The 258867-nt window shown below is 42.3% G+C and overlaps 5 protein-coding genes across 7 annotated transcripts; 3 read left to right on the top strand and 2 right to left on the bottom strand.

Annotated features, from left to right (window-relative positions):
- Positions 1–7097: 7097 nt before the first annotated feature.
- Positions 7098–8249, top strand: LOC134487422 (actin-like protein 9). Its single transcript, XM_063289217.1, has 2 exons — positions 7098–7696; positions 8129–8249. The coding sequence occupies exons 1-2, from the start codon at positions 7098–7100 to the stop codon at positions 8247–8249; spliced, it is 720 nt and encodes a 239-aa protein (XP_063145287.1).
- Positions 8250–37826: 29577 nt separating this feature from the next.
- On the bottom strand, positions 37827–75502 carry LOC134488389 (tyrosine-protein kinase ZAP-70). Of its 2 annotated transcripts, none has more exons than XM_063290794.1 (13): positions 75354–75502; positions 63984–64435; positions 58810–58970; positions 56216–56354; positions 54492–54573; positions 52747–52787; positions 51028–51082; positions 45880–46063; positions 44804–45010; positions 41562–41754; positions 39994–40134; positions 38596–38708; positions 37827–38145 (listed from the first exon to the last, which is right to left on the bottom strand). In XM_063290794.1, exons 2-13 carry the CDS (start codon positions 64383–64385, stop codon positions 38034–38036), a joined length of 1830 nt encoding a protein of 609 aa, XP_063146864.1. In that variant the 5' UTR covers positions 64386–64435; positions 75354–75502; the 3' UTR covers positions 37827–38033. The 2 variants fall into 2 exon arrangements, with proteins under 2 accessions (XP_063146864.1, XP_063146865.1); XM_063290795.1 differs by having other exon boundaries at positions 52747–52784.
- A 23423-nt stretch (positions 75503–98925) lies between these two features.
- Positions 98926–162596, top strand: ADAMTS10 (ADAM metallopeptidase with thrombospondin type 1 motif 10). The gene is made up of 24 exons (XM_063290793.1): positions 98926–99247; positions 101957–102321; positions 111782–111941; positions 114420–114637; positions 115412–115495; positions 117810–117955; positions 121895–121938; positions 122885–122990; positions 125706–125852; positions 126125–126266; positions 128344–128451; positions 128958–129103; positions 129194–129257; positions 131011–131113; positions 144368–144501; positions 145094–145217; positions 146085–146165; positions 147894–148057; positions 149180–149306; positions 150428–150557; positions 151947–152151; positions 153459–153635; positions 160423–160579; positions 162286–162596. Exons 1-24 carry the CDS (start codon positions 99157–99159, stop codon positions 162393–162395), a joined length of 3333 nt encoding a protein of 1110 aa, XP_063146863.1. The 5' UTR covers positions 98926–99156; the 3' UTR covers positions 162396–162596.
- Positions 162597–170530: 7934 nt separating this feature from the next.
- MYO1F (myosin IF) lies at positions 170531–229242 on the top strand. 2 transcript variants are annotated; one of them, XM_063290791.1, is made up of 28 exons: positions 170531–170732; positions 187755–187892; positions 192295–192384; positions 194768–194862; positions 197210–197297; positions 198748–198837; positions 201260–201391; positions 202471–202605; positions 202833–202965; positions 205008–205204; positions 206031–206111; positions 207695–207781; positions 209080–209166; positions 209937–210104; positions 210948–211033; positions 211966–212047; positions 212933–213039; positions 213281–213379; positions 214797–214941; positions 215403–215517; positions 216766–216935; positions 218413–218558; positions 221224–221370; positions 222392–222540; positions 224355–224441; positions 225379–225592; positions 227973–228142; positions 228760–229242. In XM_063290791.1, the coding sequence occupies exons 1-28, from the start codon at positions 170730–170732 to the stop codon at positions 228834–228836; spliced, it is 3318 nt and encodes a 1105-aa protein (XP_063146861.1). In that variant the 5' UTR covers positions 170531–170729; the 3' UTR covers positions 228837–229242. The 2 variants fall into 2 exon arrangements, with proteins under 2 accessions (XP_063146861.1, XP_063146862.1); XM_063290792.1 differs by lacking the exon at positions 201260–201391.
- Positions 229243–231809: 2567 nt separating this feature from the next.
- OAZ1 (ornithine decarboxylase antizyme 1) lies at positions 231810–241331 on the bottom strand. The gene is given in 6 exon segments (XM_063290790.1): positions 231810–232279; positions 232416–232501; positions 233478–233650; positions 233919–234005; positions 234007–234064; positions 241064–241331. Coding segments are annotated over 6 exon segments (657 nt in total). The 5' UTR covers positions 241186–241331; the 3' UTR covers positions 231810–232148.
- Positions 241332–258867: the final 17536 nt, after the last annotated feature.

Genomic DNA, 258867 nt, shown 5'->3' with positions numbered 1-258867 from the left:
TTGTTATTTCTCAGGAAGCTAAATATAAATTACAAACTCAGTTCTCCAAACGAGCAAGAGGTGTCTGTCAGCAAGCCTGAAGGAGTCCAGAGTCTGTAGATGAAAATAACATCTTCAGGAGAAAAGACTTTTGTGTGACTTTTGTACTTTTCTGAATTTTGTATTCAGTGAGCTACTATGTATAAAATGTGCATTTGGGAAAGATACATTGGGAAAGTAATCTGCATATTATGGAGAGCCACCTGCAAAACTATGGATATTAAAGAAATATATGTACAAAAAAGGAAACAGTTTAGTAAAAGTTGTGTGTGTTAGGGGAAATTACAAGAAATGCAGGTTTGATGTGTGGACAGTTAAAATGGATTAATAATAGAATACATGCAAAACAGCATATCCTTGCTGTGGTGTGTTCTGAGTCTACTGCAGACAAGCTCACAACAATAAAAATGTGGCTAATCCTTTATACCTGGCATAAAGTTCCATATCTCCATGTTTTAATGAAGAAATAGTGCCTCTTTGAAACTGAGTTGACCTGAGCCAGCTACCCGAAAATCCAGGAAGGTGATGACTGGGGAAGGCAATAGCAAACCACCCTGCTATAGTCTGCCAAAATGTCGCAAAAGCAGCGTCCCCTCAAAGGGTCAGACATGACTCGGTGCTTGCACAGGGGACCTTTCACCTTTCACAGTGCTTCTTTAAACATATTTGAGGAGAGCCAGTTTGGTGTAGTGGTTAAGGCACCAGGCTAAAAGCCGGGAGATTGAGTTTGTCCTACCTTAAGCATGAAGCCAGCTGGGTGACCTTGGGCCAGTCACTCTCTCTTAATCCTAGGAAGAAGGCAATGGCAAACCTCTTCTGAAAAATCTTCCCAAGAAAACTGCAGGGACTAGTGTAGGCAGTCACCAGGAGTCAAGACTGACTTGAAGGCAGACACACACACGCCCTCCCCCGGAACAAAGAAACACTTGTTGTTTATTCGTTTAGTCGCTTCCGACTCTTCGTGACTTCATGGACCAGCCCACGCCAGAGCTTCCTGTCGGTCGTCAACACCCCCAGCTCCCCCAGGGACGAGTCCATCACCCCTAGAATATCATCCATCCACCTTGTCCTTGGTCGGCCCCTCTTCCTTTTGCCTTCCACTCTCCCTACCATCAGCATCTTCTCCAGGGTGTCCTGTCTTCTCATTATGTGGCCAAAGTATTTCAGTTTTGCCTTTAATATCATTCCCTCAAGTGAGCAGTCTGGCTTTATTTCCTGGAGGATGGACTGGTTTGATCTTCTTGCAGTCCAAGGCACTCTCAGAATTTTCCTCCAACACCACAGTTCAAAAGCATCGATCTTCCTTCGCTCAGCCTTCCTTATGGTCCAGCTCTCGCAGCCATATGTTACTACAGGGAACACCATTGCTTTAACTATGCGGGCCTTTGTTGTCAGTGTGATGTCTCTGCTCTTAACTATTTTATCGAGATTTGTCATTGCTCTTCTCCCAAGGATTAAGCGTCTTCTGATTTCCTGACTGCAGTCAGCATCTGCAGTAATCTTTGCACCTAGGAATACAAAGTCTTTCACTGCTTCTACATTTTCTCCCTCTATTTGCCAGTTATCAATCAAGCTGGTTGCCATAATCTTGGTTTTTTTGAGGTTTAGCTGCAAACCAGCTTTTGCACTTTCTTCTTTCACCTTCATCATAAGGCTCCTCAGTTCCTCTTCACTTTCAGCCATCAAAGTGGTATCATCTGCATATCTGAGATTGTTAATGTTTCTTCCAGAGATTTTAACTCCAGCCTTGGATTCCTCAAGGCCAGCTTGTCGCATGATGTGTTCTGCATACAAGTTGAATAGGTAGGGTGAGAGTATACAGCCCTGCCGTACTCCTTTCCCAATCTTAAACCAGTCTGTTGTTCCGTGGTCTGTTCTTACTGTTGCTACTTGGTCGTTATACAGATTCTTCAGGAGGCAGACAAGATGACTTGGTATCCCCATAACACTAAGAACTTGCCACAATTTGTTATGGTCCACACAGTCAAAGGCTTTAGAATAGTCAATAAAACAGAAATAGATGTATTTCTGAAACTCCCTGGCTTTTTCCATTATCCAGCGGATATTGGCAATTTGGTCTCTAGTTCCTCTGCCTTTTCTAAACCCAGCTTGTACATCTGGCAATTCTTGCTCCATGAACTGCTGAAGTCTACCTTGCAGGATCTTGAGCATTACCTTACTGGCATGTGAAATGAGTGCCACTGTTTGATAGTTTGAACATTCTTTAGTGTTCCCCTTTTTTGGTATGGGGATATAAGTTGATTTTTTCCAGTCTGATGGCCATTCTTGTGTTTTCCAAATTTGCTGGCATATAGCATGCATTACCTTGACAGCATCATCTTGCAAGATTTTGAACAGTTCAGCTGGGATGCCGTCGTCTCCTGTTGCCTTGTTATTAGCAATGCTTCTTAAGGCCCACTCAACCTCACTCTTCAGGATGTCTGGCTCTAGCTCACCGACCACACCGTCAAAGCTATCCCCGATATTGTTATCCTTCCTATACAGGTCTTCCGTATATTCTTGCCACCTTTTCTTGATCTCTTCTTCTTCTGTTAGGTCCTTGCCATCTTTGTTTTTGATCATACCCATTTTTGCCTGGAATTTACCTCCAATGTTTCTAATTTTCTGGAAGAGGTCTCTTGTCCTTCCTATTCTATTGTCTTCTTCCACTTCCGCGCATTGCTTGTTTAAAAATAATTCCTTATCTCTTCTGGCTAACCTCTGGAATTTTGCATTTAATTGGGCATATCTCCCCCTATCACTGTTGCCTTTTGCTTTCCTTCTTTCTTGGGCTACTTCTAGTGTCTCAGCAGACAGCCATTTTGCCTTCTTGGTTTTCTCTTTCTTTGGGATGTATTTTGTTGCTGCCTCCTGAACAATGCTGCCAACTTCTGTCCAGAGTTCTTCCGGGACCCTATCTACTAAGTCCAGTCCCTTAAATCGATTCTTCACCTCCACTGCATATTCCTTAGGAATATTAGTGAGCTCATATCTAGCTGATCTGTGGGTCTTCCCTAATCTCTTTAGTCTGATCCTAAATTGTGCAAGAAGAAGTTCGTGATCTGAACTACAGTCAGCTCCAGGCCTTGTTTTTACCGACTGTACAGATGTCCGCCACCTTTGGCTGCAAAGGATGTAGTCAATCTGATTTCGGTGTTGTCCATCTGGTGAAGTCCATGTATAAAGCCGTCTCTTAGGTTGTTGGAAGAGAGTGTTTGTTATGCAGAGTGAATTGTCTTGGCAAAATTCTATCAGCCTGTGTCCTGCTTCGTTTTGTTCTCCCAGGCCATACTTACCTGTAATTCGAGGTGTCATTTGACTGCCCACCTTAGCATTCCAGTCTCCTGTGATGAAAATAACATCTCTTTTAGGCGTGTTGTCCAGTAGGTGCTGCAGATCCTCATAGAACTGCTCTACTTCAGCTTCTTCAGCATTTGTGGTTGGGGCGTATATTTGGATCACTGTGATGTTAGATGGCTTGCCCTGAATTCGAATTGAGATCATTCTGTCGTTTTTTGGGTTGTATCCAAGCACTGCTTTAGCCACTTTACTATTAATTATGAAGGCTACTCCATTTCTTCTGTGGTCCTCTTGTCCGCAGTAGTAGATCTGGTGGTCATTTGATGTGAAGTGGCCCATTCCAGTCCATTTCAGTTCACTGACGGCCAGAATGTCTATCTTTAATCTTGACATCTCACCAATAACCACATCCAATTTGCCCTGGCTCATAGATCTTACATTCCAGGTTCCGATGGTGTGTTGATGCTTAGAACATCGGATTCGCCGTTCACCACCAGCACCGTCGGCCGCTAGCCGTCCTTTCGGCTTTGAGCTAGCTGCGTCATCACGTCTGGGGCTAGTTGAGCTCATCCTCTGTTCCTCCCCAGTAGCATTTTGACCATCTTCCGACCTGGGGGTCTCATCTTCCGATGGTATACCGACATATCTCTCGTTGTACTGATCCATTTAGTTTTCACGGCAAGAATACTGAGGTGGGTTGCCATTACCTTCCCCAGGGATCGCATTTAGTCTGACCTCTCTGTCATGACCTTCCCGTCTTGGGTGGCCCTTCACGGTTTAGCTCATGGCATCATTGAGGTGCTCAAGCTCCAGCACCACGACAAGGTAACGATCCTTTGCTGAAGAAAGAAACACTGCAAAAAGGAAATTTCAGTTCTGGTATTTCCTGGGTCTGCACATAATTCTTCCACCAATTTTCTTCCCACAATAGGATTGGAAGGGAGGCTGGGCTGAGAGACAGTGATTGGCCCAAAGTTGGCCAATGAGCTTTCATGGCTGAGGATCTCAAACTAGGCTCTTGTGCTATTCCACACTGGCTCCTTGTGCCTTCCCAGCTAGCAGCTGGGAACTTTGGTTATTCTCCAAGACAAGATGGGCCACATAGGTGGTACCCCAACTGTAATATTATTTTTGATTTTTTCAAAAAATGTCTGAGGTGAATTAGAGGAGAACTTGAGAAAACATAATAATGGGAGAACAGAGAAGAGATAATTGTAAAGACGAAAGTTAAGACAGGATGGAAAGGAAAATGAAATATGTGAGCTGTGGGCTGTGGAGAGCTTAAATATAGATTTGGCGGTCAGGAAGAAGGTTGGCAGCCCAAGTCACAAGGTTGAGATAGGTGGCAATATAAATAAACCAACTAGGAGTAGGGAGAAGGAAGATCAAGTCTGTGCATTAGATCTCTGACTTCTTTGCAAGTGGAATTTCACACCCTCAGTTGTTTCACAGCCATAATTACAAAAAGGTTGTTCCTTCTCCTAGTTCAGTCATATTCTAAATCAAGTTGCTGAAAGAGGAAACCCAGAGTTCATATGAACATAAAGGGACTGTTCAGTTCAGTTCAGTTCAGAGATGTCAAATGAATTCCTGGGATTGAGACTGTGAATATGAAACTAATACAGAAATGAAACTACATTTGGAGTACACTTCTAATCACCTCTAAAGAAAAGATATAGATCTGAAAAAGGTGCCAAAAGAAGTAAAGATAAAATAATTCAAGGGCAGGAGCAGCTTCTATATGTTGAAAAGCTTCAGTGACTGGGTCTTTTTAGCTTGGAGCAAGGGTAGATAAAGAGAGTTGTGATGGAGGTATATAAAGGCACAGCAGCACGTGGGGAAGGGTTCAGTATGCAAGATGTCAGAGACAACATTGCAATCATAGACCCAGTTCTTTTGTATGCACAAGTTTTCAATCATGACACTGCACACACTATTTGCAGATTTTTAGCTCCCTTCCTCCCCCTTCCCCAGATACTCCTCTGATGGCCTCGTAAGATGTAAACATTGTGGCTAAACAGAGTTTTTTTCTCTCTGTCTCATATTAGACTTTAGATCAGTGTTTCTCAACCTTGGCAACTTTAAGATGTCTGGACTTGAACTCACAGAATGCTGGCTGGGGAATTCTGAGAGCTGAATTCCAGATATTTTAAAGTTGCTAAGGTTGAGGAACACTGCTTTAAATTATTCCTCAGCACCAGTAAAAGGAAGTATTTTACAATGACCCTGTTCCCCTACCACTGAGAATGTAGTTAGCTGCTATGCCAAACAAATCTCCTTGATGGTGATTCCAGCAGCAGAGTAAATACTGTAGGTCAGAAGTTCCTATTTGGGGAATGCGGAGTCCCTACATACATTTTAAGGAAGTGCGTGGTCCCATGGGCCCCTCCATTGGGAGAGTAGTGGTGGGCATGATGTGGCCACTGCAGCTACCCAGGGTTAGGTATGTTTTGTGCTGCCAGGTCTTGGCAGTGAGACTTGCTTTTATTAGCCATTCTTTCTCTCCACCTCTTTTTGTTAGAGGACTAGATAGGCTAATCAGGTTAATAGACAGGGTTTGGGTATTCCCATGTACATTGACTGAATGGAGATATTTCAACCCTATGCATGACTGGGCCTATTTGGGATTCAAGTCAACTGAATGGATTAACCAATTCTTTTTTGATTTCCCCCTCAAATATTACCCTCTATTGATCAAACTAATTATTTTCTTGGAACATGGCAATGCATAGTTGAGATGCTGAGTTCATTACTATCAGATGTAGTGATGGCTTTAAACCAGAAATGGACAAATGTGCGGTAGATCAGACTATCAGTGGGTTGTAGTCTTCATGATTAAATACAATGTCCTGAATCATAGAGAATATAATTCAAATACCAACTAGAAGAAAGCAACAACAGAAGACCTCCATCCATGCTTCTAAGCTTCATTAATGCATCTAGCTGACAACTATGTGATGCAGAATGCTGGACTGAATGGGTCATTAGCTTGATCCAGTAGGACTCTTATCTTCTTAAAATGAAATAAGTGCCTGAAAACTGATGTATGATCCTACCATAGTAGAAAATTCAACCATCATATTCCTTAGCTTCTGATTCTTAGGGGGAAAAAATGCTAGTAGCAAGTACATTCTCTTCTGTGAACAGTTACTGTAGTTGCCATGATTCAGCTAAATCTTTTTTCTTTTTTCTTTTCTCATCAAAGAGGCCCTGGGGATAATTTTAAATGAATAGGTTTATGTCACTCAAGGAGAGTTTATCTGGATGACTCATGGCATTCTACGAGTTCTTAAGATTCTAGGATTCTTCCCTTCTGACCATTGTTCCTTGTGGAACATTTCAAAGCTTCCAAGCAGACAGGACAGTGGCTGAATGAGCTGACCCACTTTCCCTCAAATGATGATTGGAGGGAAGACATCATCACTGGGCAAAGCTATTTGCCTAGCTGAAGCAAGATCATGTTGATGAGATTTCATAGTGAACCAAAGCAAACAGAAGGCCCTTGGCATTTAAGTGTTACAGAACGTGATTAGTCCTTGAAGGAGGTAGCTTGAGACCCATTTAATATGTTACCCAGAAGTCACAGGACAAGCAGTCCAGGGCCTTCTAATCCAAGGAGTCCTGGATCTTCACGATCAAAGAGTCCAGGATCAAGGCCAGTAACCCCAGGATACTCAAGGAGAAGGACCCCATCCCCAGGATTTGCATTAGACCAGCCATCCCGATCTCGAGCATCTTCAAAAGAACGAGGTACTACCATGGGAAGGTCAAGTACTCCAGAAAGAGGACGTTCAGCTGTCAAGACAGGAGCTGTTGTCATAGATACTGGTACAGGGACATGTAAAGCTGGCTTTGCTGGTCAGCAGACCCCCCAGGCAGTTATTGGGACATTGGTTGGACACCCTACAGAAAAATCTATGAGGACTAGAAGAGATAGACCAGATACATTCATTGGAGAGCAAGCTCGATTGGAACCTGATATTGATATCATTTTTCCAGTAAGGCATGGCATAATCATAGACTGGGAAGCAGCTGAAGCACTGTGGAGGCACCTGTTCTACCATGACCTCAAAGTTGCTCCAGAAGAACATGCACTTTTAATGTCTGATCCTCCTCTCTGTCCAACTACAAACAGGGAAAAATTGGTGGAGGTTGTCTTTGAGTCTCTCAATTCTCCTGGAATGTATGTGGCATATCAGTCTGTACTGTCAGTGTACGCTCATGGAAAAATGAGTGGATTAGTGGTAGATACAGGCCATGCTATGACACACACTGTACCAGTCCATGAAGGATACAATTTGCCACATGCCATAGAAAGGATGGACATTGCTGGAGCCAATATGACATCTTTTTTGATGGACCTCCTCAAAGACATGGGGCATTACTTTGATGAAAGAATGCTGGATGTGATTGAGGATATCAAACAAAAATGCTGTTATGTTGCACTTGATTTTGAGACTGAGTGGAATCGTCCAAAGAGAGAATACATGGTGGACTACCAATTGCCAGATGGCCAAATGATCACTTTGGGGAAGGAGAGATTCCAGTGCCCTGAGATGTTGTTTAGCCCTCCTCAAATGCCTGGACTTGCTCTTCTAGGCATCCATGGCATGGCCCAAAAAAGCTTAAGGAAGGTCCCTGAACAATCCAGGAAGGAAATGTATGAAAACATAATACTCTGTGGAGGGTCATCACTTTTTGAAGGATTTGAGAGGAGATTTACTCATGATGTAATGTCCAACATGCAGACAAATACAAAAATCAAAGTCACAGCTGTTCCACTGAGGCACTATTCTGTCTGGACAGGAGGTTCCGTTCTTGCTTCCCTGAAAAACTTCCAGCCATGCTGGATCAGAAAGGAGCAATACCATGAAAGTGGACCATACATTGTCCACAGGAAGTGCTACTGAGATGGAGCAAATGAAGCCCAGGATAGCAAGGGCTGAAATGGCTGAGAAGGGGACACATAATAAATCTCTTTGTTGCATAGGCTTAAAATGTGGTTTGTATTTATTAATGAGAGATTCAGCACGGTTTCCGGATGTCACCTGTGTGGACGTATCAGGCAAAAACTGAAGCCACCTAAATGGCAGACGCTAACAAAGAGCAAAAGTAAAACGGAAGGTCCTTGAACAGTAGTTAAAAGATCTTGATTTGCAGAGCTACAAGATCTGGGCTGCAAAAATCTCCATGATGACAAGACACAGCAAAAAGATCCAGAACGTACTGTGTCTCTGGCCTAGATTAATACTGCAGATGGATTCCTGCAACATGAGATGTTAACCCTATGTACTCATTGTGAAATACTCATAAAATCTGGACTACAAAGTGAAGTTGTACCTAAACGGAACAGACTGGGTATAAAATGTAAATGCTGCTTTTTATTTTTTAAAAAGAAATTCTTCTATTATAGAAAAATCTAGAGAGATTTGGTTTTTAAAAAATAAAAGTAGTATTTAGATTTTGTAACCATCTTCTGTATACAGGGCAGTAACTAGGGGGGGGGGCAAGCGGGGCATGTGCCCTGGGCGCCACGCTGGGGGGTCGCAAAATGGGTGCAGAATCCACGTTTGCCCCGGGCGACACAGACCCTAGTTGTGGGCCTGTCTGTATACATCTTTAACATATCCTGTGTAGATTGAATTTGCTCCCCACTTGGTGAGATATGGGCAATAATAGAACATTGGCTTGCAATGATTAGAACATTGGCTTCCTAGATTAGAGATTCTGGCTCACATAGAATAGCACAAGTATTTTTGGAGTCAAGCTGAGCTTCAGCTGTGCTTGTGCTAGACCAGCCAAAATATGCCCAGGCTGATGCGTAATGTCCTTTGATGATGCACATGATACAGATGTGACTAAGCCTGGTATTGATTGTCTAAAGCTATGATGGGCAGTGGAAGGCAATATCTATGGGCCCAAGTGGCCATGACTATGGTATACAGAAGATTGCAACTTGAAATATAAGAGGAGTAAATGGTTAACATCACAAATTATAAGATGAAAGAAAGCAAAATAGAGATGTTATGTCTTTTGAAGGAAGAAAAGGGGAAGCTATAATGAAAATGGGCTAGTCTATGGAGTAGAGTTGTGGAATATATGCCAGGAACTAAGCTGCTTGACTTCCTTGCATAAACTAGCTTGAAAGAAAGCAAATGTAAGTCCTTTGGTGGATTTCAGTCTCTTCCTCCACTTTGGCCACTATGATGGCCTGAGGGTCTGCCCAGGCTGTGATGATCATGGACTTTGATTGGTGGATTCTCCTGCTTCTCTGCCCTCCCACTCCTTCCATGAGGGGGCCTGAAGATATAGTGTGTGGCTTTCACTGATAGATAGGACATCTCCCCCCACCACTGACTCCCCCTTGTATTTGATACCTTCCCATTTGGTGCATCCACTGGAGGTTTGCTTTAAAAAGAAAAAAGAAAAAAACAGTTTTACTCTTGTCACTGGGCTAGAAGGGAAAATGGCAGAACTTTTGTCAATCTTATCTGGTTAAAAAGAAAGAGAGAAAGAAAGAAGTCCACTCTTTCCCTGTTCCTTCAGACCACCTCAGGAAAAAAAAAATTAAGCCCAACTTTTTTCCTCTGGTGGAGTTATTTAAAATGGCCATGGAGGGCAGTGACCAGTGCTACAGCACCAACTGGATTGGAAATATTTTTCTACAGTGAAATGAAGTGTAGCAGGCAAATGGACTAGTACAAACCAGAAAACAATGTTTTGATGGACAGTGAGAAAAGACAAGGATTGACTGGTTCCTTTCCTGGTAAGCTGGGGGGCACTAGAGGACGATGTGTATTCCTGTCCTTGAGAATTGCTCAGCTGGCCCTGCTTACCCTGGGTCAAGCTGGCTGTGTAGTTTAGCCCTAAGATTCCCACCTTCAGCTGCGAGGCCTTTGTTTCAGAAGCTGAGACTTAAGTGTGAGGTTGCAACCGCGTTGCAAATTCTAACTGAGCTTCACACCTTGAGATTTCTAAATTACATCTAAAGAACATGTACCACTACACCTGAAATTTCTCACTACAGTGGCAGAGGAATGGAAGATGAAAGTTAGTACAAACAGAAAAAATATACTGGAGATCCAGTGTGCAACTGTGTAGGGTTACCAAATTTTATTCCATTTTATCTCCACCAGGATTCAGAAATAAAAACTCAAGAGACAGGAAGAATACATAGCTCCAATTGACATACATCAATCCTCCCAACTACAATTTAAGACCTAGTATTCCAGTTTCATGAAGCTAAAAAGGAAATGTTCCCAAGATTACAAAGGTGTGAGAATTCCAATTTCATCTTACTCCAATCATTTCTTCTTCTGGTTTATGTTTCTTGAGCTGAATTATGCCTACTGACACTCTTATCACAGAAATTGACTTTTTTTGTTTTAATCCTAAATTTATGAGGCAGGGCAGAGTAATCTGGGGCCATTAGTGGATATACTGAAGTATCCAACATTGTTTCCTTCTCACCGCCATTGTTCTGAGGACCTTCCTTCCCTACCTCACCCGTATTTGGCAACTTGACTGGAAAATGAGAGCCTTCACATATTGGGAAATGGTGGGAGTACCTCTGTATAAGTTGGCAGTTGAGGTAAGTTGGAAGGAAGGCAGATCTGGGGAAAGTAGGCTCCTTGTTATTCTTTGCTTGCGAAAGAACCATGTTGTACTGCTTGAGGAAGGACGTGTGCTTTGGGTTGGAATCAAGATGTTCCCTTGGGATCCACATGTGATCCATCAATCCTTCTGCTGGAGGAACAATGCATTGGGCCCTAAGCCAGCAGTTACCTTGTGTGCAGAGCAGAGAATGAACATTGGCATTTCGTTGTTCTGGCATATGATTAAGGAGACCGTAGCGGGCTTTTAGGTCTTGGAGCTCCAAACGGAGGTGAAAGTTCTCCTCCTGGAGTGCAGCCATCTGGCTCTCAATTGCAAAGTAGCTGAACCGCCTCTTTTCCCGGGAACGCTTGGCAGCCTCGTTGTTCTTGTGCCTCTTCTCCCAGTAAACGGTATCTTTTTTCTCTTCAGGGGTAAACTCTCGTTTCTGGCGCAAAGCCCTGCTTGTGGCATTTTTATAGCAAATGGCCAGTGGGCCAAAAGGCCCCACCATTTCCTGAGAAGGGTTCATTGTGTCAGTGCTTTCTTGCTCAGTTCCTACCAGAAAATAAAAATTTCCGATTATAGCTGTGAACCTATGGCTTTGCAAAAGGCTCAACTGGGTTTGTGGGCTGAGAAACTGAGAGGACCATGTCACCGGATTTCTCCAAGGACCTCTCTACCAGTTTCTCAGTAATGGGACCAATTATCTATTTATTTATCATTTATTATTAAACTTGCCCTACACTGATTACAGAAGCCATGTTCTAGTTCATTCAAAAAAGCACAGTGTAAACAAGCTGTCAACAATTAAAAGCCTACTTTACTAGGAGGCATCTTGCTTTCCCTCAAAAAGTTGCTTTTTCTATGAATCTGATCAATCCCCTTTTAGGAAATTTATATATATAACATACCTGCCATTCTGCTCATATAGGCACCCAAGGCTGGTTCCAGCAATTAAAACAAAAACACAAAATATAAAACATGACATGAAAAATCAAGGTAAAAGCTTGGGAAAGGAGATGCTTTCTTGCAATCCCATCTTCCTAAATAATGGGGGTGGGCGGGATGGGGCAGAAACATCTCCGTACTGAGAACCACGGAGAAATTCCTTTCCAGTATATCAGATAGCCAAGTTTCTGGCAGCAGGTTCATCTTCAAAAGAGCCTCTTCTGCTGATCCCAAGTAACTGTATCTGGAGAGGCTATCCTTCAGATAACCAGGCTCTCCGCTTTATATGGCTTTAAAAGTCAAAACCACCACCTTCAATTGTGCCCTTTAAACAAATGGCAGCCAGTGGAGATCTTTCACTACAAGAATCAGGTTATCCCTGAGCTAGCTAACTAACTGACCAAAGTTGTTTATTATATTGATTTACACAGTTGCAACTCTAGGCAGAGAACATAGGATTAAAACTGAAACAGGAAACAAACAAGAAAAAAACCCAATTAATAATGAAATAATGGCACCCAAGGACAAATCCAATTCAAACCAGAAAAAGACCCAAATCACATTGATGGGCTGACTCAGTCTCCAGTCTCCATGCCAGAGGGAACATCCAGGTCTTCAAGGACTTAGGAAATGCCAGCAGGGTGAGGGGCATATGAATTTCAGGGTATAAGGTGCTCCAGAGGGCAGGTGCTATGACAGAAAAGGTATGCTTCCTGGGTCCCATAAGATGGCACTTTAATAGACAGGACCCAAAGTATGCCTGCCCTGTTGGATCTATGGGACAGGCAGAAACAATCCAAGATGCAGTCCTGCAAATAATCTGGTCCTGTGTAATTAAGGAATTTACAGGTAACAGCCAACACCTTGAATTGCACCTGGGAACTAGTACAGCTCACAGAACAGTGGTGTTAGGTGGGCATAGCAAGATGCACCCAAAACTGCCTCCTCTGCTGCAATCTGGCCTGGTTAATGGTCTAGCCGCGCATTTTGCACCAACAGCAATGTCTGGATACATTTCAAGGGTAGCTCCCCATAAAGCAGGTTGCAGTACCCAAGTTGAGTTGCACCCAAAGCATGGATAACTGTCCCTAAATCTGAGTGGAACAGGAAAGGCTGCAGTTGGTGCGCTAGCTATAATTTATTTATTTGTTTGTTTATTTTTCAAACTTCTATTACTGCCCATCTCCCCCAAGTTGTGCAAATGTGGTCCTTGCCACCTAAGAATCCAATGACCACAGTAAACAGTAAAAACCAGAAGCTTCTGCATTTAAAAAAGGGCTGAAGCCTAGATCACACACCCACCTTGAACTTTTTTGATGCTCTCCCCCAGTTGTGGATGCCCCTGCTCAAAGCCTATCCCCACACCTTGGGGTGAAAAGCCGTAAATTAATTGATTATTGAAAAATCAAAGTCAAACAGCTCCAGCTACATAGTGGAAGTTTTTCTTTCTTTTGCTAATCCCAGCAGGAGCTTTTGTGGACTTTAGCAATAGAAATGAATCCAGAAATGAAGTGGGAAACCATGCCTTCCAAGCAGCTGTTTAAAACCTCAAAGCATAGCTGCTTCTCCAGGGCTAACAACAAACCCTGCCAGCATTGGTCTTCCCCCAGGCTTACATGCGATTTGCAACATAGTCCCAGGCTTAAGCACTTACAGGATCCTTTCCCTTCTTGTTTTGATGCTGATATTGAAGGTGCAGTGAAGTCAGTAGAGGACCTGGGGATGCCTGACCTTTCATGTCTGCTTGGCACTGCAACTTTCAATCACTTCTTAAGCTCAGACCCACCTGGAAAATTGGTAAGATCAACCACAGTCAATTTCCTCTTCACCACCTCATCTGCCACCTTGCACTGAAAGAAGAAAGAGAACAATAATTTGCACCTTTCAAAGAATGGCAAAAGTGACTGTGGTCCCCTGAGCCCTATTTCTGGAGTCTCCTACAAGCTAGTCTAGCTATTGCCTAAACAAGTTGTAATACAGACTATCGGCTAAAGTCAGAATAAGATCTGTTTACAAACTCCAACTGGCAGGCAGTCTTACTATCAGCTTCTGAGAGGCACTTCTGAAAGGAGATTCTTGCTCTTCCCAAACGAGCCATCCAGGTGGTTTGGATCATAACATGGTATATAGTACGTTATCTGGACATTATACTGGCAAGGTAGAAGGTTATTACTTATTCTTTGACTCTAAATTATTCTTCACCTTGTCAGGTTAGCCTTTGCTTCCCGTTCTTCTGGAAATGATAGGGTTATCAGATGTCCAAATTTTCCTGGACATGTCTCATTTTTGCCCCAGTCATGTTCTCTCCAGCCAGGAAGAAAAATTATGCTCAAATGCCCAGAATTCAGAAGAATATTAGGGTGGTGCTTCCCAGTTGTAATCTATAGGAAAGGGGGTCACATCTGCTGGTTCTTGATTGGTGCATGAAGGAGAGGGGGAGTGGGCAGAAGGTGTAATCCAGGGTTTGGGGAGGTTTTTGATGGTGTCTTGCTTTAGTACCTGAAAGAAAGATTTGGCAAAAGAGACAGAGAGAGGGGGGCGGGGGAATCTAAACTGTTTTTTTCAAACTTGGCAACTTTAAGATGCATGGACTTCAATTCCCAAACTCCCCAGCCAGCAGAGATTTGTGGTTTCATATCATAAATACTGAAGTAAATAGCACAGACTAAGTTTAATGTTATAATATTGTTTTAGTGGCAGGAGGGCTTCTGAGTCTATATTACAATATACTGATTTAGTTTGCCGAGAACTGCAATTCTGCAGCACAAACACTGCTTTCAGTGGCAGAGACTTCTGATTCTGAAAGATTGCTTCAGGAGCAATCAAAGGAATCATAACTGATTTCATGAGCCATGTTCAGTTTCACTCTGGGTGAGAAGTGTAAATAAACATTTTTTAAAAATTTAAAAACTAACTACGTGCTATACACAAATGAACAGCACATTACACAAACAGCTGCTTGTTGAAAATGTCTTCTTTTTTGAAACCTAGAACTATAGTAACCATAGAAAGGATTTCTTTGCCACTTTGGAATTTTCCCAATCAACTTTTTTTTCTGGTTTCCACAGCTCCTGACCTGTGGGCCCAAGTTTTTGATTCTGCATCCATTAGTCAGCTCTTGACTTCTGAGTCCCAGTCTATGATTTCAGGCTTCTAACTCCTTATCAGGGCATATGGCCCATGATTCTGGGTTCTGAGTCCTGTATACAAGTCTGGGCTTATAGTAATACATGCTTGATTGTAGACTTATGATTTCTGATGATTCTACATTTCTGATTCTTAACTTGTAGCTTCAAGACCAGGTCCAGCATCTGATTCCTGGTCATCTTGTAGCTTCTTCTTGAAGCCAATTTAGTGGCCTGCTAGAACCACTGAAACGGAGCAGAGCTTATAACACCGCCGAGAAGCTGGCACAGAAAAAGAAAATTATCTTAGATAGCTTCAGTGAGCATGCCAGAGAAACACAGGTTATTGACCTTACACATTCAGTCTTCCCAGGCATAAAGAATCACACGCTTAGACAGATTAGGTTAAGAAGTAAAAAGAATCTTACTGACTTTATTGTTGCTTCTGTAACATCCATCTTGGTGGAAAAGATGAAGTTCCTTTGTTCTTCGTTTCTGTCTAAATACTTAGTTTTGCCCTAAACTCTCAGCCCTACAGCTGTCAAGAGCTGCGTGGAAGAAAGGGGCAGAATCCTTCATCAAGGCCCAGGCACATGGCCCTGATGAATGGAGAGCAGAGCAGCATGCTTGCTTCTCCGTGGGTGGAAGAAGGGGAAAGAGAGTGAAAGGAAGTGGGAGTGGCAACAAACAGCTTCCTCAGAGTTGCATTGTAGGACAACTCAATTTACAGCTAATTCACATGCTAATGAGGCATGCTGGATTTGCCAGGACTTCCAACACTTCTGACTTCTGGTCTATCAGTCCAGACTTTTTGCTCATAGTTGAGCCATGATTTCAGGCAGCTGGTTCCTTCCCAGCAAGCTGAATTTATGCCTTCTAAGTCTTGCTTCTTAACTCCAGACACTGGATTCTTTGGCCATAGAACTGGGCTTAGAAATTCATAGACCTGTGGAGTGGGAAGGGATCATGAGGATTATCTAGGCCAACCTTCTGGCAATGTGCAGGAACACTAACTTAACCATCCTTAAGAGGTGGCTCTCCAGGCTCTTCTTAACAACCTCTAGGGATGAAGAACCCACACCCCGTAGACAGAGTGTTCCATTGCTGCAGAGACCTTACCATCAGGAAGTTTGTCCTTGTATTTAAACAAAAACCCAGTAGCTGCAACTTATACCCATTATTTCTGACCCTACATTTTCTGGCCATGGGAAAGAGTTCCTTGCCATATTCTCTGTGACACCCTTTTATACATCATGATGCTGAGTTCCTGACATATGGCCCATAATACCAAACTTCTCAGCCTCGGGGTCTACCCAATAGTGGGAACTCTGGGTACTGAGTATTGTGTGGGTTGTGGGTTGTTGAATATGCCAATGGAAAGCACTTTAAATTGTGCACAAAAACATATGAGCTCATAAACCTCAAGTATTATTTGTAACTTCCTGTCACAGCAAGTTTGTCTTTTGACCCACTGCAAATACACATAAACCTAGAGTGATTCTGCAAGTCAAAGTCCACTGACTTAGCCAGATCGTGGTTGTTCATATGTCATATATAAGAAGAAAAGCCAGAGCATTGGAGAAAACTGCCTTCTGTCTAGCCAAACTAGGACCTCCTAATTGAATATTGTTTATAGCAGTTTTCCACAGGCTGGATCCCTCCATATGTTCACAAGCCAAGGTTCTTCTGGATTCCCAGCACTGTTTAAAAATGCTGAAGATCAAATCTGGGGAATTCCTCATGCATGAATCCATCCATAGCAGAATACTGATATAGATATACTCCTTCTCTAGTTCTAGAAGGAAAAAAGGAGGTCTATCCTTTAGAAAAAACTGGACAACCTTGGGTGGATTTTGTTACCAACGAGGGTTCCCAACCAAAGAAATACAAGATTTTTGATGCTCAGAAGAAGCCACATCTCAAATGAAACCTGCCTCATTGAATGAAAGTTGAATGTCAGTTACCTAGAAGTGATGAGTTATTAGGAAGAACTTTGCAACCTTTAAAAAATGTCAGGCACTCCACCTTCAGCTCTAACCACAGCTTCCACTTTCAGCTACATAGAAATTGATAGAAATTGCAACTTGCGTAAGAGAAGAGGAAATACTTGAGGTTATGAAACAATGCTTAGGGTTGGAAGAACTTTCAACTACATGTTGATAAATTTAATATTATTGATCTGAAAGATCAAAACCTATCAAGGGCTACATCATTTACTTGAAGATGCATTCCATCTTGGCCAGTCCACTTTGTGCTTCATAACTATTGCTTCATGCCCAAGTTCAGAAGCTACTTCTATGTTCCTGGATAGAGCATAGGCTGCGTCTCCTCATTCCTCATATATTCTCACAATAGAAGGAAGTGTAATGAAGGATAGCAACTTTGTATGATGAGAAATTCCAATAACTGATGGTTTATTCAGTAAAGCAAGGTTTGAATCATAGAACTGGAACTGGCTATTTGGGCCACTGAGTGGGCGCTGTTGATCTGCTCCCTTACTTTTATATAGTTTTTTTCTGATATTCAGCTGGAATCTGCCACCCTGTATTTTAAGCCCATTATTCCCCATTCACCACTGAGAGTCCTAAAATAACAGGTTGAGGACTGATCACTCTAGAGAGAGACTAGCTGTGTGGTTGCTAAGAGTTGATACCAACCTGACAGCAACAAATTAATCAATTCATCAATCTATTCCTGATTCTGGAGTGATGAAGAACAGATCTGGACATTCTGTGGCATCCTTTCAGGTATTTGTAGAGTGTTATCCTATCTCACCTTAGAACTTTCTTCTCAGGATTCCCACCTTTTTCCATTTCTTTTCATAGGACTTAGTTACATCCTTCATCATCATCATCCTTCTCTGAACCCATTTCCCTGACTCCTCCTTAAAATGTAATGCCCAGAACAGCACACTGTACTTGAGGTGTGTGATCTGATCAAACCAGAATAAAGTAGAACAATTAATTTCCAAGGTTGGGAAACATCTTGTTTCTGTTGAGGCAGCCTAAAATAGCACTTGTTGTTTTTTGCAGCCACATTGCACTACTGACTCATATTCAGTTTGTAGTCAACTACTATGTCAGCATCTTTTTCCACAACTACTACCGCCAACCCAAGTACCCTCTTTGTATTCCTATGCATTTTTTTTGTTTGTTTGTACAAAACTATACAACACCCAGCTCCCAACTGATGGTGGGCAGTTAGGAGGAATTTCCTATTGGTAAGAGCTGTCATCCAGTGAAATAGGTTGCCTCATGAAGGTTTGATTTAAATCCAAGCCAAAGGGACATTTAGGGAGCAATAATGTTCACCTCCCTGATGAAACCAGTATTATGAGCTCATGGCTGTTACCTTTCCGGTCTTGGAAATGCACACTTGACATCTTCTCTACAAATAAAGGATGGAGGGGGACATTCAAAGAGCTGGATGTTTTTAGTTTAGGAAAAAATGAGAGATAGCGATGCTTATGAAACCCTTACTGTCGTAGAGAGTTGACAGAGAAAAGCTTCACTTCCCTTTCTAATAATCAGAGCTGAGTTTTGACTCACTGAAATCTGGACCTAAATAATATAGTTTGTAGGTTTTTTTCACACTTGTAATTCATTTATAAATTTTGTGACCACAAGGTACCATGACAGGCCACAAATACAGATAGTTGTTTTGCTTTTTAAGCATTTGATCAATGCTTGGAGGTGAGGGGTAAGTCAGCTCTTTCCTGATGTGTTATGGGACTCAAGGTACACTTAACCAGATTTGGGAAAGATGTGGCATTGTGTGAAAAGCTTGGTTAGTAGGTATGGATGTACGTTTGTATGCTTTGAAGTCTTCTGGATTCTCATTTATGTGTTTGTCTGCAGCCAGGGGTATCCTGGCAAGTGTAAAAAAAGTTGTGATGCAGGTTTAAAAAAAGGGTGGGGCTTTGTGTGGTTGTGCCCACTATCTTGAATTTTTGGACCTCTCCTTTGAAGACACCCATTTGCAACATTTCCATTACTGCCAACTCCACAAGGATTCCCAACTATTTATAAAAGCTGAACATAAAATCCATTAGGACCCTAAGACCCTGAGATTCAGTTTCCATTAAAAAGAATTAGCTTCTGTTCCTCTTCTGCAATTGATGGTTCAAGATACTAGGCTATCTCAGAAAATTTAAATCAGCCAAGTTAATGTTACGAGGTTCTCAGAGCCTGGAAAATGGGTGGTCACTTTGGAAAATAAAGTTCAGAACCTCATCCCATTCTTCCATTAACTGGCAAAAGGGTAACTATTCAGTGAAGTTATCCAGAGAGTTATGTAAACTAATCCCTTTCGCCTTTTCAATAAATCTCATATCAGAAGCCTCTGTGAGACCCTTGTTTTTGAAAACTTTTGTTTGTGGCTTTGCTGTCAAGAGTCAGTCACGAGTCTGCACATATTCTTACAGCCTCCAAGTCCTATCCCACAAGACATTAGGAGGGTAGCTGTGCCATAATGTTGGGGTGATCAGAATCCAAGTGACTACTAGATGGCAGTTAAGGGTTAGAGAAAACCAACTCTTTGCAGCTAGCTAGAGGTTATTTGAATTTTTGCAGCTGAGATATTGTAGGTGAATGGGAGAGGAATGGAGCAGGCAAAGGCTGACAAAGGATAAAGGTGGATGGAGCTAAATTTTTCAAAATCCAGTAAAATTCTGGACTTCAGACCATTCTATTACTGGGGCACCATTTCAATATGTCAGGACTGCATGGCTGGGAACTAGTAAGAATCTCAATGCATTTGGAGGACACCGCATTGAGAATGCTGGATCAGGGTTATAAAAGATACCCCTCATTTATTTCTTACATCTCAGAATACCGTAATCTACAGAACAACACTTGTTACAATAAAATAGCAGCTGCTTTCTGCTATTCCCAGCTAGGAAAGAAAAAGTTAAACATCACATAAATCCGGAAAAGTTGCATAAGATTTTAATTGCATTTTTTAAAAATGAAACTCCATGAGTTAGTCAGGTTAAACTGCAGGTTAAAGGAAAAAAGAAAAAAGTTAATGTAAGGCAGCTGTTGGTGTTGAAAAATATATATTAGGATAATCACATAAGGTGTACAGAAAAGTAAGTGCCTTTTTTTTAAGAGAGGAAATGCAAGTTATTCTGAAAACTGAACAAAATTAAAATTTATTTGTTAACACTGGATGTAAATATAACTCAAGTTAAAAATAATTAATTAAATGCATCTCGTATAATTAATCCTTACCTATTTGATTCCAGAAGTTTATGTATTAAACAGGTCCTTAAAAATAATTCATTCTAATATTACTGCCCAGAATTTTATTTAACTATCTATCTCAAAAGGTTTGTCTTAAAGGTTTCCTTTAAAAGGTTAAAGGAAAATTCTACTTCCTGAGTAAGATAATTCACCTATCTCTCTTTTGATTTCTGACGTTCAGAAATCTTTTCAAAATTTTCAGAAGTACAAAAAATCTTAAGGAAAAAATAGATACGGGTGGCGGGAACCAAAACTGGATACATGCGTGGTCACAGACCTGGGTGTTGAGGAAAGCATTTAGAGGAAAAAAGAAATGAAATGTGAAAGCCAGAATCTTAAAGAGTAAATGTTCTCTAATGCAGCATACTGTGGCAGCCTCTTATTCATAATTTAAGCAGCATTAAATAAGTTTGGAATTCACTTTCATGCTCGTATTTTTAAGCTTACCTCCAATTATCAGGGGAATAAAAATACCACTTAACTCCCATTCTTGTAGAATAAATCACACAAAAGTCAGCGTATTTATACACTTGTTTATTTAATGGCATTTCTCTGTGGCCCTGGTTCTAACAAAAACAAAACAGATATTACAGCATTCCAATTCACTTGGGCCAAAGCCACGATAAAATAAGACTATTTTTACTTGTTGGCAAAAAGCCAGGAAAGAGGGAGCTGTGTGCATCATTTAAGGGGGAAGAACTGTGTACTGGGGGGGGGGGGTGCTGAATGTTCACTCAGCATGTAAGAGGAAAAGAAGTCTGAATCACAAAAGACTGCATCTGGACCAGATTTAGACATGGCAAGGCTCTAGACCAGCGTTTTTCAAACTTGGCAAGTTTAAGGTGTGGACTTTCAACTCCCAGAATTCTGGGTGGGGAATTCTGGCTGGCTGAGGAATTCTGGGAGTTGAAGTCCACACATCTTAAAGTTGACAAGCTTGAAAAACTCTGATCTAAACCCTGGTTTAGGTGGCAGAGATTTTTGGTTTAATTCTGAGAGTTGAAGTCCATACATCTTAAAGTTGCCAAGGCTGAAAAACACTGAAACTACAAGAAGCTGCAGAGGTTGTATTTGGCAAATGCTAACAGAGACAATGGCTGTGGAACAACCGAATCTGGGGAGAATGCCACCAAGATGCAGAACAAACACACAATGGGGTCTGGAAGGTCCCTTGTTGAACAGATGGTGGGACTGCATATAGAAACAAAGTGGATTTTAATGAATGAGGGTCACGCTAGCCATGTAGGAGGGTTTAATTTATGGAGACTTAATCAAACGGTCAAGAAATCTGTAAAGAAGTAAAAAACAAAATCTGAAATGTTGAGTGACCCTTCAGACAGTGAGGCCCAAAGCTGTAGCATGCTTAGCATATGCATAAATCTGGCCCTGGTACCCAAAACGGGTACATTTCAGTTTGTCTAGAATTCTGCTGGAGATGTTTAAATGAGTGAAAAGCAAACAACAACAAGGACAAAAGAGGAGAGAGATTTCAAATGCTATCATCTCCAGCTAATCGCAGCTTTAAGATTGAAATGTTGGAACAAGTTGCTGTTTCATTTCAGAAGCTTCTGTGGTTACACCTTGATCTCTGCCAAAAACTGCAGGATGGAATGAAGAAATGAACTCTATAGAGAGGGAAAAATCAGAAGTCTAGGAGCATCTTTTCAGACCAACTGAAAGCTTCTGCCTTTTCATAAAATTGATTAATCTGAAAAGGTGCTACCAGACTCCTGATTTTTGGCTCACCCAGCTCTCCTCCTGTAATATCTGGGGAGGGTAGTCTCTTCTGAAAATGCCCCAATTTTAGAGGCCAGGCTATTGGATACCAAACAGGGACACTTTGTCCCGCATTGCTCCTTAGTCAACAATAAACTTCACGCTTTTAAGTGTTAACAACCATAATATTCACAGCTTTATCTTCTCTTATCCTTGCTCTAGTCCAGTATTTCTCAACTTTAAGATTTGTGGACTTCAACTCCCAGAATGCTGGGGAATTTTGGGAGTTGAAGTCCACACATCTTAAAGTTGCTGAGGTTGAGAAGCACTGCTCTAGCCCATTCTTACCTGCCTTGAGGGTTCAGGGGCCAGGGACGATTGGATCGCAACCAAATAAATTAAAAAGTAAATTGAACACCTCCATTTTCGAAATGATACAGTGCAACTGTAATCTAGACTGGATCTCTAGATGCTGAGTAATTACACTTACATCAAGTAAGCATCAACGAAGCATCAAAAAAAAGATCTAAGAGCAAGAGAGGGTGAGAAAGTGCCAGACTACAAAAAATAAGGTACTTTACAAAATTAATTTAAAAGCCCAATTTAAGAATAAGTTTGTACCAATTTTCTGGATTACATTTTTGTTGCATCTTGGAAAATTTGCCTCATTTTTCATTTCTTCCCCTCTCTTTCTCTTTCTCTTCCTTTTGGTTTGGGGTCAGCCAACCCTATATCAAGACTTATTAAAACCCCAGTGTTTAATTCTCTTGTATATTGGTGGTTTATTTAGTCCTCTGATCAATCGCCCAATGCAAAACTCAAAGGTGACATGTTGAATAGAAAGGCGGGCTGCAAATATCTCAAATAAATACACACACACACCCCCCCGCCAAACTATATTCTGAGCTCTGCCATTTGGCCACAAAGTACTTGGAATGAGAAAATCTCTTTTCAGCTGTGCTCATTATTTCCAGCCAATTAGGATTTCCCAAATGTTTTTTCTCCTCCTGCTTAATGTCTTTCTTTGTTTGGAAAGAAATAATGTTTGTTGTTGATATTCTGATTATTTCGTTCTGTGTTACTCTGTTTTTAACCTGGTTAATTTTTTTTTAAGATACAGGATTTGTAAAGAGGATTTAAATTGTAAAGCGGCTTTATTGCCAATTGTTTTAATTTGTTATAGGCTAATTTTGAGTTTATCTTATTGGACAACTTAGAAAAGGGAAGGCTCCGGGAATGGATTTTATTTCAGCGGAAGTATTAAAGAATAATGTTGAATGGTGGTCCCCAGTTTTAGCATCACTTTTTGCCTATATTGATAATTCGGGGAGAATCTCAGAGGATTGGGGCCTGGCTATTATAGTCCCGATTTTTAAAAAAGGGAAGATAGATGATCCTGCCAGTTACCGACCTATTAGTCTACTGAATATAATTAGTAAGCTATATGCTAGACATTTGCAAGGGAAACTCAAAGACTGGCTGGACCAGAGAAATCTTATAGCGGACGAACAGGCTGACCTTGAAAACCAGGTTAGACTTTTTATAAATAAAAAATAAGTACCCCTCTTCAATGTCTTTTCAACTAAATAGCATTCCATTTCTTTTAGTAGTGAATAAATGGAGACTCCTTTTTTTCCTGGAAAGTTCCACAAAGGCAACTTTTCTTCTAACACGAGAATTTGTTGTTTTAGAGTGAATTACACTCAGAATTTTAACTATCCAGTGTGTGATTGCTGATATCTGTTGGACATTCTGGATTCAAGCTGGCACAATTTTAGCAGCAACAAAAATACTTCAAACATTAACTTTTTGCCGCAAAACAGTTTTGAAATTTAGAAGTCCAGTTTATATAGCTAGATGTGTGTGTCTCTTGGAGTCAGTGTTGACTCCTGGTGACTGCCTGGACAAGTCCCTGCAGTTTTCTTGGCAAGGTTTTTTGGAAGTGGTTTGCCATTGCCTGCTTCATCCTAGGGCAATGAGAAAGAGCAACTGACCCAAAGTCGCCCAGCAGGTTTCGTGCCTAAGGCAGGACTAGAACTCACAGTCTCCCAGTCTCTAGCCTGGTGCCTTTAACCATCACCAAACTGTCTCTCAGCTAAATTTTACCCCATAGTAATTATTTGAAAGAATTGTCTGTCCAATTTGGATTAAAAAAAAAACTGGATACAAGGGTGTCAATCTGCATGATATAAAAGGAATTTACTAGATCAGTCAGATTTCCAGCATCATGTTAAATCTTGGCTGGACAGTAAGTCATTGCCAAACCCTTTCACACATTTTAGACATTAGTATCTTACTGCCCAAAACTTGTCTGATCCAATTAATTTAATGAGCTAGTAATCCAAAATAATTCTATGAGACCATACTTTTTTCCCCTAAATGTTTCCTAATTTCTGAATCCTAAATTACATGCCACATTTCTGACAGCTATTTTTGGCTGCTCACAAACAATTTCTAAGAAATTTTGTATGGTAACTCCGAAAAGTGAAAAACAGTGGTTATCACTAACAACAAATGTGCATTGATGCAGTTGGGGTGTGGGAACTGATGTAAGAAAAATACATATTGGATAACTTCGGTCCTAGTCAAAATCTTCTTAGATAATCATTTTCTGATCCATTTTCTAAAAAGATGGTATTTTTTCAGGAACACTCTGTGGAGTTTCAGAGGTCCTTTTATTTGGTGCAATACTTTCTGCTCCTATACCCTTGTTTTGAAAAGAAATTTGTGGTGCAATTGCAGGTTCAGATTTAATATGATTTCTATTGATCTCCATAAAACCTGCTACTTGAGGCTCTGCTTGCTCAGCAGACAGACCCCCTCCATCTACCAAGATGGATTTTTTTTTTTTGATCGTATGGCATAGCCGTTTGGTGTTCATGCTGCTTTTTCTTGCTGGGAAATCCTTGTGAGGTCCAGCAGCCACATGTGTAGACTATTTAGCCGTGACAAGTCACGTTGCCCAGGGTACACCATGAGGAGGCTAGTCTATATTGCACCGAGTTGGGCTGAGAGAGAGCGACTGGCCCAAGGTCACCCAGCCGGCTTCCATGCCTAAGGCGGGACTAGGACTCACAGACTCCTGGTTTCTAGCCCAGCACCTTCACCACTAGGCCAAACTGGCTCTCAAGATGGATTACGAACTACTGTAATGAATTGTTTCTTTGAGCATACCCTGAGCAAACATTTTAGGAGAATCTCTGGCTAATTATCCAAAGAACATCAATAATAATAATTTTAATAATTTATTAAATGTATATGTCGCCCGACTCACAGCAACTCTGGGCAGTCATATCAAGCAGGATGGAGTCAAGGATGCAGTCAAGGTGGACCATTTACTCTAAAAACTCTGGATAAATCAAAAAAGAATGAGGAGGAAGAAAGTGAAAGAAGTTGTAAGAAGGGAGAGAAAGGTGGAAGAAAGGTTAGAAATGATCAAGGAAGGAAAGAGAGCTGAGGAGGGTTTTTTTCCACATACAAGGAGTAAGTCCGCTTAACTCAATGGAATTTGCTTCCATCTAAACTTGGCTTCATTGTGGTGCAGGAGTATAATCTCATGCATGCTTATTTAGGATTGAAACCCTGAAGAAGTGCATGGGACTATGCTGAGCAAAAAGCCTTTTTGGAGAATACAGTATGGTTCATTTTCTCTGGAGAATTTGGACTTGTTAGCTGCCCATAAAAAGAAATAAGCAATAAATAGTTTCATTTTGTGCATTCTGTGACTGTGTTTTTACAGCATGCTCAATTAAAAACCTCTGAGTTATAGATGCAAAATATATGAAACTTGGTTAGTGTTAATTTTGGTTGCTTTTTGCAGGGAGGGAGGGGTGGCTTACTATTTTGCTCAAATCTGGACTGTTTGGATGGTTTGTGTTTCAATATAATATATGACCAGAAAACAGGTAAACCCAATAGTAAGGATAAGCTTCTTGGGCAAATGCAGATCTAGAGATTGAGGGAGATTTAAAAAAAAATGCTTACCTGCCAGCACCAAAGATCAAATGCAAGACTGCAGACTCTGAAAATGGGTTAGTAGATCAGTGCCTCCAAGTCTTGAGCAGCTTGTCTGCTTGCTTGCTTGCTTTGATCTGAAAGGTAGCATTGATATCACGGTTATGTAAGAGGGAGGGAGGAGAGACCATGTATGGTGGGGTTGCTTTTATCATCAGAAAGTGGGAAATGAGTCATTGGAACAGAAGCTGTATGTGTGTGTGTGTGAGAGAGAGAGAGAGAGAGAAAGAGAGAGAAGAAAGAAAGGAAGGAGAGAAAGAGAAAGAAAGAAGGAAGGGAGGAAAGAAAGAAAGAAGGGAGGGAGGAAAGAAAGAAAGAAAACTATATTTTCAACAAAGCTGTGTTTCAGGTTGCCAACATTGTCCTGCAGTTTCTGCCCAAATGTCTTGAACTGCAGCTCAGTCCAGAGGAGTTACATAGTAGAGGACCATGTTTATGTACCCCACAAGATGGAAAGTTGATGGCTCCTGCTTCGGCTGCTCTTGAAACCATTTTGGGTTGGTCAGTTGGTGATTTTAGCAGGGTTTCACCTATAGTGTTCAGGGTGCAAAATGGACATGAGGCTGCCCAGTTGATTTAGTGTGATTGGATTGCCATTAGAGGCTATATGGAAAGCTGGGATTGAGATCTCCTAACCAAGAAAGCCATCCCTGTATGATGAAAAATCTGGGTCTCTGCTGCAAAACATTTTATTTCAAATAAGTCTCTTATTTGTACTCTAGAACTGCAGTACATCCCCCTCTCATTTTAAGAACATGTTGGGGAAAAGTGAGTGCCTTGGTTCTAGTGAATCTAGAGCTCCTGTCCTGATAAATATATTTTTGCCACTACTCTTTCAGGAAGACCAGTGGTAGAACCAGAAAGGTGCTGGCAGAGAAAAGGGGAGATACACAAAGGTAGTCTTCTCCTCCAGCTTTGAACTGTCACCCAAGAATGCAGACTGAGATTCCCTCCGATCTTTTGTTCCCAGGGATACCGTTCCAGGGAATAAAACATTTGACAACTAAATTATCCAGACAAAGCGTAGAAACAGTAAAGTTGGTTCACAAGCTAGAGATAAAAATTTACAATGTCTTTTTATTATTTATGTATACACATTTAGAACAGTGTTTCTCAGCCTTGGCAACTTCAAGATGTGTGGACTGCAACTCCCAGAATTCCCCAGTCAGCATGGGGAATTCTGGGAGTTGAAATCCGCACAGCTTAATCTGGCCAGGTTGAAAAACACTGATTTAAAGCTATGGTGGGATTAAGAACAAATCCCAAAATGGCAGGATTATGATTTTCAGAATTCCCTTCTCACCCAACCAAAATTTGGGCCTGTTGCAGACAAATCTGCAGGCTCTGCAGGGCTATCCTGTGCAGGTTTTCTCAGAAGTAATTGTCCTTACATCACGGAGATAACTAAAATATCTCCTCTACTAAGACTGTTAATCTGAAGAACTGTCTGTATATGGAAATTTCAAATTCTGTCCTTTTGAAAAAGAGCAGCATAACGCATTACATCCAGGGGTGTGTGCTGGGTATTTATTTATTCATTTATTTATATTTTATTTTTATCCTGCCTTTATTCTTATTTTTTTTTATAAATAACTCAAGGCAGCAAACATACCTAGTACTCCTTCCTCCTCCTATTTTCCCCACAACAACCCTGTGAGGTGGGTTGGGCTGAGAGAGAGTGACTGGCCCAAGGTCACCCAGCCAGCTTTCATGCCTAAGGCGGGACTAGAACTCTCCTACTACACCTGATTGGCTCTTGGGCTGAGATGGAGGGACTGGCCCAAGGTCACCCAGCCGGCATTCGTGCCTAAGGCAGGACAGGAACTCACAGACTCCTGGTTAAAAAACTGGTGGAACTTCAATCATAATATTACTGCCACCATCTTTATCATTTTTTTTAACAATGCTGTACAGACACCCCCGATGACCTCACTATTTTTTCCAATTCCAAATTTGGTATAAAATATCATACTACAGGATTCTGTAATATGAAACCAATCAACCCCTTCATCCTTCCTACCAGATCTGTTACGTTGTCAATGGTGTAGTAAAAGAGTGGGTTAGCTGCTATGCCCACCCCATTTTGCCTTGAATTTATTTCTGCAATTACAGAATCTGATTCACCTCCGAACTCTTGTTCTGAAACTCCTGTAGGAACAGCTAGCAGGTCATTTTTTAATTTTCCTACTTTTCATATTGAAAGTGCTTCCCCACTTCAATTGAAAGTAGTTCTTTTTTTTCCACTCTGGAAAAGTCTTCAGAAACCATAATGGCACAGAAACATCAAAATATAGTCAGATACTAGGGGTAAGTTCACAAAGTGGCAATGGAAAAAACTAAGAGACTTCCACAAGCTGAATGGAGGGCAAGCATATTAAACTGAACTTTAATTAACAGGTAAGGACAATTTGTAAGGTACAGCTGGAATACACAGGAGGAAAAAAATGTTATTTCAAATGCAGGACACATGGAACTGCGGGAAATCTGTCCTGATTCTGCTCCATCAATTTTTTTCAGATTAATAATTAATAGTAATTAATTATTAATCTAAATATTTTATTTATTTATTAAACAAATAAATAATTGGTCAATGTTCATAATTATTAATAACAAAATAATGCGTAAAAAATATGGGATTTTCGCATACAAACTGATCGCCATCTAGAACATAACACCCCAAATATAACAATAACAGAATAGGAAAGAGTAATTTTTGTAGATGTGGTAATACCCAGGGACAGGGGAATGAAGGAAAACAAATTGGAAACAATTACAAAAGACAGAGATCAAACAATTGAAATGCATAGATTATGGAAAAGGTCTTGCATAAGGATTAGGCTCATTAGCTGGAATAACAGAGTTTAACCTAGTTTTTTTACAAGAAGTATTTCAGCTGTATCAATTGTAGATTAAAAAAAAAACACTTTTCTGGATTTATGTTGTACTTTTTAATATTACCTGGATAATTCCTAGCTTTCTGGCTGGTACTTGAACTTCCAAACTACACCAGTCCAAGATGTGATCCTTTTGTTTTTTTGTACTATATGAAAATAATGATAATAATAAACCCACTTCACAAGGTTGTTGTGGGAAAGATAGGAGGAGGGAGATTATGTACACCACCTTGAGTTGTACAAAATGAAGACAGGATAAAAATCTAGTAATTTTAATTTTTTTTAAAAAATAGTATTGTAATGTAGAAGGAAAAAGCAGATAAGGGTACCGCACTTACAAGATTTCCTGCTAATGGGAACAAGAGTTCCCAGTCTGGGCACATTTCGGCCAGTATGCCATGATCTCACTCAAGCTGGTTCATGCTATTCCCTGCAAACTAAGATACCTAATGTACAGATTATCTTGCAAAGTACTGTTGTCTATATCCAGAAGGTACATGTGTGCAATGGCAAACACTCAGTGGACCAAAAATGGAGCAGATAAGAGAAGGTTTTTGCTCACTTCAATACATGGGAGTTGAGTATGTCAGGAGAATGCAGTAGGAAAGGGGTATTTCCTCTATAGTAAAAAGAAAAAGAAAAGGAAGTGCAGTCAAGAGTTATTGGGGGCTGAATGAATTTGAGTTAAAAGCAGAAGTGAATGGCCAGCATGAAAGAAGGACAATGAGCCAGTTTGGTCATGCAGAGAGGATGTATGAGGACTGAATGATAAAACAAATACATGAAGGAAGAATGGGACAAGAGGAAGGGAGACAGAGAAAACTGTGGTGGGATGAAGTTGAGGATGAACATCCTTAACAAAAGAGAGGGGAGAAGTGGAAAAACCGGAAAGGGAGGTATGAAATATTATATAAAGCAAATGTATAATAAAGGGCTTCAAAGGTGACAACCTTGAACTGCACTTGGGAACAAAGTGGGAACCAGCACAGATATTGGAACAGAGTAGTTAAGGGTATCATCCTCCCAGCCAAATGCAGACTAGTTAATACGATCATATTTCCAATAGCTACGTATGCTTGTGAAACTTGGACTTCGAGGAAGGGAGATAGGAGAAAGAAAGATGCATTCAAACTGTGGTGCTGGAGAAGACTACTACGCATCTCATGGACAGCGAAGATTACCAACAAGGAAGTCCTAGACAGAGTCAAACCAAAAAATATCCCTGGAAGCCAAGATCACCAAACAAAAACTGTCATACTTCGGTGATGTTATGCTGGGACTGGTCAGTGGTAAAAGAAGAAGGGGCCACCCTAAGACTCACTGGCTTGATACCATCAGAAGGGACACTGGAATGACTTTGGTGGAACTAAAGGAAGCTGTAAGAGATAGAAAGGCATGGAGAGCGTTGATCCACAAAGTGGCTGAGAGTCGGCCACGACTGAGCGGGTAGACAGACAGTTACATTGGAAAATTGCCTTGCACTCATAATTGCTCAAGCTGCTGCATTCAGGACCAGCTGCAGTTGGTCTTCAGTGGTACTTACTCTTTGGTAAGTGGAGGTAGGATTGCATCTGGAATGGCTCTTTCATAATGTGTCTAGCTGCTTGTTTAGTGTTTAACGTAAGGTAAAGGTAAAGGTTTCCCTTGACGTAAAGTCCAGTCGTGTCCGACTCTAGGAGGCGGTGCTCATCTCCGTTTCTAAGCCTTAGAGCCGGCGTTGTCATAGACACTTCCGGGTCATGTGGCCAGCATGACGACTCGGAACACCGTTACCTTCCCGCCGAAGCGGTACCTATTGATCTACTCACATTTGCATGTTTTCGAACTGCTAGGTGAGCAGGAGCTGGGACGAGCAACGGGAGCTCACCCCGCCGCGCGGTTTCGAACCGCCGACCTTCCGATCGGCAGCTCAGCGGTTTAACCCGCAGCGCCACCGCGTCCCAGTGTTTAACGTAGTTACATCCTTTTTCCAGTTTACTGTGTTAGGTGAACTCAGCCTATACGGCTAATTTATGGTTAAATGTATTGGGAGAACAAGAACATTGATTAATTCAGTAATTAGGTTAAATGTATTGTGCGAACACATCTATCAGGAAGAAATTCTGTTTAGGACAAGTGCTTTATACAAATATCTTTGTGGGTGTCATATCATTGATATCTGCCCACTAAATGAAGAAGGCCTCTGGATTTCCCTTTCTGTAGGGGGGGACTGCTGTCTGCAATATTCAGCACTGTTCCCCTTGAATCCCCAGATCCTGCTCATCCCCCTATTTGTAACTATTAAATTAAGCTTTTCAGTACAAAAACTAAAATGCTGTTTTAGCTACCAATACATACAATAGCAGGAAAAGAAAGAGAAATCAACAAAAACCTGGAGAATTAAAACAGCTACTTGCTGTAGACAATTGATTTGTAAAAGCATCCTGCACTAGGTGCCCCACTTTGCAAGAAAAAGCAGCACCATTTCATGACCCTTTCAAATAGTTTTAATTACTGATAATATCATTTCTCCCTAAATGGGATCACCACGGCATTTTCTACAGATAAAACTTGAATATAATCAAAGAGAATAAAATGAGAAAGAAGTTAAAAATCAGAACCAGCTAAAATGTAACTCCACCATCACCACACTCTTTACACAACAGACCCACAAAAACACAGAAAATTATCCAAGGAGTTGACAATGTAATACAGAAACTTTGAAATGACAGTGCATGCACCCAGGCTGCATCTCCTTTATGCAGAACACCATTCTCCCTTCGCAATTTACAGAAATCTTGGGTGTGAATTGCTTGCAATACGTTGTCTGTTGGCAACTGGGTGTTTACCAACTGATGAAATGCTTTCTTAAAAAAAGAAAACAATAGAGTGGATTATATAGATACTGCAAACTGATCAAAAGATTTCTCTCATTGCTTCATCAGCTTGCAAACTTGTCTATGGGCTAATCGCAACACATATCTGATCTACCTAAAAAAAACTGTGGGGGAAAAAAAATAAAACGATTTGACTAGGTTTCCAGTAAGAAACTCGTTTACTTAATTAAGACTGAAACTGTAGGAGTTCTTCACAAGAAAGGAGAATCCAATTTGTTCATAAAAGTTATTGCCCAATAAGAGTTGCAGCAAACTATTTTAAAAAGGTACCCATCTTTGAGATAAAGGAATGCTCTGCTCTTTTTATTTTTCAACTCCATTCACTGTTATTCTATCAATAAACAGCCTATTTTATAAACAAGTCAGGGGCATTCTCCAAATTAGGCAACAACCACTTCCAACAATACACCATCATATTAGGCATTCCAATAAGAAATCTCCAAGAAGTTAAAAACCTGTATGATTTTTTTTTTTTAAAGTCACAATATTGCCAATAAAGGTTGACTGATTAGGTGCCATCCAGTTGAGTGTTGACTCTTAGCAACCACATAGATAGATTTTCTCCATGATGACTATCTGTCCCCATACTGGTCCTTCAGGTCTTCCAACAGTACCTCCAATGCCACTTTGCTACTGTGTCCATCCACTTTGCTTTTGGTCATCTTCTTCTCTTTCCTTCCATCTTTCCCAGCATTAGATCCTTCTCCAGAGAACTAGGTCTTCACATAAGGTGTCCAAAGTAGGATAATTTGAGCCTGGTCATTTATGCCTTGAGTGGGAACTCTGGGTAGATTTGTTCAATGATCCATTTGTTTATTTTCTTGGCTGTCCACAGTATTTTCTGGACTCTTTTCCAACACAACTCCTGCCAACCTAGCAGTTCGAAAACATGCCAATGTGAGTAGATTAATAGGTACTGCTTCGGCGGGCAGGTAACGGCGTTCCATTTAGTCATGCTGGCCACATGACCATGGAAGTGTCTACGGACAAATGCCGGCTCTTCGGCTTTGAAACGGAGATGACCACCGCCCCCTAGAGTCGGACACGACTGGATTTCATGTCAAGGGAAACCTTTACTAAAACCTTTCCGACACAAACGTTCAAAAGCATCAATACTCTTCTTATCCTGCTTCTTCATTCTCTCTATGGAAAGTCCAACTTTCCATAGAGAGTCACAAGGAAAACCATTGCCTGCATGATTCTGATCTTTATAGTATTATATTCAGAACATCTGAATATCTTTTCCAAGATCTTCATAGCTGCTCTACCAAGTGCCAGTCTACAGCATATTTCTTGACTGCTTGTCCCTTAACTTGATAGCTGATTCTAAAGTCAGAAGCTATCTACCACTTCAGTATCTTCATTGTGATTCTGAGGCCATAAAGACAGGAATTCTCAAATGTTGTGGTCCCACAAAGCACTAAAATTTCAGATAGCACTGACTTTTCTTGTTGCCTTATATCATACATTCAGGGATCTGATCTGCTTTAAATACCTGTAATGCAATTTATCTAAAATTAAATTGAATTGCTTGAGAATGCAGTGGTTTTGAAATGTAAGACTGACAGGAAAAAAAATCTTCCATATAAAGAATTTCCTTTGAGCTGAATGGCATTTCTTGATAATAAAGGGCTATAGAATTTGTCCCTACCTGCTTTACTGAGAGAATTAAACTTACATTTGAGTGTCAAATTCCACAATCAGAGGATTGCTGAATCATCTGATCATGTTCATCTGCCATGATGATTCAACTCGTGTCAAGAACCTGATGGGAGGGGCCGTGGCAGAGAACGTGAATCTTTGTTGTTTGGGAAAAGGTGGGGAATTCAAGGTCATACTGCCAGAGACATCTGCGCCTGGTATGTCGATCCGTTAGAGCTAGGGGGAAAGTAACAGGAAGGGGGGGGGGAGTGGACACTGAAAAGTTTTAATGAGTTAGTTTAGGTGGGAAATTTTCAGTCGCAGCTTTTCTCCTTATCTGTACACTATATCTCATTAAATCTGAATTCTGCATAATTCAATTGTGCATGAGTCAGTCCATCATTGGGATCAACAGTGTCAGTTCTTACATCGAGTGTGGATGGGGAAAGTATTCTTAGATAGTTTTTCATGTAAAAAAAGGAGAAGGGCATCAGTCATATAAAATAATAAAAGAGGATTTCAATCATGTAGCTGCAGCTTCCATCTTGACTTTTTTGGATCACCCCTGCAGACACTCTAGCTGTTTCCAATTCTTAGTCAAAATCCTCTTTCTTATAATTTCATCTCATTCATTTTGAGGGATATCTCCAAAGGTTCTGGGTGTCACCCTCAGGTTCTTTGTCCTGAATCAGAGAAACCAATTGTTTCCTGCTTTGAGGCAGATGCTCCTTATAACCACTGGGCCCTATTCTGCAAGTATCACATTTTTCACAAAGAAAAAGTTTGATAACCAGAGGATAGTCTGCCTCTGAACATGAAGGGTCCTTTCTCATAGTCTTCTTGGAACAAATAAGCTGCCTCCGAGAGGTTCTGTGATCAAGGCTACTAGAAGTATGTTTAAGATGGAGGAATAGGGCAAAGAGATCCACTATCAAATTATACATTACATTCAAAAGGTGTCCAAATGATACTGATACTACTACTTAGGAAGAAAAGCTTTAATAGACAGTTGAAGCAGATAACAAAAGAACTAAACTTTCCCAATTTAGGGCTTAGCTTCTTCACTCAACTGTTTTTTCGGTCTTACACACATTAATTCAGGTCCTAAATCTAAATTCAGTAATCTGAATCTCCATTACTCCCATTGTCTCTTAACCTTGTGGGACAGAACTGTGTGAAATGCTCAGAAATAAAATTAGCTGTTTCAGTCAGATAGGTGCAAAGGAATTGTGTAAGGTGCTTTTACATTTTGAGGGAGGGAGGGAAGAACTATTGCCAATACTTTTTTTTTATTTCATGGCAAAACTGAAATTTACTAAGTACATTGTTTCTTCTGCAATCAGCTATCAGCGGAATTGTCCAAGAGTCACATTTTCGTTCTGAAATTTCCCCCATAACATTTATTTATTTATCAATCAAATTTATCACCGCCCATCTCCCAAAAGAGACTCTGGGCAGTTTACAATAAAACATAAATAAAAATATAAAACTGTAAAACACCATAACATGCTATTTTTATGGGAAATTATGAAATGACTTATAGCTGAAAAATGATCTAATAAACTTACAGAATTGAACATAGATGCAATTTTCAGAGTCAGAAGGAAGTCTTCTGGTTTAGAACATAGACCAATTTCACCTACCCCTACCTCATGCCTTAGTTTCGTTTTGTAATTTCTATAAAAATTATATCTACCTTAGCATATACTGTTACCAAATTAAGCCTGCTTAATTTCAGAAGGATAGGTGCAGATCCTAGGGAAAAGTTCCACTTTGATTTAGGGGGTGCCCAAAAGAGATTGATGTGCTTCAGGATGTGGCCAAACCTGATACAAACTCATAACTATTATTGTGAGATTCAAAGGACTTCTTTGGAGGATATGAAGCCTGCAATTAGGGAGGGATACAATTAAATGTTCCACGTCTGCAGGATGTGGTCAAAAAGATTAGGATAGTGGCCATGATAGTGCAATCAAAGCCCTGCCTGTTTTTTATATGGGTTGTGTGGGTGATGCACATAAAAAACAGGCAGAGCTTTGATGGCACCGTTGCAGCTGCCATTGTGACTTTTTTGATGATGCCCTGTGGACATCCCTCATGTCTGCACAAGCATCCCATGGAGTTGTCTGATTGCAGAGCCTGTCTGGGCTAGGAAGGTAAGCAGAAAGAATGATAGTAAACCATTTCTATCTACTGCCAAGAAAGCTGCATGGTTGTGTCCATGAAACCCTCAGGAGCTGAGTTCAAAATGAGGAATTATTGTTCCTTAAAAAAAGATAATCATATTTTTCCTTGAAGAAGATACATGCCCCAATAAGAGGAAGGCATACTACAATTAATGTATTTGAAATAGGATGATGATTTATACTCCAGGCTCAACAAAATTAGGAACAAAGGGTCATTCCCCTATTATTCAAAATATGGAATTTGCAGCAGCTTTAATATTATCTATTACAGTGCTTCTTATAACGTGGTCCCAGGACCCCTGGGGGTCCCCCAAGACCCTCTCAGGGATCCGCAAAACTAAAATTATTTGCCAGCCTAAGCTGAAAAATAATACAATATTCAAATCCCATCAAACAATTGTGAGAAGCAGTAGCAGCAGCGAGTGCATCAATTTTAATTTTTAATACAGTAAATATCAATAAATATAACCATACAAACAAAAAAAGCTCTTTTGGGGTCCTCCATAATTTTTGAAAGTGGGAATGGGTTCAGAAAGAAAAAAGTTTAAGAAACACTGATCTATTATATTATTGCAGGTTATCATAAATAAAAATAAATATTCTCGCTTGAAAAAAAAAGCTTTTGTCTGGTTTCCCACTTCATTCTGCAATTCATTCTGCACAGATACGCACACAAACATGCGTGCATGCAAAATGATGCTCACAACCACATTGATCCAGCATTTCCCAGGACCAAGTTTAAGATGCTTTTTGTAGCAAATATTTTGAGGATGGTTCCTTTACTTCTCACTTTCAAGCCATCTTAAGAGATCATAAAATGGCCAGAGGTTCTTCCTCCCAAGCACCAGCCGGAAAAGAATCAGGAAAACCAGTACATCCATGAAAAGCATAACTGTTCCACTTGTAAAAAACAAAAGAGGAATAATTCTTTTCACAAAGCTTAGCAGATTTTGTGCTGACCAGGGATGTCTGCAGGGTGTGGTCAAAAACATCAAGATGGCTGCAATGGTGTGATTGTAGCTCCATCCATTTTTTACATGCACTGCATGTGCAACACAAAAATAAAGTCATGGTTGTCATCTTGACATTTTTGACCGGACCCTGCAGACATATCTGGGGGTGACCACGTGGGATCCATGATGTTTCTGGCTTTGGAAGGGGGTATTGCTGGACTGTCATACCCTTCTCTTGTGACCCATCTCACCTTCCAATTGTCCCTCCCTCTGTGTTGGAACTGCTGGCTAAGAATTCTGGGATTTGCAGTCCTAAGGCATCAAATGGGAGCAGATGGGGGAAGCTGCCAGACTCACTCCCCCAAAGATCCAGCAGTCAGTTGCAAAGGAGCAGGCAGGGATAAGGGGAGAAATGGATGTGGCTGACACACTTAACTCGTTTTTATTTATTTTACAAGGCTGATCAGCCAGTCCAGTTGAAGTGACCATGTGCAGCATACAATTCCCATATTTGTATATTCCCATCCAAAACAATTAACAATCTAACAAATACATAGGAAAAACAACAAAAAGAAACATAAAAAGAAACAGGAATGGCCCTCACAACATTCCAATCTCCGGGGTCTCATTAACAGATTTTGCAAAGCCGGGAGGGAAAGGGCTAATTGGATATCCGGAGAGGAGTTACTCCAGAACAGGGGGCTATGACTGAAAAGAAGACAGGCCATTCCTGCCAACAATGATGATCTGATCACGTGAAGAACCCCAGAGAAGGTATGAGGAAGCTATGCCATGGCAGTTAGCAAAACATGATTTAAGGCCAGGACAGGAAGAGAACATTGGAAAGAAATTTAAATGACTCCACCTTAACGCTCTTGGGTATAAGAGGGAGGGAGGGAAAATGCTATCAAGATTTCAAGCTTCTGTTACTACAGCCTATATCAACAGAGTAGAGTTCTAGTCAAACTTGAGTCCGTTTCCTGAACTGGCCTACTTTGAAGGGCTAACAGATCAGAGGGTGAGAAAACAATTCAGTATAGGGGCCCATTTGGAACCTTGGCCCAGAGACACTGATCCTAGCACTGGGATAGTGGGGAAACCTACTGACCTGGCAGAACAAGATTTTAATGGCCTCTAAAAAGCCTCAAGCTTCTAGTCCTCATTGCACCCAAGATATGCTAGAAGCATATGCTGCTTTTCTGCTTCTCCTCCAGCTTTCCAAAGAGTCCTTCCTACCACAGAAGTATTTCCTTGGCGAGTGTTCCCTGTGATTTCTTCAGGTGATTTCCTTTTTTCACAGTTCAAATAGCTGTGGCCGTCCTGCTGTCCCGGATAACCAAAGAGGGAGAAAGAGGGAGATTCTTCAAACGAATGAAGAAATGGGATCTGTAAGGAAATCCACTCTGCAGCTCATCATCCCTTCAGAAAGACTGAAGCTGGCTAAAGGCGATGGGCACATGAGTGGCATGTCTGCCTTCTACCCATTTTCATGGGCTCCATCACTATGCCGCCGTCATTTTTTCCCCCAGCTTCTGTTCCTTCTTGTCGGCAATGCTGTAGTAATACGTGCGGATCAGTGTCTCCACGGCAGCAAAGTTCGGGCGGTCTTCCCATCTGGGGAGCAGGAAAGTAGACAGGTAGAAATAAGGGGAGAAAAATCTCATCTGAATTACACACACACACAAGGACACACGGAGTTGCAAAGTTCCCTCCCCAATGAAAGTAAACAGGTCAGAAATAAGGGGAGAAACAATTCATCTGAATTACACACACACGGAGTTGCAAATTCCCTCCCCAATGAAATCTTGTCTCCAGGGTATGGTCAAAAAGTCAAGATGGTAGTTGCAACAGCCTGACCCCCATGCCCGGGAACACTTCCAGGGTTCAGGGCCTTGCAAAGTCATGGGGAGAATCATGTTCCAAAAGACAGGCACTGCAACAGAAAAGTATGTTTTCTGAGTCTGGAAAGATCATCCTCCTTGGCCGAAGGACCCTCAGCATGCCTCTGCTGCCAAATCGAAAGGGGAGGGTGGAGACAGTTGGGGAGAGGGGGTCCCGCCTTACTTGTAAGTCCAACATAGATTCATCAGCTTGTACATCTCCGGGGGACAGCTTGATGGACATTCCATGCGCTTCCCTTCCTCGATGAATGCCATGACTTCAGGTCCTTTCATTCTCTAGAAGGGGAGAAAGAGGTGGGTGATAAAGCTGAACTTCTATCCGTTTTGGTAAAACATCAGAGTATCAGCCCCTCTAAGTAGAGCAGACCATGAAATCAGCTGCACAGGAAAGCTAAAACTACTTTGATTGAGACTGGCTATAAGCAGAATCTGGCAAGTCTGGTTGTGCTGTACCTCCTCCTCCCCCCTCTTATATTCATGTGAATTAGGGAGGTGCCTGTCTGAGCCACTTCCAAGCGTCTTCTGGCTGTTGTGGACTTTATGAAATGTTTTAGTTCCTTTTGCTTATCCAATGGTTCTTGCATATTTCCATCAAGGTCATCTTCCTTACCCTCTACACAGAGTGACAAAACCCTAACCCTCTTGGCCTTCCAGAAGGCGATGAAAATCTGGCACCTCCCCCAGGCGCTGGGCCAGGATGGGAGTTGAGCCCTGCACCTGTGTGTCTGGTGTAAACTGCTATGGTCCTTTAGTTACAGTGTGTTGTTTTTTTGGGGGGGGGGGTATATTTCTTAATATGTTACATGAGTTTGACTGTTGTTAGCCACCCAGCCTCCTATTGTGTAAGATGGGCATCTTTTAATTAAAAAAAACACACAAACGTGAGTGACCGATTCAGTTTCTTACTTCCTAGGTATCTTTGGAGGTATCAGGACACTTGGTGATACCTCCCTTGGTGGTCACCAGTTTCCCTGCCCCACCTGATTTTATTATCTAAAGATTATTTTAATGTTTAAAAATAATTACATGGAAGCTAACATGCTACAGAGCAAGGTTTATACCCAAGTAAAAACTGTACTTCCGCCATCACCTCTGAGCCCACAGAGATCTCAAAGGTGTACTTAGAAAATAAAATGGTGAAACCAGGTGCTTTGCCTGGAAAGATGCCTTATGTTTAACCAACACCTTTTCCCCCCTCCTGTCTGGAACAGGCATTTAATTCTCAAGCTTCACATGAGGAAAATAATTTTTGCTGAATCCCGTGTCTGAAATTCTGGAGCCAACTGCTCACACCAAGAAACATGTTCCAGTTCAGGGGTATCCATGGGGGAGGCCAGAAAAGTCAAAATTTATTTATTATCCGTTAAGAAAACCAACAAAAAGCAACAAAAATACAATTAAAAACAAATAATAAAAACAAAATACAAAAGCCATTTAAGATGGCTGCACAACCTCACAATTGCATCCCCATCCCTTAGGATTGTGCGGTCATGACCACCACCTTAACTTTTTTGAGCCCTCCTTGGTGGATGCCCCAATTATTTATTTCATGTGTATTCACCTTGTAGGGTTTCTGACCATAAGTGAAGGCTTCCCACATAGTCACCCCATAGCTCCAGACATCACTCTTGCTTGAAAACTTCCGAAACAGGATGCATTCAGGTGCGTACCACTTCAACGGCCACTTCCCAGTGGTCTTGGCCTGTGGGCAAGGACAGAATGGGGACTGCTGCAGGTGACAATTCTTTGGATGAGCTGAATGATGTGAGGAGACAAGCACGTTTGTCTCTCCTGAAGTACAAAATGGTGCGGGGGACAGTGACGCAAAGCCTTCTTTGCAACTGTCAGAGTTCTCCTATATTCTAGATACCTGTTGGAGCACCTCTTCTCTTAAAGGTCATAAAAGACATCCATCACGGATTTCTATCTAGGTGGATTTTTGATATTCAACAGAATATGACTCTGCTGTGGCACCCACACAGACAGGAACACTTAACAGAGTTTACCAATTTGTTTATTTATGTATATGATGTATATCGTCACCTATCTCTCACAAGTGACTCTGGGCAGCTTACAGGGATTAAAACAGAAAAAAACCACCACCTATAACCCCTGCATCCAAGGATAAACAATAACCCCACTCAGTGTCCTTCTGTCTCTGATTAGAAGTTCAAACAGGAAAACTATTCATGAAAGATGCTTCTGAAAAAAGACTCATACTTTTCTTAAGGATCCATGTATAATGGAATATTTACATTAAAAAGAGCTGACATATGTTAGAGGACACTGTGTATGAAAACATATGCTGATTTTTCTAGATTTTATCTTTTTTATTTCAAATTCAGCAGATCAGAACATTTTCCTGGTAATGCATGCAAAAAACTAAACTGGATTTTAAATAAACTGAGATTTAAGTCTCTAACAGACTTTCTCCAAATATTCTTTTTAGCAATTATATGAATTCACAAAACAGAAGGGCTTTTCTGTAGTGGCACCCTCAACTTTGCTGGGGCTCACTTAGGACTTAATCAATTCTTTCTTGTGCCAGATTATGACCTTCCCATTTGCCTAGCATTTGCAGAGGAAATTTCACCTTTTCCCCATTTTCTTCTGTTCCAGTCTTTTTTTTTTTTGTCTTTTTTTTCCCCTTGGTAACTATATTTTCTAAGACTAGGCAGTTCTTTGGAAGTATTTTGTATACTGCTCAGAGTTGGCAGACTGGAACGGCCTATATGTCCTGTAAATAAAATAATACATTTGGAAAAGGCAAGTCAGAATGGGCAGGACCAGGAATGTAGCATCTGTCTACATCTCTTTGAAGTACCTATGTATTTTCCAGGATCATGGTCTGCCCTTGGCAATTGCTGTGTGATCCCAAGAAAAGACACAGCTGCTTTAAAAAGCTGTAGGCAGGTGCTATGTTCATATCACTCCAAAGAATCATTGCACGGTTCTAATTTTTGCCATGACTGTTTTTTTACTGTGGTTTTTATGTATCCAGGAAGTGCTAACTGGGAATGCTTGCATTAAAATGAGAATAAAATAATCCTTCCCACCCTCCCTATCCTTCCAACAAATGCTCTCTGAAATGCCTGCAGGGCTGATTTGCCATATTGTCTTCTTGCTCACCATATAATAGCTGTCATCAGCTGCCAAAGCTTTGGAAAGCCCGAAATCACTGATCTTAGCATAATGCTGGTTGACAAGCAACACATTTCGAGCAGCCAAGTCCCGGTGGACAAAGTTCTTTTCTTCCAGATACTTCATTCCAATGGCCACCTGATGCATCAGTTCGACCACATTATTCACAGGAACTTCATCCCTAAGGGAAAATGAAGGGAGAAAAAGTTGACATCAGCGTTCCCTTCTTGATGCCCTCCTCATGTACTCATGTAAGCATTCTAGGAGTTATAGACCAAATACATCTGGAGAATTCCATATTAGGGAAGGTTTATCTTACAAGCACCAAATAATCCGGCCAACACTGATTTATTTATTACAGGCAGATGTATCTCTCACTTTTATTATTCAAATAAACATTTATATATTAGACTTGTATCCCACTGTTATTTTTTACAACTCATCCAGGAAGCCTCCATGACTGAGAGGGGACTAGAACCTGGACCTCCCTGCTCCTAGGCCAACACCTTCACCACTAGACTATCCTGAGTCTGGGGCTGAGAGCCTGAGTCTCCCAGGGACCTTCTCTGGCTAAAGGGAGACTAGAGCCTGGCTCTCCCCACTCCTTCACTACACTTGTTTGGCTCTTGGGCTGAGAGGGAGGGACTAGCCCAAAGTCTCCCAGGGAGTTTCCATGCTTAAGGGAAGACTAGAACTCACAGTCCCTGCTTTCTAGATCAGCACCTTCAGCACTACACCAGACTGGCTCTCACCTGTGATTTGTTTCACAATCAGTTCTTCCCCCTATACCAACCCATTAGCACACTACCCTCCAGAAGTTGGCACTAAATTGACACAGATCGTGTGTTGTTGTTGTTGTTAGATACAACAATGTACTAAGCCAAATCAGGGGGGAAAACTTGGAGCTCCATTGGCATAATATATTTGGTTTAACATACTAAACCTGAATTAGAGAGGGCTCGCATTTTTTGTTTGCTTGTTTTTTGGTTCGTGGTGGCATTTTTTTAAAGGTTTTTCATAGGCTTCCTGAATTGTATGAATTCCAGACACTTGGTAGTTTATGGTTCAACCAATTTTGTCAACCCAGAAAATGTGTTAATTCAGTATGCAGGCTAAGCAGGCAATGTGAAATACAATCAGTAAATATTTATATAAGCATCCAATTAATGCAATGCAATTTTAATTATATTAATATTAATACATTATATTAATATATTACAATATAATTGATATATTATAATTATAATGCATAATTAAATACAGCCATATTATATTTGATATATTTAATTTATTTAATTATCTTAAAATACATTATGTTGTTGTTGTTGTTTATTCGTTTAGTCGCTTCCGACTCTTCGTGACTTCATGGACCAGCCCACGCCAGAGCTTCCTGTCGGTCGTCAACATCCCCAGCTCCCCCAGGGACGAGTCCGTCACCTCTAGAATATCATCCATCCATCTTGCCCTTGGTCGGCCCCTCTTCCTTTTGCCTTCCACTCTCCCTAGCATCAGCATCTTCTCCAGGGTGTCCTGTCTTCTCATTATGTGGCCAAAGTATTTCAGTTTTGCCTTTAATATCATTCCCTCAAGTGAGCAGTCTGGCTTTATTTCCTGGAGGATGGACTGGTTTGATCTTCTTGCAGTCCAAGGCACTCTCAGAATTTTCCTCCAACACCACAGTTCAAAAGCATCGATCTTCCTTCGCTCAGTCTTCCTTATGGTCCAGCTCTCGCAGCCATATGTTACTACAGGGAACACCATTGCTTTAACTATGCGGGCCTTTGTTGTCAGTGTGATGTCTCTGCTCTTAACTATTTTATCGAGATTTGTCATTGCTCTTCTCCCAAGGATTAAGCGTCTTCTGATTTCCTGACTGCAGTCAGCATCTGCAGTAATCTTTGCACCTAGGAATACAAAGTCTTTCACTGCTTCTACATTTTCTCCCTCTATTTGCCAGTTATCAATCAAGCTGGTTGCCATAATCTTGGTTTTTTTGAGGTTTAGCTGCAAGCCAGCTTTTGCACTTTCTTCTTTCACCTTCATCATAAGGCTCCTCAGTTCCTCTTCACTTTCAGCCATCAAAGTGGTATCATCTGCATATCTGAGATTGTTAATGTTTCTTCCAGAGATTTTAACTCCAGCCTTGGATTCCTCAAGACCAGCTTGTCGCATGATGTGTTCTGCATACAAGTTGAATAGGTAGGGTGAGAGTATACAGCCCTGCCGTACTCCTTTCCCAATCTTAAACCAGTCCGTTGTTCCGTGGTCTGTTCTTACTGTTGCTACTTGGTCGTTATACAGATTCTTCAGGAGGCATACAAGATGACTTGGTATCCCCATACCACTAAGAACTTGCCACAATTTGTTATGGTCCACACAGTCAAAGGCTTTAGAATAGTCAATAAAACAGAAATAGATGTTTTTCTGAAACTCCCTGGCTTTTTCCATTATCCAGCGGATATTGGCAATTTGGTCTCTAGTTCCTCTGCCTTTTCTAAACCCAGCCTGTACATCTGGCAATTCTCGCTCCATGAACTGCTGAAGTCTACCTTGCACGATCTTGAGCATTACCTTACTGGCATGTGAAATGAGTGCCACTGTTCGATAGTTTGAACATTCTTTAGTGTTTCCCTTTTTTGGTATGGGGATATAAGTTGATTTTTTCCAATCTGATGGCCATTCTTGTGTTTTCCAAATTTGCTGGCATATAGCATGCATTACCTTGACAGCATCATCTTGCAAGATTTTGAACAGTTCAGCTGGGATGCCGTCTTCTCCTGCTGCCTTGTTATTAGCAATGCTTCTTAAGGCCCACTCAACCTCACTCTTCAGGATGTCTGGCTCTAGCTCACTGACCACACCGTCAAAGCTATCCCCGATATTGTTATCCTTCCTATACATTATACATAATACATTATACATAATATTAATTATAATTTCACTAAAATTCAGTTAAATCAATATTCATTTTGATACACACATATTATGAAAACAAGGCTTCTAATTTCAACTTGAAATAAGTTGAATATTTCAACTTCTTATATCAACTTGAAAAAGGTGATTGCACTTCAGTGAGCTGAAAGGTGGACTAGATGACTTCAAAGACCCCTTCCAGGATATATGATTTTGTGATTGTCTCAGTGGCATTGAACTGATGGAACATAAATGGGTCTAACACCACATCCTGGAAAGGTACACATTTCCTGCATGACATGATGGCGTGAACTCACTTCTTGGAAGACAAGAACTTGTGCAGAGGGCCACCCGATGCCATCTCCATCACGAGCATGAGGGCTTCCGCTTGACAGACTCCAATGAGACGGACAATGTAAGGATTGTCAAGCTGGTGCATAATCTGGGCCTCCTTCATCATTTCATCCTGCTGTGCCACCCCATTGCCCTGTTTTAGCATTTTGATGGCCACATCAATTTGCTTCCTGGAAAGGAGAGAAGATGTGAAGATGGAAATGCCACACATGAAGGCAAAAATGGACAACAGTTGATGTTAGGAGTCTGAACAGGAACTTTCAGACTTCCAAATTGATGTCAGCCTTGTGAAGTAGACCAGACAGGAAACACGGCCAGATGAGCTAATTCTACTCTGTTGTAAGGCTACATTAACAGAATTGCAAGTCTGAAAGTACATTTCCCCACACACCCCGCCGTCTCCTTTACAGCCCAAGAAACCAGGGAGGGTCCCTTCTGAGCCTCTTGCCCCGCCCACTATCCAGCTGCGAACTATCCTGTGTCTTATGTGACTGTTCCCTAGGCAGCATCTCTTCACCCCATCTCCCAAGGCCTTTCCCACATACTATTACAGAATGTAATGTAATTTTGAAAAAACAAATCAAGGAAAAATGTGGGATTTTAAAATAACAACCAAGAAGGGAGCCTCAATGCAAAGGAACATAATGACTATAACACCCCGCAGTTGTTACTGTGTGTTGTGTCCCACTCCCTGGGTAGACCTCTCCCATCTGCTTGAGCCATGCCAGGCTTTCATGGCAAGTCAAGGGATATCCTCTATTTGACCACAACGGAACAGCAAAAAATATTTCCTATTTTGGAAAGGGGGGCTCAGGATTGTTTAAAAGGGGGGGCAAGAAAAGTACCATACTGTAGCTACTTTTCCCCCATCAAAATAAGGTATCCACCCCCAAATTATCTTCAAATTTCAAGTACTCCCCAAGAAAGAGGAACAGAACAAAATCTGATTTTTTCACAAGGAGTAACAGCTTCTGAAAACTGCAGAGCCCTGTCGCTGCACATTAAGAGAAATTTATTCAAAAACACAGCGTGCACTTACTTCCTCATTCTGTAAACTCCTTTCCTGACACACCCAAAGTTCCCCTCTCCCAGGTCAACTTCATCTATGATCAGACTGCTCCTTCTTAAGAACAGCTTCCGGTCCTTGAGCTCTTCAGGATCACTGTATGGGCTTTCATAACATGATGTGTCCATGGGCAAGATCCGAGTGTTCTTTCCTGCTCCTGGTCCATCCCCAAGAAAGCAAAGTAGAATAACTGTGGGTTTCATGTTTGAAGAACTCCTTCCTAATTTTGCAATTCCCCTTTCTCATATGCTCAGCTCAAGCCAGCTGTGCTATATTATTGACATCAGCTCCTGTAAGATTGAAGAGTAAGCCTATCAACTGGTATTTTTCATTGAAACTGAACAGAACCTTTCTGAACCATGGCAAGGTTCTTCTGATCAGCAAGTGGTGGGATTAAACAAGAGAGGAAAATTATGCTCCTCATGCCACTCTGAGAGGCATCTTGCAAGCATCTAGCTGGCCATGGTGGAAACAGAATGTGAACTAAATTGGGTATTGGTGCAATCTGTTGAGCTTACTTGGATCTTTGCTTGGACCAACAGACACCTTGAAATATTAGACGTTTCTCACAATGCCTGAACTCTTTAGCCCAGCCATTCAGCTTCCCTTCTGTTCAAGCACTTCTCCTTACTTTCTCCAATAGCAAATTCAGGAATTCTGGTAGGGTCTCGGATGACTTAAATCCATGGAAGAAAAGCCTACCAAGGGATATGAGGCTTGAAGATGCTATGATACCTTTGGGTTGAAGGCAGCAGGCCTCCAAATATTTCTTGAAGGACAATAGTGGGGAAAAGCTTTGTGAGCATCCCAAGAAGCATCTAATTGGCCACAAGGAACATCCATGTGTGTGTCTGTGTGTGTCTGCGTGAAAATTTATTTGTCAAACTTCTACCCACCACAATCTAAACAGTCTCTCCAGGGCTTAAAACAAAATAAAACAAAACACTAGACATAGGATAATACAAAAAAAGCATCTAAAATACCCAAAACCCACTAAGAACAATTAAGACTGGCTTCATACCCCACTTCAGAAAAGTTCAACCTCTTCCAGAAGGCGAATGGAGTTAGAACTAAGCAAACCTCCAACAGGAGGCCGTTCCAGAAGGCCAACCTTACAACAGAAAAAAACAATGCTTCTGGGTTTCACTCCTCCCACCTTGTCTTCCTGAAAATGGGGGACAACCAGCTGCTTCTCGCAACACAACTGAATTGTTGGCTTGCAACAAACCCGGACCTGTTGGCTACTATGGCCAAGATGGGCCTTACCAATCCAGCAGAACCATTCTTAGTTTTTTATGAGTGACAAAATGAAGCCAAAAAATCTATGAGCAACCATCTTCATCCAAAGAGCGTAATGCAAGCTGAGTTTAGTCAGCGGACACAAACTGTTGAAGGTCTGTCAAAGGAGGGCATCATAACACCTAAGGAATATAATGTTGTATCCTGGATGCTGAAGATGATATAGATAGAGTATGACATTCCTGGCTGGATGAAGCTTTGAACTAAATATGTAACATTTTATTGCAATCTCACTAGTAAAACTAAAGGATCCAAGCTATGTGTCTACCACAGTTCCACAGGGCCCTAGAAAAAGCACAGTTATGTTACAGCCCCTTAAATCAGCTGTCTGAAAACCTGAACTTTTAGAAAGAAAAATCACGTTTCTTTCCCTTCCCAGCAAAATTATTTTTGAGAAAGTAGGACAGGGAAGATGGGTTTGTTCAAACTGTCAGACAGAAATAATCTGTTTTATTTCCCTAACCACTTTGGCACAGATTTAAAATAACAACAAAAGTAGATTTTTTTTCTTAAACATTCTTAAACACTCTTGCTGTTTTAGAAGAGGCAAGTCACCCTTAAGTCCTGGTTGCTTGACTCCCACAATCCATGCAATTTCCATGCATGTTTTCTCAACTTCTAAGTCTAGCTACAGTTCTGGGATCCCCTGGTGGTCTCCCAGCCAAGTATTAACCATGTACTTGGCTGAGCACCCTGAGCTTCTAAAGTCAAAAGTTCTGTTTATTATTTTTTTTTTAAAGTAGCACCACAACTGGCCACAAGTGGGTGGTAAAGTAACATATACTGTGCAGTATCCCTAAAGTGGGTTACAATAATGTTGTTCTAGCCCAGCAGTTGTCCACTGAAATAGATACCCTTATTTGTAACAAAAGCATAATGTTAAATTCATTCTGTGTTTGATACACATAGGCAAAACAGGAAGAGAAAGTAAAGGAGAACGAATGGAAAGGAAAGTAAGTTTTGGATGCCTGTTCTTTTATGAAGTGGCCAAAAAGGGAATTTTTCAACCTGAGATTACATGGAGACTAGGAGAAAGTAAATACATTTTCTGAGTTCACGTTACTATGGAGTTAAATTAAAAGCACAATAAACTTTTTGCCAAAATGGGATGCAGCCTGAACATTGGATGGGGGCTTATGAACAACAAGTTGGTAAGAATTTTAAATTTTAATTTAGGGTGGCTGGGTACCCTTTGGGGAAGACCACTCCTTGCAGGCATTATGTTGCCAGGTTTTACTTTCAGACAGAAGATTGCACAGCAATTCTTAGGACAAATAAGCATCGGTCTTGGCTTACCGACTGCTTATTCACTTCTGCATTGACTGGCCAACGTGATAAGGTGCCAAGGACAGGGAGCCACAGAATGTCGGATTTTTCATGAGAGGTATTAATAAGAGCCTAAGAGATAGGCAGCCGCCAACTTCACCTTCCTGCTTGGAGTTTTTGTTGTTGTTTATTCGTTTAGTCGCTTCCGACTCTTCGTGACTTCATGGACCAGCCCACGCCAGAGCTTCCTGTCGGTCATCAACACCCCCAGCTCCCCCAGGGACGAGTCCGTCACCTCTAGAATATCATCCATCCATCTTGCCCTTGGTCGGCCCCTCTTCCTTTTGCCTTCCACTCTCCCTAGCATCAGCATCTTCTCCAGGGTGTCCTGTCTTCTCATTATGTGGCCAAAGTATTTCAGTTTTGCCTTTAATATCATTCCCTCAAGTGAGCAGTCTGGCTTTATTTCCTGGAGGATGGACTGGTTGGATCTTCTTGCAGTCCAAGGCACTCTCAGAATTTTCCTCCAACACCACAGTTCAAAAGCATCGATCTTCCTTCGCTCAGCCTTCCTTATGGTCCAGCTCTCGCAGCCATATGTTACTATAGGGAACACCATTGCTTTAACTATGCGGGCCTTTGTTGTCAGTGTGATGTCTCTGCTCTTAACTATTTTATCGAGATTTGTCATTGCTCTTCTTCCAAGGATTAAGCGTCTTCTGATTTCCTGACTGCAGTCAGCATCTGCAGTAATCTTTGCACCTAGGAATACAAAGTCTTTCACTGCTTCTACATTTTCTCCCTCTATTTGCCAGTTATCAATCAAGCTGGTTGCCATAATCTTGGTTTTTTTGAGGTTTAGCTGCAAACCAGCTTTTGCACTTTCTTCTTTCACCTTCATCATAAGGCTCCTCAGTTCCTCTTCACTTTCAGCCATCAAAGTGGTATCATCTGCATATCTGAGATTGTTAATGTTTCTTCCAGAGATTTTAACTCCAGCCTTGGATTCCTCAAGGCCAGCTTGTCGCATGATGTGTTCTGCATACAAGTTGAATAGGTAGGGTGAGAGTATACAGCCCTGCCGTACTCCTTTCCCAATCTTAAACCAGTCTGTTGTTCCGTGGTCTGTTCTTACTGTTGCTACTTGGTCGTTATACAGATTCTTCAGGAGGCAGACAAGATGACTTGGTATCCCCATACCGCTAAGAACTTGCCACAATTTGTTAATTTATTAATAAGAGCCTAAGAGATAGGCAGCCGCCAACTTCACCTTCCTGCTTGGAGAGGTTATTTATTTATTTGCTTGTTGGTTAGATTTATATCCCTCTCCTTTTGTTCAGGACCTCTAGGTGACAGAGTGCTCCCTCCTCCCTTTTTCCCTACAGCAGTGACAGGTGTAAGTTGCAGCAACCCAGATTTTATTTAAAGATAAGGAAAAACTTCCAATGGTAAGATCTCTACAACTGTGGAACAATCTACCTGCTGAGATCATGAGTTCTCCATATAGGAAGGTTTTAAGAAGAGAATGGAGCCCCTCTCTTGGATGGTTTAATTGGTTTTCCTGCACATCTCAGAGCATTGGACTATATGATTCTTGGGCTCCCTTCCAACTTCCTTGGTCTATGATTCTGTGAGTTAGGCTAGGCTGAGAGGGACTGGCCCAAACTCACCCAGGGAGATCCCATAGCTGAGAGGGACCAGCACCCAGGTCTCTCCACTCCTAGTCCAGCTCCTTCACCACTCCAACATACTGGCTGAGAGGGAGGGACTGACCTAGAATCCCCCAGGGAGCTTCTGTGGCTCACGGGAGTCCAGAATCCAGGTCTGTCCTGTGCCAGTCCGAGATGTTTCCTACTACACTACATGCCTATGAACTGCTTGGTTTAGCTTTAAGGGCAGAGTGAGTAATCAAGGAGCTGGAAGAGAGAAAGTCGATAACAATTATGTGTGCTTACCAACCCAAATAAGGTAAGTTGAATTAATAAATGTGCACAGCTGAGTTAAGAGGATTTGGGGAATCAAATTCTCTATTCCTGATACTGGTTTGATTTGCAGTGCTGGTTTTCAAGATTCAAAGGCTAATTTGTCCATTGCATATGAACTGAGCCCAAAGGATTATTGACTGCAGAGCAGGAGTTGAACATCCCCCTTGCTGGATACATCATTTGCACCCACCCAACATGAGCAGAGTAAAGAACAGATCACTTGATGTCCAACTTTCCATCTTTATTCTGCTACATTATGCACATAAAAAGGTTAAAGCTAGAATAACCAAAGGTCATTTCCTTTGGGATGATCCATGCTAATTACCCACAGTACAGGTAGTCCTTGAGTTAGGACCACTTGTTCAGGGACCGTTCAAAATTACGACAGTGCTGAATGAGAAGTACTTATGACTGGTCCGTGAAGTTGTGGCCATTACAGCATCCCTGCGGTTACATGATTGCAATCCGGGCACTCGGGTGCCTGGCTCGTGATTGTGATATCACAGTGAGCTGCAGTAAAATAAAGATTTTACCTTTATGCTGTATCTGCTAAAGCAGTTCTCAGACTCACCAATGGGCTCTGGTGTGTATCCATCTGAGTTCTGAGATGTGAATCTCCGAGCAGCCTAGGAAATTCAGGGCAGAGTTTACACATTTGGGAAATTTGGGGCAGGAGAGACACATCTATACCACTCAGCTGCACCTTAACTCTGCAAATAAAAAGAGAGAAGGGGATCTGCCTAAACCTAGCAGGGAACTGCATATCTGAACTGGGATTTAAATCCTGCTCCAATTTTATCTTTTTCTGCATCCTTTCCAGCACATTCCACAAAATGATTTCATTAGGATTTTCCAGGCAGGATTATACAGCAGCTATAGGATAAGGGGCTCATCAGAACAGCCGACCGCTAACAATATCTTGCCCACCCCTCCCCCACCCACCCCCAGTGTGAAAGAGGGGGAGCAAAAAGGGAATTTTTCTATTTTTCTGTTCTCTGCATGCCACTAAGCTCCCACTGAAGAAACAGGCTTAGACTTGGGGGCTGTAACTGGACCCAGGGTTGTTGCTAAGAACTTGAACCCTTGTGGCGACGAGCATCGCTTATCAGCTTAGCTCAGTGCTTTAGCTGCAGCCATCTGGCTATCCTAATTCATGTATTCGCAACCTCAAGGCTGCATTACTTGTACACTGTGGCTTCAGGTACCTCCCCCGCTTCCTGACAAGCCCTTGCCCTGCTCTACTTTTCTTTTCTAAAGATGATTTTAAGCCTTAGACAAACTTTAAAAGAAAGCTGTTGGGCTGGAAGACAAAGCACCAGCCTTTAGCATTATCTTCCTTTCCAAGAATATGCTTTATGTGGTTCTGAGAAAATAAAAAATAGTGAACGGCTACAACCCAGGACTTTGTTTCTGTATGTGATCCCCTGCTCAAGAAAAAAAGAAAATATAAATTGAGGTGATAAAATGGGACGAGGCAACCCAATCCTTTACTTTCTGGCTTGCCACTGGGTCAGCCATTTTGTGAAGGAGGAAGATATCTGCCATGGTGACCATTATCTTTCAGCTCTCACCATGCCCTCAAATGTACCCACTGGCCCTCCAAATCTGGCAACTCCTGGATTACTGTAATCCACCCCTATGGTAGGACTGATCCCAGCCTAACAATTAGTGTAGAACTCAGCAGCCAGGAGAGTTTGTCATACCTGTGCCAAAACCTAGAAAGACCACTAGATGGCATCAGATACAGGAAACTCTTATTCTTTGCTGCCCTCTGGTGGTTCTCTGGAGTGTTGTAGCCCAGATATTGGTAGCACTAGCCAGATATCTGACAGGGGTATCTTGCCCAGCACATATTGCACTGAGGTTAAAAGCTCTAGCTGCACTCCGCTCTCCAATGCAAGACAGAAATATAAAGAACTGGGGACCAGATTCCTTGAAATTTTTCAATTACACCAGCCTTCTACAGCAGTCTTACTCCTTTAGAAAGGCCCAGTTCTCTGCCCCATAGTAACAAATGCTACTTAGTGGCAACAGGCTGGCAAGATTTTCTACTTGAGGGAATGCCCTCTGCTCTGTAGACTCAACACAGACATGCCTCAGGGGGTGTTCTAAAAATACCCACCTTGTTAGGTTGTTCTTCCCCTATCGTTACTCTCCCTGACTTCTATCTTTGGAGAGGATAATTTTTAGGTTGTTTTATGATAGCAGTAAACCCCTTTGTGAGCAATATGGATGAGAAGGGATCCATAAATGCATGCCCTGGGCAAATAAAGACCACTGGCGTACTCACCAATGTAGATGGATGTGCTGGAGGCGTTGGAGTAGCAGCTGCTGGAAAGTAGGGAGGAAAGAAGTAATAGAGAAATTTGTTCGCGTATGTGACCTGGGCAACTCCAGGAGGCAGTTGAAGACAGGAAGGCCTGGCGTGCTATGGTCCATGGGGTCACGAAGGGTTGGACACGACTTAACGAGTGAACAACAACAATGATCTGGGCAAGGTGGCAATTGTAGGAAGGCCATTGCATCTGTGGGGGACCACAGGCAGCAGCTAATCTACAAGGAGTCTCCCTTGAAGTTTGCCAGGCTAAGTGCCATGGATGCAATCAACAGTATACCGGAAAGGGTGAATGTGCAATATACGGAGTGCCTCCTAGTGGTCAGCAGCGTATTTATTTATTTGTTTGTTTATTCTTTCAACTGATATGGCTCCCCATCAGAAGTTCATGACTCTGGACAACTAACAATATTTTAAAAACAGCATTCAAAAAAAACAAAACAGGAAATGACAACACGTATAAACTACAACCGGGGTGAAAACAAACTTATCAGTGATAAATCAACATTGTGGGGAAAATAGGAGGAGGAAGGAGTATTAGGTATGTTCGCTGCCTTGAGTTATTTATAAAAATAATAACGGCGGGATAGAAAATAAAATAAATAAAATAAAATAAATAACCATTGTATGGGCTCAGCCCCGCCTCCTGACCCATGTCTTTAAGGCCTTGTGAAAGGCCAACAGGGTCAGGGCCAGTTTAATCTCCGGGTTGCGGGGGGCAGGCAGGGAATGAAATTCCAAAGGGTGGGCATCACAAAAGAAAAGGCTCTCTTCCTGGGCCTGCCAGATGACACTCCCTAATAGATGGCACCCAGAGCATGCCTCTTCTGCTGGAGCTAATGGGATGGGTAGACATAATCAGGGAGCAGGGCCGCAACTGGGGAGGGGGGGCAACCAGGACATGTGTCCCAGGCGAGGCACCAAATGGTGAGGCACCAAAATGAGCGCTGGGGGGCACCAAAATGGGCGTGGAATCCATGTTTGCCCCGGATGACACAGACCCTAGTTGTGGGCCTCCTCTGGGAGAGGCAGTCCCTGAAATAACCTGGCCCCATGCCATGAAGGGCTTTATAGGTTACAACCACCGCCTTGAACTGAACCCAGAAGCACACTGGCAACCAGTGCAGCTCCCATAGCAGAGGTGTAACATGGGCTGATCGAAAAGGGCACACAACTGCCTGGTGTCATGTATATGACCTCTATAACCCTGAATGCCCTGACTTAAGGGGATAGGAATCTTATTTTATTTTTAGAAGACTGCCATAGTGCTCTTGTAGAGCGGAATATCTCCTGATACGTTGCTGGTGCTGGTCAATCCATATGGACTGATTGGCCAATTTAATGCCCAGATAAATCCCAAACCCTCTAACTTAGCCCAAATCCATCAGTATAGTTCTCCCCAAACTGGAGCCCTCCAGATGTGTGGGCAATCAACTCCCAGAATCCCTTAGCCAACATGACTTTTGCCCTTGCACTATGCTAGGGGAAGAAATTTGGGGAGTTGAAACTTATAATGCCTGGAGGGTGCTGGCTTGGAAAAACTCTTTGAGAGGATCCTTTCCTGCAGATTTTTTTTAAAAACCGTAATACAATCTTTAAAGAACATAGATTGCATGGTGACTAAAATGTGTATACAGGGAAGGAAATAACCAGACTTGCTGAGCATTTTCTCATGGGTAGGAAAGAAGGAAAAACCTTACCTGACTGCATTTCAGGATTTTGGGTGCTCTCCTTCAGATAATAGATAAGGCCATCTGGTTTGAGTCTGAGATACTCGACCAGCTAACGGAAGAATTTTGAAGGAAAAGATCATCAAGGAGGAGAGAGAGAAAGAGACCAGAAGACTGATGAACAAACAAGGTTTTTAGTTTAACTGTCTTTCTGGCATCTCCACTTGCTTGCATCCCTTTGGAGAAATTGGACAGGGAAATTAAGCATCTCAAAAAAGATATGTGGAAAAGTCAGGAATAGATTTTATCGTAACTTATTGGAGCAAAGCTGCCCATGGTGGATTCCATTTGGCCAATTACTATGATACAACCAACACAAAACCTACTCACTCACCTCAGTACAAAGAGATGGATCCTAGCTTCATTCCACTTCCAACAAGCTTTTTCTACCTACCAACCACTCTGTCTAGTAGGCTCACGGAAGCTCTCAAGAAAGGTACTGACCTCAGTGTTTGAGATAAATTAATAAAAGAGCAATTACATCAATATTTGGAAAGAGAGATTTTGTAATCCAAAAGTTTGTTGCTTTCTTTCTTTCCGGAATTAATTAGGAATCAAAGCCAAATTCTAATGGAAGTTGAGCCAGCTCAGAATGAGTCTGCAGATGAATGAAGATAGAGCAGTATAAGGCACAACAGGAAGTTGATGTGAGATGTGGGGGGTTGGGGTCAGTGGCATCTGCAGAGCAAGGTCAAAATGGGCAAGATGGCAGGTGGAGCAGCATGATCCAAGCCCCACCCCTTTTCTGCTTGTGTCAACCTCACATGCACAAAAGAGGGACAGGGCTTGGATTGCATCTTGCCCATTTTGACCCATCTATAGATGCCAGTGGTTAGAATGAAGGCAGCTGGATCCTCCAAGTTTCTGATGGCGTCGTTACTGGAAACTGCAAATTCAATGACACTGACTCTTCAGCACATCATGACCTACTGATCATGAGGGCGCAGCAGGGTGTAGATACAGGTAGCCCTCACTGACTGACTGCCTCATTCAGCAACAAGTTCAACGTTACAACAGTACTGAAAAAAGAACTTTACAATCAATACCTGCATTTACGACCTTTGCAGGTCCCTCAGTCGTGTGATCACCACTGCTGTCAGTATGCATTGTCCTGTGTGTGACCAGTCTACCTGTACAGCTTTCAGGATTTCCTGTCCCCCCTCCTTGTCTGCCATTCTGCCTGGTCTTTGCCTAAGAGATTGCTAAATGAGGTCACTTCCTTCTGCCTTTCCTCCCAGCCACACATAGACAAGGCACGTGCTTTTGGACTCTACTCCTGGTAGGATGTAGTTAGCTAAGCGCTAGGCTTTGCTTATCCCTTTAATGTATTTCCTATAAATAAATCTACTTTCTATTATAGTAATACAGCTGGCTTCACCAGTCCTTGCTCTGGTCAGATTCTTACTTTTGGGAATGTTCACACACACTCAGAGAATGTGCCAGCCGCCAACAGTCCTCAGGTTCTGAACTTCAAAATTGTACAGTACCTGGAGGAAACCAAGCTGCGTTGGAAGACAGGGAAGTAAATTCAACTAGCCTAGATCCAAACAGAGTTGACGGGAACAAATCTTTTGCTTGTACTAAGTACTTCCCACTGCCACAGAAAATGAAAGTTTAATTTAATTATTTATGTGCTAGAAGAGGAGGGATGACAATTGACACATGCACATGCTCATCCAAAACATTAAACTCACCTGCCATAGAGTATCAAACTTGGTTCCTTCTTCCACGGAGTATTTCCCTGATTTTCCTTGTCCTATTCGATAGTGATAAACGGTCTTTCCATACACAAGGGAAAGGGCATAGCTCCCTTCCTCTTTTCTTTGTCTCATCCTGATGGGAGAGGGAGATGAAGGTCAGAAACAGCTAAATTTCCACAAATTACCTGTATGACTCCCATGTAGCAACTTAAAACAGCACGAAGTAGGATTGGCAGTTCTATCAGCTTTCTCCTTTATGCAAATCTGTCACATTGATGTTTATCTGGATCCCTTTTTTGCCAATCTATCGGTATGTTGAACTTTAGAACTTCTTTTTTTAAAAAAGTTTAGACTAAAGTGTGCATTTTTGTACAGGTTTCTTCAAACAACACAATTTTGTTTTGCAGTTCTGCCTGTTACACTTAATTTTTTTTCAATTTCTCTATTATAATTTTTACATTATATTTCATCCATATATATATATATATATATACACACACACACACACACACACACACATACAATTCTGTCATTTTTTATCCATATATTCATATGTGTATGCATATGCACATGCCCTTTTTAATATAGATTTTCTCCTAATGTGGATGAACTGCTTTACAAAATTCAGAGGGCTGTAAATATATTTTCGGGCATTTCTTCTTTTTTACCCACCGAAAGGTTTTTGCCTGCCAGTGAGTATTGCGCACCAGTTGGTTACATCTACTTATTTCAGTTGTCGTTCCTGCCCCCTCCAAACAGTTAGGGTTATTGATTGATGGTTGATAGTTACCATTGCAAAATTATATACCCATGCATAGAAAGGATATTGCACCAATCAGTATCTCTGCAGCAGACAAAAATTGTTCAGACATGAGATTTTAATGCTAGCCTGCAGGAGATGAGATTCTAACATCATGGTGGGCAAAACAGGAACATTTTGGTTTATATCACTTTGAAAATATAAAGCTAGACACATTTCCATTTAAATGCAAACTTCATCCATTTCTCTCCCATCCCTAGGAAACACTGGGAGATTTTCCAGCAAGAGGAGATGTACAAGCCCACTTCAGATATGGGGACTCCTCACCTCAATTTTAATTTCCCATAAAATGCCTCTAGTCTCGGCCTATCGTTTGACTTTCTCAAAACACCTTGGGACTGTGTGCTCTCAGGATATCATGGATTGTTGACAAATTGAGCTTTATTGGAATTGCTAGGAAGACTATTGAGAAATTGCCATAAAACAATTTTTAGAAAGCCATGACCATTTTTAAAAAATGGTGATGTAAATAAATACAGTACAAACAGTAATTTTATCACAAGGAAGAGATGCATAGGTTCTCTATGAATCCTGGTAACTGATATTTTCAAAAAGCTAATGACAAAGCTGGCTTGGATATTGCCTGATACTGTATATTCCAGAATCCTGGAATACCATGGTTTTCTGTAATAGAAAATTCAGTTTCTTTTAAACAATCGAAATCTTTAATTTTAATGATTTTAATTGCCAAGAAACTATGATATGGTGAAATCTAGTTTTAAGGGATTATTTTGGTATCTTTCAACTGATGCAAATATATCCTTCAGACCAAACTATTTTATTGATTGCAGTTACACCATTTTTAATAAATATTGTTCCCAAACACAAAATCAGTCATTTACCACAAGGACAAAATAAATCCCTGATGAGTCTAATGGAATGGGATAGAATGATCTATTCAAAGAGGCACTCTCTGAACTAATTGGGTGTCCATTATTCATAAATATCCAATACACAATATGTAAAGGTGACTGATTTAAGCCTTTGGCTGTGTTTTACATCATCTGTGTGATGACATCATTACTCACAGTGAGATTTGATCTGTCGTGTGCAAATTTGCACTGAGCTCCAAAGTTCATTGCCCTGAGGTTTCACTATATTACCTTGCATGTGTTTTGATATTATGCTATAACATTTGCTATTATAGTAATGAAAATAGATCTTGACCCATAATTTTCTGGGTAAAATTTGCAACTCATCAAACAATGCTAGTAGATACACTGTGCTAAGCCACAGTTTGTTTTAACTATAGTTTGTGAAATAAACCATAATTGTCTGGGCTTATATAACATGGGAAACCATAAATCATGATTTACAAACTACAGTAGCTGCTTTTATACAACTTAGTAAATCAAACCAAAACAAAAAACACATTAAGGTTTTAACTGACTTGTGAATTCCAGGTTTTATCTGGTAGAAAAAGTAAGCAGGCAGCAAATAGCATCTACGATGTTGATTATAAACAGGAGGACAAATGAAGTAACGAAGCTGCAGATGTTTCAGCAAATTAAAATTATCAATGTCCAGGAGTCAACAAGCATTGGAAAAAAAATACAGAAGCTGCAAGTCAGGTTCTCTCTGAACATGGTCTCCCCAGATATCCTATATTGCAACCAGACTGAAAATGCAGCGCTTGTGCTAATAAAAGGCTGTTTAGCCAGAATGTGCAACTGTACAAACGTCTTGAATATGGGACTGCAAGTAGTGGGAAGAAAAATATTTCTCCAAAATTAAACCAGGCGTGTTTCCGGCATCCTTAAATGCTTACAGGAATTTCCCATCAGGCTGTGCTCCTGAGTACAGCCGGCTTTCAGCTTGCTCTCGGGAGATGGGGCCGTGATACCAAGGCATCTTCTCGTGAGCAGTGGTGGCCAACAGTTTCTCCACTTGTGGTGCTTGACTTATGATTGCTAGTTCAAGATTCTCTCCCTATAAAAGAAAGAACAGGGGAAGGGAAAGTATCTCTTCCATTACTGGGGAATTATCGAAACACTTGAGACAGGTAACAACTGACAAGGAACTTTGCTTTTTCCAGCCTAAACTGTAATTGGATAAATGGACAAAATTTAATCTAAGTAGTTTTTTTCCCCAGCAATCTGAATAAGAAAAATAAAGGGGGGGGGGGGCAATGTAGAAGAACATTTCAGTGCAACATTAGCTAATATACTCCCAACCCTAAACCTGGCAGTTTAATTTCTACAGTTTGTTGTTGTTTATTCGTTTAGTCGCTTCCGACTCTTCATGACTTCATGGACCAGCCCACGCCAGAGCTTCCTGTCGGTCGTCAACACCCCCAGCTCCCCCAGGGACGAGTCCGTCACCTCTAGAATATCATCCATCCATCCACCTTGCCCTTGGTCGGCCCCCCTTCCTTTTGCCCTCCACTCTCCCTAGCATCAGCATCTTCTCCAGGGTGTCCTGTCTTCTCATTATGTGGCCAAAATATTTCAGTTTTGCCTTTAATATCATTCCCTCCAGTGAGCAGTCTGGCTTTATTTCCTGGAGGATGGACTGGTTGGATCTTCTTGCAGTCCAAGGCACTCTCAGAATTTTCCTCCAACACCACAGTTCAAAAGCATCGATCTTCCTTCTCTCAGCCTTCCTTATGGTCCAGCTCTCGCAGCCATATGTTACTACGGGGAATACCATTGCTTTAACTATGCGGACCTTTGTTGTCAGTGTGATGTCTCTGCTCTTAACTATTTTATCGAGATTGGTCATTGCTCTTCTCCCAAGGATTAAGCGTCTTCTGATTTCCTGACTGCAGTCAGCATCTGCAGTAATCTTTGCACCGAGAAATACAAAGTCTTTCACTGCTTCTACATTTCCTCCCTCTATTTGCCAGTTATCAATCAAGCTGGTTACCATAATCTTGGTTTTCTTGAGGTTTAGCTGCAAGCCAGCTTTTGCACTTTCTTCTTTCACCTTCATCATAAGGCTCCTCAGTTCCTCTTTGCTTTCAGCCATCAAAGTGGTATCATCTGCATATCTGAGATTGTTAATGTTTCTTCCAGTGATTTTAACTCCAGCCTTCGATTCCTCAAGCCCAGCTTGTCGCATGATGTGTTCTGCGTACACGTTGAATAGGTAGGGTGAGAGTATACAGCCCTGCCGTACTCCTTTCCCAATCTTAAACCAGTCCGTTGTTCCATGGTCTGTTCTTACTGTTGCTACTTGGTCGTTATACAGATTCTTCAGGAGGCAGACAAGATGACTTGGTATCCCCATACCACTAAGAACTTGCCACAATTTGTTATGGTCCACACAGTCAAAGGCTTTAGAATAGTCAATAAAACAGAAATAGATGTTTTTCTGAAACTCCCTGGCTTTTTCCATTATCCAGCGGATATTGGCAATTTGGTCCCTAGTTCCTCTGCCTTTTCTAAACCCAGCTTGTACATCTGGCAATTCTCGCTCCATGAATTGCTGAAGTCTACCTTGCAGGATCTTGAGCATTACCTTACTGGCATGTGAAATGAGTGCCACTGTTCGATAGTTTGAACATTCTTTAGTGTTTCCCTTTTTTGGTATGGGGATATAAGTTGATTTTTTCCAGTCTGATGGCCATTCTTGTGTTTTCCAAATTTGCTGGCATATAGCATGCATTACCCTGACACCATCATCTTGCAAGATTTTGAACAGTTCAGCTGGGATGCCATCGTCTCCTGCTGCCTTGTTATTAGCAATGCTTCTTAAGGCCCACTCAACCTCACTCTTCAGGATGTCTGGCTCTAGCTCACTGACCACACCGTCAAAGCTATCCCCGATATTGTTATCCAGGTCTTCTGTATATTCTTGCCACCTTTTCTTGATCTCTTCTTCTTCTGTTAGGTCCTTGCCATCTTTGTTTTTGATCATACCCATTTTGGCCTGGAATTTACCTCCGATGTTTCTAATTTTCTGGAAGAGGTCTCTTGTCCTTCCTATTCTATTGTCTTCTTCCACTTCTGCGCATTGCTTGTTTAAAAATAATTCCTTATTCAGTTTAATTGAGTGCAAAGGGAGGAAAGGCTTCTTCTTCTTCTTCATCATCATCATCATCATCATCTCTTTAATAATCTCTTTAATAAATATTCTGGAACTATAAATTCCTCCTGAGAAAATAATAAATTGAGCGTTTTGGAATGGTTTGATTCTTCATTTTATGTCAATTTAGCTTTATGGGTTAGCAAAGTTTTATTTCATCTAACACATTCTAAGTTCCCTTTTTGTAAGTCAGTTTGATATGGTTCTGTGCTCTTACAGAACATTTTTTCTCCATTCAACTTAACTGGAAAAATGGCCAAATGTATTTTGCATTCTTACAGACCCTTTCCAAGCAACGTTTCTAATGCATCAACCGAATGCTGCCTGTTGCCCAAAATCTAGAACAGAACAGTAGAGTAGAGTAGAGTAGAGTAGAGTAGAGTAGAAGAATAGAGTTAATAGAATAGAATAGAATAGAATAGAATAGAATAGAATAGAATAGTAGAGTAGAAGAATAGAGTAGGAATAGAATAGTAGAGTAGAGTAGAGTAGAGTAGAGTAGAGTAGAGTAGAATAGAATAGAATAGAATAGAATAGAATAGAATAAACTTTAATTGTCATTCCACTATACACCATGCACATTAAAATGAAATTTCGTTGTAATTTGCTCACAAAAAAATTATTACTATAATATATAATATATATTCTTTACCATTCCCTAATCATTATCCCTAATAAATATCACGGTCCTACATACAACATGTATTGTACCACCATGAAATAAGAGGGGATTATTAAGAGTTCAGGAGTCTAATAGCCCAGGGGACAAAACTGTTACCTAATCTAGCTGTTCTACATCGAATGCAGCAGAACCTTTTCCCAGAGGGTAACAAGGAGAACAAGCCATAATGAGGGTGGGAGGGGTCACTGACAATATTTTGGGCTCTGGGCAGACATCGTGGATACGCTATATCCTGAATGGGAGGAACTGAAATCCCAATTATCCTCTCTGCTACCCTCACCACTCTCTGCACAGACTTCTTATCCAAGGCACTACAGCCTCCAAACATCAATCAAAAAGTACATCCATGGATATACTGTGGGGTGAAGAGGGAACAAATCTGCAGCAACTTCTTTCCTTGTCAGCCTCAAGACCTGGGTGTGCTTTAATGAAATGGGAGAAGGAGCAACAAATAGACAGCAGAAGCAATTATCAGTGAGACATAGGCTGACCATATTTCCTTGAGACAAAAACGGGACATTGGGATGGCAAAACGGGGCAGGGCTGGATCAGCAGGCAGGAACTTCACCGGTTTTCTCAGGCTGGGAATCTTCGGATTCCTTCATTTGCAAGAGGCAAGGCTGGGCTGGAGAGTCTAGTGAACGGTTGTCCCCAACAAGCCATTCCTCCTCTGGCTGTGCTTTTACGTTCTTTTCTTCCCGCCATTTCAAGGCAGGAGCCAATTGGCTCACCCTTTGATCACCACCTATCAGCTGATGCTGTTTTTTTCTTTTTAGGTTTCCCACCGGGTTGAGCTCTGCGGCTTTTTCCCCACCGTTTCTGCTGAACTCCCCCTCCTTCCCCTCAAAGTCAGACCGCATTCTGACAGGTTCGTGGGAACTTTCAATTTTTTAAGTAAGGTTTTTAAGAAAACGGGACAAAATGGACATTTATATTAAAATGATGGGATGGTCTGGAAATGTTAAAAAAACAGGACTGTCCCGTTCAAAACGGGACATACGGTCAGCCTAGTGAGACAGCTTGGAAGGAAGTGATCACTGATTTATTGTTGCAATCACCAAACCACCCAGCATTCTCTTGGAACATAGTACGGACAACAGGACGCTAACTCAGAAGTATGTGATACCATTACAGCTGAGCCTGGCAAATGCTGCCCCTCTGGAAGGATTCACTGGAAGGACTCACTCTAAATCTTTTAGATTTGGCTATCCGAAGTGGCTTGTAACAATTATTTCACTATTTTAATTGATTACTTGATCCTCATACGCAAACACAGCTCTTATTCATTAACACAGCCAAGCCTTTTTTCAATTTCAGAAGTCTGAAAAAAGACACAGTGGCTTTAATAAGTAGCAAAGAGGGGCTGAGCTTGCATGAGTTTCAAAGCGGTTGTTCAAAATCATTTTCAAAATGTGCATAGCTCCAAAGTATCTGTGTGTGTTTCTCTTGGTGAAGGAACTTTTTATCATCTTTGGTGGACTTGTGAAAAGGCCAAAAAATTTTGGGATCAAATATGTGCTAAGATTCAAAAGACAAAGTGGACTTACAGGAAAAAAAAACCAGAATTGTTTCTCTTGTGAGTGATGGAGAAGCAGCTCGAGAAACAACACGGGACTTTGCTTTTATACCTGATTACAGCAGCAAGAATTTTATATGCACAGAGATGGAAAGACCCACAAATGCCTACAGTGGAGGACTGGATTATCAAACTGATGGAGCTGGCCCAAATGGCCAAGTTAACAGTGCTGGTAAGAGAAAATACCGTGTCTGGATTTGTTTTTACTTGGTAACCACTTTCAGACTACTTGCTTGTTCAGAAAAAAACGAAGTTTTGATTTTGGGTTTTGATAATTAAATGGTTTGATTTGATAGAAACAAAGTTACTAAGGTTTAACTAATGGTAAGAGATAGTATTTGTAAATGCATTCATATCTGTATTGGAGAAGGTTGGAAATCACTTTCTGTTTCTGTTCTCCCTCTGTTCCACACTTTTATAGTTTTTCTTTTTTCTTTAGTTCTCTAGTCTATCTGTTCTATATTCTATATTTTGTATTTTAATTATATTCTGAAAACTAATAAAGTTATTTCGAAGTATGTGTGCGTGTACTGTACATAGAATATTATGTTTTTGTCATTAGGTTTTGGATTTTGTAAACCACCTAGAAGGGAATTTGTGCAGCATATAAACAGACATAAATTCGCTAATGAAAACGAAATCAAAATTATGCTCATACTTCCAAGTTCCATGTCTGCCGGACGTATTCGCGGACCATGTTCTCCCGGATGTTGTCGAAAATCCCTGGCTGGGGTTCCAGGCCATTTGGGCGGTTGCAAGGCTTCCGCAAAGTACAGCAAAGTCCATCTGCATCCTTCGAATAAAATTCACAGAGCTCTTCGGGGCCGCAGTGTGCCTTCCCTCCAGCGATGGCAAAGGTGCCGTTCATCTGACGCTCAATGGGATAATGGTAGAACTGGAGTTTGGACACCACAGAGAGGACAAAGCCCCCAAGATTGCGGAGGCACTGCCGCAGCAAAAATAGCCCATCGGACATCCCTGCCAGTTTGAGGTGGTCCTCGGCATCTGATCGGGAGATGCTGCCATAGTAGAAAGGCAAATGGGCAGCTGGATTGGGCATTTGGAGAGCGTTCCTGGTTCCACCACGATGGTGCCGTACTTAGGAGACGTCTAGGAGGAAAAAGCCAACAGCATGATTAACAAAAAGGGGAACGCATCACTGCCAAGACACCTCTCCTGAGTTTCCTTTAGACAAAATGATACAATCTTCAGAAACAGACTTGCTTGCAGAAAGATGGCAGTGGCAAGACAAGTCTGCTCTTGTCCATTCTTCTTCAATTATTTACCCCTTTTTTAAAAAGTAACATACTTCAGAGAGCAGCTGCTCTCAAAGAGAAGGCTAACTTAAGAAGGCTGGCTGACAGATGCACACAGGGGTTTTTGAGAGTCAAGGTCTCTGGCAAAAAGGTAAGATTAGAGATATTTCTATATTCTATATCCCTCCTCATACTTCCATTTGATGGACTCCAATGCACAAAACTAGAGAAGAGGAGGAGGAGGAGGAGGAGGAGGAGGAAATTCTATTGTCCTAATATGCAGTGAGAAAATGGTGGACAGGCTCAAATGACTACTCAGCTCCTAAGCCACTGAATGACTTCAAAGAACGGTTTAAGTGTGACCCGCTTGGGACCTGCACACTCTCGCCTCATCACCATCCGGTCCCAAAACCCAGAGTATTTTTTTTTCTTCTTCTTGTAGTCAAAGCAGCCATTTGTGACATTCTTGGGCAGGAAGTTGTGGCAGGAAACCCAGCCAGTGATGGCTGCAAGTAAACAGAGCAGGCAGATTGTGTCTTGGTGGGCGTCTGGGTCTTCCCCCCCCCCAAAGAAAAGTATTTGAACATGCTATTCACTGAAAATATTTTTGTTGGGCTGAGGGAATCCTCAGGCAAAAGCAAAGATGTAAAGATGCTTTAAAATCTCAGTAGTGAATTTTATTATTTGCCTTTTCATGGTTTTGGATGGTAAAATGTAAGACTGCCAGTTTAATCAAATGAGATTAAAACATGCCAGTTCTAACAACAGGCAAAGCTCAGAGCCAGAGCATTAACATAATCTTCCCTGTTTATACCCAGCCTCTTATATTTAAAGGCAGACCACTCTGTACATGGCGGTTCCATGCTGCAACTGCTGGATAGATATCTTCCATCCATTTAAATCCCTGTAAAGTAGTGGCTAGACTCCTTTGAATAAAAGCCCTGTACAGACATAGAGAGACCTCTGCTGTATTGGCACAAGCGTCCATCTTGCCCTAAGTTTCTTTCTCCAGCAGTGGCCAGCCCAGAATACTCTTTAGAATTTCCCAAATTGTTGGAGGCAAAAGCTCCCCCTTGCTTTATTCTAAATGCCAGAAGTAGACTGACATTGACACTGCAAGTTCTATCCAGCTAATATATCCAAGGGAATGAGCTTCGTGCATCTCACCAGTTATTTGCCACTCACTATACTGGGCAAGCAATTTTGTTTCCCCAGTCCAAATCTATGGCTAATTGGCTTCTCATGTGCAAATATATTGGGAAAAGAAAAAAGAAAATAAGGTCCCCCTCAATTTACTTGCTCATATTCCACTTACATTCTACCTACTCCACTGTTTTCCATGTATTCTATTCCACATATTTCACCTATGGTGGCTTAAAGAAGCAACGTTATCAGTTGCAGTAAAGCTGTAGTTGATCAACAACAGTCATTGAGGAATAGTTGAAAGCACTGGGAATGTTTAGCTTGCCAAATTAAAACTCCCCAACAAACATTTATCCAGCTTCATCCTCAAGTCCCCCATGCCATGGCTCAGACACGCCCTGGTAACACTTTTGTACAACTTTATTTATGACTTCATTCATTCATTCATTCATTCTTATTTGGACATGGACTGACTCCAACTGACTCTGTCACCATCAATCACCATCATATCATCAATACTTTGTCACCATCATACCACCAGCCTATAGTTGAGACAACTTAAAGTCATCTGTTTCAGTTTTAAATAGTCTTCTCCCAATGTAAGTTTTACCACAGGCACAATCTAGGACACTTCATTAACAATGTGGTTGATGACATTCCAGCTCCTAATGGCCACTATAGGATCCTCTGGGCACAACATCTGCTCTCCAGTCACTAGGCATGGCCATTTTTGGCTTGGGACCCAAGAGAGACTGGATGCTGGATTGCCACAGAGGTACCTTACTGTGTAACAGGAAGGACACATTGCTCTCTGGCCTTGTTGCAGATGGTGATTAAGGTTCAGCCCTAAGGCAGCAAATTTTAGGCCACAGTCATAGAGCTATAGAGTTGGAAATTATCCCAAGGATCATCTAGTCCAACCTTTAGTAATGGACAAGAAAACCAGTTAGAATCACAGGATTACGGAGATGGAAGGGACTATCTCATCTAGTCCAACCCTCTGCAGAATGCAGGAAAACCATATTTGAGAAGTGGTTGTCCAGCCTTTTCTGAAAATCCTTCAGAGGGAAAGAACGCACAACTTTTATGGTTGTACAGATCTTTCAACCAGGAAGTTTTTCCTGATATTTAAATGAACTTGAGACAGCCGCAAATTATACCCATTATTTCTGGTCCTAGTTTCTGTGGCTATGGAAAAGAGTTCTCGACCATGTCCCTTGTAGCTTCCCTTTATGTAGCTGAACATGGCTAGCCATCTTCCCTCACTCTTCTTTTTTCCAGACTGAACTTCTGAAAGTTTACAGGTTCCTCGGTCCTGGCTTAAAAAGCCTCTAAGTCCACTCTGGAGCCAAAAAGAGATTAAATTTGTCTGTCCTTACCAAAGGCATTAAAATTCAGGGTAATTCAACTGGAAGGTCATCGCTTAGATAGATTTTATAAAAAAGCCATTTTAAAAAGTTTTCTATGCAAGGCTCTGCCCTAAACTCTAAGTTACTAAACATTAAGGAGACAAAATTACTCTGAAAATTAACTGTGGGGTTAGACTGTGAAAATCTCATGAACATCGACTGACCATGCTTGGAGAAAGGATGCTGGAGGCTCCATTTGTAGCAGAGCATCTGTTTTGCCTGCAAATGGTCCCAGGTTCAATCCTCACATTCTGCACATGGGTAAGGGAAATTTTCTCTCCTCAGTCCCCAGAGAACTGTTGCTGCAATTCAATTCTTGACAATCTTAATTCAGTGGATGCTGCCTTACACAGAATAAGGCTTCCTGTTTTCTGGATCAAATCAACGCTGAGGACTGGAAACATGTTTTATCTTTAGAAGAAAGGCTGTAGTTTTGTTGTAGAGCCCTTGGACTGCATTCACAATGTGCCAAGTTTCATCCTTGACAGCTTCAGTTAGAGTTCAGAAAATCTGCTATCTAAAAATCCTGGAGAGTTATTGCACATCAGTAGGGACAATTCGGAATTAAGTGGGTGAAAGATAGAATGGACCTGTTCTCCACCACAGTGGAGTCTCACTGGCTCTTCACATATCCATGCATCCGTGAGGATACCCAAACAAACCGGTCCATCCTCACTTTGCTAAGTATAGGGGTTAAGATAGAAGTCATAGGAAAGTCCTCACAGTACAAGGAGGCAACACAGGTAAGCTGGTGTCAATATCAGAACCCATGCTGGATTTATTTACTTATTTATTTATTTACATTTCAAATTTCTGTCAACAGCCCATCTCCCCCCAAAAGGGGGACTCTGGGCAGTTGACAACAAAATAAACAATTTAAAACCATAAAACCTAATTTACAATGCAAACTATCATTATAAATAGATAGGCAGAAGATCCATTGTGGCGAAAAGCTCTCATTCGATGGGGAGGTCACTACAGCGCCAGCCACCCCCAGGAAGAGCTGTTGCCCTTCCCATCCCAGGCAAGGTGGCAGAACCAGGTTTTCAAATTCTTCCGGAAGGCCGGGAACAAAGGTGCCTGCCTCACCTCCAGGAGCAAGATGTTCCAAGGGGCGGGCGCCACTGCAGAGAAGGCTCGCCTCCTGGACCCCACTAGATGGAATTCCCTAGTTGATGGGGTCCGTAGCATGCCTTCTCTGCTTGACCGGGTGGGACGGGAAGATGTAATGGGATGAGACAGTCCCTCAGGTAACCTGGCCCCATGCCATGTAGGGCTTTCAAGGTGATAACCAACACCTTGAATTGGACCCGGAAGCAGACCGGCACCCAGTGCAGCTTGCGCAGGAGTGGTGTCACATGTGCCGATCTAGAGGCACCAATAACTACCCGCACGGCCGCATTCTGGACCAGTTGAAGCTTCCGGATACTCTTCAAGGGTAGCCCCATGTAGAGCACATTGCAATTAGAGGGGGAGTTTTAAACACCATCAGGGAGGACTCTGATTAGAAGACATTTGTTAAACATTGTGATGGCTGGCAGCTAAAATAAAATAACAAAATAAAATAACTGTGAGGTGAGGGATTGGTGGTTGAACTTGGGTCATTAGTTTTAGTAAAAACCCAAAATGGGCTGGTAAACCTGAGTTGGATTTGTTTGTGGGCAGGTGTTTTATGTCAGTCTAGTTTTCTGCTGACTCAAGGAGGATGGAGAGAACCGTAACTTGATAGTTGAGAAAGTTTTTTAAAAAATGGTTTGGACCCTACCTGAAAAAGAACACTGAAAAAGAGGTACCACTGTGGGACCTTTCTACTTAATGCAGAAAGCTTTCAGTGGAACTGACGATGACAGAAGAGAAGAAAATCAAAGGTTTACCTGCCAGGAAGAAAACCCAGCAGACAATGAGCTGCCCATCTCATTGATGGAGCGATGCTGGCCAGTATAACCTTAAGCCCTTTCTTAACTCTAGATAGAAATAGTTTTAGCATTTATTTATTTATTTATATTTCATATTTCATCACCGCCCATCTTACTCAAGAATGACTCTGGGCAGTTCACAATAAAATTAAAATAACTACAGATTAAAATATAATAAAAACAGAATTCTTCATATAAAATATAAAATATAAAATCCAAGATGGCAAATCAAAAGATCTTAATTTAAATATGTATAATTCCCCAGGGCCTCTTCAGGGCACTAACCACCCCCACAATTGATTGCCCCTTGCCCCCCACCCCAAGCAAGATGGCAGAGCCAGGTCTTAACTCCCTTTCAGAAGGCCGGGAGAACGGGGCCTGCCTCATCTCTGGGGGTAACGTATTACGCAGGGCGGGGGCCACGGCAGAGAAGGCTCTCTTCCTGGACCCCGCCAATTGGCACTCTCTCATGGACAGGGTCCGTAACATGCCCTCTTTGCCTGATCAGGTGGGACAGGTCAATGTAATTTAGAAACACAGAGGGGCATATATGCTACATACACACCCATGTTAAGCTTGGATCACAATATATTGTAAAGGTATGTGGGATTGACCTTGGGAGATAGGAAGAAGAGTTGCAGCCTAGAATATGGTCTGGTAAATGAAATCTGAGTCTGAAGCAGGAAGGGTGGGGAAAGCATCTCAGAAGGGACCCTCCCCTAGTTCTCAGGAGAGTAAAAGCAAGGGACAGGAGGGGTACTTTCAGATTTGCAAGATTCTGTTAATGCAACCTTACAATAAAGATAGGGTTAGTCATCAAAGTCGTGCTTCTTGTCTGGACTACCTGGAAGGGCTAACATATATACATTTACATGTGTTGTATGTTGGAGTTCAAAAACAAAAAGTCTCCCTGGTACTTTTGGAAATTATTAGTCAGCAAAGGAAACTTGATATATGAAACAATTAGTGAGGCTTGAAGCCAGGAACGTGAATCTCTTGACTTTTCTGAAAAGGTTGCTTGAAATTGCTTCTTACTGGCCTTTAAGTGGATAAAGCAGGAAAAAATATGGAAAGTGGTGTGGTCCCCCATTTCCATCAGCTCTCTTGAACTGTGAATTTAACCTGTCATGAAGGATCTAACTTGAGAGTTTCTGTTGCTCAGAAGCAGAGCATAAGGTCTCAGTTTAAAAAGGTAGAGCAGCCTTTCTCAACTCTTTGATCCTGGAGGAACCCTTGAAATATTCTTCAGGCCTCGGGGAGCCCCTGCACATTCAGGCTCAAATATGGGCCAGAAGTTACAAAATTATGATATTTGTTTCACATGTAGGCCTGTATATATGCCTTAACAGTGTTCTTAAACTACCTTGTCGTGGTGCTGGAGCTTGAGCATCTCAGTGATGCCATGAGCTAAACCGTGAAGGGCCACCCAAGACGGGAAGGTCATGACAGAGAGGTCAGACTAAATGCGATCCCTGGGGAAGGTAATGGCAACCCACCCCAGTATTCTTGCCGTGAAAACTAAATGGATCAGTACAACCAGAGATATGTCGGTATACCATCGGAAGATGAGACCCCCAGGTCGGAAGATGGTCAAAATGCTACTGGGGAGGAACAGAGGATGAGTTCAACTAGCCCCAGACGTGATGACGCAGCTAGCTCAAAGCCGAAAGGACGGCTAGCGGCCGACGGTGCTGGTGGTGAACGGCGAATCCGATGTTCTAAGGATCAACACACCATTGGAACCTGGAATGTAAGATCTATGAGCCAGGGCAAATTGGATGTGGTTATTGGGGAGATGTCAAGATTAAAGATAGACATTTTGGGCGCCAGTGAACTGAAATGGACTGGAATGGGCCACTTCACATCAAATGACCACCAGATCTACTACTGTGGACAAGAGGAGCACAGAAGAAATGGAGTAGCCTTCATAATTAATAGTAAAGTGGCTAAAGCAGTGCTTGGATACAATCCAAAAAATGATAGAATGATCTCAATTCGAATTCAGGGCAAGCCACCTAACATCACAGTGATCCAAATATACACCCCAACCACAGATGCTGAAGAAGCTGAGGTAGAGCAGTTCTATGAGGATCTGCAGCACCTACTGGACAACACGCCTAAAAGAGATGTTATTTTCATCATGGGAGACTGGAATGCTAAGGTGGGCAGTCAGATGACACCTGGAATTACAGGTAAGCATGGCCTGGGAAAACAAAACGAAGCAGGACATAGGCTGATAGAATTTTGCCAAGACAACTCACTCTGCGTAACAAACACTCTCTTCCAACAACCTAAGAGATGGCTTTATACATGGACCTCACCAGATGGACAACACCGAAATCAGATTGACTACATCCTTTGCAGCCAAAGGTGGCGGACGTCTATACAGTCAGTAAAAACAAGACCTGGAGCTGACTGTAGTTCAGATCATGAACTTCTTATTGCACAATTTAGGATCAGACTAAAGAGATTAGGGAAGACCCACAGATCAGCTAGATATGAGCTCACTAATATTCCTAAGGAATATGCAGTGGAGGTGAAGAATCAATTTAAGGGACTGGACTTAGTAGATAGGGTCCCGGAAGAACTCTGGACAGAAGTTCGCAACATTGTTCAGGAGGTGGCAACAAAATACATCCCAAAGAAAGAGAAAACCAAGAAGGCAAAATGGCTGTCTGCTGAGACACTAGAAGTAGCCCAAGAAAGAAGGAAGGCAAAAGGCAACAGTGATAGGGGGAGATGTGCCCAATTAAATGCAAAATTCCAGAGGTTAGCCAGAAGAGATAAGGAATTATTTTTAAACAAGCAATGCGCGGAAGTGGAAGAAGACAATAGAATAGGAAGGACAAGAGACCTCTTCCAGAAAATTAGAAACATTGGAGGTAAATTCCAGGCCAAAATGGGTATGATCAAAAACAAAGATGGCAAGGACCTAACAGAAGAAGAAGAGATCAAGAAAAGGTGGCAAGAATATACGGAAGACCTGTATAGGAAGGATAACAATAGCGGGGATAGCTTTGATGGTGTGGTCAGTGAGCTAGAGCCAGACATCCTGAAGAGTGAGGTTGAGTGGGCCTTAAGAAGCATTGCTAATAACAAGGCAGCAGGAGACGACGGCATCCCAGCTGAACTGTTCAAAATCTTGCAAGATGATGCTGTCAGGGTAATGCATGCTATATGCCAGCAAATTTGGAAAACACAAGAATGGCCATCAGACTGGAAAAAATCAACTTATATCCCCATACCAAAAAAGGGAAACACTAAAGAATGTTCAAACTATCGAACAGTGGCACTCATTTCACATGCCAGTAAGGTAATGCTCAAGATCCTGCAAGGTAGACTTCAGCAATTCATGGAGCGAGAATTGCCGGCTGTACAAGCTGGGTTTAGAAAAGGCAGAGGAACTCAGGACCAAATTGCCAATATCCACTGGATAATGGAAAAAGCCAGGGAGTTTCAGAAAACATCTATTTCTGTTTTATTGACTATTCTAAAGCCTTTGACTGTGTGGACCATAACAAATTGTGGCATGTTCTTAGTGGTATGGGGATACCAAGTCATCTTGTATGCCTCCTGAAGAATCTGTATAACGACCAAGTAGCAACAGTAAGAACAGACCACGGAACAACGGACTGGTTTAAGATTGGGAAAGGAGTATGGCAGGGCTGTATACTCTCACCCTACCTATTCAACTTGTACGCAGAACACATCATGTGACAAGCTGGGCTTGAGGAATCGAAGGCTGGAGTTAAAATCACTGGAAGAAACATTAACAATCTCAGATATGCAGATGATACCACTTTGATGGCTGAAAGCGAAGAGGAACTGAGGAGCCTTATGATGAAGGTGAAAGAAGAAAGTGCAAAAGCTGGCTTGCAGCTAAACCTCAAGAAAACCAAGATTATGGTAACCAGCTTGATTGATAACTGGCAAATAGAGGGAGGAAATGTAGAAGCAGTGAAAGACTTTGTATTTCTCGGTGCGAAGATTACTGCAGATGCTGACTGCAGTCAGGAAATCAGAAGACGCTTAATCCTTGGGAGAAGAGCAATGACCAATCTCGATAAAATAGTTAAGAGCAGAGACATCACACTGACAACAAAGGTCCGCATAGTTAAAGCAATGGTGTTGTCATGAGTAAGGCTGGCGAGCAGGGGGCTCCCATCCAGGCTGTAAAGCGCATGCGTAGCACTGAGGAATTAGGTAGCCATTCCAAGAGACACCGATCGGGCCCGCCTTAACCTTTGGGGTTTATATGTCTGGGTTTTTCCCACGCTTCTTCAGTTTGTTAGGATTTCCCTGTTATGTAGCAACAATAAAACACTAGGGACCTGTTCCTTGTCTCAGCGTGGTTCCTGGCTGTTAGGACAGGTGTTCCCCATAGTAACATATGGCTGCGAGAGCTGGACCATAAGGAAGGCTGAGAGAAGGAAGATCGATGCTTTTGAACTGTGGTGTTGGAGGAAAATTCTGAGAGTGCCTTGGACTGCAAGAAGATCAAACCAGTCCATACTCCAGGAAATAAAGCCAGACTGCTCACTGGAGGGAATGATATTAAAGGCAAAACTGAAATACTTTGGCCACATAATGAGAAGACAGGACACCCTGGAGAAGATGCTGATGCTAGGGAGAGTGGAGGGCAAAAGGAAGAGGGGCCGACCAAGGACAAGTTGGATGGATGATATTCTAGAGGTGATGGACTCGTCCCTGGGGGAGCTGGGGGTGTTGACGACTGAGAGGAAGCTCTGGCGTGGGCTGGTCCATGAAGTCACGAAGAGTCGGAAGCGACTAAACAAATAAACAACAACAAACTAAAAATAAAGAATGAAACTTACCTGTTTGATGTGAAGTTGCCCAAATTTGAAATATTTTTTAAAATAAGTCGTGATCTCCCAGGAAACCCCTAGGGACCTCTTGCGGAACCTGAGGGTGCCACGAAACCCTGGCTGAGAAACCCTGCTCTGGAGAGTTGTTGTGTACACAGGGGAAACTACACCAAGCTCTCCTGATCAAGAATCCAACTTGCCATTAGCAATTTCCTGAATTCTGAACTAGGTGAATCTGTGGGGCCCGGCTGAAGTTCGCCACAAAAGAATGATTGCTATGCTGGATGAGGCCTTTCCTGACTTTATGGTTTATTTTTCAAGTCACTGTAGCCCCAACTTCCCTCCAAGCTAAACAGGTAACAAAACTTAACAGAATTTATTCAACTTGAGTCTATCCTTAGATGGTGTTGGAAGAAATGAGAAAAGACAGCTTTGTCACTGGGGTACAGCTAAGGATGATTTAAGCCTATCTTACTCATGGGATGGGGACGAGATGAAGGTCACAGAGACACAGCAGATAAAAGGGGTTGCCTTCCCTGAGAAAGGTGAAATAGCTACCAGAAAATTCAACCTTTTGGGAAAAAAAACACATTTAGAAATTTTAGACAACTCAAATAGAGCAGTTTCTAAAATTTACACCGTTTGTGTAGCATACAAAACAAACCCTGAAAGAAATTTGGGAGGCAGAAACCATAGATCAACCAAGGCAGGAAATAATACGGCAGAAAAATACTTTTCTGAACTGTTCCTAAGAAATTAAGGAGTTAAGGAGAATTCTTCACTTATACATGGCGCTACACTCCTGCTCAAAAAGCTACAGAATCACACATTCCCCAATCTTTTGGAAAGGCTACGGACAAAAAGGAACTTCTTTACATCTTTACATTCCCGTAGGTGGGAATGCCCTAAAAGAAAAGTCTTTTAGAATAAGATAAGTGAAATAGTTAACTATATTAACTCCGAGCCATTTGTAGCACAAGTAAAATTGATAAATTTGATAAATAAATAAATAAAATTATGTTTGCTGTTAATCTGTTCCAGGCTCAGTTTAAGAACTATAACTATATCAAAACACAGTTTAACTACTCTGTTGACAGCAGCTAGACTGACAATAGCTCACTCTTGGAAATCAAACTTCCCCATCACTTGACAGATAGTTAAATAAACTATGGCACACAGTACCTATGGAAAAATTAACACATAAAATGGGGTGCATTAACGAATATGCAGACCCCCCACACACACAATTTTTAAGCTTTGTGGCATCCTCTTAACAGTGCAAAATGGAAAAGAAATAAAGGGGTTGCTACAGCATGATTAAGCCATGGCTTGGGGCAAGCGAAGAAAGACCCTTGATCAGTACAATGTCCCTTGCCAAAGTTACCAGTGACAGAGAATTCAAGCTCTGATTTTGGAACAGAAACAGAATGGAAGTTAAGCAGCCGTTGCACTTTTGCTTCAACTCCGGATAATCTTACCTGATTCAGAGAATGGGGAGATGGAATAGGCCTTCCTTCAGACTTTTTCTTCTTCTCACAAAACAAATAAATAAAGAACATGCAATTAAAGGCCTTCTCTGTCCCACAGCAGAACAGCAGGCGTTTGGGTGCCCAAGCAGTTAGAGACATGTGGGCAGAACGGGGCTGCTTACCCTGAAAAACCAAACTGCACTTCTGACGTCACTGAGAGGCTTTGCTTTGAAGTGAGAACCTGGTTTCCTCCTTACTAAAGCAGGAAAGTTGAAAGGAGCACATTTAAATAAACATACACGGAATTCATGATGCTTTGAAGAACACAGCGTCACCCTAGAACATGTTTGTCACTTTCTTCAACAACAGGGCATCGGTGCTTTTTCAGAGCTGCTCAGCAGGCTGAAATTCAACTGATGGAGCCATTTCTATCCTGCGTGCTCTGAAAAATGACCAGTGTTTGTTCCTGACTGCCAGATGACTATGGAAGGCACAACAGCTCAGATGTTTGAATATGTGTGTTTGGCAGCTATTCCTAACAGTAAGGATTACTCTTCACTCAAATTCCCTTACTTCTTAAAAAAAGGACAAAAACCCTTGCTTCAAAAAAAAAAACATTGTACAACTTATGCAGATTTTGAAATGGTTGGAGGATGGGTTAGAATAGGGACTGATACGGATGCACAACATCATATAAATAAGGTAGATCTTTATGCATTATTAAGATACAGGGGACTAGACTAGTGGATTTATACTTAGATGTAGTACAAAACTGGGCTAAGCCAATGCTTCATAAACCACAACTGGCTAGGTTTTGCAGAACCTATTAAGGCAAACAATGGTTTACAAACCATGGTTGTTGAATTCATATAGAACACTAATCCAAAACCAGACAAGCCACATTATGGTTAAGTATGTTGTACAAACTCACCTACAGTTATGGATTCAGTTATAGCACTAAACCATAGTTTAATCATGATTTGTTGAACAAGCTAAGTGGCCTAGTTCAGGCATAATATCAAGTTTTATAAGCCACAATGGCTGGATTACAGTAACATAATCTATTAAACCTAAATTAAATCAACAACATTATAGCTTTGTGTAATGAGTAAATAGTTTTCTAACAGCAGGTAAACACTGAACATCAGCAGAGATGGGAATCCTGAGATTTATTGACTATGTGCCATCAGATTATTGCCGATTCTTAGTGACCACATAGATAGATTTTCTCCATGACGATCTGCCCATAAACTGGTCTTTCAGGTCGACACTGTAACTGAACCTATCCCTCTTGCTCCTGGTTGTCCTTTCCTTCCTTCCACCTTTCCCAGCACTAGGTCTTCGCACAATGTGTCTGAAGTAAGACAGTTTGAGCCTCGTCATCTATGCCTTGAATGAGAACTCTGGGTTGATCTGTTTGATCATCCATTGGTTTGTTTTCTTGGCTGTCCACGATATTCTCAGGAGTTTTCTCCAACTCCAAAGTTCAAAAGTGTCAATTCTCTTTTTATCCTGCTTCTTCAAAGTCCAACCTTCACTTCCATAGAGTGTCGCAGGGAATAACATGGCTTGTACAGTTCTGATCTTTGTAGATACAGACACATCAGAGCATCTGAATGTCTTTTCCAAGGCCTTCGTGGCTGCTCTACCGAGTGCTGGTCTGCAGTGTACTTCTTGACTGCTTGTTCCTTTGCTGTTGATGGTGGATCCTAAAAGGCAGAAGGTATCCACCACTTCGGTATCTTCATTGTCAGTTCTAAGGCAGGTTGTTCTCCCTGTTGTCATTAGTTTAGTCTTCTTTATATTTAATTTTAGTCCCATTTTTTTCACTATGCTCCTTGACTTTTATTACTAGAGCTTTTGGATCCTTTGCATTTTCATCTATCAGAGTAGTGTCATCAACATAGCACAGGTTATTGATGTGTCTTCCTTCAGTTTTAAAACCATGCTCATCTTCTTCCGATCCAGTTTCCCTTGATATAAATTCAACATATAGGTTGAATAAATAAGGGAAGAGTATACAGCCTTGTCGCACTCCTTTGCCAACTTGTCCCACTCCTTGCCAACTCCTGGAGCCAGTCTGCTTTACCATGTTCTTTCCATACTGTGGTTTTCTGACCTGTATATAAGTTACACATGAGGGCAATGAGATGTTCTGGGATTCTCATCTCTTTTTTAGCACATTCCACAGCTTGACAACATTGGCACAATCAAAGGCCTTTCTATAACCAATGAAGCACATAGTGACTATTTTTTCTGGTATTCTTTGGCTTTCTCGATTATCCAACATGCATCAGCAATAATGTTTTACATTCTCTGGCCTTTTCTAAAGCCAGCTTGAACATCTGGCATCTCTTTTTCCATTTAGGGCTCTAATCTGTGTTGGATGATCCTAAGCATAGCTGCAGCATATCCAAAGATGCCAGATAAAGGCCTAGCAGCAGGTGCAGTTGTGGGATTAATCCTGGCTGTTCAAGAAGGAAGGAAGCATAGCGTATTATTCAGATGTAGCCTGTCTGGAAGGGTCCTGCATAAATCCAGAAACTGAGTCCAATTTGGTTATCAGGTTAAGCCCAGCCACATCAGGAATTTCTGGCTGGGGGACAGGATCATTTTCAATCAGATTGGGGAAAACAACTAAAATGATAGCAAAAGGATTGCAGAAGGAAAGGAAAGGAAAGGAAAGGAAAGGAAAGGAAAGGAAAGGAAAGGAAAGGAAAGGAAAGGAACGGGTTGGATGGATCAAGAAGAAAATGCAAGTACTGTACAGTTTCAGAAGATCCAGGATTTAGATTTTTAAAATCCCTCTTTGGGCTACTACAGGGAGTATGCTGCCTCTCTTTGACCTGACATATTGGTAAGTACAGTATATGTAAACACTTCCAACTCCCTTTCAAAAGAACTACAGTATGACATTTTTACCTTCTTCACTTTGAAAGAGAAACAGGCAAAATTGCAGGCCTGGCATTTGTCTTTCTGTTTCCCTAATAGCCAGGAACAAGAGGCTTCTCATCTCTTCCCTCCACCTTGCCCCACTAGCAGTGCCACAACTCGGCCAAGGAGCCACCCTTCTAAACTCCCATTATGTCTTTTGCAGGATAGCATCAGAGTGAAGCATTATGGGAAAGAAGACCAGCAGATGCAGGACTTTTGGCTCTTCTGGAAAGGAAAGAGGCCAATCTAACCCAAATCAGGGAAGGCTGGGTTTTTTGTTTGCTTTAAAGATGCTTGTTCTGCAGGAAGTTCCAGATGTACTATATTAATTTAAGACAGCAGGCAGGCCCACCACCCCCAACCCATCCAAAAGTTGGCTACCAAATTGTAAGTTGTTAATATTACGGTAGATAGAAATCATTAACTCTGTACAGAGTGTTTAGGTTTGTGCAACAATTCAGATTGTTAAAAATCTAGGAGCTACATTCACACAACATGCAAATTTTAATCTGTTTTAACTATGGTTAGTTTTTTTGTAAGCTACGGTGCTGTGTGAGCCTAGTTAAGTTTAGAATCATTAAATGTATTGTGCACACCCCAGAAGTAAGTTCTCAAGTTGGAGGAGCTTAACTCATAATGGGGCCTAGTGGTCAAAACAGGCCTATGTGTGCAAATGCATTTTCCAACACACATTAAGGCTTAATTCTTCCACCTGCACTTAAACATAAAGTAGCCACAACACACAAAGCAAAGGTTTGGTTCCACCTTCCTTTCCTGTGTCAACTCTCACACTAGAGTTTAATAGCTGTTAATTTGTCTAAGCCTCACATTAGAAGCCTCAAGATCCCCCCCCTGGGGGGGTTGAATAACTGTTTAACGGTGGGTAGCACCATAGGTTAGGCCTTAGATATAGTGCAAATTACCCAAAATTGGGTAAAAGTGGTTTTTCTTTGGGTAACAACACACAAACCCATTACCCAATCACAACAGGGACTTTTAAATTGACTTAAAGTGTTTTACCTACATTGGGTAAAAAGGACTTTCTGATAAGCGGTTTTGAGTAATGAAGGAAAAAGATTGGGAAGCACTGGTGTACAGTAAAGGTAGTCCTCAATTAATGACTGCAACCGGGAGTGCTGATATTGCGGTCGTTGAGCGAAGCTGTTAAGTGAGACGACACGTGACTGCTTCACTCAACGACCGCAATATCAGCACTCCTGGTTTCAGTCGTTAAGTGATCTCGCAGGTCATTAAACGGACAGAGTCCCAGGTAAGGAGCGTGGGGTGCCTGGGGAGGTGGGTGGGAATGACCCTGGGAGGCCCAGCGCAGGCCGCGCGCAAGTGTGTCTCTGCTCAGGGGCTGAGAATCCTGCCTGGATCTTGGCTCCCTCATCTCTGGGGCTGTTTAAAGAGCAACCTGCCGAAGGATTCCTGCTCCATGCAAATAGGTATGAAGGATTTAGCTAAATCCTTTGTGCCTGCTTGCACGGAGCAGGAATCTGGGAGGATTTCACAGACAACCGGGAGGCACCCCGTGCTCCCTACCTCTCCACTCAGGCCCCTCCCCCTCCTAGGAGCTCCAAAGAGGGCTTTGCGCTGTGAAGAAGGGAAAAAGAGCCGAGAAAAGCAGCCTCTTCTTCCTCTTCTTTGCAGCGCATAGCTGGCCCTGCCCCCTCCTAGGAGCTCCAAAGAGTTCTGTCCCTTCCACTTGCAACCTTCCCTACTGGCTTCCCCACTGACTTCCTGGGGAAGCCAGCAGAGAAGATTGCAAATGGCAATCATGTGATTGTGGGGTGCTTGGCAGCCGGTCGTAAATGCAAGCCAGCTGCCAAGCACCTCAAATGCAGTCATGTGACTGCAGGTGGGTGGGGTGACATTTCACAACAGCCAGAAGTGCTTTACAGGCCGTAAAGCACCCTTTCCAAAGCTGTCATAACTTTGAATTATTGTTAAGCGACCAGTCGTTAAGTGAGGACTATCTGTATATTCAACACTTTCTTGAGATGTAAACTCACAGGTCTTGAGCCTATGCCTCACAAGTTCTGACATTAATGAAACCAGTGCTATAGTGCCTCCTAGTGGTCAGTAGTGTATATAACCACGGTCAGGATAGAAATATAACCACTGTGAGAAGACAGGACACCCTGGAGAAGATGCTGATGCTAGGAAGAGTGGAGGGCAAAAGGAAGAGGGGCCGACCAAGGGCAAGGTGGATGGATGATATTCTAGAGGTGACGGACTCGTCCCTGGGGGAGCTGGGGGTGTTGACGACCGACAGGAAGCTCTGGCGTGGGCTGGTCCATGAAGTCACGAAGAGTCGGAAGCGACTAAACGAATAAACAACAACAACAACAACATCCTTTAAGTGAGCCCATAAAACCTGGCTCCATCTCCAGGCCCTGAGCTAGAGTGAGTGGTAGACCCCTTGTGACCCCGTTGTTCTGAAGTTTTGTGTTTTTCTCCAAACTTTCCGTGCTTCTATTGTTTTCTATTGTGGTATCCTGTAATCCGCCCTGAGTTGTGCAGATTGGGGTGGCTGACAAATTAATTAAGAAAGTAGCTAACTAAACAGCATTTCTGTGCCGCACTATTCTCAGAGCAGCAAACAGAGAAAAAATGGAGAATTAAAAACAATACAACAATAATCAGCAATATATATTATAACAGCATTGACCAACAGTGGTAGATATCAAAATAACACCACCACCCCCAAATGTACTCTCCTAAAGCCACATGTTTTTAGTTCTTTAAGTTAAATAATGAGTGGAAACTGATCAGGGAAGATGAAATTCTTATCTGTGACGGCAAATGTTCCGTAAGAGGCACCAACATTGAGAAGGGAATCTTTTCTGAGAGGTTGGCTGACTCACAAATTATTTTAAACAGGAAAAAATAATAAAGACACCCACCCCAACATAAGGCAAAACAAGGTAAAAATATTTCAGAGACATCCCTAGCCCTATGGCTAGATTAGTAATTCAAGCATGGAACCATAATGACTGGTAGTGGAGTGGTTAGAATATGTTGGAAATAGGAGGAGTTGGGCCATAGTTCACGGGCATCTACTGGGGTCAAAAAAGTCAACATGGCAGCCATAAGTACACAGTTGAAGCCCCCACGCTTTTTATGAATGCCATGTCCAAGCACACATCATGGCCACCATCTAGATTTTTTTTGTCTCCCCCTTTGGATGCCTCTGAGTCCAGAATAATTCCTAGAATACAACTGGGAAAGGGCAAATCCACCATTTTTTTTTCAAGTGCCCGTTTACAGCTTATTTTTGTCCAAGGAAGGGGGGGTACCACAAAGTTTTTTCCCCTAGGTATCACACCCTTAACTCTTTCAGTATCACACTCAACTGAGTTTTCAGCACCTATTGAGTCTTAATGTCTTGTCAGTTAAGCAATGGAAGGGTTAAGGAGCACCATTGCTGGGCTGTGCTTAGGCATGCAGTGGGCCCTGCATGTTTGCAAGCTATTTCCTTTAATCCGGACTGTTTTGTACTTGTTTTCCTGCATGTATAAATCTTTGCAAGCCATTTTTACCAGACACATACATTTTGATAGGCCTATTTTAAACTAGACAACAGCAGCCCCATATTTGGAGATTCGGAGAGCAAGCAATTGTAATGGTATTCTGCCTCATGCATTACTCTGAGAAATGCAGGGTAGGTTGGCTATTCATATACAAAGCCAAGCCACACGCCTCTCTACCTGCACCCCTTACTTCCCAGAATCCTTGTCCACAACGTAGCATGGTAGATGCAGTGGTTCTTGGCAAGTTTCAAAATAAGAGCGTTTGCAAGTACAAAACCAGCTTTTGATTAAAAAGCTGCTTTCCTTTGGAACCACAGCAGTGTTAGGCGAGGCCTGGGTTCCCATCTTGCTGTGTGTAGCGACTGTTCAAAGCGAGTTTGATGAGTGGGTGGGAATCTTGGCCACCACCCATGCAGGGTGGGAAAAGTTGTTTCCTTCCTTTCATACAATGCATGCTGTGTTGGCCGCACTGCATGGCTCCTCCAGTGCACAAGCATAAAAAGACATTGAACCAAAGCATCCAGTTTTCCACCGCAGAATCAGACCTGAGTTTTGGTCCAGGAAGGTTCTCGTCTCTGGAACAGAATTTTGGCACAGGCCCTGGCAATTCGAACTCAGCACCCTCCCTTCTTTATATATTCATCCGAAGGAAATGGAACCTCACATCCATGGGTTTCCTTTTCTGAACTACATTTAGTTGAATCCTCACTGAGCTAAAACTGCAAATGTAATGGCTCTGGTGATTTTTCTTTTTAAGGGCAGTGGAGATTCGGAGGAATTTTGCTTAGAGGATGATACAAAGGCTTTCTGTGTTCTTTATTCCTCCTACCACCAAGGTAGTGACAGCATCACTGTAGCAGGTAGATATTGTCAAGTCTCATGGAGGTTTCCCTCCCCCCCACAGCACCTACTGTATTAGTAACAGCCCATTTAGAGCATATTGGACAAAACGAAACAAAACAAATATTTTAAAAATTGTGCCTCTCCAAATCTTGGCTTTACTCTCTGAAGTTCTGCCAAATTTGTCCTCCCTGTTCTTAAACCAAACTGGTATAAAATTTTTATTTTCACTTCTTTTTTTAGATGACCAGCACAGAAAAATCCTGTTAGTTCAAGGGTTTCTGGAGCTGTTGCTTTTATTCATTTCAACCCAACAGAATGCTGAGGAGATATTATGTCCATCAGTAGAATAACTCATGAAACAAAAATGGGCCAGATTTAGTGTGGTAGAAGAAGCTGGCAGAAGAAAGAGTTTGTAAATAGGCTGGATCTGGCTATGGACTGTAGAGAAAGAAAAATTGAGATAGAATCTGTCCAGGGCATCCCTATGGGAGAGGCAGTGGGGCAGCAGCTTGGAATGCTTCTGACTGCTCCATTCCAAAATACTCCATTCCCTCCTGGTCATATGACACAAACATAAAAATGTAACCCAAGGGTACAGCAGAAACACACTCATGCACACGCAGATACTACACATTAGCTCGTTACACAGAAGAAATACAGATCCCTCTACAGCCACTGCTGATAAAGAGGTTGGGAAGAATTCTAGAAGGTAACAGCATCTACAGGGATGGTAAAAAAAAGACAAGATGGTAGCCATAGCAGTGCTATTGAAGGCCCACCTGGCAGGCCAAGCCCAGGAACGATGAAGAGTCAGTCCATTCAAACTCCAGTTCTTTATTTGCTCACACCATATAGACAGAATCTTGCCAGACTAAACCTACTCTACCTAACCTAAGGGGAAATAACCTGGGAGACTTCTTTTTGTTGTTGATTCGTTTAGTCGTTTCCGACTCTTCGTAACTTCATGGACCAGCCCACGCCAGAGCTTCCTCTCGGTCGTCAACACCCCCAGCTCCCCCAGGGACGAGTCCGTCACCTCTAGAATATCATCCATCCAACTTGTCCTTGGTCGGCCCCTCTTCCTTTTGCCATCCACTCTCCCTAGCATCAGCATCTTCTCCAGGGTGTCCTGTCTTCTCATTATGTGGCCAAAGTATTTCAGTTTTGCCTTTAATATCATTCCCTCAAGTGAGCAGTCTGGCTTTATTTCCTGGAGTATGGACTGGTTTGATCTTCTTGCAGTCCAAGGCACCCTCAGAATTTTCCTCCAACACCACAGTTCCAAAGCATCTATCTTCCTTCTCTCAGCCTTCCTTATGGTCCAGCTCTCGCAGCCATATGTTACTACGGGGAACACCATTGCTTTAACTATGCGGACCTTTGTTGTCAGTGTGATGTCTCTGCTCTTAACTATTTTATCGAGATTGGTCATTGCTCTTCTCCCAAGGATTAAGCGTCTTCTGATTTCCTGACTGCAGTCAGCATCTGCAGTAATCTTTGCACCGAGAAATACAAAGTCTTTCACTGCTTCTACATTTTCTCCCTCTATTTGCTGGTTGCCATAATCTTGGTTTTTTTGAGGTTTAGCTGCAAGCCAGCTTTTGCACTTTCTTCTTTCACCTTCATCATAAGGCTCCTCAGTTCCTCTTCGCTTTCAGCCATCAAAGTGGTATCATCTGCATATCTGAGATTGTTAATGTTTCTTCCAGTGATTTTAACTCCAGCCTTCGATTCCTCAAGCCCAGCTTGTCGCATGATGTGTTCTGCATACAAGTTGAATAGGTAGGGTGAGAGTATACAGCCCTGCCGTACTCCTTTCCCAATCTTAAACCAGTCCGTCGTTCCATGGTCTGTTCTTACTGCTGCTACTTGGTCGTTATACAGATTCTTCAGGAGGCACACAAGATGACTTGGTATCCCCAGACCACTAAGAACATGCCACAATTTGTCATGGTCCACACAGTCAAAGGCTTTAGAATAGTCAATAAAACAGAAATAGATCTTTTTCTGAAACTCCCTGGCTTTTTCCATTATCCAGCGGATATTGGCAATTTGGTCCCGAGTTCCTCTGCCTTTTCTAAACCCAGCTTGTACATCTGGCAATTCTCGCTCCATGAATTGCTGAAGTCTACCTTGCAGGATCTTGAGCATTACCTTACTGGCATGTGAAATGAGTGCCACTGTTCGATAGTTTGAACATTCTTTAGTGTTTCCCTTTTGTGGTATGGGGATATAAGTTGATTTTTTCCAATCTGATGGCCATTCTTGTGTTTTCCAAATTTGCTGGCATATAGCATGCATTACCCTGATAGCATCATCTTGCAAGATTTTGAACAGTTCAGCTGGGATGCCGTCGTCTCCTGCTGTCTTGTTATTAGCAATGCTTCTTAAGGCCCACTCAACCTCACTCTTCAGGATGTCTGGCTCTAGCTCACTGACCACACCGTCAAAGCTATCCCCAATATTGTTATCCTTCCTATACAGGTCTTCTGTATATTCTTGCCACCTTTTCTTGATCTCTTCTTCTTCTGTTAGGTCCTTGCCATCTTTGTTTTTGATCATACCCATTTTGGCCTGGAATTTACCTCCAATGTTTCTAATTTTCTGGAAGAGGTCTCTTGTCCTTCCTATTCTATTGTCTTCTTCCACTTCCGCGCATTGCTTGTTTAAAAATAATTCCTCATCTCTTCTGGCTAACCTCTGGAATTTTGCATTTAATTGGGCATATCTCCCCCTATCACTGTTGCCTTTTGCTTTCCTTCTTTCTTGGGCTACTTCTAGTGTCTCAGCAGACAACCATTTTGCCTTCTTGGTTTTCTTTTTCTTTGGGATGTATTTTGTTGCCGCCTCCTGAACAATGTTGCAAACTTCTGTCCATAGTTCTTCCAGGACCCTATCTACTAAGTCCAGTCCCTTAAATCTATTCTTCACCTCCACTGCATATTCCTTAGGAATATTAGTGAGCTCATATCTAGCTGATCTGTGGGTCTTCCCTAATCTCTTTAGTCTGATCCTAAATTGTGCAATAAGAAGTTCATGATCTGAACTACAGTCAGCTCCAGGTCTTGTTTTTACTGACTGTATAGACGTCCGCCACCTTTGGCTGCAAAGGATGTAGTCAATCTGATTTCGGTGTTGTCCATCTGGGGAAGTCCATGTATAAAGCCATCTCTTAGGTTGTTGGAAGAGAGTGTTTGTTACGCAGAGTGAATTGTCTTGGCAAAATTCTATCAGCCTATGTCCTGCTTCATTTTGTTCTCCCAGGCCATGCTTACCTGTAATTCCAGGTGTCATCTGACTGCCCACCTTAGCGTTCCAGTCTCCTGTGATGAAAATAACATCTCTTTTAGGCGTGTTGTCCAGTAGGTGCTGCAGATCCTCATAGAACTGCTCTACTTCAGCTTCTTCAGCATCTGTGGTTGGGGCGTATATTTGGATCACTGTGATGTCAGATGGCTTGCCCTGAATTTGAATTGAGACCATTCTATCATTTTTTGGATTGTATCCAAGCACTGCTTTAGCCACTTTACTATTAATTATGAAGGCTACTCCATTTCTTCTGTGGTCCTCTTGTCCACAGTAGTAGATCTGGTGGTCATTTGATGTGAAGTGGCCCATTCCAGTCCATTTCAGTTCACTGGCGCCCAAAATGTCTATCTTTAATCTTGACATCTCCCCAATAACCACATCCAATTTGCCCTGGCTCATAGATCTTACATTCCAGGTTCCAATGGTGTGTTGATCCTTAGAATATCAGATTTCTGTTCTCCACCAGCACCGTCGGCCGCTAGCCATCCTTTCGGCTTTGAGCTAGGTGTGTCATCACATCTGGGGCTAGTTGAAATCCTCTGTTCCTCCTCAGTAGCATTTTGACCATCTTCCGACCTGGGGGCCTCATCTTCTGATGGTATACCAACATATCTCTGGTTGTACTGATCCATTTAGTTTTCACGGCAAGAATACTGAGGTGGGTTGCCATTACTGTCCTAACAGTCAGGAATCACGCTGAGACTAGGAGTAGGTCTCTAGTGCTTTATTACTGCTACATAAGACAGAATCCTAACAAACTGAAGAAGTGTGGGAAAAACCCAGACAGATAAACCCCAAAAGTTAAGGCGGGTCTGACCTGTGTCTCTTTGAATGGCTGCTTAATTCCTCAGTACTACGCATGCGTTTTCCCCCCTGGATAGAGGCCCCCTCCTGCTCACCATCAGTATTCATGACATCACCCTCCCCTCCAGATTCACATTCCATTACAGCCCCCTCCCTTCCAGAGGTTTGATAAGAGTCTATGTCTCCTTCTAAGCTCCCATGGGAACGGGGCAACGATGGAAAGTCTTCAAAGGAAAACTCCTCCAAGGACGAATCAGTGCTGCTCTCCAGGTCTGATAACTCTTCTGGCCCAGGTGGCTGCTGCTGGAAAATAGCTAGATAATTAGAAGAGTCATCCCCCCTCCCCCCTGGGAAATGCAAGCCCGAGGTGGAGGGCTGCGGTTCCCCCAACCCTCTGTTACTGGTGTCAAGGCTTCAGGCAGGGGTGGAGGTTGCCAACTTACAAACTCCTCTGCTTGGGATTCCTCTGCTTGCTCAGTCAAGTGAGGAATCTCTGGTAGAGTGTGAGGCTTGGGTTTGTGAGGGAAAAGCTGATGGAATCGATGAACCAGCGTTGGTGCATGCACATCTCTGGCATTCTCGCACGTGCGCTCTTCCTCAGGATACCCTTTCCAGTGTGTTAAATATTGGATGCCCCTTCCCCTCCTCCTAGAGTCCAGAATTTCCTTGACTTTGTATTCTTCCTCCCTCTCCACAATTACTGGAGGGAGGCGGCATTTGCGATCGTAAGGCACTTGGGGGAGGGTCCTTGGCTAGCAAGGCTCTGTGAAAGACTGGATGGATTTTCATGGATGCTGGCAGCTTTAAGCGATAAGCCACTGGATTTATCTGCTGTACCACAGTGAAAGGGCCCACAAACTTAGAGTCCAACTTCTTGGAGGGTCTGGTAGAGGTCAAAAACCTGTTAGAGAGCCACACTTTGTCTCCTACTGCAATCGCTGGCCTCTCTTGTCTGTGAGCATCTGCGGCTCTCTTGTAAGCACTCTTTGCCCTGTTCAGCTGCTCCTTTAACAACTCCTGTGCGGCTTGTTGCTCTTTAAGAAAATCAGCCACGGCTGGAACAGCTCCCTGCTGGGAGGAGGTGGGCAACACCCGAGGGTTAACCCTGTAGAGTGCTTGGAAGGAGACATCATGGTAGAGGATTGCACAGAGTTATTATACGTAAATTCTGCCATGGGGAGCAGGGCTGGCCAATTGTCTTGCTGATAAGTGGTGTAACACCTGAGATACCGCTGTAACCATTGGTTAATTTTCTCAGCTTGCCCGTTACTAGCCGGATGATGCGATGATGATAGGTGGATCTGGACCCCAAATGACTGGAAAAGGGCCCTCCAGAACCTGGAAGTGAACTGAGGGCCTCTGTCACTCACCAAGTGATTTACCATGCCTCTATACCTAAAAACATGGTCCATGAACAACTGCGCTGTGGCTTGCGCAGATGGAAGGCCCTTGCAAGGAATAAAATGTGCCATTTTAGTGAAAAGGTCCACCACCACTAGTATGGAAGTCAGCCCCTGGACTGGGGGTAAATCACTGATGAAATCCATGGAGATTGTATCCCAAGGCCTACTGGGGGTGGGTAGGGGTTACAAGAGTCCTGTGGGCTTCCCTGGGAGAGGCTTGGCTCGTCTACAGGTATGACAAGAAGCAACGTAGCCCTTTATGTCTGCAGTCATCTTAGGCCACCAGTAGTCTCTCAGAGCTCTATGGAGAGTTTTGAAAACACCTCCGTGGCCTGCCGTTTGATGGTCATGGCAAAGTCTCAGTACTTCTTCCCTCAATGAGGGGGGAATGTATAATCGCCCGCTATGCCAGAGGATTCCTGCCTCCACATTAAAGAGGGAGGCAGTGTCTTGCGGGTCCCTCTAGAGGTCATCCATCCTGGCTCTGGCATACAGGTCCTGTTGCTGCTGAGCTCTGACTCTTGTAAATAGGTCCTCTGCTTGTCTGCCTGCTGCTAAAATCTCTGTCTGGTTCCCCCTCATAGACTGATCAAAGTTGTGAGGTTGTAATATAGTAGCCTGTACCTCCTGGTGAGTAGCGGGGGTTGCCTGAATGGATCGAGACAGGGCATCTGCCAAACGGTTCTGCACCCCGGGAACATAAGAAATAACAAAATTGAAACAGGAGAAAAACTGGCTCCATCTGATTTGGCGTGGGGTGAGGGATCTGGCATTTTGTAGAAGCTGTAAATTCTTGTGATCAGTGCACACTTTCACAGGAAAGGTTGCACCTTCTAGCCAGTGCCTCCACTCTTGGAATGCTGCTTTAATTGCTAGCAACTCCTTGTTAAAAACATCATAGTTTGTCTCTGCTGGTGAGAGCATGCGTGAAAAAAAGGCACAAGGAAGCAATGTATTCTCGGTTTTGTTTGTATATTGCAATAACACCACCCCAATGGCAATATTGGAAGCATCTGAATGCATTATGAATTGCTTCGTGGGATCAGGGTGTTTTAACAGCGGCTGGGATGCAAAGAGTTGCTTGAATTCTCGGAATGCTGCTTGCTCCCTCTCCCCCCAAATGAATTTTGATCCTTTCTTCAAAAGCTGTGTGAGGGGTTTAGCCCTGTCACTAAATTTATTTATGAATCTCCTGTAAAAATTGCAAAACCCTAGCAATCTTTGTACATCTTTCACATTTCGGGGGGGTTGCCAAGAGAGAATTGCCTGGACCTTAGAAGGATCCATGGATATGCCTTCTGTTGATATTTTATAGCCCAGGAAATGTAATTCAGTTAAATCGAAGGCACATTTCTCTAGCTTGGCGAACAGCTTGTTCTCTCTCAGTCTTTGTAAGACATTACGTACATGGGTTACATGAGTTGTAGCATCCTCAGAGAATATTAATATGTCATCTAGATAAATGACCAGATACTTCTCTAGTAAATCAGAGAAAATTTGATTCATAAATCGGGAAAATATGGCTCCTGCATTAGACAAGCCAAAGGGCAAAACAAGGTACTCAAATTTACCAAACCTCGTGTCAAAGGCAGTCAGATATTCATGCCCCTCTTTCATCCAGAGCAGATTGTATGCATTCCTGAGGTCCAACCTAGTAAAAATGCGTGCTTTCTGTAAGCAATCCAGCAGATCAGATATTAGCGGCATGGGATAATTTTCTTTTATTGTGAGTTTATTGAGGGAACTGAAATCGTGGACCACTCTCATGGGTGCCTCCTGGTTTGCCGGTGCCAACGGGTCAGGCTTCTTTGGTACGAAGAAGGTAGGAGCAGACGCTGGGGAAGTAGATGGTCGGATGAAACCCTTTTGGAGATTACAATCCAAGTAATCCTTTAAGGTGGCTAGTTCCTTGGGGGATATGGGATATTGTTTCCTTGCTGGAATCTTGGCTCCTGGTATCAACTCAATGGTGCAATCACAGTCCCTATGGGGGGGTAGTGCTGTGGCCTCTTGTTCTCTGAAAACGTCTGCGAAATCTGCATACTTGGCTGGCAACTGGACCCCCCCTGCTTCCCTGGCTTCGTTGGTTGCTGGAGAGAGGAGAGCGGCTTGAATCTTGTGGTGCTGGCATTCCTTAGATTGCTCCCGTAGTCCAGTTCAACAATGGGTTGTGGATCTTCAGCCAAGGTGTGCCCAGGACTATAGGCACATTAAATGATGCCATAACATAAAGTTGGATCCACTCAGTGTGGTCTCCCGTTGTTAGTTGCAAAGGTTCTGTGAACCTTCTAATCGGCCCTGCCTTGAGGGGCTGGCCGTCAATGGTCTCCATTTCTATGGGACGTGGCAACTCTATGGTTGGGATGTTGAAGTCTTGTACAGTCTGTACATCAATAAAATTGGTGGAAGCTCTGGAATCCACGAGAGCCTCTAGCTTGACCTGGTGCTCTGGGTTTACGTGCATTATGTATGTAGTAAAAGGATTGCCTGGAATCCTCGGAATGAGCCCTTCTTAATTGATTGATGGTCTCCCTGCTGAGCTCTGTGGAGGGAGACCGGCGGAGTTTCCTTGGTTGGAAGTAGAGGCGGCGGTGGCTCTTGTTTCAGCTGCTTGCCCTGGGGCTCTTACGGAATTTGCTTGGCTTCTCACTGGGCAAGCTCTCACCATGTGCCCCTGGACTCCGCAGTAGAAACAGAGGGCTCTCTCTCTCCTTCTCTGTCTCAGCCTTGGAAATAAGCCTCCTGCTCGCCCCGATCTGCATCGGCTCCTCTGGTCCTGAGTAAGGAGATGCTGCGGAGAGAGCCGGAAATCCTGGAAGTGTCCTGAGGCCCCTGCCTCTCCCCGGCTGCATCTGTCTGAGCTCTTTTAGCCTGGCATCTATGACCACAGACAACTGATATAAAGCTTCTAGGGTAACTGGTGTTCCCTGGCGCACTAATTCATTCTTAATTTCTTCATCCAGCCCCTGTTTGAATTGGTCTTTCAAGGCACTCTCATTCCAGTCCAGATCTCCTGCTAACAGCTTGAAATCAGCAATGTAGATTCCCACTCTCTTGTTGCCTTGCTTGAGCTTCCGAATTTCCCGGCTGGCAGTGACCTCTCTGATCGGGTCATCAAAGTGTGCTCGGAACCCTGCCAGAAAATTCTGGTAGTCGTTGAGAATTGGGTCGTTGTTCTCCACCATGGGAATAGCCCATTTGGCTGCTGGGCCCTTTAGCAGACTTAGAATGAAGGTGACTCTGGTTCTGTCTGTGGGAAACTCTGCCAGTCTGCTGTCGAAAAACATTGTGCACTGTGTGAGAAAGGTTCTCAACTGTCCTGCTTCTCCTCCAAACTTCTCTGGTAGACTGCCCTGGGATCTCAAGACTACTGGTGGAGCTGCTGCTGCTGCTGCTGGCACCAGTTGTGGGTTAACCGGAGCTGGTTGTTGTAACTGCTGTAGCATGGCTGCTTGTAATGTGTTGATCTGGAGATCTACTTGTTGGTGGTGTTGTTGCAGGGCTGCTGCCAATTGTTGGATGGCTTGCCGAATTTCCTGGTTTTCCAAAGACATTTTCCCAAATGTCTCTCCTTTATTTTTCTTTGTTCCTCCCTCTTTCAATGGGAGTAGGAGTTTGTTAGGATTGATGTCCTAACAGTCAGGAATCACGCTGAGACGAGGAGTAGGTCTCTAGTGTTTATTACTGCTACATAAAACAGAATCCTAACAAACTGAAGAAGCGTGGGAAAAACCCAGACAGATAAACCCCAAAAGTTAAGGCCGGTCTGATCTGTGTCTCTTTGAATGGCTGCTTAATTCCTCAGTAGTACGCATGCGTTTTCCCCCCTGGATAGAGGCCCCCTCCTGCTCGCCATCAGTACTCATGACAATTACCTTCCCCAGGGATTGCATTTAGTCTGACCTCTCTGTCACGACCTTCCCATCTTGGGTGGCCCTTCACGGTTTAGCTCATGGCATCATTGAGGTGCTCAAGCTCCAGCACCACGACATGGTAACGATCCTTTGCTGAAGGGGAGAGTTCTAGGGTAGAGCTATTCTAAACCTCTTAGTTTTCCCACCATTGCTTCCCAGAGTGTGCCTCCTCTTATCTCTTCCACCTTCTTGAGAACCAGCAGCACCACTGAAATCCACCACACCACTCTTTTGTACATGCATTAACACAATGTGCACATACCAAAGGGCAGAGATTCAGTTACACTGCCAAGACTGCCATCTTCACTTTTGCGACCTGCCTCCTCGGACATCACTGCATTCTTCGTATGCTTCTCTAACTTGTTTTCATCCCAAGAGGCCCAAGTTCAAGTTATCTTTGAAACTTTGGAAGTTCAAAAAAGGGAGTCTAGGCATGGGTTCCTACAGCAGGCTAAAGGGTTAAAATGAATTAGGTGGTGTGATTTGGCCTGTTGTAAGAATACAGGCATGGGCTTAACATGTTCAGTGAGCAAAGCAACAGTGGTTTCTTACCCAGATTTGTGTGTAATGCATTTTGTGAACACAGCCAAACAAGGAGATGGGGACTGAATGCTACAGAACTCTGCAATTTATTCGTTCTTGAATATGTTGGAAATGCTTGGATCCTCCAAGAGCCTAATTTGTGTGTGTGCATATATGTTAGCCTTCCCTGCACAAAGGAATGGATCCCAGTATAGATTGGGTGGAACTGTTTTGAAATTGTGTACAAAAAAATCTTCATTCAAATTGCCAAATCATCCTAAATTTACTGGCCTTTTAACTTGCATCAGTTTTTCCTCCTCTAACCAGCATTTTCACTGGAAAACATATCACCCAACAATTCTACCCCCAGTGCCAGGCACTAAATGATTCCAAGCAAGAAAACACAAAGGCAAGCGTGGGCATTGTCTAGCTGCCCACTGTTGCTTCCAAAATCTGGAATTCAGAAACAGGTTGCTTCTTCTCATGCAAGCTCCATGTGACTACTCTGAATAACCCAACTTCCACAGATCACAGGGAAGCTGGGCCAGAGGCACATCGGGAATCTCAGAACATGTGGTAGGCACACTCACAAAAAGGCTGCCATGGGAGACTTGCCTATTCACAGAATAGCTCCCATGCACCCATTTATCAAAAGGTGAACAGGCTCCTCAGGATGTTCTCTCTCATCCCAGTTGGACTTTCATGTCTCCCAAACACGCTAGTGCTTTGCAGCCCCCCACTTCCCAATTATTTACTTAAAACAAAACTCTATTAAAAAAAAGTAGGCAGAGAACCCAGGAGACCAAGGGAAATATTGGGGGGCACAGCATGTTGCTTATCTTTGTGATAGATCCATAGAAGTATGGCCTGCCGAGATCAGGCGAAAAGCCTATAAACTAACAGTGGCTTGGCAGATGTTTCTAGATTGGGCATCTGTGATTCTCCAGATGGGGGAATATAGTTCCCATCATCAATGATCATTGATCGTGCAGGATGGGATTAAAGGGAATCTGAGTGCAAAATATAGAAAGGACAGCCCACAAACAGGTCCTGAATATGAAGCCTGTTCAGGAATTACAGACATGTCTCTAAAGTTGGAGGTTCCACTGAAGAGACAGGAAGACAGAGATTTATCAATTGAGAAGAATATTTGTAGCTCAGGGTCAAACTGCAGAGTCCTTGGCACTCTCTGAGCCTTGTTGTTTTCTTGCAGATGTTTCATTGCCAGACTAGGCAACATCTTCAGTGCAAGCCTGAAGATGTTGCCTAGTCTGGCAATGAAACATCTGCAAGAACGTCTGCAAGCAACGTCTGCAAGAAAGCAACAAGGCTCAAAGAGCACCAAGGACTCCAGAGATTTATCAGTTTTATTAATAAATGAATCATTCTTAATTGGAACTTTAAAAGAAAATGTCCATGGAAAAAAAGACTAGAAATGTCACCAGGTTTTGTAGTTTCATATCAGAAGATCATCATGCCAAAAGTCCCCACCCACCTTTTATTCCACTCTCTATGTAAAACATCCTTCATCCCCCATCAATTAATTTTCCTGTGATAACTTTTACGTGAATTTTAAGCCAAATACAACACCCTTATTATTCACCCTTGTGGAATAATTACCTCAACTTGGATGGAAAAAAAGGGAGACATTTCTCCCCACTTCCTGTCATTTACTTACGTACTGCAGTGACCCATGTCAGATAGTGGGGCAGACAGAACTCAGCGCCACAAGAGATGACATTGAAATAACAACTCTGTGGAAACATGGGAACAATGCAGGAAAGGGGAATATTTGGTAGCTATCCTGTACTAAATGGACTACTGTTATGCTCTTAACCTTTTCATGGAAAAGTTTTAGCAGGATTGGCCCTGTTGGTATGTTGAAGCAAACAAGCTGATAAGCTCTAGTTCTCCAAAGGCTAAGCAATACTGGGCTTGTTACAGCTAGCTGTGAATTTTACTTTAAAGCATTGTGAGGGTTGCCATTTAAAAAAAAATATATCAGTCTTTCTTTAGAGGGGCGGTTGAAGTAATTCGTCCTGATCCTTCTTTTCACCGTGACTTGATCCTATCACAGCAAAAAAGACCTGCCTTTAGATGGCGTCAGTGGAGAAGGAGGAGTTATTTTTGGTGAAAAGGCAGAGTGGTTGAATTTCTTTCTTCCTTTTTTTTTAATTTAGCCTGGCAAGAATTCCCTCTTTTTTTTTAAAGCAACCTATTGCACTCCACGCTGCTTCCTAACCTCTCTCATAGACCTTTTGCATTTGGAAAGGAGCCTTTCTCAATTACTGTAATCCGTTAGCCTGAGAGCTGCCTGCATCTTTTTTTTTTTAATCTCCTTTCTCTCTCTGTCTTTTTTTTTTCCTTCCCCACCTCCTCCAGCTGTGGCTTAGGAAAAGCCTTGCCCTCAAATCTGGAGCACTTTCTGACGAGGAAAAACGAATTTGGGGCAGCCAAGGGAAAAAAATCAACACACTTTCACAAAGGGTAAGCAAAATTATTCTCTCTCTCTGCTCCGACCCCCTCACCCCTCTCCAGCCCTGGCCCCTTGGAGTCTGCCATCCCACAAAGGCACAAAATCCGCACCAGGATTGGGACCGCTGTGCGATCGAGCTGGTGGTGCTGAGCACGGCTGCCAAGGTTTTTCCAGCTGAGATTCCCACTTCCTTTGGAGCTGGAAAGCGGTAAGGTCCTGAAAACAGGCAGGATTCCTCACCTTCTGGGCGGGTGGAGAAGCGGGCTGGGGGGGGGGGCAATGCTTGCCAGATGTTCCCAAAGTTTCACACGTATGCAGAAAACGGCCTGTCATTGTTTCTCGTGAGCCAGCAGAATGGGCTGCTCCTTTCATCGACGCCTAGCCTCAACCATCTGGTTGCAAGGCTGACGTTCCAAATTCCATCTCCCTCAAGACGTTTGCTTTGACTTTTCTTTTCTTTTCTTTTTGGTCTGCTTTTAATTACCTGTCTTCTGTGGCAGCCTGTCAGGCGGTGTGGAATTATATGTCTCCCTTTCCCTTCCTTGCCCTGCCCTCCAACTAAAGGCATGCTTCTCTGTCTATCTCTTTCTCCTCTCTTTTTACTTTTCTTTTTGCACGGCAGTCTCTCTTTTCATTTATGATGAAAGGTTTTCCAAGGGACCCCTCCTGGAAAAATCAGTTAATGGTGGTGCTAATTTTGCAAGAGCTGCTGGACAGCTGGCACAGCATCTACAAATCATATGTTCCTCAGATTAGATCCTGGAAAGCATTTTCCCCCATCCAAAATAAAATAAAATAAAACCCCCAGCAACCACCATCACCCATTTAATTAATCCCTTGGAACATATTCTTTTAATCATCCAAGTAAACATTTGTCAAGATGAAAAGCCAGCATTTACTTCTCATGGATTAGAAGTGCAAATAACAGAACTTAATAAAAGAGGTTTAGCGTTCAAAAAATTGGAGGTGGATCAAGATTAGAATCCAGATGTTTGGGAGCTCATGCCTTGCGGAGGTTTGCTTACATTCTGCTCCTTTAATAGATATGTAATAGCAGAAGTAGAAGTAGAATCATGAAGTTGAAAGACATATTATTTCCTGCTAGGTGACCTGTTTCTTCTTAAATCTTTCTATGAAAGCAAGTCCACCACCTTCTGAAGCAGGCTTTTCCACACTGAACCACTCATATCATCAATAACTACTTCTTAAAATGTAATTTAAATTCCTATGTTTTAATTAATTGAACCCATCGATTTGGGTCCTATCTAAGCAGGGAAAAGATATCTGGATTGCACCTAATCTGTACATCCAGGATCAACACTCCTACCAAGGTGGAGTTATGATTTCTGCCTTTGCACTTTGCTAAATTTTGCAATGAAGTTCCTGGATAAAAAAAAAACAAGTGTAAAAGAGACTGGTATCAGATGAAACTGCACAAAAAAGCATGGAACTGAGAAAATGATGTTCAAAGCTACTATAGCAGATAAATCACGCCAAAAAATGTGCATGTAATTGTATATATGTGTATATGTATGTTGGTTTGCATATGTGAAAAATGCATACAAAAAGCTATATCATTCTTTATGCAGAGTATTAAAAATGTGAACTAATGCAGAAATGGAACAGAGTTGATTTAGGAAGGGAAGACAACAAAACTGGTAGAAAACCATATGGACAGATTGCTTCATTCCTAATCTTGTCCTCTGGGATGACAGACAGTAAATTTGATTTATTTATTATTTTATTAGTTAGATTTATATCGTGCCCTTTCTTTTTTCTTCTTTCGCTATATTCCATCAGTTCAAGTCTACTTTCTTTCTCCCCCCTTTCCATTTGTTCAAATCTATTTCCTCTCTCCCTCCCTCCCTCCCTCCCTCCCATATATGGCCAAGTTGTAGCACTGCAGATGGGGAGGCTGAGATTGTGAGAAATAGATCTTGCCTAAAGCAAGAATGGTGAGTTATTCGCTCCTCTACTTTGCAGTATCTCAAGTCACAGTTGTTGGAAAACAAGCAGAATAGACCTGGTACAATTCCAGTTTTGCGTGTAGTCTTCCCAGATGCATCTGTCTGGGCATAGTGCTTTCCAAATATGTAGCTGGTGGAATTGGATTGGAATTCTAGGAAACATATTGTATATAGAAAGTACCAGGCTGAGGTAAACTGAGATTGTCTCAGTTTAATCCAAGAAAATTCTTCTCACGTACATCTGCCACAGAGGTGCTGTGATGATGGCAGCAGAGAGTGGGCGGATTTTCATTTACCAACTTTCTGACTACCATAAAGGAGAAGTTTTAGGTGAAAACTCAGCTAAAAATAGAGAAGAGGAGCAATTTTCTTCATTCGGCTTTGGAACTTCAAAATGATAAATAAATCACAGCTTCCATTCTGCAAACATGAGCTATGGGATGGGGAACCCTGCAGAAAATGTCCTTATCCTTGTAGCACAAAGAGGCACCCCTTGGGGCAAAATCAGTCCTCATCTGCTTTCCATTAACATCTTCTCAAACTGGAGACAGAGCCAAAGGTCTAAACTGTCTCCAGCTCCGGTGGTGAAAGGAAGAATAGCTGCCCTCCCTTCCTCTCCTGGACAACAATATGTTTGAAGAAGGAAGGGGAGAAAAAACAGGAAAGGCTTACAAGAGTTGCCAAAATTCAGACATCCATTAGAGGGTAGCAAAGAGAGCTTCCTCTGTCTCTTTGCTGTCATCTAATGTTTGTGATTTTGTAGCCCAGATAAGACAACCTTTTCCAATCTGGTGCTCCCCAGATGCCAAAGGACAAGTCCAAATAGGCTGAGTGGAAATTCTGGTACATGTTCCAACACATCTGGAGGACACCAAGTAGGAAGGCTGATCCAGCTATTTCCTGAATCTGCAGAAATTCAGAACACAAGCCGAAAAATACAACAGCACAAGAGGCTTGGGGAGGATGTGGGTAAAAGACAGGCTGATAGGGGGAGGCGTTGGGTTGTGTGTCCATCAGCTGGGACTGGAGAATCTTTGGGAGTTGCTGAAGGGTAACGAGAAGTAATTATTCATAAGCGCCCAAGGGAAGCTGCTTCACACACTGAAATGCAAGCCAGTTATGAGGCTGAGGTAAACCAGGCCTCAGCTGAGAAATCCTGGAACGCTGACAAAGGAAAAATGCTGACTTCAGACAGACATGCTCTGGACTGAATTCCTTTCTTGCTATTCCTTTTTCTTTCCTTTCCTTCTCTCCCATCATCCACACTATCAGCTGAATTTCTGGTTTTTCTGTCTCACTGCCTTCCTCTCCCGTGATCCATTGATCTGTTCCATTTTGCTTTGCTCTTCCATCATTTATTTTGCCAGTCTTCTGTTTCCATGCTGTCTGTTCAAATCTGTTCTCTTTCCTTCTTCCCTTCTCTTTCTTTTTCTCCTCTGCCCAATATTTTTCTTTCTCCACACCATCCATTTAATATCTCTGAATCTCTTTTTTCCTTTTTGGTCTTCACTTTCTCTTCTCTACCTTTCCTTCTTTAGTCTCAAGAGAAAATAGCCACTGAGGTTCAGAAATCTGAGCATCTTTCTTGTCATCCTTCTGCAAATGGTTTCCTGTTAAAGCAGTGGCCTTTGTAACCAGTTTTCTTCCAGAATTTTAAAAAAAAAACTTTGAAGCACCATGCTCTGCACACATGCTAAAACTCAGTTAATCACATATGAAAGAGTGAGATAAGTTTCAGTTGGGCTTTTCCATCTCTGACTGGCTCATTCAGCTCTGCTGGGCTAAAATGTTATTTTAATATTCTGGTTTTTTCCCCCTTAACTTTGCCCTTCTTCTCCTCTGCCCCCTGACACTGTAGTCTTCCCCGCCCCTCCCAGTGCAATGCTGCAGAGAACTGGCACACGCTGAAGAACAAGGCCCTGCTTCAACACGCCTTATACACCCTCCACCCTCACTGCCTTCCAGAGAGTGGCTGAGGATGACCACGAAGGAACCTGGAACTTCTCTTGCAGTAGCATAAGAGGCGGCTCAAAGAAAGAAATGTTGGGGCAGAGTCAGCCAACTTGGTCCAACGCAGCTGACACTGTAAAGAGCACCGCCGCCCATGATGGCAACAGCCTGGAGATTTTTGACCTGGACGCTTGTCTCAGCTGTGTCTACGGGCAACCTTCCTGGCTACACGTTCCAGTCACAAGGTACAGTGTTAGTAGCCCAGAGCCCCAAATTATACCATGATTAATTGTCTTTGAAATCTTACGCTTCTAGCCCTTAAGCCAAGAGTGGACAATATATAGCTAACCACCACACAGGACCTTCAGCCTTGTTTTTGCAAAGATCACACTGCTAACATTCAGCAGCCAGCTGGCTACTTTTGGTAGTACAATGTTTCACCATTATTCTGTGAAAATAAATCCTAGAATAGGTAGGTGAATGTTCCAAAGGAATTATCCAGAGGGATATGGCACGAAGGAAGAAGCACTGCACAATCTGTTCAGGTCATTTTATTTTATTTATTTATTCAATTTGTATAGCCACCCATCTCAAACCAGTGACTCTGCACAGCGAACAATCATAAAAACAATTAAACAATTAAACATAGTATGAAAAGAAATTAAATACAAATAGCAGCCAAGAGATATTACAAACCGTTGGTATCAGCACAACCGGGAAACAGGGCCCTTCACACACTCGGGACCCCAGGCCCAGGCACGTAGCCAGGTCTTCAAGGCCTTCCAAAAGGCCAGCAGGGTCGGGGCCATCCTAATCTCAAGAGGGAGGATGTTCCAGAGGGCAGGTGCCACGGTAGAAAAGACATATCTCCTGGTCCCCACCAGCCAGCATTTCTTGCTGGCTGGCAGGGATTGCCGGACCAGATGGGACCGGTAGAAACAACTGGGAAAAGACGGTCTCTTAGGTAACCCGGTCCCAAGCCATGAAGGGCTTTAGAGGTGACAACCGGCAAGCCAGCACCTTGAATTGCACCTGGAAACACACTGGCAACCAATGCTGCCCCCCAAGCAGTGGTGTTATATATGAAGAGTAGCTGACACTATTTACAACCTGTGCAGCTGTGTTCCGTACCAGCTGAAGCTTCCGAATGCTATTCAAGGGCATTTTAGTCTTTCTCTTGATCAGGATACACCTCTACATTAACAGAACACTATCACAAAACATCTGATGAAAATAAAACACTGTTATGCTTCTGTGTACACACACACACAAACACACGAGGTTATTCCCTTTCAGGAGAGCCTTTTCTGCCATGGCACCTGCCCTTTGGAGCATCATCCCCACCACCCCAAGATTAGATTGGTCCTGACCCTGCTGGCTTTTTTTAAAGACGTGGTTTTGCCATCAGGCTTGGGGATCCAGATGCATGGCAGATCCTGAGCAGTGGTTGTGTTAATTTGTTGGTAGAGGTTTGTTTTTTTTAATCTCAGATGCTGATGGTATTTATTCACTTATTTATTTTTCAAATTTCTATTACCACCCATCTCTCCCTGTAAACTCTGGGCGGTTTACAGTAAAATCAAGAATTAAAACCATATAAATTGCAATATAACAAACCAATAAATAAGGATAAAAATTTATGTGGGGTTTTTTAATATTGTTTTACATTTTTATATAGTTTTTAATTATTAATTATAGCATGGAATTGAGATGGGCAGCCATATAAATTAACAATAACAAGTGGATAGAATTATGCTCTTATATACAGCCATTTTCACTTCTTTCAATATTAATTCCTTGCAACAGTCACATACTACTCCTTAACATTCTACCAGCATTTGCACATTTTAAAATTTCTCCATCTGTTTCCCCATCTTTAGTATAAATATTCTATCAAGATATACCACTTTCTCTAGTTTTTGAGATTTGCAATAACTCGTTCCATTTTCCATGTCAAATTCGCAGTAGCACCCATGGGAGCATGGTGGACAGAGCGTCATGTTGCAAAAGCCCACTCCTTTTGTACATGCATAGACATTGCCCACATGTTCAAAAGGGACAGGGCTTACAGGCAAGGATCCCTCTACCATCTTGCCAATTTTGACGTGTCCCCTCCTGCAGGCACCACTGCACATACACTGCCTTGGTCTTTGACATGTCAATTTTCCTATGTATACTCCTTGAGTATTGAGCAGCGTATAAATAGCCCCTCCCTGCCCTGCATTACAGGAATCTAATTTGAAGGTAAACAAAGTAGGTAATCAAAGCATAAGAAAGCTGTTTCAGTTAGGTCCTAAGTCATATAAACAAACAAACCTAAGACTCTTTGTGGGGAAGAGGGAAGTATATAGATTTATTAGTGCAACTGGGGGCTCTGATAATACCGTGCGAGAGGGAAATGATGATGATAAACTACACTTGCATAGATCCCGCTTCCTCCACTTATAATTAAATTTTAGATAACTATCTTAATTTGACTGCATTAAGGACAGGTGGGATATAACAGAATGAACTTCTGGATTTATGAAATTATCTAAATCAGGGGTTCTTAACCTGGGTTTAAGATAGATTTCAGGGGGTCCATAAACTTGGATGGAAAAAAATTACAACTTCATTTTCACTAACTTGCCAATCTTTTAAATTTATTTACTCTCTTGTTATTGAGTTAACAGATTACTAAAGAAGCACATATATTACTATATTACACATTTGTTATTTTAAAATATTTTTGAAAACTCAATTTGAATGTAATTGGTTTTCTTTGAGATCCAATTTATAACTATGTATTTTATTTTAAACATCTGAACACATTTTTTCTGAGATGGGGTACATAGGTTTAACCAAACTCTCAAAGGGGTCTATGGCACTAAAAGGTTTAAAAAACCTGATCTAAAGGCCCTTTGGGCAGACAACCCTCCTCAGTTACACTTGCCTGTCCCTTTCTGCCCTCACAGAAGAATTTCTCTCCAACCTCGACCACTACGAGATTGCCTTCCCCATCCAGGTGGATCAGAATGGTGACTTCCTCAGCTTCGACATAAAAAGCCATCGGAAATGGAGGTCTCGTCGGAGTACAGGCCACCCCTCCTATGACATGCCTGAACAGCATGTTTTCTACAAGGTCTCTGCCCACCGGACTCAGTTCCTCCTCAACCTGACATTGCATAGCAACTTGCTGGCAAGGCACTTCCGAGTGGAGTACTGGAAAAGAGGTAGAGTAGACTACCAACACGAATTCCATGAAGATTGCCACTACGCTGGTCATTTACAAGATGAGTACCTGAACTCAAAAGTTGCTATCAGTAATTGTAATGGTCTGGTAAGTGTCTTGTTTTCTTCCCAACTCTGGTGGGACTGTTAAAACATAAAGATTTGCTGGAAGATTCAATCATTTTGAGCAACTGGAGTTCCATTTTGGCATACGTACAAGGTTTGAGATACAAGAAATTTAAAATGCCTACTCAAAAACCAGGGATAGTCTTCCCATTTCCTTTAGGGTGTGTTTATGCATCTTTATGCATACAATCTGATGCTTCTTTCGTACCAATTCTAAACTGTAGCAGAGGTTTATTTATTTATTTAATGAATTTATATGCCCCCTCCCCCATCTCATAGGCATGACTCTAGGTGGCTAACAATTAAAACAGAGTAAAAACAATAAAAATTAAAAGCAACAGAAATAGCATAAAAATACCAGCCAAGGGTACTCATAAATACTAAAACTAACCATGAAATGGGCTCACCCATACCATCAGGGCCCCAGGCTTGATGGTAAAGCCAGGTTTTTAGTGTCTTGTGAAAGGCCCCCAGGGTCAGGGCAAGTTTGATTTCTAAGGATATGATATTCCAGAGGGTGGGTGCCACAGCAGAAAAAGCTGGTCTGTCCCCTAAGTTATGTGATCCCAAACAATCGGAGATATGAGTCTTTGGGAAATTCTCTCCACTGGTATTTCTAGTAATAGAGAACATATGTAGCTCGTGGTTGAACTGTTGAACACTTAAACATTTCTTGGTGTTCTCTGAGCGTGGTTGTTTTCTGGCAGATGTTTCAATAACAGGCTAGTTAACATTATCTGTGCATGGGAAAGCAAGCTACTATATATAAACAACTAGCAAACTTCACTCTCCCATATGCAGAAGATATTACCTAGCCTGGCAATGAAATGTCTGCAGGAAAACAACCAAGCTCAGAGAACGCCATGAACCCAACTGGCATTTCTTCTTTATATTTGGTGAGTTCCAAACTGGGATTTAGTGATTAAGAAATACAGTATCATTTCAACATGGGTAATTACTAAATTGTGCAATTACTGAACTTTTGGACTACAGTATGCCACAGTTTTGACTTCCTTTAGTTCAATCCAATCTGCTATTCTAAATTACCAAAGCTGAGAAATAAACTAAAATGATTACATAGCATGCATGTCTTCTTCTCCTTGACTTCCAAGATGCATCTGCTAAGAGAAGGTAGTCTTGATTCTTGTTGCACACAACTGTAGCAATATCTAACAAAGTGCAGTATTGTCTCAGGATAATATTGCAAAAAGAATATTAATAAAGTCATCCAAAAGCTTACATTAAGCAATGGTGCTGCTGTTTTGAAGTGCATAAATCAAGATAAATCTGTATTTTAATAACGAAGAACATTGTATATGTAACAATGAACCGAAGAATTTGAAAACTGTAGTATACTGCATATGCTGCAATGCTGGAATTGATTAATTCTATTAAAGTGAAATTCGGAAGTGTGAACAGCAGTACAAAATGTTGGATAAGTAAGCCAACAAGGCAGAGTAACCTTACATTTTATCAGCAATATCAGAGCTAGTCTGGTATGGAGGTGGATATAACCTAATAAATAACTAAATGAATCTGAAGATAAATTCAGATAAAGACCATTCCAGAAGCATTGCCTGGAAGCACATTCTTTAATGGAAGCTTTTGGATGAATTTAGGTGATTTTCCTGGAATCACAGTATCAGAAGCATCTGTATCCCACACGCATGAGATCAATTATTGGGGTGGGATTATATATGTACAGCCCTCCATACAATTAAAGAGGGAGGAATTGATTCATTGATTCCGCTTGTATACTGCTGAATTTGCTAGAGATTTCCAGCAGCTGACAATCATAAATCAATAATCAAGGCATCCATGGCAAAGCAGAATACCATATATACTCATGGATAAGACCATCTATGGATAAGCTGACCCTGGGTTTTTTAACCAAAATGCACCACCAGTGGATAAGCCAACACTCCAAATGTTCATGTTTTAATTTTCACAATTGGTTTATCTGTGGGTGGCACATTTTTCATCGTATTTTGGTTAAAAACATGAGGGTCTGCTTATCCACAGATAGGCTTATCTGCAAGTACATACAACATAAGACACTCCCTGGAAATTAAATTAAGAACTTCTTACCATCTGCCTCTTGGAAAATATCATTTATTGAAGAAGACGGTTTTTATTGTATTGTTTTATTGTTTTTTAACTAATATTTTGTTCCTGTTTTGTTGTAAGCCACCCAGAGTCATTCTCTGAGTGAGATGGGCAGTGACTAACTTTGAGATAGATAGATGATAGATAGATAGATAGATAGATAGATAGATAGATAGATAGATAGATAGATAGATAGATAGATAGATAAATGGGTACTTTAAAATGGTACCACCGTATATACTTGCAGATAAGCCCATCCACAGATAAGCCAAATCCAATTTTGGGCATTATGGCACCAAAAATTCTCGGTTTATCTGTGAGTATATATGGTAATCAACAATTAAAACTTTCGCAAGAGTAAGACAACAGTGTTGGTGTAGAAACGATATCTTAAAAACAATCAAATAATGATATTGAGGAAACAATCAGGCGTGCTCTGGGTTGGACCAGCCCCTCCTCTGAGGTCCTTCAGTTCTGAGGTAGCTGCACCTGTGGCTGAACGGCGACTGGGAAACTAGGTCTCCTTGCTGCCACACACACACACACACACACACCGCCGCTTCACCATAAACCGGTTTCTCCCTTCCCCACCAGCCCTCTGGGAAGCCAGGAGAGGACTGAAGGGGAAATCCTCACCCCACCCTGGGCCCGGCTAAATACAGAAGGGGAAACCAGACGAAAACTCTGGGCGTCCGTAGCTCAGCCAAGCCGAGGCGGGTGATAGAAGGCCACCGGCCGATTCCAGCATTGACACAAAAACAAACAAAAACTTTGCGAAAGGTATCAAAAAAAAAAGTAAGTTTCCACGCACACAACACACCGTTTAAAAAAACATACAATTTAAGAAACCAGTGCAATTCTAACTAAAACCAGCTCCACAATTTCTAACCTTGCCTGAGGTAAGCCCCCCTCCCCTCCAGGGCTCCAGCCAACTCTCTCAGCAAAACTTTTCCCGCCAAAACCTGAGAGAACCCCCTTCTTTTCTTCTACTGGCTGTCAGGGGTCAGGTGACTCCCTCTGGACACAGAAGGCAGGCTTGTGATGTCAAGGGCTTGTGATGTGAAGGGCCGGCTGCCCCCCGCTACAAATAATAAGTAAAAAAATGAGATAATGGAAGATTTGCATGGAGAATAAGACCAGGTGATTTGAAACTCTAAAAGTTGTAAATATGGATAATTTTGGAAGTATCTCTAAAAAAATTGTTTTGTTTTGTTTGGACTTCTTAGAGAAATCTGACTAATTACCATCAGAAACTGGTTCAGATTAGATGAAACCTGGATCTGCTCCACAGACACCTATTTTATGTTCCTGTGATGCCTAAATAGAACTTCTATGTATAACAGAAGGCTAGCAGATGCTAAAAGTAAAACCCTCTCCATTTTATTAATGAGCTAAGGTAAAGGTAAAGGTTTCCCTTGACATTAAGTCCAGTCGTGCCCGACTCTAGGGGGCGGTGCTCATCTCCGTTTCAAGCCGAAGAGCCGGCGTTTGTCCATAGACACTTCCGTGGTCATGTGGCCGGCATGACTGAACGGAACGCCATTACCTGCCCGCCGAAGCGGTGCCTATTAATCAACTCACATTGGCATGTTTTTGAACTGCTAGGTTGGCAGGAGCTGGGACTAGCAACGGGAGCTCACCCCGTCACGCGGATTCGAACCGCCAACCTTCCAATCGGCAAGCTCAGCGGTTTAACCCGCAGCGCCACTGCCTCCCCTTAATTAATGAGCTACCTTAATTAATTTAATTAGGTATGTTCACCGTTGATAGATAGATTGGTAGATAGATAGATAGATAGATAGATAGATAGATAGATAGATGAAAATAATAATAATAATAACAATCTGAAAAGAAGCTAGTTGATCACAACAGGATAAGCAGATCTTTTGATCTGATACAGCAAGGTCTTCCTTTTGTTCTTACTCTAGGCATCATTTTCAGGTTAAGCTAAACTGAAACAGAAATATCAGGAGGTCCAAGATGTTCATTTTATGTGATACAGGAGCCAGTCTGAACACTGTTCCACGCCAACAGAAGTGTAGTTTCCCTCTGCCTCTCATATTTTCTAATTGATATTAATTGGTACCTCCAGTTGAATTAGCACCAGGCAGCAGCATGAGTAAGGCAGACTTCTATCAGGGTTATGGATCTCTGTCAATAAGTATTTTGGCACAAGGATTGAACACAGGAGGTTTCAAATTAAGTACTAGGCATCATTTCACAGACAACAAGAGGACACCAACACTGTCAATACAAACAGTAGATTTGGCATTTGGGTGCATGCAGAAGGCTGCATTCCTAAAACTAGGTGGACAGAAACAAAGACGTGGGGAAGACCAGGACAAAGATGACATTGAATCAAACTGAATGCTAATTTAAATTTATTTATTTATTCTATTTATGTTGCCACCCATCTCAAACCAGTGACTCTGGGCAGCTGACGATCATAAATTAGATTAAAGTTACACTAAATTGATTAAAGTTAATTCAGTGCAGTTTAATTAAATAGAGTCATTCTCTCTGCACTTAATTTTCTTCTTCTGGAACTCAGAAGGGAAATTACAACTCAGATTACAGCTCAGCTTTAGGAAGACAGCTTTTGGAAGGTCTTTCAGACTTTGGGTCCAGGTTATATACTTCAAATATACTATAATCAATAACATTTATTTTGTTGACTAGAATTGATTATTTTGATATTCCTTTCTGCCCATCAGGGACTCCTTCACAGTAAGGAAAGAGCTGCTACAGCTGGACTTGGAACGAAGCTACTTTTCAAGATTGTCTATTTAGGGGAACCTTGTGATGATACATCTGTTTTTTAGGCACAAAGGCTCCGAAAGCAAGACCGAGAAGGAAGGCAGGAATTGGGGATGCATTGAGAAATAGGGAAATGTGGTTGGTTTGGCTTTTGGGTAGCTATTGCCAACTGGAATAGGATGTACTGGGTTCAGTGGACTGGTGATCTAATCAGTAAGAAGGGTACTTCAGCTGAACAGTAGTATGCAGTAGATATGTACTCACAAAACTAGGGTCTGTGTCACCTGGGGCAAACTTGGATTCCATGCCCATTTTGGCACCCCCCCAGTGCTCATTTTGGCGCCCCCCCAAGCACAGCGCCCAGGGCACATGCCCTGCTTGCCCCCGTCCCCAGTTGTGGCCCTGCACAAAACTCTTGCAGGAAAAAGATTGGGAGGGGCCAGGAAGCATTTTAAGAAGAAAGACAGCTTCTGAAATATAATTTCAAATTTTCTTAGTTTCCAAAGTTTCTAATTAAACTTTAAATTTTCCAAAAACCAAAAACAATAGAATGCAATAATTAGCACAGACCATTTTTGAAATCCTTTATTTCAGATTTGGACACTGTCTTAAAATCAAATTAAATCCAAAACTGCAATAATGCCTAGAAGAAAAGGAATCTCTGGCACTGAAAATACATGGATTGTATGCGAGAAATGTCAAGAGGCCGTTGCATCAGCGAGGCCTTGCAACTGAAATGGCCTTCTCGCTAGTTACCTTGTTTTGCCTGGGGTGGGGGAGAGGGAATATCATAAGGAAATCCTCTGAAAAGGCCTAAAGGCCTGGACAGGTACGTAAGCAAGGTCCCGTTCTTTGAGAATACTGCCCTGCATTAAGCATACTTTTTTTTTTATGGTTAGTTCGAAGTATAAACCACCTTCTTTCCAGTAAAAAAGTGACAAGCTAGTGCTTTTCCCGTGCGGGTAGTGTGATTAAATTCTTTCTCCTCACAAAAACATCTACAATCTGCAACTGTGATGGCTATTTGCAAACTACACCAGTATGGCAGGAAATAGCAGCTGGGAAGGCAAAAAGTTTGCCGGAAGAAAAGGGCCAAAGGTAAAGCATCCAGATTCCTGCTGCAAAAATCCAGCAGATCACCAGATGACAACAAAGAGCCCGTTTTCTACATCTCTTTGCTGCCATCTGGTGGCAGTCCATGTTTTTGCTGCCCTGATAACAGTAGTGATCTTCTTCCTCGTTTACTGCAGGCTGCCCATTTGCAGCTGCACCACCAAAGCAAATGCCGAGTCCTTGTTTAAATATTTCTCAAACTGCTTCACTGCCAAACAGCTTCTACCATTAGGAAGTTTCGTCTCATGTTTAGTTGAAATGTACTTTATTGCCAAATCCCACCCATTTGTTTAAATTCCTAATGCAGTGGTTCCATTTCGGAAATGAGGCCAGGTAATTTGGAGAGAATGTCATAAGTGTCCCTCAGAGCCTGTGTTCTTTACATATCCCCCCTGCGTACAACAAACACATACCCCAACTGCTGTGCTTGACGCCAAGAGCTTTCTTCCTCCTTCCCAGCTGCCTTCATCGACTGATCGTTGAGTTTCTGGCAACTTCCCACCAGACTATCCTCACACTACCTCGCTTGTGTTTGGAATGATGGCCTCTGGCCAAGAGCTACAAAGCTTTCAAAGGAAGCGAGAAACCACTGCTGGCCCATCACCACCCCCTTGCAGGGCTGCTGAAGTTGAAGAATGTTTAACTGCAGGCACACAAGAGTGATTCAGGGCTTGTTGTGGTGAGGATGGTAGAAACTGGGGAGTCAAAAGATCAACCAATGTTCAAATTAGCTAGATTTCTGAAGAACTGTTTTTAGAGGGAAAATAATTCCCCTGCTATTCTCTTTATACATTTCTTTTAGTCCTGCAATTAAGTTAAACAGGAGCTACAGAAATATGTAAGAGAAAAGGAATATGTAAGAGCCTTTGATATATAAGAGCTCTTGACAGTAACTGTGGATGTCAGTTTGGGTTTTCCTGCTTTATGTTTTATATTATTTTATTGCAAACTATGTGGCAGTATAGAAAACAAAACAAACATCCAAATATCTAAATAAAGACAATCGTGTATCAGAATCTATTGTCCAGAAATGATTATATGCACTCCTGGAAAGTAGTTTCCTTTCAAAGCATCTTGCTTTCTCCTGAGAGGGGTTATCTGCACTCTCCAGCCAATGTTAGCCACCAGATCTGTTTCATGCAATGGAAGTATTGAAGATTAGCCCCTGCCCTCCCAACTTCTTAGTCTGCATAGACTAGGTTTTCAAAAGATCTGCTGTGAAGGTGTCTCACCTGGCTCAGGAGACTAAAAGCAGTTTCCAGGTTGCTTTAAGGAACAAATAAAAATACTAAATTTATAGAGCTTGGTGAGGCTGATGTCATAGGATCTGAAGAGGTTCCTGCTTCACTAAAAAACTGCCAGTTTGGTAAAATCACCAAGAGATGCCCCATTTGAATGAAGCCAAATTTCGTTATAAGATGGAACGACTGGGGGAGGGGAGGGCATTTCTGTTGAATGCCCCATTCTGGAACAATATCTCCAGAAACACTGGGATATCACCAATACTTCTATCAGCACCATGGGACATTTGTTCTTTTAATCCCTTGGGGTGTTGACTAATATACTCAGTAATATCAGTTACATGGGTGTCCATGGGGATGGACAACTACCATCAAATGTGGCATAATATCATCATACAAATAATATTATGGCATGACTGACTAAATGACATAATCTGCATCATTTGTGTGCAGTTATGAGGCATGTGATGTCATTGTGACTTCTACCAGTCACCTGTGAACAATTCTTGTCCATTTTTGCTGCATCACTTCTTTAGCTGCTATTCTGTGACTGCAGGCACACAAGAAGCTTAACTACCTGACGTATTTCCTGGATTTGTATAAAATGTTAAGTTATAAAAAACTGACCAAGATTAAAATTAACCAAGCTTAGCAAAGGGAACCATTCTGTTTCAACCGAGTGAGGAAAGAGGTCTCAGCCTGAGACTGAAGATCTCCTGAAACTTCCAAAAACCTCTCCAAAAGTAACTACAGGTAGTCCTCATTTAATAACCATTTGTTTAGTGGTGGTTCAGACTTACAACGGTGCTGAAAAAAACAGCTTAAAACTGGTACTCACAACCGTCACAGCGTCCCTGCGGTCACGTGATCACAATTTGTGCACTTGGCAACCAGTCCACATTTACTATCATCACAGCATCCCATGGTCATGTGATTGCCATTTTCGACCTTCCAGGCCGGCTTCTGGCAATTACAATCAATGGTGAACCATGTGATTCACTTAATGACCACATGGTTTGCTTAATGGCCATGGTGATTTGCTTAACAGCCGCTGCAAAAAAGGTCGTAAACTCAGGTCGGATGCACTTAATGCTGCTTTGCGTAGCAACTAAAATTCAAGTCTCAATTGTGGTCATTAAGTGAGAACTACCTGTATTAAAACCTATTCCATATTGTGAAAGAAAAGGAAAATGGTCAAACACCTAGATATAAATTGAACTGAAACTGAAATACATTATTACACGCAAAGCCCAGCCAAATAAAATATTAAGTGATAATATAAAAACAGTAAATTACACATTATAAGATATACCAGCCTAACTTAATTATATATATACACACACACACACCTGCACGCACACACACACACTTATATATATAAAGATACAAATTTACAATCTAAGGTTCTTCCAAGACAATCAGGTAGCTTTACCTTTGACCTTTTTCTCCCAGCCAACTTTTTGCCTATCCAGCTGCTATTTCTTGCCATAATGGTGTGGTTTGCAAATAGCCATCTGAGTTGCAGGTTATTTGTAGATGATTATGTGAGAAGAATTTAATCATAAAACTCAGTTGCTTTTTTACTGGAAAGAACGTGGTTCATACTTTGAACTAACCATAAAAAAATGTGTTCTTAACGCAGGGTGGTATTTTCAAAGAACAGGACCTTGCTTATGTACCTGTCCAGGACTTTAGGCCTTTTCAGGGGCTTTTCTTAATGATACGCACCTCACCCCCCAGCAAAGTCAGGCTGCAAACTGAGAAAGCATCTTGGTTGCAGGGCCTCACTGATTTAATTCCCTCCCAATGTATATGGCATACAATCCATGACCCTTTTGTCTCTAAAGATTTTTGCCTTTTCAGCTGCTATTTCCTGCCTTGTCAGCATGTTGAAAGTGCTGGACCAGCACTGGGACAACTTAGGTTCAAGTCCACCCTCTACTGTGGAAGATCCTTTGGTGACCTTGGACAGTCACTCTCTCTGTCCCCAACTTCTTTCACAGGGTTGTTGTGGGGAAAATAGGTCAAGGGAGTAGTGCATATCCTGCCCTGAGCTCCGGAAGGTCAGGCAAGACATAGATCTAAAAATTAAATTAACCAAGTCTGCCTCTGGAACATCATCCCACTTAAAGAAAGTGGGAGAACAGAAATACCAGACTCTGCCTATTAATTGCTGTTCTTTTTATTGAATAGAAACATGCAATTTCCTGCCTCTCTTTGTTCCAGCATGGTGTGATAATTGCAGAAGATGATGAGTATTTTATTGAACCACTGACACTTGGGGTCAATATCAGTGGGGAACAAGGAAGTGAAGGAAGTCCCCATGTGATCTACAAACGATCGTCTCTCCAGCACCCACACATGGACACTGCTTGTGGTGTGTTAGGTAGGGGATATATTTGAGAGACAAACACCCCGTCTGCATTTGTTGAAGAAATGTCTTAATGTGATTTCTATTTTTATATTTAAGGGAAAAAAAGTTTCTAGCCGTCATTCTTTTTTTTAAATGTGCTTTAAAGGACATCCAGGTACTTATTATCTGAAGTTACAGATGCAGAGAAATAAGGCTTAAGAGAGGGGGAAGCTCTTGAAACATTCTTATATTTTCTACCCTTCCTGTGATTAGCAAATCACACAAAAATTATGCAAAGTGAGAGGGATTGGGGGCAGCAGAAGGTTATTATCAACATGTAAGACTGTTACTCAAGTTCCAATTGGCAATCACAGGGCCACGTTTCTTTTTTCTTTGAATTAAATTCAGGGCAGTTAATAGACTGGATTAGATTAAATACAGGAGACACCACAAATGTCAATAACGTTAAGGCAAGAACTTTAAAAGCCATCCAGCAGCTTAAATAAGAACCATGTTTTACTCTAGCAGACATTTGGTTCAAGGATGTAGTTTTGGACTCGAAATGCAGCCAGGGAGAAGCGAAAGAGATACATACCACCTCTAAATTGTGATGCTGGAATTCTGGGGATTAGAGTCCCAGTTTCCGGAAGGAGGACAGGAGAACAAGCCAGCTGACCTTGGGTGTCTGACATTTTTTCACATTAAAGCTGCCAAGCTTACCCTTCTTGTGTTGATACTGTGCTATATTTTCCGGCTGAAAGAGAGGGAAAATCTGTTTCCAATTTGTTTCTTGGAAAACAAGAACTACTGGACAGATGTAATCTTGGAACAAGAAGTGGGTGCTTTGCATTCAGGTCCTCACCATCAAACACTGCCTTGCCTCTCATTCCAGATTGGTTTTATTGCTGATGTTTCAGGCAAAATCCAAATGTATGCCTGTTTCTGAATAATCCTGGTAGGCCATAGAAAGTCTGCTTTTGATGGTTAGCAGAAAACCGCTTGGTTTCAGGCAGCAGCTGGAAAAGACCATTTAGTTTCTGGGAGATACATTATCCCCAGATCTAACCCTTTAATTCCTCATCATTTATAGTAGCAGCTTCTTAGAGATGTCTATACTGACATGCATGTCTGGGTAAACAGAATTACCACAGATGCCATTGCTCAGCTTTCTTGGACATATATTCATATTCTAATATCTTGGAAAGGCCCAGCACCTAAATTTTTGAGACGCCTGAGGGCAGAATGTTTCTTTGAACCTCTCTGCTCCTGCATATTATTTTCTTCTCACTACATCATATATCAGCTGAATATTTTCCTTTCCTTTCCTTTCCTTTCCTTTCCTTTCCTTTCCTTTCCTTTCCTTTCCTTTCCTTTCCTTTCCTTTCCTTTCCTTTCCTTTCCTTTCCTTTTTTTTGGTCAGTAGGTTAGTAATTGAAAGTGTCTGGGGAGACCCAAAATATTGAAAAAAAACTTTGAATTCAATTTTATCCATTTGGTTTTACTGCCTTGGCAGAATGGTATTGATCCATCCAATAATTCCAACCATACTTTATATGGGATCCTTGTAGTTATACTGAGAGGAGACAGGAATCCTTTGGCAGGATTGTGAACTGTTTTATACTACCATTTCTCCAATTTGGTGATCTCTTCACGTCTTGTTTTACCAATTTTGTGTTTGTGGGATTAGAGAAAATTAATGATTCTGACATTGGCTATAATCTTTATTTTGGGGCATTTTTTTTTGTTTAGTTTTTGTTTGGTTTTGTTTTGTATTTTAGTTGTTGAACTTTTGTTGCAGACGGAAAAGTGTATATAAATAAAACAGTGTCTACCATATTTGCAGAGCACTAAGACTGCATTCCTGGATTATTGTAATGCACATTCCCTAGCCAGGCATTGGGCATTCTCGAACTTAAAGTCCCGACACATCAATAGAATGCCAGGTTGAGAAAAAATGGATTTACATTTGTTTATTTTAACCAAGGCTTGATGAACAAACCATAATGAGCAGATTTACATATACCTTTGAACCCATGGAAACCTGTTTTTGAATCCCTCAGAAGCCTTTCTGACTGTAATTGCCAAAAATTGGTAGATTAACCCTGAGATGGAAACAGAGAAACTATAGTATAAACCTTAAAATAGCTTAGTATGTTTGAGAGGAAGAATGGATGGATGGATGGATGGATGGATGGACGGATGGATGGATGGATGGAAGGAAATTTTATGTCATTCTTCTACTTCAGTTTCTCCCCAAAATATTTAAAGTGACTCCCAGGGACCAAGGATTCACCCATCCCTGTTTAAACTATGATTGATACATCGCAATGATTGGGTGAATACATTACACTAAGCTAAAACCAAACCACTATGATGGTCTAGTGTTTAATTTGTTGAATGTGTTATTTTGGAAGCAACTCTAGGCATAAGAAGTCAGTTGGTGATGTATTGGGGTCCAAGGGAGGAGCAAGAAGAGAAAATTCTAAAGACTTCACTGCCATTTCCCTTCAGATGAGAAGCCATGGAAGGGTAGGCCCTGGTGGTTGCGGACACTGAAACCCTCTCCTTTGAAGACACTGGGCAACTTTTCTCAAAGGGGGCAACTGACTCTGAAGAGGTCAGTCAGCACTGAGCGTTATGTGGAGACTCTTGTGGTGGCTGATAAGATGATGGTGGGCTACCATGGCCGGCGAGACATAGAGGAATACATCCTGGCTATCATGAATATTGTAAGTATTATAGCCAAGACCTTTATCCCACTATGTGATGGTATGTGAGAATGACCTTGGGAGACAGGAGGAAAACCTGAGGCTTAGGCTGCAGGTCCTCCTCCTGTCTCCCAAGGTCATATGCACATACTATATCATTATACACGATTACCATGACTTTCTACTCCCATCTTTGTAATCTAGTGGCTTCCATAGCTATCTAACCACTGGCAGCTTCATCCATGGATATTCATTTCCACAATTTTTTTACCAGACTTCCCCAACATAGAGCCCTTTGGATATGTTGGGACTACAGCTCCCCAAGTTCCTATCCTAGCTTGGAATGGAAGTTACACTCCAAAGACATGCAAAAGGCAAAACAATGGGAAAAGCTGCATTATAAAGACTGACATATCCTTCTCACATTCATTCTTTATGCAGCTGAAGGTTTCATGTCTCTGGTAACTTCTCAGAGTCTCATATCCAGCAGCCACAGTCTAGAAGAGGGGATAATGCCCAGGACAGTGGAGCTTATTGGTAGGCCACAATGCTTGATAGAGACAGAAGACTGACCTTTATAGACAGAGCTTTCTGGCTAGGGGAGCAATTTGGTGGAAGTGAGATATGGCTAACCACAAAATCTCCCTTGAAAATACCTCATTCCTCTACCCTCACATTTTAGCTTGAAATGTTCCATATTCTGGTGATCCTGCAAAGGATGCGATTTCTGATCAATCATGATGTTGAATCCATCTTATTTTTAACACTGGTGTTTCCTTGTTTCCTGGAGGTCAGGTTGCTAAACTTTTCCAAGACTCAAGTTTGGGCAATATCGTGAACATTCTTGTAACCCGCCTTATCCTGCTGACAGAGGACCAGGTGAGGAGGGAATTCCCAAAGGAAGGAGGAGGAATAGATTACTCAAAAAATATTATATATCTATATTTTAATAAAGACTAGGCATATTACGTACTAACATTCAATTACAGTACTATAAGCAGATTGTTCATTCAGCATTAAGAATGAAAGACTCCGGTTGGCTTAAAGCAAATCCCTTAAAATGATAAGTAGATTTGTACAATTTCCACCTCCACAAATGAAATGAATAATTTTAAACTATACAGGTAGTCTTCACTTAATAACCATTTGTTTAGTGACAGTTCAGGCTTAAGATGGTGCTGAAAAAAATGACTTACAACCAGTGCTCACACTTACAACCGTTGCAGTGTCCCTGTGGTCACTTGATCACAATTTGGGAGCTTGGCAACCAGTTAGCATTTGTGACTGTTGCAGCATCCTGTGGTCATATGATTGCCATTTTTGACCTTCCCAGCTGGCTTCTGGTAAGCAAAATCAGTGGAACCATGTGATTTGCTTAATGATCATGTGGTTCGCTTAACGACCATGGTGATTCACTTAATGACCACTGCAAAAAAGTCATAATATCAGGTCGGATTCACTTAATGACCACTTTGCTTAGTTACCGAAATTCCAGTCTCAACTGTGGTCATTAAGTGAGAACTACCTGAATATCACAGGTTTGTTTGTTTTTAATTATTTTGTGGAATCACAGTTGCCTCCTGCAGGCTTATATCAACAAAGTAAGGAACAAAGTGGGGTGAGTTTTGACTTTGCGCCCCTTTTGGTTGCACAAGCTGACAAAACTTGTCCTGCTTTGCCTGGGCAAGCCGTTTGCTGGTTTGCATGGGCAAAGTGGGGAGCAAAGGCACAGTAAATTTTGAGAGTGATGCCACTTTGCCTATTTTTAAAAAAAAAAACCTGAGCAGGTTTGCATAGGCATCTCCCCAAGTTGCTGACAATCCCCCAGGGAGTCCTGAGCCACTTCCAAGGACCTCTAGCTTAAAGGATCTATCCCCTGAGGAAAATGCCAATTCTAACTGCATTAGTCACTGCCTGCCTCCTTTTAATCATATCACTGAATGGCTGGTTAAATCAACCACTCCCATATCTTCAGTGACCCACATTTCTATTTAGAGTTCACTTTATTATTAAATCAAGACAACCATCATGAATTCTCCCAAAGAATCCTGGGAACTGTAGTTTAATTAGGATGTTCAGACCTCTTCAGAAATCTATACCTACATTTCCCCAATTTGGTGCCTTACAGATGTGTTGAGATGGCAGCTCCCAGAATTCCTGTGCCAGAATGGCTTAGGCTGTTTGAGAATTCTGGGAATTGCACCAGTTGTGATCTCTGCAGGTCACAAAGTTGGAGAAACCAGCTATGGCTTGTCCTGGAAGATGATTTCCCACAGTCCTCTTGTCTGAGGGAAAATAGGAGTATGCTTCTTAGAAAATTTTAGTGAACTGTTTTCAAATCTGGCATCCACAGCTAGCATAGGTAAGGCCCATTACAGGATGAGACAATTACAACAACCATTGTCTTCATTTCCCTAGAGACACAGGGCCCAGAAACATGCTGAAAATTTTAGAAAAACTGCCTCCCAGTCATCATCTGTGAAGCTGTGGTGGGGGGCAACTTTCCCAGGGCCCACTTCAGCCTGGCAACAGCCTTTGTTTTGCTGAGAGTTCTTGGAAGTGAATGACAGACTCTTTGTTTGCTAACATCTTTAGAACCTTAAAGAATTGGGAAAACTGTAGTTCAAAATAGACCACACAGATGGTTCCAGATTTAATACTTGGCATCTCTAATTAGAAGAAAGTCAGCTTGGAAGGTTAGGGAGGACCATAAAAGACTGCAAGGAATCATCACCAATCACAAGGATAATTCTTGGAGAGATGGGCCAGTGGCCTGATTCAGCACAAAGCAATCTAGTTATATATGAAAAAAGAGAGAGCTGAAGAAAAGACTTGAGATCCTAATAAAGAATGAGGAAGTTCCTTGAAAGAAAGGCTTATATAATTTCCTCTCCCATGCAGGAAGTTATCCCCCAGAAAAATCTTTCTGGAAAATCAGGGACTCCCCTGAACAATGTGGGAAAGGGTGAGGAGGTAATGCGGGAATATGGGAAGGAGGGAGGGGGAAGAGAATGTCAACAGGGAGTTCTAATGACAAGGTACATTGCAAAGAAGGCCCCATCTTATGTTCCAACAAAAGACAAATAGGAATGTGTCAAGATGCCAAGGAAAGTTCTCCAGAAATTATCCACAAGCAGACTAGTTCCTCCTAGCATCATTAATTTCAGGCTGTCTGACCTGTCATCTTCTCCAGCCAACCCTGGAGATCAACCATCACGCTGGGAAGTCCCTCGACAGCTTTTGCAAGTGGCAGAAGGCTATTGTGAGCCTCAGCAGTGATGGGAACGCCATTCCTGACAACGGCATAGCTAACCATGATACTGCCGTTTTGATCACCAGGTAAACCCAAGTTGCAGGGAGGTAGGGGTGGAGTGGATGGGGATGAAGAGCCATTAGTGCTTGAGTTGAAATACAGTTTCCTCTCATCCTTGTAGTTTACTTTCATGAAATAAAACCTTCATGTTTCTTTCCTTCTGTTTGCTGGAATACTCCTCTGCCTGGCTCGTGTCAGCTCTGAAATCCTACAAGGTAACCGCTGTTTCTCTCTTGCCTTTCTGGGGAACGATGTCTTTTCTTTTGCCTCCCTTCATTCCACATGTGCAGGACATGGAAGGGAAGAAAAGTATTGCTAACTTGGAACATTCTGTCCTTCAACATGACTGCTTGAGCAATTGCTCATGGGTCTTCCCATTGGGCCCCTGGGGCTTATTCACAAAGCCAAGCCTTGGACGAGAAACCAGATGCCTTGTAAAACTTCTGTGTCTCATAAATTCCTCATATCCAGATAACATCCTGCTGTGCTATGGAGTCTGGGGTTTTTTGACGAGTGAAAGGGTTGATCTCATGTTAGTGAGAGATGAACCACCAGGAAACACACATAATTAAAGTTTAGCCAATTTGTCAATTTTCTTGTCCCATTTGTAGGCCACACAAATTAGGAAGCCATTTTTTGCAGTAGTGGGAGATATCAAATGGGGTGAAGTTTCAGGGGAAAAGGATAGGCTATCATCTGGACCGGTATTTCTCAACCTTGGCAACTTTAAGGTGTGTGGACTTCAACTCCCAGTATTTCCCAGCCAGCTATGCTGGCTGGGGAATTCTGGGAATTGAAGTCCACACATCTTAAAGCTGCCAAGGTTGTGAAACACTGAACTGGACTGATAGCTGCTAGTGATGCTAAGTCTGACAGTGTTGTTTGCAAGAAGGACTTACAGGCAATTACAAGGATGGTTGACAGCCATGAAATTGCAGTGGCCAAAGTTGGACAACAATTGCTCAATTTGCTTTCAGAGGAAATCTATCTAATTTGCATTTCACAAAGTTCTACATGAACTGAAACAGAATCTGCCTTTCTCTGAAGTTTGCAACACAGTTTTCTTTTCAGAACTATATACAAAGAGGCCTACAGTATGGAGATCTGTTTTGGAGAAGTGCACATAGTAATGCCTATGAATTTTCATGCAGACTTCTTTTTAAAAAAAACATACTGAAATGAAAATAACACATAAGTTGAAGACCTGGCTCTGCCACCGGGCTTGGGGCAGGGAGGAGAATCGACATACTTGGGGTTGGCTAGTGCCTTAAAGTGCCCCTCCTACATAATGATTGAAGAGATCATAGCCATCTGGATTTTATGAGCCGGGGTAGTTGAGAAATTGTTTTAGTTTTAATGGGATTTTATTAGAATTTTATCGTATATTTATTTGAATTTTTATTGTATATTTATTCTATATTGTAAACCGCTCAGAGTCCCGCCGGTCGGAGGAGATGGGCGGTGACCAATTTGATAGATAAATAAATAAATAAATAAAATGATGCATTTTAAATGGGTAAAAAATGAGAAATCTCACCTGAGTCCCATGCTGGCAAAGAAAAAAAGATGAGCAGGGAGTGATTTGGTGGCAATTCTCTACCCTTCCAGTTAATACAGATGTTATAATCACACACGTTTTGGAATACAGTCATAGAGTGTTTCTCAACCTTAGCAACTTTAAGACGTGTGGACTTCAACTCCCAGAATTCCCCAGCCAGCATCTGGCTGGGGAATTCTGCGAGTTGAAGTCCACACGTCTTAAAGTTGCTAAGGTTGAGAAACACTGCAGTAATATGTCTCCTTCTTCCACAGTTGTTTGGGTGTATTTCCCTCTTTAAAGACATGGCTGCCAGTTCCTCCCTCTCCTTCTGGCTCAGCTCCAGAGAGGAAAACGTATTCACAACTTCCTTGCTTCTCTTGGGAATCCCTGACATACCATCTCATGTCTGTCTGTCTTTGATCTTCAACAGAGACTTAGGGCCTTTTCTTCCTTGCCCCTAACCAAGGCATAAACAGGCTGTACCCCATGACACTGCCTTCATCTCCTCCCTAACCCATGAGTAAGACAGGCTTAAGTCATCCCTGGCTGAATTTTTTTTTCTTTTCCTCCTACATTGTCCAAGGGCAGCCTCAAGATATGTAAAATCTGTTAAAATGTTTTCCCCATCACTCTGAAGGAAAATCAGGGGACTGGCAATGACTGAGAACAGAGGCAATTGAGGCTGGAGAGGGATCAGCAATAAGGACAGCAACTTTCACCCCAGTATCTCTTTTTCGGCTGACTCTCAGAGGGGTGGAGAGCGTTAACCGAGCAGTAAGGGAAAGCCTTAAGTTCAAGTTACCATCACCCTGAGCTGAGGCTGTGCCATCACAGAGCACGGCTATGGGATTCCCAGGGAATGCATACCTCTCCAAGGCCCACCTCTCAATCCTGTGGATTAGTAGGTCCTGGATTAGTACACTCACTGGTAGTTTCACAGAGTTGCTTGCTTTCGTGTTCTGCTTGTTTTTCTCCCTGAAGTTTCTGATTAGTCACAGAAGAGAGTGGGATGTTGAATTTGATGGGCCTTTGGTCAGACTCAGTGGGCTTTTGCTGTGCTCTTAACTGTAGTTAAATGGAACCTCCATGTACAGAGATAGTCCAGATTTGAGTCCCAATTTCTGAGGGAAACACAGTGGAGAAGGGATGTGGATTTTTGGTTCCAGGGACTCTCCATCTTTAGTTCTGGATGGGGTTGCACTCTCTCAGACACAACTAGTGCACAATTTGGAGATCCTTCTAAACTCATGGCTCCAGTTTGAAGAGCAGGTAGCAACCATGGCCAAGAAGGCCTTTGCACAAATCCGTCTTGTGTTCCAAATGTGCCCATTCCTGGGTCAGGTAGCCCTGCTTATTGTGGCTCATGTTGCTTCCCACTTGGACTATTTTAATGTACTCTGCACGGGACTGCTGTTGAAGACCATATGGAAGCTTCAATTGGTCCGGAATGCAACAGTGCAGGTAGTTATTGGTGCCCCTCAGTATACCAATGTAACACCACTACTTCACAAGCTACCCTGGCTCCCAGGAGGCTTCCAGGAACAACCCAAAGTACTGCTTATCACCTATAAAGCCCTTCATGGCACAGGGCCAGGCTATTTACAGGACTTCCTCTCTCCAATTGTCGTTGCTCATCCCATGAGAACTGGCAGGGTGGGCATGTTTCAGATCTCTTCCATGAAACAATGTCACCCAGGGAGCATGCCTTCTCTGTCACAGTGCCTGCCCTTTGGAACAGCTTTCCCCCAAGATTCAGATGACCCCAACCCTGTTAGCTTTCCGTAAGGCCCTGAAAACCTGGTTTTTTCCCCTCAGGAATTCAGAGCAATGGATGGGCCTGTCCTGAAATGGCTTCAGATTGGAATATGCTGTAGTTTTAGCCTCAATTATCCTGTATTGGGTATTTTGTGTGTTATTGGTTCCCCTGTTTTTTATGTTTTCAATCATATATAAGATGCCCTGAGTCGCTATTTGGAAGTTGGGCAGTCATATAAAAGTTCTAAAATGAACAAGCAAACAAATAGTCTTCCTGCCATTTTGGATGATTCGTCAGGCCTTGTTCTTATATCCTTGTGGAAGGATATAATGGGGGATGGTTTGCAACAATTTAAATAAATGTCCTTTAACCCATCCCAACAGTCCAATGGCAAATTTCAGGACCAAAATTATTTTTATTCAAATATTATAGTTGAGAGATGGTTTTAGACATGCCACTGATGAAAATCTAAATATCAGCATCAAAATTTAGCACTACATTTTTCTGCTCACCCCACCCGCTCTATGGTATTTTTGTGGGATCCTTTGTTTGGTGATTATTTTCTGGGCAGTGATCCTGCAGAAACCACAGCTAGCTTAATCAGTGCAATGGAATCTGATCTAAGATTGCATTTTTCTTTGTTTCTTCTCCTCTCTCCCCTCCTTCTAGATACGATATTTGCATCTACAAAAACAAACCCTGTGGAACTTTAGGTGGGTAGGAAATCTGCCATCGTGTGGTTATCATTATGGTCTGCTCTATTTCTTGGATGTCAAGTGGAGGAAGATTAACATTGGCTGGGATCATACAACCCAGTGACTAGGCTGAAATGTGGTTCACAGCAGCATCTATAACAGATACCAATGTGAGCGTGACAACATGTGCATCATGATGTCATTATGAAAACTTACCGGTCGTGTCACGATGTATGCAAGTTGGATCATTTTCATCATTTGTCTCTGTAATCCTCAGCCATTTTCTTAATGTGTTGATTGATGCAGAATATTGTGAAACTATTACAAGGTGTATTTGTTAGGGTATAGCCTATAATACAATTAAGGCAATTGTATTTTGCTTATCTGATATAGGATTTAGCATCTAGTTAGGTAGGTAACCTAGTCTTCCTGTTACTGACATTTTTAATCCTGGTTTCTTTTCCAGATTCAGCTGGCCTGGGAGTAGGTTTACATAATGGTAGCATGGCCTAAGGAGGAGGAGTGTGCAGGGGCCACATTGGCTAGGGCTGCTGAAAGTTGTAGCTTAGCACATTTGTAGAGCGACAACCATCCTCACGCGCTGCTTGCAAAGGATGGCTGAATGAAAATGTCAGCTCTCAAAATTTGCCACCTGAGTTTCAAGTAGCGAACTGGGATTGTCCATTGTGGCCACTTGAGGTAGATGAAATCTGTAACAGGCTCTCAGGTGTGGCGAGTGGAGGGCAGCATTACAATGGCCTTGATCATTAGTAATACAGAACTTGTGTTGCTGCTCTTTTTAAGTTCTTCAGCTGATGCCTATTAGCTTGACTAACAGATGAGATAACGAATGGGCATTTTTTAGATCATTAACTCTGTCAAAAATTGGATTGGGAAGGAAGTTAGAGCCACACGTGGGTAGACTTGGCTTCTACTCCCCACAGTAATGTTTTGCCTTTCCCAGGATTGGCCCCTGTGGGTGGGATGTGTGAACGTGAAAGGAGCTGCAGCATCAATGAAGACCTTGGCTTGGCCACCGCTTTCACCATTGCTCATGAGATAGGCCACACGTGAGTCTACCATTATTGGGATTGTGGAATATGCAAGCAACTATAATGCTGCTAAATTCACCCATTTCAGATTTCCATCTTCCTTGGGTTTCCAGATTCAGCTACAAGGCATTTATTGCTTCATGAAAATTAATTTTCCATTAATGTTCCACTATACTTGTTCAGCTCTTGTGAGAGAGTAGTGTTGCTATATTGGAGTTGCAAAAATTCAGCAACTGCTAGCCCAGTGTTTTTCAAACTTGGCAACTTTAAGATGTGTGGACTTCAGCTCCCAGAATCCCCCAGCCAGGCTGGGGGATTCTGGGAGCTGAAGTCCACACATCTAAAAGTTGCTAAGTTTGAAAAATACTGTGCTAGCTAGTAGTTTTACTTTTTTGCAGCCATCTAGTGGCCACCCAGATTCTTACAACCCTAATTTGGCAACCCTATATATTTAAACCACACACCCATCCCTTTTGAGTCTCCTGGTCATCCCAGTCAAAAGTAACATGACCTTGAGAAGGAGTGAAATGGCCCGTGTCACCTTTCTCCCACTTGCAGGGTTGTCTTCAGGGTGTGATCCAAAAAGACGAGAGGGCTGAAAAATTGGGCACACTTCAATCATTGTGGCTGCCATCTTCCTTTTTGACCACACCTTGCAGACATTCTTGTCTGTTCGCCCATTGATTGTTTCCTGGATGAGTCATTTGGAATTGAATCAGGAATATTAGGCAAATGCTGCTGGGTTAAATAGTTTGTTTACCTAATACGATTCATAAAAATCAAAACACCATGTGTGATGCTATTACTTTAGGAGCTGCAAATCACTGAACTAGGATAAACCTTATCTGGCTTGGAATTGGAAGAAGTATAAATGAAAAATGAATCTCCGTTAGTTATAACTGCAGGCAATAGAGATGGCCTTCCTTCTGCAATTCAAGGCTGGAGCAGGTTGCCCCCCCGCCCATGGTTCTTGGTTAACTTCCCAAGTGCAATTGCAGTGGCTTATAAACCTAGTTAAAATTGATTGATCAATCCCACAGTTGACTGGAAAGACATGAGAATCCATAGCCACCTTAAAGGGCTCTCAAAGTGTTTACTGGTGTTCCTTCATGTTATTTTTCTCACAAAGACCTGCTGTCATGGTCAAGTCAGTTGCTAAAGCAACGTAGATATTCTCCAATTGCTAACAGATCATTTCCCCACTACTGTACCCACAAATAACCATCTTCATAGTATCATCCAATCATTGAAATGATATAAAACCTGTGCTCATTGTTCCAGAAGATGCAAAAAATCACTAGTGCAGAAATGCAGACAGCCCTTACCAATTAATCAGCTGTTGGTTTTGGTTAATTGGTTCTGCTGCCAATTAATCTGCTTTTGCTGACACCATAAAACCTAGATTTTTTTCCTCCTTTTTTCCCTGTAATTATTTTTGATGTTGTGAATCTCTCCCATTTTCTGTTTTCATAATTGGTTTATAATGTTGCTATTTTATGCTGTCTTGTTTTTATCTGTTTTTGGATTCTTACGTCTTGGAATTGTTAAATGCCATGAATCAGTTTTACTAGGAGTACTGCAGTATAAATGAGTCACATACATACATGCCAGAAATTGCACAACTGGAGGAAAAGGCAACTATGATAGCATTGCTTAGTGGCAATCAAGGAAACACTGAAGGAAGGGGCAACCCCTGAGTTACCAGCTAAACCTATAATGCTTAATCTGCACAGTTAAAAACTGAGAAGCTTTAGTTACAGTACACACCTTGCTTAAGTTGGCTATTTTTAATCTTAGTATCATGGTGGTACGGCATGTTATGAGAACCAGCCCATTTGGTTAATTTATGATACCAAGTACTGTGAGAACCCAGAAAATGAATTAACTCAGGAACTGAGTTGAGGAGGTTGTGCAACAAAGCCTAACCACTCAGTAACCACTCTTTGAAAAAGCTGATGCCATGATAGTGGTGAGTCTAGGGATGGCCAAATAGAGTCATGAAATATGTGAGGATCCGTTCCTTCCTGTGCAGGCCTTGTTTCCATTCTCCACTGGGCTCAGATTTCTCCAGCCTGAATCCTCTGGGGTTGGGCCAAAGGAAGGCCATTCATTATATCACTTTATTGTTGTATTCGTCTGGATAGTGTTGATATTCGAAAAGATGACTTCAACAGATTTTTGTTTGGTCTTTTGCTGTGGTATTTCAGTTGGGACCACCCAGGGCCGCAACTAGGGTCTGCGTCACCCGGGGCAAACATGGATTCTGCGCCCATTTTGGCGCCCCACCAGCGCTCATTTTGGGTCCCCACCAGTGCGGCGCCCAGGGCACAGGCCCCGGTTGGTCCCCTAGTTGTGGCCCTAGGACCAACATCTTTTCACAGTCCATCTCTTCATCGTGTAGGAGGTCATTTGAGTGGGTGGGGGTAATTGTAGGGCCACCACGATGTCACTTTTTATGTCCATCTATTGTCAGGTAAACATACAATGTGTCCTTCCCATTTATATTTCCATTTTAAGACTATAGTTATAACATCTTTGAAGTTACTCTGCCATCAAATTTCCTCATTTTTTTGTTTTATTCCTGAGTGACATCTTTAGCATTTGTCTTTTCATTGCATGCTGTATGACTCAAAGCTTTTCTGCATCTGATTTCCATAAGTTCCACACTCTGCATATAGGGAAGGCCATTCCAGAAGTAAAAATCACAGTGTTTCTCCCTTTTGCTGTTTCCAGGTTTGGCATGAATCATGATGGTGTTGGAAATAGCTGTGGATCCCGGGGACGGGAGACAGCTAAACTCATGGCGGCTCATATTACCATGAAGACCAACCCCTTTGTGTGGTCCGCATGCAGTAGAGATTATATAACCAGCTTCCTGGAGTAAGATTTGGGGGCGGGTGGGGAAGTTTTATTGTTTTTTTCTTGTTTTACTGGTTTTTAATTCTGTAAGCCACCCAGAGTCACTGTGTGTGAGTTGGGCGGCCGTATGCATAAATAAATAAATAAATAAATAAATAAATAAATAAGTAAGTAAGTAAGTAAATAAATAAATAAATAAAACTTAATTATAAAACATTCCTCATTGCCCAAAGCAATGGTTTTGTTCTCTAAAGCCTTTATGAATAACTTGTGCTCCTTCACTCTACCTCTAGTTCTGGAATGGGACTCTGCCTGAACAACGCTCCACCCAAGCAAGATTTCATCTACCCCACAGTGGCTCCAGGACAAGCCTACGATGCAGACGAGCAGTGCCAGTTTCAGTACGGAACAAAATCTCGCCAGTGTAAATATGGGGTAGAGAAGCCTTCCTGCTTTTCCTCTTGATTCCCAAGTGGTTGGAGGGAAAGAATATTAGTTAGGCAAGAACACTGGTCTTTGTAAGATAGGGTTTCTGTACATCAAGCACAACTGTTGGCAGCCAACTTTTCAAGCTATTATTCATTTCTACCTTTCCTGTATTTAGGTGCCCCTGTGTTTGGTTATTTCTGGTCAGTTGTAGTAATGTGCTTTTGTACCTATCAGACTGACAGCTTATAAGGAGTTGCAGGAGATGATGCATTCCTTGAAGCCAAAAAGTCATATTCCTTGTAATGATTTCAATGTCCCCAGTGGAGAGCAAATCTGCAAATGTTTTTGTTTGTATCTGCAGGACAAAAAAAAAAAAGCACAGAGACTCAGTTACATATACTGCAGAATCATAGAATCATAAATCCTAGAGTTGGAAGGAATTTTGGAGGTCTTCTAGTCCAATCCCCTGCCCAGGGTAGGAATCTTTAGACCAGTGTTTCTCAACCCTGGCAACTTGAAGATGGGTGGACTTCAATTCCCAGAATTCTGCAGTCAGCCAGCATTCCCCAGCCAGAATTCTGGGAGTTGAAGTCCACCCATCTTCAAGTTGCCAAGGTTGAGAAATACTGCTTTAGACCATCCCGGACAGATGGCTGCCCAACCTTTGTTTGGAAACCTCTAATGAGGGAGGCAGCACAATTCCAGAAGGCAGGCTGCTCCACCACTTAATAGCTCTCACAGTCAAGAAATGTCTCCTTATTTCAAGTTTGGCTCTCCCTCTATATAGCTTCCACACACTGTTTCTTGTCTTACTTCAGATGCTATGGAGAATAAGTCCACACACTCTCCCCTGTGATATTCATTCATGTACTGGAAAACCTGTAGCTGTGTCCTATCGAATGGAAGAAATTGTAGTTCATTACAAACAGAACATAATTGCACACCATTTCTTCCTTTGGACCTGCTTTTTTATGTATATGTATATAAAAGCTTATATCCATGTTGGCAGAGTAAGTGTCCTGAATGAAGGTGGTCACATATGGGAAAATGAAGATATCCTTATATTGTATTCAACAAATCTGTTTTTATTATTTATTCCTATAATCCCTACACTCTGAAACTACATTTTGTCTTTAGGGCTAAGTTCATGTTAATTTTTAATAATAATTTCTCCTTATTTCAGATAATTGAAAGATTGTATCAGGACTCCATTCTTAATACAGATCCACAAATAGGGAAGAAATTAGCTTGAGTTTATTTTGATGCAAACTTATACATTTGTTGTTTCTGAAGCAGAAGGCATTTATATATAGGTAGTCCTCAACTTACAATCATATTTGGGACTGGAACTTCGATCACTAAGCAATATGGTTGTTAAGTGAAGCATCAGGTAACTGCGCCCAGTTTTACAACCTTTTTTTCCGTGATTCTTGAGCTAATCATGTGGTCATTAAGCAAATCCAGCTTCCCCCAGTTTGCTTGTCGGAAGCCACCTGGGAAGGTTGCAAATGGAAATCACGTGACCCTGGGACACTGCAACCAATTAAAATACATGCTGGTTGCCAAGTGCCCGAATTTTGATCATGTGACCATAGGGACACTGTGACGGTCGTAAGTGCAAGGACTGGTTGCAAGTCATTTTTTTCAGCACCAGTAACTTTGAACCATCACTAAATGGTTGTAAGTCGAGGACTTCCTGTACTGAAAACTCTACTTTTCCAAATTTTGTAAATTCTAAAACTGCATTCTAATGTGTGTTCATGAGGAGGAAATGCAGATTATAAAACACATTGGATTAGGAAAATCTAATGCAAAACTGTGCAGAACTTGCCCACAAAATGATCTTTGGAGAATGTGGGGGGGGGGGGAAATCATATGAGTTTCCATGAAAAATTTTAAAAACATGCTTAAATCAAGGCTGAAATGATTGACTCAAAACTACTTTATGGCTGGAAAAATGAGAAACTCAGCAAGACCAAAACTGGGATTCACCCATCTCCGTATCCCACCCCATTACTCTTCTTGACACCATCTGTTTCTCTGCTCCTGCATTCCACCAACTGTTGGTTTGTTTGTCATCCAGGAAGTTTGCAGTGAGCTGTGGTGTCTTAGCAAGAGCAACCGGTGTATCACCAACAGCATTCCAGCTGCAGAAGGGACTATTTGCCAGACTAACACCATTGAAAAGGGGGTAAGGAAAAACCATGATATCAGAATTGGATAAGGATCTAACTCAGTGTTTTTCAAACTTGGCAACTTGAAGATGTGTGGACTTCAACTTCCAGAATTCCCCAGCCAGCATGAAGTCCACACATCTTCAAGTTGCCAAGTTTGAAAAACACTGATCTGACTAGTACAATAAAGGATCATTGCTCAGTAATAGGGCATCTGGTTTTTGCATGCAAAAGATTCCAATTCCACCTAAGGTGGGACCAGGGAAATACTTCCACCTAGTAGTATGAGTCACGGTACCAAATGGTCTGACCCAGTGTAAGATGGCTTCCTATGTTTCTTTATAAATCAGACCTTTATTCAGAACAATGAGGATTGGGAACCTCAAGGAACTGGGGTCAAGAAGGAACTGGGAAAGCTGGCATATTCAGGGCTATAGGTAAACCAGTGGGGTTATGAATGACCACTTTAGGTAAATACTGCCTGTATTGTGTTCTCTGTCCACCACACCCCCACCCTGCTCAGTGGTGCTATAAGCGGGAATGTGTACCTTTTGGCATGCGGCCAGAAGGGGTTGATGGCGCATGGGGCACTTGGTCATCATGGGGAGAGTGCAGCCGGACCTGCGGGGGAGGTGTCTCCTCATCCACTCGCTATTGCGACAGTCCAAGGTAAGCAGATTGCTGTCAACACCCGGTGCGGCCTCTCGGCATAGCACTCTGGGCCTGTAACCATGCGTTCTTTCCCATTTTTTTCAAAAGGCCAACCATTGGAGGAAGGTACTGCCTAGGGGAACGAAAGCGCTATCGGTCGTGTAACATTGATGTGAGTAACAGCAGCAGCAAATGCATTGTACAGCATCATAGAAATTTAGAGCCGGAAAGGCTGTTTAGGCCAGCAAGTCTAACCCTCTGTTCAGTGCAGGAATCCAAATTAAAACATCCCCAGACAATGCTGCATCTGTCAGAACACATCTGGAGAAGGAGGGGCCACCTCTGGCCTGGGAAATTCAATCTACTTTTAAGCTCCACTGCTAGGATTATTTTTTCCTAACACTCAACTGGAATCTGCCTTCCTATAACTTAAAACCATTATTCCATGCTCTGCACATAATTCCATGTGATAGTTGTGGCCTTCTGTGTGACATTGTTTCAGGTACCTGAGGAGTGCTGTCACACACACCCTCCTCAATCTTCTCTAGGCTGGTGTTTCTTAACCTTGGCAACTTGAAGATGAATGGACTTCATCTCCTAGAATTCCCCAGCCAGCATGCTGGCTGGAGAATTCTGGGAGATGAAGTCCATCCATCTTCAAGTTGCCAAGGTTGAGAAACACTGCTTTAGGCTAAACTTCCTAGTTTCCCAGCAGAGCTTATTTCCACCCCCATGCATCTTCTTTGCCCTTCTCTGAAACAGTTCTATTTTCTCTGAATCCTTCTTAAACTGGGTGCTCGGAACCAGACATAATACCTAAAATGGCATCTGAACAACTAATACTACTTAGGACTTGAAAACTACTTCTTTGATGCTGCCTAAAATTGCATTTAGCTGTAAGGAATTTTGGGTTGGCCAGGTGGTGGGAAGTCATAGTATATTCTTCAAAACCCATAGGTCATTTTTTTGTTGAAGGACAATTCAGCTTATTAATCCTTGCTTTGATTGTTGTTTAATAATGTGGAGGTGAGAATTTATCATGTTTGCATCTCCTACTATGCCTGCTAGAAGTGTTCTCAAAGATGCACCAAACAACATTTATTCCCCCCCGTTTTAAAATTAAAAATCAGTTTTAGATAACTTGAGGTGAAATGATAATCAAAATTATCCCTTGATATGGCTCTGAGAGACACTAGCTTTCCTATATTGTATATCCCCAGAATATACCCATCAGAGATTGGCTGTGTTCGCACAAATGCTTAACCAGGGCAGGTTTTTTATTTATTTATTGTTTATATTTTGAATTTCATTCATTAAAATAAATACAGGTTACAATACAGTACAGTAAAAACAGTATTCTTAAATAACAATATAAATACGAATATAAATATAAAATCCAAGATGGGGATGTTCAGACGTTCTTAATTAAATTCATTCAGTTAAAAACATAGTATCCACATTCATACAAAATGCTAAGTGTGGTCAGTTTTAACCTCAGTTGCAAGGGGTTTTAGTTTTGTGTTTATGTTTTTGTTTTGTGGCAGAACTGTATATTGTGTCAATCTAGCCCCCTTGATTAATTTATGGTTCAATCTATTATGTGAACCCATAAAATTGTATGTGCACTCAGCCACTGAATGCCTTGTATGTAGCTAAGTTTTTTTTAGCCATAATAGTTAATAGTCACAAATAGATTTATTTTCTATATGAATGTATCTCAATGCAAGAAAAATCTTGCTGGAAACCCTGCATTTCAAGGCTGAGCAAACCATGTCAGCCAAATATTTTTAGTTCACCACAACAAAGTTTTTGGTCAGGAGTGAGACTTAGCTTTATTTTGCATTCAGTGATGGGTATAACCATGCCCAGCTGTTGATAATACTTCTGGGATTTTCCTTTCTTCCTCAATCCCTGCCCTGCCTCAGGATTGTCCTCCTGGGTCAAAAGACTTCCGAGAGCTTCAGTGTGCTGAATTTGATCACATCCCCTTTCGGGGCAAATATTATACCTGGAAGACATATCGAGGGGGTAAGTGCAGCAGACTGCTTCAACATTCACATAGTCTTAATATTAGGAATCTTACAAGAAGTTAACAATTTTTTTCAGAATGGTATGTTTTTGTACAATTGGCCAATCACGTTTTATTTCCAGGGTATCCTATTCCAATCCTATTCTCCAGTGTGTTTCCATATTTTCTCTCCAACAGTCAGTAAGAATTCCATACATGTTGAATCTTAAATGTCCTAAAGTGTTTCTCCTAGGAAGGGTTGGGTTGGGTTGGGTTGGGTTGCGGTTTTTTGCATGGATAATATGTGATGTTTAGCACTCAGAGAACTGAAACTGCTATTAGCATATCTAACAGCTACTGTCTACCATCTGTCATGGTCTAAAAACAAAGGATGCATTCTCAGTAGGATTCCAGATTACCTGGTCTTGTTTCCAGTTTAGACTCAATGGTTTCTGGTTTTTATATTTTCCTTTTGGGTAATACAAAGACCTATGCACATGCTGTTTGCCACAGATTCCTGCTTTGTGGAGCCCTTTCCCTGAATAATCTGCATGTAATAAAAGACTGAGGATTTTTGGCATGGTTTTCAATATGACTATATCAGGATTCATTTTATGATGAGTTTTACTGATGCTCAGGTGTGCATGTTACACATCAGTAAAACAAAGCACAAAAGGGTCTTGAATGCAATTGCATCAATTATCATATCTAAGATATTTTCTGATGCATTTTCTTAATGGCACGTAAGACATAGTCCTGCTTAATGACCATAATTGAAACTGGAATTTTGGTCACTAAGCGATGTGGGTGTTAAGCAAATCCAACCTGATATTATGACCATTTTTGCAGCGGTCGTTAAAGAAAACACCATGGTCATTAAGTGAATCACATGGTCATTAAGTGAACCATGTGGTTGTTAAGCGAATCATGCAGTCCCCCATTGATTTTACTTGCCATAAACCAGCTGGGAAGGTTGAAAATTGGGATCATGTGATCACAGGATGCTGTGATGGTCATAAATGCGAACTGGTTGCCAAGCACCCAAATTGCAATCACATGACTGCAGGGACATTGTGAAGGTCATAAGTATAAGAACTGGTTGTAAGTTGGGTTTAGCGCCATCGTAAGTCCAAATGGTCCTTAAGTGTGGACTACCTGTACATACACAGAATTGGTTGAGCTCACACAGCATGCTAGACTAGGCTAGGCTAAAATGGAAATAGCTAGCTTGTGGTTCAGCGGTTGTGAGAATCCAACCACTGTCTTAGTTAAATGAAAACCAGCCATGGTATTAGGCCACAGAAACGTGTTTTTTTTTTAGCATAACCTATCATGTGAACATCGGAGGTAAATTCCAGGTAAAAATGGGTATGATCAAAAACAAAGATGGCAAGGACCTAACAGAAGAAGAAGAGATCAAGAAAAGGTGGCAAGAATATACAGAAGACCTGTATAGCAAGGATAACAATAGCAGGGATAGCTTTGACGGTGTGGTCAGTGAGCTAGAGCCAGACATCCTGAAGAGTGAGGTTGAGTGGGCCTTAAGAAGCATTGCTGATAACAAGGCAGCAGGAGACGACGGCATCCCAGCTGAACTGTTCAAAACCTTCCAAGATGATGCTGTCAAGGTAATGCATGCTATATGCCAGCAAATTTGGAAAACACAAGAATGGCCATCAGATTGGAAAAAATCAACTTATATCCCCATACCAAAAAAGGGAAACACTAAAGAATGTTCAAACTATCGAACAGTGGCACTCATTTCACATGCCAGTAAGGTAATGCTCAAGATCCTGCAAGGTAGACTTCAGCAATTCATGGAGCGAGAATTGCCAGATGTACAAGCTGGGTTTAGAAAAGGCAGAGGAAGTAGGGACCAAATTGCCAATATCCGCTGGATAATGGAAAAAGCCAGGGAGTTTCAGAAAAACATCTATTTCTGTTTTATTGACTATTCTAAAGCCTTTGACTGTGTGGACCATGACAAATTGTGGCAAGTTCTTAGCGGTCTGGGGATACCAAGTCATCTTGTCTGCCTCCTGAAGAATCTGTATAACGACCAAGTAGCAACAGTAAGAACAGACCACGGAACAACGGACTGGTTTAAGATTGGGAAAGGAGTATGGCAGGGCTGTATACTCTCACCCTACCTATTCAACTTGTACGCAGAACACATCATGCGACATGCTGGGCTTGAGGAATCCAAGGCTGGAGTTAAAATCGCTGGAAGAAACATTAAGAATCTCAGATATGCAGATGATACCACTTTGATGGCTGAAAGCGAAGAGGAACTGAGCAGCCTTATGATGAAGGTGAAAGAAGAAAGTGCAAAAGCTGGTTTGCAGCTAAACCTCAAAAAAACCAAGATTATGGCAACCAGCTTGATTGATAACTGGCAAATAGAGGGAGAAAATGTAGAAGCAGTGAAAGACTTTGTATTTCTAGGTGCGAAGATTACTGCAGATGCTGACTGCAGTCAGGAAATCAGAAGACGCTTAATCCTTGGGAGAGCAATGACAAATCTCGATAAAATAGTTAAGAGCAGAGACATCACACTGACAACAAAGGTCCGCATAGTTAAAGCAATGGTGTTCCCTGTAGTAACATACGGCTGCGAGAGCTGGACCATAAGGAAGGCTGAGAGAAGGAAGATCGATGCTTTTGAACTGTGGTGTTGGAGGAAAATTCTGAGAGTGCCTTGGACTGCAAGAAGATCCAACCAGTCCATACTCCAGGAAATAAAGCCAGACTGCTCACTTGAGGGAATGATATTAAAGGCAAAACTGAAATACTTTGGCCACATAATGAGAAGACAGGACACCCTGGAGAAGATGCTGATGCTAGGGAGAGTGGAGGGCAAAAGGAAGAGGGGCTGACCAAGGGCAAGATGGATGGATGATATTCTAGAGGTGACGGACTCGTCCCTGGGGGAGCTGGGGGTGTTGATGACCGAGAGGAAGCTCTGGCGTGGGCTGGTCCATGAAGTCACGAAGAGTCGGAAGCAACTAAACGAATCAACAACAAAATCATGTGAACATAGCAATTTTGTTAACTCAGGACCAGTGTGTTGTGTAAACCCATTTGCTGCTAACATAATGGCAAAGATGTTTCAGATTTGGAATTAATTTTTGAAATTCCTCCTTCAAAAATTAGAAGGAGAGAGCAGCACAAAGCAGAATTCCAAGCAGTAAAAAGATGGGGGAAAATTGACTTAGCTCTTCTGATAACTTTGTGTTTGGATTACTTCAGTGCAGTTGTACCCTTGAAGGCCACCAGCATGACTCAATTTGTCCAAGTGAGGTAGCCCATTCGTCAGCCAGACTGGCCTGTAAGGACACAATATTCTACAGTTGGCAGGAGTCAAATAGGATAAGCCCTGCTTCTCAGGGTCTATGAAGGAAAGAAGCAAGATGGTTGTGGGAAAACTATTACCATTTGCACCATCACACCCACAGGCCCTGTTTATACATTTTAAATGGACCAAAGGAGAGTGTATCATATTGTGCAAACAGCTAAACCCAGCCTGTGGGAGGGAAAACAGAGGTCTATTTTAGCCCCAAATACCCCTGATCAGCTATGTCCTCTAAGCAGAGTTGAGAGCATTAACTGAAGTCCAGCTTCTGAAACAAACTGTGACTTACTATAATTTCACAAATTTGGTGCTTTCCAAGGCATTCTGCCTTAATTTTATTTCCCTACTTCCTCATCTACATAGTGTAAATGAGTGGCATATCCTGGTCAAGGGGGCAGGGGCCATCATGCAGATTTTGAACCCATCGGTAGATGCCCTTGTCCTTCCCTATTATTGCACAGGGAGGACACAGAAATTGATTCCATTCTTTTGACGAGAATATTAATGATCATCCATTCATGGTGTACCAGTGCATATGTCAGAGATTGCTGGAAGGAGTTTGGCCCAAGAGATCAGAAAAAACACACACCAGGCAGGTTTGACCTGTTCACCCTGCCAGAGTGATTTGTTACCATAGTAACATAGTGGCTTGGTCCTTGCAAAAACAATCAAATGCCAACACTCCCCTTTGTTTTGCTAAGGAGTAAGACACAAACCAATTTTTTTTTGTCAACTCTCCTGTGTCTTGGTACAGCAAGAGTTTGTTTTCTAGAATGCCAGCCTAAGCTTGACCCAGCAAATTGAATTAAAAATCCCAGAATTGGATTTCCTGTCACTGAGATCTGCATTTCCTTTTACAAAACCTAAACTCTGCAGTTTTTCATCTACTTTTTGATTCCAGGATCTAGCAGCTTGTTTTAAACCACAGATTGATTTCTGCAGTTCACAGACCAGATTCTCCCCTTTTTCATAGTCAGGGGGTTGCTGCATGTATAATTTGTGGTCTAAATCACCATAGAGAAATGCAGTTTGAATGTCATAGTGGTGAACTGACATTCCTTTGAGTGCAGCAATTTTTAACAGCAATCTAATTGATTCACCTTTAGTAACTGGTGCAAAAGTCTTGTCAAAGTCTAAATCTTTCCTTTGAGTGAACCCTTTTGCAACCAACCTTGCTTTATATTTTTGGATTTTGCCATCAGCATCCCTTTTCAGTTTGAAAACCCACCTACAACCTAGACAGCGTTCATTGGGAGGTAGATTTACCAGTTTCCATGTTTTATTTTCTTTCAAGGATGCTAATTCCTGTTGCATGGCAGAATGCCAATTTTGTGCAGTCTCAGGTGGTAAAGCATTCATTTGTTCTAAAGACTCAGGTTCTGTGAATATGTGAAAAGCCTTTACTATTTCAGCCTGAAAACGTGATGGAGGAACACCTTTATTACTTCTCTGAGATCTGCAAGGTAATACAGGGCTTAAATTTTGACTCCTATCACTTTCCTGAGAAGCATCTGTCTCATCAGACAGATCTTCAGTTTGCTTTTCTGGCTTAATGTCCTCACTAGGCAAAAGATCACTATCAGCAAGTCCTTGCTGTTCTATTGTAGTTAGATCAACTGGAGAGCTAGAATTTAATCTCCCCCAGTTTTGCTCAGCAAAAGAAGCGCTTTTGCTAATTATTAATTTATCTCCCACTATGAACCTGTAGCTCCTTTGGCTTTGTTCATAGCCAACAAAGATGGCTTTCTTTGTTGTGGGGCCTCCTTTCCTTCTCTGCTGTTTTGGAATACGAACCCATGCAGTGCTATCAAACACTCTAAGATGGTTTCCCTTTGGTTTCACACCATAAAACAAATGGAATGGAGTATCCTGAATCAGAGTTATATAATCTGTTTTGCATATAACAGGCAGTGGATATCCCTTCTGCCCAATATTTAAACAATAATCTGGAATCTTTAAGCATGCATAACATTCCATTTTGCAAGGTTCTGCCCTTTCTTTCAGCAACACCATTTTGCGGAGGGGTATAAGGGTTAGAATTTGTTCTATCCCTTTTTCAGCTAGGAACCTTTTGAATTTGTGAGAAAGGTATTCTCCTCCTCTATCACATTGGAGTGCAGATACAGGCCTTGGGAATTTTCCATTTGCCCATGTCACAAAACCTTTAAATTTCTCAAATGCCTCATCTTTATGTTTTAAGATGTAGATAAATGTGTATCTTGAGAAATCATCAATGATGGTCATTGCATACCTTGCTTGTCCAAGACTTGGAGCAAAAGGACCAATAATGTCAGAGTGTACAATTTCCAAAGGTCTAGTTGTAACTCTGTCACTGTGCTTACTCACAGGAGCTTTTAGTGTTTTGCACTCTTTGCAAACTACACAGTCTAAGTATTTGTCACAGGGTTTTACCTTTAAGTCAGCACACAGCTGTGGCATTTGTGCTATATACTTGAAATTAGCATGACCAAATCTTCTTTGCATCAGATGTCCACATTGGTCATGATATGGAGTGTTGCCAACTGCAGCCTTGCAGCTTGGCTTCCTTGCATTTTGCACAACGCACAAGGAGTCTTTTAACATACCAGTAGCACACAATTTCCCATTTTTACGTATCTCACAACCATTTTTCTTAAACGTTATGACATACCCTGTTGCAGCCACGTGTGCCAGAGATAAAAGGTCTGACTGTAAATTTGGCACATACAACACACCTTTCACAGTTTCTCCCAAGCAGGATAAATACATGTCACCTTGTCCCATAATTTTGGTCACAGACCCATCAGCCAAAGATACACTTTGTCTTTCAGTTTTAGACAGTGACACAAAAGAGCTTTTACAATTACATAAATGACAACTGGCCCCAGAATCTAACACCCATACATCAGAATTACCCTTCTCAGCAACCTGTGCAATTTGGGTTGTCTGAAGAGCCTTCTTCTGTGTTGCCCTTGTGTCTTGTGCCCTCTGTCTTTCTACTCTTGGGTCTCAAGGCACAGTCTTTCTGCAAATGTCCAGCTGAACCACAGTTGAAGCATCGCTGGCTGGTTAGTGCTGTAGCCTCAGCTTCTTTTCCCTTCTTTTCCCTTACTTTCTGATGCTGCATCTTTCCAGAAGAGATGGGGGGTGATCTTTCCTCTCTCTTCTCCCATTCAGCGAGTAAGCTCTGTGTAACATACGATGGGGTGAGGTCTGCTTCAGGCATAGCCTCCAGGGTACAAATCAGCATGTCCCACGTTTCATTCAGTGAGGACAGGAGGATATAGGATTTTGTGAGAGGTGTAAATTCCATTCCTCTCTCCTGCAACTCAACAAACAGCTGCTGAATATAACGCAGGTGCTCAGGAAGGCTATCTCCTTCTGCAAGGCAGGCTTTGTACAGCTTTTTTGTCAGGGTAACTTTACTCCCTGCTGTTGCCTTTACATACAAGTCTCTCAAAGTGTCCCAAATTTGCTTTGCAGACTGCATGCCACGCACGTGCACTAGCTGATTGTCCTCAACTCCCAGGATAATGGTGGCTCTAGCCCACTCATCCTGTCTAAGCCATTCAGCACTGGGATTTTGGGGGGTTTGCTCACCAACTGGCATCCAAAGATTCTCTCTGCGAAGATACATCTCCATCTTCAGGGCCCAATTCAAGTAGTTGGTCTCTGATAGATGCTCAAGAGGCATCGCTGAGGGCTGGGAGGCAGCCATGGCTTCTTCCTTCTTTTGCAAGTCACCTCAGCTGGCTTCTTTATCCTGCAGACCAGCAGTGGCTGGAAAATCTCCAGGCAGCTCCAAAGAAAATCTTCACAGGTCTTTGCTACCTGCCTTTAAATTGTGTATGAGGTGTGGAGCTGATCTCTCTGCTCTCTCTGGGGGTTTACTGGGCCCATAACCTGTCAGAGATTGCTGGAAAGCATTTGGCCAGAGAGATCAGAAAAAACACACACCAGGCATTTCTATAAAAATAAATGTATTTACAGAAAGCACAATAACATATTTACAAGCTTACGCGTTCACACGCACTCAGAGAAGACTGGAAGGAGGCCGGTAGAAAGGAAACTGAACCTAGTAAGAAGCCCAGGCAAGTTCCTTCCAGGCAATTTCCTTATATGGTCATTCTTTTCACACCCAAACTGAGGATTCTTAAGTTTGACCTGTTCACCCTGCCAGAGTGATTTGTTACCATAGTAACATAGTGGCTTGGTCCTTGCAAAAACAAATGCCAACGGTATAAACTTTGGGGTAACAGCTGATTGGTTCAGCCATATCATGTGAGCACTGATATCAGTCAGCCCTCCCTGGATCAGCCATTAAGCAAAATAAGCACGTGCTTTGGGCAGCAAGAGAATGGGGCACCAAGTTTTTCCCCCTAGCTATCATGCCCTTAAGTCTTTCACTGCCACACTAGTTTCCAATAAATTTTTGTATTTGCATTTTTCCCCTTAAAACAATGTCATTTAAAAATGCTTTCAAAAGTATTGAGAATTTGCCTTTTTTCCATTGCCCTATTTATAAGTAAATAATTGGCTTATGAGAGCCAGTTTGGTGTAGCAGTTAAAGCACCAGGCTAGAAACTGGGAGACCATGAGTTCTTGTGCTGCCTTAGGCACAAAGCCAGCTAGGGGATTTGGGGCCAGTCACTTTCTCTCAGCCCTAGGAAGGGGGCAATGGCAAACCACTTCTGAAAAACCTTACCAAGAAAATTGCAGGGACTTGAAGAGGCAGCCTCTGAGAATTGAAAAGGATTGAATGGATTTTAAAAAATGGCTTATATGGCTTAGCTCTATTAGAGTTAATTTTAAAAAAAAAGGTTATATTTAATATAGTTGTAAAGTCCAGCCTAGGAGATGGCCTGGAAGAAAACTGAATTTTTATTCTCTTATTTTACCTTCGGTGCTTACTGAGTCTTCATGTCTTGTCAGTTAAGCAATGGAAGGGCCGAGAGGTACCATTGCTGGGCTGTGCGTAGGACATCAGTTCGCCTTAATCTGGCCCTACAGGCAGCAGAGAAAATGGCTTCCCTCTTCCTCCTTAGACAGACATGGGAGATAGAAGGCAGGGCAGGCCAGCCCTCCAAATCAACCTGTCTTCCAGCCAGCTCCTATTTTTCAACTCTGATTTATGACTCCAAAAGGAGGCACAACAAGGGAAGTGCGGAGCTCAGCCTTTTTCAGAGATTTAACTCACAACCTTGTGTGGAATTTCGCATTCCCCCCACCCCCAATATATAAATATCTACAAGGCAGCGGACATAGACAAGGGAGAGACAACACAGGAAAGACTGGGGAGTGGAAGGAAGATAGGGAAGATTGTCAAAAGAGTGGATGATTTCTAACTGAATGATTATTACAGCTAATTCCCTTGGGACAAGAGCTGTGGGATGGAGAAGCAAAAAGTAGGCTGTTAAAACAGTTCCTGATACCCTAGAGCAGTGTTTCTCAACCTCAGCAACTTTAAGATGTATGACTTCAACTCCCAGAATTCCCCAGCCGGCATGGGAGTTGAAGTCCATACATTGGGGTTAAGAAACATTGCCCTGAGTGTTTCTTCTAAGGAAATAATGTTTCACCCCAGGAAATAGGCATTCACAATTCCCCAGGTAAATTGAAAGCAAACAGAAGGGAAAGAAGGAGGCTGAACTCTTCTGGTATCCACTGATAAACTCAGAAACGTCTAAGAGAAGGACATTCTGGCTAGCATTATTGCAGCCTTCATTCCCCCTAAGGAAAAGTTCAAGAAAAATTTGCAGCACCCAACTGCCCAAAATGTGCCCCCCCCATATACTTTGTAGGATTCTAAAGTTGGAAGGATTTTTGAAGGTCATCCAGTTCCCTGCTGTGTGCAGAAATCTTGCAACTTCAGTGTCCCCAGCAGACAAATTTACAGCCTCTGCTTAAAACACCTGCAGCAAAGCAGAGGCCATCATTCCTCAAGGTAGGCTGTTCCATTGTCAAATAGTTAATATTAATAGGAAGGTTCCCCTTAGGTTTAGCCCAGTGGCTGACCTGCCATTTCTCCCCATTAGTTCTACTCCTGCCCCATGGAATCACAGAAAGCAGGTCCACATTATCTTCCCCTTAACAGCTATTACGGTACAGTAATTGAAAAAACAGCATTGTGTTTTCCTTTAATGTTCTGTCCTGCGGACTAACATTCCTAGTTTTTTAAATTATTCTTTATAGGGCATGGTTCCCCAACTTATCAACATTCTCGTCATTTTCCCCGAAACGTGCTCAGCTCCTTAAACTTGGTCCCACCCCTTTTTGCAGAGTAGACTCTGGCATGTGGCTCAAAAGTCAACTGTGACCCGGGCCAAAAAAAAAGACAAAAGCTGCATATCCTGGCTTACATCCTTCAAACTGAGATTCCTTTCCACTTTTCCATCTGTTTTTGCTAAACGCTCAGACGCAGCCATTGAGCCAAGCCACCTCAGAGACATCTGTTAATGAGCTCCAGGTTTCTCAGCTGCTAACCCTCTGAAGGAGCTGAGCAGTGTTGAGCTCCAGGGACCCAGAGCTGAAATGAATTTTAAAAGTTGTAAGGGGACAGAACGATCTTTAATCAATTCTCTTTGTTCAGATTTGTAGGCATGACTTCAAATTTGACTCTCCTAGTCTAAAGGGGTTCCAATTACTGATAAAATAGCCTGGGTTCTGACAACACACTTAAGCAGGTCAGTTAAGGGTCCAGAGGGTGGCATGTACCTGCTTATCCTGTTAGTAAGGCCGGGAGCACTTTTAACCCAAAATAGTATCAGGGCAATTGTGAGTCAAAGTACTTTCCCCCAGTCAGCTTTTTGGGGCAAACCCAAGAATCTAATCAACCTTGGGGTAGCTCCACACAATCACAGAAAGAAACAACACAGAACTTGAAAGCAGCTGCAAAAACATGGTACTTCATCCCAAAATTTGTTTTCAGGTTCTGGCAATACAAAACAACACATCCCTCATATATTGATCAGCTGCATCACTAAAGCCCCATCCACTGCAGCCTGGCTGTCCAATGAGGACAGGCCGCTGCCTGGCATGTACTATCTTAGCATAAGGGTTTACAAACAGGATCCGAGGAAGTGAGAGAGGGTGCTGTTCCTTGATCTGGTTAATCTGATTGTTGGCCACTAGATCTACCAGCCATGGCTGGTTTCTAACTGACGGGCTGTCTTTAGAGATTTTCCTGGAAGTTACAGCTGGTACAAAATGCAACCCCTAGACTACTAATAGGGCCACCCCTATTCTCGCAACCCTGTTCTTGAAGATGCTGCATTTGTCAGTAGGCTTCTGGACCCAATTCTAAAGGCTAGTCATTACCTTTAAAAGCCCTATACATGCAGCACATGAGGCAATGCCTTGCCAAAGGAGAATTCTCCCATCCAGTAGAGAAATCTAAAGAGGCCCCATTGAGGATCTCCCTTCTTGCAGGGTACATGGAGTTCAACCAGATGATAAACATTCTCAGTGGAGGTTCCAACCTTCCTTGCATTTTGTCAGCAAGTTAAAGCAGTGTTCTATCAGGATGCTTTTGGACTCTAGTTGTACCTGGACATCTATCATAAGTAGTCAGTTATTGATTGCTTTTACTTGGAATGATGTTAAATTTAGGAATTTATAAATGATAAGTTTGGGAAGGTAATAAACACTGTTAAAGAAACACATGAACTTGTGTACTACAGCAATGCAAAATTCTAAAAGCTCCAGCTCTTTGTAACCTTGGTTTGTGAAACTTGCTAGGATAGACAAATAAACCATGTTATGGCTTAACATGATGGCCTAGTTCACAGAACTTGCTAAGACAATGACTGGATTCTCTCAATATGTTGAACAACAAATTCCCCAACCCCATGGTATCTTAGTCTAAATTCCCCAGTCCCATTTTTGTCTAATTGTGTGAACCCAGCCACAAAAATCTGTCATGCTGTCAGTCTACCTATATGCAAATTAATTTTCAAAGCGTTGTAAAGCTAACTCACAGTTTCTGCATAGTCCTCACTACCTGCACATCTTAAACGTGCTTGTTATGGTGTTGTCTGTATAGTTGTGAGTCAAGTTCACTTCTTGAGTCCAGAGTCAACAGCTGAGTGCAAGGAGTACCAGCCAAACAGTGCTTATTCTTTGTTTCACACTGGCCATTGTTAACTATCCTTAGAGCTGCTATTACTCCATGAATTACTGCAATACATATCTCTTCTCAATAACTTCTCAAAAAGAGTAGCAATACGTTTCTAGTGCCTTCCTCCACGGTAACTCATTCATGATCAATGCACGTGTATACTTCTGTCCAGCCATTTGCAACATGTTCCTCCTGATAAGCTGCTTTAATGGCGAAAGGGGAGATACATTTTTGAAAATTCTGTACAAGAAAACAAAAGCCTTATGTTCACCCTGGCATTGGATCTGCATTACTGTACAGAGTAAACATGTGAAGGTAGTATTCTAGCACGCCATATGAAACCAGCATTTTCTGTGAGTGAAACAGCAGCCAAACCACATTCAAGGGTTTTTCCCCAAAAAGCAGAATCATAACAGCATGTTACTAAACAGGGCCACTTGAAATGCTAACTGGGAGCTGGACGGTGGGAACATGACAAGCTAATGCTCCAGTTGAAAAACAATCACTGAAGCACAGGATCAAATGACTAGATCACAAGTTTCACTCTTTTCTAAAACAAGGAAGAAAATTCAGATGGGTTTTCCAAAGGAACCAAAACATTGCATCAAGGATTTTTCACATGTTATCAATAGGGAAACATGCTTCCCAAGGGGGAGGAAATTACCATTTGGAAATATAGTATAACTTGTTTGGAAGTGCCCAGAGTCACTTGTTGAGATGGATGGCTATAGCAATTAAATAAATGAATAAATAACCTATGGCACCTAAACAGCCCTTTTCTCCTATAGATTAATTTCCTTGATCAACTCAAAAATGTTTCCTGTTAGAAAACTAACAAGAATTGATCTCCAAGAAGCCTCTCTGGATTTTACTACAAGGACTCATATAGAAAAATAATGGGCAGCCTGATGAGAGGGTGAATCACTCCTCTGGTTCAGGAATGATTCAGTAATTAAATATTACTACTGCAGAACAGGGCAGAATCATATTCCTGAGCAGAGGCAGATTGGAAAGAGGCCAGCCCAGAGCATTCTAGGAAGCAGTAAGACGACTTCTGAAAATAGGCTATTATCTTCATTGCCTGAATCTCACCCAAGAGTTAAAGTCAGTGAAGAATAATTCAGATAGAAAAACCATAGATAACTTCCCTTTTGTAGATATATATCTTGGAGATTTCTAGGACCCCCAGAATCAGGAGTCTGGTAACACCAAATTAACTAACATTTGTTAGTTTGAAAAGGTACTATCAAACTCCTGATTTTTGGCTACCATAGACTAATGTGGCTCTCCTCCTACAATATCTACTGGGACTCCAGGGAGAATTTAATCAGGTTTTATCCCACTTTTATTTTTGGTCAACTCAAAGCAGTATATATACCAAATACTCCAGCCTCCTGTTTTCCTCATAACAACCACCCTGTGAGGTTGGTTGTGCTGAGAGAGTATGACTGGCCCAAAGTCCTCCCTTTCATACCTAATGGAGGACTAGAACACACAGTATCCCAGTTTCCAGCCTAGCACCTTAGCCACTACACCAAACCAGCTCTCAGCTTTATTTGTTGTGGCACATAATTTGGCAAGATGTAAAATTGTACAGAAATTGCATTGTCCCCCAGAAGGCTGTGTGTGATATTGGGTACAAAAATGCAGTTTTCTCATCACAAACCCGATGGCTGTGGCAGAGGAAGAGGCTTGGGACCTGTGCCATAACACATCACAAATGCACTTTTTTTTTGCATAATTAGGCATACCTTCAGCATTCAGTAAAGGTATTATTCTGCAATCCAGCTTTTGATGCACAAGTGTGAATTACCTCCCTGCTTGTAGGTGGTGTCAAGTCCTGCTCACTCAACTGTTTGGCAGAAGGTTTTAACTTCTACACAGAGAGGGCTGCAGCTGTCATCGATGGAACGCCCTGCCGTCAGGACTCCCATGACATCTGTGTCAGCGGAGAGTGCAAGGTGACCACGTGCTGCTCAAGCCATTGATCTTTCCTGCCCATATTCTCTGCCTATCACTCCAGCACAATGTGCTACTTCTGGGACTTAATTTGTGGGCAAATGCAAGAATATAATTAGATGCATTAATACCTCTTCTTACAGTGGAGAATTAACCGATGGAATTCACTGGCACAGACATATTCAGGGCATTTGTTCAGGTGGCTATAAAAGCTGATGAGACAGATTGATGAGAGATGGATCTGTCATTAGCTATTAGTCATGTTAAAAAATAACAGCATCAAGAGTCTTGATAATATTTGTTGAGAAACAGCAACAGGAAAGGCAGTTGCTTTTATCCCATGCCTGTGAACTTCTGAAGGTGCCATGATGAACCTTTGGTACAATTCAGCAAATAGAGGCAGCCTAGCATCAAACAACAGGGAAGGGCTATTTCTTTATGTAGGGTTCCTGGCAGCCCCTGAATGGCCACTGGGAAATGGGAGGGTTTTTAATCTGATCCAGGAGCATTCTTAAGTTTTTAGAGATACTAGTGGGAATGCTATTAAAGTGGTAGCACCAGATCCACAAACCTTTTCCATTTATTTCTCATAAGCATGTGGGCTGTGACCGCATCCTAGGCTCAGATACCAAGGAGGACAAATGCCGGGTCTGTGGAGGAGATGGGAGCACCTGTGAAACCATTGAAGGGATCTTCAACCATTCACTACCTGATGGAGGTGAGGATGACTTTGTGACTCAGTAGGTTTAAAAATGAGACCGCTGTCACAAGCAGACGGCTGGCATCACTTCACACAAATGTACTTCTATTTTGAGGCAATTTGTTTTTTTAAAAAACAAGCATCCACTGAGTTTGAATTGGGAAGTTTTGCTTGTAAACATTACCTATTGGCCAGAATCTGGAACGTCACATGCCCTTTGTCACAAGAGCTGTTTTGCAACTTTCAAAATATGTTTTCAAGGATGATTACAATGATAATGCAGGAATTGCCAAATGAACAAATAAATATAGAAAATGTGCATTTAAAAATATATTTGTCTATTCACCTGAAAACCTGGGGAAAGAGAAAGCTGGTTGGCTAAACTAGTGTTCCGCTTACTCATGTGTATGATCACTATATACTGTAAATGCACAAATTTAAATTAATACAGTTTAGATTCTATTTTCATCCTTGAAAAATCTTGCTGCAGTTACAAGACTCTCATTTGGAGATGGGGTAGGAACAGATGACTTGATCAGTCCCTTCTGTCTCTGTTCCTGAGTTTATACAGTATCCTAAATGAGGATTAACAAAACACTTCCTATGTTCACATAACATGTTGTTCCCCAACAAATAAACCATATTAGAGTTTAATATCATGGCCAGGTTAACACAATGTATTAAGACTGTGGTTGAGTTCCCACAGTATATTTAACCACAATTACATGACCTCTTTTTAGCCTAGCCTAGCATATTGTGTGAACATACAGGTAGTCCTCACTTAACAACCATTTGTTTAGTGACAGTTTGGACTTACAACGGTGCTGAAAAAACGTAAGCACTTGGTTATAAATTCCTCATTCAGTTTTTTAAATTGTCTTTCAGGCTATGAGAAGGTGATACTGATTCCCAAAGGATCTGTCCACATTGACATCTGGGAACTTAATCATTCTCTGAACTACCTTGGTGAGAAGTTTGTGTTATCTGGGAAAAGCCCTAGGTCTGATGCTCTTGAAGTGACTTCCTTAGATGTTCCCCAGCACTTCTCTTCTGTCTGTACTTTTCTTTCCCATACTTCAGAATGTGCTAATGAGAAAGTATTGCCTCTCTGAGGATTATTTTGTCCATTAGCTTAATTTGTCAGTCTTTCGCAGTAGGTGTGAAATATCCAAAAATAGGAGACAATCTGAGGTCCCAAACTAGGGCCCTTTTTTCCTTCTTCAAAAAGTTGATAGTGTATTGTAATTTTTAATGTCTTAAATCACATTAATCATAATTTAAACATAATTAAAATCAAATATGAACTAAATCAAATGTCCTTGGGCCAGTCACTTTCTCTCAGCCCTAGAAAGAAGGCAATGGCAAACTATTGGGCGGTAATAGAAATTTGAAAAATAATTAAATAAATAACTAAAAAACCTTGCCAAGATAACTGCGGGGACTTGTCCAGGCAGTCTCCAAGAATCGGATATGATTGAACGTGGAAAAAAAAGTCAAATGTACTTTTTGTCGTGGCTCCACCAATTCCTTTGATTTAGTAAAACCATTTTAAGGAAACTGTAGGCCCCTGCTTGTTATGCAAAGGCCAACTGTGCCCCAGAGTACTGGCATAAATACAGTTAAGGCAGGGGTAATCCACATGGGGAGGGGGCAAATGTCAAAACACATTGCAACATCATGAAACAAACTCTACCCCTTATGTACATAAATGCCACATTGCGATGCAAGCCCAAAATGGCAGAGCTTGCTTCATGACATCATAATGCACATTTCATCATTTTGGCGGCATCATGGTTAGCTGCAGACAACTACAGGTGGTTGTCCCCTTACAGTCCATAGGCACTGAGGGTCTTGGCCAGGCCTTCAGAAACTAAACCTGGTTGTGGCGTACTGATGCATGCCCATTAAGGAACCTAGGCATTTTCCTAGGATGGCACTATGAGGGTGGGTAGAGCAGCAGGCAGAAGGGGCTACGATGTAATGCAGCAGCCAGCCTCAGGGCATGCTGCCTAGGGCAGCCACTAGACGGCAGCAAAGAGATTCAGAAAACTCTCTGTGCTACCATTAGTGGTTATCTGTATTCTTGCAGCCTAAATCCGAGAGTCCTAATACAGATATAACCTGCCAGCACCTTCCCTGAGCCACCACTGCTGCTGTTCCTCCCTGAAGGTGGCTTGTTTGCACAAGCATTAGGCGTCAGGAGGGGTCTGCTTCCCCATATGTAGCCTCTAGCCCAGCCTTTCTCAACCTTTTGACCCTGGAGGGACCCTTGAAATATTTTCCAGGCTTTGGGGAACCCCTGCACATTCAGGCTCAAACATAGGCCAGAAGTTACAAAATTATTACATTCGTTTCATGGATAGCCCTGTATTTGCGCATTAACATTGTTCTTAAACTAAAAACAAAGAATGAAACTTATCTTTTCAATGCGAAGTTGCCCGAATTGGAAATATTTTTTTAATAAATCGTGATCTCCCAGGGAGCCCCTAGTGACCTCTCGCAGAACTCTGGTTGAGACCCCTTGCTCTAGCTCTTCAACTGATTGCTAAGATTGCAATGGGGGAGGGGTGTTCAACCTGGTTTGGTTTGCTTGGGGCCCAGAGGGTGCTACTTACGCCACTGAAAAGTTGCTCGCTTCTGAAGAAGAATCATCTGACTTGACTTAAAATGTTTTCTTTCGGCTTCTCCTTCCAGCTCTGAGAGGAGAAAATGATGAGTATTTTGTCAATGGAAAACTTTCTATTGACCCTCCCCGGCGCTTTGACATTGCTGGAACCACCTTCCACTATGAACGCTCCCAGGATGAGCCGGAGTCACTCGAGGCCTTGGGCCCAACGAACATCACCCTTATTGTTATGGTTGGTCGTAGTGCTGAGCCAAAACAAGGGGTGGGAGGAAGAAATATTAATTTGACAGAGAGCTTTATTCAGATTGAGCAGGGGTGCCTTACTTGATAAATTTAAACTGTGGAAGAGCTGAGAAACTGTTTATTACCCTGATCCTTTTCTGACAGGATAGAATTGCCCAAGTGACCCAAATTTGTTTCACAGCAGCTGATTCTTATAAAGATCACCAATGAGATAAGATTACCTTGTGATTAGCATGCAACATATTTCCCATCTGTAACTGTTTGTTAAATTCATATAGCCGCCTATCTCAGTTCTGTGACTCTGGGCAGCTTACAAAGTTAACAACACAAAAAACAACCAGAAAATAAAACTGCCAAAGTAATTAAAACATACAAAACAATAAAAACTATTAAAACTGTAAAAACTGCAATCTGCTGGAGAGCGCCATTCATTTTCCTCACAGTACAACTACTTAGCGGGCTCTCCACCAACGTCAGCGGATCCCAGGCCAGATGGCAAAGCCAGGTCTTCAGGCTCTTCTGGAAGGCCAATAAAGTCAGGGCCAATCTGACCTCAGGGAGGAGGATGTTCCAAAGGACAGGTGCAGTGGCAGAAAAGGTTCTCCTGGATCCCATCAGATGACTTTACTTTGTGGATGGGATCTGCAACATGCCCTTTCTGCTGGATCTGATGGGATGGATAGATGTGATTGGGGAGAGGCAGTCCCTCAAATATCCCAGCCCCGTGCCATGTAGGGCTTTCTAGATCATCACCAGCACCTTGAATTGAACCTGACAGCAAACTAGTAGCCAATGCAGCCCATGGAGCAGAAGTGTAACATGTGCTGATCTAGGTGCATACATAACTGCCCACACCGCCACATTTGATAATATCAACCCACTGTTGATGGGTAGTGAAATGTGATTGGCTACAAAGGCACTTGTGATGTTTTCACACCTAGAAGGTGATGTCTATTTGAGTGGGACCACTTGAGCAATGCAACAGCATGGCTGCTGAGGCCTCAGATATACAGTGGGTAGAAGAAGCAATTAAAATCTCTGCCCTCTCATTTCCACCTGCAAAAGGATACAAAAGGATCACATATGACCAGTTGTCTGCCTATTGTTATAGGTTCTTGTGCGAGAAGAACTGCAGAGGATCCGATACAAGTTCAATGCGCCCATTGTTCATAATTCCATGACCCAATATTTATGGCAGTATGTCTCATGGACAAAATGTTCTGCCATTTGTGCTGGAGGTAAGAGTTAAATCATGGCTACCCTGAGAAAGTAAGGCAGAAAGGTACCACCAACCTTGATATTGACAGCTGGCGGTTTCTGATAGACCTCAGTCAAAAGTTGCAGAAGACATTTTCTTAAAACATTTCTATAATTTTCTATACATTTCTATAATTTCTAAACATTTCTATAATTTTCTCCTCATATTTTCACCTTGAAAAAAGGACAGATTTTTTTACAAAATACTAGCTCCCACTTTTTATATCATCGCGGGAGTATACTGATGTCAACTACCATCATTTGTTTTTTGCTTGACAACAAACAAGCAAAATCAAACAAGCAATCAACCTACTGTAATTTAAAAAATAAGACCATATATTAGGTATCACACAACATTAATCACTGTTCAGCTTCTGGATTACATGTACAGTCTGTATAACTTGTACAATGGCATCTGGATATCCTGTGCCCTATGTGCAGAAGTCCAGTGTCAAATGGCATCTTCACAAAGTAATTCAACTGTTGGTAAATTCCACCTCTTCACACACATGTGCATCCACAATAACGATTGGCTGATTGGCATGACATTTCCATTTATAGGGTGGTCTGCTTGGATGATAATTTGAGGGCTCTCTCAGAGGACAGGGCCACAGACCTATGCTCTGGCTCTAGGACATGATATCTACCTCTTACAGATCCTTTGAAAGTACTACTCTATTTATTATGCAGAGTGGGACAAAGCTGGGTTGTTTTACCATACTGTGAAACATTCCCTCCCATAAAAGCAAAAATACTATCTGTCCCTGTTTTTTCCCCTGAAATCTCGGCATGTTTCTACTTATCTTCAATCACACTTTGTATCTACTGTATACAGTCTAGAAATTTGAATTAAAAATATTAGTTTCTCAGAAACTTTAAATCTATGCAACTGAGTGTATTTGTGTCCCCTTTACTGGCACAGCACTCACTGTCTGCAGACCTTTAAAAAATAATGTTCTGGGGTTGGGAGAGGTGCTTTGTGGTCTTCAAATGCATACTATTTGATCAGGAGATGTTCTAGATATTGGCAGAAAGAAAAAACTACCTTCTTCTAATGTTGGAGATTCTGCATCCTCACTCAGCCTTCCCAATCATCCCACAGGCAGTCAAGTTCAGCCCGTTGTATGCAGGAATCAAGCCGACAGTTCCACGGTGTTTAATCATTTCTGCAATCCTGAAACCAAGCTACCAGAGAGGCAGCGGCTGTGTAACACTGAGCCATGCCCGCCAGCGTGAGTTTAATTCTTTCCAGCATTTGGAGGGTTGCATCTAATGGAGGATGTGCAGAAGCTCTTCCCAGAAGGGACTGAGGTTGGGTGCTGTACAGGATGAAGGATCAAGGAAAGGGGAATATATGTTGAATCTGCATGTACAAAAAAGGAAGGGTCAAACAGCAACCTAGAGAGAGAGAGATTGATTGGTCACATATATCAGCTTAGCGACAGAAATTCCAGTCTCAATTGCTGTCGTAAGTTGAGGACTACCTGTACTGGGCAGGCAGAAACAATTGGAGACAAGTGGTCCCTCAGTTATCCAGGCCCTATGCCGTACAGGGCTTTATAGGTAATAATCAGCAGCTTAAATTGCACTTGGAAGCTGACTGGCAACCAATGCAGCTTGCGTAGCAGTGGTAACACATGGGCATACTAATTACCAATGACTGTTCACACCGCTGCATTTTGAACCAGCTGTAGCTTCTGGATGGCTTTCAAGGGCAGCCCCATGTACAGCACATTGCAATAATCCAATTGTGAGGTGACCAGGACAGGAATAACTGTCTGAAGGGCCTCCTGATTGAGGAAAGGGCCCAAATGGCATACCCGGTGAACCTGTGCAAAGGCCCTGTTGGCCACAGCTGCCACCTGCTCTTCAAGCAGTAGCTGCGAGTCCAAAAGTTGCTCCCAATTGTGCACAGGTCTTGAATGGGGAAATGCAGCCCCATTCAAGATCAACAATGGTAACATCCCCTTGTATTACAAAATACTGGATTAAAATGTGGTGATCTTTTGACACAGATGACTTAAGCATTACTTCTCCCATTCAGTTAGTAAACTCATCATTAGGTACCAGCAGCACATGACTGAGGATGGCTGTGTGTGTGTCTGTTGGTAGCCATCTTTTTCATTCTCCCAGCCCCTGCAAAAGAAACTTGGGGACTGTCACTTCTTATCCTACTTCCTTTTCCTCTTATTTCTGAGCCAGAGAAAAGAAAATTGAAGGGGAAAAAACCCCACTGTGTGCATTTGATATCCGCACAAATTCAGACAGGCACAGGGGACTCAGATCCACCTCTTACCTATTTCTGCAAAGTACCAAGTGAGGCTTCATCTTACTCTTGAGAGGAGGAGGAGTTGGCTAGCCTCATGGTGAGCAATAGCTATTGCATGGCTGACCAGGGAAACAGGGAAATTAGATTAACCTTAGGCTTTGTTTAAAGCTAACTTTAAAACTGTGGGAGGTAGCTGATCAGATCAATTAATACCTTTTTGGAGTTCCCATAACACACCACTGCCATTACATTATCAAGTGTGCTATGGCCACAGGGCCAATGAGTTTCAAATTTAGGCAGGATTAATTTTAACTATGCCCTTATTTTGCTTTCTGCCTCCCATCTCTACTAGTTGGGTGATTGGGAATTGGTCTGAATGCAGCCGCAGCTGCAATCAGGGAGTGCGGACCCGAAGTGTGATCTGTCAGCGCAAAATTTCCACCACAGAGGAGAAAACTCTGGATGATTCCTCTTGCAACTTGCCACGGCCTCATGTGCTGGAACCCTGTAACAATTGCACGTGTCCTCCAGAATGGGTAGCCCTTGACTGGTCTGAGGTAATGACTTCCTCTTTCTCAATCTGGCACCCTCCAATTTTATTCTGTCATTCATTGATTCATTCATCAGTCAGTTGGTCAATCAATCAATCAATTTATTCTTTGCCTTTCTGCTCAATAGGCAGCAAACAAAAGTGAAAGGTACTATGTAAAAGAGAAAAAATGAATGCTACTAATACTAACTGAAGTAACAAAAGCCTGGCAAAACTGATGTATCTTCACAAAAGTTCGATAGGCAGCAAGTGCAGGGAGTTAAATGCATTTCCTGGGAGAGTGTTCCAGTGCAGAATCCCTTCTCTTGTGTGCCAGAAAGATGGTTCTTTGACAGCAGGGGCATCTTCAGAAAAGCCTCTCCTGCAGATCTTAACAGCTGGACAAGTTCATGGCAGGAGAAGCTGTCTTTCAGATAGTCAGGTCCTAAGCAGTTTAGGACTTTAATTGACAGCCAGGGCAGACTTCCAGTACCAGGCATTCTAATATATCTGTACCTTTTCATTCATTCATTCATTCATTCATTCATTCATTCATTCGATTTCTATAGCCACCCATCTCAGCAAGTGACTCTGACTGGCTTAACAGTCTAGTTTGTGCAGTTACAGTTCCTAGGCATGTTTCAAGGGCGGTCCTATCTAGCACACTGCAATAGTTAAGATGAGAAGAAGCCAGCTATGGAGATCCAATCGACTCAGGAATGGCTTGCAGCTAGCACACTAATTATTTGTGCAAAAGTGCTACATACCACGGTTACTATCCATAACTCCAGCGATAGCTAAGGAACTTAGGACTGAAGTAGATGAAGTATATAAGATATTAGACCAAAACTGTGTTGACCCATGTTCAAATCCATCCTCAGCCATAGAAGTTCTTTGGATGACTTTGGGGCATCCACTCTCTCTCCCAACCCAAATGACCTCACAGGGTTGTCACAAGGAAACATTTGGGGAGGGAGAACATTGTACATTACTTTGAGGCCTTGGAAGAAAGACAAAATATAAATCTAATGAATAAATAATAAGTAAGTTCTAGAAAGACTCTGGAATGTTCTCAAGAGCCATGTGTACTAGAAGTTAGGTTCATGACTACCACTGTTTGTTTTATAAAGTAATTTTGCTGGCTCCAATGAGAAACAAAAATGTTAGATTCCACTTTTTGCCAAACTCACTGCAAAGTCACAAATATCCGCACCCAACATGATTTAGCAGATTTATTTTCCATCACCCCAGAGATTTTAGGGGCATATAAAACAGCCTGGGAAATGCAATAAATCTTAACAAATAAATAAATTCCAGCCTTTTCCTTCCTTGTAGTGTACTCCAAGTTGTGGACCTGGTTTCCGCCATCGTGTTGTCCTTTGCAAAACTGGTGATCACAGTTCCACACTGCCCACCTCCCAGTGTCGCGAGAGTTCCAAACCCCCAACCACCATAAGATGCAGTCTTCGACGCTGTCCACCTCCGCGGTGGGTCACTGGTGAATGGGGAGAGGTACAGAAAGTTTATTTTTCTCCTACAATTGTAAAGCACTAGTTGGTAATTGTTCAAGGGGCACTAGGTTGCACTGCACATTGGGGCAAAGAGCCAATGAGATGAAGCTGTCCTAACAGTCAGGAATCAAGCTGAGACAAGGAATAGGTCTCTAGTGTTTATTACTGCTACATAAGACAGAAAATCCTAACAAACTGAAGAAGCATGGGAAAAACCCAGAAAGATAAACCGCAAAAGTTAAGGCCAGTCTGATCTGTGTCTCTTTGAAAGGCTGCTTAATTCCTCAGTACTATGCATGCGTTTTCCCCCCTGGATAGAGGCCCCCTCCTGCTCACCATCAGTACTCATGACATCACCCTCCCCTCCAGATTCACATTCCATTACAGCCCCCTCCCTTCCAGAGGTCTGATAAGAGTCCATCTCTCCTTCCAAGCTCCCATGGGAACTGGGCAACGATGGAAATTCTTCAAAGGAAAACTCCTCCAAGGACGAATCAGTGCTGCTCTCCAGGTCTGACAACGCTTCTGGCCCAGGTGGCTGCTGCTGGAAAATAGCTAGATAATTAGAAGATTCTTCCCCCCTCCCCCTTGGGAAATGCAAACCCGAGGTGGAGGGCTGCGGCCCTCCCTCCTCCTCTGTTTCTGGCCTCAAGGCTTCAGGCGGGGGTGGGGGCTGAAAACTTACAAACTCCTCTGCTTGGAATTCCTCTGCTTGCTCAGTCAAGTGAGGAATCTCTGGTAGAGTGCGAGGCTTGGGTTTGTGAGGGAAAAGCTGATGGAATCGATGAGCCAGCATTTGTGCATGTACATCTCTGGCATTCTCCCACGTGCGCTCTTCCTCAGGATACCCTTTCCAGTGTGTTAAATATTGGATGCCCCTTCCCCTCCTCCTAGAGTCCAGAATTTCCTCGACTTCGTATTCCTCCTCCCCCTCCACAATTACTGGAGGTGGGGGGCAGTTGCGATCGTAAGGCACTTGGGGGAGGGTCCTTGGCTAGCAAGGCTCTGTGAAAGACTGGATGGATTTTCATGGATGCTGGCAGCTTTAAGCGATAAGCCACTGGATTTATCTGCTGTACCACAGTGAAAGGGCCCACAAACTTAGAGTCCAACTTCTTGGAGGGCCTGGTAGAGGTCAAAAACCTGGTAGAGAGCCACACTTTGTCTCCTACCACAATCGCTGGCCCCTCTTGTCTGTGAGCATCTGCAGCTCTCTTGTAAGCACTCTTTGCCCTGTTCAGCTGCTCCTTTAACAACTCCTGTGCGGCTTGTTGCTCTTTAAGAAAATCAGCCACGGCTGGAACAGCTCCCTGCTGGGAGGAGGTGGGCAACACCCGAGGGTTAACCCTGTAGAGTGCTTGGAAAGGAGACATCATGGTAGAGGATTGCACAGAGTTATTATACGTAAATTCTGCCATGGGGAGCAGGGCTGGCCAATTGTCTTGCTGATAAGTGGTGTAACACCTGAGATACCGCTGTAACCATTGGTTAATTTTCTCAGCTTGCCCGTTACTAGCCGGATGATGCGATGATGATAGGTGGATCTGGACCCCAAATGACTGGAAAAGGGCCCTCCAGAACCTGGAAGTGAACTGAGAGCCTCTGTCACTCACCAAGTGATTTACCATGCCTCTATACCTAAAAACATGGTCCATGAACAACTGCTCTGTGGCTTGCGCAGATGGGAGGCCCTTGCAAGGAATAAAATGCTCCATTTTAGTGAAAAGGTCCACCACCACTAGTATGGAAGTCAGCCCCTGGACTGGGGGTAAATCAGTGATGAAATCCATGGAGATTGTATCCCAAGGCCTACTGGGGGTGGGTAGGGGTTACAAGAGTCCTGTGGGCTTCCCTGGCAGAGGCTTGGCTCATCTACAGGTATGACAAGAAGCAACGTAACCCTTTATGTCTGCAGTCATCTTAGGCCACCAGTAGTCTCTCAGAGCTCTATGGAGAGTTTTGAAAACACCTCCGTGGCCTGCTGTTTGATGGTCATGGCAAAGTCTCAGTACTTCTTCCCTCAATGAGGGGGGAATGTATAATCGCCTGCTATGCCAGAGGATTCCTGCCTCCACATTAAAGAGGGAGGCAGTGTCTTGAAGTTCCCTCTAGAGGTCATCCATCCTGGCTCTGGCATACGGGTCCTGTTGCTGCTGAGCTCTGACTCTTGTAAATAGGTCCTCTGCTTGTCTGCCTGCTGCTAAAATCTCTGTCTGGTTCCCCCTCATAGACTGATCAAAGTTGTGAGGTTGTAATATAGTAGCCTGTACCTCCTGGTGAGTAGCGGGGGTTGCCTGAATGGATTGAGACAGGGCATCTGCCAAACGGTTCTGCGCCCCGGGAACATAAGAAATAACAAAATTGAAGCGGGAGAAAAACTGGCTCCATCTGATTTGGTGTGGGGTGAGGGATCTGGCATTTTGTAGATTCTGTAAATTCTTGTGATCGGTGCAAACTTTCACAGGAAAGGCTGCACCTTCTAGCCAGTGCCTCCACTCTTGGAATGCTGCTTTAATTGCTAGCAACTCCTTGTTAAAAACATCATAGTTTGTCTCTGCTGGTGAGAGCATGTGTGAAAAAAAGGCACAAGGAAGCAATGTATTCTCGGTTTTGTTTGTATATTGCAATAACACCACCCCAATGGCAATATCGGAAGCATCTGAATGCATTATGAATTGCTTCGTGGGATCAGGGTGCTTTAAAAGCAGCTGGGATGCAAAGAGTTGCTTAAATTCCTGGAAGGCTGCTTGCTCTCTCTCCCCCCAAATGAATTTTGACCCTTTCTTCAAAAGTTGTGCAAGGGGTTTAGCCCTGTCACTAAATTTATTTATGAATCTCCTGTAAAAATTGCAGAACCCTAGGAACCTTTGTACATCTTTCACATTTCGGGGGGGTTGCCAAGAGAGAATTGCCTGGACCTTAGAAGGATCCATGGATATGCCTTCTATTGATATTTTATAGCCCAGGAAATGTAATTCAGTTAAATCGAAGGCACATTTCTCTAGCTTGGCGAACAGCTTGTTCTCTCTCAGTCTTTGTAAGACATTACGTACATGGGTTACATGAGTTGTAGCATCGTCAGAGAATATTAATATGTCATCTAGATAAATGACCAGATACTTATCTAGTAAATCAGAGAAAATTTGATTCATAAATCGGGAAAATATGGCTCCTGCATTAGACAAGCCAAAGGGCAAAACAAGGTACTCAAATTTACCAAACCTCGTGTCAAAGGCAGTCAGATATTCATGCCCCTCTTTCATCCAGAGCAGATTGTATGCATTCCTGAGGTCCAACCTAGTAAAAATGCGTGCTTTCTGTAAGCAATCCAGCAGATCAGATATTAGCGGCATGGGATAATTTTCTTTTATCGTGAGTTTATTGAGGGAACTGAAATCGTGGACCACTCTCATGGGTGCCTCCTGGTTTGCCGGTGCCAACGGGTCAGGCTTCTTTGGTACGAAGAAGGTAGGAGCAGACGCTGGGGAAGTAGATGGTCAGATGAAACCCTTTTGGAGATTACAATCCAAGTAATCCTTTAAGGTGGCTAGTTCCTTGGGGGATATGGGATATTGTTTCCTTGCTGGAATCTTGGCTCTTGGTATCAACTCAATGGTGCAATCACAGTCCCTATGGGGGGGTAGTGCTGTGGCCTCTTGTTCGCTGAAAATGTCTGCGAAATCTGCATACTTGGCTGGCAACTGGATCCCCCTGCTTCCGTGGCTTCGTTGGTTGCTGGAGAGAGGAGAGCGGCTTGAATCTTGTGGTGCTGGCATTCCTTAGCTGGGAAGGAGATTGCTCCCGTAGTCCAGTTCAACAATGGGTTGTGGAACTTCAGCCAAGGTGTGCCCAGGACTATAGGCACATTAAGTGATGCCGTAACATAAAGTTGGATCCACTCAGTGTGGTCTCCCGTTGTTAGTTGCAAAGGTTCTGTGAACCTTCTAATCGGCCCTGCCTTGAGGGGCTGGCCGTCAATGGTCTCCACTTCTATGGGACGTGGCAACTCTATGGTTGGGATGTTGAAGTCTTGTACGATCTGTACATCAATAAAATTGGTGGAAGCTCCGGAATCCACGAGGGCCTCTAGCTTGACCTGGTGCTCTGGGTTTACGTGCATTATGACTGGTAAGTAGTAAAAGGATTGCCTGGAATCCTCGGAATGAGCCCTTCTTAATTGATTGATGGTCTCCCTGCTGAGCTCTGTGGAGGGAGACCGGCGGAGTTTCCCTGGTTGGAAGTAGAGGTGGAGGTGGCTCTTGTTTCAGCTGCTTGCCCTGGGGCTCTTACGGAATTTGCTTGGCTTCTCGCTGGGCAAGCTCTCACCATGTGCCCCTGGACTCCGCAGTAGAAACAGAGGGCTCTCTCTCTCCTTCTCTGTCAGCCTTGGAAATAAGCCTCCTGCTCGCCCCGATCAGCATCGGCTCCTCTGGTCCTGAGTAAGGAGATGCTGCGGAGAGAGCCGGAAATCCTGGAAGCGTCCTGAGGCCCCTGCCTCTCCCCGGCTGCATCTGTCTGAGCTCTTCTAGCCTGGCATCTATGACCACAGACAACTGATATAAAGCTTCTAGGGTAACTGGTGTTCCCTGGCGCACTAATTCATTCTTAATTTCTTCATCCAGCCCCTGTTTGAATTGGTCTTTCAAGGCACTCTCATTCCAGTTCAGATCTCCTGCTAACAGCTTGAAATCAGCAATGTAGATTCCCACTCTCTTGTTGCCTTGCTTGAGCTTCCGAATTTCCCGGCTGGCAGTGACCTCTCTGATCGGATCATCAAAGTGTGCTCGGAACCCTGCCAGAAAATTCTGGTAGTCGTTGAGAATTGGGTCGTTGTTCTCCACCATGGGAATAGCCCATTTGGCTGCTGGGCCCTTTAGCAGACTTAGAATGAAGGTGACTCTGGTTCTGTCTGTGGGAAACTCTGCCAGTCTGCTGTCGAAAAACATTGTGCACTGTGTGAGAAAGGTTCTCAACTGTCCTGCTTCTCCTCCAAACTTCTCTGGTAGACTGCCCTGGGATCTCAAGACTACTGGTGGAGCTGCTGCTGCTGCTGCTGCTGGCACCGGTTGTGGGTTAACCGGAGCTGGTTGTTGTAACTGCTGTAGCATGGCTGCTTGTAATGTGTTGATCTGGAGATCTACTTGGTGGTGGTGTTGTTGCAGGGCTGCTGCCAATTGTTGGATGGCTTGCCGAATTTCCTGGTTTTCCAAAGACATTTTCCCAAATGTCTCTCCTTCATTTTTCTTTGTTCCTCCCTCTTTCAATGGGAGTAGGAGTTTGTTAGGATTGATGTCCTAACAGTCAGGAATCACGCTGAGATGAGGAGTAGGTCTCTAGTGTTTATTACTGCTACATAAAACAGAATCCTAACAAACTGAAGAAGCGTGGGAAAAACCCAGACAGATAAACCCCAAAAGTTAAGGCGGGTCTGATCTGTGTCTCTTTGAATGGCTGCTTAATTCCTCAGTACTACGCATGCGTTTTCCCCCCTGGATAGAGGCCCCCTCCTGCTCGCCATCAGTACTCATGACAGAAGCTATCTAAAGCTGATCTGCCATGCTGATTTGTTTTAATCTAAGATGAAATACTTTTTTAAAAAGTATCTGAAGAACAGTCATATTTTCAGGGATACGGGTCAACGCAAGCAAAATTAGCCTTTCATATATTCAGAGATTGACAATGTCTGGAATGGAAAGGGCCTAGGCAGAAGATGGTGATGAAAGTGTTAGAGACCCAGGTTCAAATCCAGTTTCAGTCATGGAACCTCACTTTGGGTCACTCATTCCCTCTCCACCCAACCTCCTTCACAGGGTGGTTGTTATGGAGCAGGGTGGGAGGGACAAAATAGAGGAGGAATACTACGTACACCGCCTTGAGCTTCTGGAGGAAAGGTGAGATATAAATCAAATAAATATATAAATAAGTTAATTGGTACATTTCTTCACTGGAGGCTATCATTTTGTCATGACATAAAGGCTTTTATGAGCATTTTCGATAATAGAAAAGGGGATTTGTCAGCCAAGGAACAGGAAGGACAATGGTATGTTTCTTTTTGCTCCTGAACTTTCTTTGTACCCCCAAAGAAACCATAACATTTTCAGGTTGTTAAATTTGATGTTACAATGTTTTGGTGCAGTACTAACCAGTCTGGTGAACCAACTATCCACAAAAAAAAAAAAAAAATCAAAACCATTTTTAACTGTGTTCTCACAGTGCTGTCAGAGGGGGTGCTAGGCTTCCTTTTTACAAAGAGGAAATCTGAAGCTGAGACCTTGACATTGATTTTGCTATCCATCCTGGAAGGAGAGTCCAGTAATTATTTGGATCTTGGCAGGCTTAATTGTGTATCCACAAAGGCCTTTTCATTTTGTCTGATGTGTTTTCAAATAAGGTCATACCCACATTCCCACATTCCCCAGTCTTTGGCTTCATGTCCCTTTTTAAAACAATATTTATTTGTTTATCTATCTATCTGTCTATCGAATTTATTCCCCACCCATCTCACACAGAAAGCGACTTAGGATTTAACAGGGAGTGAAGAAATACTGGCTGAGTTCACATATCGAATTAGGCCAAAATGTGATTGTATAAACCACTGTTTATAAACCATGACTGATGTTTCATATGATATGTGGACAAACCAAAGATAAAACAAAGCTAACAAAGCAGGAAGAACCGGTCTCTAGGCACAGCAAAAGACTGAAGGGCAGTGCTTCAAACTCAGAATGATAGATCTTTTATTTTGGTTTAGCCCAAACTTCCTTCATCTTCCTTGCTATTTCCTACAGTGCTCTGGGCAATGCAGTTTTGGCCAGCAAAGGCGTTCAGTCCAATGTGTGACCTACACAGGACAACCCTCCAGTGAATGCATGGAGACCCTGAAGCCAGCAGCCATGCAACAGTGTGAAAGCAAGTGTGATTCTGGACTGACAGAAAACCCTGAAGGTACCATGTCACAGAATGATTTACAGGCGTGTTGGCAGGACAACGAACTGAACAAATAATTTACCATTTGAAATGGCTGTATGACTCCAGCCAACTGTTTGGATTCTAGCCTGCAACATGGCCCAGAACCCTGAAACCATAGGCTGCCAGATGCGAATTTGGCCTGGGATACTTTTGGCCAAAGGAAATCCTAGTGGGAGATCTGTCAGGCAGGTCATGAAAACCCAGCCATGTTATTTGTAAACCACAGAGCATTGCAATGATAATGTTTTTTTGTTTTTGTTTTTTTTGCATACTGGAAGCATGCTTATTTAGTTGTTGGGGCTTTTCCCCCCCAACATTTAAGGGCTGCCGGGATAGTGAGGGTGACATGACGATATCACCAGAAAAAGGAGAGTTAGAATATTTGGCCCTTTTTTTTTTCATTTTTCTGAGGCACAGAGATTCAAGTAATGTAAGTAGCAACCTTGTGTTGCACAATCTCAGAAACATCTGAGAAGCTGCTAAAAGGGCATTGGAGGACCACAGATGGTTCATCCCTGGTTTACAATTTAGCATTCTATCTGAACGTTGCCCTTATGGTTTCTCCAGCAAGCTGCGGTTAAACTAAACCTGAGTTTAGCATGATGTATGGACTCAGCAAATGACTAATCTGTGTAGTCCTTGGTGCTCTCTGGGCTTGGTGGTTTGCTTGCAGACATTTCATTGCCCATCTAGGTAACATCATCAGTGCAAGAAGGTATGGGGTTTGCTGCCTCTTTATATACAGTAGCTTGCCCTGCCAGTGTTGGTGGGGGTGTGGATAAGCAGGGATTAACACCAGCAAACAATCAGACAGAAAATAATACTCTAAACAAGGAACCACCAAGGAGGAAACCACCACCCCACCAACACTGGCAGGGCAAGCTACTACAGTGGTGCTTAAAACTTCGTGAACCCTTTTGAATCTTCAATATTTCTGCATGAATATGACCTAAAGTGTGATCTATTTTCCACACAAGTCCCAAAAATAGATAAAGAGAACCCAGTTAAACAAAGGAGTCAGAACTATTATATTTGTCCATTTATTTATTGAGGAAAATGATCCAACTGTATCTATAAAGAGGCAGCAAACCCCACACTCCCTCACACTGATAATGTTACAGGTAGCCCTCACTTAATGACCAGAATTGGGACCAGAATTGCAGTTGCTAAGTGAAGTGATCATTAAGCGAATCTGACCCAATTTTATGACCTTTTTTGCGGCAGTCATTAAGCGAATCATTGCAGGGCGTTAAGTGAACCACATTGTCGTTAAGCAAATCATGCAGTTCCCCGTTGATCTTGCTTGCCAGAAGCTGGCCAGGAAGGTCAAAAATGGTGACCATGGGACGCTGTGATGATCATAAATGTGAACCAGTTGTCAAGCAGCCAAATTGGGATCACGTGACTGTGAGGATGCTGTGACAGCTGTAAGTGTGAGGACCGGTTGTAAGTCGGTTTTTTCAGCACTGTTGTAAGTCTGAACCATCATTAAATGAATGGTTGTTAAGTGAGGAATACCTGTAGTTGGGTAATGAAATGTCTGCAAGCAAACAACAACACTCAGAGCGCCAAGAACTCCCTAGTTCAACCCCGAGCTACAGATATTCTCTTCTATTGGAATGACTAGTTCATTGTTTCTCTCTCTCTCTCTCTCTCTCTCCCTTCTCCCTTTCCTTCTTCAGAATGCAAAGATGTCAACAAGGTTGCCTATTGCCCCTTAGTACTGAAAGCTAAGTTCTGTAGCCGGTCGTACTTCCGACAGATGTGTTGCAAAACCTGCCAGGGGCATTAAACAGATATATGTCCATTTGGAACTGCAGGAAAACTGGAAAGGCACAGGAGGGGCAGAGACAGCTGTACCATTTCCCCATCTCCACCTGCTCTCTCCCCCAGGATCATCAGTGAAAAAGCCAGCACCATAGGCTTTGGTACTCCCAGGAACCCACAAAAATCTTCCCCATTTATTGTTGTTGTTTATTCGTTTAGTCGCTTCCGACTCTTCGTGACTTCATGGACCAGCCCACGCCAGAGCTTCCTGTCGGTCCCCATTTATTAGGGACTGCTATTAAACCACTGCTGAAACGTGCCCTGAGGTAGACAGTGGCATATCATGCTAGGAAGTACTACACAGAGGCAGGAGGGAGACAGAATTGATAGGAAAGCACATCTAAGTGCATTACTTGAAATGCTAACATTTGTATTTATTTTAGTAGCACAGCTGGGTACCATGATTGCTGGCCAACTGCACTATCACACCAATAATCCCCCCATTGCCCAACAGGGAAGGAACTTCAAGTCACCAGCGCCTCATCTACATGTTCTAGATCTTCCCCCAAAAAGCAACGCCTGAAATTTCCCCATATGTAGTGCTGCCTTACAGGCAGGCCTTTGGCAGGACTACAGCACAGAGCAGGTAAGAGAATTGGATTCAGGAGAGAAAAGTGGGATAGACTCACAAACCTGCAATTAAATGCCAGAGAAAAGACCACAGAACAGAAATCATTGATTTTTTTTTCTTGTACGTAACACAAGAAATCCCATAAAATCCACTTGGATTGGGAGCTTGTTCTTGTTTTAGCTTTCTAAAAGAAGGAAAAAGAGAAATGAATCTCCTTGCATGCATTGGATGAAATGTGAGGACATTCTAGTAGTTTTCTTTCAAATAAAAACAAAAGTTCTGTTGAAATCTTTTATTAGCATAGAGTGAATGTTAGCAGCCAAAATGCAGATATGGGGAAAGGGAGATCCTATTTGTTTATCTGTTTTTTTAATTGTTAATACTTTGGCCCTGTGCCAAATTTAGATTTCCTTTTATGGTGCACATTTCAATGATATTTGTTGTGATTTTCCATCTCCTTATCACTCACTTTAATCCCCAGCTTTTCAATGTGCAACTAAGAGTAACAGTAATTGGTGCTATGATTTCATTGTAACATCATTTTAGCTTACTTTCATTCTAAACAATAGGGTGGTCATTTTTTTCTGCCATGGAAGATTCATTACTGATTCAGTTTTAACACTATTAGTCATGTTTTTGATTTTGTTTTAATTGCAAGGATGACTTTTTTATGTGGCATGACGTGTGTATGTATGAAAGCCCTATACGTTTTTTTATGTTTTATTATCTTTGAAAATTTTTCAAGGCAGATGCTGCCCAAATAGAATTCTGAGTCACATGCAATTTAATTTCCAAATTTTGAAAAGAAATACATATTTAAACCATAGTTTCAAATGCTTTCATTCATCCACGTCTCCTCCCTTTCTTAGCATTATCAGTCTTCATACTATACAGTATGTGGGCATCAAATAAAATGCTTTTTTTTTTAAAAATTAACATAATGTCATGTGAAGCTATATTGATTGTTTTTGTGTAAGTTTTGTCAATGGATTGTAGCATTTCAAAATACTACACAAATAGAATCATGACATACATACAGCAGCAATCTTCATTTTTTAAAACTATATTTTATAAATGCAGATACTCATATATTGCTAGGATACATAAAATTAAAACATTTTTTCAGTTTCTCTGATGCTCATTTTTGTAATTCTGTCAATTTTATTTGACTAATTTTCTGTCTTTTTCATTTTTCTGTTTTTTCTGGGTTTTTATTTGTAAATTTTACACTTCCAAATAATTCTGAGCTTTTTAAAAAATATGCTAACATTTGTAAAATTTCTCTGAACATCCACATTTGTTTGCAGTTTTGCCTAAAGTATATAGTTTTGCAAGCAACTTCCCCTATTGCATTTTTCTATATTACTTTCAAAAGATGTATTTGGATGAAATATTTTCCAATATTTTCTATGACGAACAAACTGCACGGCTCAGAAAAATACAAATTTCACAACTGGGATTTAGCTCTTGAATTTCTTTTCCATCTCTAATTGTGACTGGGACTCTGTGTGTGTGTACACAATGTTTATCGATGCATACATCTGCACATTCATAATTGTTGACTTTGTACTTAATGGTCTGGGGCAGAGCTCTTCAGATAATAATGTGTATTTATTATATCACATATCTTAAACATGGTAAGCCAGTCCTACAGCATTGGGCCTTACTGCTCATTCCACTGCAGGAAATTCTGTCCTGCTTGCATCATTGTATTCCAGGAGGAAAGATAAAAAAAGAGAACTGTAGCAAATTGTACTTCATCCAGTTATGTACTGTTTTAGAAATCCTTCCAGGTAAACTAAAATTAAGGAGAGAAGAATTCAGTTCAAAGCACAACAAAGGAACATAATGAATGTGGTTTGTTTCCCTCTACCTGCATCATACATAGAAAGGGCTCCATGAAGGACTTTAGCACTCACCTGCGTATAATCTAATGAGGACAACCCCAGACTGGTCCCTTCTCTGTTGAACTGAAACTCCCATAACCCCAAGGATCAGAGTCACTAACAGCCCCAAGCTGGTGCCTTCCAGATATGCTGAGAAAGTGGTTTATTGTGGAAGGGTTGTGTGGAATTTCACTCATCTTGTTATATTTGTTTTTGTCTTCCCTTGACATTTCACCTGAGTAAAAAAAAAAAATCTGGATCCAGTTCAAATGTCAGGTTGATGATATCCAGCATTTGACTAAATGGGTAGAAAGACATGCATATTCATGAAAATATTTTCAATGGTTATCAAAAATTATTTGACTTTTCAGTACTCTCTTAGGCAGTCTGAGGACAAATACTTTATGTTCAGATTTGGATTATGCTACAAATAAGAAAAAATAAGTGGTGACTGTTCCCATTTTCATATTGTACAGAGTGACATTAGGGCGTTCCTGTACAAGCAAAGATCCCTCTCCCAATATGCAGGTGGTCTTTGCTTACCAACTGCCTTGTTTAGTGACTGTTTGAAGTTACAACGATTGAAAAAAACAGCTTTGCACCAATCGTCGCATTTACATCCATTGCAGCATCCCACTGTCATGTGATCATCATTTGCAGGCTTCACAACTGGCTTCCAACAAGCAGAATTAATGGAGAATGTGGAAGTGAAATCACAAGTTGCAGTCACGTGATGTCTCTCTTAACAACCAGTGATTCGCTTAACAACAGAAGCAGAAATGACATAACTCCAGCACAGTCATGTGATTTTTTGCTTAGCAACTGTGGCACTTAGCAACATTGTTGCCAGTCCAAAAAAGAGACAATAGAAAAGCCAAAAGGCCAGAACACCTCGCCAGCAAGCAACACCTAGATATGCAAAGATTAACACTAGGATTAATACCAGATGAACAATCAAACAACACAATACACCCTAATCAAGGAACTAACAACTCAGTCAATCAACCAAGCAGCGAACAACAGCTCATTCAAGAAACTCCCAAGGAGAGAACAACACCTTCACCAACACAAGCTGGACAAACCACGGTATATAAACTGAGAGCAAGGCCCACTCTCTCTTCACATTGAAGATGTTGCCTAGCCTGGCAATGAAACGTCTGCAAGAAAACAACAAGGCTCAGAGAGCACCAAGGACTCCACAGTCCCAATTATGGTTGGTAAGTGAGGACTACTTGTAATCATTCTGACTGACTCACAAGAGATGATTTAAATGAAGTTTGAGATTTTACTTCTGCTCAGACAGGGAATTCTGTTCTGGTGCTTGCAACAAAGATGTTTTTTTTTATAATTTCATATACAAATATACACAGATGTATTATAATTATTACAGAAATTGTTTAAAAATCCTATTTCCAAGACAAAAGCATTTGAAAGAGAGAGAGACATTACAGCATGAGTTTTATAATAAAGGACTACCTACCAGCCCAGGTCTGAGTTTTTTACTTTGAATTTTGACTTCTACAACTGCCCATTCATACAGACTCTTATGACTTAGTACCTTCATTCACCAGAGGAAAACACAAGCATTCCAATTCTCAGAACAGAAAAGAGCAGATTTAGGAGCTTCACTTAATACTAAGCTGTAGGGTGAATTCAAAGTAACTAACAAACGAATTTCAAAGTAAGTATAAGTTTAAACATAGTGGCATCCCAGAGGGAGGTCAAAATCTGCAAGATGGTGGACTTCCAGGGAAGAAATGGCGAACTGAAGATGGCTCCACTAAAAGTGGAGCCGATGACTGCAGTGGAATGAAGAGCCAGCTAGTAGACCAGCTCTTTGTAATTCCTCTTCGGACAAGGAGAGGATTTCAGATTGCCCACAAGTGCTCCATACAATTGCCTCTTGCAAGGAGACCTCAAGACAGTGGTGTCTGGTGGGCTTAGAGCTCTGGGACAGGGCTGCAACTGGGTGGGGGAGGGGGGAAAGCAGGGCATGTGCCCTGGGTGCCGCGCTGGGGGGGGCACCAAAATGGGCGCGGAATCCATGTTTGCCCCAGATGACACAGACCCTAGTTGCGGGCCTGCTCTGGGAGACAAGGGAATAGCCATCTTTTTGCTCAGACCACAGCACCTTTAAAAGGATCCTTCCTTTTCTAATCACTTTCGGAAAGTGCTTGTGACCTGCTTTTCAGCTATTGGGAACTTTTGGATCAACAAGTTTTACAGCACCGAGTATGTTTCCTTCAATACTTAGTGAAAGAAGTTTTAAATACAAGTTTAAAGACTTTAAAAAAAAATCTTTTGGAATAAACAGCAAAAGGGAGATTAGGACTTTGATTTTGGAAAGTTACAAATGGACTAAGGGTCCAGATGGATTTGAAATAAGATTTTGGAATTAATTATAAGAATCCTTCCCATAGGAAAATGCTTTTCTTTTGAATTCCTTTAAAAAAAAACATAATAGGATGGGATTTTGAAGGTTGGACACTAGAGGGAACTAGAAGGAACTAAAGATTATAATTAAAGGATAAGAACACTTAAATTTGACTTAATAATACAGACTGGAGCAAAATATTTTAACATTGGAGATGTTGAAGGATATTTTTACAACAGACCCTGAAGTTAATTTTAAGAGTGTCTGCCTCTATAGATAGACTGTGTATTACCATTTTTCTTAATATGATACAGAACACAGACCCAAAGGCTATTTGTTTTTCCCACATAAAATTTTTATTGTACAAAATAAAACTCCTATCTTATTCTATCTTAACTCCTCCTTTATTCTACTACCTTAAATTCCTATCTTATTCTAGTGCCTTCCTATTACTCTAAGTTTACCTCTATTCTATTTCTATTCTTATTTAATCTATAAATTTCTATCTCTATGTTCCTAGTCCTATGTTAGCACTATGTTTGCTTAACTATTCTTAAAATTTTTCCTTTTCTCCCAGGTCTTCAGCTCTTGTAGCCAATCTCAATCCATGTGCATGGGAAAACCCTTTCCACTGCTTTATAGACATGCAAATGGGCTTTTCTCTTCCTCCAGCACTCACAGTCCTCTGCTCCTGGAGATGGCTTGTAGAGCTCTGCGCCTGGGCTGCTGCACGCAGTGGCCTAGGTTCAATTTGCCAGCTTGCTCTTTTCCTCCCCGTCTCTCACCTCTGCTCCTCAGAAGTCTTGAAGCTCCAAGAATTGACATTTTTCTCTTGCTGCCTGAAGACTGCAGTCCCGCTGAGCTGCATGCCTTTGGGTTGGAACCTTCTCTTTCCTGAGTCACTGCTGTCTTCCAGGCATATCTCCTTTCTTGACACACCCACACCCATGCTTGCTTTCAGTTCTTTTTTTACACAATAGAACAAACTCTCCAGTAAAGGAGAGGGTGGGGCTGTTTCAACCCTCCTTCCAAGTAGCACCAAAACTCTGGATCCCAGGAGGGAAAAAAATGCTTGGTCATTCCAGGTGATAAGTTCACTTTTCCACACTGTGTTTAAAAGATGTTATGGAAGAGAAATAAGTTTTACCGGACCAGACTGAGACTGATCTGAAAATGGATTTAAAAATGACAGGCTACAAGAATGATATGGAAAAAGATGCTACTGTCAGCCCTCCCAGGTAACCTAGACAGGCAACATGACTAGAAAAGCTAATTCTACTTTATTGTAAGGCTACATTAACAGAATCTTGCAAGTCTGAAAGTACAAACCACCCACCCTCCATATTTACTGCCTGAGTAGTTAGGGCAGGTCCTTCCTAAGTTTCTTTCTCTGGCTGTTACTCTGTTGTGGGCTCCTTTCCCTTTTATCCGATCGTTCCCTAGGTGGCTTCTCTTTCCATCTTCCAAGGTCACCCTCTCATTCCATCACAGCTGCACTGGACATACAGATGAAACCAGCTGATGTCTTAATAATTAAAAGGGATATACAAATAACAAACCAAAACCTGGATAACTTTCCTATATTAGATTTACAAAAGAGACTTGTTAAAGCTTTGAAGAAATTTGTGAGAAGGGACAAAGAAAAAATGAAAAGAAATCAATATCTAGGGCATTATTTGAAGGGACTAAAGATCAGGATTGTTAAAAGGAAGGAATATAAAGTTGGTTTATTTGATCAAGGTTAAAATAGATATGTTATTGGTAACCCTTAATGGACTTTTGCTGACCAGAACTGAATGATGAGGCTTTAAGGATTTGTTTATATTTAAGAGATGGGATACGGAAAGAAGAGATATTTTGTTGTATTTTAAGAGAAAGTGATAAGTTATTAAAATTGTTTATATTTGTTGTGATGAAGGGGAAGTCATTTCTTTATATATTTCTTTTTTTTCTTTATACTTATTTTTTCTTTTCTATTTTTCTTTCTATTTTTTCTTTTCTGCACTTTCTATTTTTTCTTTTTATTCTTTTCTTTTAGTTTGTATTAGTTTTTATCTTTTTAAATGTAATCTTTTAATAAAATTACTATTAAAAAATCTGCAAGATGGTGGGCAAGACATGGTGATCCAAGTTTCACCCCTTTTATACATATGTTGACATCACATGCACATACAAAATGGGGCAGGGCTTGGATTACAGTGCTATGCCCACCCTCTTGTAGATTTTGACATTCCCCCATGGACACCCCTACCTTGATGAATATTAAATAGTGTCCAGCTCAAGAGCACATCCAGAAAGGGATAATTAGTATGTGGAGGAGCCTAGAAGCCAAGCTAGGATTACTAATTGGAAAAGTTGAAAATACTTAGCCTAGAGAAAAGATTTAAGAAGGTTATGATAGCAGACTGAAGTTTGGTTACTTATGGTACATGATTTCTTTTTCTTGAGATAACAGGGTTAGAACCTGTAAATGGTATGTGGGAATGACCTTGGGAGACAGGAGGAAGAGCCGTACCATGGACAACCATCATATAGAAGATATCTCAGTCCACAGAAGGAGAAGAGGTGTGGGAAGCATTTCAGAAGGGACCGTCCCTCGTTTTCCAGAGAATAAAAGGAGAGGAGGGGAGAAATACTTTCAGACTTTCAGACTTGCAAGATTGATGTTAGCCCTTCAAGGTAGTTCACACAAGAAGCACAACAAGGAATACTAGCTCCATCTTTATTGTAAGGTCACATTAACAGAATCTTGCAAGTTTATTGCAAGGTTTTTGCAAGGTTATTTATTGCAATCTTAACAGAGAATAGATGCAATCCATACCGGGGGGGTGGGTGCAGAAGGGAATCTTGTATTGCAAAATAAATACCTTGAAATGTGCAGATACGATAATGTGCTGCTTTTAGCCCTACCCTCCACCTCTGAAAATTGATGATTTTCCACTGAATTTAAGTAAAGCAACCTGCATTTGTCAGAAAAGAGCAACTCCCCTGCCCTATTTCTTTTTAAGGAGCTGAATATTTAGGACACCCTCATTTTTTTTTTGAAAAAGTACCTCTTGGTAATAGTTTCATGTCTGATGAATCATTGTGTGCTTCTCTGAAGGTGGTAGTTTTAAAAAACAAGGGTGGGTTCTTTTTCATACATCCGGATTTATTTCAGCACAGGTTTCCAACATGCTAGTTTAATCTCATTTTGACAAGAGAGGACACACCTCTTTTTTACTTACCCAAAATACGGAAATGAAGGGGAACTGAGCAAAGAGGGGGGGGGGAATAGAGGAAGTCTTCCTCTGTGACTGTTGTTCCATTTCTGTTTCTCTCTTGCTGCTGTTAAAGGAGTGAAAACTCTCTTGCTAGCAAGTCTGTCATGTCCCCTGGGAAAACTTGGTGAATCGAGACGGTAATTGGCCCATCTTGGTGGTAGGTTAATCTTGGCCACCAAGCTGGAGAGCAGACAGGAAGAAGGCCATGGTAAGTCCCATCAGACCAAAAAAACTGGTACAGAGCAGGAGGGTGAGGACAGTGGTGCATGAAATCTTGACATCCTATTTTGAACCACTCAAAAAATTGGGATTAATGTCCTGTTACACATAGATAGTAGAAGAGGAGGATAAGAGAGTATCTTTCCTGCAAAGATGACCACAAACACACATGCATTGATATTAATATTGCTGGACCCTTGTAGATATTTGAAATAAATGTTCACATCTACACCATTACTGAACGCCAGCTGGAAGTTAAATCAGGCTGAGACTTGAAGGACCTGTTTGAAAATTCCATTCAAATCAGTAGGAAATTCATTTTGGATGGGGACTCTTAGAGTGAACTAGAACATTATTTTGCTTTCAGAAATTTGGGGTATTGGGTGAAATTTCCTCTCCTTGCCTTGAAATACATTTTTTTCTTTTCTGGTGACAGTCAGTCTTGTTATCCTGGGTAGAATTCCTCAGTTTAGATCATGTGTGTTTCAGTTCTGTGATGCAGTTTGGTAGATAAAATAAATAGAATATTCGTGTTCAGAGATGGATTCCCTGTTTTTTCAATCACTCCAAACCCTGCAAGATTGTTAAATGTTATGAGACTTTGGGGGATCTTATCACAGGACTTTCAGACCCAAACTCTAGAATTCTGTACAATCTAATCCAAGAACTCTGAAATCTCATGATTTCAGCCTTTAAAAAGGAAATAAATTATTTAATACGGGGTGCATGGGTAGGTTCTGTGGATGGCCTTAAAACCATAGGCATCCTGTTGTCGATCTCTGTCGCACCACTCTAAGACTCAAGAGATGGCCATCACTAGGATTCTTTGCTTGATGTTTCTCAAAGCATCTGATAATGTCAGCCAGGAATCTCTCCTATGCACCTTTCATGTGTATTGGATGAAGTCTCAAATTCCTCCATCCAGTCATCTGGAGATTAAGAAGTTAAAGCCCAATACATCTAGAGGGCATCAGATTGAAGAAGGCTGATGTTGCCCGCTGTTGGAATGCTAGATTAGGACTATAAACAACCATAAATTCTTATGTTCTTTGGACTAATATAGCTTTTCCCAGAAAGTCACTTTCTGAAACTTCCACCGTGTTAGGAACTGATCACGCTGTCCAGACTAATGGGTGTTGTAGGCCAACTTTCTGGAAGGCACTGAGGAAACACTCCTAAACAACATTAAGAACAACATAATTCTGCAATTTTATTTTGCAAAATTTAACAGCAGCCACTGGTAGAATATACCTGCAGAGAACATCAGCACTTTCAGGTCAGAATCAAGCGGGGGAAATGCTGTTCTTTCCAAGGGATCTCCTGTGAATCTAATCCTTAATGAGGTAGCCAACCTGCTATATTTCTGGGTCATGTGGCTTTGGACTGAGAGAATTGCTCATAAAATGGAACAATCCTTCCCTTAAAAAAAAAAAAGTTTTTATTAAAAAAAAAAAACCCAGACGCAGGAAATAAAAGTACCAAGACTAAGATAATTCTGACATCTTTCTTCTTCATGTGCATCTTCTCTATTATGTCCTTGGAATAATTTCTTCTTTGATTATTATTATTAATATTCTTATTAGTTTATATAAAGGTAGATTCAGTCGCATGTTTCCTCCTCCTCCTTCCCTTTGCACTGAAGTAGTTCAGCACAGCCCCAGGTTCTTCACCTTGGTGAGAACTAGACCCTCAGTCAGTTGGTAGTCAAGCCACCAGAAATGCCTGAAGCTCACGTGCAAAATCAGAAAGCTCTACATTCCTCAAAATGGTTAGATGTGTCTTTTGAGTTGAAGGAAGCAAAGTCTGGATCAGCTGTTCATATGGAGCTGTGTTTTACGGCCTGCTCTGCAAACTACTTTCTTGGAGGGGCCGGGTGTGCCTTTTTGATGTTTTAAAGCCTTGCACAACACTGCTAGTTTAGAAATTTGATTGCTTGAGTTTGGTTCCTTGCTTGCTTGCTTTTCGTCTTTTCGAAACTGCCCTGGGAAATGCAGAGCCCGACTTTCTCAATGTCCACCCGCCCCCTTCCAACAGTTCTCCTTTTTCCGTTCCCTTTACTGAAGTTCTTCAAACCACAATGTCAAAACTCAGAAGAAGGTAATAAACGATGCTTTGCAAGCTACAGGCCTACAGTTCTCAGCTCCTAGTACATGGTGGAAAGTCCTTTTTGCTTTCTGTCTGTGTCTAGGATTTTGTTCTCCTAATTTGATTCAGGGGTGCAATTAAGTAATTTTAAGGGTGGGGGCCATTCAGGTGGAAATGGACGTAACTTCCCCTCTTTAAAATGAGGCAACCTGCTATTCTGTGTTTGCTCACCCCACCTGAGATGGAGATACTCAGCCTTGATAGTGCCAAGGATTTGTAAGGTGGAGAAGTTTGTGTGCAACTTGAATTCTGACTGGTTCCTGGCAGTAGAATTGTGTTCCACCAAGTCTAGGGTCATATGTCACACTAATCCACTATATGGATTGCTTGTTTATGACTTAGCTTGCTAAAGGCAAATGGAGCTAAATGTGGTTCACAAAAGCATAGCTAAGAGGAGTATGTGAATCGAGAACAGTTCTTAAAATGCTCATTCTTTACCAAACCTACTTCAAGGTACTTGCTATCTTTAAAGCTTCAAGAATAAGAGTTGGCAATTTAATTGCAGATGGGACCCACTCTTCAGTTTTGTCCTGTAAGGCCTAAGACAGTGTGGCTGGTGTTACCATTGTGTTACTGGGAGGACTAGGGGAAAATTAAGGGGCTGCATTGGTGGGGTTTGGGCAGATTTAATGGGCAAACAAGTGTCTTACTCCTTGCAGAGATTTAAGGTAGGGCCACCAGATCACAAAACCATATTTTTAATTAAAAGCAACTTGCAAAAATAAAATGGTGTGGGGGGATATGTCTTTGGACACATTAGGGCCTCAGCTTTCATTCCCTAGACAAAAAAGGCTATGTTCCTGAGGCTTTCCAAGGTGGGCAACACTATAATCAGTGGTGTCTGCCCAATAATACGAAAATGACAACTTGAGTGTGGTGATTACAGGATATATCACACCTCTAATTCCATATTGCTAGGCTGCTGAAAGTCAAAAGTTATGCTCATAGCAGGCTAAGGCTTACACATGACCACCCATCTTGTATACAATGACTCTGGGCGGTTTACAATAATAAAAATAAAATATTAAAAATACAATGCAATAAATATAAATATATATATAAATATAATATACATATAAAAATACAAATGTAAAACACAAATACAAGATGGCAAATCAAGATCTTACTGTTGGCACCATCATGGTGCCAACCACCTCCATGCATAGCTATCTCCCCTCCCACCCCAAGCCAGGTGGCATAACTAGGTTTCAACCCCCTTCCTGAAGGCCAGGAGACTGGGGACCTGTCTTACCTGTAGGAGTAACTTATTCCAAAGGGCGGGCGTGATGGCAGAGAAGGGCCTCCTCCTGGACCCCGCCAATTGGCAATCCCTCATGGACAGAGTCCACAGCATGCCCTCTCTGCCTGACCAGGTGGGATGGGTTGATGTCACAGGGGTGAGGTTGTCCCTCAGGTAACCTGGACCCATGCCATATAGGGCTTTAAAGGTGATAACCAACACCTTGAATTGGACCTGGAAGCAAACCGGCACCCAAGGCAGCTTGCGCAGCAATGGTGTTATGTGTGCCCTCCTTGGGACTCCTAAGACTGCTTGCACGGCCACATTCTGCACCAGCTGTAGCTTCCGGATACTCTTTGAGGGTAGCCCCATGTAGAGCTCATTACTGTAGTCTATATGGGAGATGACTAGGGCATGATTGACTGACTGGATTAGATGAGTTCTCAAGCTAATGAGTTCTCAAGATAAATCAGTCTGGTTCATATAACATACAGGTAGTCCGCATTTAACGACCACAATTGGGACTGGAATTTCAGTTGCTAAGCAAAGCGGTCATTAATCTGACCCAATTTTATGACATTTTTTGTGGTGGTCATTAAGCGAACCACATGGTTAAGTGAATCACACCATTGATTTAGCTTGCTGGAAGCCAGCTGGGAAGGTCAAAATGATGATCACGTGCCCATGGGATGCTGCAACAGTCATAAATGTGAGAACTGGTCATAAGTTGGTTTTTTCAGCACCATCGTAAGCCAAACCATCACTAAATGAATGGTCATTAAGCAAGGACTCCTATACTAAGTTCTAATGGCTGTTTTTGATTCAGCATCTTGTGTGAATTCTGCTATTTTGGTTGATAGACCATGGTTTTGGCTAAGCATATTCTGCACATTCAGAAAATGGCTTATTCAACAAATCATACTTAAGCAAGTATGGCTTTCTGTGATGGAAGAGTCTGAAGACCATGTAATGGTCTGTGGGGATATCCTTGAGACAGGAGGAGGAAGAGCTGCAACCACGTCAATGGTCAGATAAGAGACACCTCAACCCACAGAAGGAATGGGGATGTGGGAAGCATCTCAGAAGGGCCCCTCCTTAGTTCCCTGGACTTGCAAGATTCTGTTACTGTAACCTTACAATAAAGATAGCATTAGTACTCATGGTATTGGGTTCTTGTCTGGATTACCTTGAAGGGCTGGCAGACAGAGAGCAAGACACATCCAAGAGTCAGAAGCCAAGCCAGAAAGCTGGCAAGTTTAGAAGCCAATAGTGACTGTCAAAACTCACCTTGAGAGCTCCTTGCAAAATTCCTACAGACTAGGAACATGGCCCTAAATGTATCTTACAAGGCGGCCAGTTTTTTGTTTCTTGAATGAATACTTTTGGCTAACTGAGCCTGCACCCTCCAACAATGGCACACTTGAGTCCAACTCAGATTCCTTCTCAAAATCAAAAGGTACCTCCTGGAGAGATGGATCCAAGGCTATATTCTCATGGGACCAGGCTCCCCACTAGTCAAGTGCAATCATTCCAGAAGAACTTTATTGTTAGAAGACCTTCACATATTTCTTTGGAGACTTGGGAGCAAAGCAGACATTGAAAATTGAGCAAGATACCTGCCCTTGGAGAGGACAGTCCAATCTCAGAATCTTCCCTATTACCCAAGAAGTCATAAAGGTCAATGTTTCTCTGTGGTTGGAATTTCAGTGTTGGAGAAAGAGACGTGAAGGATTCCAAATATGAGCTGGAAGGATGCCATGAAAAATATTAACTCAACTTTACCTGTTTCCAGACTCATACCACCAAACCAAACCACATACATATCAGCCATCTCAAGATCTCTTGCTAAAACCAATGGGGAGAAAATCATTGTCATAGTTCTCATGTTGTCTGGGGGATAATGAGAGCTTAAGCCCAATCCATCTAGACTGTATCAAGAGGGGAATGCCGACCTAGGCTCGCTGTGCATGAGGAGTCTGAGCTGTTGGTAATTGACCTGCCCCCCCAAAAAAGATCTTGGGTCATAGTGGATAGTTCAGAGACAATGTTGACTCAATGTACAGCAGCTATGAAAAAGGCAAATTCCGTGCTAGAGATCATTCAGAAAGGGACTGGAAATAAAATCAGATTTCAATGCCATTATACAAATCAATACTAAGTCCATATCTGGAATACCAAGTTCAGTTCAGGCCACCATCTTTGAAATACAGAGCTAGAAAAAGTGCAGCAGAGGGCAATCAAAATGACTGGGGAAAGGGGTTTGAATACCTTCCCTACAAGAAATGGCTGGAATGTTTGGGATTCTTTAGTTTGGAAAGGAAGAAGACTGAGGAAGGATCTGATTGAGATAGATAAAATCACATATGGCCTGGAGAAGTTTCCTTCCTCTCTCAAAACACCAGGACCAAAGCTCACCCAATGAAGCTAACTGAAGGAAATCTAGAAAAGACCAAAGAAAGCATTTCTTCAAACAATGTATGGAACTCATTACTGCTAAATGTGATGGCTGCTAACTTGGGTGGCTTTAAAAAGGGATGGGATAAATGTGTGAAGTGTCCGAGACGGCCTATTGGTCTTAAAGACTTGACATGACCTCTAGAATGGGAACAGCATGTCTCTAAAAACCAGTTGCAGGGGAACAGTAGCAGGAGAGAAATTTGTTTCCATCTCCTGATTGTGAGCACCTCCAAGGGATCTGGTTGGCTGCCACAAGGAGACAAAGATCACTCTGGAGGGACATCATTTGTCCCCAAACCACACTGTTTCTTGACTTAAACTGTGACATCAGTTCCATGGCCATTTATGTCTCTCCTTTCTTCCATGTTTGCAGTTGATCTAGCTCTGGTGGTCCTGCAGCTGCCCTTTCTATAATCTTTCCTCTGTGCCAGACCTTAGCAGACTGGTGACACAAACATGGGTCTCAGTTATTTAACTGGGTTCTCTCCCAGCCTTGAAACCAAAGACCACACAATTTTAGTTTTATGAGACATTTTCTAAGTGGCTGAAAACCTTTTCATCTTCAGAACATGAATAGCAGTAGAGATAGATATATATGAAAAAAACATTTAACAAATTCATTCAGTGGAGAGGTTTTTGAAGGGAACCTACAAGGAAATGCTGTTGCTTTCATTTCCTGCTTGTGAGCTTCCTGGAGGCACTCCAGGAAGTTGGAAATTCTGAAACTATTTATGGGACACCTGTCGGTTAGAACTGATATGCAAAGGCAGTTTACACTTGAATAAGAATTTGGTTACAGATTTTAAAGGGGGCAAATGGGTGAAATCGGCTAGAATAGGGTGCTGCTTGTACCTATTATCCCCCACTCAGAAGTTTGTTCTAGTGAAGTGTTATGTTTGAGAAGGATACACATCTTTGGTGTATGTGAAAAAGGACATATTAGGGTAATTTGTATACAGTATCAGAGAACATTAAGAGTTAGGACAAATGCCAGTTTTCCAATGGAGGTTGACTGATAGAATCAAATAATAATAATCGATAGAATCAAATAATAATTTATTAAACTTGTCTACCACCCAACTCCCAACAACTCTGGGCACCTCACAACAGTCAAACAGAATTAATAACATTAACATCCATTAAAAAAAGAAATAATAATAACATCAATAAAAGATAAAGATAAAAGATGGAAAGCGTGATGAAGCGAGGGGTCTCGCTCTCCCTGGCCAAAGGTCTGGGTGAAGAGCCGGGTCTTCATGGCTCTTCTGAACAACAGCAGAGTGGGAGGTCATCTGGATCTCGAGGGGAACCTCATTCCAGAGGGCAGGTGCCACCACAGAGAAGGCATGGTTCTATGACACAATCACCAACTGCATTTAGGTAAGTGTTTCTTCACCTGGTCAGCTTCCAGGTGTTTGGATATCGACCCCCAGAATTCTCAGCAACCATGCTTTACTAGAGAATTCTGGGAGTTGGAATCTACTTTTCTGGAAGTGGGGCAGCCTGAGAAATACTGGTTTGAATAATCATCTCTGATTATCAGTCAGAGATTATCCATTTCTGAGTAACAGATGCAGGTGGAAAAGGAATAGATACAATCCTACATGGACTTTCAGAGTCTCACCAGGTCCTACTTCCTCACTTCTTCCCCACCAGATTATTAAGGATAATGCCTCCAAGCTGTTCTGTGCTCCAGATAGCAAAGTAATGCAAGAGGGATGAGATACAAATGGCTATGTTTTTATGCTGCACCCTGAACAAAGGGGAAAAAAACATTGTTTTAACAATTTTTTTTTAAAATCAGAGGTCTAACTCTCCCTTGTTTTCATCCTGGCTGTGCCTATTGCTGGAATCTAATCCCTCATAAGACTTAAACAAGACTGCAGGATAAAGGTATTCTGAGCAGTGACTTGATCTGAAAAGTTTTGCAAGTTTTTTTTTTTACTCTCTTCTTGGCTCCTCCCTGAAAAAGATAACAAGTGTCTCTCTCTGTGCACTGGATGGTCAACACAGGATGTGGCATCTTTATTTTCAGTATGCATGCACAATCCATCAACTTACATTGTTTGCAACAACAATGAAGAAAGCTCAAGCTTCTTAAATATGTAGCCAGTCAGCTGTGAAGGAGATGCATTAGCCTAAACCAGCATTTCTCAACCTTGGCAACTTTAAAATGTGTGGACTTCAACTCCCAGAATTCCCCAGCAAGCTAAACAAACTAAATTGAGAGTAAGTGCTGCAAGTTGGAAGCATTTGTTTTAAATTTATCTTGTATGTTAAATGAGACATTGGGAAACATTGCTGGTGGCGGTGCTTATGACCCTGATGTGCCTCCCCATAGAGGTGCTAAGCTGAAATGTTGTCTACCCATCCTTGTTGGCAAATAATTATACCCCCATGAAATGCACTGTCCCCTTGCTGGTCCTTAGCAACAAGATTTCCTTTGTTTCAAGTCACTGCCATCCCATGACTTCTCTCCAAGGTAAGAGGGAGTAAAGCCTGACAGATTTTATGCACCTTGAGGCTGCCTGTGGATGGTGTCAGAATAGAAGGAAAAAGCTACCTAAGTATTTTATTGGTGATAAGTTTGTGGACTAATAGGCCATGGACTAAGTATCTAGTATCCTGAGGTTTTGCCAGCAATTACAAATTCACCTGGATGGGACAATTGCAAATTCACCTGGATAGAGAACCAATCAGAAACTGGCTTTCCAGAATTCTGATGACATGGTCCAATGAGAGATTGTTGTTGTTGTTTATTCGTTTAGTCACTTCTGACTCTTCGCGACTTCATGGACCAGCCCACGCCAGAGCTTCCTCTCGGTCATCAGCACCCCCAGCTCCCCCAGGGACGAGTCTGTCACCTCTAGAATATCATCCACCCAGCTTGCCCTTGGTCGGCCCCTCTTCCTTTTGCCCTCCACTCTCCCTAGCATCAGCATCTTCTCCAGGGTGTCCTGTCTTCTCATTACGTGGCCAAAGTATTTCAGTTTTGCCTTTAATATCGTTCCCTCAAGTGAGCAGTCTGGCTGTATTTCCTGGAGGATGGACTGGTTTGATCTTCTTGCAGTCCAAGGCACTCTCAGAATTTTCCTCCAGCACCACAGTTCAAAAGCATCGATCTTCCTTCTCTCAACCTTCCTTATGGTCCAGCTCTCGCAGCCATATGTTACTATAGCGAACACCATTGCTTTAACTATGTGGACCTTTGTTGTCAGTAATGAGAGATTAGTTCTGTGACAAATACAAGAACTCAGCCAATTCCTGCTCAGTTGCCAGTCAGCTGCCAAGAAGTGTGCTACACTTCACTTTCACCTCTGAAGATGCCAACCACAGATGCCAGTGAAACATCAGGATAAATACCAGATACTTAAACCATGGTCTATTAGCCCAGAAGCTCATCCCCACTGGTTTGACTCTAGCTGTGAAATCCTGCATCAATATACTACCTGAGTATTGTTTCAGCTAACGTCCTAACTAAGAGCAAAGTACCACGCTGAGACAGCGAGTTGGTCTCTAGTGTTTATTGAATGCTCTAGTAGATAGAAAATCCTGCCAAACTGAAGGAGCGTGGGAAACCCTCACAGATAAACCCAAAACTCAAGGCGGGTCTGCTCTGAGTTTCTTTGAAGGAAAGTTCAAAGCCTTTAAACTATGCATGCGTTTTTCCCCCTGGATAGGGGCCCCCTCCGGCTCACCATCCATACTCATGACAGCTAAGGATGATTTAAATTCGCTCTTTGAGTAAGATGTGTGGTGACTAAATTCGAAATATAAATAAATAAATAAGTAAATAAATCTGTCTCACTCACCACTACCTGGCCATGTTCCTCCAATATTCCTGCTATCCCCACTTCCTCACTTCCCAAGTCCTCCCTGTCAGTACCAGGTCAAGGATAGCTGATCTTCTCATGCCTTTTTCTGTTCTCAGAAGGAAAAAGTTATCAACACAAGTGAGGGGAAACACCCTCCTGATTTTAAGGAACCTATCTAGGATATGAGTCTGTTACCTATTTTTAAAAAGTCTCTGTGTCCTAAAAACAAGAAGTTACGTTTCTATATGGACAAGATTTAATTATAAGCTTAAGGATGGAATGCGTTTTAGTCACTATCTTTAGTCATCATATAGATCTTTCTCTCATCTATCAATTAGTTTTCTTTTTGGTCTCATTTAGTTTGTTCTAATCAATATAATAAAGGTGCTCCCGTAAATCAAGAACTACTTATTTACCATCTATACCTAGGAGTATAAGATTTATTTAAGAATATTGTTTTACCGTATTTTAACTAGTATTCTTGTTTTATTGCAAACCACCCAGAGTCGCCCTTTGAGTGAGGTGTGCGGTGACTAAATCTGAAATATAAATAAAATAAATAAATATATCTAAGTTTGCTTTTTCTCACTGTGTAATCACTTCTGATCTTTTTTTTTTTTTGGTGAGTGCTTTGTGTCCTGCCATTAAATTAAACAAAAAACTAAAAAGCAAGAGACATCAGGAATTTCCTGAGAGAGAACACACTTCACGGACCGATGGACTTGGGTGACATATGCTTGTTTCAGTTCCTCACAGGGCAGAGTCACCAAATAGTACAACTCCTTTCTTTTTTTTCTGATTGGACACAGTTGCATCCTCTTTGCCTTTTAGGGCTTACATCCTCCCATCTCCCATTCTGCAGTGTCTATTTTCTTTCCTCTAAATACTCAGAGGAAGTATTTAGTACTCTTGTTTTGTCTGCAGGACTCTGAAACTCTGTTGCTGAGTTCCAGCAGAGCAGAGTATCTTCCCTGTCTCCTGCTTCTGATTGTTACTTCCATCTCCTGAGCTTTCCCCTTTGTTTCTCTGTTTTCCTTCTGGAGGGCTGTTTCTCGTGAGGATGGCATGGTGGAACTGCCGTTCACAGCATGGCAATGCAGGGCACCTCCCACCAGTTTCTATTCTAGATGAAGAAGGGAACTGGGGAGGATGGAGGTGCAGATGGTAGGATGGTTCTGAGAGAGACAGATTCCTAGCTAAGAAAACCTCCACCTGCCAGGGAGAGAGGGTAGATTATATTTTGTGCCCATGTAGGCAAGTATTGACTGGATATAAATACACTGTAGAATCAAGTGAACCCATTTGTAAATCATTTGAACTTATTTGATAAAAGTCTATTCATTTCATTTAACTGTTAACCAGTTGTCTTCTCAGTGGTGGCCCCTACCTTCTGGAATACTCTTCCCCCAATATATGGCTGGCTCCAGACCTGCAGGCCTTTAGAAAGGCAGTCAAGACCTGGCTTTTTCTCAAAGCCTTTGGGTCAAGATGAGTAGAGGTCCAATTGGTTGAGTTGCAGTATATTTTAGCACTGGTTACCATTTCATTATTTATTACTAGTTGGTTTTAATGCTATATGCTGTTTTCGTTTGTGTCTGTTAATTTTTGTACACCACTCAGGGTCTTGTGGTTAGGTTGAGTGGTCGTATAAATGCAATACAGAAAAAAAAATTGCTGCCCTTTATCTTCCACACATTCCACCTAGTCATGTTATCTCAAAGACATACCTAAATAAAAGAAGAAGAAGAAAAAGAGAATCTCTGAACCGGAAAAGGATTTTGCGGTGGCAGCAAGGCAAAGAGATCTTGTAAAGATCTCCCAGAGATAATGGGATTTCTCTTTTAAAGAACAAAAGATAACAAAGGGATACCAACAACCAGGAGGGTAAACAACACTTCTGTTCTCCGTTTCTCTGTTTCCTCTGTAAAGCCTCCTTTCTTTGAACTGATAAATTCTCAGCCTTTTTCATCAACTGAAGTATGGTCATCTGCTGCTTTAAAGCTTTTGATTTTTCTTCAAGTTCTGCAACAAGCTTGGGTGTATTGCAAATATATGCCATGCTGAATTCAGGAGGAATTCACACATGCCACAAGCAATGCAGGTCACAATTTCAGATTCTTGTCCACCCATTTCCCTTCTTTCTTCTTCAAACATAATCAGTAGAAACTCTACCATTTTGTTGGATTGTTCTTTTCTCAGGTTCTCATCTTAGACAAATACAAACTCTTGACTTAGAAAGAAAATGTGTTAGTGATTTTCCCTTAAATCCCCCCTCTCCAAACTGTTAGCTTTCTCAGTAAGCTTCTCCCCTAGAACCAGACCTCCTTATATTCTTTTTATAGTCCCTGCTTACTCAGCAGGAAGCTGTCATCCACCCACTCACAATGCAAATCACAGCTTTCAGGACACACCCCTTGTAATCAGTAGCTATTCAAGAAACGGCATTTCACCCCTCACATTTCAGCACACAATCCCTCATCACAAACAGAATCCCTGGTCACTCTTTCTCTTCTATTGTACTCCAGTGGCGACTATTCCCTATTCACTTATTCAACCCACAAATGTAAAAAAGCAAAGCAATTTCACCACTTGGACTTTTTTATCTTTATTTTATTTATATTATTTATTATTGTATTTTTATACTGTGTATTTTATGATTGTTGTTTTTAATCAATTGTTGTAAACCACCCAGAGTTCCCCGATGGGAGGAGATGGGTGGGGGGTGAGTTTGAGATTGCCCGAACTGCAGCCCCAGCCTCCGTTTGCAGGTTAAGGTTTTATGGGGGCTGAAGACAACAATCTGAGCCCAAGTTGGGAGTTGGCAAAATCCCCCCCCCCCCGTCAGAGTGGTAGGAAGCGGTGGGCCCTGTTGCAGCGGCCTCTTATCGGATCCAGAGCGGGAGCCGTTCCTCCCTCCCCTCCTATCCTTGCCTCCACCAGAGCCCCCGGTTGAAGTGGGGGTGGTAGCGTTTCCACGGCAAGGCTTTGTGGCTTTGAGTGTCTGGGGCGCCTGGTGGCAGGCGAAGCAGCAAGCAGCCTGGCGGCTGGCAGCAAGGCAACCGGGTGGCTGGCAACCAGGCGGCTGGCAGCGAGCAGCAGGCAGCCTGGCGGCTGGCAGTGAGCAGCAAATCTGGGATGCTAGTCTGGCCTTGGCAAGGCGGCAGAACCGGGTGGTGTGGTGGACTCTGGAGGCTGGAAGAATCTGGCAGCGGTGGATTGACCAGCTGGCTGGGAGCGTTGGGCCGGCCTTGGCAATGCGACTTGGGGCGCAAGACAATGAACAATGAACAAGAGGCTGGAATTGAGAATACGGCGGACTGGGGGTTTGAGGCACCGATGAACTGCAGCACGATAAAGCAAGCCCGGCAGTCTTGAGAACATCGAGATAGAGACTATAGCAAATTAACTGACCATCCCTCCCTAACCGTCCCAGGATATAATTAGGCTATTAGGGATCCCTAAATGGTGAATGGTGGGTCCCCTCAGGTGTGAGAGACGCGAGAGGGTGCCCAGGTTTGGATGGGTAGTGTGAGAACACTCACCTTCTTGAGTGAGAGGCAAGAGGTGAGGAGCAGTGGTTGGGTAGCCCCCCTGCCGAGTAGTGAGAGAAGCCGAGGGGGGGCACAGTGTCTGAGTGTGGGCAGTGGTTGGGCTCTACTAGTGCCAAGAGTATGAGCTGGTGCACTGGGGGGCCCCCATCGCCCTGTGAGTTGCAGTGCGGTTGTGTGAACGAATGGAAGGGTCCCTATCCTTAACCAGTGATCTTAGGAGTCCAGGAGTGGGGGCTAATGGACCTCGAGATCCCGGGGGTTGTAGGGCGAGGCAGGTGATTGAGGTGGTGACGGGTAGGGGACGATATGACGGGAGCCAGAGGGCGGGTCATCATAGAGGAAGATGCCCCCGGTGCTTGTTACCTGTGGCATGTTCCGATCCTCTGTGCTCGAACCCGGGTCCTGGACAGCAGACTCGTGGTTGTCCTAACTTTCGGCTGCTGTTCTGTAACGCCAGGTCAATAAACAAGAAGGCCCCCCTCATATGTGACTTGATCACAGAAGAGGGGGCAGACATGGCGTGTATTACTGAAACCTTGCTGGGCGTGGAAGGAGGTGTTGCTCTTTCGGAGGTATACCTGGCTGGGTTTCGAGTCTGGGATCAGCCGCGACCTCAGGGCAGGGGAGGAGGGGTGGCTGTTGTCATCCAAGAATCCCTAGTGGCCATCAGGGGTCCTGCTCCACAAGTGGCCGGGTGTGAGTCCCTGTTCTTCAAGCTGGGTTCTCGAGAACAGTTGGGAGTGTTGCTGCTGTACCAGCCTCCCTGCTACGTAGCAACCTCCTTGCCTGAGCTGCTGGAGGCCATCTCAGGTTTGGCAGTGGAGTTCCCCAGGCTTATAGTGTTGGGGGATTTCAATCTGCCTTCCCTGGGGCGGGCCTCGGAAGCAGCCCAGGGGTTCATGGCTACCATGGCAGCCATGGGCCTGTTCCAGATCATTCAGGACCCGACTAGAGACAGTGGCCTCACCCCGGACCTAGTTTTCTCGTCAGAGCAGTGGCAAGATGATCTGAGGGGAGAATTACAGCTTTCCCCTTTGTCATGGTTGGAACATGCCCTGGTGGCCTTGAGATTCTCTCATGCCGCCCCCCTCCACAGGGAGGCAGGACCCATTTGATTGGTCCGCCCCCGGCGACTGATGGACCTGGCTGGGTTTCAGAGGTTGCTGGGGGTTATACCCGAGTCTCTCCTGCACAGTCCAGCGGAGGCCCTGGCTGCTGCCTGGAATAGGGAGGCGGACGGAGCCTTGGACAGGATCGCGCCTGTGGGGCCTCTCTTGCCCACCCAAACCCGGCACTCCCCATGGTTTACAGAGGAGCTGAGGGTTTTGAAGAGGGTTAAGATACGCCTAGAGTGCCGCTGGAGGAAGACAAAAACCGAACCCAACCGAACACAAGCTAGAGCTGCGATTAAGGCCTACCTTGTGGCGGTAAGAGCGGCGAAGTGCCAGTACTTCTCCACTCTTATTTCATCTGCAGAATGCCACCCAGCGGCCCTGTTTAAGATTACCTGATCCCTTTCAGGGAAAGGGGAGTCAGAAATCCATCTACAGGGCCATGTGGAGGAATTTTCGGGGCACCTGCAGGATAAAATCGCTGAGATCCGGACCAAATTGGACTCCAAGTGTGAGACAGAGTCGGAGGAGATACCCAGGTTATCTGGGACCAGTTCGATCCTGTTGAACCCGAGGAAGTGGACAGGATCCTTCGGACTGTAAACGCTACCACGTGCCAATTAGACCCATGCCCCTCCTGGCTGGTGAAAGCAGCGCGGGAGGTGACATGTGGCTGGGTCCAGGCGATGGTAAACACATCCTTGAGAGAGGGGGTATTCCCAGCAGCCTTTAAGGAAGCGCTGGTGCACCCCCTCATCAAGAAACCATCGCTGGACCCTACTATACCGGACAATTTTTGCCCAGTCTCACACCTCCCCTTTTTGGGGAAGGTGGTTGAGAAAGTGGTGGCTTTGCAGCTCCAGAGGATTCTGGATGAAACGGATTATCTAGACCCCTTTCAGTCAGATTTCAGGCCCGGTTATGGGACGGAAATGGCATTGGTCGCACTTATGGATGACCTCTGGCGGGAGGGAGATGGAGGCAGTGCATCCATCCTTGCTCTTCTTGACCTCTCAGTGGCTTTCGATACCATCGACCATGGTATCCTTCTGGACCAACTTAGGGAGTTTGGGGTGGGCAGCATGGTTCTGCGCTGGTTCACCTCCTTCCTCCAGGGTCAGTCTCAGTCGGTGTTGATAGGGAGCGAGAGATCAGGCCTGCGGCCTCTCCTTTGTGGGGTGCCGCAGGATTCGGTACTTTCTCCGCTCCTTTTTAACATCTACATGAAACTACTGGGCGAGATCATCCGTCACTACGGGGTGAGGTATCATCAATATGCAGATGATACCCAATTATACATCTCCATCACAGGTGAAGTAAGTGATGCTGTGGCCACCCTTTCCAAGTGCCTGGGGGCTGTGGGGGCCTGGATGGAGGACATCAGGTTGCAGCTGAACCCGGGGAAGACGGAGTGGCTGTGGATTAATGGCTCGATTTCTGGGAAATTGTCATCTTTAGTTCTGGATGGGGTTGCACTGCCCCAGACAGACCTGCTGTGTAACTTGGGGGTCCTACTGGACTCACAGCTCCTGCTTGAAGAGCAGGTGGCAGCCGTGGCTGGGAGGGCCTTTCTGCAACTTCATGTTGTGCGCCAGTTATGCCTCTTCCTGGAGCGAGAGGCCCTTCGAACGGTCACTCATGCCCTGGTTATCTCCCATATAGACTACTGCAATGCGCTCTACATGGGGCTACCCTTGAAGAGTATCCGGAAGCTACAGCTGGTGCAAAATGCAGCTGCGCGGGCGATCTTGGGTTTCCCAAGATGAGCACATGTCACCCCTTTGCTCCGTGAGCTGCATTGGTTGCCAGTATGCTTCCAGGTCCAATTCAAGGTGTTGGTTATCACCTATATGGCACGGGTCCAGGTTACCTAAGGGACCATCTCCTCCCCATCACATCAACCCGTCCCACCCAGTCATGCAGAGAGGGCATGCTACAGACCCCGTCTGCAAGAGAATTCCATCTGGTGGGGTCCAGGAGGCGGGCCTTCTCTGCAACAGCTCCCGCCCTTTGGAATATCCTTCTCCCGGAAGTGAGATTGGCTCCCTCCCTCCTGGACTTTAGGAAACAGCTAAAGACCTGGTTCTGTAATTATTCCTGGGGCGGGAGACAGAGTAGCCATTCCTGGGGATGGTTAGTTTCTTAGAAGGACCCAGCTCTGCCTGCAAATCATAAAGAACTTCCAGCCATCGAGGTTTTTATTATATTTATTTTATTATGTATTATAGTGTTTTACAGTTTTATATTTTTATTTATGTTTTATTGTAAACCGCCCAGAGTCCCTTTTGGGAGATGGGCGGTGATAAATTTGATTAGTAAAAAATAAATAAAAATTAAATAAATAAATAAATTTAGGACAAGAAACAAAACTTACAGCAATCTCAGCATGAAAAACAGAAATTGAAAAAGAGGTCCAGAATAAAAAACTTACTTCAACTGGAGAGTCACGAGGGTCTTCAACATATCTTAAAAGAGGGACATTTTTTACTAAAAATTTGATTTTAGTAAAAAAAAAAAAAAAAATCTGCAAGGGATAAATGTTATCTCATTCTTCTTCAGCCTGATACCCTCCAGGTATGTTGGACATAACTCCATCAACTCTAGCCAGAGCAAAGAAAACTGATTTATTGCTAACTTAACCCAGGGTTACTTTCTCATGGATGAAATCTCTTTTCTTCTTCTCCCTTAAAGGGCAGCAAGGAACGCTTCCACTGGCAGAGCCACAATGTCAAACAGAGTGGGGTGGATGACATGGTCTTGCTCTCCAAAATTAATGAAGATGCCATAGTTGAAAATCTGAAGAAACGTTTCATGGATGATTATATTTTTGTATCCTTTTATCTTTTGTTCTAAAAGGAAAAAAATGATGGGGGGTGATATTAAAGGGACCCTCAGTATATTTGATCAGACAAAGCCTTTTGCATATTAATCCCTTGTTAGATCAGTATGTTTCCTCCAAGCAAAACATTTGCAAAAATTTATAGAGACAGTTTTATACCTTTGCAAAGTTCAGAGAATGTAATGAATCTTAGCAGCGTCTACACACAACGCTCGATCTTAGCCAAAAGGCCGCGTCTATGTCAGAAATGAAAAGAAGCCAAGCCTTCATCAAACACTTTTATGAGGACAGATATTCCAGGCATACAGAAATGTTGATTCTAAGGGCTGCATTTCTCTTTTCGGTCGATGCACCAAGGTCTGCACGGCAAAAAGAGAGTGGGGTCACAACAAAGAAATGAGTGTGACAAAGACAAACCCCCAAACTTCATCAAACTGAAATAAAGTAAGTGAAATAGCTAACTTGATAACTAGCCCTATGCATATTTCAAAAATTATTCACAAGAAGTGCTTCGAACCTGCAGAAGCACACCACCACTCTGCTGCTTATTAAAGCATGTGTGCCTTTATTCTGCATGAGCCCGAAAAAAGATGTGGCCACTTGAACAGTTGCATTAAAGACACACTGCTTTAACTGGAAAAGACGGGTATCGTTTAACGAACAGCCAAAAGATGTGTTTGTGTGAGATCTGAAATGCTTCTTCCAAAATGCGCACAGGGCTAAAGCTTTGCATGACACACTTAACTGTTTACATGATATGCTTAACTTGGGGAAGGTGGAGGTCATAGATGTACTAAACCAATTCATTAATCTTTACAACTAAAGCAGGAAGGACTAGCTTTTAGCTCTCTCTAGTCCAGCCTTTCTCAACCTTTTGACCTTGGAGGAACCCTTGAAATATTTTCCAGGCCTTGGGGAACCCCTGCACATTCAGGCTCAAATATAGGCCAGAAGTTACAAAATTATTCTATTAATTTCATGGGTTGGCCTGTATGTATGCCTTAACAGTGTTCTTAAACTAAAAATGAAGAATGCAACTTACCTCTTTAATGTGAAGTTGCCCAAATTTGAAATAATGTTTTAAATAAATTGTGATCTCCCAGGGAATCCCTAGTGACCTCTCACGGAACCCAAGGGTGCCACAGAACCCTGGTTGAGAAACCCTGCTCTAGTCAATTACATTCTGTGAAACAAAAGTTAATTGTCTCATCTTGGTCCCAACCTAGAAACAAAGCCTAGAGGCTCCCCAAAACAAGGCTTGCACAAGAATTTGGTCTCAATCTCTTTTTGGTTTTTCATGCATGGTTCTTCACATGCTGTGGCCATAAAGGCAAATGAGAAAAGGGCAGAAAGATTTGGGGAAAGGAAGCCACGCTCAACTCTGTCCATAGTGGGGCAAACCCAATCACACCACTGCGGATTTATTTTCATATTTTGCCTGTTTTGACAAAAATCATTCACAGTTGATGCACCGAAAGGAGCTGATTTGCCATAAGAAGGTGTGATGGACTAATGGGAGTTAGCCCTGGGGCTGGATCCTGTCTCCCCTTATTCAGTCCAGCTCTCTACACATAAGGTGCACTTGCAGCATCTCTGACAAATGTGTCCACAGCAATCTTCTTCAATGCATAATGGGTCACATGGTTCCTTCTTAACTCCCATTCATTTTTGGTGGATAGGACAGATTCCACTAAAGACTGGCTTTACCTGTGCCCATTCTTCTTTGCAAGTGGGAAGAGTAAGGAGTAGGAGAGGCTCGCCGTCAGCTGATCTTGAATATTCTGCAGGAGGCTCAGCAGAATTGGCAGTCCCTGAACAATGGTGAGCAACGGGCAGGTCTTTTAGGGAAGAGGAAGACCTTGGAGGTAGACTAGGTTGGCATTGCAGGACTGAAATGCCGTATCCTTGCCATAGCTGATGCACCAGTATACTTGCCAAGATATTACCAGTTGGTGGTAGTGACATAACTGTCAAATATTCCTTAATCGGGAGTGCTTAAAGATTTGGCCTGCTGCTTTCTTAACACCACTGCCTTTAATAAATAATATTCTGATGGCAGTTTTCGTATTGGTTGCTGCGTTGATTTTATTTCATTCCATGCAGGACCATTTCATAAGATCTCCCACGAGAATGCCATCTCATGTCATTTGTGGGCAAATGCTGAAATCTCAGATATGATCTTGTGAGGTTTAAGTCTTCTCTCCTGAGGATCCATGGATGAGATTGCTGAATTCTCGCTAGATCTGGAGATCTTGCGAGGTTCTGAAATTTGCAGGAGAGCAGCCAGGCCATTGCTCATGTTCAGCTGGAACTCAAGACCTAAAAAGATTGCTTATTTATTTATTAACTAGACTTATAAGGCCACCCAACTCAAACAATGTGACTCTGGGCGGTGTACAGAGCAAAAAGAATCAATAAACCAAAAAAACCCCCAAACCATATAATATTAAGACATATACAAAAAATAACTATAAAATCCAAAATATAAAATAGCGAGAACCAAAACAGGACTCCACTAAACTGGTCAGGGGAAATTACAGAACACAAATATATAATTCTTTATTAATTGAATATAGACCTCACCTTTCACCCCAAAGTATTTGGCTTTGTATTGTGATGATGATATAAAGTTTTGCAGATGTATGCATTCTTTGGTTTTATTTTTTTCATAATCCAGCCAAGTTCAAATTCTTATTTTCAAAAACTTTCAAGTGGTTTGTTTAAGACTGTGCACAAATAGCCTTCTATATTTCCTTGTTTGCGTTTGAATGTGGTTGTGGTTGTGCGGTAATAAATATTTTTATTTATTACCCTGTAACTTCATCCTGTCTAAATTTGAGTAGCCCAGCTGAATGAGAAATGGGACCTTCTCTAGCCTTTGCAATGGCCTGGGATAAGATGCCCTTGTAGATAGTGATGGCACCCTCTCACTGCTACTTCCCTGTTGTCTCTTCACTAGATGGGATGTTCAAAATTGGATCTTCAAAATGAAACACTTAGACCAGTGTTTCTCAGCCTTGGCAACTTGAAGACATGTGGACTTAACTCCCAGAACATTCTGGGAGTTGAAGTCCACATGTCTTCAAGCTGCCAAGGTTGAGAAACACTGGCTTAGACACTGGGAGAGAAGGTAGGAGGTGCCAGCAGGAAGTCCCTAAGCCAGCCTTTCTCAAATCTTTTAACCCTGGAGGAACCCTTGAAATATTTTTCAGGCCTTGGGGAACCCCTGCACATTCAGGCTCAAATATAGGCCAGATGTTACAAAAGTATTATATTCATTTCATGTGTAGGCCTGTCTATATGCATTAACAGTGTTCTTAAACTAAAAATAAAGAATGAAACTTACCTCTTTAATGTGAAATTGCTCAAATTTGAAATATTTTTTTAAATAAATTGAGATCTCCCAGGAAACTCCTAGTGACCTCTCTTGGAGCCCTAGGGGTCCACAGAACCCTGGTTGAGAAACCCTGCCCTAAACAGATACAGACTTTGACAGATGCCTTATAAAGCGATGTCTAACCCCCATTTTTCTACCAAGCTTTTGTGTCAATAGTGAGTTTGTTTTGGATCTCTCCAGTTTTTATTTCCCTTTGCATCCCATTTGCTAAGTTTGCAGCCATACCCCCACCAGATCCCCAAGATTATCCCCAGGATAGCAGTATTTTACATAAATACTACCCACGGAAACAATACTCAAATACAGCAGAAGGTGTCAGCTTTTACTTAAAAATGAAAACTAAAACAAGACTCTATTTTTAAAAAAAACAATAAACCACTCTTTTTTAAAAAAACAACAATAAACCACACTAAAAGTACTTTGTCCTCCTTAGGGATTTGTAACAGAAAAGCCAGGTTTAGCTATGTTCCAAAGAGGGGAGTATGTCGTGGCTCTAATTTGGATGAAATGGGGAGACATGAAATGAAGAGGCCAAGACTGAAAGGATGCTGCTAACCAGATTAGACTAGGTCTTTTGCTCTGTAAAGGAAAATACACATATCTCTATATCCACATGTACTTCTATATTCACACATGAATCCGAAGGATCTCCATGTAGGGAAGAGTCTGTGGGTATCTTGCTGGCTTGGCTTTGATTCCAAAAGAAAAAGGAGAATTATGCTCCGGAGCTTCCAAGGTAGGCATCACTGCATGTGTTAAATTTCATATTCCTTTGCATTTTTAATCACACTGTGAAGAACCTTATGGAAGCTACTCTGGCAACAAATCAAAGCATTCCCACTTTTTAGGTGCACATTGGAACATTACTTAGGGCTACTTTGGCCTACAAAACTTCAGGCAAGATAGCAGCAAATCTTGTCCAGGTTTTTATAGCCCAAACTTTATTAAAGAAATCACATGTTTTTTTCTCTTGGACCTTAATAATCAATGCTCAGACCTATATTGGACCAGTCCTTATATCTGTCAACCCCTTTAAGCAGATGCCCTACTTTACAGACCGAGAAGTTGAACTCTACCAAGGAGCGGTGAGTCAATTTGATGAGAAAAATCAATATAAGAACGTGTGATTGTGAGTGCAGAATTCAGACTACAGAGAATCTCAGTTTTTTTCCTTTAAAATCTTAAGTCTCTAGTCCTTATGGCTATAAATATAATCCTTGAAAGCAAAAGAGTGGCTGAATAAGATTTGCACTGAATAGGGCTGCATCTTCAAGCCCTTTCCTCTCCCACGCCTCTCAAAATCAGCAAAAATTCCTTCTGATTATACCATTGCTTCTGTAGTCAGAACAGCACCAGGTATACACACAAGAGAAAGCCAATCAAGAGTTTTGGGAAATTAGAAGATTTGCAGAAGTCCAAAAAGCAAAACAAAACAAAAATCAGCCTTTCAGGAAAAGCACCCTAATTAAAGTTAGAATTAACATGATCAGATGAAACTAGATTATACTTAATGGCCAAAGAATAATGCCTTTCTACTAAATATCAGATGAAAGCAGAGAAAGAGACAAAAAAAATGTCCTTTTGGGTAGAGGTATAAAACTTCATATTTTGTGAGAAGGCAAAAAGGCATAACTAGGTGTTTGAAACTCACACAACAGAATAAATTATTATTGATGTTGGATTCTTGGTGTTCTCTGAGCATTATTGTTTTCTAGCAGACATTTCATTACCAGACTGGGTGACATCATCAATGCATGGGCTCTAATTTCCTTGATTAGAGTATTGTTTCTTCCTTGATTGTTTGACATCTCAGTTGAAATTGTGGATGAATTTGTGTAAGTGTTGAGTGATGAATAAATTTTCATCATGTCTTGGGACTGCCAGTTGATGTTTGTGGATGCGTTCTGCCAATCTTCTACCTGTCTCCTATACAGGACTGTAACAGCCACTGGGAAACTGTTGATATTCTAGATCAGTGTTTCTCAACCTTGACAACTTTAAGATGTGTGGACTTCAACTCCCAGAATTCCATGCTGGCTAGGGAATTCTGGGAGTTGAAGTCCACACATTGTAAAGTCGTCAAGGTTGAGAAACACTGCTCTAGATCAAACCAAACGCAGAAATGCTAGGGAATTCCTGGAAGTTTGGTGTTCTGGCAAATCAGCCATCAATAGACACATAGAGATAAATGCCATCTACATACCATTTAAAAGACATAACCAAAAGTCTAGGAAGGAAGGAAATAGCCCAGAGCGCATCTTCCCCAGCAGCCAACTCCCAGAGAAGCAGCATTAGATAAATAATCAGGGAAGAAATAATACCCAAATCAAGAAATAACAAGGAAGAAGCCAGACCCCCAGCAAGACTGGCAGGACAAGCTACTCTATTTGAACAGCCAGCAAACCTCACTCTCCCTCACACTGATGATGTTAGCCAGGCAGGTGATAAAACATCTGCAGAAAAGCAACCGAGTTCAGGGAACACTACGAACCCAACGGTTCACTCCTGAGCGATATATATTCTCTACTATTAGTATTACTGATTCGTAAGTCTTTGCAAAAAAGGGAAGAATTTTTTTTTATCCCAAGGAGCATACAATCTAAAGATAGACCCAGGAAAAAGCAGAAAGAAGGGAAGAAAACAGAAGCAGACAGGGCTGGATTTAGACATGGGGAGGCCCCACGGGACAGGAAAGCTGCAGAGGCTCAATTTGGCAAAAGCTAACTGAGAAGGAGGCTGTAGAACAACTGAACTTGCGCCGCCAAGATGCAGAACAAACACACGATGGGGTCTGGAGGGGCCTCTTTGAACAGATGGTGGGAATGCGGCAGAAACAAAGCAGATCTGAATCAATGAATGAGGGTCATGTGAGCCATATAGAAGGGCTTCATTTATGGAGACTTCATCAAAGAGACAGTGCTGTACCTTTTTAAATGTTTGGTGCCTTCAGGTCAATGTTAACTCCTGTCAACTGCCTGGACTAGTCCCTGCAGTATTCTTGGCAAGGGTTTTGAGAAGCGGTTGCTCTTGCCTCCTTCCCGGGGCTGAGAGAAAGTGACTGGCCCAAAGAGACCCAGCTGGCTTGGTGCCTAAGGTGGGAATAGGAGTCACAATCTCCTGGTTTCTAGCCTGGTGTCTTAATCACTAGACCAAACTGGCTCTCTGGCTTGTGCCTAAATGCAGCCCTAAAAGTAGAACTGGACAAGGGAGAATATAGGAGTTTCCTATTTGCAAGCAATGTGTGTCTGTGATTGAAGAGATAAGCAGACCTCCTCACCTGATGCCAATCGGTGGCGTTTGCAGGATAACCTTACACATGTCCGTTCCTAAGTCCATCCCTTCTGCTGAAGGGGGCTTCCCCCGGCCAGTGGTGGTAGACCTGCAGCTCTCTTAGAAGCAAGAGGGTACTACTAAGACTGTGCATGCCAATTTTAAGTCCTGACTGCGGACCTCTGGTTTATATTCTAGGCTCAGTACGAGAATCCACCTCACATCTATGCACTTACAGACAACATGTACCGCAATATGCTCATTGATGGAGAGAACCAGTGTGTTATCATCAGGTAAACTTTGGATCCTGGGGACCAATAGCTAGGATGACGGATGCTGTGTTTGTAATGGAAGGCTTAGACCGCAGAGCAAAGGCGTCCGTAACGGGGGTCGAAAAGCCAAGATGGCCGTCACAACTGTGCGATCAAAGCCACTTTGGCAGGGCTTTGATTGCACAACGGTGGCTGCCATTTTGACTTTCTTGAACTCTCCTCTGCAGGTGCCCTTGGGCCAGTGTTTCTCAGCCCTGGCAACTTGAAGGTGTGTGGACTTCAACTCCCAGAATTCCCCAGCCAGCAATGGGGAATTCTGGGAGTTGAAGTCCACACATCTCCAAGTTGCCAAGGTTGAGAAACTCTGCCCTGGACTGCCCCATCTGTGCAATTAAAGCAGGAGGAAGCTGAAACTTGTGAATCCACAGCAGGAACCTCAGTCTGCTTAGCTAGCAGATCAGGATGCTAAATCAATGCTTCCCAAACGTTTTCCTTCGTTACCCAAAACCGCCTTTCAGAAAGTCCTTTGTACCCCATGTAGGTGTCTATGACAATGCCGGCTCCAAGGCTTAGAAACGGAGATGAGCACCGCCCCCTAGAGTCGGATTCGACTGGACTTTACGTCAAGGGAAACCTTTACCTTTACGTGTCATTACCCAATGAAAAAACCACTTTTACCCAGTTTGGGGTAATTTACCCAGGTTTGGGGTGCACTGTGCTAAAGGGAACCTATGTTTGGCAATGCCTTTTGATCAAAAAGAGATCAAGGCCTTTGATCTTTCCACCCCCCCATGCACACCCAGTTTTATTTCACCATATAAAAGTGGAAATAGAACTATGAGAATTCAGTATTTGCTTTCTGTTACTTGCTAGTCAGCTCCCCCACCCTCTTCTACAAGGGTCACCGCCACAAGGATCTACAGCTTAAGTTTATTAATAGCAGCAAGGGTTGCTGAACACTGAAAAATAGTAGAACATCCTTCAGTCACAGAATAGCTAAAAAAATACAGGAACTTGTGCTTTTTGCAAAATTGACTTACTTCATAGAAAGCGAGGAACCTTTTTCCCTTTTTGTAATGAAAAGCATTGTAGTGATATCTAACTTCATGAGTTTTTTTCTCTGGGTTGTAAATATATGCATTTAAAAAAACATGTTAGACTACTTTAAAAGATTAAATTAAAATACAAGTGGAAACAGCATGAATGTCATCTATAGGGGCTTTTCCCTCTAATGGAAATTCTGTAGCTTCATCACATGCAGAACAACCTTTTTGGGTGGGAGTACAAAGAGAGAAAATGCAAATCCTTTTAACTTTCTAAAGCCATGGATTTTAGACAAGGAAAGAAAAGCTAATGTCCTTAGCACAGGGTTAAAATTCTGTCTCCTTTTTTAGCTAATCTTCTCCGCTGCAATCATGATGAGATCATTGCAAAAGATTGTTTGCAGGATATGGGGCAACTTTCCCCTGTCTGCATGCTGCAAAACTCTACAATAAGCCTTGCGTTGTCCTTAGTAATAAGAGCACAAAGCAAGAGGGAAATATTTCTCTGAGATCCAGGAGCAAGGTATTCCCTCTACCTGCATCTGCAAGGCTAAACCTTTCCGGTGTCCATCATCCTCACCCCTCACTCTCCATTCAGCCAACCAGCTTACTTGCATTGTTGAGGAGCCTTTTCAATGCATTGTCCCAGGACACCCTCTGAGCAATGTGAAAATGGGTCCAGATGGGGCAGCAAGTGCTCTGGAAAACGAGACAGCGGAAGCAGTGGGTTAGGAATGCCGTGGGTCCTGATCCATTGCCTAAAGCAGCTGCTTCATTCTGCTTAATGGTAAAGCCAGCTGAATCAATGCTTGAGGCATCAGGAAGTGTTCATCCAAATATTCAATTTTTTCTTCTTGCTGCTAAGCAGCCTGGTTCAGGGTAGCCAGATTATCTGTCTGTCTGTCTGTCTGTCTGTCTGTCTATCTGCCCATCCGCCCATCCATCCATCGTCATCCGTCCATGTGCCTGATGATGCAGTGAGTGTTTTGCTCCTTTTGTGTGGGAAGTTTGGGGGTTAAGCACAAATAGGTATATTTTGTATTAAGTCTTTTAATGCAAAAAAAAAAAGTGGAAGATCACACCAGCAATTTGCATTTTAGCAGCAGGATCCAAGGATGCTCTTGGGGGACAACAGAGCACAAACTGAGGGCTCGGAAGCCACAAGTAGGTCGTGGGCCGTAGGCATGTTTCTTGGATCTCTGCAAAGGGGGCCAGCTTGAACTGAGGAGTGACACCCAGCAGTGTTTACATATAGATTCCTGTTCTCTCTGCTTTCTAAGTTCATCCTATTTCACCCATTTTACAGCCTGTGTATGTATTTTTAGTGGCGAAAGTGGCGCTGGGAAAACAGTGGCTGCAAAATACATCATGGGATACATTTCCAAGGTGTCCGGAGGGGGTGAAAAGGTGCAGGTGGGTGTCAAGAGCAACAGGCTCGCGTTCTCTTTCCTTCCTTCTTCCAATTCTGTTCTTTTTTTTAACACTTCCCTTTCACTTCATTGTGCAGGAAGGACAAAATCTGATTCTTTTGTTTGTTTGTTTGTTTATCAAATTTATCACTGCCCATCTCCCCCACAAGGAGGGACTCTGGGTGGTTCACAACTTGTTCCAGAAGTCATGGTATGCACAAGTTTTGCAAATGCCTCCCCGCTCCCAGGTGTGTTGGAACTGTTACCCCCATAATTCCTAGTCTACACAGGAATTCTGGGAGTCATCATCCCAACAGATCTGAAAGACATCAGGCTGGTATAGAGCAAACCATTTGATATTTATAACTCTAATCCTAGAAACATACAAAATGAGCTTTGGAGGACCAGACGAAAAGACTGCAAGCTTGAGGGGTGGCCTGGACAAGTGTCTTAAGATAATTCTGTATTTCTCAACCTTGGCAGATGGAAGGTGTGTGGACTTCAACTCCCAGACTTCAACTCCCCAGCCAGCATTAGCACAGCAATTCAACCTGCCAAGATTGAAAAACGCTGAGATGTGTCCCCGCTTTCCTTGCAAGGCCATCTGTGAAGGGGGTCAAAATCTGCAAGATGGCAGGTGTGGCATCACAACTGAAACCCTGTCCATACAGTTGTGATGCCATACCCACCATCTTGTAGATTCAGATACTCCTAATTTCCTACAATCTTGCAAGATTACGCCAGTTTTTAAAAGTTTTATTATTATTATTATTACTATTATTATTATTTGGTGGATACACTACTGTATTACACAAGGTTTTGCGGTGGTGCCTTTCAGCCAGAGCTGTCCACAAGGTATCATCAGAAAAGTTGGCAACTGTGATGATGGAATCAAAACGTACAGGTAGTCCTCACTTAATGACCATAATTGGGACCAGAATTTTGGTTGCTAAGTGAAGTGGTCATTAAGCGAATCCAACCTGATTTTATGACCTTTTTTGCAGCAATGGTTAAGCGAATCACTGCAGGCGTTAAGCAAACCAAGTGGTTGTTAAGTGAATCACGTGGTTCCCCATTGATTTTGCTTGCCAGAAGCTGGCCGGGAAGGTTGAAAATGGCAATAATGTGACCATGGGATGCTGCAACAGTCATAAATGTGAACCTGTTGCAAGTGCCCAAATCATGATCACGTGACTGTGGGGATGCTGCAATGGTTGTAAGTGTGAGGACTGGCTGTACGTTGGTTGTTCCAGCACCATTGTAAGTCTGAACCATCACTAAATGAATGGTTGCTAAGTGAGGACTACCTGTATGTGTCGCACATAAAAAAAACAGGCAGAGCTTCAGTTGTACCATTGCAGCACCAATCACTGATGCCAACCCCTTTTAGGTAACCACGATTCTGTTCCAGCTGGCTCAGTCTGGCACCACACAACCCTTTCTTTCCTTTTTAGCATGTCAAAGACATCATTCTCCAATCCAATCCATTGCTTGAAGCCTTTGGCAACGCCAAGACAGTGAGAAATAATAACTCCAGTCGATTCGTAAGTCTTTGAAGCGGGTTATTTGGGCAGAAGAGACATTCTTGCTATCCAAATATGAAAAGACGGGCTGTTGTGTGGGGAGCAACGCATGCTGCTGCAGAAAGAGCAAACAAGAGAATGCATTACTCAGAAACAGGGTGAAAAAGGATGCAGATTTTTATAAAATGGAAATCTATTTATTTATGTGAGGTATATAGCTGCCCATCTCACACAAGTGACTTTGGGCAGCTTACAGGATAAAAACACACAAACCCACCACACATAACCCCCCAGGGCCCAAGGATCAACAGTGAACCCACTCACCATCAATAATAACACAGCTCATCTACCTACCTGACCCAAATGCCTGGGGAAACAGCAAGGTCTTCAGTGCCTTGCAAAAGGCTGACGGGGTTGAGGCCATCCAAATCTCTGGGGAGATGCTGTTCCTCAGGATTGTGGAACATGTGGAAATGGGCCCGTTTTCCATTCTAACACCTACCCTCTAGATTGATTCATCTATTAATTGCAGATGTTGTATTTGTACTTGATTTTTTTTAAATATATTGATGTACACTGCCCAGAGTCGCATTTGTGACTTAGGGAGCCGTAGCAACGTCATAAATAAATCAATATAGCAATTAATGTATAGGCATTGTATAAAATGCACACGTGCACATTAATATATACAGAGCCAAATAGAATTAATAAGAAAGATTGGAATTAAATGACCCCCAGGCCTGCGCAGAACAAGGTCCCCTTGAGTTTTCTTTTTTCCTTCTTACTGTTCTTGAAAGGTTCATCTGAGCTGGCTCTGTAATTTTGTAGCCTGAAGGGCTATGGGTAGACCAGCGAATAGGAGTTGGCACACTTGGCTTTGTGGCAGCGGTTGGAAGCCAAGATGTAAAACTGAGAACACAATGGCGTGATCTGTCCGTAAGAAGTCTGCTGTGGTTGCCCCTGTGATTCTGGATAGGTGGAAAGTACAGAACATGTTCTTCTTTGTTGCCCCTTTTACAGAGATATTCGAACCAAATTCATCCTACCTTTGATTAGCAGATATCCTGGTCACTCGGATTCAGCCTATGCCCAGATGCTGCTCATAGACAAACTATCTTTTGTTACAGCGCATGTGACTAGGTTTTGTGCAGCAGCGCAGCACAGAGGATCCGCCGGACCCTAATGGGCCAATTTCCCACTAGCCAAACACATTCTATGCAATTGTAATCCATTTAAATTTTAGATATTACCACCTCTTTGTAATTTGTAATTTTAGATGCTATTATTCTTATATCATTTTAGTGTTTTATTTCATAATTTAAATATAGATTGCACCCTGGACCTCACTCCAAGACGTTAGTTTGTTTTATAAATGCATTTTAATTTTGTCTTAAGTTTTATTTCATTTATTATCTATTAAGATAGATCTATATACATTCACTGAGCACTCTGCTTGTACTGGTCTACGACTGCAATAAATTGAAATTGAATTGAGTGGTGCAGCAACACAAAGAGGTCTGCTGGCATCCATCCTCTGTTTAAACATTGCCCATTTGCCCATGGGGCAAAAACTTTGAGATTTTTTCACTGGTGGTTGGCAAAAAAAGGAACAAGAGTCATATTTTGGGTGATTTGGTGAGATTTCAGCCATTCAAAAAATAAAGCCTTTTACTATGATGGGGGTTCTGCAGATAGCAGAGAGTCATTGTGCCAATGTTTTCAGTGTTGCTGTAGTGGTCTATATAAAGAAAAAGGGCTGGAACTGCTGGATTCACATAATGATGCACCCGTCCCTCATCTAGATATTGCGAAGAATCAGTAGGGAACTGGAAAAAGGTCACCCCAACATCTTATGAACAAAAATCTTGGGGTGCCTATTTCTAGCTCCTCCAGTTTCAGCTTTACCCAATGGGCCCTCTGTCACATTGGGGGATGAAATGTTTTCTGCGCACACACGCACTCTTGAGAGTGGGAATCAGACTTGAGCAAAGATTAGGGAAGCAAGTTGTATAACTCTAATGGAAAGGGAAATTATTTACAGGAAATACATAACAGGGATAGCGCGAAGCCTAGCAACCAGCCAAATGCATCTTGCTAAGAAAAGAGTCCAAGAACATGTGCTCTGTGTATGCATGTCTGGGAAGACAGGTAGAAAGAAGAGACTTCAGATTAGCAATCTCTTAGACCAGCGTTTCTCAACCTTGGCAAGGTTAAGATGTCTCGACTTCAACTCCCAGATGGGTGGCTGGGGAACTCTGGGAGTTGAAGTCCAGACATCTTAACCGTGCCAAGGTTGAGAAACAGTGTCTTAGCCATAGAGCAGGTAGAACAAGGAAATCCTTAACTTTGAATCTACGCCCTGCTGCCCCCTTGTGGTCAGTGGGTCATAAGGTGCTGAAGAATCAGTGCCATTGGATTTGCAACTTCCAATATCTCATACCAGGGGAAATACTTTGAGATCCAGTTCAGTCGTGGGGGTGAGCCCGACGGAGGAAAGATCTCCAATTTTTTGCTGGAAAAATCCCGGGTGGTGAGCCAAAACCAGAGCGAAAGGAACTTCCACATCTATTACCAGGTAATCAGAACTAATTACATATATGGCATGAAGATGCTTGGGCAAATCCACCTGTACATAGGTGGGTGACCTATGCTGCTGTGTATTGATTATGACCAGCAATAGATTTGGGGATTTTTTACTTTTTTTTTTAGTTTATAGATTGTTCGTGGTGAATGGTTGTTTTTTTTTAAATATATTTAGTGTTTTGTCCATTTTTTTTCTTATAATTTGTAAGCAAAATTTGGGGTGGGGGCAGATGATGGGCTTCCTACTGATCTGTTAGCCCTGTGAGGTAGTCCAGACCAGAAGCACAACAATGAACACTAGCTCTATCTTTATTGTAAGGTTACATTAACAGAATCTTGCAAGACTGAAATTATTTCTCCCCTCCTTTCTTTTTACTCCCCGGTCCCTTCTAAAATGCTTCCCATGCACTCTCCCTCCTCCTGTGGGCTGAGATAGCTTTTATACCCCAGTTGTCCAGTCTGCGGCTCTTCCTTCTGTCTCCCAAGGTCATTCCCACAGGCCATTCCATGATCTGTTTGAGTGGTGTTAATTGTTATTAGAGTGTTGGGTTAGGACAGTGTGCGGGGAGCCAGGTTCAAATTCCCCCTTACTCCTGATTCTCACCAGATGGCTATGGACTTGTCACAGTCACTCAAATTATGCCCCCGCCCCAGGGTTGATTAAAAAGTTGGTCTGAATACCATCCTTTGAGCTGTTGAAACAGGGCTGTGGCCTGACATGCACTATGCAATTCTCTAGCTCATTTGAGATGACCCTCTGCTAAATTTCCAAAATGTTCTGCATGAGATGAGTTTAGATTTCCAATGAGAACTATCTGTGCTTTTCCAGGAAAGACAGAGAAAGAGAGAGAGGGGAGAGAGAATCAGAAAGAGGAGGAAAAAGGCCGGCCAGGTAGAGCAAGGGTCCAATTCATTTTTGTTTCTGAACCCACTAATTGCCTCTGTACTATCTGGATCCCATGAAATGACCCTGGACAGACTGCAGTCTTTGAGAAAAGTTGTTGACCGTGTCCTAAAGAATTTAAAATGGTAACCCATCAGTCTCATGTCTTTATCTTCTTCTTTCTCCAGCTTATTGAGGGTGCTTCTCAAGATCAGAAACACAACCTGGGCATTATGAGCCCAGATTATTATTATTATTTAAGCCAGTCGGAGACATACAAAGTGGATGGCACAGATGATCGGAGTGAATTCCATGAGACTATGGTAAGTGAGCATCATTTTACAAGAGTCATCATATTTTTTCTAGTTTCGTACGACACCCAGAGTCTACTGGAGTTGGGCAGCAATACATTTAAATAAATCATAATAATTTGCAGTCTTGCTAAACATTGTGCTTGAAATCCACAAATAATTTCTTTCTTTCTTTCTTTCTTTCTTTCTTTCTTTCTTTCTTTCTTTCTTTCTTTCTTTCTTTCTCACACCCTCCCCAGAATGCCATGGATGTGATTGGCATCACAGGCCAAGATAAGCAACTTGTCCTACAGATCATAGCTGGTATTCTCCATCTAGGAAACATCAGTTTTGAGGAGAAAGGGAACTACGCTCAAGTGGAGAATTCAGATTGTGAGTTACTACCAATTAATGGGGAAAAATTCATTAATCGGTGAATGATAGTTCTGACACAGTCAATGGTAATGTAGAGCGCCATAAAGATGAGCTTGGAAAAACTATGTGGGGATAGTTACAAAAACATGTTTTTAAGACTGGGAAAAGAAGGAAACTCTAGGAAGAAACTCAAACTGGCTCTCTCTTAACTTCCCGAGGTATAAGAAGAAGGGAAGAGAGAACGTAATCAAGCTTTTTGATTATGTTATTAGTGCCTTAATCAATAAAATAGAGTTCTAGTATTTCTCATGATGTCTGTTTCTTGACCTGACCTACCTTGAAGGGCTGACAGGTAAACAATTTGATAGTGTATCAGGCCATTACCAAAGCAGGTATTTCCCACACCAAAGAGAACTTCTTCTAGCCCTTCACGTGGAGTGGGTGGGAGAAAATGACACAAGGAACCTGCACATCGATTATTATAAATAGAACTCACTTTTATACTCAACACTTGCTGGAATTCTTTGGTGATAGCTTCTTAGCTTTTCTACAATGAATTACTCACTAAAAGTTCTGGATTTCTCTGTACCTAAATGACAGTAGTTTCAACCTGTCAATTCTTCATAGGACTTCATTTCCATTGCCATTTTCATCCTGGTAGCTCTCCTCTGAATCTGCTCCAGCTTTTTTATGTCACTTGTAAAATGTGGTGTCCACAACTGGGCACCAGACACCAAGTGTGGACTAGCCCATGGGTTTTCAAAGTTTTCAAGGCCGTGGAACCTGTTAGTTCAAAAAAATACATCCCAGAACCCCTGACCAAGAGGCCAAGTTCTAGTGATAGAAAATTGGCTGCATCCGAATGAACTATTATTTTCCCTTCGTCTCTCACAAAACCCTATCAAGCATCTTATGGAACTGTAGGATTCTGTAGAACCCAGTTTGAAAAGCCCTGGTCTAGTCAGTTCAGAGTACGATGGAATAAAAACCTTTGCCCATTCCCTTGTAGAGCACATCCTACCCTACTGTATAAGGTTGCTGTAAGGAAAACCAGATCTCCTGATCCAATCTTCTCAGAGTGGAGAGAGTAAGGAAGATGATCTTGACAGAAATATGCAAGAACCATTACCTAGGCAAAACAGGCTGAAATGTTGTTTAAGCCCTGGACAACGAGATAATATTTGGAAGTGGCTGAGGCACATGCCTGTCAGCCCTGCTAGATAAACCAGACCAGGAAATCAACTCCACAGGAAGGTTAAAACTATTTTTATTGGCCTTAATAACAGAATCAGAACGCAAGTCTGATTATGCTGTATCTCTTCCCCCTCCTTATACTCCAGTGAATTAGGGAGGTGTCTGCCTGAGCCACTTCCAAATGTTATCACATTGCTCTGGACTTTAAAAATGTTTCAGCCTCTTTTGCCTAGGTGTCATGTTCACTGATTCAATGTAGTTTATACATCGTAACGTTTCACATGCCATGGCGCTGATGCGCCTTTCTGTTTGGGAGGGAGCTGCTGTGAGACCTTGTACCAAGCTCTGTATGTGAAATCAGTACAATGGAATGTGTTTGGGTTCTGTTATCTGTTCAAGGACTTTTCCCGCAGACCATCAGAAGCCGTTAGGAGCACCTGGGATTGTGGACTTGAGAAGATTCTACGGGGAGAGGGATCTCATTTGCACCGAGGGTTTTTAGTTTGCATTTGGCGCGCTTTTATCATTCTCAGCTTTCTTCGTGATCCTGCATACTATTCTTTAATAAATCAGATATCTTTGAATTCACACTCATGAGTCTGATGGTGTTTTAGAATAGGCAGCCATTACACTAGGCAACAGATCCTGTGTATCTCCATCAAGGTCATCTTCCTTATTCCCTACATGCCTCCCTGATTCAGAGGCAGTGGAACACAACCAAATGTTATATATGATGATGTCATATACGCTGCTCAGAGTCGTTTGTGAGATGGGAGGCTATATGAATCGGAAAAATAAATAAATAAAATATCCCATCTTGTTATCCAGAGATGCCAAAGGAGTCTTTTTCCATTTCCTCACTCCAGTGCTAGCTTTCCCTGCATACCTTTTGGGAATTGACAAGAACCGCCTAGATGAGAAGCTCACCAGTCGGAAAATGGACAGCAAATGGGGTGGCCAGTCGGAGTCCATTAACGTAACACTCAATGTAGAGCAAGCTTCCTATACTCGTGATGCCCTCGCCAAAGGCCTTTATGCCCGTGTCTTTGACTTCCTTGTTGAGGTAAGCAATGTTGTTCTGTGCTGTGGACAGCTTTGGGATGGGGTGGGAAACCAACTGATGACTGGTTTGCTCATTCCATTTCCTTCTTTAACAACTGAGAGGGATAGACTTTCTGCAGTGGGTTGAACAAGATGGTGTCTAGTTTATCACTTCCAACCCTATGGTGTTTTGAGCACTAACACAGAACTGGACTTATTGGAAAATGTTGAATACAATGGTGTCTGGTTAGTCACTGCCAACTCTATGGTTTTGAGCACCAAATCAAAAAGATGGACTTACTACCCACCAGCAGAAGGACTAAAATTCTCAGATGGGCAAAATAGTGGCTCATTTAACATTCTTCATTCTTTGAATGCTAGAAATTGAGAGAAATATGGCTTTTTGCTTTCTTTTGTTTGAGAAAGAGATAGATCAGGGTTTCTCAGCCAGGGTTCCATGACACCCTAGGGTTCTGCGAGAGGTCACTAGGGGTTCCCTGGGAGATCATGATTTATTTAAAAAATTATTTCGAATTCTGGCAACTTCACATTAAAGAGGTAAGTTTCATTCTTTATTTTTAGTTTAAGAACACTGTTAAGGCATATATACAGGCCTACTCATGAAACGAATGTAATAATTTTGTAACTTGTGGCCTATGTTTGAGCCTGAATGTGCAGGGGTTCCCCCAGGCCTTAAAAATATTTCAAGGGTTTCTCCAGGATCAAAAGGTTGAGAAAGGCTGAGATAGATGGTAATATTTTTTATCATGGAATACCAACATTGGGGTTATGTGGCCTCTGGTAATAAATTTTTTTGTGGCTAGTAATTCCTTCCTCTTCACTTCCAGTCCATCAACAGAGCCATGCAGAAACCATACGAAGAGTACAGTGTTGGTGTCCTAGACATCTACGGTTTTGAAATATTCCAGGTAGGCCTGTGTCTTAGAGAAACCAGTGATCTCGGCTTTTGAGAAAATTCTGAACTCAAAAATGTTCCCACACCATAAAGACACTGTTGTCCAGTTGGTCATATTATTTGATTTTATTTAGTAAACAAAACTAAAAGACAAAAAATATTCATTGTTAATTTTAATATCCAAGGAGCCATAAATAAATATTAAAAATTACAATGAATCTTTAATATTGCTGTGCAGATAAGTAATAAATTAAATATACGGGAGAGCAAAAAATAATGGTAGCAAGTGGGAAGACCAAGAAACTAGTTAGTTAGCTACTTTATTACAGATGTAGACCAGCGTGTAAATCCTTGTGAGATTCACTGTGAAAGAAGTGAAAGGAAGGCACAGTGTTTTATTTTAATCTTTTCAAGGTTTTATTGCCACTAATAGGAGATAAATTATATTTGTCACCTAGAGTAGGCATATTATCATGCTTATTTAATATATTTACGTAACACTTCCAATGCCAAAGTGCCTCCAAGTGTTTTCCAGGAAAACCAGCAATAGCATACAAAATAACAAGACATTAGAATTGTATAAAACAATACATTAAAGATGTAGTAAACAAAATAGAACATATTTGTTTAAAAAAGGAGGTGGGAGGAAAGAAAAAATTCTTCCAACATTCAGTCCAAGAAGGCCTTGATGAAGATGTGAATTTTCATCAGGTGCTTAAAAGATATTACAATGGGGACTTCCCAAATTTTGGGGGGGAAAACATTTCAGAGGGTGGGCAAAGCATCAGAGGGAAGGCCCGTCTTTTCTTTATTTCATTTATATCACAAGTATCATAGGTACGATGATACACCCCAGATTGATCCTTTTTTTCCTCATTCATTCTTCTCCTTTCTTTAGTTTCACAGACACATAACATATATAGGATTTTCTTTTTTTCATTTCATGCATTAATTTATGCTCTTTATCATTTATTCATCTTGTATCACCATCTCCCATATGCCCTGCTTATCACCAGATAGGCCCAGAGATATTGACCTTGGCATTGGTCAATTGGGGATTTCACATAATGCTTTTTAATACAGTAAAAAGGGTTTGGGTGGCATTACCAGCCTCGGTCGTGTGCATACAATGACAGCATTCCCTGCTAACAGTAAGAACAGAATCGGTAAGTTTTGGCCCATATTGGTATGTCACAAGTCCAATCAAAGTTTAACTTTACCTAATCAGCATAATATTATCCACATCCCATAATTAGGAGGTACTAACAGGATGTGAATCGTTTGTAATATTTAAGCAGAAACAAAGAAGAACTCTGAAATCTTTGGGACCACCCTAATTTTAGCTGTTTGTTATTCAGTGGTTGAGTGTTCAAAGGATGTTATGAAGGAATGATTTCTTAGCAATGGAAAGCTTCCCATGTACTTTGCTGGCTTGAGTCACACCTATTTGTTGACTTTGGAAGGCATGATCATTTTCAGTTCCACTTAGTTCCACATTTCCTTTCTCCAAGTCTGGGATTTGATGGGAATGTCAACTAACCACATCCTTTTCAACATTGTTCTTCTTCCCTTGCCCCATGCTCCCCTGCTCTTCAGAGAAATGGCTTTGAACAGTTCTGCATTAACTTTGTTAATGAAAAACTTCAACAGATCTTCATTGAATTGACACTTAAAGCAGAGCAGGTGAGATCTGTGTGGGAGAAGATACAAATTTCTCGGAGGGGTGGACTCTAGGAAGGAAATCTTTCCCTTCGCATCACTAAACCTATCAGCAAAATTATATTGCTTGGGGGGAGGGAGAATATTCCATTGAGATCACAAATGATGCAGTATTACTTTGTGCCTTCAGAAGAAAGGAAAGGCAGAATAATAACAACAACAACAATGATAATGTAATAGATTTGGAGTTTGCACATGGTTCTTGGGCTAAGAAGGAGGGACTGGCCCAAAGTCCCTCCAGGGAGGTACCATGGCTGAGAAGGAATTAGACCCTGTGTCTCTCTTCTCGTAGTCCAGCACCTTCACCACTGGACCACACTGATTCTTGGGCTGAGAGGGAGGGATTGATCCAAGGACCCCCAGGGAGTTTTGTGGCTAAGGGGGAACTAAAACCTGAGGGTCTCCGCTCCTAGTGCTGCACCTCCAATACTACACCAGAGGGTCTCTCTATAGTAAACTACTCAAGTACCCAAGCTTTGACTTGTGAAGAGGCAAAATGCGTTTATTCTCATGTGGCTCACTGATGGATCCTATTGGACTTCGCATGACAGAAATCTTGGGGCCAATCTCCAACTGGTCACTTGTGACACTAGGGCAGCCTTTCCTAACCTGGAGAAGGGACTATACCTCCAGGTTAGGATGTCTGGGGACAGCATCTCCTTGATTTCCTAGCCTGAAGGCTGGCTAGGAACTTGGGAGTTTTAGTTCCACCATATCAGGAGGGCACCAGGTTCAGGAAGATTGCCGTAGAGCAGGGCTTCTCAGCTGGGATTCCGTGGCACCCTAGGGTTCCGCAAGAGGTCACTAATGGTTCCCTGGGATATCATAATTTATTTAAAAAATTATTTCAAATTCGGGCAACTTCACATTAAAGAAGTAAGTTTCATTCTTTATTTTCAGTTGATGGATGGATGGATGGATGGAGATATATAGATAGATAGATAGATAGATAGATAGATAGATAGATAGATAGATAGATAGATAGATAGATAGATAGATATCCCTACAGATGAAACAAAATGAATATATCTGAGCCTGAATGTGCAGGGGTTCCCCAAGGCCTGAAAAATATTTCAAGGGTTCCTCCATAGTCAAAAAGTTGAGAAAGACTGCCCTAGAGAGCTGCGGGTCATCAGATCAGACAGTAATAAATGATATTTTTACTTTGATCCTCACTTGTAACTGTTCTTTTGTTCTTTAAATGTGCATTAATTGTTTCTTTGTTCTGTAAAAGTGATTTCCCCTTTTGTCTTTTGCCCTAGGAAGAATATGTGCAGGAAGGCATCAAGTGGACCCCAATTGAATATTTCAACAACAAAATTGTGTGTGATCTCATTGAAAACAAAGTGGTAAGAGAAGGACTGAAGAGGAGATCATGTAAAAGGATTCACTGAGGTGTGGAGGTTGAGCTGGTGATGGCATTAATACTTTACCCCAGTTGAATTAAACTCTTAAAAGGCCTCATTTGCCTATTCTTTTCCCATTGAAATCATATCCATGCCATTTTTCCCCCTGAAATTCATTTAAAACTTTCCTTTTCCTTTGTTTTCTTAGAAGGCGCCTGAAATGTATGTTCTTCTAGGGCATTCTAGAAAAAAGGTGGCAGCCATTACTCTAAAAAGGAAACTGTAGGGACCAATTTAGCTTTGTTTCCTGGCTGCAATTACTATTTCTAATGCCTTAGAATAGGGTTTCTCAACCTCAGCAACTTTAAGATGTCTGGACTTCAACTCCCAGAATTCTTCAGTCAGCATGGCTGGCTGGGGAATTCTGGGAGTTGAAGTCCAGACATCTTAAAGTTGCTGAGGTTGAGAAACACTGCTTTAGAATGATACAAGAGACAGATAAAAGACAATTGCCAAGAGAACACTCTGAAGACTTTTGCTACCAGCTGGGGAAAAATAAGACCATCTCTATCAGCAAATGAATAACGAATGCATACAAGCAGAGGTGTGAAACCAAAGCCCATTTCTGTCCATTCATTAACAAAACATTTTACAACCAATTTAAAAGCAATCTGAATTTGCCCTGTTTGGGCTCAAGCAACCCTCCCTGTTGGACAGGACGGTGAAGCCGTATTTTCATTCCTTCACTCTTGGTCTCTCTTGCCTCCCTCCAGAATCCTCCTGGTATTATGAGCGTCTTAGATGATGTTTGTGCCACCGTGTACGCGAAGGGCGAGGGGGCAGATCAGACCTTGCTGCAGAAGCTCCAGTCGGCCGTGGGGACCCATGAGCATTTCAACGGCTCCAGTGCAGGGTTCATCATCCACCACTATGCTGGCAAGGTCTCCCGAGCTCCCCATTTTCCTTCCTTGCTCCTCTTCCTTATTCCTTTCAGTCTGGCTTCTCCAGTTTCTAGGCCTGATGTACTGATGTGCTGTTGGTTGTACATGTGTGTATTCGTATATGTGTGCTTGTGTGTAAACTGATTTCAGATCAGTTAAAATTATGTTTAAACTGATCCAATATATGTGTATGTGTGTATGTACAAGTAGTCCTCGCTTAACAACAGTGATTGGGATCAGCAACTCCATTGCTAAGTGATGCAGTCGTAAAGTGCAACATCGCATGACCGCACTGACTTACAATGGCAGTAGTGGCAGTTCTGGTTGCCATTGTTAAGTGAATCCCACATGGTTGTTAAGGATGATGTCACATGATCACCATTTGCAACCTCCTGCAGGCTTTCCCATTGACTTTGCTTGTCAGAAGCTGGCAGTGAAGGTCGCAGACGGCTTGGATCGTGTGCCTGGGGGATGCTGCAATCGTTGCAATTGCAAGCCGGTGGCCAAGCGCCCCAATCGCAATGACATGACTGCGGGGATGCTGCAATGGCCGCAGCTACGAAGACCAGTCATAAATCTCCTCATTCAGAGCCACTGTAATTTTGAATGGTCACTGAACGAGTGGTCATTAAGTGAGGACTGCCTGTATCTACCTACCTATGGATCTAGATCTAGATCTACACACACACAAAGTGCCCGTGTAGTATGGTGGAGAAGGTGCTAGACTGGGAGTGGAGAGGTTCATTCTGAAGAAAGCAGTGAGAGATTACAGATGCTGCTGACCAGACCTAACAGGATTTACAGGTGGCAAAAATGCTAACTGTTGGCCTGTCCTAACCACAGGTGTCCTATGACGTGAACGGCTTTTGTGAAAGAAATCGGGATGTGCTTTTCACGGACCTAATAGAACTAATGCAAACCAGTGAATTGTGAGTCTCTTTCCCCTGCTTTCCTCCCCAACCCCACTTGGTCGTAGTTTTCATCTTTCATACTTGCTGATAAGCTTCACGGAGGCATCTTGTTACCAAAAAAAAAAAAAAGCATATAATGAAGGAAGGAAGAGGAGTTTGGAGTATTCTTGGACTACAACTCCCATCAGCCAACATGGCCAAAAGTCAGGAATGAGAGTTTTATTCCAATAACTTATAAAGCAGGCTTGCCTAAACTGGTGCCATGTGACATGTTAGAACTCAGGATGGGACATGCTAGCTTGGAATTCTGGGAATCGTAGTTCCAACACAAATCAAATTTGGGAAGATTGATCTAGAAAGGCAAAAAATTCCCAGATCTGGACTAGATGCAGCACTGTTTGCAGGGGGAGGGGGTGGTGGTCAGACTGACAAAAGCAGTCTCTTAGGGTGTCACAAGTTATTTATTTATTCGTAAATTTATATGGCTGCCCATCTCTTATACATGACTCTGGGTGGCTAACAATTAAATAGAAACAAAATAAAACACAACCAACGTTTAAAAACATAAACACTGCAATCCCCACCTCTTTTTCTAGGCACATACCACATGTGTACTAAGGTCACACATATGTCCCAAAGGGGTGCAGTTTGTGGCACAATGTCCTTTCATCATTCAGAAAGCGGCAAAAGTTCTAACATAACAAGGCCTTCTTTTGCTCTTATTAAGAGGAAAGTGTAGAGAAATGTATGGCAATTAAAGCTATTGATAGTAGACTGACTTATTCAGGGGCAGTCTGAGAACAAAGCAGGGGAGAATCACTGCCTTTTTGCCCCACACAGTGCGAGGGAATACCAGCTTAGATGGAATCCTAGTCTGAATCGGTGGTGCACTTTTTACATGTCTATTTCCAAAATGCGAATTCTTTCTTACTTTCTTTCCACCTTCTTAGCTCTTTTATCCGGATGCTTTTCCCAGAAAAACTTGATGCAGACAAAAAAGGACGGCCCACTACAGCTGGAACCAAAATTAAGGTAAATTTCCACTGGGTTAGATCTATTTTTTTTAATTTGTTCCCCATCAGCTGATGCTAGGAAGCAGCTGAGGGCAATAAAAGCTTGTCACTGGTATGACAATGATGGGGCACAAATGCTTTCCCAAACTGGCTCCTTGAAATATGTGGGACGATAGCAAGACCATTTTCGAAGTACTTAGTCCCAAAACATCTATGGAGGATCAGTTCTGGGAATACTTTGGATGAATGCGCTGGATAAAACTGATGACAGTAGACATTTGGCAGAATTTCCTTCAAATCAGGTTGCCTACCATTGCATGTTCACTGATATGTCTCAGGCTAGATTAACAAAAGGAACTGACACAAGATATCCAGATCATGAGAAGTAGAAGCTACATTCTATTTTACGCTAGCAAGGTGACATCCGCAGTAAAGTTCTGGATCTAAGCAGTACATTTGAAGAAGGACCCTGGTAAGCTGGACTACATCCAGGAAAATAACAAAGATGGTGAATGATCTGAAAACTTAAATGCTCTGGATACCTGTTGAAAGAGCTGGATGAGTTCGGCCTGGAAAAGAGAAAAAGCCACATCACAACCCCATAGGTTCCCAGTCTGGTTTCTAATCCTATGGATCACTCTCACTAGATGATCCTGTGGTCCCTTCCACCTCTACAATTCCCATAATTCTATCATAACAAAAAGGAGCCCAAATATTATCATCATATCTCAGGGGAAGATCAGGTCACATCAAAACTCCAAGCTTCAGTGAGAAATTTTGACAGGGAGAATTCTGAAGGCCTCTTTACTCTTTGGAAAGTGTTTTATCCTTGGTGATCTGTAGCAAAACATGTTGGAATTTAAGCAACAGATTGGATAACACCGAGAACCTTGGGTCTCCCCAGAAACAGGCCAATGATCTTGTGAACACGCTGATGAAGTGTACACCTCATTACATCCGTTGCATTAAGCCCAACGAGACGAAGAAGCCACGAGACTGGGAGGAGAGTAGGTAAGAGAGAAGGAGATACCAACTGTGCACAAATGTCCATCAAAACCCTGAACCAAAAGCAAAACTTAATCTTCTTAAAATGCATTTAAGATACCAATGTGAATCATGTTACTTGCTGATTGTCCTTGCCTCTACCACTCGCCCCATTTTCTATCTCTAAGACATCTCCCCCCACTGGCAGTTTTCATAAAAATGATGTAGGTCTTAGATCTCTCTGCTGTGCTACACATACGTCTTGCAGGGTGAAGCACCAAGTGGAATACTTGGGACTGAAGGAGAACATCCGAGTCCGTCGAGCTGGATTTGCATATCGCAGAGTGTTTCATAAATTCCTGCAAAGGTAAGAAATTAGATTGCTGTTATTGTGAATTGGGGGCTGTAGCTCCATGTCCAGAGAGACTGATAGATGGACTTTAGATAATTTATATAGCTCCCCCATCTCACAGATGTGACTCTGGGCAGCTAAACAACTTTAAAATATCAATACAAAACAATAACAAAATAAAAAGCAATAATAACCAACAAAGAAGCGTAAATTGGCAACTGAGGAAACCAATCAACCAGTACTTCATGGGCTCAACTAATCTACCAACCCACGTGCCCAGGAAAACAGACAGGTCTTGAGGGCTTTCCAAAGGGCCAACTTAATCTTGGGTAGTATGGTGTTCCAAAGGGCTGGTGCAGTGACACATTTCCTGGGTCCCACAATATGACATTCTCTAATCAATGGGACCTAGAACATGTCCCTTCTGCTGGACCTGATGGGACAGGTAGATGCCACTGGAGACAGACAATCCCTCAAATAACCTAGTCCCATGCCATGAAGTTCTTTATAGGTGACCACCAGCACCTTGAATTGCCCTCAGAAACCTATTGGGAGGCAGTGCTGCTCACATAGCAATTGCTTGCTGCATTCTGGAGTAATTGTAACTTCTGGATGTTCTTCAGGGCAGCCCTATGTACAGCATATTGCAGTAATCCACTCTGGAGGTGATCAAAGCATGAGTGACCATGTTCAGTGCCTCCTGGTCTAGGAAGAGAGGCAACTGGCACACAATATGAAGTTGTGCAGAAGTCCTCCTGGCCACAGCTGCCACCTGCTCCTCAAACAGGAGCTGTGAGTCTAGGAGGACCCCTAGATTGTGCTCAGTTCTGTCTGAAATAGTACAACTCCATCCAGAACTAAAGAGGAGAAATCACTGGATCCAGGAGGCCCTAAAACCCAGAGCCACTCAGTCGTACTACGATTGAGCTAAAGCCTGTGCCATAGTACGTGGAGAATCAACCTTGTGGCCAGTCTTAGCTAGCAGGAAAGAGGGAGTTGTTCCTCAGTTCAAATTCTTCGCCTCTGCAGCCTCCTAACTCAGTACCACAGGAACTGCAGACACCCTCTTGTACTAAGTGATTCCACCCTCCTTCCAGATAGTTACTTTTGTCAATGGCCAGGAATGCATGATGGAGAATTGACTTTTGTCAATAACCAGGAATGGATGTTTCCACCCTTTCTAAGATACTTAAATCCTTGGCTGGGGGAAAACAGAAGAGAAGAAAACTAGATTATTTTTTGAAAGGGAGGAAATGGAATGAAGGAAGTAACAGCATTTTTCCAGCATCATATCCACACCTCCTCCACTAAAATTAGAGAGACCCTGCTGACACTGAAGAAAACTGGTTAGGTTTATAGTCATGGACTCCTTTGACGTGAGCATCACTTTGAAGTTATTATCTGAGTACATACATGTGCTCCCTTTCTTAAGGTATGCCATCCTGACCCCAGAAACCTGGCCGAAGTGGCAAGGAGATGAACGCCAAGGAGTCCAGCACTTGTTAAGGTCCGTCAACATGGATGTGGATCAGTACCAGATGGGCCGCACAAAGGTTTTTGTCAAGAATCCAGAGTCGGTAAGCTAGGCAACCTTAACTCCTTTGAAAGTGGTGTCCTTTTGCATTGTTGGTGTCACATAAACTGCCCTTAGTAAAAGTAAATATATAATCTGTAAACTAAATTACAAGGTGGAGAGTAAGGAAGATGACCTTGATGGAGATATGCAAGGTTCCTTGATAGGGCGACGAGGGGTGAAGCATATCTTAAGTCCACCACAGAGAGATAATATTTGGAAGAGGCTCAGATAGACACCTCCCTAATTCACATAAGAAGGGGAGAAGGCACAGCACAATCCAACTTGCAAGAATCTGTTATTATAGCCACCTCAATCAAAGTAGTTTTAGCTTTCCTGTGGAGCTGTTTTCTTGGTCTGGTCTACCTGGTGGGGCTGACAGGAGTTTTAAAAAAGCATAAATGCAAGTTTTTTCCCCCTTCTCTTTCTCCCACTTTCATTTGATATTTTTCTTTTTGCTGCCAGCTCTTCCTCCTAGAGGAGATTCGGGAACGAAAGTTTGATGGGTACGCCCGGGTCATCCAGAAAGCGTGGCGCCGTCACATTGCTATCAGGAAGTACGAGCAGATGCGAGAAGAAGGTAAGAGTGGCCCTTATTCTCAGGACATGATGGTATGAAGGAGAGTAACAGCAGGTGAGATCCAGGGCAGCTTTTGTCCAGTGATCAATAACATTGTAATTAGTCATAACCATCAGTGTGGGTCACACTCCAGAGAATGCAAGAAGCTCAAGATATTTGCAAACTAAAATTCAACAACAGGGGAAATGATAGAACAGCCTTTCTCAATCTTTTGACCCTGGAGGAGCCCTTGAAATATTTTTCAGGCCTCAGGGAACCCCTGCACGTTCAGGCTCAAATAGAGGCCAGAAGTTACAAAATTATTATATTTGTTTCATGGGTAGGCCTGTATATATGCATTTACAGTGTTCTTAAACTGAAAATAAAGAATGAGACTTACCTCTTTAATGTGAAGTTGTCTGAATTTGAAATATTTTTTAAAATAAATCATGACCTCCCAGGGAACCCCTAGGGACCTCTCACGCAACCAAGGGTGCCATGGAATCCCGGCTGAGAAACTCTGCAAGAGAGGAAAAAGGAGGCAGAGTGTAGAAAACAGAAGCATTTTTCCAGTGGTTGAATTGCATATAGTTTGGTTCACTTGCAGACAGTGATATCTGAAGCGGGGAGGGGTAGAAAAGTTAAGATGGTGTTTGTGACTGTCTAATTCAATCCTCACCCCTTGTTTTACATGCAGTGCACACAAGAAAGGGGCGAGGCTTTGATCACCTAGTTGCCACCGCCATCTTGACCTTTTTGGCCCCACCCCACCCCACCCCACCTCTGCAGTCAGCCCTGGTTGCAGGCTTTGTTTTTTTGTTTTTTTAAATACAGCCCTGACCTTTTGGTTAGTTAGAGAGCCAGTCTCGTCTAGCGGTTAAGGTGCTGGGCTAGAAACCAGGAGACTGAGAGTTCCAGTCTCGCCTTGGGCATGAAAGCCGGCTGGGTGACCTTGGGCCAGTCCCTCCCTCTCAGCCCAAGAGCCAATCAGGTGTGGTATGAGAGTTCTAGTCCCGCCTTAGGCATGAAAGCCAGTTGGGTGACCGTGGGCCAGTCCCTCTCTCTCAGCCCAACCCACCTCACAGGGTTGTTGTTGTGGGGAAAATAGGAGGAGGAAGGAGTATTGGGTATGTTCGCCACCTTGAGTTATTTATAAAAAAAATAATAATAAAGGCGGGATAGTAAGTAAGTAAGTAAATAAATAAATAAAAATAGTTCTCACCTGGAACTCCCTATTTGCTGTTCCCCTGGTATCCCTTCTCCATCCAGCATCCCATATCCTGTACAACTTCAAAGAGAGACGACGGAACAGCATCAACCGGAATTTTGTGGGTGATTATCTGGGCATGGAAGACAAACCGGAGCTGCGCCAATTCTTGGGCAAAAGGGAGAGGATTGATTTTGCCGATTCGGTCACCAAGTACGACAGGCGGTTTAAGGTAAGATGGAGGCTTATCTTCCACCATGAGATGAAGAACCAAAAGCTACTCTTCCAGTGCCTTCCTCTTTTTCCAAAACCTGGAAGAATTCTTGGCATTGGTCAAGAGTTTTAGATTGTTGAAACAGCTTCACAATTTTTTTTCAGTAAATCTGAATTATTATTATCTCTATTTTACAGTTAGGAAAAATAGAGGCTTATAAAGGACAATGATACCAAGCATGCTACTGTATGTATGTCTCTGCAAATGAGGAGGTATTTCACCCAATATTAGAGAGGTGTCTGGCATGGATGCTATCCTTGCCAAGCTATATACTTGCAAAGGGCTAGCACTGACCAAGCAGCTGGACTAGAGCAGTATTTCTCAACCTCAGCAACATCATTCATTCGTTCATTCATTCATTCATTCATTCATTCATTCATTCATTCATTTTCTATAGCCTCCCATCTCAAACAAGTGACTCTGGGCAGCTGAGGAGTGGACTTCAGCTCCCAGAATTCCCCCAGTCTGGGAGTTGAAGTCTACACACCTTAAAGATGCTGAAGTTGAGAAACACTCGATTAGAAGACCTTTAAAATACACTGTGATCCCAAACTCCTAAAAATTCCATTTCAGAAATTGTTGTTCTGGACACCTGTAAGGCAAGTAATTTTTTCTTGGTTCCTGCCTGAAGCAGGGTGCTTCCAAAGAGCCAACTTAGATCAGAGCAAAGACCCGTTTGGTGCATCGCAGAAAACCACTGTCAGTTCATCTGGCCATATGCCTTTCCCTGCTTTTTATATTCTTCACAGGGTATTGAGAAATGTATACTACCATTGAACCTGGAGGTTCTGTTCCACTACCAGCAACAATGGCAGTCGCCCTAACCTTGTTTTGGTGACTTTCCAATCATCCGTTTCTTAAGAATTCTAAGGCCAATTCTGCTGGCTGGTTTTGGTTTTTGTAATGGTATGTGGGAATGGCCTTGGGAGACAGGAGGAAGAGCCTCAGACTAGACAACCTTCATGCAAAAGCTATCTCAGCCTACAGGAGGAGGGAGGGCACATGGGAAGCATTTCAGAAGGGACCCTCCCTAGTTTTCTGGAGAGTAAAAGGAAAGGAGGGGAGAAATACCTTCAGTCTTGCAAGATTCTGCAAATGTCACCTTACAATGAAGATAGAGCTAGTGTTCATTGTTGTGCTTCTTGTTGGGACTACCTTGAAGGGCTAACAGTTTCTTGATGAAACTGGACATTTCCATTTTTGTTTTTTGTACTTTGTGTTCTTCTTGGGAGCTGTGCAGTATATGAATATATGAAAATAGATAAAAGAGTGGCAGTCTGGATGCCAGTGCCCAAGGCTGCCCCTCCCTTTTTCCATTCATTCATTCATTCATTCTGTTTTTAATCCTCCTACTTCAACAAAAGTTTTCTCAGTAATTACCAGCTATAGGAGTTCACACTTCTTGCCATCCACCTTTTATTTTTCTTCTGCACAGTCCATTAAGCGGGACTTCATCTTAACACCCAAACACCTGTATATGATTGGCCGAGAGAAGGTGAAAAAGGGTCCTGAGAAGGGCCAGATCCGGGAGGTGCTGAAGAAAAAGTTGGAGGTCCAAAGAATCAATGGAGTGTCTCTCAGGTGAGCTGCAGTCCCACCCTGTAAAAGGCAACAAGGCCACAGCTTCAGGTAGCATTTGCTCAAGAAACCCCAGCAGGTGTGGTCAGAAAGGCCAAGATGGTGGCCATGACCATGTGGTCAAAGCCCTGCTTGGAACACATGTAAAAAGGTGCAGGGCTTCAATAATGTGCTCACAGCCACCATTTTAACTTTTTTAACTGCCCCTGTGGACATCCCTGGGCCCCAGCAATTCTTAGGTTTAAGAAACAGAGCTGCCCATCCAACCATCCAGCCTGTTCTCCATCTCCTAAACTGTAAAGGACTTTGGAGCTGTTTTGGGGGATACTGTAGGGAAAGAACAAGTGAGCCATTAAGGGGGAATTTGCAGAAAAGATTGTGCAGTCCTGAGAAAGAGGAAAATGTGAGAAGGAAACTTTTAAAAAGCCACTGAGCAGGAGCCTTCAGTCCAGGAAGACCCCCATGTTGCACGCTGCTCTTGAATGGGGAAGTGCCACCCCATCCAAGGTCAGAGCTGGAATCTCTCTGATGTTGCTGCTGTTTTGCAAAATGTATTGGTGCTTTTCCCCCTCTTTGCAAAGTCCTCAGGTTGGTTCTTCCAGCATCCAACAGCAGCAAGACATAATTGGGCCAGAGGTATAAAAAACAGCAGGGCTGCTTCCTCTTAAGAGCTTGGAGGAAGAGGGATTTTTGCAGCTGCTGGTCCTTGCAAGCCAAACCACACTTGCTAAAGTCCTTCTTTGGCATAAGTGTTATTGCTGCAGTCCTCTCTCTGGTCCCTGCAGCTTGTGATTGCTAGGGTTCCTATCCCATCTCAACAGCAAACCACCTTCAGATCTGAACTGATGACAACCAATCTCACTTTTTTTTAAATTGGGGCAACTGGGAATGGGAGGAGGAACTGAGCAGCTGAAGACCTGTTCTTCAAGTTGCGAGTGAGTATTAGTGATAAAAGGGAAGCATGCTGAGTGCCCCTGAGCTTTCTTGCCCTCCATTCCCACTGAACCTATGGATCTCCCACAGCTGCAGCCATCATGGCCAATGATGAGGGATGATGGGAGTTGTAGTTTAGCAATAGCAGGAGGAAGACAAGGTCCCCACCCTTGGTCTGCTTTGTCTGTAGGGGTTTGGAGATCTATGGAACCTAGAGAGGGGGTGGCCCAGGGATCTTTTGCATGCCAAAGCTGTCTTCCCTCTGCTGAGCTATGGGGTCTAAATAAACTACAAGTATTTCATCAAGTCAAACTCTGGCTGATCTAGGTCAGCATCTTCCTTTATGATCAGCCAGTGTTTTTCTCAGTCTCAGCCAGAGAGAGACCCCTTCCCTTGCTCAGCTACTTTTTAAAAAAAATAATAAAGAACTAAATGTAGGGCTTTCTGCTTAGCAACTGAGTTAATGGACATAAGGAGAGTTATGAAGGACATAAGCAGAGTCCCTTGGAACAAGCCACAGCCCACCCCCAGCATTCTGGTCAGGAAACTCACAAGCATGAAGCTGAAGCATAATCGTTTGCTTCCACTTTGGACTCCCAATGGCTGGTGTTTAAGACCTGCTACCTGTAATTCTGGAGAAATTAAACTTGGTGGCAAATAACTACTAATCCATCATGAATTTCCCTAGTCCTCTTTTAAATGTGAGGCATGTCAACTTTCTAAGAATGCAATTAGCGGTAGGGTGTGTGTCTGTGTGTGATAATTATCCCAGTTCTAGGCCTACCTTAGGCATGGAAGCCGGCTGGGTGACTTTGGGCCAGCCCCGCTCTCTCTCTCAGCTCAACCCACCTCACAAAGTTGTTGTTGTGGGGAAAATAGGAGGCAGGAGTATTGTATGTCCACTGCCTTGAGTTGACAAAAAAGGCGAGATGAATAATAGTAATTATTATTATTATTTGTACACCGCCCGCAGTCTCTTGTTTGTGACATGGGCAGCTATATAATGTTTTTAAATAAATAAATGATAAAATTAATGATAAAATTAATGATAAATAATAAAATAATAAAAATAATAAAGGACTGGCAGCTGTGATTTCACATTGTTGTGTAATAATAATAATAATAATAATAATAGTAATATCATCCACAGTGGGCAAGGTGGGGCAATTTAATCACTTCCTCCCCTACCGGAGACTTGAAAGGCATTGCTCACCTCAAGCTGCTGTTAGCAGCAGAAAGGAAATCAGCGTTGCTTCTTGCAGAGGGCAAGAAATCAGCTGCTCCTAGGCCCGAGAAAGGTCAGCTTCAGAAAAGCATTTGTCAACTGCTCTAGGAAAGAGTTAAACTCCAGCGACCTGATGCATAATAATTACTGCACTCTTTTTCCAGGTTTGGGCAACACCGTAAACAAATCAAATGAACCAGGTTGACACAACAGGGGCAAAAAAAAAATCGAACCAAAATTAGCGCTATCCAGGCTTTGCACAGTGTAAGACAGGCATCTGCCAAATCTTTAACTGATCAGGCAGAACGTTCCCTGTGAGCGTAGCCAGTGATCTGATGATTGGCTTTGCTGTTTGCAGTTCGCCTTTCCTCACGTCTGGCCCTTTATTTGCACTACACTCTCTGCTGCTTGCTGGGCCCCCCTGGGGCTCTGGGGGATCTCTGCTGCTTTCCAGGGAACTGACATCCCTTCCTTTTGTTCTCCTGGCTCTTTTCTTCTGGGGCTACCCAGCACGAAACAGGATGACTTCTTCATCTTGCACGAAGCTGAGGCAGATACACTCCTGGAATCCATCTTCAAGACAGAACTCATTAGCCTTCTGTGCAAACGCTATGAAGAAGCCACCCGAGGGAAGCTCAAACTCCATTTCAGTGACACGTGAGCAGACCAAGATGGTTGGCCAGAAACCTAATTTATTTGCCAAGGGCTGCTCTGAGCAAGAACAGTTCCTTGCCTCAAAAATGGGCTTCCAATTCAGAACCTCTCTCAGCTTCTCAACCACTGCTGTGTTTCCCACAGCAACCATGAGCTAGAAGCATGCTTGGCTTTTGTTTTTGGGTTTTTTTGGTTTTTTTGCCATTCCTCTTAGCTATAAATTCATCAGTCTTCAGATTCTGCTCTAAAGGCCGAAAGCCATTGTACGTGTAGAAGTCATAGCGATTGGATTGGAAGTAGAAAGCCCCTTGAGTCTAGAAAGAAAACCTCCTTAATCAAACCGAAAAGCCATTTAGTCTAGAGATCCTTTTTTTATTATTTATTTATTTTATTTATTAAGTCTTTTTATCACCACCCATCTCCCCCCAAAGGAGAGGGGGAGGGGACAAGGGTATCTGCAAGGAGGGGACAAGAAGGCCGAAATGGTGGCTATCTTGACTTTTTTGACCCCCTTGCAGATGGCTATGTAAACAAGAAGCAGAACTTGGATTGTGCAGCTGCGGCTGCCACTTTAATTTTTGTGGGGGCCCCCCACAGATGACCCTGGTGATTAACCCTTCACTGGTCTTCCCCAGCAGCAGAACAGAAACATATAAATGATCTTCATGAGTGCTCACCATGTATGGCCCACTCATCCATACAGTTGTCTAATCTCCTTTGAAAGCTACATTTATGGCCATCACCTGATCCAGTGACAATTGTTTAATTTTGGTTTGCATAAAGAAGTCGTTCTTTTTCACTGTCCTCAAAGCCGGCCCTACCGATGGGCAAAACGGTGCCTTGGTCCATCTTGGCTCTCCTGGACGCCACCTGATGAATCACCAAAGGCAGCTCAGTTTGCCCCCAAAAGTAGCACAAGAAGGGCTGCGGACTAGACATTGCCTCCCCCCGCCTTTTTTTCCCCTAGACCACGGCAAATCTTAAGTGTTATAACCCGGACTGATTTCCTCTTTCCTCACTTCAGACTACAATTCCGTGTGAAGAAGGAAGGCTGGGGCGGAGGCAGCAACCGGACAGTGACGTTTATGGGTGGTCCAGGCAATGTGGCTGTTCTCAAATCATCAGGAAAAAATCTTTGTGTCAGCATTGGGAGCGGGCTGCCCAAGAATTCCAGTAAGCGTCAGGCTTATCAGTCTTGTCTAAGAGGCTAAAAGGAAGGGGCCAGTTCTGAGATTGAAGGAACCTATTCAGATGAGCCTTTTCGGGTACTCTACCTGCGTCAATAATTTCTGGTGGTTGTTTTGGCTTGCTGGAGGCTAGGAGACGGTGAGGTGAGAGAGGCTAAGATTTCAAAACCATGCCCCCATCTCAGAGGGATGTTTCAACCGAGGATAAGCAAAATGTCCATTTTTGGATTCTCTCCATTTCTCATTTGTTGCCTATTTGCTCATATTCTTTCTTCTTAGTTTCTCAATTTTTATTTTATAAGATGAGCCTTTTTTTAAAAAAAAAAAGTCATTTGCAGTCAAGAGTCTATGCAGAATTATGCATCTTCCTCCAAATTATTTATTTGTTTATCGTAAGGCAGCACATCATACATATTACAAATATATTATATTAAAACAAAATTGGGAATATAAAAAGGTATATAGCAAATATACTGTACATTGGTCATAGGGCAATTATAACTAAAAACAAACATTAAGATTACAAATATAGTCTTTTGCAGCATCTGTTGCCATCAGGAAATCAGCAAAGTTCCCGTCGTAGGCTCTAGTCTTACATTCTTGTATTATGTGTTTAACAGTTTGCTTGTCAGCCCCGCAGTCACACCTTGGAGACGGTATCTTACCCCATTGATATATATTCCTCCAAAGATTCATAATCTGTTTTTGTAATCTTGCCTAATATATTGTTTGGGCAAATGGTTTTCTATTTATGTTCTTTGTTTGAATGCACGTTTGTGCAAAGCGTTTTCAAAAGTATGTTGCTTTTTTGTTGGGAAAAGACACTGCAAAATAAAAATTAAGCAAGCATAACTGAGTTTTGGCTCAAACGTGTTCAAAAAGGGCAGTTAGACAGATATGGATTCAGCTTAGCTAACTTCTCTCCCATCCCTAGTTATAGGGAATATTATATAATGAATATTATATATATATAAATAATATTACACAAGGAAACCTATCCATTAAAATGCCAATATACATATTTTTAAAAACCTCTAAAACCTCTAAGTTGGCATCGAAACAATTGCAGTGTTAATGTTAGCCAAACTTTGAAGTGGGTGGAATTTCTTCATTCCGTTCTGCTTCGCCACACAGAAGATTTTTCTCCTTCATTTTCCCTGTTGATCGATGTATTTCCTTTATATGGCCACCCATCTCAAAGCAATGCCTGTAGATGTGTACGAGCATTCAAACAATACAGTTGAACCAACATTCCAGAAAACTATAAGGAAAAAATATATATTTCCCAACTTGCAAAAGAAAAAGGAACGACAACCGTAAAAACCGATCAACCAGCAAAGCTTGCTCAGCCTCCCAGCCCAAATGCCTAAGGGAATAGCTGGATTTTGAATGCCTTGCAAAAGGCTAGCAAGGTTGGGACCATCTGTTGCCATTCCATAGAGCAGCCATTGCAACAGAGAAGGCACAACTCCTGGGTCCAAAAGGGTGAGATGGTGCAATGAAGGGGACTTGGAGCATGGTCTTCTGGTTAGTTTTGCTGTGAGCGGAAATAATTGCAGATAGGCGGTCCCACAAATAGCCTGGCCCGATGCCAACGAAGGGCTTTGTAGATATGCCTGAAGTACTTGAAAAACTACTTTCACTGGCGGTCTCAAATCACAGGTTGCCCAGAGAGAAAGCTGTGCTTCTGCAGATACAGTATTAGTTTGGGGCATTTAAAGGCAAGCACCAGCTAAAAAGTGCCACCTGGGAACTTCCACCTTCAACCCTTTCTTTCCTCATGTCTTTCTCATCCTACAGAGCCAACCAGGAAAGGAATCCAGCAAAGCAGAGGGTATTATTCCAAGCGCTCAGCGCCATCCCGAGCTGCTCCACCAATTCCAAGGGGTAGGAAGACTATGCACAGCTTCTAAGACTATTTTGAGGCAGATTACGAAGGAGGTGGGCTTTCAAGACTCTTCTATTACACCCTATACCAGTGTTTCTCAACCTCAGCAACTTTAAGATGTGTGGACTTCAACTCCCAGAATTCCTCAGCCAGGATGTTGAAGTCCATACATCTTAAAGTTGCCAAGTTGGAGAAACACTGATCTAGGGAGTTTAGCAGCTGGAATCCACCAGGTATGTTAGACTACAGTTTCACCATTTCAAGCCTGCATGGTCTTAGGATCTCTAAGAGTTTGAGGGAGACCACTAAAACTTTTAAGAATGAAGTCTCCTACAAAAGAATATCTTGCTTTAAAAAATATCTCTGATCTCCTCCAGAGTCTAAGCAAGGAGCAGCAGGGGCACATCTGCAGAACAAGCTAGTATTATAAAAAGTGGATCGTTTAATAAGACTGCTGTTATACCTGATGGAGTTTTTTTAAAGGTTAATAAAAGAACTCCAAGCAGCTAACAGCAATCTTGCAGAGTAGAAGTGTGAACCAAAAGAGAACTTGCACATTAAGCTTAATTGCGTTCAGAAATAAATTCAGTCTTCACATAGTAGTTGGATGAAGAAAATAGAGATAGCTTACTTTTACTCAATAGATCTGGATACAGGTAGGTTCATAATAGAAAGCAATTAATCATCACTGGTTCTTGGTAGCAGAGGCTGGTTGGGGGAGGGCTGCATTCCTGCAGCACCTCCTGCTTGCATGTGTGCCAGAAGGGTAATGGAGATTGTTAATCCCCAGGCCCAAGAAGAAGGGGGAAGTGGAAATCAGGTGACCCATGTAACATCCCACAAGCACAATAGAGATGCATTTGCTAGAGAGACCCCCTTATGCTCATGAGACAATGCTGAGTTGACCTCTGATAATTCCAACAACAACACCTCTAGGAGGAAATCAATCAGACATCTGCAGGAATGGAGCTGCTCAAATGCCTTACAACAGCAGACAACAGGAACAGACCTACTGCGGTCCCCGAAGGCCTGGACAAGGACCCCCGGCCACCGCACTTCCCAAACAGAGCATGGTTCGGCGGCCAAAGGCAAGGGTGCCACCTGATTACAACATGGAGTTCCTCAGTGTCCCAGACCAGGGCATGGCAGGGTATGTGCTACTTTGGAAATGTTACCTGAGGTTACTTTCTCTCCTATGGAGGAAGAGCAGAGATACATTTAAGGCTTGGCTGAATGGTGTATGCCCAGCTAGGAAGCAATATGTAGATGACTTGAGCTGATTTCAGGAAGCTACAGAGGTTTACACCTAGTTAATACTTGGACTGAAAACTAGTAGGAAGTATCAAGGCTGTAAGCTAATAGGGAACTTGAAAAACATAACCTGGAGCAGGGTTTCTCAACCAGGGTTCTGTGGCACCCTTGGGTTCCATGCGAGGTCCCTAGGGGCTCCCTGGGAGATCACGATTTATTTAAAAAATTATTTCAAATTCGGGCAACTTCACATTAAAGAGATAAGTTTCATTCTTTATTTTTAGTTTAAGAACATTGTTAAGGCATATATACAGGCCTACCCGTGAAACAAATATAATAATTTTGTAACTTCTGGCCTCTATTTGAGCCTGAATGTGCAGGGGTTCCCCCAGGCCTGAAAAATATTTCAAGGGTTCCTCCAGGGTCAAAAGGTTGAGAAAGGCTGAGCTGAAGGAATGCAATAACAAACCACCTCCATAGTGTGGCCAAGTTGACATGGAAGCTACCAGGAAAGATGTTACTGTTACCTTATGTAATGTGTGTATGGTTCTCCTAAAATGAAAGGTGACATTTCTAACAGCTCTCCATTAAAGGGAACTGAACTTTGTTATAAAGTTGGGGTCCCAACTGTTCTTAGAAAATGTTTCCTGAAAGTAGGAAAGGACAGTATATGTTTTGACATACATGGCCAAAGCCTTTTAGTAATTAACATTACTAATGTTTTACAAAACCCAAGTCTTTCCCCACTCCTATTTCCAGTTGTCATCTTTGGACAGACAGATACCACTTTTAAAAGGCATGATATTTTTGCCCCATGATTAATGGTCCAAGAAACATGGTGAAACAAAAGGGATAAATCTCTAAACTCTATACCAAGAAAACCTTTAATAAATGTAAGTGCATTTTTGAGTGTATGGAAGTGTATGCAGACTTTCCATAATTTGCTTCTGGTTTGGCTAGTTGTTGGGACAGCATAAAAGCTATGAAACATGAAGCTTTCACAGCTCCAAGCCATGACATTTCACTTCCCCAAACGAAGTCCTCAACCACCTCTCTGGATTTATGATTTCAACAGGTGTTTTGCCCACATACTTTCTGGTTTCAAATGTTTTTCTTCAGTTAGAACGGCTAGATATTTGCAATAAATTTCACACTAAACTGGGATTCTCAAGGGGAATTCTGAGCTCCATGTTAAATCTGAATACCACCCAGCCCCCACTCCAGGATGGTGACACCATCTTAATATGCAGCCTAGGGACACTTGTGAGAATATCTCTGGTTAGGAGCCTCCCTTTGCCTTGCGAGATTTGAATTAAAAGGACCACAGAACTTGACAAAGTTGTCCAGATATTGGCACCTGGCTGGCCACCTAGCTGGCAATACAGTTAATCCAGTTAACAAATTAGCCCATTTTCTGGACTTGCACTTTACACTGAAGTAACCCAAATGAGCTGGGTTTGCAATCTCCCCCAAACAACCAACAGAAGAGCTAAGCTTAGGATGTTGTACAAATGTAGCCAACTGCAGTGATGCTGGTTTCACTGGAAGACTGGTGAGAAGAAATTGGATAGTGGTATAATACCTTATTCTCTTATGTGCATGGTACATAAACCTTTTTATTCCCATGTAATGGTTGAATGTATAATATAGAATTGAGCAAGCATTTATTTTAGCCATTAAAATAAAAGGTGGTATTTCTTTCTGTCCTGTCTTTCACATGCATACAGTAGAATAAGTTGATCTTTCTCATCCTCAATCCAAAACCTTGCGATGGTCTCATCTTTGGCAAGAAATAGACAAAGCATTCCAAGAACAAGATAAGATGAACTTATCTGGACCTTGGCCAAATCAAGTGAGAGGAGGCATTGAAAATAGGCATGATTAATTATGGTTTGAGGTCTGCATCAGCTGGTCAGAACCCCATGAGATGGAACTTTGATGCAGACCTAACGGGATCCTGCATATTTCCTGGCTCTGAAGGGGTCTGCTCACTGCCATCTCTTTGGAGTTCCCTGACTGGCAGAAGGGCATCAGGTCTTTTTCTTTTTGCTCTTAATATTCTTGAATATTCTTTGATTGCTGTCTTATGTTATTTTATTATGTCATTTTCTCATACTGTCTTGGAGCAAGGCCTTAAAATACTCATAACGGTGTGGTCATTGCATCCAAATCCAAAAATACTTGTCACCCAGCCTTGCTGGGGTGGGGACAGAGCAATACACCAACTAGCCCTGGGTGAAGTGTGGGTAACTCATTTTCTTTTTTCTCCAATTTGTCAGGACACAAAGGAAAAGAAGCATTAGCCAAAGGCCGCCTCCCGCTGCAGGAAGGCCCAAGCCACAACCCAAGATTTCTGGACCACGCTGCCGTGCTTTGTACCAGTATCTTGGTCAGGATGTGGATGAGCTGAGCTTCAGTGTGGGTGATGTGATAGACCTCTTGATGGAAGGTAAGGGGAATTTGCTCGGGCCGTTGTCATAGTTCACCAATCGCTTTTGTGGGCGGGGGAATGGAAGTCCCTACACTTGTGGTTGAGAATACAGTTAGAAGAAATCCCTGACTTTATGTTCTGATGTACAGTAAATGTGCCTTTAAGATTAAAATGAGAATGATTTAAGATGGGAGTATTTGCAACGTTAGAGGGGTGAACACGTGTGCATGTTTGTGGAGGGATAAAAATTGTGCAAAGACACAACATACTTTATATATTTATTTTCTTCAAAAATATGACAAAAGTGGGTTTAATCTAACTGTTTGGGTTACAGTTTGTCTGTATCTGTATGCCGGCATTGATAAAAAACACTTTAAATATAAAAGTTGTCTTCAAAAATCTGAAAGTCATAGCTTGAGATACTGGTTTCTGAAGAACAGGACATTTCTTAAGATTGCAAGTCTCCCCACAGACTTGGACATGATGGAGACCATTGTATACTAGTCCCTCTGTCTACATGGACCAAGTCCCATATGCTGAGTAATGTCAGTAAAGTCCACCCATCTAGAGGATGTCCAGTTTAGAGAAGGCTACTTTAAATGCTAGCTTTGCTGTATTGTTGTTGTATTTTATAGATGCCTCTGGATGGTGGAAGGGTCGTCTCCGTGGCCGAGAAGGACTTTTTCCTGGGAATTATGTAGAGAAGATCTGAACAGAAATAGCAACCCAAAACAGGAAGTAACACGCAGGATTGGTAGGAATGTGTAAATTGGCCATTTCATGGAGGCAACTTGTGCTAAGCACAAGGAAAAGTTTACCTGCATATTTCTTAATGGCCTTTTTCAAAACAGCAACACTGTTGTCTAAGAACCTTACTTAGTGAGATAAGTCAGTGGAGAGAAAAGGCATAAAGGTAATCCTAGTACATCCCTTCACTTCTATTACCTTTTATGGTGCTCAGATGCTATTTAATAAAAGGGTTGGGGAAGTATTATAGAAATACTTTAAATAACTAGCCAAGGAGTACCGATGCATGTGGGAGGTACTGCTTCTCTATCATGACACCTGATGCAATCTTGCTGGGGCATTATATAATTAAAATATGAAATTTTACACCAGGATTTCACTTCTTTCTTGGTTTCTAGATATAGCATTTATTAGAGCTTGTCTATTACTATGGCTGATTAAATCAGTTGCATAAAAGAGTATCAAGAGAAATTGGATAATTTGGCATCCTCTGCTCACAGAGAGACAACAAATTGAAGCTATTCTATCATGCTTTAAGCAGTATCAGTCTACTATGCAATGCCCTTTTTCCTTGTTTCATCACGAGTTTAATGCCCTTTTTTCAAAAATGGCCTCCTAGAAGAATAAATGCTTGGAATTCAGTATGTATCTATAGCAGAATAAGCTATTTATTCAATTTGTAGCCCACATCTCTCAAGGTGGCATACATGCAGAAGGATCTTTCCTAATCTTAGTCCCACAACTGAGTGGTGCAGTGAGCAAAAATAGTGAGCAAAAGCAGGATGGTCCCAAAATATTGAACTTGGGGTCTTCCATGCCCAAGTAAAAAATGTTGCCTCCAGCCCATTTGAACTGCGATCAGGACTCAGCTCAGGAAAGCCTATTCATTTCTGATTGTTGCTTGCAAGAACTTGAAAAAAAAACCCTACAATAACTTGAAAGCACAGGGAAAAGCCCTATGAACACCAGCCTCACCTCATCCAACTTCAGAGATGCATCACATCATTCTGATTATTTATGGTTAGTTTACATCCTGCCTTTCCTTCAGGAATGCAAAGCCATGTAATTTTCTCTAATTCTGCATAGTAAGTTGGGCTGAGAGACAGTGACTGGCCCACTATCATCCAGCAAACTTCTGTAGACGAGGGAGGACTTGAACCTGGAGCTCCCCAGCCTTCATCCAATACTGAACCACCACACCAGTTAGGAAACCTGAGGCAAAACACTTTGTGGAAAAATCTGTATTTCAGAGGTAGCAATTGAATCCGAAGTTGTTTCCCTTTTCTTTGCCTTACCGCAAGGTAAGAGTAGAAGTATGTCCCACCACCCTTTAGCTCCCAACATCCCACCCTGCAGCTCCCAACATCCCTCACCATGGGCCACATTGATCATCAGCTGCATGGAACTGTAGTTCAGGAACATAATCCTGAGCTACAGGAACTACCATCTCATTCTAAAACAAGACAGATATTGATTTATGCTGCAGACTGAACCCATGGTTGTCTTTCAAGGATGATCTGATGATGAAAACAGATGGTCCTGGTATGGTTGTGAAAGAAGTCAAGAACAGTCTGAGAAATCCATTAAAAAACACTGGAAATTTAGCATGTGCTTGTTTTATCAAATTTTCTCCCATTCTCCCATGATTCTGTTAGCATTCTAGGCAAACAACTACACTGCCTTCATACTAGAGAATGAAGAAATCAATAAGGAGAGATAAGGCATAGGAACCTTGGTTCAGATAAAGACTATGAGATAGATTAAATAATTATGCATTCATTTCTTCCCAAACACTAGATCCAGTTTATGAAGACAAGATTATTTTTGTATCCCAGCTTGAAATGTGTGTGTGGAACTCTGGAGTTACCTTCATAGGCTCATCCATTCAATGCTTTGGAAGATCCAGTCTTCAAAATATCATTCTTGTAGCAAGTAGAGACAATTCAGAAGAATAGCAGCCTAGAGTTGCTCATTGTTTCAGGATAATTTATCAAGGTAGAAGTAGCAGCAGTGACAGATTTATTGCCGAAATGTGAAATTGCCCCATCATGTTTTCATGTGGGAGGCAGTGAAGTGGGGAGATGGGAGATAATAGCAGAAAGTCATAGAGGGGCTCTGAACCCATCACCACTTCCTCAGCAAATTACTTTCCCATTGCCTGATTCTTCCAGGTTAAGTAACTCCTATGATCAGAGCTCAAGGACAAAAGTGTGTATGTATGCTTTTTTACCTCTACAACCCTTGTTTTTTTGGACAATACTCAGTAAATGTTTAACATATTTTAAAATAGTAATGCAGTATCTATAATTTGACTCCTAGTCAGTGCAGAGGAGGAAAGTCAACTACCTATGAAGGATTGTGCCATCCAAAATTGCGCACCTAACTTTCCTGTGTTCATGAATCTCTACAGCATCATCCTCCATGCTGGTTAAACGTGTATTATAGTCCCTGTTATCTTAAGCATGGCCATGGACCAGGCAGGTTAGGAGTAGCTAGTTTGGTCTAGTGGTTAAGGTGCTGGGCTAGAAACCAGGAGACTGAGAGTTCTAGTCCCGCCTTAGGCATGAAAGCCGGCTGGGTGACCTTGGGCCAGTCCCTCTCTCTCAGCCCAAGAGCCAATCAGGCATGGTAGGAGAGTTCTAGTCCCGCCTTAGGCATGAAAGCCGGCTGGGTGACCTTGGGCCAGTCCTCTCTCTCAGCCCAACCCACCTCACAGGGTTGCTGTTGTGGGGAAAATAGGAGGAGGAAGGAGTATGAGGTATGTTTGCCGCCTTGAGTTATTTATAAAAATAATAAAGGCGGGATATAAAAAAATAAAATAATAAAAATAAACTGGATTTTAGTACAACTGAAGGGTGACAATCCAAGGATAACTGCACAGCAATTTGTGCCAATTCCTTCCTAAAGAGAAAAGGTTTTGAAACAGTAAAACCAGCAGTAAAGTAAAATATAAACTTTTATTTAGAATTAAAGCGAATACTTCAGTATCACAAACACACAATATTAAACTTCCAAGAAATATACTGCTAATTTGGAGTGAGCATTTATTTTTGCACAATTACAACATGCGGACAAGTCCAGGGAAAAAAAGAGAAAAGATGACAAAAGTTGGAAATTTTCAACATCTCTCCCACCACCAGAGCAGCTGTCACAATAATTCGTACAAAGAGCAAGTCATTTTATGTGTGTGCATGTATGCTGATGCATAAGATGTTGACAAAATTTCTACAGATTCATCTTTGACAAGGAACAAGCTCTAAAAGGCAAACACTGCAATCTAGTCTTCTTCAGAAGAGTCTCGTTCAAACGTGTACGCCATAAAGCAAGCGTCAGGTCTCTTGGGGACAAGGGGATGCCCTGGTCTCACAATCTCAAAGCCCAAGAAGCTGAAGGTGCGGAGCAGCGAAGCTACCAGGAAAACAAGAGATTTAGTACAAGTTCCTTGAGATACAGGACACAAGGCTCACACACAGGAAGCCACACAACCCACTCCACACCCCCTCAGAAACACTGTCTGTTCACACGGCAGCCACAGCCCCCTTACCTCTGTCATCTCTGTTCTTGTGGAAACAAATGAACACGTGCTCTACCTGAAGCTGCTCTTCCGCAAACTCAAGAAGAACTGCAAAACTGAAGACAGGAAGAGAGTGAGACACTTTCCCACCCCCTCAGAAATATTTCAAAGCTATGATTTTTATCTGGTGGAAGATCTGCAACAGGGGAAAGGTGAAGCACAGGGAAAAGGAACACTGCAAATTAGGCAATCTTGATCTGTAACCACCTACTGTATACACTCACAGATAAGCCAAGAATTTTAAGTTCCAGTAACAGCCAAAAAATTGGGTTTGGCTTATCTGCGGACCAGAGCTCAGATTTTTAAAAGCCCGTCACTGCCTCAACGTTGCACGGTTTTATAAATGATAATGTAACAGTTTGCAGTTTCCAGCCTGTCACTGAAGTTAAAATTTGAGGGTCAGCTTATCTGGGGGTGACGCATTTTTCATGGTATTTTGGTTGAAATTTCAAAGGTTGGCTTATCCACGGACATGTTTATCTGTGAGTACGTACAATAAGTGTGTGTGCTTTTTGCTTTGTAATCTTGTGGCCGTTTTAAGCTTCATGCTCTTCTAGCTTTACAAATTACAAAGCAAAAAGCACGTATTTAAACACCAACAGCAAAACACACTTTCAACGTAGCTGGTGAAAACTAGTTTTGATAATTAAAATGCGTCATTCTCTCATGCTCCTAACACTGCAGGTCACTGATAACTTTTTCTCTATCTACTCAATACCGTTCCAGCTTAACATGAGCTATAGTATCACCTCACAGCAAGTTTCACTAATTAAATATCTTCTGTCAAAAATCCATCAAGATCTAGAGCCTGACCCCCCCCCCCCCGAATGTCTTCTGGAGTCATGAAGTATAAGGAAGAGTCATGGAACGTATGAAAGAAAACAGCATGGGCAAGAGCATAACTGCAAGCATAATACAGAGAACACAGCATCTGGCAGCTTTGGGCCAAAGACTGCTACAGATACCACTTGAGAATATGAAATCTGCTGATGACCTGACAGTAAGAAAGGCTCATCAGCTATTTTGCTCTACCTGTCTTTGCTCCCTTCCGGCAAAGCGCCATTGGGAAGTTCAATATACAAATTGCTGTTATTCAACACAGTTCTCCAACTGATGTGTTTGGCATCCGTCAGCCTGGACTGGATGGTCAGGATTCTTGTCCTGTTACTTGATGTTATTTCCTCTGTTACATTCAGCCGATTATCCTAGGAAAGCAAGGCAGATTTTGGATTGTTTATAGATCCCCTGAACTATAAGCACACTGACCAAACAATGCATGGACTTGCTCCCCAAACTTTCCAACGAGATTAGTTTCTATGCTAGCTCACTTGCCAGACCCAGTCTTGGGATACGTACAAATTAGATACTACTTAATAGCCTAGAAACCGCCCTCTTCCAATTCCCTTCCACTTCTCCAGCCCTCCACAATTCAAACTGTATCAACCTCCATTTGTGAAGAGCGCATGTACTTACAGAATAAAATAAATTAGCTGAAAGATTGTGATCCCTCCGACTATTCCCTCGCCCACCTGGGATCTTCAGGGGTGGGTGAGGGACATCAGGAGCACCACCGAGGCCCTGGACCCAGGTTACTACAGCAACTGAAGGACACCCTGGAACTGAGAAAAAGGCAGAAACACTGAGGTCAATATTCAAGGGTAGACTAAATATTTTCACATAATCAAATATGGCGAAAAACAACCCGTTACCCCAGGCCAGCAAGATGTTATAAACCAACACATTTAAGAAGCGCAGGACTGGAGACGTCTGGATGATTCCATCAGCAAGTGGGGATGGAAGAGTATCTCCCTATCATTCCTCTTCTATGTTTCTAGTAGTTTTATGGAACTTTTCAGTTCCAGGGATTGCACAGCTGCCCTGAGAACCATACCTGGCTATATACTGAGTGTGGCAGACTTCAGTGCAAAGTCTCTTCTTAGCTCTGGAGGATCTGAGAGGCAAACACAGGTACCCTTATGTATACAAATACCACTGTTTACAGTATTGCTCAGAGACTGTGGTAAAAAAAGAACTGTAAATTAACCTACACTTAAGATTATTGTAACAGGTCCTAACACAGTCCGCCTTTGAAAATGACCCAGAAGCTACAACTCGTAGAAAACGCAGCAGCCAGGATGCTAGCAAGCAGGAATGCTACTGCATTATAACATATATTTTCCAGTCGCTGCACTGATTACTGACAAGTCCAAATCCAATTCAAAGTGCTGGGTTTGAGCTTTAACACGGCGTGTGGCTTGGCTCCGCGATACTTCAGGGACCAGTTTGCATGCATGGAATCTGCCCAGCCTAGGAGCACGTCCAGAGGGAGGAGTTTAGGGTTCCATCTTTACAAAAAATCAAGTGGGCAGGAACCCAAGCCAGTGCCTGTCTTTTATGGCTATTCCACCATGGAATTCATTAGTGCTTAGGGGTGCTTCACAAGTGCTAAAGGCAGTATTATTTAATGAAGCTTTTTGGAAAATGGTTTTGTTGTTCCCGATTTTTCAGTGGCCAGGTGACCATGTTCTGGTTTTGTAGTATTATATAGTTTTTATTGCTGGATTGATTTCCATTTTATTATTCTAAACCGCCTGGAATCATCTGAGCTGGCCAGTATATGTTTTTAGAAAATAAATACTGCACTAAAATCAGATCTCGGTCTAACCATGCCAAATTGAAAAAAGAACACCTTCCTCCAAACATACAATTTCAGACTCACAATCCCATTTGTTGAATGGTAACACTACGTGAAACAGTCCCTCCATTTGCTTCAGTCTAGTATTCTGTGCCTGCCGTTCTCTGGGAATTTTTAGGTTTTACCACAACAATGGATGCCAACATTGGAACCATCAGGCACATGGCGCAAGACCGAGCAGCATTTTGTTCTGTTACACAGAGGGTAGCCATGAGTCGTAAACAACTCAACGGCAACTAACAACATGTATAGTTAAGTTAAGCGCAGCCGTTCATGTCTACTTGGGGGCAAAACATCCTTAGGAATTTATAGAGAAGCTCCAGACTCAAAGAAAAGTGAGAGTGAGTTTCCTTTAGGACCCTAATTGCTACCACAGTACTCCTGCTTAGAAGTTAGATAGGTTGGCAATCTATTAGATGCCCCCACTGGACCTAAATGGATAGATACATACAGGCATTTTGAAAGGATGTGGGTCTGCTGCATTTACAACATTCAGGTGTCAATCTCTGTAAGCACTTTGCATGGTAACTGCAATTATGCAATTTAAGCATGTTGTCAGGTTGGAATGAATCCCATGCAGCATTCATTTACAGAGGCGATTTCCTGTTGACAATACGCAGCTTAACTGAAAGCAATCCTTCTGCCTTTACACCAACAGCAATGACTGCTGTTCCCGCTAGCCCCTCCCTCTGCACCATCCTTCGTTCTGCAAGCTCACTGGGGTTGCGTCACCACAGCAGATGCAGCAGATCAAGGTCCCCCTCAGGGAAATTCTCACAACCATCCTGCCAGCAGCCATTTGCAAAACAAGAGAAAAAAATCCACCATTTTGAACAACCTTAAAAAATCCTGAAATCTTTTAGAACTATGCATTAAGTTAACCTTCCTAAAACAAATGCTTTAACAGCCTGATTTTTTTCCCTTCTGCCATATGTGGTAGGTTTACAGATTGCAAAAACAATTATTTCTCCCAAATGATACTATGCTAGTTTATGTCTTTTTGGTTCTTCAAACAGGTTTCACCTTCCATTCAAGAACCCCCCCTCTTGTATATTACACTTAATGAATTGAGCTTTTGTGCTATGTGCTGTTTTCTGATGAATGTGTAAAACGTGCTATGGGGAGCAAGTTTCACCCTTGCAACTGTTGAAACAGTTTTAAGGTTCAGTCATAATACTTTAAGGTTTCCTGCTTTGTATGTATTTAGCTGCTTTTATTTTAAATTTTAAATCGTGATTTTATTTTGAAGGGTAGCGCACATACTTTAGCAATTAAATAGACAATTAACCTCCGAAGAGTAGCTTCACAAAAATTAGGCATTAAGTTTAACACTGCTACTCTTGCAATCTGAAACAGCATTTTACACCATCACATGAGTAGCTTCAATTATCTGCTGTCTAATGGAGTCCTAAAGGAATACTGGACTAGATAGACCTTGATCTGTTCAGTTTATCAGTTGTGTATCAGTTAAATTAGGCTTTAATTGCTCAAAAATCCTGAATTTGCAGTTGTGTTTCCAAAATGAGCCTACACGGGTGAACCAAAAAATTCCAATAAGGGAGTTATATTATGCAAGCTAGATTCAGCCCATCCCTAATTTCTTATCATTATCTTCCATACTCAAAACCTGTATTGTGTCCTGAGGCAATTTCAATAGCTCTAAATCAAAGCTTTCCACAGGATAAATTATGCTTTCATCAGATATTTCACCTGATATTGGCATTAATTTCCACAGATAGCTAAGCTGAATGGTCTGCTCATCCACACCATTCAAACAAAGTGTGAGGTATTCAAGCCCCATTCTCCATTGTGTGAGAAATGTTTATGGGCAAAACAGCCTATTTTGTATTCTTTTAAAAATAGTTATTTCCCTGCTTTGTTTATATCTAACCAAGAGTGGATGTAGAGAAATGGTAGGCACCTCTTACAAGCTGTGAGCATGACTGAAGCACACAAGCCACATTTTGTTTTCTTTAAAAACTTGCTCAACATATCCCCAAGATCTCACGTATACTGAAATCTCACAAGATACTGGCCATTCATTTAAACAAACAAGGTTCTGTTGGCATTATTATTTTAGGTGCAGTAGCACCCATCAACACTACACTGCCAATGCCTGGTCTAGAGAATAAAGGCCCAACTAGTTCTCAGGAAATAATCTATCCCAGCATCATTCATCTACTGCATATCCAACAGGCAGAAAGTACAATAAATTAGCTTTGATCTGATTTTAAAAGGCAATTTAGATGCTAATTCAATCATTCACATTTATCAAGATACGTAATTCAACTATCTGCTAAGGACAATTCATATTAGAGTTTTGCCAAGTTGTCAGAAGGAAGCCTTATCTTATACAGAATCCCCAAGGAAGAAAACAATTTTCATCTCCTATGTTTCTTATTCCATCATACACAGCAACTGAGAATAACCCTAGAACAGGGAAAGGAAATTCTTAGTTGAACTGCATTGTTTATTTATGTATATTCTATCCCACCTTTATTTTTTTTATAAATAACTCAAGGCAGCAAACATACCAAATACTGCCTCCTCCTATTTTCCCCACAACAGCAACCCTGTGAGGTGGGTTGGGCGGAGTGTGTGTGACTGGCCCAAGGTCACCCAGCCAGCTTTCATGCCTCAGGCGGGACTAGAACTCACAGGTTTCTAGTCCGTTGCCTTAACCACTAGACTAAACTGGCTCTACTTTAATGTAACTATTTCCCAACCACAGGAACCTCTGGATGATGTTGGCCTGTATCTCCCATTATCCACAATTATTGGTCATGGTGGCTGAAGATTATATGGCATAATTCATTATCTAGGGGGACAAGCTGGGGAACTCTGTGAATGATATTACATCAAGGCCAGCCTCTTTTTGTATCTCATCCAAAACTTCCTTGGCTGGTCGAAGAAACTTCCTTCCTCAGTACTTCCTTATTGCCATGATGGACTTCTTGCATTAGGGAAAGGAAGGGTGTGAAGCAAAAATCTAAGCTTATCTCAACTGCAAGCATAGAACTGATCTGGTTCATCTGAGGAAATACTGCAAGCAACCTCTGTCTTGGTTAGGAGATCCCTACTTCTAAATCACTGGATTTTCCTTGAAGGCTCTTCTTTCCTAACTGCGTATTAATGAAATACTGCGATCTCGACAGACTTGAGTTCATAGTTCATTCTAAGCCATAATGCAATTTGATTTGACACAGTAGTGTATTGAATGAAACCCTCTAGTTGTGGCTAGCCATTGCTTAGCATATGTGAATACAAATTCAGGAGGCAAAAAAAAAAATCAGTTATCTGCTAGAGCTGGAAGAATTGGTTCTTAGTGACTTTTAAGGCAGCAGATCACAATTACCGAACAAGAACGTTCTGTGCCATACAGCCATACAGATTTTCCCACCAGGACAACGATATAAACTAAATGGAGCCATATCATATACGCAGGGAAGGCTGGGAATTAATTTATTTGAGCCTTTTGGAGAGTGCAAGATTTTTTAATTCTATAGCCCATAGTAGGACATATATTAGTTTTCTTGTTTCCTTCCTCAAATGGTGGGGGAACCAAAGCATTTTTCCCCACATCAAGATTATAAGGGACTCCAGGGACCGTTTTACTCTGTTCTAACTGCACCCCTGACTGAGCTAATGCCATCCATTTTGCAAGCTAAGTTACATCTCCTAAAGATGAAATACAAAAATTTAAAAAGCAAATTGCCTGCTCGTAGTATTTCAGGATACTTCAAGCTGTAAATTCAAGCAGTTCCTCAAGCAGATATCCTCTAGATCGAGTTTATCTACAATTCTTACTACCAAGGAAGTATGGCCAGATTAATTTGGAAAGCATATACAGTAAAACATGTACAGTTCTACCAATCGAAGCAAATATTTTGATGTTGCCTAGTCTGGCAATGAAACATCTGCAAGAAAACAAGGCTCAGAGCACCAAGGACTCCACATGTACAGTTCTCCCTCACCAAACCACAGTATATATTAAATAAATTTTATTCTATTGGGCAACTTAGTTTGTTATATGAAAATCTGAACAAATGCTTAAAAGATCTTTTAGAATCCTCTAATTATTAGAAGATGCTTCAATATGGTAGGAGACTTTTAATTGTGTGATATTCCTCCCAGATAGGGGAGAGAGGAATGTAAGAAAAACCTGCCAATCAAGCATCTTGTGTCTTACAATAGATCAACCAGATGCATTAGGGAAGCCATCTTCCACTGTTGCTCCTCAGCAGTTTCTATCTAGCACATCATGGTGCCTGCAATCTAATTTGGGGGTCATTATCACATCTGAAAGCAGATTGTATGCATGCATCTAAGGACATAGGATTTTTCTCCCCTTTTAATGAAAACCTACAGCTTTTCATATAGAAAGAAAACAAGAAAATCCTGTAAGCATATTCCCTTCCTTATGGATCAAATAAGGCCTTTATTTTCTGAATGGCAAGAGTTGAAACAGTAAACATTTACCCACATGAATAGATGTGTTGTATGTATACTTAATACCTTCATTTCATCTTGGTGCTATATAACTAAATAAGCATTAAACCATACTAGCTGGGGGAGAGAAGGAAGATTTTTCCCTCTATGAATATAGAGCTTTTTTTCATGTACAACAGGGGAAGATGGATGATCCAGCGTAATTGTGTCACACTGTTCTTTGCTGGGGGGCATTTATTTATGCCTGAAAAGACACATTTCCTACAACTACTTGATTGCTGGACCTTATACTACCATAGGGTGCTAATGCTCAGCACCCAACAGTCTGACTATGGAACTGAGAAAACAGTAACATCTTAATTTATTTTGAACAAATACACAGGCTATCCAACTACATAGACATCACCTCAACTAGGACCTGATCTTTCCTAGGCAATTACACAAATAGGTTCTGCTCACATTACAGAGGATCTCTTTCCCAGGCACTATGAATAAGGGTCAAGCTTTTTACTGTTAAGAAAGACAGCAACACCTATTCTTACCAATAACAGCCCATTCTCTTCCAATTCTCTCCCCTCAACTATGTAACTAAAACTTAACTACTTTACATAATGGGGGAAAGGGAAGCTAGAGAATAAAATGAATTCAGGCTTTTTGGTCTCAATACAATCTTACTTCACCCTCCCTGTATTGATAGAATTACACATGCTTTTTAATGGGGTAGAACAAGCAATCCTTTCTCTCCATCAAGAGACCAATCCGAATTTTTCATTTTCTCCTTTAAGCCCAAATAGTAATTAGGCACCCAGCAGTTGACTGTATGCAACTGACATGTAAAACGACTCTTTTTGATTTATGAAAAAAAAAAAATCAATTCCGCCTCTTACTACTGTACTCTTCTATATAAGTACCTAATAAAAGCCTACAGCTAGCAGGAAAGGTGGAGCTTCTACAGAGAATTGAGAACCGCACATTCGGTTCTCTTTTCTTCCTTCCCCTTTTGTGTCAGGCTTTCAGCTTCAAAGTCGGAAGGGGCTGGGGCTGCCCTGTCTCCACGAGCTGCTCTGGAAGGATCAGGGCACAAGGGCTTAGCGAACAGCTAAAAACATAGGACGGCAACCCCAAGAGTCGCCCCCCCGTAGACTAAGTGGAATACATGAAGGCGGGAGAACCACAGGAGACACGCTTCCCTCCTCCACACGGGCATGATCTTGGAGAACCGGTTCCTAGCGACCATCGTGACGACGGTGTGGGGGAGACGCCCGATCTGCCTCTAATAGAAGAGGCCGACCTCGCTTTCCGAGGCCTCGCTGCCTACCCCACGTTGCTAGAGAAAGCGGGGCCGTGGTCCCAGCTGGCTCCGCCCCCTCCCCTCGTGCTTGGGCGGGGCTCGTAGGGCGAGGCCGCGGGACTAGGCCGCGGAGCGTGAGCCAAAGCGAGGCGCTGTTTTGGCCGTTTTCTTTCCTCTCCTCACCTCCTCAAAGCGGCGTTGGTGGGCAGGGTGGGCATGGTGGCGGTACTGGTCTTTTTATTTCCTTCCTTCTCGCGGGCAAAGCAATGACTGTTGAGGATCCGCTGCAGGGAGGATTTCACCATCCGGGCCGCCCCCTGGTCGCCGAACCCCCGGTCGGGTCTTTGCCCTTTTCTCCTCCTCCTTCCAGCCCCCTCCTTCTCGGCTACCTCTTGGCAAGGACTTCCTTCGTTCTCCTCTCTTCGACAGCACAAAATGGCGGACGGCAGAAGTCGGCCTGCGGCCTTTATATGGCAGTGGGAGGAGATAGTCCCGCCCATCCGTGACGTAGAATTGCGTGAGCGCGACCACTTGCATTTAACGAAAGCACTGCCTACTTCCGGCACTTAGGGCAACGCCCTCCCACTTCGAATGTGCTGTCTCGCCAATCTTTCGTGACCACGCCCCCTCCTCTCCCTCCTCCTCTTCTTTTTCTCCACTGCTCGCTCGCCCGGTGTCTCTCTCTTTGAGGTAAACAGTATTTTCTCTCCTGACCTCCTCGCCTTGAAGGGGGAGAAAGCGTTTCTGATTGGCTGACCGGCCGCGGCGAAGAAAAGGGAGGAGGAGTTGGTCAAGGCAGCGCGTGCGCACACTTTAGTACGGAATTCGCTAGGGCAGAGTGGGCGGGCCCAAGTGGAAAGTTGTCCGTCTTTTCTCATTGGCTTAAGGAAAGTAGACTTAAGCATTCAATTGGTTGTGATAGGTGCTTTTCTCGAGGGTGACGACAACAGGCAGGGGCCCAAGTTTCTCCGCTTGCTGAGATAGTTGCGCACGGTCCATGGTTTAATGGCGGAAGCGTGAAAACAGGGAGCAACCGCAGGGGGGCGTTTATTCTATAGGAACCCAAAGAAACATGGCAAAAAATATTTGTAGTATGCAATAAATACTCTCCTTTCTTCAACTTGCCCCCCTCCCACCCATTCAACAGCCCGCTATGTACACTGTGTAATATAAATTCCCTCATCTTCCAATTAATGGCGCAGACGCAGTTTTCCTCCTGTTGGAAGGAAATCTTACCAGGTCGTTCGGAGCCGGGAATGAAAGTTCTTTAGGCGCTTGCTTGAACAGAGAATTTTATTTTCCAAGAGCATGTACAGAGTGCCGGTTGGAGGTGGCCACACTTGTATTTCCCCCCACAAGCCTTTTATATAGGAGAGCTTGGCTGTTGTTATGTAAAAATGTTCCCGCCTTCTAGGAACTTCTGAGAAAAGTGCAGTTTACCGGAGTTCCGAGAGGAGGCGCTCTGTGGCCAGGCCCCCTGCTGTTTGTGTCTCCTGTTCTGATAGTCCAGGTTCCCTACAGGGCTGTGGCCTTGTCTACTAGCCAGGCCTGTTCACTTTGGAAGGAATCTGTTGTTACTTGATTATGGAGATCAGTTTGGCTGTTCACCTGAATGGGCTCTGCTAAATTCTGTGAATGAGCGACCTTTTGTTTTCCAAGGTTTCTGATCAAATCTGAAGGGAATCCTTTGTCTAAATAGTTGGGCTTCCTTTTACATTTTACTTTTCTGGCATCCTCTTTGTATGAACCCATTCTATTTTGTAACTTTTAACCTTTACCTTGCTCAACGGGAAGGCAATATTGCAGGAAGACAGTGTTCTGGGGGGAGACATGGCGGGCAGGGAGAGATCTTAGTTTCTTCCAATACTCGCTATAAGCCCTTACGTGTATCACGATGGACAAAACTAATAATCATACGTAGTTTTTCTTTAGAAAAATCCTCATGAAACAGTATCCCCTTCCTCAATTCATAACTATAAGGAGAAAATAAACTGGATCAGAAAAAGGCCACCTTCTCACACCAGGAGATAATCCCATCCATCTCCAATTTCTTACTGATCCAATGACAATGATTAATGAATAATTTAGAAAGAAGGAAAGACTATATTTTTATAAATGAAATTGTTGCAAAGCTCATATAGGGATCCATTTAGTCAAACAAAATGAATTTCCAAATGCTAAAATCCAGTGGGCCATATCTGGACAGGAAAATTCAAATGCATTAGTATAGGGCAGAGAGTAACCATACAGGGCAGTAATACATGTGAAAAAGATCTAGAAGTCTTGGTCAATAACAAGCAGAATGTGAGCAAACATTGTGATGCAACTGTAAAAAACAGAAATACAATCCTAGGCTGCATTAACAGAGATAGAGTGTCGAGACCATCAAACATAAATTTATCAAATGTTAAGAACCCCACCCCAGTATTCTTGCCATGAAAACTAAATGGATCAGTACAACCAGAGATATGTCGGTATACCATCAGAAGACGAGACCCCCAGGTCGGAAGATGGTCAAAATGCTACTGGGGAGGAACAGAGGATGAGTTCAACTAGCCCCAGACGTGATGACGCAGCTAGCTCAATGCCAAAAGGACAGCTAGCGGCCGACGGTGCTGGTGGTGAACGGCAAATCCGATGTTCTAAGGATCAACACATCATTGGAACCTGGAATGTAAGATCTATGAGCCAGGGCAAATTGGATGTGGTTATTGGGGAGATGTCAAGATTAAAAATAGACATTCTGGGCGTCAGTGAACTGAAATGGACTGGAATGGGCCACTTCACATCAAATGACCACCAGATCTACTACTGTGGACAAGAGGACCACAGAAGAAATGGAGTAGCCTTCATAATTAATAGTAAAGTGGCTAAAGCAGTGCTTGGATACAATCCAAAAAACGACAGAATGATCTCAATTCGAATTCAGGGCAAGCCATCTAACATCACAGTGATCCAAATATACGCCCCAACCACAAATGCTGAAGAAGCTGAAGTAGAGCAGTTCTATGAGGATCTGCAGCACCTACTGAACAACACACCTAAAAGAGATGTTATTTTCATCACAGGAGACTGGAATGCTAAGGTGGGCAGTCAAATGACACCTGGAATTACAGGTAAGCATGGCCTGGGAGAACAAAACGAAGCAGGGATAGAATTTTGCCAAGACCATTCACTCTGCATAACAAACACTCTCTTCCAACAACCTAAGAGACGGCTTTATACATGGACTTCACCAGATGGACAACACCGAAATCAGATTGACTACATCCTTTGCAGCCAAAGGTGGTGGACATCTATACAGTCGGTAAAAACAAGACCTGGAGCTGACTGTAGTTCAGATCACGAACTACTTCTTGCACAATTTAGGATCAGACTAAAGATTAGGGAAGACCCACAGATCAGCTAGATATGAGCTCACTAATATTCCTAAGGAATTTGCAGTGGAGGTGAAGAATAGATTTAAGGGACTGGACTTAGTAGATAGGGTCCCGGAAGAACTCTGGACAGAAGTTCGCAGCATTGTTCAGGAGGCGGCAACAAAATACATCCCAAAGAAAGAGAAAACCAAGAAGGCAAAATGGCTGTCTGCTGAGACACTAGAAGTAGCCCAAGAAAGAAGGAAAGCAAAAGGCAACAGTGAGAGGGGGCGATATGCCCAATTAAATGCAAAATTCCAGAGGTTAGCCAGAAGAGATAAGGAATTATTTTTAAACAAGCAATACGCGGAAGTGGAAGAAGACAATAGAATAGGAAGGACAAGAGACCTCTTCCAGAAAATTAGAAACATCGGAGGTAAATTCCAGGCCAAAATGGGTATGATCAAAAACAAAGATGGCAAGGACCTAACAGAAGAAGAAGAGATCAAGAAAAGGTGGCAAGAATATACGGAAGACCTGTATAGGAAGGATAACAATATCGAGGATAGCTTTGACGGTGTGGTCAGTGAGCTAGAGCCAGACATCCTGAAGAGTGAGGTTGAATGGGCCTTAAGAAGCATTGCTAATAACAAGGCAGCAGGAGACGATGGCATCCCAGCTGAACTGTTCAAAATCTTGCAAGATGATGCTGTCAAGGTAATGCATGCTATATGCCAGCAAATTTGGAAAACACAAGAATGGCCATCAGATTGGAAAAAATCAACTTACATCCCCATATCAAAAAAGTGAAACACTAAAGAATGTTCAAATTATCGAACAGTGGCACTCATTTCACATGCCAGTAAGGTAATGCTCAAGATCCTGCAAGGTAGACTTCAGCAATTCATGGAGCGAGAATTGCCGGATGTACAAGCTAGGTTTAGAAAAGGCAGAGGAACTAGGGACCAAATTGCCAATATCCGCTGGATAATGGAAAAAGCCAGGGAGTTTCAGAAAAACATCTATTTCTGTTTTATTGACTATTCTAAAGCCTTTGACTGTGTGGACCATGACAAACTGTGGCAAGTTCTTAGTGGTATCGGGATACCAAGTCATCTTGTCTGCCTCCTGAAGAATCTGTATAACGGCCAAGTAGCAACAGTAAGAAGAGACCACGGAACAACGGACTGGTTTAAGATTGGGAAAGGAGTACGGCAGGGCTGTATACTCTCACCCTACCTATTCAACTTGTACGCAGAACACATCATGCGACATGCTGGGCTTGATGAATCCGAGGCTGGAGTTAAAATCTCTGGAAGAAACATTAACCATCTCAGATATGCAGATGATACCACTTTGATGGCTGAAAGCGAAGAGGAACTGAGCAGCCTTATGATGAAGGTGAAAGAAGAAAGTGCAAAAGCTGGCTTGCAGCTAAACCTCAAAAAAAACAAGATTATGGCAGCCAGCTTGATTGATAACTGGCAAAGAGAGGGAGAAAATGTAGAAGCAGTGAAAGACTTTGTATTTCTCGGTGCGAAGATTACTGCAGATGCTGACTGCAGTCAGGAAATCAGAAGATGCTTAATCCTTGGGAGAAGAGCAATGACAAATCTCGATAAAATAGTTAAGAGCAGAGACATCACACTGACAACAAAGGTCCACATAGTTAAAGCAATGGTGTTCCCAGTAGTAACATATGGCTGCGAGAGCTGGACCATAAGGAAGGCTGAGCGAAGGAAGATCGATGCTTTTGAACTATGGTGTTGGAGGAAAATTCTGAGAGTGCCTTGGACTGCAAGAAGATCCAACCAGTCCATTCTCCAGGAAATAAAGCCAGACTGCTCACTTGAGAGAATGATATTAAAGGCGAAACTGAAATACTTTGGCCACATAATGAGAAGACAGGACACCCTGGAGAAGATGCTGATGCTAGGGAGAGTGGAGGGCAAAAGGAAGGGGGGCCGACCAAGGGCAAGATGGATGGATGATATTCTAGAGGTGACGGACTAGTCCCTGGGGGAGCTGGGGGTGTTGACGACCGACAGGAAGCTCTGGCGTGGGCTGGTCCATGAAGTCACGAAGAGTCGGAAGCGACAAAACGAATCAACAACAAGAACCCCACTGTGAAACAGTGTCAGGCAATTTGCTAATTGTTGTATTCTCTCTTCCCTAAAAGGAAAATGTCAACTCAGTGGCAGATCCCTCAGTTAAAACAGTTTCAGATAGCAGGATAAGGGGAAAAATGTTTCTAAGATGCTAGAGAAATACTGTGTTCCTAGTCTACAGAGACACAGAGTGTAGTTCAGGTTTATACATTTTGAACTATTTAATAGGTCTTTAATTTACTTTTTATTCATTGTATGTTGTTTTGTATGTATCTTATCTGTACATTGTCAAAAGTCCTTAGGGATTTGGTGGGACTATAAATATAAATGTAAATAATAATAATAATAATAATAATAATAATAATAATAATAATAAGTTACTTATTTAGTCCTGTTTGTCCAGGCAATAATGCATGATTAGGTCCAAAGTAAAATAGGCCTACTGTGGATCCACAGAACTTTTGAGCCCATTTTACCCAGAAAGAAGCATCATTGGGATGAAAAGTGTGGGGCATGTTTCATTTTTGACCAAGGCATTTTCCCTTTTTTTTTTTTTTGCAATCTAATAAAATGTGCTGCTGAAATCTCAATTTATATATTAAGAAGTTTCACTGAATATAGAGTGATTCACTCCCAAGGAAGTTTTTTTGTGCTGTACTTTTCTCTTTTTGGGATGTTTCCCCCATATTGATCTCTTTTATACACCCAATCTTTCACCAGCTCTGTTGTGTCTAAAGCTTAGCTGTTTCAGCTCTATAGAATTGGTTTGAGTAATGTGGCATATGTGAACTTTAAGGTAACCATTCCTTTTTGCTTGGAAAAATAATTATTAATCTCTTTAATTTCTGTTTTTGTTAGATTTATCTACATTAGGGACATAGAATTGCATCATACTAGTCTGCTATTGCAATTCCAACTGCAGCAGGAAATGCTGTCAAAACAAACAGATCCCAATGGTGTTAAGTATTTGGGTCTGAGTTACTTTAAACTAAGTACTACCTTCTTAAAGAACAGCACGTATCGAGGGATTATGCACACAATATCACTTATTTATTAAACTTACTAAGGCATATTAGTAAGAGTCCCTCTGGTGGGAGGAGATGGGTGGTGACAAATTTGATAGATAAATAAATAAATAAATATTATTTCCTCATCAGTTAGCTGAGTATCTCAAGATGACATATTCATAATCTTAATCATATTTTATTACAGCCAAGGCCAGGAATATTAAACACTAGTAAAAATATAAAACAAAACACTAAATTGAAAAAACATTCTGGCACAAGGCAGTGGAAAACCACTTCCATACTGTTGTTCACAATTAAATTGACGTACACTATTCATGTAGTTACCAGTTGTTGAGCTTGACTCAAAAGAATATTTGTCTTTACCTGCACACACCCATATATATACAAAGAACCTTGATTGCTGGATAGAATGTGATGTTAAGTTCCTTCTCAAGGTTTAAAAACATGATTGATTGATTGATTGATTGTGCCATCAAGTGCCATCAAGATTGATTGTGCCATCAAGTCATTTTCAACTCCTAACCACCACATAGATAAATACATAGATAATAATGGATAGCAATTTGCTGACTGGATTCATGTATTATCCTAAGCCATTATTTGTTTAACCGGTTTTTTTTAATAAGTCACAGTTGGCTGGGCTGACATATGAGAGACCATAAATCGCTTGTGCAAAAACTGTGGCCTACGGTTTATGGCATAAATCATGATTTACAAGCCATAGTGGGTAGGCTCACACATTATACTTAGCTAAAACTAAACAAATCACGTTATGACATAGCTTGATGTGCAGTCCAATCAATATCTGTGTCATCATATTTTTAAAAGCTCCTCTGTGTGTTAATGTGTGTGCTTTGCTGGGTGGGAGAACACAGGGCGGGGGTGCATTTACTTGGCTAAGACTAAATAATTATTTTCTATTCCGCCTTTATTATTTTTATAAATAACTCAAGGTGGCAAACATACCTAGTACTCCTTCCTCCTCCTGTTTTCCCCACAACAATAGCCCTGCAAGGTGAGTTGAGCTGAGAGAGAGGGACTGGCCCAAGGTCACCCAGCCGGCTTTCGTGCCTCAGGCGGGACTAGAACTCTCATACCACACCTGATTGGCTCTTGGGCTGAGAGGGAGGGACTGGCCCAAGGTCACACAGCCAGCTTTCATGCCTAAGGCAAGACTAGACCTCACAGTCTCCTGGTTTCTACCCTGTTGCCTTAACCACTAGACCAAACTGGCTCATATTAGTGATATTTATTTGTTCGTTTGTTAAATTTATATTACTGCCCATCTCCCCCAATGTGGGACTCAATATACTTCTGTTTCCGTCTTACTGAATATTTGGGGCATTGAATCATATGGGAGATAGCACCTTGATTGCAATTGTTGCTCATGAGTTGAAATACTATGATTGCAGTATACTGGTTTGAGTTATCAGTCAGTTTATTTTCCCTGAATCTTGCCTTGTTAAAAATAAATTGTCTTGGCTATAAATTAACTCTGCTATGTTGTGCTGTGCTTGCACTGGTGTCCACTGGTTCCTGGAGCATAGTTAAATAATATGACTTAAGTTACATACGTAACATAACTTGGACAGGCTGGTTTGGCCAGTTCAGTTTTTTTCCATGCATTTTTCCCATGTATGTTTCTATGTTGTTGTTGTTGATTCGTTTAGTCGCTTCCGACTCTTTGTGACTTCATGGACCAGCCCACGCCAGAGCTTCCTGTCGGTCGTCGACACCCCCAGCTCCCCCAGGGACGAGTCTGTCACCTCTAGAATATCATCCATCCATCTTGCCTTTGGTCGGCCCCTCTTCCTTTTGCCTTCCACTCTCCCTAGCATCAGCATCTTCTCCAGGGTGTCCTGTCTTCTCATTATGTGGCCAAAGTATTTCAGTTTTGCCTTTAATATCATTCCCTCAAGTGAGCAGTCTGGCTTTATTTCCTGGAGGATGGACTGGTTTGATCTTCTTGCAGTCCAAGGCACTCTCAGAATTTTCCTCCAACACCACAGTTCAAAACCATCAATCTTCCTTCTCTCAGCCTTCCTTATGGTCCAGCTCTCGCAGCCATATGTTACTACGGGGAACACCATTGCTTTAACTATGCGGACCTTTGTTGTCAGTGTGATGTCTCTGCTCTTAACTATTTTATCGAGATTTGTCATTGCTCTTCTCCCAAGGATTAAGCGTCTTCTGATTTCCTGACTGCAGTCAGCATCTGCAGTAATCTTTGCACCTAGGAATACAAAGTCTTTCACTGCTTCTACATTTTCTCCCTCTCTTTGCCAGTTATCAATCAAGCTGGTTGCCATAATCTTGGTTTTTTTGAGGTTTAGCTGCAAGCCAGCTTTTGCACTTTCTTCTTTCACCTTCATCATAAGGCTCCTCAGTTCCTCTTCGCTTTCAGCCATCAAAGTGGTATCATCTGCATATCTGAGATTGTTAATGTTTCTTCCAGAGATTTTAACTCCAGCCTTGGATTCCTCAAGGCCAGCTTGTCGCATGATGTGTTCTGCATACAAGTTGAATAGGTAGGGTGAGAGGATACAGCCCTGCCGTACTCCTTTCCCAATCTTAAACCAGTCCGTTGTTCCATGGTCTGTTCTTACTGTTGCTACTTGGTCGTTATACAGATTCTTCAGGAGGCAGACAAGATGACTTAGTATCCCCAGACCACTAAGAACTTGCCACAATTTGTTATGGTCCACACAGTCAAAGGCTTTAGAATAGTCAATAAAACAGAAATAGATGTTTTTCTGAAACTCCCTGGCTTTTTCCATTATCCAGCGGATATTGGCAATTTGGTCTCTAGTTCCTCTGCCTTTTCTAAAGCCAGCTTGTACAGCCGGCAATTCTCGCTCCATGAACTGCTGAAGTCTACCTTGCAGGATCTTGAGCATTACCTTACTGGCATGTGAAATGAGTGCCACTGTTCGATAATTTGAACATTCTTTAGTGTTTCCCTTTTTGGGTATGGGGATATAAGTTGATTTTTTCCAATCTGATGGCCATTCTTGTGTTTTCCAAATTTGCTGGCATATAGCATGCATTACCTTGACAGCATCATCTTGTAAGATTTTGAACAGTTCAGCTGGGATGCCATCATCTCCTGCTGCCTTCTTATTAACAATGCTTCTTAAGGCCCACTCAACCTCACTCTTCAGGATGTCTGGCTCTAGCTCACTGACCACACCGTCAAAGCTATCCCCGATATTGTTATCCTTCCTATACAGGTCTTCTGTATATTCTTGCCACCTTTTCTTGATCTCTTCTTCTTCTGTTAGGTCCTTGCCATCTTTGTTTTTGATCATACCCATTTTGGCCTGGAATTTACCTCCGATGTTTCTAATTTTCTGGAAGAGGTCTCTTGTCCTTCCTATTCTATTGTCTTCTTCCACTTCTGCGCATTGCTTGTTTAAAAATAATTCCTTATCTCTTCTGGCTAACCTCTGGAATTTTGCATTTAATTGGGCATATCTCCCCCTATCACTGTTGCCTTTTGCTTTCCTTCTTTCTTGGGCTACTTCTAGTGTCTCAGCAGACAGCCATTTTGCCTTCTTGGTTTTCTCTTTCTTTGGGATGTATTTTGTTGCCGCCTCCTGAACAATGCTGCGAACTTCTGTCCAGAGTTCTTCCGGGACCCTATCTACTAAGGCCAGTCCCTTAAACCTATTCTTCACCTCCACTGCATATTCCTTAGGAATATTAGTGAGCTCATATCTAGCTGATCTGTGGGTCTTCCCTAATCTCTTTAGTCTGATCCTAAATTGTGCAAGAAGAAGTTCGTGATCTGAACTATAGTCAGCTCCAGGTCTTGTTTTTACTGACTGTACAGATGTCCGCCACCTTTGGCTGCAAAGGATGTAGTCAATCTGATTTCGGTGTTGTCCATCTGGTGAAGTCCATGTATAAAGCCGTCTCTTAGGTTGTTGGAAGAGAGTGTTTGTTATGCAGAGTGAATTGTCTTGGCAAAATTCTATCAGCCTATGTCCTGCTTCGTTTTGTTCTCCCAGGCCATGCTTACCTGTAATTCCAGGTGTCATTTGACTGCCCACCTTAGCATTCCAGTCTCCTGTGATGAAAATAACATCTCTTTTAGGTGTGTTGTCCAGTAGGTGCTGCAGATCCTCATAGAACTGCTCTACTTCAGCTTCTTCAGCATTTGTGGTTGGGGCGTATATTTGGATCACTGTGATGTTAGATGGCTTGCCCTGAATTCGAATTGAGATCATTCTGTCGTTTTTTGGATTGTATCCAAGCACTGCTTTAGCCACTTTACTATTAATTATGAAGGCTACTCCATTTCTTCTGTGGTCCTCTTGTCCACAGTAGTAGATCTGGTGGTCATTTGATGTGAAGTGGCCCATTCCAGTCCATTTCAGTTCACTGACGCCCAAAATGTCTATCTTTAATCTTGACATCTCACCATTAACCACATCCAATTTGCCCTGGCTCATAAATCTTACCTTCCAGGTTCCAATGGTGTGTTGATCCTTAGAACATCGGATTCGCCGTTCACCACCAGCACCGTTGGCTGCTAGCCGTCCTTTCGGCTTTGAGCTAGCTGCGTCATCACGTCTGGGGCTAGTTGAACTCATCCTCTGTTCCTCAGTAGCATTTTGACCATCTTCCGACCTGGGGGTCTCATCTTCCGATGGTATTCCGACATATCTCTGGTTGTACTGATCCATTTAGTTTTCATGGCAAGAATACTGGGGTGGGTTGCCATTACCTTCCCCAGGGATCGCATTTAGTCTGACCTCTCTGTCATGACCTTCCCTTCTTGGGTGGCCCTTCACGGTTTAGCTCATGGCATCATTGAGGTGCTCAAGCTCCAGCACCACGACAAGGTAACGATCCTTTGCTGAAGTATGTTTCTATAATGTGCCATTATATATGGCATCAAACAGGTTTTTACTAGCTTCCTTTTTTAAAAGACATGGAGAAAATCTCCAAACCACAACTTGCTTGCTTGTTTACTTACTTACTTGAACATTTACATCTCCAAATAATGTTTAGACTCTTGCCTCATTGTTTAGAAATCCATAAATAAGCCAAACGAAGTTGCAGGGCAAATCAGATAATTGCATCTGGGTTTACACAACATGCTAATTTAAAATGATGAGTTCAATGTGCTGTGAGAACCCAGGCAGTCTGATTAGTTCAGTGCATTGTGTGATTTAAGCCACTGAGTTTACTTGAGAAACCATGATAAAGTAAAGCATGGTTTTACTTTACCCTAACCAGATGTGTGGGGCATATCTCTGTGACACATCTAAATCAAGGACCAAGAATGTGAAAGAGTCAGTATGTGAACCAATATCTGCAGCTACAAAGACCACAGTGCTTCTCTAAGCATTCCAGAGTGTGTTGTTATACCTGGCTTCCCAACTTTTCATAACCGGTAAAGTCTGTGAAGAGTTTTGGGTTGGGAACACTTAATATCCTAAAAAGATAATCCCTATAAAGCACGCAGACCAAAGGCAATTATGGTCTGGTGGTGGGCAGTGTAGCATCTCCTGATACCTGAGATTTTTGGAATTAAATACTTAACTGGATGGGACATGATCCAGTCAAACAAGGTACGTGTTATCTATTTAGGAGTGCAAACTCTGGTTTTAATATGATTTGTTCATAGTGTAACACATAACATAGCATAAATAAATAAATATTCATCTCCTCTCCCCCTCAAACCTCCTTGTTGTGGTTTGAGGCTTGAAGTAGGGCCCAGGAAATGCTTTTGCCATCCCTTAGTAATGTGGCATGGGTAACTATTAAAGTTATTTTGTTTGAATTTTTAGAAAGGGTCACGGGGGGCTGAGTTAATATTGCCTATGCTCCACCATTTTCTCGGCTATAGTAGCGCTGTGAGAATAGTATGTAGAGTCCGCCTTCCCTTAAACTCTCAGAGCAGAGAGATACAGATGTTATCTTACGTCATGCCCCCATGGACAGGATTTTAAATTACTTCCACACACACCCTCTTGGAGGCAGGGGGGAGTTTACTGTATTTTTTTACACAGTGTATATCCTGTGCAGTATTTTCAGTTATACAGTCACCAGGAGGCACGGTGTCACAAATTTCATCCGCACTGGGACTCCTACGTGGGATTCTCTGGGTCTGAACTCCATCGAATAAGGTCTGGCTGCCCATGTCTGAGGAGTGCCAGTAAGGGTGGAACCAGTCATGGGGGGCATCCTGGTGGTCTAGGCTACAGTACAATCCCATGCTTTTCTTCTTGGAAGTACAGCAGCTTCCAGATGGTCTTCTTAATGTTTTTTTGTCCCAGTTTAAAATGGTAATTCCACAAGGTGTCCAGATGAGATCATCATTCCAGGTTTTAAATCCCTTTAATCTTATTTTTCTCTTAACAGAGATAATCTGTTCACCAGGAACCAAAGTACAATTTGATAAAAATTTGTATGTTTCTTTTATTACTTTTGATTTCTGCAGTGATATTAATCATCTCATCCTCCCTCCTACACATTTCCTGTTCACCCTCATATCAGTTGTTGCAATCATTGATAGAATGTTTAATATACTTGCAGGCACAACTCTTTTTAATTTTTTTTGCAGTAATTCTGGAATTTCAGAGTACTGTCACATTCACCACAGTAGTTTTCGGTTTGTTTTGTTTTTTCTGACCTTGCCTGTATCTGTCTTTTCACCATCCTTTCACCGTCCTTTTCTACCATAATAGAGCTTTAGGAGAATTAAAGTCTTGCTTTTAGCTTCTTTTGCTGATTTTTTTTAAAAAACTTGTTGCTTGCTGTCTTTAATAATATGGATTAAGGCTTAGAAAGCATTTTCATAGAGGAATTTTCATGTTGTATACATTTGAATAAATAGGTATGTCTGACTCATAAGGAATGCTCACAATGCCAGTGCCAATTCTGAAGATGAAAGAGAGGAATATAAAATAATTATCAACCTTCTGGCAGATGATGTCCAAATCTCTCTCTTTAAGTTGACTTCATAAACCCTATTATTAAATATTTTATTACAAATTAGTTTATTTTGTTGTAATAAAATATAAGAATGCTGTTAATATGATAGGAGGACTCAGCAAGAGGATCTCAATTGTTAAAGTGTTTTGAAATCTGACAAGATTTTGTTGTTGCTGTTGTTAAATATACAAAACAGCTGTTCCCAACTGCAGGTGTATATGAGGGAAATAACTAGAATGAGAGAGGCAGAAAGGAGGTGAAGAAGTAAAGAGGGAAACAGGACAAATATGTAAAAGACTGAATACATGCTACTGTGATTTGTCTGCTAATGTGGACAGGATGTGGTGGGGTTTTTTGCAACAAAATGTTGAAATGAATTCTGCAGTTCCTGTACTTCAAATCTGCTATGAACAAGAAATGGAAAAACAGCAATATAATACAAAGGAAGGGTCATATCTGAAAGCTTCAATTTAATGGAATCTGATCCACGATAAGCCTACATAAGGTCTACCTGTAAGTTGCATATATTGGCAAGTTCCTAGGTGCTTGCTAATAATATTACCAGCATGTCTCCTAAGGTTTGCTTTTGATCTTTAGTCTTTTCATTTTAGCTGATCTTGAAAGATGAAGCAGGTAAAGCAATAAAAGCTTGCCTTGGCATTTTTGATACAATGCCAAGCTGACGTTGGGTTAGCTAGTGATGACTCAGCAATTGCTTGTTCCAGACATGCCCTGCGTGCCATAAAAAGATATGCTGAAATGAGAATTCATGTAATGATGACAACAGTATGGAGATAAACCTCCCATTGTTAATGATAATGTTTGTGCTAGTGCACTGGAACTTTTGAAAGGATGGGAAAAGGCATAGCTGAACATCAGAATGCCTACCGTGCATGTAGAAAACCTAAGCTCCCATCTCTGGTATCTCCAATTGAAGGAATCTCAGTTAACGAGGCTGGAAAGAAATTTAGAGTGTCTCTGCCGATCAGAGAACGCTACGCTAGAGAGGCAAATGGTTTCAGCCCTCATGCTACACCATAAGGTGGCGTATTTGGTTAGTGAGTTATAGAAATTCAGCCATTATGAATTGCAAAAATCTGGGTGGTTTTATGTGCCTACTGTCATCTCTCACTACAGTACATGGCTTGCTAAAACATTTTGTGGCTTTGACTTTGCATATAGTGAGAACTCAGACACTCTGGATTGGCTGAGTGCAATGTATAAACCCAGACAGTCTAAAGACAGTTTCATCTGTTGATCAGGTATGTTCATGAGTCAGTGGTAAAGCACCTGTTTTGCAATCTGAACATCCCCATCACCTCTGCTTTGAAAAAGGTTTTCAGGTAGTAGGTGACTGGAAAAATGTTTTCTTGTCTAAGAACCTGACCAGGAATTACACTTTTTTTTTAACTTTTAGTATTTGGCCCCTGAGGTCTAATGCATGTATTTCACATATTATTTTAAAAATAATAGAGCTTGTGACTGTGCCCTGGAGAATAGAGAATACTGGGCTCTAGGAACAGATTCACTTAGTTAAGTCATTTCATGTGTCCCTCAGTGTAGGCCATGTGCTTTCCGTGCATAAAATTCCAAGATCACTTATGCACATTGCCAGTGGAAAGCAGTGAGAAAGTTTGCTGCCCTGAGACTCTGACAATCAGTAGGTAATAATGGATGGATCAATAGTGGCATCCCAGAAGATCCTGGAATCCAAATTCACCCATTAGGTGGTGGAGATTTTAAATTAAAAAAGAAAAAAGAAAAGAAATACCTCCTAGCTAGGGAATGAACTGTAACTCAAGGGCAGAACACGTGCTTTGAGACAGATGGTGCCAGATCCAATCCGGAAAAGACCTCTTTGCCTGAGGCCTGGAAAGCAGCTGTCAGTAAGAAACAATTCTGAACTGGATCAACCAGTGTTCTAGTGCCGTTTCAGCCTCTCGGGTGCTGAGTTCGAAGTATTTATGCATCCCCCGCCCTCAAAAGCACAGATCTGCATAATATTTGTATACACTTTTAAGCATAGATACAAATTTAGAATTAACTGCTATAAATATGATACTCACCAAAGTCAAGAAGGCTGACCAAGTGGTCTCTCTGTCTGCTCATTTTGTCCAGATGCTAAGCATCTTTGAGATCCCATGGAATCAACTGGAAGAGCCAATGACATAGTCCTACCAGTGGGGGGTGCTATCTGATTATTAAATTACTGAAAATAGGTCTGCCTTGCCGAGACCATACCAGAGAGGCCTACTGCACTGTAGTCAAAACCTTTTGCAGTTATTTTAAATATAACAAGGATAACTAAGAGATCCAGAACTTGAATTTGGCCATGACTTCTATCAGGCTCAGTGCATTTCAATTTGTAAATATTGATGAAAGTACTTGCAAATACTTTATTTCTGTAACTGCTCAAAATTGTAGGAAAATGCCAGTTCTTGGTTAGTAGGGAAAAGGCCTTTGCTATCCCAAGTCTTACTTGGAAGCTGCAACTCAGACTTTGGACTTTCTGGAGAGCCACAGGAAGTTAACTGATGATGCTGTGACCCCCTTGGGAGAGGCACAGGTCACATTTTTTGGCCTGGTTTTTGCCTTTGGGGAAGTTTTAAGGGTAAGGGTGGGAGAGGGGGACACGATGGCTCAGTGGTTAAGACACCAGGCTTGTTGACTGGAAGGTCGCAAGTTCGGCGGTTCGAGACCCAAGCACCACATGACGGAGTGAGCTCCCGCACTCACCCCAGCTCTTGCCAACCTAGCAATTCGAAAGCATGCAAATGCGAGTAGATAAATGGGGACCACTTTGGGGGGATGGTAACAGCATTCCGTGCCTGTCATGCCGGCCACACGACTGCAGAAGCGTCTTCGGACAGCGCTGGCTCTTCGGCCATGAAACGGAGATGAGCACCGCCCCCTAGTGTTGGACACGACTGTGCGGGGGAAACCCTTACCTTTACCTTTAAGGGTGGGAGAATGAGATCTCACAAAAGCAAACCAATCTCATTTCTGTCCATAAAACTACCCCTAAGCCACAAAAGCAAATGGAAACGTTTTGCCTTTTGCCACCAGATTTCTGTAAGGTGACTTCAGCGTGCTGTGGAGCTGCGTGCAGGCAGTTTGCACCCGACTTCCATGCACGTAAGTTGAGCGCTTGCTTTGCTCAACACCAGCATTTGTGGAAAGGGTCTCGGCCAGGCAAAGAGATTTTTAGGCGACTTCAGTAGAAATACGTCATTTCCAGATACTGGGAACAAATACTTCTGCTCTGTTCCGGGCTGGTCAGATCCTTCCTCAAGTGCTGCATCAAGTTCAGGGTTCACACTTTCAGAAGGTGTGGTCAGACTAGAACTGGTTCACAGAAGAGCAAGAAGCATGATAATGGGCTAGAAACCGAGTCCTGTGAGAAGAGATCAGCATTTCCATCCACTTTTGTGTGCTGAGCCCTGAGAAGAAGAGACTGAGGGGGAATACGATAGCCTGCTTTAAATACCCACGGGATGTCCTACCAAAAGCGATGAGTCCTTCCCTCTGTCATGCAGTGCAGAACACAGTACAAAATGGGAATAAATTCCATTGAATAACTTCCTCACCGCAAAAGCAGTCTGACGGTGGAGTGATTGCCTAGACGTGGCCAATCAAACAGCCTTCTGTCATGGACACTTTAGTGTGGACTCCAAGACAGAGCAGGGAGCTGGACTCAGTGGCTGAGATGGCCTTTTCCAGCTTCATGATAACAGCGATTTTATGAATTTAGTAGGATTACCATTACTGCTTTCCTTTGTTCAGTAATTTTCACAGCTTGGACAAGATCCAAGCTTGGGAGTTGAAGTCCACACATCTTAAAAGCTGCCGAGACTGAGAAACACTATTCTGACACCTTCATCTCATCTGTGTGTGAAGGCTGCTCAGATCTGCCTGTCTAGCTGGCTCTGTGCATAGAAGCACAGAACTCTGGCAGTCCTGGAGTTCAGCATTCTGACTCCAACCATCTTCATTCACCTTTCAGAATCCCACAACTACTTTTCTCCACATCATTAATGATGCTGGCTGCTTCCCAATCCTTCCGACCAGTGTGTGATAACCATAATCTTCTCCCCAGGCAGGCAAATCACCATGCAGTCAGCGCATCCGTCACTCACCAGTTCATGCCTCCATCAAAGAACTGCCCCAGGTTTAGCCTGAGTACTAATGATCTGTTTGTCCTCTTAAGAATAGGCCCCTTCTAAGAGATCCTTTTCCTCTTCCTTGGACTGACTACCAAGAAGTCATTCCACTTAGGGTAGGATGTTGCTATTTAGGTCCTGAAGATCAATTGGAGATCAGCCTCTGGATCCCTCCAGGCTTTTCTGAGTTGGCTTTAAAGAAAACATGGTTTACAAGCCCCAGTGTCTTGGATTCACGTGTTTTACTAGATCAAAATATTATTTCTTTGATTTTAGCTTTGATGACTATGGAGAGAGGTAGAAAGTTTGGCAAGTGACCCTTCCCTGAGCTTAAAAATACAACAACAACAACAACAATCATCTTTTTCCCTTTTGAATGCATTAATT

This window comes from Candoia aspera, chromosome 1 (genome assembly GCF_035149785.1).
Source record: "Candoia aspera isolate rCanAsp1 chromosome 1, rCanAsp1.hap2, whole genome shotgun sequence".
NCBI lineage: Eukaryota > Metazoa > Chordata > Lepidosauria > Squamata > Boidae > Candoia > Candoia aspera.
The sequence above is the reverse complement of the archived record's forward strand: the minus strand, read 5'-3'. Positions and strand labels throughout refer to the sequence as shown.

Excerpts from the sequence above, each read along its gene's own strand:
- ADAMTS10 (XM_063290793.1), top strand. The coding sequence starts at position 99,157 with ATGATGGCAACAGCCTGGAGATTTTTGACCTGGACGCTTGTCTCAGCT. Across the intron at positions 115,496-117,809 it reads TCCTGCTGACAGAGGACCAG|CCAACCCTGGAGATCAACCA; the intron begins GTGAGGAGGGAA and ends CATCTTCTCCAG. Across the intron at positions 121,939-122,884 it reads CAAACCCTGTGGAACTTTAG|GATTGGCCCCTGTGGGTGGG; the intron begins GTGGGTAGGAAA and ends TGCCTTTCCCAG.
- LOC134488389 (XM_063290794.1), bottom strand. The coding sequence starts at position 64,385 with ATGCCCAATCCAGCTGCCCATTTGCCTTTCTACTATGGCAGCATCTCC. Across the intron at positions 40,135-41,561 it reads CTGATGACAGCTATTATATG|GCCAAGACCACTGGGAAGTG; the intron begins GTGAGCAAGAAG and ends CCTTGCCCACAG. Across the intron at positions 38,709-39,993 it reads ATGGTCAGAAACCCTACAAG|AGAATGAAAGGACCTGAAGT; the intron begins GTGAATACACAT and ends CTCCCCTTCTAG.
- MYO1F (XM_063290791.1), top strand. Across the intron at positions 205,205-206,030 it reads TCTTTGACTTCCTTGTTGAG|TCCATCAACAGAGCCATGCA; the intron begins GTAAGCAATGTT and ends CTTCACTTCCAG. Across the intron at positions 225,593-227,972 it reads CCAGACCAGGGCATGGCAGG|GACACAAAGGAAAAGAAGCA; the intron begins GTATGTGCTACT and ends CCAATTTGTCAG.
- LOC134487422 (XM_063289217.1), top strand. The coding sequence starts at position 7,098 with ATGGGAAGGTCAAGTACTCCAGAAAGAGGACGTTCAGCTGTCAAGACA. Across the intron at positions 7,697-8,128 it reads AATATGACATCTTTTTTGAT|CTATTCTGTCTGGACAGGAG; the intron begins GGACCTCCTCAA and ends TCCACTGAGGCA.